General features: G+C 44.8%; 19 protein-coding genes and 2 long non-coding RNA genes across 38 annotated transcripts in view; 12 read left to right on the top strand and 9 right to left on the bottom strand.

The window, feature by feature from the left end:
* The window catches only part of LOC134018871 (protein bicaudal D homolog 2-like), a 42,359-nt gene extending 2,703 nt beyond the window's left edge, over positions 1 to 39,656 (top strand). Inside the window, exons 2-10 of the mRNA XM_062459189.1 lie at positions 14,534 to 14,746; positions 23,088 to 23,240; positions 24,094 to 24,308; positions 24,427 to 24,673; positions 26,696 to 26,953; positions 27,078 to 27,281; positions 27,489 to 28,028; positions 28,604 to 28,755; positions 34,021 to 39,656. Of these exons, the coding sequence (XP_062315173.1) occupies positions 14,534 to 14,746; positions 23,088 to 23,240; positions 24,094 to 24,308; positions 24,427 to 24,673; positions 26,696 to 26,953; positions 27,078 to 27,281; positions 27,489 to 28,028; positions 28,604 to 28,755; positions 34,021 to 34,378 (2,340 nt within the window). The 3' untranslated portion in view covers positions 34,379 to 39,656. The remainder of the gene's footprint in view (positions 1 to 14,533; positions 14,747 to 23,087; positions 23,241 to 24,093; positions 24,309 to 24,426; positions 24,674 to 26,695; positions 26,954 to 27,077; positions 27,282 to 27,488; positions 28,029 to 28,603; positions 28,756 to 34,020) is intronic.
* A 3,952-nt stretch (positions 39,657 to 43,608) lies between these two features.
* Positions 43,609 to 84,424, top strand: fgd (faciogenital dysplasia). 2 transcript variants are annotated; one of them, XM_062459188.1, is made up of 19 exons: positions 43,609 to 43,907; positions 68,993 to 69,169; positions 70,002 to 70,197; positions 70,634 to 71,273; positions 72,984 to 73,073; positions 73,850 to 73,986; positions 74,499 to 74,655; positions 74,765 to 74,903; positions 75,571 to 75,629; positions 76,747 to 76,893; positions 76,974 to 77,066; positions 77,173 to 77,252; positions 77,360 to 77,390; positions 78,298 to 78,402; positions 79,045 to 79,098; positions 79,873 to 79,971; positions 80,197 to 80,331; positions 81,750 to 81,890; positions 82,885 to 84,424. In XM_062459188.1, the coding sequence occupies exons 1-19, from the start codon at positions 43,886 to 43,888 to the stop codon at positions 83,128 to 83,130; spliced, it is 2,748 nt and encodes a 915-aa protein (XP_062315172.1). In that variant the 5' UTR covers positions 43,609 to 43,885; the 3' UTR covers positions 83,131 to 84,424. The 2 variants fall into 2 exon arrangements, with proteins under 2 accessions (XP_062315172.1, XP_062315171.1); XM_062459187.1 differs by having other exon boundaries at positions 43,610 to 43,907; positions 79,870 to 79,971.
* A 5,393-nt stretch (positions 84,425 to 89,817) lies between these two features.
* On the bottom strand, positions 89,818 to 90,872 carry LOC134018323 (uncharacterized). Its single transcript, XR_009929919.1, has 3 exons — positions 90,718 to 90,872; positions 90,277 to 90,329; positions 89,818 to 90,122 (listed from the first exon to the last, which is right to left on the bottom strand). It is a non-coding gene; the product is annotated as an uncharacterized LOC134018323 (long non-coding RNA).
* Positions 90,873 to 94,912: 4,040 nt separating this feature from the next.
* Positions 94,913 to 99,892, top strand: LOC134018867 (uncharacterized). The gene is made up of 5 exons (XM_062459179.1): positions 94,913 to 95,220; positions 96,965 to 97,147; positions 97,983 to 98,130; positions 98,460 to 98,609; positions 98,700 to 99,892. The coding sequence occupies exons 1-5, from the start codon at positions 95,148 to 95,150 to the stop codon at positions 99,058 to 99,060; spliced, it is 915 nt and encodes a 304-aa protein (XP_062315163.1). The 5' UTR covers positions 94,913 to 95,147; the 3' UTR covers positions 99,061 to 99,892.
* A 102-nt stretch (positions 99,893 to 99,994) lies between these two features.
* On the top strand, positions 99,995 to 103,213 carry LOC134018868 (caspase recruitment domain-containing protein 19-like). 5 transcript variants are annotated; one of them, XM_062459180.1, is made up of 6 exons: positions 99,995 to 100,148; positions 100,817 to 100,956; positions 101,086 to 101,242; positions 101,567 to 101,635; positions 102,241 to 102,306; positions 102,414 to 103,213. In XM_062459180.1, exons 1-6 carry the CDS (start codon positions 100,136 to 100,138, stop codon positions 102,530 to 102,532), a joined length of 564 nt encoding a protein of 187 aa, XP_062315164.1. In that variant the 5' UTR covers positions 99,995 to 100,135; the 3' UTR covers positions 102,533 to 103,213. The 5 variants fall into 5 exon arrangements, with proteins under 5 accessions (XP_062315164.1, XP_062315165.1, XP_062315166.1 ...); XM_062459181.1 differs by having other exon boundaries at positions 99,996 to 100,148; positions 102,417 to 103,213; XM_062459183.1 differs by lacking the exon at positions 99,995 to 100,148 and adding an exon at positions 100,188 to 100,711.
* Positions 103,214 to 106,053: 2,840 nt separating this feature from the next.
* Positions 106,054 to 108,179, bottom strand: LOC134018869 (ninjurin-1-like). The gene is made up of 2 exons (XM_062459185.1): positions 107,959 to 108,179; positions 106,054 to 106,209 (listed from the first exon to the last, which is right to left on the bottom strand). The coding sequence occupies exons 1-2, from the start codon at positions 108,149 to 108,151 to the stop codon at positions 106,067 to 106,069; spliced, it is 336 nt and encodes a 111-aa protein (XP_062315169.1). The 5' UTR covers positions 108,152 to 108,179; the 3' UTR covers positions 106,054 to 106,066.
* Positions 108,180 to 111,072: 2,893 nt separating this feature from the next.
* On the bottom strand, positions 111,073 to 112,141 carry LOC134018866 (uncharacterized). The gene is made up of 2 exons (XR_009929963.1): positions 111,786 to 112,141; positions 111,073 to 111,242 (listed from the first exon to the last, which is right to left on the bottom strand). It is a non-coding gene; the product is annotated as an uncharacterized LOC134018866 (long non-coding RNA).
* A 101-nt stretch (positions 112,142 to 112,242) lies between these two features.
* LOC134018863 (serine/threonine-protein kinase WNK2) lies at positions 112,243 to 147,032 on the top strand. Of its 4 annotated transcripts, XM_062459173.1 has the most exons (32): positions 112,243 to 112,808; positions 113,347 to 113,424; positions 113,589 to 114,164; positions 123,809 to 123,981; positions 124,215 to 124,435; positions 124,534 to 124,691; positions 125,905 to 125,993; positions 126,534 to 126,753; positions 128,903 to 129,182; positions 129,296 to 129,414; positions 129,785 to 130,705; positions 131,486 to 132,919; positions 133,034 to 133,072; positions 133,640 to 133,828; positions 134,054 to 134,524; positions 134,687 to 134,998; positions 135,133 to 135,182; positions 135,809 to 135,971; positions 136,073 to 136,189; positions 136,773 to 136,943; positions 137,352 to 137,403; positions 137,714 to 137,812; positions 138,137 to 138,876; positions 139,228 to 139,282; positions 139,415 to 139,476; positions 139,642 to 140,288; positions 140,525 to 140,754; positions 141,010 to 141,228; positions 141,764 to 141,862; positions 143,334 to 143,378; positions 144,027 to 144,331; positions 144,440 to 147,032. In XM_062459173.1, exons 2-32 carry the CDS (start codon positions 113,389 to 113,391, stop codon positions 144,770 to 144,772), a joined length of 8,625 nt encoding a protein of 2,874 aa, XP_062315157.1. In that variant the 5' UTR covers positions 112,243 to 112,808; positions 113,347 to 113,388; the 3' UTR covers positions 144,773 to 147,032. The 4 variants fall into 4 exon arrangements, with proteins under 4 accessions (XP_062315157.1, XP_062315158.1, XP_062315160.1 ...); XM_062459176.1 differs by lacking the exon at positions 129,785 to 130,705 and having other exon boundaries at positions 112,245 to 112,808; positions 113,347 to 114,164; positions 129,299 to 129,414; XM_062459175.1 differs by lacking the exon at positions 129,785 to 130,705 and having other exon boundaries at positions 112,245 to 112,808; positions 113,347 to 114,164.
* A 133-nt stretch (positions 147,033 to 147,165) lies between these two features.
* Positions 147,166 to 149,710, top strand: kctd6b (potassium channel tetramerization domain containing 6b). Its single transcript, XM_062459177.1, has 3 exons — positions 147,166 to 147,326; positions 147,999 to 148,109; positions 148,225 to 149,710. The coding sequence occupies exons 2-3, from the start codon at positions 148,083 to 148,085 to the stop codon at positions 148,909 to 148,911; spliced, it is 714 nt and encodes a 237-aa protein (XP_062315161.1). The 5' UTR covers positions 147,166 to 147,326; positions 147,999 to 148,082; the 3' UTR covers positions 148,912 to 149,710.
* Positions 149,711 to 150,483: 773 nt separating this feature from the next.
* LOC134018862 (coiled-coil domain-containing protein 71-like) lies at positions 150,484 to 153,239 on the top strand. Its single transcript, XM_062459172.1, has 2 exons — positions 150,484 to 150,646; positions 151,770 to 153,239. Exon 2 carries the CDS (start codon positions 151,809 to 151,811, stop codon positions 152,808 to 152,810), a length of 1,002 nt encoding a protein of 333 aa, XP_062315156.1. The 5' UTR covers positions 150,484 to 150,646; positions 151,770 to 151,808; the 3' UTR covers positions 152,811 to 153,239.
* Positions 153,240 to 154,561: 1,322 nt separating this feature from the next.
* On the top strand, positions 154,562 to 155,897 carry LOC134018861 (ubiquinol-cytochrome c reductase complex assembly factor 5). Its single transcript, XM_062459171.1, has 2 exons — positions 154,562 to 154,855; positions 155,172 to 155,897. Exons 1-2 carry the CDS (start codon positions 154,702 to 154,704, stop codon positions 155,231 to 155,233), a joined length of 216 nt encoding a protein of 71 aa, XP_062315155.1. The 5' UTR covers positions 154,562 to 154,701; the 3' UTR covers positions 155,234 to 155,897.
* Positions 155,538 to 157,593, bottom strand: ognb (osteoglycin, paralog b). The gene is made up of 6 exons (XM_062459170.1): positions 157,425 to 157,593; positions 157,174 to 157,258; positions 156,898 to 157,062; positions 156,555 to 156,757; positions 156,302 to 156,394; positions 155,538 to 156,150 (listed from the first exon to the last, which is right to left on the bottom strand). The coding sequence occupies exons 1-6, from the start codon at positions 157,521 to 157,523 to the stop codon at positions 155,980 to 155,982; spliced, it is 816 nt and encodes a 271-aa protein (XP_062315154.1). The 5' UTR covers positions 157,524 to 157,593; the 3' UTR covers positions 155,538 to 155,979.
* A 4,503-nt stretch (positions 157,594 to 162,096) lies between these two features.
* On the top strand, positions 162,097 to 165,841 carry LOC134018859 (14-3-3 protein beta/alpha-2). The gene is made up of 6 exons (XM_062459169.1): positions 162,097 to 162,249; positions 163,359 to 163,660; positions 163,805 to 163,928; positions 164,033 to 164,196; positions 164,450 to 164,545; positions 164,772 to 165,841. Exons 2-6 carry the CDS (start codon positions 163,367 to 163,369, stop codon positions 164,826 to 164,828), a joined length of 735 nt encoding a protein of 244 aa, XP_062315153.1. The 5' UTR covers positions 162,097 to 162,249; positions 163,359 to 163,366; the 3' UTR covers positions 164,829 to 165,841.
* A 785-nt stretch (positions 165,842 to 166,626) lies between these two features.
* On the top strand, positions 166,627 to 176,877 carry LOC134018855 (embryonic polyadenylate-binding protein-like). 4 transcript variants are annotated; one of them, XM_062459161.1, is made up of 17 exons: positions 166,627 to 166,801; positions 167,533 to 167,729; positions 167,901 to 168,094; positions 168,205 to 168,320; positions 168,591 to 168,677; positions 168,989 to 169,128; positions 169,274 to 169,368; positions 169,587 to 169,724; positions 169,851 to 169,946; positions 170,030 to 170,293; positions 170,501 to 170,588; positions 175,174 to 175,293; positions 175,494 to 175,633; positions 175,752 to 175,833; positions 175,940 to 176,070; positions 176,210 to 176,285; positions 176,605 to 176,877. In XM_062459161.1, exons 2-16 carry the CDS (start codon positions 167,534 to 167,536, stop codon positions 176,270 to 176,272), a joined length of 1,950 nt encoding a protein of 649 aa, XP_062315145.1. In that variant the 5' UTR covers positions 166,627 to 166,801; position 167,533; the 3' UTR covers positions 176,273 to 176,285; positions 176,605 to 176,877. The 4 variants fall into 4 exon arrangements, with proteins under 4 accessions (XP_062315145.1, XP_062315147.1, XP_062315144.1 ...); XM_062459160.1 differs by having other exon boundaries at positions 166,631 to 166,801; positions 175,725 to 175,833; XM_062459163.1 differs by lacking the exon at positions 169,587 to 169,724 and having other exon boundaries at positions 175,725 to 175,833.
* Positions 176,878 to 177,718: 841 nt separating this feature from the next.
* rbm39b (RNA binding motif protein 39b) lies at positions 177,719 to 198,249 on the bottom strand. 3 transcript variants are annotated; one of them, XM_062459166.1, is made up of 16 exons: positions 198,246 to 198,249; positions 183,475 to 183,531; positions 181,878 to 181,927; positions 181,571 to 181,765; positions 181,093 to 181,158; positions 180,941 to 180,994; positions 180,725 to 180,842; positions 180,458 to 180,610; positions 180,167 to 180,304; positions 179,931 to 179,996; positions 179,616 to 179,820; positions 179,399 to 179,488; positions 179,131 to 179,266; positions 178,910 to 179,015; positions 178,654 to 178,732; positions 177,719 to 178,542 (listed from the first exon to the last, which is right to left on the bottom strand). In XM_062459166.1, the coding sequence occupies exons 2-16, from the start codon at positions 183,523 to 183,525 to the stop codon at positions 178,442 to 178,444; spliced, it is 1,608 nt and encodes a 535-aa protein (XP_062315150.1). In that variant the 5' UTR covers positions 183,526 to 183,531; positions 198,246 to 198,249; the 3' UTR covers positions 177,719 to 178,441. The 3 variants fall into 3 exon arrangements, with proteins under 3 accessions (XP_062315150.1, XP_062315148.1, XP_062315151.1); XM_062459164.1 differs by lacking the exon at positions 198,246 to 198,249 and adding an exon at positions 183,905 to 184,301 and having other exon boundaries at positions 183,475 to 183,529; XM_062459167.1 differs by lacking the exon at positions 198,246 to 198,249 and adding an exon at positions 183,905 to 184,301 and having other exon boundaries at positions 179,131 to 179,218; positions 183,475 to 183,529.
* Positions 186,854 to 189,361, bottom strand: rh50 (Rh50-like protein). The gene has a single exon (XM_062459168.1). The coding sequence runs from the start codon at positions 189,343 to 189,345 to the stop codon at positions 187,921 to 187,923; it is 1,425 nt and encodes a 474-aa protein (XP_062315152.1). The 5' UTR covers positions 189,346 to 189,361; the 3' UTR covers positions 186,854 to 187,920.
* On the bottom strand, positions 190,742 to 237,834 carry slc12a5b (solute carrier family 12 member 5b). 2 transcript variants are annotated; one of them, XM_062459158.1, is made up of 26 exons: positions 237,569 to 237,834; positions 214,716 to 214,819; positions 211,908 to 212,048; positions 208,622 to 208,768; positions 205,608 to 205,662; positions 205,173 to 205,303; positions 204,249 to 204,496; positions 203,879 to 204,090; positions 203,518 to 203,685; positions 203,033 to 203,131; positions 202,797 to 202,854; positions 202,371 to 202,545; positions 201,766 to 201,884; positions 201,556 to 201,654; positions 201,134 to 201,253; positions 200,620 to 200,724; positions 200,011 to 200,179; positions 199,505 to 199,700; positions 199,214 to 199,383; positions 198,861 to 198,992; positions 198,653 to 198,760; positions 198,098 to 198,223; positions 197,524 to 197,738; positions 197,222 to 197,236; positions 196,871 to 197,004; positions 190,742 to 196,714 (listed from the first exon to the last, which is right to left on the bottom strand). In XM_062459158.1, the coding sequence occupies exons 1-26, from the start codon at positions 237,621 to 237,623 to the stop codon at positions 196,623 to 196,625; spliced, it is 3,393 nt and encodes a 1,130-aa protein (XP_062315142.1). In that variant the 5' UTR covers positions 237,624 to 237,834; the 3' UTR covers positions 190,742 to 196,622. The 2 variants fall into 2 exon arrangements, with proteins under 2 accessions (XP_062315142.1, XP_062315143.1); XM_062459159.1 differs by having other exon boundaries at positions 197,524 to 197,711.
* Positions 237,835 to 256,645: 18,811 nt separating this feature from the next.
* Positions 256,646 to 262,004, bottom strand: eif2d (eukaryotic translation initiation factor 2D). The gene is made up of 15 exons (XM_062459157.1): positions 261,792 to 262,004; positions 261,355 to 261,545; positions 261,181 to 261,264; positions 260,973 to 261,063; positions 259,077 to 259,184; positions 258,690 to 258,961; positions 258,456 to 258,573; positions 258,322 to 258,367; positions 258,119 to 258,225; positions 257,865 to 258,020; positions 257,683 to 257,772; positions 257,456 to 257,551; positions 257,230 to 257,350; positions 256,952 to 257,126; positions 256,646 to 256,855 (listed from the first exon to the last, which is right to left on the bottom strand). Exons 1-15 carry the CDS (start codon positions 261,845 to 261,847, stop codon positions 256,785 to 256,787), a joined length of 1,782 nt encoding a protein of 593 aa, XP_062315141.1. The 5' UTR covers positions 261,848 to 262,004; the 3' UTR covers positions 256,646 to 256,784.
* Positions 262,005 to 263,580: 1,576 nt separating this feature from the next.
* Positions 263,581 to 271,247, top strand: LOC134018852 (MAP kinase-activated protein kinase 2-like). Its single transcript, XM_062459156.1, has 10 exons — positions 263,581 to 264,438; positions 266,796 to 266,935; positions 267,489 to 267,553; positions 267,671 to 267,750; positions 267,865 to 267,991; positions 268,294 to 268,369; positions 268,472 to 268,596; positions 268,717 to 268,802; positions 268,944 to 269,024; positions 269,464 to 271,247. The coding sequence occupies exons 1-10, from the start codon at positions 264,202 to 264,204 to the stop codon at positions 269,605 to 269,607; spliced, it is 1,161 nt and encodes a 386-aa protein (XP_062315140.1). The 5' UTR covers positions 263,581 to 264,201; the 3' UTR covers positions 269,608 to 271,247.
* Positions 271,248 to 273,277: 2,030 nt separating this feature from the next.
* Positions 273,278 to 274,798, top strand: fmodb (fibromodulin b). Its single transcript, XM_062458140.1, has 2 exons — positions 273,278 to 274,175; positions 274,394 to 274,798. The coding sequence occupies exons 1-2, from the start codon at positions 273,278 to 273,280 to the stop codon at positions 274,543 to 274,545; spliced, it is 1,050 nt and encodes a 349-aa protein (XP_062314124.1). The 3' UTR covers positions 274,546 to 274,798.
* A 1,044-nt stretch (positions 274,799 to 275,842) lies between these two features.
* csf1b (colony stimulating factor 1b (macrophage)) lies at positions 275,843 to 281,733 on the bottom strand. 4 transcript variants are annotated; one of them, XM_062459151.1, is made up of 8 exons: positions 281,507 to 281,721; positions 280,746 to 280,859; positions 280,536 to 280,598; positions 278,656 to 278,826; positions 277,297 to 277,513; positions 277,047 to 277,180; positions 276,814 to 276,860; positions 275,843 to 276,552 (listed from the first exon to the last, which is right to left on the bottom strand). In XM_062459151.1, the coding sequence occupies exons 1-8, from the start codon at positions 281,546 to 281,548 to the stop codon at positions 276,450 to 276,452; spliced, it is 891 nt and encodes a 296-aa protein (XP_062315135.1). In that variant the 5' UTR covers positions 281,549 to 281,721; the 3' UTR covers positions 275,843 to 276,449. The 4 variants fall into 4 exon arrangements, with proteins under 4 accessions (XP_062315135.1, XP_062315139.1, XP_062315137.1 ...); XM_062459153.1 differs by lacking the exon at positions 275,843 to 276,552 and adding an exon at positions 276,577 to 276,718 and having other exon boundaries at positions 281,507 to 281,733; XM_062459155.1 differs by lacking the exon at positions 277,047 to 277,180 and having other exon boundaries at positions 276,451 to 276,552; positions 281,507 to 281,729.
* Between the last annotated feature and the right edge of the window lie 1,141 nt (positions 281,734 to 282,874).

Below are 282,874 nucleotides of genomic sequence, written 5' to 3'. Positions count from 1 at the left end.
TGGTGACCGTGATAGGTTGTCCTTTGTCTTTGGCTGTCCTCTTGGAGGACTTAAACAGACTGGAACAATAGAGCAGGCGGATTTACTGAGCAGTCTCAACACTGGATCCTATCCAGACTCCTATACACAATACACAAACACAGCAATGAGGGAAGTACCCAAGTAGTTAGTGTGCATATTGGCTGAGTTTTAAAACGCCAGATGTTACTCTTTTGTCTCAATCCAGCAAGTAAAATCAGGTCAGAAATCCTCGCTGGCAGTGAGCAAACTCCTGCTGCTGTTTTAATGTGTTGAGGTCTGACCTGAGGGGAAGGAGAGGCCACAGAGACACACACACTAGCCCTCGCAAGACTTGGGAATCAGGAAGATGGAGGAATTCAGCTCTCTTGTGTTGCCTAGTAACGGCACAGCTCTTTGCGTTAATTTAAAAGCTGGTGTGCTGCCTGCTCAGCAGGTGCTGCTGTATGAGTGTGAGTGTGACTGCAAAGGCTGCTAGCCCATTAAGGCTAAGCAGTAGGCCTAGCTGGGCTGAAATGCACTGCATCATGGTTTATGGTTATGAAGAAGTAATTAGATCCCACTAGTCTGTAGTAGGTATATTGACATGTAGGTATATTGACATGTAGGTATATTGACATGTAGGTATATTGACATGTAGGTATATTGACATGTAGGTATATTGTAGTTGTTACATTGTCCTCATGTCTGTCCACAGCCCAGATTTTCTTCTGTTTAGCTTCCTTCTCTCTTTCCAGTGATGTGTTGCGTGTTATGTTGGCACCATGTATCAAATGCTGCTCTGCTAAGTGCTAGTCAACCTTTAGATTCTCATTCTGACATACTAATCAGGCTTTACATGCCTACCACTAGTATATTGTCATTCCCTGGGTCTGTCACAGTATCTCAGCAATCCATAGCTCTCCATAGAGGACAAGGTCTTGACCTACATGTTTGCCTGGGCATTGACTCCTATCATTTATAGCTGTGGCATGTTGCACCCTCTAGCCACCCTCAGACCCCTTCTCACCCCACTCACTGTCCACACATGACAGGGGAAGTATTCACCTCTCCTTGGTACCCCTTAGAGTGAGGATATGATAGTCTGGACTTGCCGTTACGCTGGATTAGACTGTCCATCTGTTGGCCTGTTGTGTTACAGGCCACATCCAAGGCCGCTTGTACAGCAGAGTGTGCCTTACTTGCCAGCTACAAGACATGCTATGAGCATTGAGTACTGGTCAGCTGTTTTTTCATTTTCTTCTTGTTGTATCATAGGATACCTGTAATGATGTTAGCTTTCATATAACGAAAGAGCCATTACGAAAAGAGCATGCTACTTCTCTCCCTGGTATGGTTCCGTAGTGGACTTTGCTCTGTCACTATATCCATCAACTGTCAGCGTAATCGGAAGTTACTGGGAAGCAGGCTACACAGGCTTCTGTGGTTGATATACTTAAGTTAAGCCACTCACCGGTGACATCATGCCCCACACCTCCAACTGTTCATGCAGCCAGACTGGATGGCTCTGCTGGATACAGCATATGTCACCAGTGGGCCACATAAGATAGGAGACACCACTGTAGGTAAGAAAAACGTTTTTTTTTATTTTGAGTTTCAGGCCAATTTCCAGAATAGTGGGCATGTCACAACGAGTTGTCCCATCTCTCCCGACAAAGATAACGGGCCAATTGAGTATGTCTTAACCCTCTCACTGTCCACTTCTCACTAGCTCCCTGTGCAATGCTGAATCTTCCTTTAGGTAACATATACACAAACACACACTGTTGCTATGACAAAGACCTGGTGTTCTTTGGGTCCTTGTGGTATTGTGGGTTGTGTCAGAAAACACAGTAAAGGCATTCAGTCATGCCCCGTCCCTCTTTGTCTCTCTGTCTCTCACTCCCCCTCTCTTGTGGTTGTTGCAGCAGCAGCTGTGTATGGCACTGTGGAATTCTCCCGGACAATCGGGACCATAACCAGTGTTAAGCTCAGTAAAACCTAAGCGCTCTGTGCTCGGCTAGCTGGCCTTTGTGCTACCGAGAGCAGTGGGGTTAACAGGTCTTGGGTGTCACAGAGGAAGGGAGGGTTAAACGCTCACAGAACACATAATATGACAAAAGAAGAGATTGAGAGAGGCGTCCCATTGTGGATACATGTGAAAGGATTGGTCACTTTTGTCCCCTTTTTAAATAGCAGATCACTCTAGAACAAATGACAATGTTCTTCAACAAAGATATCTGGTGTGACTTTAAGCCCTCCACTTTGTGCATGGTGTCAAATACCTATGATCCTCATGGGATGCCGGTTCAAAATAGGAGGAGAATGTCTCACCCTGTTCCCTTGTACTGGGAGATATTTTAGATTGTTTGGAGTCACTGAGTGCAATCAGTAGACGTCAGCCTACAGTTTTTAAAAGGTGCTTCTGTAAATTGTACTTCCCCAGGCTCTCTTGTTTGGGGGTTTCTGAACAAGCCCTGTCATTAGTGGCAGTTCTTGCTTAACGCCCGCTCTGCAATTAAGGGGTAATCTTTTCTAAATGGCACTAAATAAAGTCCCAAATCCCCTCCCTTATGGGCCTAAGAGGATGAATCCTAGCCGCTGTGCATAGGGCTTACGGAGGTCTGGGAGCCGGGCCAGCCCCAGAGTCCAGCCACTCACAGCCTATCCTGGGACAGGCAGCCCTGTCTGGCTGTGTGCTGCTGCCCTGGCCTCTACTCTGGCCTGCCTGTCTATTGCACAGGGTGTTTACAAGGCCTCTTCATTGCCACTTCCACAGCTAACAGTAGGTATCGGGATAGACTGTCTATTTTAGATGTATGAAATAACACTCCCCTTCAGTGGGAAGATTTAAATCTGCCCCTGTGAGGAAAATTTGCGAGACATTATAATCCTCAGTCAGTCACCCTGCATGCATGTCAAGAGTAGACCCAATTATGCAGCTGTGACCATGATGGAGAGAATATGGGAAAAGAAAATGTTCATATTGACTTAGAGATAGATAGATAGATAAATAGATATAGAGATTACATTTAGTCATTTTTTTTACATTTAGTCATTTACATTTTTACATAGACATTACATTACATAGATTAAAGATGAATGAAAATCAGTCAATATTTGAGGTGAAGTAAAGGGCATGATAAGTGGAGTGTTTGTGTAGTAGACCTCAGAACTTGGGTTGTGTAGGAGTAGCAGACGCTTGGCTTGTTTCTGTTTTGAGAGAGCGGACCTGCCCAGGTTCCCTCTCTAGCGGTCAGTCAGCTGGGCCTGGGCACCTGCAAGGGTCAAGCATAGGTAAGGATGAATGCAGCCCTTAATCATTCCAAGAAATGTCTCCTAATCCTATTGGTTCTGTATCCTGATGATGCAGACAAGGCCCCTCCCCCAGGGGAGGAGGAAGAGATACAAGTCGATATCACATCAGTGGCGAGGAAGGCATCAGCTTTGAAGTATCTCCAACTCTACTCAGAGTGTGTGTTGCTTTAAATACCTTCAGTTGAAAGTGAAGTGACAGTGGGGCTTAAACTAGGTAAGCTACAAACCCATCCAGATTACTTTGCGCCATGGTGACGTGGTGGTCAGGGTTTGAGTTGTTTGTTTCCTGCTTGAGTCAAGAGATTTGGCCACAAATCTGTGCTCAGCTTTTTAACTGCCCAGGTGTTGCCCAATTTCTGGACCCCTCTGCTTGGAACATACACGCATATCTGGGTTGAATCAACTGAAGAGCTGACCAACACAGCCAATGGACACTATCGTCTTGAACTTACATGATTATTTATGCAGCTTTGGGGTCCATTTGGTGCACTGACTGTAAACCAATTTACCTCAGCTGACTTGTAAACCCCCAAAATATCTTAATAACTTATCTTTGACGTTTGGCCAACCAACCTGGTTCTTGGCCTATACTCAATCAACTTTGTTAATTAATCAAGTAGCCTAAGTACATTGAGCGTCGTGGTAATGCTAGTCCAGAGTAATCATTATTCCACCTATGTAATCTACTTAGTGGGAGACTGTGGACAGACCTGGCTATCCTCCCGTCTAAAAGCCGAGCATGAGGTCATGAGTGAAAGATCCTCTACTGTACGTCATGGTTCAGACAGCAGAGCATGGCCTCTCAGCGTCAGGCAGACATTCTCCCTCCTGCACCCTTCACCTCCTCAAATCCCCGAACAAAAACACTTTTTTTGAGACATTTGTCAATAGCAAAAAGGGACATTTTTCTTTATAACAAGAAGAATCATCCTTTTACCATACGTACGAAAAACATTCTCCTGTTTTCTCTCCTCGGGCTTCTATCTCGTACTCATTGTTGAAATGATGAAGGATGAGTGGGTGATGCACAGCGTAGCCCTGCCTACATGGGCGTACACTACTGTATGATCATAAAGACATCTTGAATACTATCACAACAATGCCCACATGTCTTTGGGGGGGTGTTTAGGTAACCCAAGTCAGCAGGTCAAGTAATAGGCAGGATGATTTAGCAATACTACTATCTGGTCTATAGTATATAAGTGGATCTGATGAATACAACTACAATGTACGTAGTTGCGTGTGTGTGTGTGTGTTTATGGTTGTGTAGCTTAGTCTTTGTTAGTTTTACCTTTATTGTTCCACGAACCGAGCAGTAGATTTCCTCTTAACAGATTCCCCTCTAACCTCTCCCTTAGTTTATGATCTCTGGTTCCAGGCTACCTACTGTAAGCTTTAAGTGAATGTGGTCTATGTAATCCTTAACAAACCAGATAATATCCCTTTACTCCTCCCACTCTCCACCACTGAGGATTCTTTACTTGTAGCAACTACTACCAGGATACCATTTAAGTCTACACCAGAGAAACTCTATGCTCTGCATGTGTGAACCAAACTAGGACAAACAGCCCATGGGCTCCCTCTCACATGGCCTCTATGCCACTGTCTCCCTCTGCTCCATCTCCTTCCCTCTATTGAATTGGAGCCTTGACTCCTGATCTTGTTTCCTGTTTACCTCAGCAGAGCTGGGGGTATTAATAGCAGCCGGAAACAGCTGAAATCTGTCTGTATGGACCAGACCAGATGTCATTAGGGGGCTAGGAAGAAGGGACAAGACGTCACATCGTTGATCAGGATCACTGTCTTCCCCTTTGTGCCACGAACACTCCAGAAAGATGTTTTGATGGGTGGAGTGTATTGGTTTCCTCCAGTGGGTCGTGTACACAGACGCTTGATATACTGCACTTCCTGATGGCCACAGTCTGAAACAGACATAGGAAGAGGCATTACATGTCGTACATGCGAGGTGGGCAGGCTAGCCCCTGCTATCAGCATGCTTTATCATCTAATCTAACTAACACACACTTCCTTAGGGCTCCTCCCTGTGAAGCAGGCCTCAAGGCACAGAAGGGTGGAATTGCCCCTGAGGGGGTAAGCGGGACTCCCCCATGGCCCAAAAACAGAAGAGGGGCTGGAGGTGGGGGAGGGGGCAGTCGGTCGTCCACGCTCATTAACATAATACTGAGTAGAATAAACTTGTTTGTGGGGACAGATGGTACCCCCCCCCCCCACCCCCGACCTCAACCCAGTCCACAAACGTGTGACTAGCCCCACCCCTATCTTGGGCAGAGGGGCTCAGACAGGGGAAGCAGATCATATTGGGATGAGGTGTCAGACTTGATGATTAAAGACTCTTATTCACTCCTCCATGCATCCCCTCCCTCCCTGTGTGTCTGTAGTCCTCCCTCCCTCCCTCTATCCGTCAATCCATCTCTCACCCAACCATTCATCTGCCATATACCCAGAAGCTATTGCTTCACACAGTCAAATACAAACACTTTGCACTTTAATTGCTTGAGACCAGAAAGTAACACATGGGACTCACATTAATTTGGAAACGTATTCAACCATTATGTCAATCGTATTGGCAAGTTAAAGTCCAAGGGAACATATTGTAGAAGGTAGCCCTAGGCCTAGCCAATTTGTTTCACAGATAGCTTCATTGGTGTGGTGGGAGAGCTTGTATGTAAATGTAGGGTGGAGGGGAAGATGGGTGTCATCAGTCCATACTCAGATTCTGACACTTCCCTGTAGTCATTTCAGCCACTTCCTCTCATGGTGATTATGACCTGCTTGAGGTGGCTTCTTCACTCCTCAAGTGTGCTTCATGTGGGCGTTCCCCTCTCTGGTGTGCTCCCACAGAGCTGCTTCAGCAACACTCCCTGGATCCCTCGAGCCGCAGGCCTCCTTTCACACTATCCCCGCCTCCTCCCCCTGCTCCATCAGCACCTTCTATTCTGCCTTTCCCGGAGGCCTTCAGTGAATGTAGGCTAGTGGGTCTGGGTGTCTCCCCTCGGTCTCCCCAGGCCTCCTCCCCGGCCAGGCAGGCGTAGGCTGGGCTGAGCAGGGCCTGGTTTTGGAGCAGAGCAAAGGGGACCACCAGGCTGCAGCCCTCTGGCACTGTAGGAGAGGCTAGGAGAGGATGGAGTGAAAAGGTGAGGGGCTGTAGAGAGAGAGAGAGAGAGAGAGAGAAAGAGAGGGGTAGAGCCACTGAAGGTGGAGTATGGCTTTACAGAGATGTCAACAAGGGAATAGGGGTCTGAGGGGGGAGGAGGAACAGGGTTGGAGTGGGAAGGGGGTTTAATTGGATATATGCCAGTCTCTCAGGGGTCCTTGAGAACTGGAACTGGAAGTGTGTGTGGGGGGGGGATGCCAGGGTTTCCTGTGGGAACCAGCCTGCTCTCTTTTAGGTGAGAGGAGAATAGAGGGGAGAAAAGCCCCTGGACGGTCCCACAATTGTTTAAATAGTTTAGAGTTGAAAGAGTCCCGGCACCCTAACAGGAAGTGGTTCATCTGGTAGGAAATCCTGGGGGTCCAGGGCCAACCGAGGCTGAGACAAAGACTGTAGCGCTGAGGGAAAACCTTCTGCAACCAAAGATGTGTTTCTCTAGCGATAGGACTCGGTTCGAACACAGCCATCTGCATCAGTACCGCCCCTTCATCACCCCCCACCTTGCCCTTCCACCCCTCCCGCTTGGCCCTGCCTCCTCTGCCACCCGGTGCTCTGTCACTGTAATTGGTATGGTAACCTTAACAACAGGCGTTCCCCTTGGGTGGGGGGTTTGGGACGAGCGATAATATGCCCAGACAGACACACAGACAGACAAATCTCCCTGCGTTTGGAGGAGGTGGAAAGAGATAAGCACATCTTTGCATTGCAAATCACAGAGGTCCTGATATGAGCCATGATAACAACCCGAGCCAGGCTCTGATATTGACGCCTTAGTGCTTGGTTTACATTAGAGATATGGAATAGATGTTCTCCCTTCAGAGAGGGGCTTTCCACTACTCTGGAGACTATTTATCAGACAAACAATTGACTGCATTAAATAAACATTAATTATAGCTGGTATCTTACTGTACCTAGTCAGTAAGCTTATTTTAGGTTTGGCAACTAAGTCTTTTTCAAATATTTCCTTTTTAGACTGACAAATTAGAAATTTGGTCCACCTTTGGTCTTGCAAAATAGTGGTAAAACTGACTTTTCTCAAGGGAGAAAAATACAACAGGGGTTTCTTTCCCTGTTTTGCATTATTATGGTTCACAGTGCCTTTCCCAACAAAAAATAAATAAAAGCATGCTATTTCAGGTAAACGAGTAACATGGTTTGTATACAAAGTGATATTGTTTTGTCTCTGGTATAAAAATGGCCTTCTGATTACACCAAACATTCCATTCTATCCATTGTAGCTGTCTTAAAACTACCGATCCAAGTCCACCCTTGGAGACCCCTGTGTGAGGACAGTGAATAGAAACTGACAGCCGGCCTTGTTAGTTTAGGGCCCTGGCAGGGCAGCTAATGACTGCTTTTAACCAACCTGTAATAACACACACAGAGCTTGGGGTGCCCATGATACACTCAGGCAGGGTCTGTCAGCTGTAATAGTAATGCTGAGTTCAGGGCTCCACGCTGCAGGTGTTTCACCATTCACACACAGCATAATAGAATCCCAAACACGCCCCAGAATATAGCACTGCAGTATGTAGCCTACTCAATAAAAGATGAGAGTGAGGCTGGTTCATCCTCACCAAGTTTGTTTGATGAAAGCAGTGATTAATCCAAACAGAATCTTTACTGGCGCGAGGGCCTGAGAATCAGCGTGAGAGCAGATGCAGCATTGATCTTCAGGAGGCCAATTGCACTGATGTCTTCTGTGGTCGAGGGCAGACTTGCCAGTCAGGCATATAAAAGGGCCTTGTGAGTCTGATTAGGATGGTGAGTTCCAGTGTGGTTCTCCTCTCCTCCAGGCTGGTGAGAGGTGTGCTCCAACCTGGGCAGCTGACTTGTAGTTTGGAGGGAGTGGTGAGGCATCCTAGGCTGGGTTCCTCTTGGTCCTCTGGCTGTTCGGTCTCATGCTCAGAAAAGAAAACAGACAGGCAGCACAACACTCCACGTTATTTTCCAATTGTGTGTTTCCCAGAGTGTGTGTGTGTTGCGAGCAGCTTTCTGTTCCCCAGAGCACAGCTGAAAGCTCTGAGCAGCCTCTCTCCGGGAGCAGGGCAAGCCCTAACATGGAGCACCAGGTGCTGCCGTATACGGCTGGCTGCCGGGCATGCAGGGAGAATGGGACTGAAGACAATGAAATTGGTGTGTGTGTGTTGCCCCTGCATGTCTGTGTGGATGTTAGCCCACTGGCTATACTCTGGATGAGAAGCAGTGTGGCTCTGTGCCAGGCAGAGATGTCTGTCCTCACCTTTCTCCTTGTGAGCTGGATTCTCTTTCTCTCACCCTCAGTTGTGTACTCTATTGTTGGACTTTAGATGATAACTCTCTCATATAGTACACCATCTTTATCAGTCTCTTATTGTCAATGATTATAGGCATGGCTTCTGTTGTTAACCATATAAACATTGTACATTGTATCTCATGCTTGGTGACTCATGTCCAGCTTTAAACAGAGTTGGAGGAAAGCTCTAACTTCCTTATTACTTGTGTGATTTGCCAGTGGAACAGTCCTTGTTGTCAGGGTAACAGATGTGATGTGTTGAGCAGATGACATGGTGAGTTGTTCCATGGAGGGAGAGAGGAGGCGGATTTGAACCAGTGAACAGAGAACAAACACCTGACATGGTGTTGGGAAGCTACTTCCTTTCATCTTCCCACCCTCCTGTTGTGTTTGTCGCTCTTTTTCTTGGTCTGGCCTCTCTAAAACATTACTTTCTTTCTTTGATTTTCTCTCTTTCTCTTTCTCGCTCTTTTCCAAGAGAGAAGTGCCAGAGAAGTGATAATTAGCTCTCTGTCAGAGTACCATTGGTTTTGACATTACTCCAACTCGTCAATGGTTAGAGCAAATCCTCTCACTGTAAATGGAGATCTACACACACAAACATGAAGTGTTTCACATTTCTCGCTGGAACTGTGCAGGAGAAGCATCCAGAACATGGTGGTATATACACGGTTAACTCTATTGTTAGGAAATCAAATGGACCTCACAATTCGAGTGAAAGCCTGAAGTGATAGGTCAGTGTGTGAGTGTGTTTATGGCACCCACTTGATCTCCTACTGTGCTTAACCCCGGGCCCTGAATCTTTCAGGACTAATTGTGAAGAGGTCACTGGGAAAAATCCATATTGTAAGGCCTTGTTTTGAGGAGAAAGAGAGAGGATGCCTTCTGTTTACTGTGAAAGCCCATCGAGCCATGTGAGGAGCGCTGCACGAGGCCGGAAGAGCCATTCAGTGCTGCTCCCCCTCCCCTCAGCCCAGGCGCTCTGACCTCCCCCCTCCTCTGCTCCACAGACAGTGAGCAGACCTCTCTGCAGGCCTGGCTGAGGCACGGCTCAGGCATGCAGGGTCAACTCTCCGATTATTAACTCACCTCTGACACCCGCTGAGTAATCATCTCTAGCCCAGTTACCCCTAACTCAACGCTGCCGCTAATGCATAACCACTTTGTTAGGACCACTTCTTGAACGTGGATCTACGCCAGTAGGGTCTTGTTTTACGACCATGTTATTATTTGTTATTGCCATACTGATAGCGTTCAGTGTTCTCCTTACAGCAGGTCTGGAGGTCTTACTTCCTACACCGTTTCTGAGACTCTCACGTTCTTGGGCTGTAATGTGGGATGAAGGGGTGGGTGCTGTGCCTGTGAGCGTGCCCTGGCTAGCCCTGTAAAATCACATACAGAGCTTCTGTTAGCTGCTCCATCATGGTCAGCGTCAGAGATATCCCACTGAACAATCTGAGGTTTGTTTTCCTCACAATAAGGCATTTTGATGAAGAGATCTGCTGACAGCCTGCTCTCTCCATATTCAACCCACATCCAGCCCTAATGACGACTGCAATGCAGTGGCCAGAGCTCGGCTTCACTCTGAACTCATTTATTTTCTCCCACAAACTGAAAGATTCAAGCAATGAGCTTTTGTGTCTAGAAATCTCGTTTAATTTAAAGACTACATTTATAATGAGCTATTCAAGTAGCACATCAGAACCTCTCCTGCCTCCTTTATACACGGTGACAGGGACAGTGCCACCACGGCACCTCTCTAAACCCGAGCAGTCCTGCAAACACGCTCCAGAAAAGTCCCTTTCCATCTACAACACCTTGAAGGGTGATGGAGTGCCAGCCTCTATGGTTGAAAGTGGCTCAGTGGGCATGTGTGATTCATCAACAGCACCAACACTGTGGAAGAGTCCACCTGTTCTCAGTGTAGGCTGCCTCTTCTTCAAACCTTTCCTCATCTGGGAAACAAATGTGTTCCGGTACCAACAAAGTCTTTGCAGCAGCACTGAACTCCTGCACTCACTGGCACACAGAGCCTGATGACTACAGTCTGTCTGACACAGGTTAGCCTGTAGCCCAGGACTGTGGTCATTTAGTGAGGGGACTGCATGTCTGTTGTCCCCATTGAAGGTAACTCCTGTCTGGGTTTATACAAAGAGCCTGTCTGGCCTTTTTCTGTCTTCCCAGTCTGTGTCTTTCTCTCCTGCTGCTTTTTCTCCAGATCCTTTTTGTTCTGCTTGTGTGAAGGTGGAACAAGGGGCTCAGCCACAGGGGGGTCAAAGGGCTTTGGGGTCAGATCAACGCAAGGTCAAAGAATAGGGCGAAGCAGATTCAAATCGCATAGATCGCAGTGGAGTCTGAAGGGATCTGGGTCTTGAGGCAAATGTGTGGTTAAAAACAACTCTGATATCGATCCAAATGCTGCAGACCTATTTCATCTTAACTGCTGCACTACGCAAACGCACAAACGTGCGCACACACACGAAACACACACAGACGTGGAAGAAGAGGCTTAACTTTTAAGCTTGTGTCAGTTTGATGTTGCACTTCAGAAGGTCCTGCTGTATCTGTGGGGACTAGCAAGTCTCCCTCCCTGTTCTCCCTCTCCATGAAAAGATGCTCTTCCCCTGAAGAGCATACAGCCTAACATAGAATTTCAAATGGTGTTCTGACCATTTCAGATATTGATTTGGAGGAAGCCTGTCAGAGAACACATCCTGCTGTTTTGGTTTACAGGAGACGAGGGTGGGGGATGTTTTGGCCTAAGGAAAGCAAGGAAACCTCTGTGAATTGGTTCTGTTGTCAGAGCTGTAGACCATTGTCCTTCATAATTTAGTAGTTAGTATTTCCCCTTGTCCTAAACAGGGATGGTGTATGGGATCCTATGACTATGAAAATTAGCCTCTCTGGCTAACTCTGGCTCATTTACAGTTTTTCTGTTGATTGGTGTGCATTGTCCCTGCCAAAAAATAAATAAATATGCCTGACAAGCGCTGGCCTGTCTGGTCCTGATACCCTCTAATTAATGCCCTCTGACTCCCAGCCCCTCCTGGAGGTCTGGATTGTCAGATTACAGGAAAAGACAATTATCACAGCATGTCAGAACAAGCTCCTAACACATGACAAACATGCTTGTGTTCAGTAACTTGGACCTTCTGTCGTGGCAACGTGTGGTTTAGACAATAGAGGGTTCGACTTGCTCATATTAGTTGACCACATGGAAGCCTCCAAGCACCTGGGTATTCATCGTAGCTCCAGGCCCGCCTCTGCTAGGTTTAACATCCCACCTCTGACCCTGTTTTCAAGGGGAATGAGGTCCTAATATTTCAAGTTCAGTCACGTGGAACTTTCTGTTCATCACATGACTGCTCCAGAGTCTGAAACCCAGTGATCAACAGAGAAATAAAGAAGTAACTGACTAACAGTGAGGGGGCGGGTGGAGGGAGGGAGGGAGGGAAAGACCAAAAAAACAAGTATCAGAGAAGACACCCCATCAAACAGCAGACCACATGGTCTCATGACCACATGATGCTAACTGTGATTATGAGCTTTTCTGTCTCCATGGGGGCCAAGAAGGATCAAAACCCAGCATGGGGCCGGGGTGGTAACACCAGCCCGTAAATTATGCTCTCATCTGGAATCAGACCCTGTACTACTGCAGGCCTAATCCCCTATTGCTCGTCTTCTCATATTGATATTCAACAGGCTATAGATGGTAGTTCTATTCTGGTAGGAAAAACACATGTCATCCTGGTTCCTCTTCTCACCATTACAGTCTCTCTGCAGACAGTTGGCCTTTGTTTCTGTTATGAAGTGTTTGATTAGCTTCATTACAAACTGATAATCCACAATCATTCTCTGTGTAAACAGATGAATTATAGAGGGTGGTTGCCAGGGGTCTCGCACTGAGATTATGCCTCCCCCACCCTGAAAACCAACCCCACACCATGAGTTAGATTAAGGAGCTTTGGTGGGTCAGTGGGTTTTGGCTGGGTAGCCCCTGTTTGAGGCACAGGGCTGGCTAGATCAGAATGATTAGGCCAGTGTCCCCCCAATACCCGCCATGCTTACAGATTATAATGATAGGATTCCCCTGCTTCTGATTGAGTTAATCCCCCCCCTCCCCCCCAGGAAGCTGTAATCAACGAGAGGTCTGGCTGATTGATTGGTGGAGGGAGGGCGTTTGACAGTGTTTTGACTCCTAGCATGGTCAAGATATTTAGGACTGTTATTCCTAGCAATGTGTGTGCAGATTCGCTCCTCTGTGCTAGAAGCCTCACCATGCAGGACTTGTGAAAAGTTCCACATGGATGAGGTCAAGAACTATATCACCATTCTAGAGCTATTCCAGGCCTGCTGCAGGGGAAGTATGCTGTTGTCAGTGTTTGTCTGTTCAACAAAGCTATCAGCTGTCCTGCGCCTACAATCTTCCCTGAATGTCAACACGTGACACATGAGACATGATGTCATTTATGGCTCTAGCCCACTGAACTACTTTGGCACGTTTTAGTTCAAGTCAAAGTAGGTCAATTTCTGAAATGTAATTTTATAGCACAGATTTCCCTTTCTCTCAAGGATTTAGGATGTTGGGATTAGTATGAAGCACTGTGAAAGAGGTATAATCCAAACGCAAACTCAAGCATGTGTCTCAGCACACATGCTTGTAAGCTGGGATCGAAACAAGGTCAGATTTCTCATTGCTTCAGGTGAATCCAGACATAGAATTGTGCTCATGCTGAGAGACTTGATTCTGCCTCACTCCAGGATTGTCTCTCTCTCTCTCTCTCTCTCTCTCTCTCTCTCTCTCTCTCTCTCTCTCTCTTTCTCTCTCTGTGGTGGTGGTTGTCATTTCCTTGCAGCTACTCATAGTGCCTTGTGGACCATTAACAAATTAAGGTCATAGATGAGAGAACAGAACCATTAACAGTAAAATAGGCCACCACACACATTCACCACAGAGACAATCGCAAGAGGCCAGGCCTGTAGAAAGCATCTCACTGTACTAGTAAGACAATATAAACCTTTTGCTCTCAAGGTATTTGTTAACATATCCCAGTCTCACTTTATTAAACCTTATACCAAATGTTGAAATGCAGTTTTTAATTCCTTCTACAGTAAGAGCATTGGAGTCAGCGACAGTGATGTTGGTCCTGCATTGTTACCAGTGATAGCCTAAATATGCTGCTGCTTTACCGGGATTTGTTCTACATTTCCTGTTTTCGTCCTCCATCTGTGGAGTTTCTGGTGAGCACGTGCAGTACAGACCAGAGTCCTGCGGGCAGCAGGGAGGGGAAGAGAGAGGAGGGGAGGGAGGGGAAGAGAGAGGAATGATGCAGCCCAGATGGAAGCAGACTGATTATCTCTCCAGGGTTCTTTATTTTGGGGGATTGGTGCTGCCCTCCTCCTCTGTCCTCAGCTAAACTTATTTAAAAAATGGCTGCCATAGAAATGTAGGCTTCACGAGTCAGGAACAAGTCGGTAGTCCGTGTAGTCTAATACCTCTCAAATAGTCATAATCCTTCCATTAACTGTAAATGTGTCCATTTAGTATGATTATGCTTCCTTCTCAATCATTCTCAATGCAGCCTAATTTCACCACCTCTGTGAATTTAAATGATTAAAAACAGTTTTTGAATTAATAATCATTTCTACATAGTATTATATGTAGTTTATAAACCTAGTATACACCTTGTATACAAGTTCCTACTCCATTACCCTGTCAGTTCCTGTCAGTTTCTGTAACCATCCCCTCCCCCCTCCCCTGTCCTCTCCAGGCATTCGGCCAGGCATACTCCAACCACAGGAAGGTGGCGGCGGACGGGGAGAGCAGGGAGGAGTCTCTGATCCAGGAGTCGGCCTGTAAGGAGGCCTACTACGAGCAGAGGGTCCTGGAGCTGCAGACGGAGGTCCGCCAGTCACGCAACGTCCTCACCAACACCCAGTCTGAGAACGAGCGCCTGGCCTCCATCACCCAGGAGATGAGAGAGGTGAGGCACAGAGGCTGGCTGGCTGGCTGGCTCGCTGCCTGTCTGTCACACAATGTACTTATCACTTGTTGCACACAGTCTTCTACATCCACCCATACAGAATCCATCAAATCATCAGAACTTGTCCCGACTTGTTGAGACATAGTTTGCGTTATCTTTACAGTGTTGGCGTATACACACTCTCCCTGTAATATTAAAGTGTTTATCCAGATGTGCGTGACAGAAGACCTAACTACAGAACTCTGCTTGGCATGCCCAGGCAGGACTAATCACACCCTGATGGTTCTCTAAAGAGTCAGCAGAGATCAGGCTGATTGAACAAGCGCCATCGCTGTGGTTCTGATGTGGTCCTCCCCAGCCCTGGGCAACAGGGAGGGGCTGAAATGACAGGGTAGGAGAGCCGGCAGCTCCTGGGAACCTTTAGCATGTCTCTACAGTGTAGAGACACGGAGCAGGATGAAACATGGCTCCTTGTCCAGCACCGGGCCTGATCCTACATGATTGAACTCTCCACTGATTGCAGTGTACTGTGCACGGCAGACAAGTAAAGGTTTTGGAGTGACTAAAGGTTGCTCCCACCTTTAGCCTTTTGTCTCGATGCAGTACACCTCTGCAATGGTGCCCCTGAGAGCTACCCGCGGCACGTGCCTCATTGCCCTCCCCGGTCATTAGTAGCGTGCCTCTTCTCCTTTCATATCAGATCTGGCAACCACCAGCGGCCTGAGTGTCACCCGTACACCCTGAGCCAGATAACAGCTAGCGAGACTCAGCTCGCCCCCAGACCCTCCTGAGGCACACACACACACACACACACTACCACTGACACATTCCTGTGCACAGACTATTCTGTCACACCGCCCCAATCTTCTCATCATAGAGACAGGTTTTTGTCTGTGCTCTACTTTCCACAGTGACTGCAGTCTGACCTTTTCACTCTAATGACATTTACAGTCAGACCTAATTCACCTCCTTAGTAATAAATGTATAAGCTCTACAGTGTCAGTGTGTCTGTAAGTCAGTGTGCCAGTCTTTCTTTTGGTGTGTGTGTGTGTGTGTGTGTGTGTGTGTGTGTATGTGCACGTGCACTATATCTCTTCTAGACATGCAGTGAGGATATTGAATTAACAAGAGGGCTGGCTAGCCCCTTCAGGGAGATGGGGCTTTGACAAAAACCTAGAGAGGCAGATGTAGAAGGGGAGAAGAGTAGGGAGAAGGGGCCTCTCCCCTCAATGGGTCTGTTTGATGTGAAAGACAGTGTTCCTCCGGCTGGGTGGATGAAGGCTAGAATAATAAAGAGCAGTTGAAAAGCACCGACCTTTAGTCGGGAGGCGGGAGGGTGGATAGATCCATTACAAGGAGACAACAGCAGCAGAGGGATTCTGTTACTCGTCATCAGTTACACTGCGGCAGTACCACCCTGCTTCAGCTGCTGCACCTGCAAGTTATTTAATATCTGTTTGGACTGTATCACTGCCTTCCTATGAAAATACATGAAAGTGTGCATCAAATCTCTCGCTCTCTCTCTCTCTCTCTCTCTCTCTCTCTCTCTCTCTCTCTCTCTCTCTCTCTCTCTCTCTCTCTCTCTCTCTCTCTCTGATTGAGCCCCTCACTCCAAATCCTCCACTGTTTGTACTTAGCAGATTTAGCTAAGCTCGTCGTTCTGCTGCTCAAGTTGGTGATTACTGTGTTTTGGGAGGGACAAGGCAGGTTGGAGGACCCCCCTGTCTGAGGGAGGGTGACACCCAGTCTGTTTGACAACATGTCTGCAGCACACGTCTTGGGATTGAGATTAGGAGAAAGAAAATAAAGTCCTTGAAACAGAATTTCCTTGTCAAGGACCTACGACTTTTCGACAGGGACAGATTCCTCTATTAAGTAGGCCAGTGTCTCCTCGCTGTGGAACTGAGTCAGAGATGGGACTGGCTACATGAAGGCCAGATGTGCTCTCAACATGGCTCACGTGTTTAATTTAGTTCCTATCTGTAGTCCCAAATATCAGAGCCCTGTGTAAGATAAAAGCCCTCTGTCTGCAGTGCAGGAATCTCCCCTCGACTTCTGAACACATGATTCCTTTTAGCCTCGATTCCTCTAACCCAGTCCACTTCTCACAGTCCACACAAAGAATGTGTTGCCAAGCCATATCTCAGTCTGTGCCTTCAGTGCAGGTCTCTAACTGGCGCCTTGACTGGTGGCCTGTGTGTGCCTCGCTGCTGCAGGTGCCAAGTCCATTGTAAATGCACACACCCACCCACACAGGGAGACTGGTGCAGTGCCATGGCCAAAAGCCAAGCCTAATTTGCTGGATGGAGGGGGTTGGAGTGTACATCTCGCAGTGTAGGGGATATAATGACACCCCTCCAATGGTCACAGAGTGGGAGGGGGAGGGGGAGTGGTGGCTGGTGGGCAGACGGGTGGGTGGTGGGAGCAGGGGCACTGAGGCTGGCATTGTGGTAGGGCTGAGGACTCTGAAAAGGGCCTTTGTCAAGCAGGCATCAAATTAGCCAGGATGAGGAGGGACCGAGCAAGTGAGAGGTAGTAGAGAGGATGGGGGGGAACGATAAAGAGAAAATCCGTTAGAGAAGCTGAATGGTCTAATGACGGTAAACAAGCTGCAGTTTTTGTCTGTGTGGCTTTCTAGGACAGATTGGTAAACCTGATTAGTCAGGGGGAGATTTTGGTTCAAACTCTCCTCACTTACTCAGTCATGGGATTCTGTGGACAATTGGGCTGTAAGTGTAGTAAGAGGTGGAGGACTGTCACTCCTTTCGGTCTTAAACTAAGGGGCTCAGATGTGGTCAGTGTATCGGTGTCACATAAAGACAGGGTCATAGACTTGTCATTCTGTTTCTGATTTCAGATCCACAAACGAAAATATCTTAAAGGCTACTACTGCCTTTACCTTCTCTGTAGCTCCCCCACATTGGCTGCATGCTGTAGGTCTAGTACCCTAACAGTCATTCAGCCTATAAAACCGTCTACAGTCTCTTGAGGTTCTAGACACCCAGCAAATTGGCACTGGTAGTGGGCAGAATGATCGCCTTAGGCAGCCATAAGCATGTTTCAGTAGAAATGTGTGCACAACAGGATTAATGCCTCACAATGGGCCTGTAACATAGTGAAGCGGCATGCCATAATGGGCGTGACTCCATTAAACTCCTCTCTTGTCATAAACCCAATCTGAGGTGGCTCTTTTTCCACGGCAGAATGAGAATTCTCATGGGCAGATTATCAGACTGTGAATGCACCCTCTGTTTGACAATGATCTGCTTTAGCAATGTGCAATCTTTACGCATGTTGTTTAGCCTGCAAACATCCCTTCATTTGGTTTGTAGTGGTAGTATTTGTAGTCTTTTGCACGGGAGGCCGAGGGACTGAAAGATGAAAAGACAGACCATGCTCTGTTCATCTTTAATATTGCCTGACAGGAGCCAAAGATAATAAACGTCTGACAAACCCATGGAGTCGGGGTGTCAGCTATGCTATTGTCTCCTCTATCTGGAATGATCACTTCCTGTATTGTAGGAAAGAGGGAAGGGCGGAGAGGGAGACCGAGAAGAGAGGGATAGGGATGGAAGGTATTATTATTAATATTATTATTAAGGGTATTCTAATTCAAATAAAATGAGTGTCAAGGGATAGATGTAGAGAGGTGAGAACATAAAGGAGGAGAGAAACGTTGATATTAAAGTAGGGTAGAGGTGAAGAAAAACACTGGGTCTGTAATGAGAATGAAAGAGAGACAGGAAAAAGAAAAACCAAGTAAAGGGGGATGTTAGGACAACAGGAAATAGGACAAGAGTATTATAGGACAACAGCTCTAGCTTCAATCTGTTACCTCTGACCTTGTGGTCTAGGATGTGTTGACAGCAGCCTTTCTGTCAACCCAGAATTACGGGTGTGAAATCAGGGGCCTTAAACCATCCAGATGTTCTCTGGGTAATCTGGCCACCCCGTCCTACCTCACCACTCCCCTCCCCCACAGCCAGAACCATGGATATTTTTTTTAGCACTTAAGAGCATGCATCTCTTGATTATCTTTAACCTATCAGGCCTAATGAGGTTTGTCTTTTTGTATGTGATTTAGAGGACAGACTCAGACTCAATTGTGCCACAAGCATTTAAGCCCTGGTCCACTAACACCAAAGTGGTGTTTCCGCCTGGATCGATGAGTTGATTGTGAGTCTACAGCAGTCAGGCATGCGCCCACACAGACACACACAGACATACACACACACAGATACATTTTACCCTGACAGAAATACACTAACGCAGAAGTATGCTCTTGTGTACAGTTTCCAGAAAGCTCTCATGCAAATATGACCTCTGGACACACTGAATAACTCATTAATATTTATGTGCATGCATGCACAGCTTTTCCCCCAAGGCTTATCCACAAACACGGACACACAGCCTGATCTAACTTCACACATGAAGTGAAGTTAGATTCAAATAAGTAGCCCACATGATAGAAGAGGAATTTCATTCTCTTTCTTTGTGTTGTATTTAAGTGTTGTATTTAGCCCTGTACATGACCTTGAGGATCATCAACCCCATAATGGTGTGTGGAAGGTTTTGCTATAGAGTGGAAATTGCTTGCAGTAAGAATAATAATGGACTATTTATTTTCCCTCATTCAGGCAGTAGATGGTGGATTGTCAGTGCTTCCCCATGTCTATTTCCACTGCTTCTCTGCTTGCTCTGCTCTGTGAATGGATAGTGGGGGGTTGTATGTTTGATTCTCTCTCTGAGGTAATCCTGGTCTGTGCTGGGCTGAATCTGATTTAACAGAGGCTGACATGACCTTGGCTCAGCCAGGCTCATCCTTAGGGCATCATCCATGTGCCTCCTCGGCTCTCGAGGTGTCTGAGGAGCACAGCTCAGCACTGTGTCACACCCGGACATTCCTTGTGATAGGTCTAATATGGCTAATGTTTCAACCTGGAGGAATAATTCTGCCATGACCGTTCAATACTTACCGTGTTCCACACACATCTTCTAAAGGCTTGCGACACACAGAGATGAGGGAGGGGGGGTTGCGAGCGAGTCAATGCAAGAGTGAAGGCGCAGTAGAGGGAGCAAAATGAAGGTCAGCGGAGCAGGAGGAAAAAAAGAGAAAAGGAGAGAGTGAAGTGGAGAGAGTTAAATTGAGCTGGCGGTTCTATCATATCATAATCCTGTCTTTTGCCATCTCGGAATTGCTACTGTACTTTCCGGGGAAGGCAATGGAAAGGTAGTAAAATGATTTTGACAGAAATACACACCTGATCATCTTTAGTATTTAGACCAATCCCAGCCTACAGAACCTTATTAAAGCAACTTAACCTACAGTTGTGATAATCCCTAACCTCAGACATGGTAACTTACTGAGTTACAGTTATTTTCAAATGCAGCAAAGTGAGAAGCTCAAACATTGAGAAATGTCAAACTTTGCCGAGAGGTAAGCTGGAAAAGACCCGGAATGCTGTCAAAGGCAGTTTGAGCAGTGAAAGAGGAGCTTTAGAGGCAGGGAGAGATGTGTTCTTCACACAGTAGGACTGAATCAGCTCTGTCATTGAGAGTACAGGACTGTCTCTCTGACCCCTGAAATCCACTGAGCCAGTATTTCCATGTCCTGTTGAAGAGCACAGAATCCCCCACAGTGAGTGAATTATAGCACTGTAAAGGGCTTTTCAAAAATACTCACACACGAGCCTCCTACAGTACACACACACACACTACAAGGCCTATATATTCACTCATTCAAACACACAGCACACTTAATAGATATCCTTAGAACTGTGTGACTGTCCTCAAACATCATGTTCTAACACCCACGGGCATACATTCTCCTGGGTCAGGTGTAGAGTGTGTGTGTGTGTGTGTGTGTGTGTGTGTGTGTGTGTGTGTGTGTGTGTGTGTGTGTGTGTGTGTGTGTGTGTGTGTGTGTGTGTGTGTGTGTGTGTGTGTGTGTGTGTGTGTGTGTGTGTGTGTGTGTGTGAGTTGGACAGACAGCTGAGGGAAGACACAGCTGGGGTGTGCCTTGGTGTGGCCCTGTAGTGACAGCAGGACCACAGGGCTCTGAATGCTAATGAAGGACCTCACTTTAATGGCGGCTCATCTAACATCCCTCAAGACTCGCCACACACTATGACAAACACCCCCTGGGGAGGCCTCGTGGCTGAGTAAATGTTATTAACATTTTACCCAGGCACGACACCCTCTCTGAGTAAATACAGGTTACCTTTTCTGTCAGGCAGCAAGCCAGACACCCCTCCCCCGCTACAACAGCCTCCGTATGGCCCGTAGGGGTAGAGGAGAACAGGGTGGAAGGTCAAAACCCTAGTTTGCATTCTAATCAGGTTGCAGGAGTCTGTATTCAGTTAGGCCAAACAGCACTGACCCCCCAGCTGAGACACATGACCCAGGGCAGGAGAAGAAAGGTCTGACAGACTGTCTCGCTGTCCACTCTTTATATGAGGTATCACCAGAGGAAACACTGTAAATCAGTTTATAGACCATTAGATGTCTTGATGTATCTATTACTTGAACCTGCCTCCCTCCTGCTCTCTCCAGCTGGTGTGATCCCAGTGTCTGTATAATAGGCCCATTGGAAAGATCAGTACGGTAAACCCATTCATTATTCATCAATGCACCAACATTTGGATTCACACACTGGCTGAGGCAGCAGTGACAGCAACCGGCCCCACCCCCACTAGGCATGCGCACTTCCTCATGCATAGTTAGCCTTCAAATGCCAGCCTCAATCCGGTGCTGTGCTCCATAATTAATTATTACACAGAGCTAATGAGCTACATGTACTGTCCATCACTAGGGATTCAGCCACGTTCCAAAGCCTCAGCTATCAGAGAGACACATCCCCTCACTGTTTAAATGAACGGCAAACGAAGCTAACGTCTGCATAGAGACCAATAATGTACAGAGGAACAAAGACAAATTGGTTCATTAAATCTCATGTGTCATTGTATATGTTGTTTCGGAGTTTAGTTTAGACCTGTAGACTAAGGTGAAGGGTCCTGTCTTCAAAACGTAGGTAAAGGATATCATGTGGTCCTGCCGAAGCAAGGATTACATCATGGTCAAAGAAGAAAGGGGAGGAGCGATGGTCGGGGGTTGGGATACTAACTAGCCCTCTGTCATCATGTTAGCCTTGCCAGTTCTGGAGAGGCACAGGCACACAAGCCTAATACTCACTGTCATGTTACTGCATGCACACACAGTGACTGTGACACGCACGCACACACACACTCAACACCTGTTCACTGAGAGATAATGACTGGAGTGACGTACACTGTGTGTTAAATGACGCTCCTTCGTCACCACTGCGCTGTCACCTGAAAGGATTAAAGACCATATGTCACGCGAGATGGTCCCAGAGACTTAAACATACACACACGTTACATAAATAGCCGACAGCAGATCTGAAAAGACAGACAGAGATCCGATCGCATACATTACCCATGTCATCTATACACACACACACACACAGACACACACTTCTTTAGTGTATCGCATTACTGCTGAGCTTTCATCTGGCCTACCCTTCAGAGCCGCTGGCTAAGATGTCCATCGACTACTCTCCTGTGGGACTCTTGGGTTTCCTGTCTGAAGAAGGGGAACAGAGGAAGGTTGAGGTGGGGGGGGGGGGGGGGGGGGCAGGGAGCTAGAGAACGGGGAGGTGGAGGAGGCTGTGAGGATACAGGCTGGCTGCTCTGCAGGCTTTATCTGATCTCTGGCTATGTGCCGGTCTGCCTGTGTGTGGAGGAGGGGTGGGTGCCAATCTCCTCTGTTAGCTCACTTCTCTTCTATATTTGATGAATGGAGCCACTCCTTGGATGGAAGTAGCTTCACTCAGCTCTGTGTGTATTACCTCTTCCTCAGTACAGCACCACAGCATCTGTAGTGCTGTAGCGCTTGCTAGCGTCTGCCTATCCAGCGCAGCGTACCACAAGGTTATTGGGTTGGTCGTGTCAATACTCCTGCTACATTCAATAATGAGTTGGCGCTTCCTGTGTGTGAAGTAGGTTGTGTTGAATTAGCCTCTCAGTCTCTGAGCTTTTCGTCACTCACCATCTGGGAGATAAGCGTGCTCCTCTCCCCATGGTGCTCATCAGAGCTGGCAGCCAGCACACCGTGGCCCACGGCCCATAGTCACCTGGCGCCTGGTCACATCCGGCCACACACACACAGAGCCAGATGGGGACACACGCCTATGCCAAAAGGAAGCTTTACCCTACTGTACTAATGCACTCCCTGACTCAAGCACGTCCGATCAGTCAACCTCTCTCGTGAAGTTGATTTCAGATCCACTAACAGCCGTGCTCCCCCTTGTCGTGCCCTACAGAACAGCCAGGTGGTTGAGCTGCAGAGGAGTCGGCTGCGTGATGACATCAAGGAGTATAAGTTCCGGGAGGCTCGCCTGCTGCAGGACTACAGCGAGCTGGAGGAAGAGAACATCTCCCTGCAGAAACAGGTCTCCGTGCTCAAGCAGACTCAGGTGAGAGACAGACCCAACCCCAGCGCAATCACAAGCGTTCAGGATCACCTCGTGACAGGATTTCCTTCTATCCTAGAGAATGTGTGAATGTAAAACTAAATGATGGGGGGATGGGAAGATGGATGGGAGGAACGCAGCCCCCCCCCCCCTTCAATTAGCTCCATTTAGCTGAATCAGTTCATTAGAGCTATTTAACCCTATACTGGTCCTCCAAGCCCTCAAGGCTTTGTCTGTCATCTGGACACACCACAGTTATTAGTTATTAGTGTGTCCCACCCTAACCCCCATCCAAGAAACATGGAATATGCTGATTGAATTAGATAAGAAAAACCACGCTCAGATTGAATAAAGAGATTATGTCTGGCACCCTGGGAAATATACTGTCTGATTTTAAACCAGTTTAATGGTTGAGTTTCAGTTAATCCTGACCCCTAGCTACCAAAACACAGCCTATACAAAGCAGATAGCTGGATTTAATTCACACCAAACAGAAATACAACAAGCTTCTCTACTCCCCAAATTATAAAAGTCGCTGAGTCTCCGAAATTCCTTTAGATTTGTCTAAATCTAAGTGTAAAGCCCCCCAAATCCCTCCACATCTGGGGATAAAGGGGACTTTTATTTTATAAATTAGAAACAAAGAAATCGGATTATTTAACTTTGTTAGGCGGATATATAGAGCAAGAAATTGTAAATCGAATTAGATGAAATGCAAATAATTGCTTATAAATGATTTAAAGGATTCAGATTTAGATTAAAGTATGGCCTGGTATGAAAGTATGAAAGAATGTACATTTTTTGCATATACCCCAGTCCCATAAAATCATTTTAACTGACATATTTCTCATCCCAGGTGGAATTTGAGGGTCTGAAGCACGAGATTCGACGTCTGGAGGAAGACACCCAGTTCTTGAACAGTCAGCTGGAGGACGCCATCCGCCTGAAGGAGATAGCAGAGCGCCAGCTAGGCGAGGCGCTGGAGACCATCAAGACTGAGCGTGAACATAAGGCAGCCCTGAGGAAAGAGCTGTCCCACTACATGAGCATAGGAGACTCCATGTACCACAGGTACAGTCAGTCTGCAACAGAAACACTCCATGGGTGTTTTCAGTTGAGGTTTTTCATGTTTTCGGTTTGTATTGGTCTGATGTATTCTCCTCTACCTTCTTCTAATGTCGTTCTGCAGCCCCCTCAGCATCTCCCTCGACGGTCTCAAGTTCAGCGATGACGCGGGTACAGAACCCAACAACGACGAGGCTCTCCAAGGTTACGAGAATGGCTTCAGCAAGCTGGCTAACGCCATCATGGAGGACAACCGCTCATCCACACCCAAGAAGGGCGACGTGTTCCGCCCTGCCCCCAGCCTTGTGGACGACCTGCTTAGTGAACTCAACATCTCGGAGATTCAGAAGCTTAAACAACAGCTGTTGCAGGTAGGCACTTTAGCTGTGTGGCACCTGCAGTCCAGTAAACTACTGGACCTGTGTGTACATCCCTCATCGTGTCACATAGGTGACAGAGATGAATATAACCTCTTGGATCTATTGATCCCGGATCCCAGACTGATTATCAAAGAAGACAGGAATGGGCTCAAAGTCCTGACAAAGAGCTTCAACACTATTGTATGTAAGTGAGGTGCAGCATGAGAGCCCCAGTATTATTACACATCAGTCAATGTGAAGGAGAACCTCAGGACAGGGTTTTTTTCTTCATTTGGAAGCCTAATCAATCTCATAGTAATGCACTGGTCCTGACAGGCCACAAGAAAATCAATATCCTCGCCAGTACCTAAACCAAAAGCAATAAAACACCATGACAATAGGGTATATTTACAATAGGGTTGAGCCTACATTACTTGCATCAACAATGAAACAGAACTAGGACCTTTATCAGGAGATTACCATTCCACCATTGGAATGTGCAGCCAGTCAGCATGTGTCAGAGCAAGGTGGTCCACAGGGGAGTTCTTTTAAGACACCTGAACCAGGCTGCGGGTCTTAATCCTGTCAGAGAGGGGTTGATCCTGAGAGACACACCCTGCAGACAGCAGCAGGATGTCAAGGCGCTGGGGCAGTGACTCCTCCAAAGGACCTGCCACCTGTCTGAAAAGGAACCCATGCCGGAAACGTCGTCATGGTCGCCAGTCTGGACTGGATACCTGTGGGGCAGGAATGTGTTTAGGGTTTAGGACCTCCTACTGCTACTCCAATCACATTGCTGTTTTCCTATTGTTCCTGTGTGACTCCGGGGTTACCATAGGGCTGCCCTGGTATGAGCATTATCACGAGTGTTGAGATATCACTGACATGGGGATGATGGGTCTTGAAAGTAGCAGCAGGAGAGGAGAGACCTCAGTCTCAGTGTTGAGCACTGGCCAGACCAGAGTCACCAGCCCTCTGAGTCCTCCTGCCAGGAAGGTCATTCCACAGATGCCTGGCATGACCCCCCGATATCTTTCTCCCTCTCCCTGTTCTATCGATCTTTCAGACAGTATTGAATTCCAGGCCTCGCAAGACATCCCCACTCCTCCACTGCAGTACCAGCTCTGTGCAATCAGATCCAACACGGCCATCAAAGAAGTACAGCCATGTACAGTGATGCGTGTTGGTTGACCTTTAACGCAGTAGGCTCTGTGGCTCATGGGCCTTGTGCACATTTAGGTCACGTCAGTCTGCATTAGAGACTGTCAGATGAAGCCCAGCTGGAAGGGTGGAGGCATCTTCAGCATGGCCAACATCCTCAGTTAAATCATTCCATTACAAGCCTCTGCTCAAGATGGGCTTCACCAAGACTTCTGTCAAGGCTTTAAATGCACTCTCCCATGATATTTAAATGTGTATCTACATTTCAAATATTCATACATGGTTGATGGTATGCTAAAATATGTCAAAAAATGAGAGAATCCTGGTCTCTGTATGTCGAGGTTTATATGAATCAGACCATTTCCTCTTTTTGAGTCCTGTCATCCAGGCATATTCGTCAGTGTAAATAATGAATGAGGGGGAACAGGACTGTGATACTCATCTATTATTCACACTCCTGAAATAGTTCTGTGCTGAGGCCTGCACAACACTGTGGTAACCCCACACTGTGTGTGTGTGTGTGTATGTGTCCATGTCCGTGCATGTGCATGCGTTAGCTGAACCCACTCCAGACTTTTCAAGGTCACCTCGACCCTATTTTGGCAGTTCCTTCTACTGGTGCTGGGACTGGTTTAGTAGGCAGGATCATATCCCAGCTCTCTTACTGGGTTACTACATGACAGATGATCCCCTCCATTCTCAGAAGATGTAATCTATGATATTGAAAAACGAATCTGCTACATCCCTCTTAATCCGCCTATGATTATTATAAGAAACACCAAATGATCACTCCACCACCACTCTATACAGCAATCATTAATCACTGTCTCTCTTTTTCTCTTTCTCTCCCTCTCTCTCCCTCTGTCTCTGCAGATGGAGCGAGAGAAGGTGTCCCTGCTCTCCACCCTGCAGGACTCCCAGAAGCAGCTGGAACAGGCTCATGGCGCTCTGTCAGAGCACCAGGAGAAGGTCAACCGGCTCACCGAGAACCTCAGCGCCATGCGCAAGCTCCAGGCCAGCAAGGAGCGCCAGTCAGCCCTAGACAACGAGAAGGAACGCGACAGCCACGAGGATGGAGACTACTACGAGGTGGACATCAACGGGCCCGAGATCCTGGAGTGCAAGTACAAGGTAAAGGAACCACAACACCAGAGAGAATCCGCTCAGAAACTGTACTTTACTCACTGGTGCTAATTCCGTTAATGCCTGGATAGACCTGCCGTCAGTACCTAACCGAGAAGCGTGTTGGTGGTAGGTGGCGGTGTCTGAGGCGGGCGAGCTGAAGGAGGAGCTGAAAACCCTGAAGGCCGAGTACCACTCCTGCCAGTCCCGCTTCGAAGAGGAGCGCGTGCGCCTGGAGGGTGACGTCACCACGCTGGGCGACAAGCTGGCCTCCCTGGAGAAGACGAGCCACGTGGACAGAGAGGAGAAGGCCAGGCTGGAGAAGGAGCTGCGCAAGGTCAGGAACTCTGCTGTTTGAACGTCCATTAGCAAAGATGATTACTCTCCTGGTATTGATAAGGATGTCGATCGATGGTGTGTGTAACTGCAGTGTAACTTACTACAACCAGGCAAGGGGACAGTAATGTCATTGGATGAATATTGGAGGGTATGTCTCTTGAACCCAAATCTCCTTTCCTCACCGTCTTCCTTCATGGGGCTGCAGGTGAGCGACGTGGCGGGCGAGTCCCAGGGCAGCCTGAGCGTGGCGCAGGACGAGCTGGTGACCTTCAGCGAGGAGCTGGCCACCCTCTACAACCACGTGTGCATGTGCAACAACGAGACGCCCAACCGCGTCATGCTCGACTTCTACAAGGAGGGAAAGGGCGGGCGCACCAGCCCGGAGGGCCGCGGGCGCCGCTCCCCCATCCTGCTCACCAAGGGCCTGTTCCCCGAGCCCGGGAGGACCGACCCGGGTGACGCCGTGCCCTCCCCGGTGTCCTCGCCCGTGTCCGACCCGCGCCGCGAGCCCATGAACGTCTACAACCTGGTGGCCATCATCCGGGACCAAATCAAGCATCTGCAGCTGGCGGTGGACCGCACCACGGAGCTGTCCCGCCAGCGCGTGGCCTCTCTGGAGCTGGGCACGGTGGCAGACAAAGACAAGGAGGCCTGCATGGAGGAGATCCTCAAGCTCAAGTCCCTGCTCAGCACCAAGAGGGAGCAGATCGCCACCCTGAGGACCGTGCTGAAGGCCAACAAGCAGGTCAGAGGGCGTCATATCTGTCTCTTCTGTGTCTCTTATGTCTGTTTGGCTCGTTAACCGGTTTGAACTTGACCTGTGAATACAGTCTCCTGTCTCGATAGGATTCGTAAACTTGGTGAAGCTTGTTCGGCTGTCTCAGAAAATGCACGGCAGCTAAGATTGATGAGACACACTCGTGTAGGAGCAGCTGCCTTGAGTGTTAGCGGCTCAGTTTGTGTGATAGTGTTGACAGAGTTAGTTGAAACACACACTCATAACCCCAGACTTGTGCCTATGCATGTGTGTGTTTCCAGCTGCTAGTGTCAGTTCTTTGAAGAGGGTGTGTGGTTTCACAGCACCTGGTCAACAGAACGGAGTCTGTGTCTAATAAATGACCACACCTGTACCTGTAAAAGCCAGCTCTCTGATGCTAGGGTCCAGCCAGGGTTTTCCACAGGTCATTAACTAGATAGTTTAATGACATACACATGGGAAACCAAGACTCAAACTGATGTCCAGACTCTGGAAAATGCACACCCCTACCCCATGAGATTGGTCTGACCCATGGTTTGTGGTCCCCCCCCCCCCCCCTGCAGACAGCCGAGGTGGCTCTGGCCAACCTGAAGAGCAAGTATGAGAACGAGAAGGCCATGGTGACTGAGACCATGATGAAGCTGAGGAACGAGCTCAAGGCCCTGAAGGAGGACGCCGCCACCTTCTCCTCTCTCCGGGCCATGTTCGCCACACGGTAAGAACGCGTCAGTACTGTCTGAAGACACGTCAACATCTAACACACGAGCACCAATTGGAATGGGGCACCGGCACTATGTTTAACCTGCAGCAGTTGTCATAACACGCTGTACACAACTGCTGCTGGCCCACCCACTCAAAGCCACCATGCCATCATGAGGGACAACAATAGCACTAGAGACTTAGTGCCCATCTGCCCAATTGTTAAGATCGTAATAAGACCACACACATAACAACAAGGTGTAGACCACAGTAAATCTATTTTAACCACCACAATGTAATCCATATTTACCATATGGTGTAGTTGATTTGACCCTAATGTGAGGCAGGTTCATGTTTTTCTCTTCTAGTGTGGGCCAGTAGAGCATGGCTCCTGTTGTTTCTGACCATATGACTCACATATAATCACTATAATCTCTGTGTCATAAACCTGTGGTTTAAACAGTGTTTTGAGCAGTGACTTCACGATATCAGATGGGGGTCTGTGTGTTACCCCCTCACCGCCCACTAAGCCTCCTGATTCCTATAAGAAGCAGGCCAAAGGTTTTCTCTCTAATCTCCTCCTAGTCCTAGTCCAGATTACGCCCTTCACCGCACACTGCACAGCAGCCTCAGCACTGTCGCAGGTTATGCTTTCTGTGTAGAGAAATAGAAACAGATGTAGAGACTGTCACTTTGTGTTTTAAAGTGATGTTTATGTGTATGTACAGGAGGGTCTATAAAGCAGCTTGGCCCATGAACCTCCTTGGTGCAGATGGCCGGTGCTCTGATAGGTCTTTGTTTTTAAGACTCCTCCACTTACCGTAAAGCTCCAGCTGTGCTGAGGACAGGGAGGGAAGAGAGAGAGAGAGAGAAAGAGAGAGAGAGAGAGAGAAAGAGAGAGAGAGAGAGAGAGGGCTGCAGAGACAGTAGTGTATACCCTCCATCTTAACCATGGAGAAATGGAATCCTGTACCTATGCTCCCAGTCCATTTGCTGCTGCGTAGGTCCATATACCTGCTGTAGCCAATCAATTAGCCACGGCAGAGGAGACTGGGCGGGGGAGGAAATATGAGAGGGAGGTTATGATGTCAAAAGGATTTGGTGCAGTGCAGAGCCAAATGAACGGATGCTGTGGGTGGCAAGCAGTCCCTCAGAGGACACGGGGAACAAATCAGCTCTCACTTCAAGGAAGCCATTTTATGAACTACTGATATTGTTCTCATAATAGCATCACGTGGCTTTCCTGCCAACAGCTGTTGATGAGGTTATTATCTGTAATTGTGTTGGATTAGATAGTGTCAGGAACTGCCGTGTCAGGGACATGTATCTCCCTTGACTCTCCTGAGACTCCAAAGATGCTGAAAACAGCTCTTCTTCGCCTTGTTTAGAGCGATTCAACTTCCTCTTGCTAACTCCAAATACAGTAGGGTGTTACTGTGGCTATGTGGCCACAGTAGTGGTCCATACAATAAGGTGTCATGAATGGACGTTATATAATTCTGCAATTTCGGTACAACTCCTCCAGTGTGCCCTGAAGATTCTCCGACTCACACCAGCCTGCCGCAGCTTAGGGTAGTGGGCTGTTTATGGAACTATGTATAGCCGGTTTATTGGTATGCAAATTGGAGCCTCCATGGAGTGGTGTTTTGGGCAGGGGAATAAGGAGGAGAGCCTCTTTGAGAGGCTCTGAGAGGCAGGAGGACCTGACTGACCAACGTTTCCCACACTCCCCCCAACCCCCCCCCCTCCTCTCCCCACTTCCTCCTCACAGCCAAACACCAGGCCCTCCGGCCCAGGGAGAGAAAGAGGGATGAGGGGGGGAGCCTTTCATTTCAGCCCCTCTACAGGAGCTTAATTTGAGAATCTTTCTCATGGTAATTCTAACTTTGACAAAGTCTGTCAAACTGAGGTAGATCTCTGAGACACGGCAGACCGCCTTCGTTACAAATGTGTGGCCCGCGAGTGAATGATGAGGAGAGAAAAAATGAAGTGAACTTGGTGGGAGGGTGGGAGTCTTTGTGTTAACCCTTTGTGTGTTCACACATTGACAACATGCGTAATGCCCAGATCTGTTTATCTTTTATGTTTTTAGCACTTAAGAGAATATCTTTCTCTCTCTGCCTGAGCACGTAAAGTGAATTCTGTAGTTTTATGTTAAGTGTGTGTGTCTGTGTGTTTCTGAGTGTGTGTATGTGAGAGAGTATGTGTGCGTGTCTGTGTTTCCAGCTGCAGTCTCTGGTGTCATGTTAACAGTGAGCCTCTTGCCCTTGCATTCCTAAGACATGCCTCGGCATGTCTGCTCTCCCGCAATACATGATCAACCCACAGATCAAGTCCAGTCAGACGTTTCCCACCTTCCGGGCTCTGGTGTGCGTCTGTGTGTGCGTCTGTGTGTGCGTCTGTGTGTGTGCGTGTGTCTGTGTGTTCGTGTCCTCCTGACCTGTGGGTACTGTAGATCATCTGAGACTCCGAGCCCCTGTTTCTCACTCGCCTAAATGGGGCGACTGTTCACCACAAAAGGCCAGCCGGCCCCCGTCCATCCTCCAGCATTGTGGCCCTGCACCCCTTTTTATCACTTTGGAGACAAGAAGGCCTCCATTGTGTTCTCCAAGTCCCCAGAATACATTCCCTCTTTTTTCCCGGGAAAAAACCCACGCCCTCTCACCCCCCCGGTTTGACAGAGCCGTCTTATAGGGCGCTATGCCCCCTGCGAAGCCCCCCCATCTCACACTGGGTCTAATGAAGCAGTGCTGATCCCCATTGTCTGGGTGTGTGTCTCACGGGTAATCAGACTGCACACACAGGCAGGGGCCGTGGTTGATGTGTGTGGTTGTTGATGGTGGTGTTGGGGTGGGAGACGGGGCAGAATTCATATGGAAGAACCACGGTGTGCACCTTTAATGAAGCCCCAAGCAGCCCCAGAAACACGCCAATTCCTCTGTGACCAATGAGATGACGTCGAGCGTAACTTCTAGGCATTATTGTTTTCACCGCCTGAATCGCAACAGACAAAAATGATGTAGTGCCTCGGTTTTGTCTGCCACAATTAATAGGTGGAACTCAACAACATACACAGGGCGTTAGCAGATTGGGTGTAAATATATCCAGGGTGTGTTCGAACCCTGCAGGCAGGAATGTGGAGTGTTGTGAGGTTCCAGGCTGTGGGTCTTACACGAGCGAACAGCAGGAGAACGTAGGACTGTCTGATGCACCACTCCTTCTGTTGAGGTGTGACAGTCAGTCATCACTGAGGTATGTCACTGCTGTGCCAGCACCAAGGGAGGAATGAAGAGGGGAGGGTAGAGGGAGGCAGGCAGGCAGGCAGGGAGTGACAGCCCTTAGCAGAGATAGCGTTGTGGAAGAACGGAGACATGCGTGCCAGGGAGATGGGAGGATGGAAAGATAGAGCGAAGGAGATGGCAGGAGGTAGAGAATAGAGGTGGAGGGGTGGAGGAGAAAGGCACAGGGCGGCAGATGGAGGAAAGAGATATAGTCTCCTGCCTCTACATTCCGACTGCATGACCTACTTTTTACACCTGCATGGCCTGAACACACACTCGCAGGAGGGAGGCCACACACACGCTGGTGAGGGTCAGTACTGCAGCCCACGCACACAGTACTGCAGCCCACGCACACAGTACTGCAGCCCACGCACACAGTACTGCAGCCCACGCACACAGTACTGCAGCCCACGCACACAGTACTGCAGCCCACGCACACAGTACTGCAGCCCACGCACACAGTACTGCAGCCCACGCACACAGTACTGCAGCCCACGCACACAGTACTGCAGCCCACGCACACAGTACTGCAGCCCACGCACACAGTACTGCAGCACATTCACACAGTACTGCAGCCCACGCACACAGTACTGCAGCACATTCACACAGTACTGCAGCCCACGCACACAGTACTGCAGCCCACGCACACAGTACTGCAGCCCACGCACACAGTACTGCAGCCCACGCACACAGTACTGCAGCCCACGCACACAGTACTGCAGCACATTCACACAGTACTGCAGCACACTCACACAGTACTGCAGCACACTCACACAGTACTGCAGCCCACGCACGCACAGAGTACTGCAGCACACTCACACAGTACTGCAGCCCACGCACGCACAGAGTACTGCAGCACACTCACACAGTACTGCAGTGCACGCACAGAGTACTGCAGCACACTCACACACACAGGTTTCATCACGACAGGAGGGCTACTACTTTGATATCCAGAAAAGAGAGATTAGCAGTGATTGAAAATCAAGCCATATTTAGACTTAGCCAGTGCTGCTATCCTAAAATAGCCAGTCAGGCCCCCTCCATTCCACAGATTTTTTTTCTCTCTATTTTTTCCATCCCCTCCTCCGCATGCACCTCCCCATCTTCAGCTCCTCAGCCCAGTCCTCGAGTGACACAGGTGGGATGTCCTCGGGGACCGAGGTGTGTGTGATCTATTATTAACCCTGTGCTCGCTACCAAACACTCCTCATATTATCATGCAGGGCCCAACAGAGGACCTGAGAGCAGCGTTCAGATGCCTTGCCCGTTCATGAATGTTAATCAAACCCAAAGGGTATAGGCATCAACCCAACCCTGAGACACGATCAGACTGCCTGCATGATCAGAGCTGTTACTCTCTGAATATATCTGCATACTGTGTTTGGAAATTAACAGTACAAAGTAAGTGAGTCATCAGTAGCTGGTCTGGAAAAGAAGAGTGGACCACTTATGAAGGAAGGGAGGGTAAATGATGAATCGCAGGGTCTCTGAAAGATATACTGACACTCTGTGAGGCTGAAATGAGCTACTATTGTGTCTCAAGATGAGAACATGGAGGGTCCAGGCCAGGGGAATCAGCAGGGCTCTGCTATGAGAGCGCCATCTGATGGAGAGAAGCAGCACTGAGGAAGTAGGGGAAAGGTCGCAATAATGTGACGGTTTCATAGGGTGAGTCTCTGGGTTGGAATACCATTGACAAGGCCTTAGAAAGAGATGTGAGGCAATATGTGGGATCTGCATGGAAATCCAGGCCACAGTATGGAGAAAACCTCCCTCAACACACCCTGTGCAATCACTATTTTCTGTTTGCTGTGAAGGCAGCCTCTGCCACCTACAGGTTATCCAGTGAAAAGGCAGCTGTTGCTTCCTCTGACCTTCAAGTGTAACTTGAAGGACTCGCTAGATGTGATGAGCATGTGACACTAACGTCGCTCCCTCTCTCCATCCCTCTCTCTCTCTCTCCCTGCCTCCCTCCCTCCCTCCATCCCTCTCTCCTGCAGCTGTGACGAGTACGTCACCCAGCTGGATGAGATGCAGAGGCAGCTGGCAGCAGCCGAGGACGAGAAGAAGACCCTGAACTCCCTGCTGCGCATGGCCATCCAGCAGAAGCTGGCCCTGACCCAGCGCCTGGAGGACCTGGAGTTCGACCACGAGCAGACCCGCCGTGGGGGGACAGCCGGACGGGCCAAAGCCTCGGCCCGTGGCAAGACCGCCAATGGCACCGCCAACAATCCCCACGTAAGTCAGGGTCTCACCTGCTCCAGCTCCGGCCGGCCCGAGTCCAACGCCATGCCCAACGGCATCCTGGGAGGCCCCGTGGTCTTCTGCAGCGAGAAGTACAAGATCTACTGCGACTGAGGCGGCCACCATGTCCGCATTGGACTGCTGTGTACAGAGGGGAGGGGCCAGTGGCCACACCTCCCCTGCCTTAGTGTAAAAGAGCCCCACTTGCTCGCTTAGCTCCCAGGCTAGCCTGCTTGCCTGCTGTGTGTCTAACCTACATTCTGTATGCCCACGGCCTCGCTCACGCCTGCTAGTGTCCATGCTTGGGGAAATGCAGATGTATGTACAGTGTGCACTAGACGTTTGGGACTGTAGTAGACATATATGGCATGTTGATATAAGGGCCTCATTGGCATTGGGTTTTTGTGGATATTATGGGGGTGTCTATTCTTTCCGCTGTCATGGTGCTGTACGTAAAAGGTGGCAACTTTTGTGCTGTGTGTTTTGAACCCTAGGTGTGCTGCCTGGTAACCATGATAGGTTCAGGGCTGGGGACTTGTAAAGAGGGCGTCATTCTGCTAGTCATGTGACTGAAGTAGACGTCCTCTGCTCTTTATGCTCATAGTTGGCGTTGGTGCTCCTTTGATAGAGCCCCTTTTGTCTCTCACTCTTAGTCCTGGCACCCCAGGACTGAGGCCACTCCAGCAACCCGCCCTCTAATCAGGTCACTGATAAATGTTTACATAAACAAGCAAAATAAACAATATGCAAACTCCCCTCTGCTGTTGCTAGGGGAGTCCAGTGTGATTTGCTGGATTTCTAAATGATACTCAACAATCTCAGGCGGGTTGGCTGACGATTTGATGTGTTAAGTGGGACCAAAAGGAGCACCTTTGACCACTGGTGTCTATTTCCTGGATCTTTTGAAGAGGTGATGCTGGTACAGCAACGCCGTAGTCAGTCACATCGCATGGCTTTGCAGCTGAAATGGCCCTCAGCTTTTGAACAGTTCTGTTCGCAGGTGTGTGTACTACAGGGCTCTACATTTTAATGACCATGAGTACATAGATGTTTGCTGAGAAGCTGAAGAGTTATTTCGTGTGAGCCAGCATGTAAGGGTTGATTATGTCAGAGCCATATTACAAGAGAAGGACAAGATAAATCGATCTCTGCACCCAAATTAAGTGCACTTCAGCAAAGGTGCCTCAGGTTCTAACTTCTGTTTGAAAAAGCATAAGACACAAATACAATATGTCGTTTTGATCACTGATGGTTTTCTGAAAACAGAAAAATCCTCCAAGAGCACAAATCAAGGCACCTGATCTGGATCAGAAATCAGAAAACTAAACCGATTGACCAACATCACTCGGCAAAGTGCCTGTCGACCCAAACACTTGATATCTATCGATGTAAAGCCCTGTCTTTGTGTCTGAACTTGATCTAACGCTGACCTCTCCGTCTCTCCCCGTGTTCTGACTCCTCTCCTACTGGGAAGCCTCTTATGAGCTCCTAAGCAAACTGCGGGGATAGGCCAGACGGCTCAAAACCTTGCCCTCGTGTCTCTAACCCGTGTCCTCGTCACGCGGTCGTCATGACGATCTTCTCTCCTTCAGATTGTCAGCAGTGTGTTTCCCCCGCACCACCCCTATCCCTTTAACTAGAGTGAGGGATTGTGGAGAGGAAAAAATCCTTGAAATATTGTCAGGTAACGGTCCTGGAGCGTGTGTGTCATAGAAACCTGCCTGTGTGTGTGTGTGTATCTTAGCCTCGGCACTGAAGTGAGCGACTCTCGTGTATACGTTGATGTTTTTATAAGAAATTGCAAATTGAGGGTCGTTCATTTCTGAGCTGCCGCTTGTCGCGTGCAAGAGGACAAACCAATGTACTGTTTTAGTATCCCAAAAAAGCTTTAACCCTTGCAAGCTAGCATAGGCAAACAAAAAAATGTGTGGGGCTTCTGTTAGATAAATCCATTTAACACTTGTGGATCATGAACCCATTGTTAGCTTTATGATGCTAAAAGCAGGGTTGATGTGAGGAAATCCTGCAAGATTACTCGAATTACGCTTTTTTTACTACCAGTAATCTCTATATAAAACTATATATTCTTGATATGATGCCATTCAGGTTTTAATCTTGCAGGATGCCCCCTCTCAGATACATAGAGAGGGAGCTGATGTCCTTCAGAAGAAGGACGACCTCTGCTCTCAACCCTGCTTGAGCTTGGCTGCGCTCGCCCTCCGAGGCCTTCACACACCACACAGTATGGCCACAAGGCTATCGCTCACATTAGAGACACCTTACCCAGAGGCGAATCACTCTTCTGTTCTCGTTCAGCGATATAATCTGTTTATATCTGTTATGTGCTGAGTATAGATACTGGGAGTATTGAGAGAGAGGCATGAGATGTGACGCCAGAGAGCCGAGGAAGCTGAGTCATGCTCCATGCTGACATCAATACTGGGGAGAAATGAGCTCTAGGGCTTTCTGAGGGATAAACCCTTGGGTGGTTAAGACAACCCCTTTTTGGATTGACTGGTATCTTACCAAGGGACATTGATTCAAATGAGCTGGCCCTCTGCCCAGCTCTCTTGTAAAGCCATGTTCAGTGAGCAGTAGGTCGACTTAACCCCCCAGGATGTGGTTGTGATGAGAGATCCCTCCAGGCAAAACTCCCCTACGCCTCTCTTCTCGAATTTGAAATCAGTGTCTGTTTATCTGGTGTCATCTTAGCATGCCACCTGAATAAACTCTTCCTACCTCCACCCACGTCACCTTTGAGTTAACTCACTCCAATTTCTTATTGGTTAAAGCTGACGCCTGCATGTTAAAACATATCCATTAACCTGCTTGTTATCCTAACTGGGAGATGGTATATACTTTGGGGGTGAAAAGTCATGGTACTTTTGAGTTATTGGCTTCCTGCGCTCTCCAGTCCTCCTAATGCAGTAAACTCTTTCACCCATTCTGGATGACAGAGCAGCATCTGACAAAACGTTGACTGTCTCACAATAACTAACAAAGTTGGAACTTTTGTAGTTGCTATGTGCTATGACTAACCATGACTGAATCTCAAAAGTCTGGTATTTCGTCACTCGATTGACCTGCCACTGACCAAGTAAAACAAATCTAAATTGACCAAAATGCTAATGTTGCTCATCTCTTTGTTTTCTCCATTTTGCAGTAATGTTGTTCTGCCAGGATGAGGAGGTACCATAACAAGGTTCATCGTCTCTGACGACGTAGGGCTATAGGCAAATCGGACTTAAGACACCCATTTGAAGACTTAAAAGACCCAATCACATAACCAATTTGATACATCCCTTCAACTGAGTAGACTCTTTGTTGTCTGCGACGTTAATGACTTGGATCACTGTTAACGTCACTTGTGTGGGAATGGTCATCCACATGCTGCTGCTGGAAGCCAATGCTCACAAGCACGGTAAACTCTCCCTCTGTGTGAAATTTGGATCAGAGTTTGCGAGCCGTTCAGTATACCCTCCAATAAGGGGCTAGGGAAGATGGGGTCATTCTTCAATGTAAATCAACAAGCTGTTTTGTCTCTTGTCTTTTTGATTTTAGTTTATTGTTTTATTAACCCTTGCACTTTTATATAGTAAAATAACTTTATTATTAACCTAGGAAAGGTTGGTAGTGCTATGGTTTGTGAGTTACTTAGTCAAGTATTGACCCAGATTAATAGGAATACACTTCCTTCTTATTGGCCTCTGCCCTCAGACAGAGACTAGCTACTCACCTAAAGCCACCACAAACCACAGTCCTACTATTGTGCTTCTGAGAATTTATACACTTGAGTAATCATTCTTCTTTTGTTCTGTTTTTCATATATTTTATTGCATTTATTTTCATATTATGTTACTGGTTACATTTGTTTTGTATGTTCTACTGCCATGTTCTAAACAAAATCCAGGGTGAGCGAATTCTGGGGTTTTAATGAATTTATTATTCCTAGGAATAGTTCAAAATAACACAAAGAAACTTGACAACGCTTTGATTAAATGGTAAGTTGGGCTTGGGGAAACATTTAGTGAATAATGATGTGCTTTTCCTTGCTTCTTACCCGGGCGTTCCACTGAAGAGGGATCACTGGCTCTCAGAATTCTTTACAAGTGCACCAATTAAATTCCAAATTGGAATTGCTTCATTCTCTCTTTGTTTATCGTGCCATATCCTGGTACATCGTTTAGGTTGAAAAGAATCAAGAATCTGAAAGACAAGCCGTCAGTTTGTTTGGAGTAGTTTGGGCCATGGCTCTCTGTCCTAGCGCCTGTTTTGGGTTTGGTTTGGTTTCTGTCTTTTTTCTGACCAGTAGTGCCTTTCATTGTTTCAAGGGAGAATTTTAGACTAGTATTTTGTGTTTCTTTTATAGGTAAGGAGTTTGGGTTCAAAATGACTGTGAGCAGCAATAAATGCAAAGAGAATACATTTTGCATGCGTGAAATGATGTTTTGAAATTAGCTCCAAAAATCTGTTATTGTATTGAATTCTACAGGTCAGTGATCCCCACAGTAAATTCAGGGGTATTGAGAAACCTTTCTTATTTTATTCAATTTTGGGAACCAAATGAAATCCCTTTGGCCTCCTATTGAACAAAATGCTCCAAACATGAGCAATATGTTGGGGTGGATCAGTGTACATGACGACGTATCTCTAGCTTTGTATGGTGAAGGTAATGTGTTATCAATAGTATTGAAAATGTGCAGAGTGCATTTATCTTTTTATTTTGTTGTTTTTTTATCCTTGAATCTTTTTTACATCAACTTTAAGGCATTGTGATTTCAGGAAACAGAAAACAGATTTGGCATCAACAAGCTTGAATCGTGCCATTACAGCCAATGCTTGCTTGTTGAGGCATAAAAAATACTATTATGGTTGGGAAGCTCAAAAAGTTTATAAAGTGCAATTTAAATGCTGTTTTGTATGGAAAAGAAAAAGTTTTCTGTTTTCTGGAAGCGATAGCATTGTGATAATAAACTAGCCGTGCAAACTTTATATTGTCATACTGTGTTTCAGTATTGGTCCATATGGAACGTTTGATACCTTTATATGAAATAACGACTTCATCTGTACGTTGGTATTTATTTGAATTGTCATGCAGTACTGTATTCTTATCAATAATGTGCATTATGATTAGTGACATATTGATTACAGCTAAATGTCATATGCATGTTTTTCAGTCATGGGACCTTTACACAGAGTAGAAAACAAACATGTAACTTTGAGATGCTAATGTTGGAAAAAGTCAGGAAATTGAGAGGAAAAAAAAGTGTAGTCTAATGTATTACTGCTGAATTTATCCCACAACAAAAGTGTTGTTTGTTTTCCCTAGAGAGATGGTCTGTCTGTGTAAAGGTAGTCATACTGGCTAAACTTAATAAATGTGACTAAAGTCCTAAGGTGTCGTGTGTGTGTTTTTCTAGAGCAGTCATGTAAAGGGTTAAGTGGGTAGTGAGATGCTGCAGGACGTTCCCAGCTGCAGAGCTGCAGAGCAGGAGCTGCAGAGCTGCAGAGCTGCAGAGCTGCAGAGCAGGAGCTACAGAGCTGCAGAGCAGGAGCTGAGGGGCACTGCCCAGCTGGCTGGGAGACTCCATGATCTCACACTAACACAGGAACACGGCTTACACTCCATTTACTTCTGATTCCCTGCCCTTCATTTTCTCTGCTCTAGACTTCTCACCATATCACTCCTCTTACTTTCTCTCTATCCTCCCCCTCTCTCATCACATCGTGTTCACCAGTGTATTAAAGACACACCCACAAAGAGATGAAGCCAATGACTTTTGATCTTTTAATCACTCAGCCACTTCCTGTCCAATATTTGGAGGAATAATGCCAATATGCTCCTTCCAGTATCACAGGATCTGCTGAGAGAACAGGACCACAGAACACACAGCTAGCTAGCGACAGAGTTTTCATTTGATAAAGAATGAAGACAAAACTGTACATGATTGGTGTACATGTTTTAGGCTCAAACGTTGTACTTACCCAGCTGAAGTGGATTGTAAAACACAAGCCCCATTCATGCCAGTGTTGTGGGGCATCCCTTGTGGTGTAGTGTGCGTGTGTGCATGAGCGATCATGCACAAAATCAATAAATATGCAATTCATTCACTGAATGCTAAGAACAGACCACAGTCTACTATTCATTGTTACTTTGGCAACACACCATGTGCCAATGAGAACGGCTCGCCAGACTAAAAGGTTGCGATGAGCAGAATCAGGGCACTGTACGAGACCGGAGAGGTCACTTCATTGGCAGTCTATGACATCATTAACCCTACAGAGATCCCGTTGTTGATGTCAATCTCCTCTATCCTGTTTGTGTCATAGCAGATGAAATGTGGGTCAGTGGCAAAGAACTATGTTACTGTTCCACCAGGGACTTTTTAGAGTTTGAAGAGACTAGGGACTTAGCCCAGACCCCAAACACCCCAAGCGCAAAATGTTACATTTGGCCAAGGTTTGCCCGCACCCGGGAGCAAACACACCACCTTTGACATCTCAAGCGCTACCACTACCAGTTAAGCCAAAGCTAGCTGGCTTGGTTAGTGTGTCAGTCATTTTCAGGCATGTAAGGGAGGTCACATATTCTGACGACAGCTATAAAAATAGGTGACCTCATGGGCAAAGACCCAGACCCACCGCATCCCAAGCGCGAAATACAAGATGTTGCGTAATAGCGTGAGTAATGGTTGAAATGCAAGTCTCACGGCGAATGTGTGACACTTGAGAGCCCTGTTATAGCTAGGTGGTTGTGGTTAGGACTGAAATGAGAGGCAATCTCTGTGGCCAATGGCATTCATGTTGTAGTATTACTTTTAGCCACTTGGTGTCACTATAACATAATCGTGGAGAACCGTACTCACGAGTTGATTGGCAGTAAATTTGTCATGTTAACTTTAACTTAATTAGGTATTTCCCATAAACACTTTGTGTGTACATAAAGAATGTGGCACGTGTGTTTGTTGACTGAGCGTTAATACTCTGTAACTTTACACAAAAGCGCCCTTCTCCTCTTTCAGCCCACAGCACTCCTGCCATGTGACAGTCTGAACTCATGAGACGCCTGAGAGAGCAGTGAAGACATCAGGTGGTGCAGCAGTTCTTCAAAGAGCTCCACACAGCTCACCAGACAGCCATGTTACTGTCTTGTGTCTTTACTTTGTGAAAACACACAAGCAGTACACAGCTATCTGTGAGCTTGACAGACTGTATAGTAGAGCCCTCTTGTGTCTCCAGTAAAGAGCTATAAAGACAAAGGCTCCCTGGTGTTCACGCTGCTGTTGGGCCAGAGCTAGTGATCTCTGAGCAGACTCCACAGTGAATGTCTGGTGTTTGACCTCCCACTCCAGAAACACCTCCCAGTCTTCATCGTCTGGAGCCTGGACAGGGGGGGTGTTCTCCCCTAGCCTCCCAGTCTTCATCATCTGGAGCCTGGACAGGGGGGGTGTTCTCCCCTAGCCTCCCAGTCTTCATCATCTGGAGCCTGGACAGGAGGGGTGTTCTCCCCTAGCCTCCCAGTCTTCATCGTCTGGAGCCTGGACAGGGGGGGTGTTCTCCCCTAGCCTCCCAGTCTTCATCATCTGGAGCCTGGACAGGGGGGGTGTTCTCCCCTAGCCTCCCAGTCTTCATCATCTGGAGCCTGGACAGGGGGGGTGTTCTCCCCTAGCCTCCCAGTCTTCATCATCTGGAGCCTGGACAGGGGGGTGTTCTCCCCTAGCCTCCCAGGCCACGTGATCCATGGAGTATCACCCAAGAATCTCTTGCAGCGATCTCAAAGTGGTCACATTTGGATTCAGACAATAGATACAAAAGCAACAACATTTGTCATTTGCATGAGGTGAAGACTGGTGGGGTAGAAAACGATGTAGACACAAGCCCTTTCGGTGATTGGTCACACTGTACCGTTCATTAACACTGAATTTAGTGTGAAAGTAATGTTCCAATACCACTCCTCCACTGTCCATTGCCACTCTCCCTCCTCTCTCTCTTTTTCGATCTCTGTCTTTATCTCTCTCTCTTTCCCTTCTCCAGTTTCCTCTAGTCCATGGTGTTATTTAGCTGTGGTGTGGCTCTGAGAGCAGGAGCCCCAGGGAACCGGAGGGTTCAGAAGGGGCTGTGCTTCTCCTTTCTCTGGGCCAGCATGGGCTAGACTGGCTGACAGCTTCCTCTCTTTCTTTCTTTCTTTCTTCTCTCTCTCTCTCTCTCTCTCTCTCTCTCTCTCTCTCTCTCTCTCTCTCTCTCTCTCTCTCTCTCTCTCTCTCTCTCTCTCTCTCTCTCTCTCTCTCTCTCTCTCTCTCTCTCTCTCTCTCTCTCTCTCTCTCTCTCTCTCTCTCTCTCTCTCTCTCTCTCTCTCTCTACAGAGACAGAGGCACTAACAAGGGTTCTGGGCTCCTACTAAAGTCATGCGTGACCCTGGAGTTCAGTCATCCACTACTAAAAAGTTTCTCCAGTACTGTGGCTACTTAGAACAATCCTCCAAACATTGTAGGAAGAAGTTGTAAATGCTTTGTTGCTTTGTGTGTGTGTGTCTTTGTGTGTGTGTGTGTCTTTCTCTCTCTCTCTCTCTCTTTCTCTCTTTAGAGAGTGATAACTCCTCTAAACTACTATCATATATTGTGCTAGAACCAAATGTATGGTACTGTACATGTTTGCACATTGCACAGTTGCACCATTTAAGTTCATGATGAAAACATGATTAGACCTTTTACAGCTCTTTGTGTGTCCACCCCACACAATCCCCCCTGGGTCTCAGTGAATGAACAGTGAATGGCAAGCTGCCAGACAGCCAGCATGCCGACCCACTGTCTCTGTTGATTTGAGGCAGATGAGGAGCGTGCAGCGACACCACCAGACGCAAAGTGGTTAATGATGCGTGGCTGAGTTGACAAGGGTTACTTAGAAAGAGAGAGAGGTGGGGGGTGGGAGAAAGAAAGAAAGAGAGACTCGGTTTGAGAATCGGTTGATTATTGTTGTGGTTCATAAAGCTGTTAATGTTGATGACGTAGTTTATAAAGTCAACAATCAGACCGAAGGGACACCGGACTGAGGCTTTTTTCACTATATTATAATGTAGTTTAATCCAAGTCAGAAACAAAGAAATTGCAGAGTTATTGCTCACATATGACCACTAACATTCTTTCAAGCTGGAGAGAAAACTAATAATAACTGACGAACAGAATTTCGGCATATCTTGAGTCCTTTCCTCATTGCAAGATGTGGTAGGCTTCCATTCTACTGTACTACACTATTCAATGGTTCAATGAATGAGACTTGTGAACGCGCTTTTTTTAAAGTGAGCGCGCATTATCTTTCTCCAGCTGCCGACTGGCCGAGTTCCACGGCGTTGAAGAGGGGAGAGGGAAAGAATAGGGGCTAATGGTACAGCGCTCTATTGTAGCAAATTACGATCAGTAAAAAAACTTAATGAGTCTCCAACAGACAAGTGGCGTGCGTGACTGTCCCGCCGCTCAGCTTCAAGGAAAAAGAGGAATAAAGTCGGGAACACCGTTTGAGGTCATAGTCGAGTGAAACAGCTTCCCTACTGTTTGCAATCCAGCGTTAGCGCCAGGAAGAGGGAGGTTTCTGCAAAGCAGGAGCAGGATAAGAACTTTCGTCAAAATGCAGGGGGCTTCGACAACTGGTAGGTCAATAATATAACTTATTTTGGTTCGTGCCATTATAGTTTATAATCATTCATGTTGCGCACGAAAGTTACGTGTTTCTCAATAAAGACATCTGTCAATATTTGATCTCTGTAAATCATTGTTCGACCAATAAATCTCAAATCAGAAATGTGCGGCACCAAGTGTGACCAAATGTATTTAGTTGGTTCATTATTAGTGTATAAGCATACACTTACATTTGTACTTGATGTTCTTGAGAAAGAGAACCAGATACTTATGCCAATGTCACTATCCACGCCTCACAAGAAGCGGGTGGCCAACAGCTTGGGCAGCTGACGGGGCAAGAAGTTGGGTTCGATACAAAACCCCAAGGGGCAGCAGCCCTGACGTCATCATTACCCCAGTGCAGTGCAATTTGAGACATAGCTGTCCTCAGCCTTTCTGTCTACCTCTTTCTCTACACAAACGCACACAGTGATATCTTTGACAGCGTCAATGACGGCAAATAAGCTATTTGTTATATTGTAGGTTGACTGGAAATGAAACCTTGTGATCATGACGCTCAGTGGTAATGGTGATGAGGATGATTGTGTATGGTCTGAAGGTATACTTATATGCTGAAGTTGGCTATGATGAGGACTGCTATTTTGCTCATGAGATTGATATGCAGGCTCTTATCAGGAGGCCAGTATGCAGACAGCAGTCAGTGACAGACTGTGTGTGTGTGTGTGTGTGTGTGTGTGTGTGTGTGTGTGTGTGTGTGTGTGTGTGTGTGTGTGTGTGTGTGTGTGTGAGTGTATGTATAAAGCCTCAGTGTTCTTCTCCATGTGAATCCCCCATGCCTGATGCCTCACACTGAGGAATGTGATTAGAGTGTGGAGGACAGCAACCAACTGGAGCAGGAAAGGAGAATCTCTTGAATGGTGTGGAATAACATTATAAGTGTGTGAATAACTGTGTGTGTGTGTTTGTGTGTGTGTGTGACAGAGAGAGAGAGAGTTTCCGCATTGGGTGAGGAGGATCACTTACTGTGCAATGAGATTAGAGGTGAAGAGTGACCTAAGTGTGAGCATTGGTGTGTGCACCCCAGGAAGATAGAGCTTTGCTATTAAGGTATACGAGTGTCAGGGCTCTGCTATCTCTTCAGAGATGTATAGTCCTGAAGAGGTTGTTTCTATATGACATTGGTGCAAACTAGTCGGATTGCTCTCCCCTGACTGGCACTTCTGAAACTACAGGCAAAGGCCATGTGTTCTATAGGGCTTATAACCAAGAGGGACTTTTCTTCACCGGGCCAAACTGTACTATAGACTTACTGTGAGAACCTAAACTGCATTAGACAAACTAAATCTTAGCACAGACATGTAGATGAACCGATAATGCTCAGACAAAGAGGCACACAGACTAACCAGTCGGGACAGAGAGAGGGAGAGAAGGATGGAGTGGTGATGGGGTCGTATGAGAGGTTGGGGTGGAGAAGATGTGTTTGTTGTGGGACTCTGGGGAAGGATTGATCTGGTATCCTCCCGGCTGCTTTCCAGCAGACCAGCAGTCTGTCTTCTCTCTCTCCCACACACACACTCTGTCTCTCTCAGGCTAGCAGACCTCTCCCCTCCCTCCCTCCCACACCGTCTCTCCCTCTCCCGAGATCTTTCTGCCCCTTCCTCCCTTCTATTTCTCTCTCTCTCTCTCTCTCTCTCTCTCTCTCTCTCTCTCTCTCTCTCTCTCTCTCTCTCTCTCTCTCTCTCTCTCTCTCTCTCTCTCTCTCTCTCTCTCTCCTTCTATCTCACTATCTCTCTCCCCTTCCTCAGCTGAAGGGTCAGATGAAACATGAACATAGTTGTTCTGATGCCCGACGCTTCCCCCCCCCCCCCCCTCCCAACGCTTTCCTCCATGTGGGAAAAACAACCCCTCTGAGCCATCTCAGCCGGGTGTGTTTGGGTGAATCGTTATGTCAGTGTACAAGGAGGGGGCATGGGCATCCTAAAATCTCTTCTTCAGTCAGTGTGAAACATACTTTGTTTTTGTTTACTGAGGCACAGCTCTGGATTCCACATTCATGTGCCCGGCAGTGCATCCGCAGTGCATCCGCATCTTCCACCTGTCTGCCTGTTTCTCTTGTCTGTCTTTCTGCCTCTGTCTGTCCGCTTCTCTGCCTGCCTGCCTGCCTGCCTGTGTGCCTGCCTGCCTGCCTGCATGACCGGCTGTTTGACAGTGTGAGGAGCAGCTTGTATTGGTGCAGAGGGTGAATGTGGGTTGTGTTAGTGGGTTAGATGCAGGACAATGGCCTAAGCACGGCAGCCATCCCAGCATGCCTTGTGCTGGCTGACTGTTTATGTTATTTATTATTAACAAAAGCGATTGGGTCCGTCTGTGTTTAACCAAGCCTATGTAAACATCTCTCCTCTGTGTTAAATAAACAGTGAACAGAGTGTGGAGGAGAGGAGCAGGGGAGCAGGAGGAAGGTGGGGTATCTCCCTGTTCTCTCATTCTCACTCCCTTTACTGTTTCCTACTAAATCTCTCATGCTTAATTACTTCAGTGTTCTTCCTCTTTCAACAACCGGATTGGGCATCAGAGTTCCATGCACAGTCTTTTTCTTTCCTTCTTCCCTTAATTTTTCTCTCCTTTTCTCTCCTTTTCTCTCTCTCTCTCTCTCTCTCTCTCTCTCTCTCTCTCTCTCTCTCTCTCTCTCTCTCTCTCTCTCTCTCTCTCTCTCTCTCTCTCTCTCTCTCTCTCTCTCTCTCTCTCTCTCTCTCTCTCTCTCTCTCTCTCTCTCTCTCTCTCTCCCCTCTCTAATGGACAGCATGACATCCAGAAGCTCCAGGCTCCTACCCTGTGTCACTATGATTTTTCAAATGGCATTCATTGTGTGGGTCTATGCATGTGTGATCGAGAGAGAGGGAGCCAGAGGAAGCCCTGGAGTGGGCTGCTTTTTTGTGACCGGCCATAAAAAAAGAAGTCATTTTTCTACTTGTTGTCCGGAAGGAACAGAAGCCCTTGTCTGGGCTTGCTAGTGGAATGGACTGTGTGTATGCGGTTTGTCTGTGTTAGAGATTTGCACGCAAAGCTCTAATTCTGCTTCACTGGTTACATGACAGGATGTCAAATTGTGACATTCAGAGTGACAAGAGTCTCTTTTTTGTCCTTTGTATTCTATTCTGATATGCAGTGCAGTCAGAGTTATGTACGGTCTGTTCATTGTGTGAGACCTTTTTTTTTACGTGTTGAAACGACGCATGGTGGGAATGAATGAGAGGATGAACATGAACCTGATGTGGGGGAATGAGGTGCGTTGTTAAGGTGAAGAGTGATCCGCTCACAGCTCAGAGGAATGCTAGACGAGTTACTCAGACAGAGTTACACCCTGCCTGACAGGCTCTTCTGGGATTGACAGCTGATTCGCTGTGTGTGTCTGTGTATCTCTGGTTGTGCCAGTCTTTTCGAGGATTATCATAGTTTTCACAACAGGGGACACATTTGAACCAGTGATTAAAGCTATTGTTACCTTGATTCCCATTTCTCAATAGACGGTTCTTGACTCAGATCTGTCTTAACTGGAATTTGTGCTGACAATACACGTGTCTGTCCTCCATATGCACTTGTTTAGGAGGCTAGGTACATGATGTGTGGTTTATATTGTGATGGAGAGTTATGAGAAGGTGTTTAGGCTTCTGTCAGAGCAGTGTTTGATATTAGGATGTTTCTGTCCAGAGCTACAGTCTTCTCAGAAGGTCACTGTGTTTATACTTGAGGTCCCTTCCAGTAGGGTACGGCTGGGACAAACACATCCTGCCCCACACACACTGTACACACTGTACACACTTTCTAACTTTCACACACACACATTCACACATTCACACACACATTCACACATTCACACCCACACACACACACAGGGAGCGGAAGTGACCTAGTTTCCATAAATGTTACCAACTGTTGGAGTCTTCCAGAGATGGACTTAATTGTATCTTATTTCCGTGCCACCCAATAAATAAGACCCCCTACTCACCAAGCCGTTGTCCCTCCATACACACACAGAATGATGAGAGCCAGTTGAAGTCGGTTAAGCAGAGTGGGTGTCTCCACACTCCTTTCTGCGTGTCTCTGCTCCCCAGGCCTGGTGCTGTCTGTCTGGGTTGGACCTAACCCCATGATAAAGGGAGGGGGATTTTCCTCGGAAAGTCATATGGAAAGAAAAAAAAAACTTAATAGTAAAAGCATGTTCCATTTTTATTCTTTCCCTTTGTGTGTGTGTGTGTGTGTGTGTGCGTCTCTCCCTCTCTCTCTCCTCCCCCTCGCCGTGTGTGTGGTTTATGAGTTGTGCTCCGTCTTGCACACTGAAAGCATTGTGTTCTTCTTCTCTGATCATCGAGGACCTTGCTCCCCACTCTCTGGAGCAGACCTTCCTGTACACACAGGGGTGAGGCAGGGGAGGGAGTGGGGGAGGGAGGAGAAGAGAGAGGGAGGGAGGGAGCAGTCTGGGATGTAAAAGAGGTGGAGGAGGAAACACCTGTGTTAATGTGCCGTGGAGCTGACTTCAGGCCTCCAATCATCAACAACAACATTATATGGTGGTCTCTCTCTTTTCTCTGTCTCTCTCACACACACACACAAACATACTCACCGTCTTACCCTTAATCAGTCATTCACAGACATACAGCCTCTCACCTGACATGGGCTTTAAACCATGTTGTAAATGTGGCCTTACTGTTCTTGCTGATAGCAGCTAACAAAGGAGTCTATGTTAAGTCCTCTCATTTCCTCTCCTCTAGTCTGTTTATACCCCTCTGCTCTGAGCTTTATTATCACTCCTCTTCTCTCTCTCCCCCCTCTATCTCTCTCTCCCTCTTTTCCCCAACTGTGTATTATTCTTTCTGTAACCCAACAAGACCAGCTTACCATTTTTCAAATTTCTCAGCTGCACACTTCACACGCATCTCAGTGTGCTGAGCATGGCCTCAGGTCCTGTCAGTCTGATGGAAACTGAACTCCTTTCGTGGTCTACTGCTCTGCTCTCTCCCACCAGTCCCAGCCTGCCTCCTCTGCCCCACAGGCTCCAAGCCTGTCAGGTGTATGTGAGTCTGAAGCACCATGGGCTAAGAAGAGGGACCCTTTAATGGATTGACAGTGGAGCACAGTGTAGAATATGTCAACTCACTAGTAATGTCACTCGAGTTGAGTGTGAGCTCTCGTGGAGGTTAACAAAAGAAAATGTCCTTGAAATTTGAATTGCTGTGATGTATTTAGTCTCACACTGAGGGTGACATGTGACTGGTGAGGAAATATTCTATATGAGTTTTAGTTGTAATTTCATTGTTGGCCTGTGAAACTTCTATTTGGCCACTAGGTGACACCATAAGGCAGCTATAAATGTGTACAATGACATCCTCTGTCTTTCTGGAGTCTTTCTGGATAGTTTATTATGACATTGATCAATTCATAATGTCTCCTTTGTATAGTTTTACAGTGCAAATACATAGAGTTATGTTCTTCAATAGATTATCAACCATGAAGACCATTCTTCTATGAGAAACTTGAGATTAACTTTTTGAATTTAGAACACAGAGACACAGAGTTTTGTGAGAAGCCTGTCCTTGCTGAGACGGAGATAATGCTCAGTGAGCTGACTGGCGTGAACTGGGATTCCTCAGGTTCCAGGTCTCAGCACTCTTCCTCTCTGGGTGTTTTACTCCGAAGGTCACCGTGACAACAGCAGACAGATTCTCAGATAGCTCTGCTTCCTCTCTGTCCTATTATAGTCAGCCCTCTTGGTCAGCCATCTATCGTGTCATACTATACTTTTGTCTCTCTCTCTCTCTCTCTCTCTCTCTCATACAGTACACTCTCTTGCTCCTCTCTCGTGTCTCTCTTACACTCTATAGATCTCACTTCTTTACTCTAATGATTTTGGGATACTAGATAGGGCCTGTTAGGGGATAAAGTCTTTCAACTACCTTTTATAATATGATAGGGGCGCCAGACAAAAGCCTGTAAGATGACTTGCATTTTCTCTCGCAATATGACAGTTAGTGCCAAGCCTGCAGCTGGCCGTGCTGTGCAGCCTATCTGAAGGCCCCATCTAGATCTTCCTTCCTCTCCTGGGGGTCTCACAGGGACTGACACGGGCTACTCTCTGCCCCAGTGTCCGTTTCCCCGCTCCCAGCCCCCTGCCCACCTCCTGCCTGCTCATCCCAGCCCCAGCACTCATCACTGGGCAGTAGCAACACCCAGGCCCTGATGAGGAGATGAGGGCTACATCCCCACAGATGGATCCTCTTCCTTTGGCCTCCACACATCCATTTCCTCCACAGATATTTCAAGCTCATATACCCTCATTGAAGCACCAATTCACTAACAAGCAGTTCATTCGATTAACAACAACCCAGCCAGGCTAAAATGTATTAGGACAACAAACTGCCTGAGGCAGCTTTGCAGCTGCTTGTGTGTGTGTGTGTGTGTGTGTGTGTGTGTGTGTGTGTGTGTGTGTGTGTGTGTGTGTGTGTGAGAGATACTGTCTACGCCTGAAGGGCTTTCTCTGTCGTACCTCCTCCACATGCATCTAGCTCTTTGGTGGTAATTAATTACCTCTGTGTAAAAAAGAAAGAAAAGTGAAATATAAAACACATGTATCCAGTCTAGCTTCTATCTACCACAGCTTGTCAACATTGATTAAGTGGGATCATTAAGGTAAGGAACCCACACACTCTTGTAGACACACACAAACACACTCAGCTCCTCTACATGTGTTTGTGGTTGGCTGTGTTGCTTCCCAGTAAGACGTGTTTTACACTCGTAGCATGCGAGTGACACCCAGTGACACACTCAGTGGGGCATTCCTAATGACAACACACGACAACACAGTCTTTTACAGTAAGGCAGCAAAAGAGGGCCACAGGTTTGCGTCACTGTCATCTCTGTCCTTATGCAAGGACAGAGATGTGTCTGAGATGCTACTCTCGCTTTCATGCCTGCGGCTCCTGGAGCAGTGAGAGGGAGTTCACACACATCAGAAGCTTTACACTCTCTGTCAGCTCTCTCAGCTTGCATAAGTCAACACACACTGTTGACAGACAGTGTAGCCTGTTCCATAGCGTTTCCAATCACGCCGAGTGGGATTCAAAGTCTGCACAATCATACTGCAGGAATCTAGAGTAAACTATTTATAGTAGAAGTCTGAAGAAAACGATTGAATCAATCTTAGCCGGCAGGCTTTTACTTCAAATATTACCGTAGCTTATGATTTCTTTCGAGTAAATGTTTCACATGCTCTGCAGATTGAGCCTCCTACCCTGGCCCCTCAGTGTAAACTGTAGAAGTTAAATGGTATTTTTGGGGTGAGGTCTGGCCTATTGGGAGTGATCCATCATGTCACCTGACTGGCTGGCTGGTGACAAATGTGCCTCTGTGTGTTTCTGGCTAGAGACAGTCCCTTCAGAGACTTCCAGAGTCGGGGACACATCCATCACCTGCTGCTCCCTGCCTGGCTGCATATGCACCAAACCTAGCCTAGTACGACACCTCACACACATGCACACATGCAGATACAGAGCTATCACTGGCACATCTGTGCCAGAGATGGTGGAGGGGATGTTGGAGAAAGGGTGGTTGCATTTTGATCATGTAGAAAAAATCTGTCCTGTGTGATTGGATTTGAGTAAGTCTATGTTGAGTTGGGTGTGCATGTGTGTGTGTGTGTGTGTGTGGTTGTGTGTATTACCTTCTGTTGATGCTGGGCTGGTTAGAGCTTTTACCTGCTCTATGCCAGATGTCCTACCCCGCAGCATCATCTCTCTCTCTCTCTCTCTCTCTCTCTCTCTCTCTCTCTCTCTCTCTCTCTCTCTCTCTCTCTTTTTTTCTCTCTGTCTCTCTCTCTCTCTCTCTCTTTTTGTTCTCTCTGTCTCTCTCTCTCTCTCTCTATTCGTCTCTATCTACTCTCTGTGTGTGTCTCTCTGTGTATCTCTCTCTGTTAATCTCTACTGAGCTGTGTGTAATCACAGGCCATCTGGGCACTGTAGGGAGATGAGCTTGCAGCTCATCAGAAGCCCAAACCCCACTGAGGATCTCACGACACACACATGCACCCACACACACATGTACACCCACACACACATGCACCCACACACACATGCACCCACACACACATGTACACCCACACACACATGCACCCACACACACATGTACACCCACACACCCACGTGCTCACACCTTTAATAGGACCACAACACACAGAAATGGAACATCACAGGAATCATATCTTTTAGCGACGCAAAACCCAACACCTCCACACTTTAGCACATATTAAAAACAGGAAATCACACTATATCTTTCTCTCAAAATCGGCAGATAAACAGCAGCAATCTTAGTTACAGTGTGTGAGAGCCAACACAAAGCCTTCATGGTATTTATTTCATGCTTTGTATTCCCTGAAATGCCTCCAGGCTCCCAGCTCTAACCAGTCCCATACTGATCACCAGTAATGATCAGACACACTCCTCCCCTACTACACAGCTAGGCCCAGGGACAGTGTGTCCCATCCCCTGGGGTACCAGCGGCACATGGAGGGTGTAGGGATGGGTATAGAGTGCTTGAAGGGGGGAGTTGAGAGGCACATGGAGGGTGGGGGGGTGTCTCTGGGGGTTGAGGGGCACAGAAGGGGATTTGCACGTCCCCCAACGTTAAACCGTCACAGCCTGGGGCACTCCGGCTTTTCTCTCTCTTAGTTTTCTCTCTTTTTTTTCACAGCTTTCCATTTTTTTTGTTCCCTTGCTCTTGTGCACCTCACGCTCTCTTATCTACATGCTCCTATCTTTCTCTTTCACTCTTTCCCCCCCCCATCCCCTTCTAGCCCTGGGGCCAGGTGAAGCAGCGTAGATCTACATCAACTACAACACATCCTGCATAGCCTGGCCTCTGGTGCCAGTGAAGCCGCAGGTCTGATAGTTCTCTGTCAGCCAGCACAAGGCTGGATGGATTACCCAGCGCTCCAACCTCTTTGTTATTCAGATATGGCCCCTCCACTCCAGCAAATCAGTTTTAATATGAATAATAAATTAAAGGCCCCACCAGTGGATACAATATTAATGATCTCTTACTCTTTTAAGAGACACTTTGACTTAACTGCGGGGAGGATGGAGGTGGGGAGTTCAGAACGATCTTACCTTGGTTTTTTTGAGAGAATAGGTTAAAGTCATTCTCAACGTCAATTTGAGCAGGAAATGATTTTGAATGGCTGGCTGACTGGCTCCAAGGCAGACTCACAACACTCATGTCTGGGTTTAGTGCATTATCTGGAGTGGAGTTGAATGAACACATGCAATTGGCTGCCTGTTCACTTAACCACAATGCCATGTCAGTCTCCCAATCTTTAGCTAACCCTCTTGCTTTCTGTTACATGTAGAATTTCGGATCCAATTGCTCAGTAAGTATAAAGTGTGTGTCAGTGATATGTGTATTAGTGAGTGAGTGAGTGAGTGTGTGTGCGTGCGTGTGTGCCTCCTGTTGCTTTGTCCTTCCTCGCCCTCTCCCCCCCACTGAAGCCAGCTTGGATATTGTGTGTGTGTGTGGACATGCATAGGGGTGTGCAGTCTGCAGTAGCTCATGAGCGTTAGTGTGTGGGGGGTTGTGGTTGTGGTTGGTCTCTCTGTGTGTGTGTCTCCATGTGTGCCCTCTGTGCTTTCTGGAAAAATCCAAGAGTCCTGCCTACATGCTTTGGAATGTGAGATGGGTCTCCATGACGACGGTCCAGTGTCCTCCTTCCGGCTTCCATCCACATGGTGCACTGAGCCCAGAGATGGCCGGACTGAGTGTGCCATGGCGTCGGCTCATTGATTGATTTATGCTATTTAGAAATCCATTTACTTCTTCATCTGCCCAGTTCTCAGAGCTCAGTATCAGGTCAGACTGGAACTAGGTTGTGTCCTCAGTGAGCATGGGAGGCAGGAATCCAGAGTTAAAACTCTGTGTGAAATAGGGCTAGGCTACACAGTCTTTGAAGTTTAGGCATTTCTCAAATACAGTGTTGTTTTCCTTTTGTGATGGAGGATGAGGTGTGTGTGTGCGTGTGTGTGTGTGTGTGTGTGTGTGTGTGTGTGTGTGTAATTGGGACATGTGCCTAGCTCTCCTTCGCATTCTCTCTCAGCCAAAACCACACACACATTTTATGCACACACCTCTCTCTTACACACATATTGCCTGTTAGATATTGCCAAAAGGGAAGAATATTCCTTTAAATTAAAGAAACAATGTTTTTCCATCTGTCTTCGTGATCGCGTGACCTTTTAATGTGTCCGTCATGTCTAGTAATGTGTTGGTCTGTATGTACATGCATAGTGTGTGTGTGTGTGTGTGCGTGCGTGTGTGCCTGCTGACCTCCTTCAGGCAGTTGAGAGACAGATGCTATACTCTGGTCAGTGGAGCGGATGCGTGTGAAGCCTGAGGTTTAGACTGTAACAGTGCTGTATACTATAGTAACTCTCCACTCTGCAGTGTGTGTGTGTGTACAGTTTGTTCAGAGTAAGCCCCCACACACACTGCAGTGTAATAATGATTCTTGCGTAGTTGTTTCTAGAACATGTGAGTTTACATGGTCCAGCACTGATGTTGATGAGTGTACAGTAGAGGCTGTGGTAATGGGACAACAGGGTACATTCCTTAGCCCTGTTCCCACCATCATACCCGAGTTCCATGTCGAGTCCTCAGCCTGCACCATGCAGGTTCTGGGGCTGTGCTCCTATGAGACCTGCTACATGGATGCCTGAGGTTCTCCGGTTGTGAGCTGCCAGGTCTGGTATCTCCAGTCTTGCAGAAGTGAAGGGGAGGTGGCTGGCTCGCAGGATGGCGAGAGATTTGAACATTCCTCTGTGCTTCACAGTCTTTACATTCCTCTCCCCAGTGTCAGGAGGCGGCACAGGGCTCAACTGGAGGACCAGTTATCCACCAGGATTCATCCGTTTTGTTTCCCAAAAAAGGCTAGATGTTTGATTCAGGCTATTTATGAACTGTTTCTCCCCCTCTTGACTCCTGAGTGTGTGAGCAGATGTTTCGCCCTGATAATAGCTCCTCACTGCAATGAGGAACAGCACCTGCCGTGAATGATGCAGGACATGATTTACATGCATGAAATAAACTCCTTTACATAGTATTATTAGAAACCTACAGGTAGGTCCAGACACTGTGAAATGAATTAGATTATCTTTCTGCCACCATCAGCACAGAATCAGCCTACTGAGGATTTGAATGCTCCATTTCCCTCAATTTTTTTATAGGACTCCCCCTCCCCCCTCTCGTCCCTCCCTCTCACTCTGTTCTTCTCTTGATCAACACCCAGCTTTTAGATCGCTGTTATGAAGTAGGAAAGGGGATTGCTCTGACATAGTTTCCATGGTAATCTGTTGGATTCATTGCGGACCGTCTACGCGGACATCGGGTGATGTCACCCGTTCTTTCAGACCAGCCCCTCACCCGGCTCACCCGTAATCGTATGTGCATACGAAGAAAGCAGGAAGCAGCTTGTGCGCGTCACCCTGCTAGCTTCTGTGAGCGGTCTGTCTGAGGTCCCACAGGGTAGTGCTAGACACCAGAGATCCCACAGGGTCCAGAGCTGAGGGCGAGCCACCCAGTCCATGATTCATTACACACCTATTACTGGGATAAAAAGACACCAGTGTGCTCTCACGTCATCACGTTGCTTCCCATTATCAACACCTAAAGCCATCACACCCAAACCTTCCCCCACTCGTTCTCCCAGTCACACGAGTACATGCACCAACACACTTCCCCCATTTTTCATTCACCACTCCTTTCCTCTCATTCTCTCTCCCTTTCTCTCTCTTCCCCCTTCCCTCTCTCTCTCTCTCCCTCTCTCTCTCTCTCTCTCTCTCTCTCTCTCTCTCTCTCTCTCTCTCTCTCTCTCTCTCTCTCTCTCTCTCTCTCTTGTGATTGCCTTCCCTCTCCACTCCTTTCACTCTCTCCCCCCGCCCGCCCGGTCGTCATTAGTTTCCATGGTGACGGTAGGGAGGCATTATTGCCGGCTGAGAACTGCTTCTCCCCTCCTTTCAGAGTGGCGGCGGCGACGGCAGTGGAGGCATTGTTCCCTCAGCCGCTGTGAATGGCCCCGGGATCAGGACAGGCACAGCACAGGACAGGAGCACATATTTGGGCCAGGACAGTGCGTTTGTGGAGAGGGGGAGGAGACGAGGAGGGGAGGAGAGGAGGAGTGTAGAGTGTAGAGACAGCGTGGTGGAGACTTGGGCAGAGTGAGTCAGAGAGAGCCTGGAGTAGTGGACTCGTGCTGTCTGACTGGAGAACTCACAGCTCAACCATCCAGGCTGCCTCCGCGTGGCTCTGAGGACACAGCGCTAGGCTAGACTGGACACAGCCCTGGGACTGGACCGTGGTGTGTGTTGGGAGGGTGTTTCAGGCTGAGAGAGAAAACACTGAGGGCAGATGGCAGAGTGGGCTTAACTGGTGAGTTCTACTGATGCTTCAGAGCTGCTTGTGTCTCTGTGTTTGTGTGTTGGAAAGAGAAAGATTTAGAAAGTGGTATGTTTGAGCATGTGGTTGTAAGTGGAAATGAGTGCTGTGGATTCTGATATGGCTCCAAATATTTACGATGTAGTTGTGAGTATATATACACATGCCCTCAGTGTTTATACACTCTTTGAAGTAAGCCAGTAATCAGTATTGTTGTTCTGTAATCTTTGTGTGTGTGTGTGTGGTTATGTTTTCTCAGAACCTATCGTATCAAATGACGTGTGTGTGTGTGTTCGGCCCCTATACTTGAGCCTCTGTCTGGGTTGTGGGTGGTGTAGAACCTGTCTGCTGAATGTGGGCTAATTCTCACTGCCGTATGAAATATAGATACTGGCCTGCATCTTTAATTGAGCAACTTGCACTGGGAGACATTTTCTGAACCCTTGATTCTTGTCATGTTATTCTAGTGAATTTTTGAGTGTATGTGTGTTTGTGTGTGCAAAATGTGTATGTGCATTTGGCTCTGTCCTCATTTGTCTTCGTTCCATTGAATGGTTCCTGCTTGTGGATGACGACCAGAGCTTTGGTGTTCCTGCAGTGTTGGGGATGAGCGTTGGTGTTCCTGCAGAGTGTTGGGGATGAGTGTTGGTGTTCCTGCAGAGTGTTGGGGATGAGTGTTGGGGTTCCTGCAGAGTGTTGGGGCTGAGTGTTGGGGTTCCTGCAGAGTGTTGGGGCTGAGTGTTGGTGTTCCTGCAGAGTGTTGGGGATGAGTGTTGGTGTTCCTGCAGAGTGTTGGGGATGAGTGTTGGTGTTCCTGCAGGGTGTTGAGGATGAGTGTTGGGGTTCCTGCAGAGTGTTGGGGCTGAGTGTTGGGGTTCCTGCAGAGTGTTGGGGATGAGTGTTGGGGTTCCTGCAGAGTGTTGGGGCTGAGTGTTGGTGTTCCTGCAGAGTGTTGGGGATGAGTGTTGGTGTTCCTGCAGAGTGTTGGGGCTGAGTGTTGGTGTTCCTGCAGAGTGTTGGGGATGAGTGTTGGTGTTCCTGCAGAGTGTTGGGGATGAGTGTTGGTTTTCCTGCAGAGTGCTGGGGCTGAGTGTTGGGGTTCCTGCAGAGTGTTGGGGATGAGTGTTGGTGTTCCTGCAGAGTGTTGGGGATGAGTGTTGGTGCTCCTGCAGAGTGTTGGGGGTGAGTGTGGGAATGCTTGTGTAATGGAGAAGCAGAGTTGTGGAGAGAGCAGTGAACTTGTGTTATCTTTGTGTTTATGGCCTGTATGAAGTCTTCTCTCTACTAGCTGTTTCGTACCACATAAAACATGTTCCTGGGACTGTTGGACAACAGTAATGGCTGTGAGCCCAGTTAAAGGGCAGGACAGGGAGGAAGGAGGTCATGTTGTACCAAGGTGACACATCACTGACCCTGCTTATGATGTCATCGGCTGAACATGTGACAATGAAGGCACAGATCACTTACATTACAGCCCAGGTCAGCCTATTAACAATTTATCCGCCAGTGATTGCCAGCTTTGTGCCGGCATTTTTGCTCTCCCTCCGAGTCTCCTGGCCCACAATAATTCAGCTGACTAGGGGGTTGTCTTCAGGAGTCGAGGAGTGTGTGTGTTTCCATGACGACCGGCAGCAGCTGTGTGAGGCTTAGTAAGAGCCAGACACTGTGTCAGGGCTCTGGTGTGGCTCTGGCCAGTGACAAGTTGACCTAGGATTAATCCCATGATGCATCCCCAGGGTGTGGAGAACACATGCAGAGCCCACCACTGTAGCTTGACTTGTCACACTGCTGTCGTCCTATGGTGCACCATCCTGCCATCACTCCTGGTGAAGCTGCTCCTGCTTCTCCATTATCCTTTTCAGGGGGAGGGGGTTACATCCAAATTGTGGAGGCTCTCTGAGAAACATGTTTCTCCACTCCCCTCTCGTATTGGAGGGGGAGGAGCCCTCCCAAAATGGTGAGAACGACCTTGGAGACGAGACTGCGGTTGTGCTGGCAGATTGGACCACACCTTACCACACTGCACCACACTATACACCCACATTCCTGTTCCAACAGTCACAGTGATTAGTCTGGCCATCCACAGCAGTAATTACCTATAGCTTGGTTTATAGTGCACTTAGGGCACCATGGGTCCTCCATCAGGACCCAACTCACTTCCTCTTGTCTTGGCTCCATGGTTTGAGAAATTAGATGTCAAGATAATGACGAGGTTTTGTGTCTGAATTCTTAGGTTGCCATTTAAGACTCAACGTGAACTATTGCATTTTTTTAAGACAGTGTGTATGTGTGTTAGTGTGTCTGTGTGACTGTCTATGCATGTTTTGAGGATTGGGAGGGGGCTCGCAACCGTTGGGCTGGTGGTGTCTCAGGGCTGAGGATCCAGCTGGAAAGTGTTGTCATAGTAGCGGCCATCCTGTGTCCTTCATTGAACTTTCACTCAGATTATCCAGTCTTCTGTCTGTAGGAAAGCACAAGGACCCTGTGTGCGTGTGTCTGTGTGTGTCTGTATGTGCGTTGCTATGGTCTTTTATCTATGTGTGCGTGTGTGTGTGCTTATGTAGGCTTGGGCAGCCAGTCAGAAAGCGTTAGGGGCTCTCGTCAGTGAAGCATGCATGTTGTGTCTATAAGAAACAGAACTTCAGCATCAGACTAGAAGCATTACACATTTTCTCACCGTCTCGGCTCTAAAAGTAGCATAGCGGTGTATTGTGTGTGTGTCTGTGGTGTGAAAGAGAGACGCAAAGGTTGTCGTCTGCTTTGTGTTTCAGCCAGCAGGATGTTTAACAGCTCTTACCCTGCTCCTCCTTTAGGAGGCAGGCCCGTTTTCACCCTCGCTTCTGTCTCCTGCTGTAAAAGCCTTCCTCACTTCAAACGCTTCCAGGAGCCGCAAGGTATTACTGCTCCTGCTGGAGCGCTGTGTCTGTAGTCCCCCCTCTCTCTCTCTCTCTCTCTCTCTCTCTCTCTCTCTCTCTCTCTCTCTCTCTCTCTCTCTCTCTCTCTCTCTCTCTCTCTCTCTCTCTCTCTCTCTCTCTCTCTCTCTCTCTCTCTCTCTCTCTCTCTCTCTCTCTCTCCCATCTCCTCTGTAGTCCTCTCTCTCTCTCTCTCTCTCTCTCCCATCTCCTCTGTAGTCCTCTCTCTCTCTCTCCCATCTCCTCTGTAGTCCCTCTCTCTCTCTCCCATCTCCTATCTAGTCACCTCTGTCTCTCTCCCATCTCCTCTGTAGTCCTCTCTCTCTCCCATCTCCTCTGTAGTCCCCTCTCTCTCCCCATCTCCTCTGTAGTCCCCTCTGTCTCTCCCCCATCTCCTCTCAGCTCTGGGAAGGATGAGGGATGGATTCCAGCGGCGAGTAACGGGATATTTAACGAACCTAAGGAGCCTCTCTCCCGCAGGCCGGTGTGTGTGTCTGTGGTGTGTTTCACACACATAGTTGGGGAGAAATGGGAGATGAATAGGCACTGCAGAATGCTGCCCATCCCCACCAGCGGTGGGGGGCATTTTAATATCTACTGTAAAGCTGGCAACTCTGCACAACAGTAGGACTCACACACATAGGTCTGAATGGGCTAGGAAGGAGAGTACAATGTGCTTTAGTTAGGCTTTTTTTAAACATACTCATTGGTTATATTCTGTTTATAAGCAAGGGATTATATTTATCTTTCATTTACTGTAAAGAGGTGATTCCTGGGTCATGTTGATGTTTCTATGTAAGAGGCTTGTTAATGGTTCCCATTGTCTGTTTTTGCAACAATGGAAGAAGGAAACAGTACAGAGGTTATTATTCAAATAAGTTTCTACCATATTGACCACAGGATGACTGCTAAATGTTGTGAGATGTGACTGTGCTCTAGTTATACAACGCCATTTCAGCTTTACTCCTCTCTGAGTCTATCTTACAAACCTTTGCTTAGGGTTCCAAACGAAGCCCCCCTGTCTCCACCCCCCCTCCCCATACACACACACACACACACACACACACACCAACACACACACACACAACCACAAGCCCAGCCTGGCTCCCAGGTGAGAGGCTGTTGCAGGTGACAGGTGTGACAGGGAGGCAGAGCTGCCACAGGTGTGCAGAACATGATACCTGGACTGTCTAGGCAGAATGACATCATTTCTTTCCCAGTATTTCCATAAAAATTCTACATGGGACTATAATGTGGTGAGCGATCATGTGTAACAGTATATGACAGCTCCTATTTAGAAAGTGGTTATTAGAATTACCCCAGCTGGGCCACTGCTTTAACTGTAATATACATTCACTGTCGGGGGGCCCAAATAATATGATAATATCCACCCCCCTGTTCTCTTCAAGCCTGTTAGAATCAGTCAAAGCCTGCATGGTCGGTGGCTTATTTTAGCACATATTATCCTTGTGATAGATGGGAGTAAGTGTGTGCAAAAGAGTGTCTTAAGAATAAAATTAAACATTTGCACATGGAAACTGTCTGCATTGTGTATGCTCATTCATTACAGTCTCACAGTTGCCCCAGCCTAAGCCCTATCCCTGCCCCAGCCCCATCCACATCCCCTGCCCCTGCCTAGCCCTATCCCTGCCCCTGCCTAGCCCTATCCCTGCCCCAGCCTAGCCCTATCCCTGCCCCTGCCTAGCCCTATCCCTGCCCCTGCCTAGCCCTATCCCTGCCCCTGCCTATCCCTATCCCTGCCCCTGCCTAGCCCTATCCCTGCCCCTGCCTAGCCCTATCCCTGCCCCTGCCTAGCCCTATCCCTGCCCCTGCCTAGCCCTATCCCTGCCCCTGCCTAGCCCTATCCCTGCCCCAGCCCCATCCACATCTCCTGCCCCAGCCGCTGTTCTAGTTTCAGTCCCAGCCCTAGTCCCAACACTGTAACTCTACAGGGGGAGACATTGATGCCATTAGGGAGGAAATGGTATTCTTTATGACTCTGTCTACTCTACACCTGGCTTCTATAACAGACCTTGCCTTCTGTGTGTGAATGTGTGTGTGTGTGTATATGTTGCTTGAGCTGAAATTAACTTATTATATCTCCTTCAAACATCAGGAGAGACATTTCATAATGTGACAGATTAACCCTGGATATATTTTCAGCCTTCTCTCAAAATTAGTTGATCCCGAAAGAGGAGCAGTTTAGCTGAGATCCGCCATTTTGGAGACTTCGCTAACTTTGACATTTAAAGACCCGAGGACATTTGAAACAACTCTGACGTCAAACTAACAGAAAAAGGCTATGGTAATGTTGAGTGTGCACTGACCTTTCTGACAGTGTGTGTATGTTGGGAAGAATCCAGTGTGTAGCAGAACACCACAGCAGCATTAGAAAACCATCAGAGAGCCCCTCCCCCTTCTTTCCAATCCACCAATCCTGTCTCAACACCCACACCTCTCCTATTACTTCCATCTAACCTGGCCCAAACTGGAGTGGACTGGACAGGGCGTCAGTCTGAACATGCATCTACGTAACATGGTCCCCCACAGGGCCAGTTAGACTGTCAACAGACTGAGGGACGCTCCCCTCCACATGCTGACACCCGTCCGGCCTGCCCTGGAACAGGGAGGACCTCCTATCCAAACCAAACAGCCCCCCATCCCTCCCTCACCACCCATCACCGAGCTATGCCACATAGGTGTCTCTCTAAGTATTCTCATCGTAGAATCACCATATCAGCAGCCTTGGTACAATACATCAGAAAACAGTAGACCATTTATTACTGTGTGAGACATCTCCCTTGCTTCTCCTTCTCTGTACCACACACACACACACACACACAGAGACAAACACACACACTCACCACATACACAGTCACATGCTATGAAGGGGCCAGGGTTGATACAGTGGTTCTTTAAATGCCACTTCCTCCTGCAGATGTGTTGATGGTGTGCATGTGTATGTATTTGTACTGGTACTTACCCACAGTGCAACCTGTCTGTGAGACACACATGGATTTTTAAATGCAATTTTGTGGCTGGGAGAATTGCTCTTAGGTTGACTATGAAGAATTGTAAGTGTAGGGTTCATGTTTTATTTGGGCTCTTGGGTACACAGAGTTGGTTTAGTCGGGCTGTGTATTTGGTGTCAGTAGAATGTCATTGTGGTAGCAGAGGGAGTTCTTGAAAGGGCTGTCAAATGGTGAAGTAGGAGAGGAGCGTTGACAGTGTTAACATAGTGTTAAGGAGTTTGTGGTCTCAGCTACAGTTGAATGTCTGAAGGCATGAAGGAGCAGGCACCCAGAAGAGGGTCTGTGCTTTTGTGTGTGGTTGTGCTTGTGTATGAAGGTTTTTAGGTGACTGTGCTTAATTTCACTTTCAGGCTATCCTTTGTAATTGAAATCATCAATCAATCAATCAATCACGATGTCACCTGGGTGGACTCGTTAAATGCTTCTGTTAGTCACAGCGATTAATTGATCAGGCCAATCAATATATGATAACGTAATCAATACCTTTCCTCTTCAAGGATGCTTAGTCAGTAACAGGGGCATCCATCTTAAATCCAACAGATCAATCCTCATTATATTCCACTGAAAGATCACAGACAGCAAATTATAGGCCACGTTCTGTTTTTAGAGAGCGACTTGTTTGTTGGGCAGTGATGACTCATGTGTCGGTCACTGGGGGAGACTGGGACAGTGGAAAGGGTGCGGTGGAATATTTTCCAACAGCTAAGCTGTAATTCCCCAGGACCTCACAGGTGCTTGTGTGTTGTCTGTGTGTGCATGCATTTGTGTGTGTGTGTGTGTGTGATGTTTCTCTCGCTCCCTCCCTCCCTCCCTCCTTCCATACTATCTCTCTGTGGGACCAGCTCCAACTCCAGGGTTCTGGTCCTGTGTCTGAAATGGTTTGTGGAGTTGTAACATTTAGCAGTGAAAGGCTTCATTGAGAGCTGCTTGGCAAACTCCTGTAGTCTCTGGGACAGTTGGCTAGCTTTTCCACAGGCAAGTGTGTCCTCCTCCTGTCTTCCTGTTTGGGCTGGGGCCTAATTGCTATTCTGAGGAGCTTGTCAAGCCCAAGGCTGGGGCACTGTGTTGTACTGTACGGTACCGCTAGCTCTTCATGGTGCCTTATAAAAGTCCTCTTGTGACTGCCGTAGGTTATGGTGTGTCTATACTGTATGTGGGGGGGGGGGGGGGGGGGGGTAGGCAGTGACATGGCGGATGGCTGTTATCAAGCAATCATCTGACTTCTGTTTGTTACATCTGAGGGTTGTTTCCATACGCGCTCCCTGTGACCCCCAGCCCTCTGTTATGATATGACTGTGTAGTTGGTCCGGTGTAACGACCTTCAGTTTGAGGCCTATTCCTTCTCTGACCTTGTCCTCTCATGTTCACCCCATGGTAAGCACACTCAATCAGCCGGGTATTTTTAGACTGGGTCCCTGAGACAGAGTCCTCTGCATGGCCTTTTGTGTGAGAGTGTGATTAGACAGTAGAGTTTCGGGGTGTGAAAGTGAAAATAGTCGGTGTGGCAGTGTCCGTGACCTACCTGCAAGATCACCATTGCATGGTACATTTGTGTGTTGCCACAGTGATGCCCTATTTCTTGGTCTCCCCAGAGTAAAGCTATCTAGACCTTGCTCTAGCATCGCTTCTTTTAGCCTGCCCTCCACAGGGAGTATGTGACTCTGATATCTACTTGTCAGGCCTTGTTTATGCCCATAGTCCTCCTCATCAGTGACAGGGTATCATTTGGAGAAGGAAAGCAGACAGACCTATTTAAAAGTTACTTAAAATTCTGAACTTCAGTACCACTGATAGTCTTCATTTCCTGTTGAAAGTGCAACTTCTCTCTTTTTCTAATATTTTACTCATTTCCCTCTGTTTTCCCATATTCTCTTTCTTTGATCTCTTTTTATCACCTCTTTTCCTTGCCTCTCATCTGCGGTTGACTCGCTCACATTCTCTCATTCACTCACTGACTTTCTTTCTTTCTCCCTCTCTCTCTAATTTTGCTCCCTCTCATCCCACAAATCCAGGGTTCCTAATCTCAGGGAGCTGGTGAAATACTCCTACTTAGTCTGTGAACCATGTTGGTTACCCTGCTGTGCCCACTGACCTGATTTAGGGCCAGAGGAAGGGAGGGGTGAGGAAAGGAGGGGAGAGGAGGGGACGGGCCTGACAGAATGACTCACCACTCCCTCCCCCTTCTGGAGCCTGCTTTGGAAGCCATGATACCATGAAAGCTTTAGGCAGTCCTTTCCTAGAGAACCACATGGCTGCCATCAGGGTTCAACACAGAGAGGCTCTACCAGTCGGAATAGGAGGCGGTACACAAAGCTGTAAGGGGAGAAATGCATGCACGTGGTCTACACTTGTAATCTTGGACCAGCAGCTGCTACAGTACATGTGATCGGATGTGCTGATGATTTGCGTGTACGCATAAGCCCTGGGGTAAACTGGCAGCATCGCCCCAATCCCTGAAGTCAGCTTCAGCACATTGAGATATCAGCTGATAGTCATTCAGGAGAGTGGGCTCATTATGCAGGATCTTTAACAGCTGTTCTCTGTCCTATTCTGGAATGTTATCATTTGTGATAACCCCTCACCACCATAGATACAGTTATATTGATGCATGTTACTGAATATTTCCTGACTATCCAGCTGAGTTGTATCACAGAGATGTTGTAGATGTCATCGAGGATCACCAGCCTGCTTGTGGCAGTAGTGAGCATCCTGACTGGGTTTGATCTCCATCTCTGGTTTTCATATTTCTCTCTCTGAGGCCCAGTAGTTTCCCAATATTCCTCTGAGTGTGTGTGTGTGTGCGTTTGTGTGTGTGTTTACAGCTGTATTCTCCTCTTTGCGTCTCTGAGTGTAATTCCATGGGTTTTCACGAGGGCCATGAATGAGAGGCAGATAAAGGTGAGGGTGCTCGTTACTGTCGCCCTCTCTCAGGAAGGAGAGACAGAGGAGGGGAGGAGGAGAATAACAAGTGATGGGGACAAAGGGGCTGCTCTCAAACCGTGGGAGGTCTGACGTGTGAGAGAGACTCCTGGGGAGATAAGAGGATACAGGATGGTACCGCAATACATTTACATTACATTTAGTCATTTAGCAGACGCTCTTATCCAGAGCGACTTACAGTAAGTACAGGGACATTCCCCCTGAGGCAAGTGGGGTGAAGTGCCTTGCCTAAGGACACAGCGTCAATTGACACGGCCGGGAATCGAACTGGCAACCTTCAGATTACTAGCCCGACTCCCTAACCGCTCAGCCACCTGACTCCCCCGCAATAGTAGGTCTCTCCCTCTCCTTTTTTCCTCCCTCTCTGTCTTTATCCATTTATCTTTCTCTTTGCCCCCCACTTGTATTTCTCACTTTGTCTTTATCGGTAATGCTAGGTAAAACATGGCACTAAGTGGATGGCCTTCTGTATGTATCAGTGGGGTGTAGCTGTATACAGTGAAGATAAGATTGGATCTCAGGGCGCTGTGACCTGCCAGTGGATCTGGAGCAGCCTGGGGCTGCAGATCGATGGCCATTATAAATCAAACGGCCATTAGATGAAAGACCTGCTCTGATTCTGTCTCACTGTGTCAGGATAACTGACAGTCGAGGCCAGATCAATACTGCAAGGGGTCAGACACGAAGATGGGGGGAGTAGAGAGAGAGACGGATAGAGAGAGTGTGGAAAGGTAAAGACAGAGTTAATATCATATTGATAGAGAGGGGAAAAGCAACATAAAGACCCTGGTCCTGCAAGGTAGGGAGTGATGGGGTGAGGGGATTCTGGGGTCCAGGGAGTACTGGCTGACTGATGAGTCTGTGGCGTGTCTGAGTGATCCATCTCCCAGAAAGCACTGGGACAGGAAGACTTTACTCAGGGGGTGATGGGTAATAAACGATTTTAAAGGGTCGCCCCAGGACTGACACTGATTGACAGCTGTGTGCATACGTGCGTGCATGTCTGTGAAGGAGGACGGATGAATAGAAAGATACAGAGAATGCACAGTGGGCTATATGTGTGCAGCCATGACTCCATGGTCGTGTACAAGATTGGTGGCAGGGTTGTCACAAAAATAGTCTGAGATTAGTGAGCAGTTCCCTCGTAAATTGTTGAAGGGAATCAAATACAGACACATACAGTACATTCAGTACACACACACAGACACACACACATTTAAGTAGTTATGCAGTCATTCAGATTCCAGGTTTTGGTGTTGCTGCTTCTTTCCTGGACAGCTGACTCAACAGGTCACCAAGGTTACAAGATCTAGGGTGCGATGGGGTGCTAACATTCCACCCCATAATAAAAATAGTCTTCAAAATAAGATATTCCCTGTTTGATAACATACATTTTTAATCTAATTGTTTTGGCCACAGTTGGGGGTGATAAGATTAACACTGCAAAATGATGACGCATTTTAGTCGAGCCTGCTATCAAGAAAGAATGACGAATGAGATTAGGGAAATTCATGTTTTGTCATTGCTTCCTGCAGAGGTGTAGTCTCTCTCTCTTTCATACGTGCTCACTAACACACCTACACACACAGCTACACAGACACCTACACACACATCAGCTGGGCCTAGAGTTAGTCACGTAGAGCAGGTTTGGCAAGTGCGCAGACAGGTGCAGTTGGTGTTTACCTGACAATAGGTACATAAGCAGGACAGAGCTTTAAAGAGTTCAGGTGTGTGTGTGTAGGGAGTGGGCAATAGGAGTTAGGACTCTCTCTCTCTCTCTCTCTCTCTCTCTCTTCCTTTCTCAATCCTCCGGAGACGGTTGGGAGGATTATTTCTTTGTTGGGAAAGGCGTGTTGGATTTTCCTGTTTATATGTGGACAGGACTTTCATCAATTTACAAAATACGGAGCAGGTAACTTTGTTTTATTCTTGTTGACTAATATCTTTACATTCTATTAAAATATATCTTCTGAACAGATCTAGAAAGTTTTAGGTGTGTTTTAAATTGTGTGTGTGGTTTCTTAGTTCCTTTATGGGTGTGGGAATGAGGTTGTTAGCGGCTGCGTTCGTCAGGTTGTGTAGAGTTGCGACTCTCTCTGGTTCCTCTCTACTCTGGGCGAGTTCCTGTTAACTGTTAGCTTGTTTGATCTGTCTGGTAGCCATGCTGACAGTTTCCATAGGTTACAGACCTCTATACCTTTCTCACTATGGTCTTTCTTTGATTGCTCTCTCAGACTGTTTGTCTTTCCCAGGAGTGACCCGAGTCAGGTCAGAAAGTTCCTTGTTGGGCTGTTCTGTCAGTTGTTAGGGGCTTAACCTTCCTGTCTGTTTTACGACTGCCCCATAACAGCCATAACGGATATATGGATGTATGGCTGGAGCCATCTTGAGTCATGTCCTGCAGGACGGACAGAGAATCATATAGTCAATATGTTGTCTGCTGGGCAGAACATTGATTTATCTGTCTGAATGCAGGAACTGTTACTGTATGTCTTATGGAAATCTGAATGTGAAATAAAGCCCCTGTAAACATTTTATCATTTACTCTTATCAGCATTTTACTGGTGCAACTCTGATCCTACTAAATGTGCAGTTGGCAAATCTCTCTCTCCCTCTCTTTATGGAGGAGCTGGTGAGAGAGCCCGTGGTGGTGCCTTATGGATCAGCCAGTATAACGGGCCTCATTACTGGTAGTGGGGAGCCTGCTGTGTCTCACTAGCCTGGAGCACATCTCAACCACACCAAATTAGAGTCCGTCACACTCCTCTGGGTCTCCATGCAATTTCCACTGTAATCCTTCAGAGATGTGCCCCTCCTGTCCACAAGCCTGCAGGAGATAGCTGTGTGTGTGTCTGTGTGTGTGTGTGTGTCTGTGTGTGTCTAGTTTACAGGGACATTATCAAAGTTGACTGCAGGGTTATCTCTTTTCTCTAATGGGGCACCACATCAGATAAGCACCATCCTAACACAGAGTGAGAGAGCACTGAGAACAAAGACAGAGAGACTACACTCACACTCACACGCACAAGCTTCATCTCCATCCTTTACCCTGTGCTTACATTGTTGTGATTACACACATTGCACTCTACTTCCCTTGACTGGTTCTCTAAGATCTACTGTATACGGACTGACAGATCTCCGACAGATCCCTACTGGAATGTAATAGCTAAAGGCCTCATTTTCCCATAATGCATCCGTTTGGGTCTTTTTCTAATTGGTGCATGTGGTCGACGAGTCTAGCCTCCTGAGGGAATGCACGACAGACGAAACACTAAACAATACATTTTGTCTCACAGTGGGAGGAACAACAATAAAGAGATTATATACAGACATACTGGAGAATGTCTCAGACACATACACATACATTCAAACAGAGCACGCATACAAACACTCAGTGTAAGAGCAGGCAGACAGACTCAGTGCAGCAGAAGCCTGTCCTCTGGCCCCTGGCCTGCAGCAGAAGCCTGTCCTCTGGCCCCTGGCCTGCAGCAGAAGCCTGTCCTCTGGCCCCATGTCAGTCTCAGGATCGATCCAGGCCGCAGCTCTCCGCTTCCTACGCATGCCTGTCTGATACGAACACTGAGGCTGAGGGCTGAAGGTCGTTCCTCGCCTACTGTTACACACACACTCCACTTAGGTGGGCTGGGACTGCGCTAGGGTGATGCGGCACGAAAATGTCAGAACTGTGTGTGTGCTAGTATGAGTATGCGTATTCATATTGTGTTTCCCTCTGTCTCTCCTTAGACCACCCTGCCTCCTCTCTGCAGTATCAGTGTGGGTCTGTTGACTTCCTGTGTTCACCGCGACTGGGGAAGAAGGCCACTCCCTCTAGACCATGTCACGGCCGCCCTGTAGCCAAGCCCCGCCCCCAGCCCCAGACCACAACCATTTCCAAGGCACCAGCCGCACAGAAACCCCAAGGTACAGTATAGCCCTGCCCTGAAGGTACAGACACAGTGTCTAAGACACCCTGCTGTCCCACTCAGTTGGCAATCATATAGGTATAACCATCTGTCTTTTACCCATTCTTACTTCAATCCCCTTTACTGAGCATATTATTCTTTAGACACTATAGTCATGTTAGCACCATGTCTCAACTAAGTTCCAGTAACATGCTACCTGGATTATGATGATTAAGCACTACTGTAAGCATATAAAAATCACACACTAAAGCCCACGCACATGCACATGAACATACAAATGCACATGCACAGAGAGGAAGGAAGCAGTTGTGACAAACATACCTGCTTCCTGATTTCCACCAGTACTAGAGCATACTACAACCTGATAAGCCTGTCACATGCAGTCGTTTTCCATTGAGGGTGTGAGTGGACAGTTAGTGCAAAGTGTGTGTTAGGATAGTTCTGCCATTTGCTTGTCAGGGTGTTTCTTTTTATCTTACTCTGAAACCACAGTGACTTACACATGCTCCGCTCAGCATCCTGTTCTGCAAGCAGGAAGTGATTCGGTCCCTTTCAGCTCAGTCCGGACTCAGATCAGTCGTGCTCGGCTGCACTCTTCAGGGATCTGCTTTTGGTCTGTAGCCCTCCGTGGTTGTTTTTGTTACGGGAGTTTGGTAGAGGAGGCAGAGGCAGCACACTCAGGCTCAGGAATGGAGCCTTTCTCCATTGGATCTCTCCGGATTACTTGACAAAGAACTGGTTCCTCGGTTACACCGGTGACTTGATCTCGTATCTCTCTCTCCTTCTCTTCTTTCATCCATTCCTCCCTCTTTCTGCTCCTGCACCTTCAGTTCCCCCTAAGCCCCCCCACCTGCTAGCCCTCGGACAAGACAAGAAGCCCAAAAGGATTCCCCCGGCCCCCTCCAGACCACTGCCGGCACCCCCACCTCCGCCCAAACCCAAGCCGAGCCAGACCCACCCGGTCCTGGGCATCCAGAAAGAGGCCCAGAAAGTGGGGCTGCTCATCGAAAGGTTTGAGAACTCCAGGTAATGTATGGCAGAGGATTCCTCTTGTGCTCTCGCTCAGTTAGTTAATCAGCTTCATGTTTTGTTCCGCAAGTTGTGTGTGTATGTAGGGGTATGTGTATGTGTGGCGGGATACTGTTTGAGAAGTGAAGTTATGACAGGTGCTTATGCTTCGCTAAGTCATTATGTTTTAGTTTCTAGAAGTTTGTCAGAAGTACCCGATGCTGTCTGAGTGTGTGTTGCTCTAAACAATCTCATCTCTTACACTTCCTAGTTCCCTTTGTGTGAATGTGTGGCTGGATAGTGTGGCTCTTGTTAGCATACTATATTCATGTATTGCATCTTATCCATTGTACTATACCAGTAGCTCTACATTATATTAATAGCAGACCACAAAGCATGTCAGTGATCCAGGGCATCAGACGATGTTTCAGACAGTGTGTCTGTGTTTTCTTAGGGTTCCCATCATAGGTGTCCCTGGGAGGAACCAGCTTCACCTGTGTCTGAGCATGGACGCCACTTCTGAGGCCACACCCCCCTCCGGCCCTGACCCCTCCACTCACGCCCCCTCAGAGCCAGCAGGAGCAAAGGACCCTGGGGAACGGTCACCTGCTGACAAACTGCCACTTAGCTCCTCAAAGCAGACTGATGAGGTCACAGAGGTGACGGAACTCTCGCGCTTGGCCTTGTTACGCATTGACGGCCCTGACGACGGTGCCCTTGACCACTGTACTGAGGGTAACATCCACAACCACGCTGTCGGTAGCCATGGCAATGCGGAGCAGGAGGATGGCTCCTCCTATGAGCTCCAGGACAATCAGGACTTGCATTCCACTGAGCAGAATGGGAAGATTCCTAACCGGGACAGCGGCATCGACAGCCCGTCATGCACCGTCGAGGGGGAGGTGTTTCCCAACGAGGACGCCATTGATGAGGAGGATCGCTACGACAGCGTCACGGAAACCGAGAGCGTGTCCTGCGTCACACTGGGCAACAAGCGGGACTCGACGCAGGACGAGGACAGCGACCTGGATGAAGGGAGCAGTGGAGAGGCAGACGGAGGGGACAAGGCAGACACACTCACAGAGGCCAGCAAGGTGAGCAGCCCACCGTCACACCTCTCTTCCCCCCCTCTCATCTCATCAACTGCTCTTCACCCCAAACTATTCTCTAAAACTGATTTTAACAAGCTGCAGCTTAAGACAGATTTGATCAGGTTTAGACAGGAACTAACCAACCGATGTATCTATTTTGATCAAAGGCTGATGTTCAGAAAGTAAATACATGCTCTAAATGCACACCATTTGACAGTTTCAGTCTGAGTTGGTTACTAAGTGTGTGAACTCAGTAGGCTGGAATAGGACCCTGACAGCTGCTTAAACACAAACCACACAATCTCTGCAACAGACAGAAACCTCTCTCATCCAAGCTACTGTTTCTCATGACTTTTGTCCTTGACACTGACCATCGATCTCCAGCCACACCACAATCCCAGAAGTGAGATTGAGCTGCTTGAGGTGTACATGATCTGACAACCTGGCACCGGAAGAAAATACATTGTTGGAAACTCTCAAGTGTTAGTCAGAGATTGACAAAGAGAATTGGGATCTGAAAAGAAATATTGAAAATGTGTTTGAGAACATGAGCAGGATACACTCTGTACCTTCATTAGGCACCACATTAGGCACCACACCGTACCCTCCCTGTCTCACACACGTGCACACACACATCCACACCCTCTACTGACATCCCACACCCATTACCTCCTGGGCATGTGATCTCCGGTTCCCAATGTTTCCTGATCTCAGCATAGCTACCCAAAGGAAAGGTGTGCTTGTGTGTGTGTGCAGAGAGAGAGAGAGAGAGAGAGAGAGAGAGAGAGAGAGAGAGAGAGAGAGAGAGAGAGAGAGAGAGAGAGAGAGAGAGAGAGAGAGAGAGAGAGAGAGAGAGAGAGAGAGAGAGAGAGAGAGAGAGAGAGAGAGAGAGAGAGAGAGAGAGAGAGAGAGAGAGAGAGAGAGAGAGAGAGAGAGAGAGAGAGAGAGCTGGGAAAGAGAGAGAGAGAGTGTGAGATGGTGCTCAGACACTACAGCTGACATGTTGATGGCTTTTTTATGCCAGAACTGTGACAGAGGATACGGTTTTTGGCGATGCATATTGCAACAGGAAAAGGCAGAGAATAATTTATGTCTGTCATAAGTAGTATCCTCTACAAAGATGTATTGGTATAGTGTGCATATAGAAAGCTGGCATTTGGCTGTTTTGTTGATGTATCTGTACTAGATGTGTTTCACAAGCCTTTCCATTTCCTCAGTGTGCGCGTGTGTGTGTGTGTGTGTGTGACACCAGACAGCTGTTGCAAAACAGTCACGATTGTGTTTCTTCACTCCCCTGCTCTGTTGTCTGTCAGTGTCGGATATGGAATGCAACATCATTACTGTAATCTAGATATAACCAGCTTCCCCAATCATATATTGTAATCCACCCCACATCGTACTACAGTGGACTAGTTAGAACAACTCAACTCACTGAACTTTAACCCGAGCCACCACTAGTGATGGTGGAGTGGCTGTGGCTGATGTTGCAACAAACGGTGACACACAAGTTTGACCCAGTTTGAATGGGTACAAAAGAACATTACCCTGGCAAACCATGCATGCAGGTGAAGGAAAAATACAGATGTAGTTGGTCTGCCTGTTTAGACTTACAATGTACCTGGTTGTTAATGAACCCTGTTGTTAGCTTGCCTGTCTTTGGTGTTGAGGAGTTGTGCTAGTGGGTGTGACTGTACTGTGTGCTGTACCCCTTAGTGCTCAGAATCCCAGAAGCTGCTGAACATCGCCAGAGAGCTTCTCCACACTGAGGAGGCCTACGTCAAGAGGCTCAACCTCCTGGACCAGGTAACCTCCTCCGCCTGTCACACACCATCTCACACACACCATCACCCACACATTTCTTGTCAGACTAGAGTGTGAGAGTGTGTTTAGGTTCTCCTGGCCCAGAACTCCTCTCTCTCTCTGTGAGAGGAGTTAGTGATTGTGTTCAGGGCTAAACTGGATTAACACTGGCCCACTGATCCACTGAATGCTAACACTTGGATTGGGACCAGATTGGGAGGTGATGTGTTTACCGTTGTGTGTCTTGTAAATGTGTAAGTTTGTGCCAATGTTTGTGTGTGTGTGTGTGCGGGTCTAGTAACCCTGGATAATAATGTGAGGTAATGTAACATTTTACAAATAATTATGTCAAGCCAAGACGATTGATAGGACATTATCAGGACAGACCTTCTCCTCCAACCCTCTTTCTCAAGTCTCTTTCTCAAGCCACAACACACAGACAGACCTGTCATCATAAAACTGTGGAGAACTGCTAGGTTTGTTGCTGAGGGCAACCTCAGAGCTGCTTCCTGTTGTCGTCAAACTCTCCATCACAGGGGGACTGTTGCCATAGGAACTGTAGTGCAGATAGGCCTGTAGTTATGTGACTGACAGGGAAGTGAAAGGTAACAGAGGTGTTGGAGGTCCATAGAGTGACCATGATAATGAGACTGTAACATCACACACTGAATATTACTGGAGCAAAGGGTTGGAATTGTTCTTCTAGAAATCCATGAATGTTCATACTTCTATGTCCTGCGTGTGTGTGCGTGCGTGCGTGTGTGTGTATGTCTATACAGGTATTTTGCACTAAGCTCACTGAAGCTGGAATCCCTCAGGACGTCATAACTGGGATCTTCTCCAACATCTCCTCCATCTACTGTTTCCATGACAAGTTCTTGCTTCCCGATCTCAAAACACGCATCATTGGAGAATGGTAAGGACTGAATGAATTTGATTGACAGTCACCTGGACCTATAGTTCTCAGGGATAGTGTTGGTCCGTGATTATGTTAGTCAGTGTGGTCAGTGTGTGTGTGTTGGCTACTCAGACAGCTGGGTAGCAGTAGGAGGGTGTTGCCAGGCTGTTGGTGGGTGTTGTTGGGGCAGTAAGTGGAGGTTCAGAATGTGTGTGTGTGTGCGTGTGTGTGTGCGTGTGTGTGTGCCAGACTTCCAGGGCTGGTAGAATGGGGGCATTTTCTGCCTCTCTTCATCTGCTCAGAGGAAATGTACCACCAATGTGCATGTGCCAAAAGTCTGGCTTTGTGGAGTATTGTGTCTTTAGGGCTCTCTGTAGAGAGATTCAGTTTATTCACTTGTCGCGTAATGCTATGTACACATGCTATCTTTGAAGTCACGACTATTATCAGAGTCAAAAGCTAAAACATTCGATCGGAATGTTAGACACCTCCATTGTTTCGTTTTTTGATGTTCGTTCTCTTTGTGTTAGGGACTCCAAGCCTCGCATTGGCGACATCCTTCAGAAGCTGGCTCCGTTCATGAAGATGTATGGAGAGTATGTGAAGAACTTTGACCGTGCGATGGACCTGGTAAACACCTGGACCCAGCGGTCGTCACAGTTCAAGAGTGTGGTCCAGAACATACAGGTCAGTCTGACCATCTGCGTGTGTGTGTTTGTCCAGTTATCTGTTTTATTATTCTACTTTTAAAGAGACAGTATGAGATGGATGGTTGACGTGTGTGTTGTCTCTGCAGAAGCAGGACGTGTGTGGGAACCTCACCCTGCAGCACCACATGTTGGAACCAGTCCAAAGGATCCCACGCTACGAGCTTCTGCTCAAAGACTACCTGAAGAAGCTACCAGAAGACGCCCTCGACAGGAAGGATGCCGAGAGTGAGTCCACTGGGCACATTCTATCAAACCGTCCCATAACAGTGAGATAGGACATGCTGGTGCTTTTTAGACTTAGCGTGTCTGTTCCGAGAGGAGAGCCCGATGTCCCTTGTCCTCTGGATGAACTCTGGCCTTGCAGCATCTTCCTCGTAGATGTGTCTATGTACAGCTTCGGCACGCCAGGCCTGGGAGCCCCTAGTTAGTCAGTGTGACATTCAGGCTCTCCTGGCCTGGCCTGTCTGTCTGCTCTGTTTATGTAAACCAGGATGGAGAGGGCTGTGTCAGGTGATCTCACCCATTAGTACTCTGCTCTACTGGCCCACAGTCAGTTGGATGAGTTACACCTGTGTGTGTGTGTGTGTGATTATGCGTGTGTGATTAATGGGACAGATTGTGTATGTTTGATGTTGGGTAATGTACAGTATACTGCTCTTAACAAGACTCATGCAAGGAGTCTACACTTTGTCATCTTGTCAAACACACACACAGGTTCAGATAGACTCCAGCATGTAGTCTGATGTATTGTAATGCACACAAAGTGCTGTCTGCTTATCTTCAGGCTACCTACTATGTCCTGTCCTCCTATTAGTCACTGTTGATTTAATAGAAACTCATTGTCACTATCTATTAATCTAACATGTGTGTTGGTGTGTGCTTGATGGTGCAGAGGCGGTGGAGCTCATCTCTACTGCAGCCAACCACTCCAACGCCGCCATCAAGAAAATGGTGAGATTCTGTTGCTGTATTGTTAACATCATTCACTGGGATCACTGTAACATGGCCCAGCCCTCTGCAGGTTCACCGCTGTGATGGCTTGTTGTCTCTGTCTGGCAGGGAGGGGGCAGGGAGGGAGGGAGGGCCGTGGTTGCATTAGAACAGACAGGAAGCTGCTGTTTCCTGCTGCTAGTTTGAGAGTTTGCAGAAGACTGACGGCTGTCAAACACACACACACACATACATACAAACACTTACACACACACATACGCACTTACATACACACACATACGCACTTACAGACACATACGCACTTACATACACAGACACACACACACATACGCACTTATATACACAGACACACACACAAACATACACACTTACAGACACACACACATACATACAAACACCTACATACACAGACACACACACATACACATTTACATACACACACACAGACACACTCACACTTCTTTCCTCCTGTTATGTTATGTTGGTATGTAGCTTTGTGACTCAACACAAAGTTCTTTTATTTCAAGGATGATCCTAGGATCCTAGGATAATGATAAAATGGATGTTTACAATACAGGCACACTGTAGCTCCCTCTGGTGGTGCTTGCTTCATCTCTGAACTACAAACTATGTTATCTGCAAAGCTGCTTGTGTTTTCTTGCAGACATGTTAGTATTTGGCCTCCTCTGCATTCATCCATGTATGTGCACCTCTGCTGTTCATCACAGTCCTCTGTCTCCCTTCTCTCTCTCTTTCTCTCTCACACACACTCGCTCTCTCGCTTTCTCTCTCTTCCTTTCTCTCTCTTTCATACATTCACTTCAATACCTGTGCCGGCAACTTCACCTCGGTTGTATGTGCGGATCTGTTTGAACTTTCTCAGTGTTCTCCATGGTCTGAGAAAAGCAAAGGACCCTTTGATTGAACATGATTGTATTACTGCTGAAGGCGTTTATAAGATGAAGTACCTTGTACATTGTGACTGTGTTGTGAAGCATTAACTCCTCTCTCTCTCTCTCTCTCTCTCTCTCTCTCTCTCTCTCTCTCTCTCTCTCTCTCTCTCTCTCTCTCTCTCTCTCTCTCTCTCTCTCTCTCTCTCTCTCTCTGGGGTTTTCAGGAGAAGATGCACAAACTTTTGGAGGTCTACGAGAGGCTTGGGGGAGAGGAGGACATTGTGAACCCGGCCAACGAACTCATTAAGGAGGGACATATCAAGAAGATGTCGGCCAAAAATGGGACAGCCCAGGACCGATACCTTTACTTGGTGAGAGAGTGTTGAATCATAATGTGCATTTTGTTGTGTGTGAAACAGTCTTACTGATACTCTGTCTGTTCCTGCTGCAGTTCAACAACATGCTTCTCTACTGTGTGCCCAAGCTGAGGCTCATGGGACAGAAGTTCAGTGTGAGAGAGAGGATAGACATCGCTGGCATGGAGGTAAGGAGACACTCTCCTCATTTTCTCCTCATCACTATCCATCTCTTTCTTCGACCTTCTTTCTCACTTGTAGAGGGTTGATCACGTTGCGGGTGTATGTCTGCAGGTGCAGGGGATCGCAAAGCAGAACCTCCCTCACACCTTCGCCATCATTGGGAAACAGCGCTCTCTGGAGCTTCAGGCCAGGTAAGACCCAGAAGACTCAGAAGGCCAGTCACAGTCACAGCATCGTAGTGACCGATCCAAAAGCAGCTGTGGAAATGTCCTGCTCATGTCCTGTCTGTTCTCTATAGGGCAGCGGAGGAGAAAGAAGACTGGATCCAGGTACATTTCCGTGTTTGTTTTCGTCAAATCCATATTCACACACATCTTACGCCAGACTTTAAAACCCATTTTTCGGAATTGTGCACTCTCTATCCTGGGGGTTAGGGTTAGGGAGGCTTTCCACCACACCTCAGTTGTGTGAATCAGGGAATTGTATTCACTAATAAAGCCCCTCATTACTGCTCGTTTAGCCTATTAAAGCTGGCTAAAGCTGATTAAGACTGGTCAGAGGCTGCAGGAGAGCTGTGATACAAAAGACAGAGAGAGAGCGAGAGAATGAGTTGAGTGTGTGCGTGTTTGGAGTGTGTATGTACTGTAGCTGACTGGATTGAAAGGGTATTTAGTAGGCCACAGAGCTGAAAAGAATAGAGAGACTATTCAATAAACTGAAGGGCAGAGTGGAATGCGGTTTCAAGGGATTTGGGATTTAAAAAAGAGGGAGGAAAGAGAGAAGAGCGTGTGCCCAGTTGTGGTTGGGTAGTTAGCATAGCCAGGGAGCCTTCTCTCTGAAAACTGTGTAGCTGGAGCAGAGGGCTCATGATGCACTTGTTGGTCTGATGTCATCCTTTTACAGTGGGGTCAGACCAGACCACAGCATGGCACAGTCCCTCTCTTTGTTCCCTATTTTCAGACAGGGAAAGGCCCTCTGCCCCGAATTGTTGTCTCTCTCTCTCCCTCATTTGTTTGCCCTCGGGACTGTAGAAAGGATTAGGCATCCCCCTTGTGATGTAAGGTTTCACTCAGCCGATGACTTTCCTAAAGTATCTTCCTCACAGGTCCTGTGCTTTGTACACTTGAACGCTTCAGCATGATTAATACGAAGAGGACAGGAAAGCCTGATAGGTTTCTCCTCATCCTCCCCCTTTCTTTCTGTCACTCATCTCTCCCCTCGCTCCCCCTTCCTCAGGTGATCCTGGCCACCATCGAGAGGCACAAGCAAAACAGCGAGACGTTCAATAAAGCTTTTAATAGCTCCTTCTCCCGTGAGGAAGACCATCCGCCTGACTCACCGGTCAGTCAGACACACAGTCATTCAATCCAATGAATCAACGTCATTCAAAATCAAATGGTTCCACCACCCTATGAATTTGAATGCAAGGCGCTAGGGTTTGGTCAGAGCATGTGTCCTAGTCTGTTCTTTGTCTTTGGTGATAACTACCCTGATATGGCTGGACTGTCACTCCATGCGCTCACGCACGCACACACGTTATAAAGAGGCCTTTTCTCAGTTTCCTGAGAGTCACACCCCCACACTTGCGTGCTTATCTTGAGGTCCCTGCACTGTCTCATGACCTTGTAGGGGAAGCCCCATGCATGCTGTGTATACACACATCTTTCTTATACATGTCCACAGCTGACCCACTTTGGGCTGCCTGAGCTGGAGGTGCACCAGAGACCCAGGCTCAGTAAGCCCAAAGTGCCACCTTGTGGAAGAAAACTCTAACTGCAGACAGGCATTTGCAATAGATGAGCTTGACAGCAGGAGGGGTGTTAATGATCCGCATGTGTTCACGTTTACCCATGCGGCCAGTTATATTATAACTTATTATAACTCTGCTATCGTACATTGACAGCTATGTCAGGATGATGGTGAGGATGTTGGTGATAGTGCTTCAGCAGATGGGTGACAGTTGTTGTGGTGTTTTCTCCTCAGGGCCCCTGGATTAACGCCTCCATAGACTCAGACAGTGAGAGGCTGCATGAGCGGGTAGGTACTGCAGCTCTGCACAGCTGCATGGAAAACTTGATCATTTCAAAAACATGTTATGCATCTTCACACACAATCAGAAGATGCACAGCAGATGTGAGTAAGTTTGATTGGAACAGTATCATCTCTCCCTTGGCCACTGGAATGAATGTGGTAAAGATCCAGGATAAACTATTTCCCAAAAGAACAAGGCTAATGAGATTCCCACTTATGATGAGCCAGGCCATTGAATAAACAGTGTAATACGAACACACAGCGGGTCTTCATGATGAGAAGCACATCGATCTCTGCTCTGTCTGAGAGGCTGTGTCTGAGACTATGAGGCTGGTCTAACAAAGCCTCTGTAAATCCATACCCTCTGTCCTGCAGCGAAGCAGGGAGATGACACAGTCCTCATTAGGCAGGCTTCTCCATGGAGATATCATCATCTACAGTATATCATGCTTCTTAACTGCAAAAACCTACTCTGTGGAGAGAGAACACAATCAGGACATGAATTTCACACGTCCTCCCACAATGCATCTGTGGTAACGATTAGGCGGCTAGCTTTGCTATCAACGCCCCTGCCAGCTTTTTATAGCAGCGGGGTTGAGATCGAGAGAAAGTGATGAAGACAATGGAGGGAGATGTAGAGAGGAATGGGAGAGATACGGTGTGAGGAATGAACACTGGGCAGTGTGTGAACACCCCCTTACACGTGCATTCTCTCTGTCTCTCTGTCTCTCTCTCTCTCTGTCTCTCTCTCTCTTTCTCTTTCTCTCTGTCCTCCAGAAGAGTTCCAAAAAGAAGGAGAAGGAGAAGACCACATGTAAGGGCTGCAACGAGAGCTTCAACTTCACCAAGCGCAAACACCACTGCAAATCCTGTGGAGCGGTGAGCACACTAACACTTCCACCCCATTTTAAGATGGCGGTTGGTAATAAGAGATATGCACGGCTCTGACAGAAATTATATGATGTGTCTAAACAGCTGCTCTCTTCTTCCTCTCTCTCTCTCTCTCTCTCTCTCTCTCTCTCTCTCTCTCTCTCTCTCTATCTCTCTCTCTTTCTCTCTCTCTCTCTCTCTCTTTCCTTTCCCACCGCTTCCCTCTCGTCACAGGCCATCTGTGCGAAGTGTTCAAAGACCTTAGAGAACAAGACATGTCGATTGTGTCCAGAGTGCTTCGAGGCCAGCCAGGGTCTGGAGGGGCTAGCAGCGCCCCCTGCTGAGCACAAGAGGAAAGCTGCTGCTGAGGTGGGACACCAGAAACAGTCACAAACGCCACTGTCAACCTAGGAGTAATACAGTAGCAGGACGTCCCAGCAGAGAGTGTATGAGGGGAGAGAGAGGACTTTGGCATGGGCCTGACACAACGCCAGACCCTGGGGGGAGCGTTAGTCCTCCCTGCAGGAAACTGGGGGCACTGCCCAGAGAGAGAGCACTTGGGGCTTACTTGCTGAAACACACGTATAGACATATTTAAATGCATTGATGCAAACGGGCAGACACCCTCTCTCTTATTACCCATGACAGACTACTTTTTCTTTCTTCTTACATAGTTATAAAGCAACCATTTCAGAGTAACAGTATGATGTAGGAACCTACACACGAATAGCAACCTGCATGACTCAATAGGCCCCATCTCTACCAGTGAACCAGTATTGAATAGCTGGCAGTGTGAGTGAGCTGAGTGTATACCAGTACATATAATAGCTCATTGTGTCATGATCAAGTCATGTACAGAAACAACACTATTCATCTTTCGTCTCATACAGTCCATTGTTGTACAATAGCACATATGCACATGTTCCTACTTACACATACAGGCACAAGACACAGAGTCATATTAGGTAACCTCTACTGGATGACCAATACCATGACATGGACCTAGATAAGGGGCTTAGTGGACTCTGCTGACAGGAAAGTCTGGAGGCTTCAGGTGTGTGTGTGTGTGTGTGTGTGTGTGTGTGTGTGTGTGTTTATGTATGTGTGTGTTTGTGTGTCATGATGCAACAAGCAGCTGCTTTAATCTTGTTATATAGAGAAGCTGAGTCTTGTGTCTGTCTGTCTCTCTCAGTCTGTCTATCTGTCTGTCTCTCTCAGTCTGTCTGTCTGTCTGTCTCTCTCAGTCTGTCTGTCTGTCTGTCTGTCTTAGTTATGGTCAACGGCCCTCACACTTAGATACATGCATATTTACAACCTATACAAGCTGCATGTCACCTTTTCTTCTTTCATTGTAAGTGGCAGAGCATTATGGACCACAATGTCTGAAATGTTGGAAAAGTAAGTTGCGATGGCATTAAGTACCACTTGGGGGAGTTCTACACCACATTAGTCATGCAGGGTCAACAAAGGACAACCTGCTAGTGTAGAAATCTCTCCATGTCCCGCATTCTCAACATTATGAATGTTATGTAAGAGTATATGAAAGCATTTAAAAAAATACAGACTCCCTAACATGACATCTGTATTTTCAGTTCCAGGAATACAGTTGGTGTTTAGAAGGCCTACAACTAGTTAAATACAGTGCGGGATTTTATCCCAGAATTAGGTATTAAGTATCCAGAAGTTGGAAGCCAAATAGAATGACATGTTTGGCATTGTAGGCTTTTTTTGTCATTTGGGGAGGTATTAATCAGGTATTAATCATATCTTGTCTTGTCTCTCTCCAGAGGCAGGTCTCTCTGACGGGGGACAACTTTCTGCTGTGTAGCTACCTGCAGGTGCAGGAGAAGGGGAAGAGCTGGACCAAGACCTGGGTGGCGGTCTCCAAGACTGAGCCCCTGGTGCTCTACCTGCAGAGCAACGGGCAGGTAAGGGTCAACCCTAATCCCCCTTGGGGCTGTCTACTGGTGTGTCACATGTGGGTGCATAGAGGTCTCTTTATGCAATAGGTTGTCTATGAGGGCATGCTTCAGTCTGCCTGACGGATCATCTCTTGCCCAACCTGCATGTCACCTTTCTAGCTGCATGGATAGGTCACCTGTGCAGCCTTGTGTGTGTAGTGTTAGCGTCGCCCCTAACAGTCCTGTACGTGTGTGTGTGTGTGTCCAGTCAGGGCTCTGTCTGCTCTCTAAAATGCTGATTCGGACCAAGAGGGATTTAGTTGTCCAGAGTCTGACCTCAGGGACTCCACCTGGGCGGCAGTGTTCAGTCTGACCAGAGGGGGCCCACTAGGTGCTTCCACTCTGCTCTCATTCAGGCAGGGTTAGAACAGGCATTGCATGGCTGTTTGGCAAATGGCCCACAGGGTGATTGAGGAGGCTTCCACTTGAAGCAGCAAACCACAACCCTGAAGTTGCTCTCATCCTTCTCTGCGCAGTCGATGTTCAGTGACTCTTCTGCTAGCATGAACAAATGATCAGCACACAGAACGACAGTCTGTGCTGCCATCAGTAGAGCTGTGTGGCCTCACCAAAATTCCAATCCCACGCAAACAATCCCATGTCAGAACTCTGTTCCATAGATTAGGATTACTGATTATTTTCTAAATTGGACAGAAGCAGTAGACCAGAGAGGGGGATGGGAGAGAGGAGAGAGGGAAAGAGCTTACTGCGCACGCCTTCATTGAAGAACCCGGCAGAAGATAGGAGATGATGAAGGATAAGATGACATGAGATGGCATTTGTTGAAATCTGTCACAATAATCACTTCAGCGATCAAAACAATGGTCAGCTGGACAGTAGTTTAGATTATCTGTACGAAGGTAATCTTAATGTCCAGTTATATTGGACCAGGAAGTTTCAAGATGATTGGACTCATGTTTCCTGCTACGCCCTGATTGGTCTGTTTGCTGTGTCTCTGCAGGATTCTCGTGGGGCACGTGCAGTTCCCCTGCCAGGGTTTGAGGTGAGCACTGCCCCACTGCCAGCAACAGAAAAATCTGAATTGAAACACACCTTCCGGCTGAGCCACACCCAGCAGGCTTTGCTGTTTGGAGCCCAGGATGCAGAGCTCCAGGCCAAGTGGGTGGAGGTTCTCTCCAGGGCTGCCCGTGGGGAAATGCCCACAGACGCATCTGTCAGCCTGACTGAGAACCGAAAGAGCCAATAGGATCATCCCCAGGGCCCTCCTTCTTCTTGCCCCTCCCATTTTCCTGTGTACAGAGCACAAGTTACTTGAATTCACTTTACCATGGCACTTTTTGTTTTTATTTTTCTCTCAAAAGGGGCCACTCATTCCCTACCATGCCACTTCACTCATGCACTCCCACCCAAATACACGTCTTTCTTTCTTTCTGCTTCTCTTTCTTTCTTTCTCTCTCTCTCTCTCTCTCTCTCTCTCTCTCTCTCTCTCTCTCTGTCTCTCTCTTTCTCTCTCACACACACACTCTATCTCACTTTCTCACTCTCTCCATCTCTCTCTTTCATACACTCACTTAAATACCTGTGCCGGCAACTTCACCTCTGTTGTATGTGTGGTTCTGTCTGAACTTTCTCAGTGTTCTCCATGGTCTGAGAAAAGCAAAGGACTCTTTGATTGAACATGATTGTATTATTGCTGAAGGCGTTTATAAGATGGCCCCTGTATGATTTTATAAGATGAAGTACCTTGTACATTGTGACTGTGTTGTGAAGCATTAACTCCTGTCTGTCTGTCCTTCTGGACTGTGTGTGTTGCTCCTGTGTTTTATTCAGTATTGAATGTTAGAGTAAGAGCCCCGGGCCAGCTCTCCAACCTCCCTCCCTGGGGACATAAACAGTGGGGATTGTACAGTATGTAAACTATAGTGTGTCGTTAGCTAAGCAGAGCAAAAAAGCCTTTTTAACTTAAGAGATGTGAACGCTTGTGGCTGGCCACCTGATGCTCCTATTATCAACTCATTTCAAACTCACCCCCACCTCCAACACCCCCACCCCTATCCCCCCCCCCCCACACACACACACACATCAAGTACCTCCTACCAGAGCCCAGTCCTGTCATCTTAAAGCGCTCATCTGACTGGACCAGAGGCCGATGGTGGGATCTCCACCATGATTTGATGTTCACCATCAGAGGATACTGTTTCCTGAAAGACTCCTCACCTGCTCTGTCATGTGATAGAAACCATAGCGAAGATACAAGTACTGTAAGACGCTCCTGCTCCCCTACTCTGTACCCTGCTGTCCTTTTGCACCAGCTTCAACAAACCAAGGTGGATGGATCTCTATGTGCATGTAAACCCACTTATATTTATGTACCGTGCTCTGAAGCCCTGCCAGCCCCACCTCCTCCCAGAGAGGCATCGTTGTCGTACTGTAAGTGAACAGGCTCAGTATTGCGTGTGTTAACCCAGATTGTGCACAGCAGTCAAAGCATATCATCAATAAAAAAAGACTATGGCTCATTCAGTGCCATTCTGTCTAACAATAAATGCTGTGGTTCTGTGAGTTTGTGTACACACATGTAAAGGCACAAACGAACACAACAATAGATTTTGCTGATACGTTTTTTTTGTGTCTTTCACTATAGTACATTTACAAAAATGCAGCTGGTTGGTTCGCCTTGAGTGGCATGCATCAGTTCACACTGACTGTCTTGGTGTTAGGGTGAGGTGGCAACTGAAGTGAGATCTCTCAGTCTGCCTGCATCATCAGTGATAGCGCACATTACACAGACTCTCCATATGAAATACCCCCAGCAGATATTCCTTTTTTGTGTCTGGATCGGATGCAGGAGTATTAAGAGCCATTTCATGTTGTGTGTGCATGAGAGAGAGAGAGAGAGAGAGAGAGAGAGAGAGAGAGAGAGAGAGAGAGAGAGAGAGAGAGAGAGAGAGAGAGAGAATTAGAAAAAGAGAAAAATTAGAAAAAGGGAGCAAGACTGAAGGGATCAAATCAAATCAAATTTATTTGTATAGCCCTTTTTACACGCAAGCATGTCACAGAGGGCTTCACATATGCCCATAGAACTGCCCCTCAACCAACCTAAACCCTCAAGGAAGACAAGGAAAAACTCCCAAAAAAACTCTCAACAGGAGAAAAAAAAAATGGAAGAAACCTTGGGAGGAGCAATTCAGAGAGGGATCCCCTCCTCCAGAGACGGTTGGTGGGAGAGAGGAGCAGAACACAGGCTAAACATAGTCATACAGTGTCGATGGGTTTTTAAAACACCAAAATCCATTATTCAACTTTATAGATGTAGGACAGGACCGGGAGACTGGTCCAGCGTTGGCTGACCGACGACCAGGCAGGTGCTGACAACTCAAACCCCCCACACCACAAGGGATGTGTGTGGGGGGGGACAGAGAGAGGAGAGCAGGGATTAGAGAATGCCAGGAGCAGCTAACAGTTACAGTCATAATAGAATGAGATCCCCACCGGTCAAGTGTGGACTGGTGCAGCAATTTAACAGAGCAAAAAAGTAGAATTTGATGCAACCCCACACACCAAGACAGCGAAAGCCCCCCTCATTTGGAACATGAAATCTGTTCCAGGGGAAGAGAACTCTAAAATAAGTTATACTTAAAGAATAAGGATGGAAACAACCCGTCCCCCGTTGCCTCCAACTAGTAACATACTTACCTTTAACAGTCGTAGAATTGACTAAACAATAACGTTTTTAACCTAATTTTAAACGTCGAAACAGTATCAGACTCCCTAATGGAGACGGGTAGTTTATTCCAGAGAAGAGGCGCTCTATATGAGAACGCCCTACCTCCAGCTGTTTTTTTCTTAATTTTGGGAACCACCAGATAGCCGGCATCTTGAGATCTAAGTGTCCTTGCGGGGCAATAGGGTGCAAGGAGACCGGAGTGGTACAGTGGTGCCAATCCATGCAGAGATTTGTAGGTTAGTAGTAGAACTTTGAAGTCAGCTCTGGCTTGGATAGGGAGCCAGTGTAGAGAGACAAGAGTATATGTTATGTGATCAAACTTTCTTGTTCTGGTCAATAGTCTAGCAGCAGCATTTTGCACCCGCTGTAAATTTTTTAGGTGGGTAATTGGGAGGCCAGAGAACAACACATTGCAATAGTCCAATCGGGACGTAACAAATGCATGTATTAGTTTTTCGGCATCATCCTTTGAGAGAAATTTTCGTATTTTGGCAATATTACGTAGATGGAAAAATGCAGTTCTAGTAATTTGCTTAATATGGTACTCAAACGAAAGGTCTGGGTCCATTGTGACTCCTAAATTTTTTACTAGCTGGTTTTGAGAGACTTTGACGTCGTCTAGGTCTAAGGTCAGATTGGAAAAAATATTTCTATATTTTTTAGGACCGAAAATTTGAACCTCGGTTTTATCCGAATTTAGAAGAAGGAAATTTGCAGTCATCCAAGCTCTCAACCTAGAAACACATTTTTCCATAGCATGTGGAAATTCTCCAGACTTTATAGACATATATAGCTGAGTATCATCTGCATAACAGTGAAAATTTACCCCAGAGCTTCTAATTATGTTTCCTAAAGGCAGCATATAGAGAGAAAATAACAGAGGGCCTAGAACTGAACCCTGTGGTACTCCGTATTTTACAGTGGAGCTCCTGGATGAGCAGCCATCATAGTGGACATATTGTGATCTATCGGATAGATATGATCTAAACCACTGAAGTGATGTACCAGAAATCCCAACATAGTTCTCCATACGTTCCAAGAGAATCTCATGATCCACCGTGTCAAAAGCTGCACTTAGGTCTAGAAGAACCAGGACAGAGAAAGAACCCGCGTCAGAGGCTAACAGTAGATCATTGACTACCTTGGCTAATGCAGTTTCAGTGCTGTGGTGGAGACGAAATCCAGACTGGAGAGGTTCATAAAGCTGATTTGAGGAGAGGTGCTCAGTGAGCTGTTGTGCCACAGCCTTCTCTAAAATTTTGGAGATAAATGGCAAATTTGAAATTGGCCTGTAGTTGCTAAGACAGCCTGGATCCAGGTTTGTTTTTTTAAGAAGGGGCTTAATAATAGCTTGTTTGAAATCGTTGGGGACTTGGCCAATTACAATAGATTCATTAATAATACTAAGCATGGGTGGTCCAATAATAGGGAGAAGTTCCCTACAGAGTTTGGCAGGGAGAGGATCGAGAAGGCAGCTAGTGGGTTTCGAGGAGTCTATCAGCTCGATGAACGCTTCCATAGAAATAGGGTTAAAGTGAGTGAGAGCCTCAACATGCAGCATGCTTGGTATAGGGGAAAGTTCAGTGTTGAAACCTCCAATTTAGTGGTACGCCACTTATGTTCTAGTTTTCTAGTGAGCCTCTTAAGAGTGCGTGTTTCCTCTGAATACCATGGAGCCAGTTTCTTGTCCTTTCTTTTCCTTGGTTTGAGAGGGGCAACAGAGTCTAGGGATAGCTGAAGAACCAAATTCAGATCCCTCGTTTTAGTATTTAATGATTTATTTGGGACGTCAAGGACTTCTAGTGCAGCGGGTAGAATATTAGCCAGTTCCAGAGCTGTGTTTGGGGTTATGCAGCGGCTAGTAGAAATATTCTTAGTGCCTCCAAGGCTCTGGCAGAGGTCCATTTTGAAGGTGACCAGACAATGGTCTGATAATATAGGATTGTGGGGGTGGACAATGACGTCACTAATCTTGATTCCCCGCGTGAGAACTAAATCTAATGTATGCGAGTGAAGATGGGTAGGTTTGGAAACCACCTGAGTGAGACCTGTGGAATACATTAGAGCAGTAAAGGCCTTACTTAAAGGATCTTTTGGGTCATCCACATGAATGTTAAAATCACCCATAATCAAGACGTTATCAGTATATGTCACAAGATCAGCACTAAAGGGATCCCCAAGGGATATAGATGAATGTGGAACAAATCTGTCTCTGCCCATAACCCTTATGCCCTCTTATCCAGAGTGACTTACAGTAAGTACAGGGACATTCCCCCCGAAGCAAGTAGGGTGAAGTGCCTTGCCCAAGGACACAACGTCATTTGGCACGGCCAGGGAATCGAACCGGCAACCTTCAGATTAATAGCCCGACTCCCTCACCGCTCAGCCACCTGACTCCCCAAATGTACCCACTGGGGATTAATAAGTGTTATCTTAAGATATAATAGTAACTTCTCTTTGTGGTAGCACCAAAGTTGGATGCAAGTCTTTGAACAAAGAAATAGGTATACTTAAATCTCCAATAACAAAATCTGCTCCCAGGACCGATCATATGAGATTCACTCATTAGTGCCACAGTTTATGGCAGACCGAATTATACAGCTATGTCCCCATTTTTGTTATGTTTCTGTAAACTACAGGAGTGAGTAAGTCTCTGTGTCAGTCGCTATGTTCCTATGCGTCAGACTTCAAGACAAATGTATTTGTCTTCAACAGCTACGGTACGTACAGGTTATGCAGAATAGGGATGTGGTTTGTGGTTAAAGCAACAGGGAACGTTAGAGCAAGTCAAGTTACGTCAAAAGAGTGGGAGTGCATTAAATCACACCTGAGTTTCAACTGTAGAGGCATGCTTTGGGGTCTATCAGGGGACGCTGAAGATGAAACATCGGACTCTAAGCATTTTCTTTCTCCATACACAGAGGAACTGTGTGACATTTATCTTTGTACCTACATAGGCAAGATAGTTTAATGAGAATGTGTCTGTGATATGTCAGACACACAACAGCTATTGATAAATTGAGTTGATGGCAAATTCTTACTGCCAAAATGATGTATTGTTAGCTGTCTCTGTCCAGTATGTGAACTGCGTTCTGGTGCAGATAGAGTGTAAACTGCTGACGGCTGGTTCCTGTCAAATCGCGCAGACAGCGAGAACAGAACCGAAAAAGATGGCAGCATTGTGTCTGCTACTGCGGAGAGCCCATGCTGAGATAAGCTCCTATCACCCCCTTCCTTCAAAGGAAAACGTACTTTCAATGTTGTTTTTCATCTAAGCTCTAAGTAGTTTTGGTAAAGCCAGCTTTTTTTTTTGCAGTTGTCCCCCCAGTCTACAGAGGGAGTTTGAAGAATCTGAAGGATGGGGGCTTTTGAGGCAGCCTAGGGAATCTGTCTTTGACTTGTTGTTCCTAATCGCATATTTTGTTTTCACGTTTTAGTGTTGCCACTCTGTTTCAGACTCATCCCTTCCCACCCTCTCCCAAACTGTCTCTCTACATGCTGTGACACGCACGGTCAGAGGGAGACCCAGTTTGCTTGTGTTCAGTAGCCTCCAGCAAGGTTGTTGTGGGACTCTAAGGTGTGTCATATTGGCCTCTAACAGAAGCCTCAAGGCCTGTCTTAATGGCTCCATTCATCAAGAGCATTGTCCTGCTCACACAATACTAAAGACAAATGAGTTATCACTGTAGACAAATGACTAAATGTAAATGTAACTCAAAGGATCATTCAAGGAAAAGTAAGGGAAGGGTCATTTTGAAATGTTGACGATTTCAACAGTGAAATGTTGAAATGTTCTTGCAGCATGTGTGTTTGTGCCAACAGCATTATATACTGATGAGGTGGCTGGCTTGTGGTCTTAGAGGATTTCTCTCCTCCTCCATCTGATGAGAATGGTTTTAATATGGATGCTGCTGGAACATAGTGTAAGCCTCTTACCAGCTGTGTGTGTGCGTGTGTGTATGTGTGTCTGAAAACATTTGCATTTTGCTCTTCCTAACCCTCCAATACAAACACCAACTGACCTACCTTTCTGGAAAAAATGAAAATAGCACATTTACAACCAGCTATGTTTATAAACACTTTTATTCTAATGTCATTCCATTACTTCTCTCCCCTGTAATGCCCCTTGTAATTTCTAAATTACAACGATAATTGTGATACAGGATGTTGGGGATGTTTTTTTTATTGATTTACTAACCCATGTTCATTCTCTTTTTTATTCCAGCAGGAAGAGATTTAGTCATGAACAAGTCACACGCCTGCACAAACACATACCCAAAGAAGCAACTCCTGTACACTAGTGCTTCTCTTTTTTTATTACAGAGGAAGAGGGTTGCAACCGTTTCCTGTTGTTTTCATGGTTTACTCATGTTGTCTACGGTGCAGTCAAATACGCCTTGTCTTCAGATGCAAGACTTGTCTGGGTTCCCGTCACAGGGCTCTATGGCACAGGAAACTTCATGTCTGTGTGTCACAACACTGCGCAACAACACAAACCAGGAAAACGCCTCCTAAACCTCAACAATACAAAAGAAAGCTTCAGATATCTGAGAGTTAATGATCTGGATCATCATGTCCTACTGTAGATTTTGAACAAACACACATTTTGTAGTGTGTGTGCGCGTGTGTGTGTGTGTTGGGAGTGTTTGCATTACAGTCTCTTACCTTAACTAGTTTGATTCCAGTGAGATATAGATAAACAACTGCAATATTTTTGCCTGGTAAATGGATGAATAAAGAGGGGATAGGAAATATATCATTGAGTTATTGAACCATCCCGTTCACTCAAATAACCACTATTATTTCAACAATCCGTCACTAGGCTATAATCAGATGCAGTCTCAGCATTACCATGGCAACCTCTCTCCATTCAGGGAGTGGTACTCACAACTGGGCAGTCACCAAAACAGAAACACACTCAACCAATAACATGGACATCAAATACAGCACCAAGCCAATTTGATGATTAGGTTTGAACCTCTTTTCTGAAAGAGAACAATCCTGCTGGTATGAGTCTCCACTCCATCCGGGAAACTGGTACTGCTCTCTTCTAGTAAGAACTTCTACATATTATATCTCTCCAAGCCCCCAGTGTCAGTGTCTTACCTGACAGTGTCAGACCTTCAGATGAGTCAGTCAGTGACCTCCACCTCTCCCCTCCCCCAGTGTTCCCTGTAGGGGCTGTGTGTTCATAGCCCAGCAGGAAACAGGGGTCCATCTCTACAGTACGACAGTGACAGCAGGGTGCCTCTAAGCCCTCTCTGGACTGGAAACACAGAAATCCAAATCCATGTTAGTATTTGAAGATTTATTTTCACAATAGCCTGATGGTCAGATTATTCTGTAGTTCCACTCCATTCTAAGAAGAGTGACTTCTTAAGGTCTCTCTACCTGCCAGTGTGGTTCCTTGATTAAAACCCTGCAGCCATACTACATATTAATCACCTTCAGTAATACATGACACTCATTGGTTATTTCATATCCTCATATATGTTCAGATATTGTACTGTCGGGAACATTTGTAGAGGCAAAAATGCTTCATCTGCTGTTCTCCCACTTCCTGCCTGGTTCCTGTATCCATCACTATAACACCACTGCTGTTCTGTGTCGTCTGTGTCGCCCTTCCACCAGTCTACCTGCCCTGCACTGGATGAAAGATTGAGCTGAGGTTCATAACACAGAAATGCTAAATAGTCTTCTGTCCTGTGAAAGGCTGCTCCTCCTCTCGCTTGCCGTGGCGACCCTCCCTGGCAGGGGGATCTGATGCCCAAGATGTAGATTTATGGTGCAACCCGAATGGCAGTGGCCAAGATCCAAACCAGAGTAATGTTGTTGTCTCCTAAAACTGCAGAAGCAGGAAACTGTCATGACAGCTTTAATGATTACCGGTACACAATGAGGATACTCAGTGTGTGTGTGTGTGTGTGTGTGTGTGTGTGTGTGTGTGTGTGTGTGTGTGTGTATGCGTGTTTGTGTGTGTACTCATTTTAAAAACAATAACATTCAGTATTCAAGATTAGACAATGACAAAAAGGACGAGATATGAGAGTAATGATTATATATACAGTTTAGTACACTTAGATGCTCTGGTCGTGTTTGCAATTAGGTAAACCAACATAGAGGAAACAGCTCAGGACTCTTTGAAGAGGGCACCTTCACTCCCTCTCCACCCCACCACCCCAGCCCCCTCAGCAGTATGTGGCCCAGTTAGTGTGTTTGCACGTGAGCATGTGTGGTAGTTTGTGTGTGTGTGTGTGTTTGTGTGCATACGAGTGTGTAGATGTTTGGTTGGCAGCATGCACAGTACCCCCTACTGTGGTAGTTAATTACCTCTGTGATGGAGTGTGTGTCCCCCAGCAGAGTCTGTGTCAGGGGCCAGGGTGGAAACTCAGAGAAGGCTGCTCACCTGCTCTCTCTCACCCTCCTGTCCTCTCATTTGTCCTATCGCTATATTCCTACTCTTCCCTTTTTCTTGTTGCATGCATGCACTCTCTATTTGCATTTATCTCTCTCTTTGCCTCTCCTCAAAGATCTGAGGACCAGTCAGATTACGCTAATAGTATAATGTCTACGATGTGAATCTTTCAGCCTCCAGCTGAATGTCTTTTCATGTCTCTCTCTTTGCCTTTCATCTCTCCTTGTCTATCTCTCCTCTGCTGTCTTTATTTTACCCACTGTCTCTCTTTGTCCCTGTTCTACCTGCCTCTTTTTTCTCTCCTTCAAGCTAGGGCCACAACAGACTGCTCTCCCTAAACCCCACAGTTCAGTTCTTGCCCTTAGTTTTCATGGCACAGGTTTGCTGACGATGGTCATTTTCTTTCTTTAGTAGTCTGCAGCTCTGGAGGCACATGTCCCTGCAGGCAGGATTTGGTGTGGTTCAGTGCACTGTACATGTTTCTGTGTGTTTATTTGTGCCTTTAGGAATCCAAGCGATCACAGTAAGTTAATATTACCCTTTTGTGTTCAGTGATACAGTAAAATGAGGAAATGTGTTATGCCCGAGGCTACTGTATTGCAAGTAGATAACAGAGGGATGGAGAGCCCAATCCATAATAACAAAGACGCTTGTCAGAACAAATCAACTGTTGCCATAGCAACCGTCTAGGAAGAGCTATAACGTACTCATTAAGCATCTCTCTTAAAATCCAGTGTTTTGGAGATTGAGAAAGAGAGAGATGGAGAGAGGAGAAGATTGTGTGTACGTGTGAGAGAGCGAGAGAGATAGAGAGAGAAGAGAGAGGGTCAGAGAGAGTTCCAATGTTATAAACCATGACTGTGTGAAAATGTGCATCCATCATAGCTTTGTCTGACCCCATCTCCCTTTTCCTTTGGAAAAGTTACAGACTTCAAGGTTCAGACAGGGGATTTTTTTGTTTTGTTTGTTTGTGAGTAAGCTGTTGAAGGCATCTCACATCATCTACACCAAATACCCTGACTGCAGTTAATCCGCTTTCCTTAAACTCAACCCCCCGTCCCCCCCTCCCCCACCTTTGAGATATTTGAGACTTCCCTGTGTTGATGTACATGAAAGTAGCTAGGCTAACTTTTCCTGCTTTCTTTCTCAACAATGGGATCTGCAGGTAAGGATGCTCTTAACCCCAGCCCAGCTTCAAAGAGAAGCCAGTGCGCAAGGTGAATTTCAAGAGTATTTTAGCAGTCCGGCTACATCGTGCAAGTTCTGGGCTGAGGTTACCTCACGCCTACAGCTAGGTGCAGTGTTGCAGGGAAGCTGGGTTCCCCATGGTCATTCAATACTACTTTTACATTGTGGAATCCTATTATGAGGGAACAAGGACAGAGGTGCAGTAACAGCATCATGCTATAGACAGTAACACAGAACATGAGGACAATATTCACAGCTCATTCTCATGCATGGTAGGCCTTCTTGGCAGTTGAAAACAGTTGGTAGCAGTTGGAGTTAGAAATGGACACCTTCAATGCCAAATCCATTTTAGATATTTAGTTTGATATTACAGTGTTACTGGAACTACCAACACCGGTGAAGCCTGCTCTAATCAGCGTGCCAAACCAACCTAGACCACCACCATACATGCCCTGCATTAGCAATGACCAGGGGTCGATACAGAGCCGGAACGAGGTGTGGCTTATTACTGTGAATATATGCTGAATACATACAGTACACTGCTCTAAATCACATATGCAGATGTGTGCGCATGTGTGAAATGTGGACATTTCATGTTATGGATTATACACATCTCCTTTTGACTGTGGTGTTTAACTTTGAAAGAAGGTCCTCCTTGCTCTGGGTGAACTTTTTCTGTTGCAAAGGCGTAACTCATGGCTTACTGAATGCTTGTTCCATTAATATAACTGTCAGATGAGCATTATGATAGAAAGAGATGATTCCTAGGATCCAAGCCCTCAATGAACTGCTTTATCACCTAGTTAATTGAACTTTTACAGATGAATGCAATCCCAGAGACACACAAAGAAAAAAGGCAAACATGTAGCCCTTTCATTTAGAAGCAGAAGGGTAGTGTCCCTCACATTTTCTTCAGGAAAATGGATGATTATGCTAATTTAAATGGGAACATTCATACAGACCCAATATTTCTCGATACTAAAATCCCTTTTTGGGCTGATTGTTTTTAACTCTTATCTGGTTAGTGGTGAGGCTTTGATAATCAGCACACCTCTATTTAAAGAGTTCTGCATGTCCTGCTTCCTGTGTCAGACTCCCTTACTTACCAATTGAAATACCTTTCTCTTTTCCCCATGTATTTTGCTGTTGAAATGAGAACACAAATTTCTTTAATTTGTAATGCATAAATGTTTAGTGTACACTGGTACAGACTTGATGTATAGTGTGATGAGCTAAAAGTGGATAATGGAAGGCTATTGGTGAAATCTCTGACATTCACATGTGTTGCTTGGTAAATGGAAATGTGCCGTGTAATAATCTGTGTTCATTAATTTTACATCTGTTGAATACTCAATCCCTCCGTGGAAGATCAATTGCACACCATGAATGTTTTGCCCGCCAGTTCTCTGGTATAAGTTACAATTAAGTTACACATACACAAAACATTTACCATGACTACCTTTCCTTGTCATAGTGGTATGAAGTCAAATCAAGTTGAATGAAGATGTGGCAGACAACACAGAACTGATAGTGGACACAATACTACTGTTACTACAGTAATAATATAGTGTTAAAACACTAGTGTCCGTGTTTACAGTGCTAAAAGATGGTTGACTGTCTATAACCCAGACAAGGGCTTAGGCAACAGCTAGTCCTCTAGCAAGTGCTTAATGTGCTCAGCACAGCAACGTAGGTGCTGTACTGATGCCCGTTGAGGGAAAGGCTGCGGGAGGGCTGTGCGCGCTCTTGACTACATCATTGTCGGAGGGGAAGCAACTGCTACAACACAGCACTCACTCACTTTTGAGACTCGCAAAGAACTAGACTCTGGGATTGGAATCTTGGACGGAAGTCTAGCCAAACACCCTCGTGTATGTAGTTGTTTTAAGCGCGTCCAGGGGGAAGGTCAATTGGAAAGAGCTCTGTGCAAGACATGTCATCAGCAACAGCTTCAGCGGTTGATGTGCCCAGGACCGACAACGCGATACATGGACAAAATCATTCCGGTAAATCAGTTATTCCAACTCATTTCAACTGGTCGTTTCTAGAGAAAAATTATAGGGATTAATTTCTCCTTGTGTTTACGATGTAAAATGCTCTTTGATAACACCATGTCTCGATGTTAATATGTTGCATTTGTCGTAGCCATTTATGGCATCGATAACATTAATTAATTGAATGCACTTCAATGAATTGCAATGAACCACAGCCTTCACCAGTTGTCCAGGTGCGGTGTAACTGTTTGGAGGCTGGTGAGAAATTACGCACACTCCTTGTGTTTTAAAGGAGGTGTCATTCTAGTTTTGAAAATGTTGTAGGCTAGTATAATTCACAATTCACTTTGGCAGTCTCCAACTATTCATTCCATTATTATACATATACGTGGTTATTTAGGGAAGACAGGCAAATAGTAAAAATGCATACTTCCATCAATCTATTTTTTACTTTGTAGTTATTGTAATGCAGATTACCCTTACTGTTTTGATATTCTGTTCAGATAAAGATTTGGGGAACCTTTTCCAAAGATATTTGACAGAAATTAATTCGTATTGTTTCAGTGGGTGTGTAACTTTACTTTAATACCTATTTACTTCTATATTGTGTACAAGTATGGCATTTATTTTAGGTTACAGAGCAGTAGTCAACCATGAGGAATTGAGAGAGTTCAGTTGAACCACAAGAACTAGAAGCAACACAGGTGGTGTGCAGCATGGCACTGCTACTCTTGGTTTCATAAGCCAACTGACAAAATATCACCAAGTAATAGTGTGTCTGGCATCAATTGTTGCATCAGCTTAAATGACAGATGTTTTCTGTGTATTTTTCAGAGTTGAGGGTAGCCTTGAAACCACCGTCTGCTCCATCTTGGTTGGTCTTTTTCTCTCCTTGACAGTGGCAGTCTGGTCTATATTATCAACGATCTATGAGTCATAGTTCTGAAAGCCACCGCTATGCTCACTCATCCCTGTCTGCCAGTCCTGGAGATTATGCATTTTTCTATCCAAATACACACTCAGCCCGCATCTATATTTTATAGGAAAACCCAGGTGTGGTCTGCATAGAAGTAATCTTGCATCAAGGACCTCTTGTGGCGGCAAATACACATTACAGCAATTTCAGTTTGTAGAAGTATAGTGAAGTATTTCACCATATAGTTAATAACTTGATTCCCTTCCTATTTTTTAGGTAGGTTTTAGACATTTGTGTTATTTGGAAAGTAATGCAGGTTGTTTCGAAACAAGCTTATATCCTCTTCAGCTGATATCAGCGTCTTTCTCTGCAGCTTATCTGATTTCTCTTCCTCATCCTACAAAACAATAGTCACCCTTTACCCATTGTTTGTGACTACAGTGTGGGGAGAGGTTGAGGATGGTGTGAGGGCTATAGTTCACATTGGTAGCATCATTCCCCTTCTAATGTGATTCGTATAATAACCAGCTGTTTAACATTGTTCCAGATGGGCTGTGCGTTTCCACCTGGCCTGTGGGCATTTTGTTTAATGATTTATCACGTTTCCTGCTTTGATGCTGTCAGCATTAGATGAGCAATGCGTAGGGCTGCAGAAAGCAGTGTATTGTTGTCACGCAATGCTAGGCAGCACTCCACAGAGAACGATGTGTAACCACTGTTCTAGTACTGAAGAGCTAGCAGTCCATTACTAAATACTTGTAGCCAAGTGTAAATGTTCCTCTATTCATGGTTCTGTTTGCCATTAGCTCATCTGTCTTCATCCCTCATTTTCCCCTCAAGGCCAGTGCACCCCCATGCCCTTGCCAGCACTGGGTAGCCAGAGAATTGTCCAGGGTAATGGCACCAGTGTGGGCACAGTGATCTCACTTCTCTGCCCACCCAGACATCGACTGGTAGGAGGAGTGGTGTGTGTCTGGGGCTCCAACAGCACCCGCTGGTTTGGAGACACACCCTGGTGTGAACGTGAGTATGCAGCCCACACCAACAACACAGCAGAGTACACAATATTTGTAAAATGTCAACATTCATTATATTTATATTTGATTTGAACAGCTCAATTTACAGTAACTGTGAGGTTTGTGTGGTTTGTTCCTCTCTCCCCACCGTACTTCTGTGATATCATTAGAGAGTCTTCTCTGCCATCAATTATAAACTGGATCTGAAAACACCCGTCGCTTCAGCAAAGATATATGGAATTGCTAAAGCTCAGTTCTGTTGTGAAAAATGAAAGTTCTTCTCTTAAACGACTGTACTAAAGGGTTTGGAAGGTGCAAATTACATTTACATTTACATTTAGTCATTTAGCAGACGCTCTTATCCAGAGCGACTTACAGTAAGTACAGGGACATACCCCCCGAGGCAAGTAGGGTAAAGTGCCTTGCCCAAGGACACAACGTAATTTTGCATGGCCGGGAATCGAACTGGCAACCTTCTGATTACTAGCCCGCTTCCCTAACCGCTCAGCCACCTGACTCCCTAAATTAAATGTTAGTGTTCACAGTGAAAAACTGCGGTGACTGCAAAACTCCCCTTCAACTTCCTTGTCTCAGTCCTCATTATTTTGAGGAGTGTGAAAATATCATTCCTGAAATATATTGATGTGTCGAGTGTCAATAGGCAATATCACATCCAGATGTTGATTCTCACAACATGTGTATCTATAAAACCTGAAAACATGACACCAGAGTTTGTGTGATAATGATTATAGTTGACGGAGGATGGGAGTTGAGATTCAGATGTTTCCGTTGTCTCTTTTCTCTTATTTTGTCTCTCTCTGTCCCTCCCCTCAATGCTGCAGCCCCACCCCAGAATGAGAACTTTGGCTTCCATGTAGCGGTGGTGGCATCCATAGTGAGTGCAGCCATCATCCTTCTTATGTCAATGGCTTTCCTCACCTGCTGTTTGCATGACTGTGTCAAGAAAGAAGAGAGGAAAAAAGAGGAGAGGTGAGAGAAAATGAATGAATACTTTGCTGATATGATGCTATGATGGTCTTGTAATGTAACTGTCCCAGAGTAATATGTGGTGGCTGAGCGGCTGTCAGGTGGCTGAGCGGTTAGGGAATCGGACTAGTAATCTGAAGGTTGCCAGTTCGATTCCCAGCCGTGCCAAATGACGTGGTGTCCTTGGGCAAGGCACTTCACCTTACTTGCCTCGGGGGAATGTCCCTGTACTTACTGTAAGTCGCTCTGGATAAGAGCGTCTGCTAAATGACTAAATGTAAATGTAATACCACTGAGCATTGATCCAGTCCAACTGCATCCTGTGTTGCCAGGGAGATGGGTCTATGGCCCCAGATGGAGGGAAACAGGTCCTCCTACTACAACCACAAGGGCAGGAACAATAATAACAACACCCAAGAAAAGGCCCTGACACTCTGGGATAACTACGACCCTAACTTGTGTGATCATAGAAGACACTGCAGGTAAGATTGGTAGATACATACATACATAAAAAACACAAACACACACACTCACTAAAAGCTCTGTTTATTCCGCTGTACTTCCTCATACAGGTGTTATGAACAGTATCCCTACGCTGTGACTGGGTCAGCCTCGACCTTCGGACCGCCCTTGTCGTCAGCTGCTTTCCCCTGCAGAGTGTACAAGCAGCCACTCTTGCCCCAAAACTCTGGCCTCTACCAGCACCCAGCATCTTCTCAGACCGCTGCCCCACCCCAGTACCCAGGTCCACCTCGGACCAGCGGCCTGGGCCAGAGCTCAGCTTTATCGTCCATCTCAGGTCCTGTGTGGCATCATGGTGGACAGGAGATGGGTGCGTCTGTGATGACTCGTCCACCTCTGGAGGACTCCAGACGGATGAGTGGACAGCTGCTCTCTGCCCAGGATTGCTCCATACGGGTCATATCTGTGTGACGACACAGCCAGTTGATCAAGCACAGAGACAGTAACCATGGGAACTATTCTATAGATTTTGGACCAACTTAACACAATACGTCCAAGTGTCACAAAAGGAGTGAATGACCTTGTGACTGACTACATTTGACTATTTGTGGTAAAGCATTCAGATTAGGGCAGTGTATTTTGATACATAGTTGTATCAGACCAGTGCCTTACTGTAAATGCAGATCTCATTCCTCGGGACATTGCCCTACTTTAGAAAGGAAAAGCTTGCACTTGAATGGGAAATCTTTCTCCATACAAATCATTTACTGCATTGCTGTTTGAACTCAATCTAGTGATTATGAATCTTAGACAGAGGTGTAATAGTTCAGGTTCAGGTATTAAATTAATGTTTTAGTTTAACCCATGCACTAACCAGATGTATCCAATCACCTAGATTTGCCAGTTACTGTAGCATAGTTCTTAGAGCAGATTGGTGCCATCAGCTGGTTATTTGGTGGAACAAACCTGACAGGATTTCTACTTTCTGAACCAGAACTTTTACATCTTCAATTCTAAATATATAGGACCAGTGGTATGTGATAAAAAAAAAATTACACATGATAATGGCTCATGACTATACAAATGTAAAATTGTAGGTTTGTTAAAACCGGTGATTGGCTGTATATTTTTTTACTTTGTACAGTATGTACACTGAACATCAACTGTATTGAAATGTACATTTTTATATATTTTTTTACTACTAATGACAACAAAAACTGTATTGTAAACCTTGGATGACAGTTAAACATGCTTGAAAAATATGTTGTTAAAATAAAAATGTTGTGTTTTCTGTCACTGCCAACTGCCCCATGTTGATGTAGTAAAAAATAGGTCTGTAGCGTAAATTAATTTAGTCTGAAATAAACTCTAGACAGTCTGTCTCGTGTCCGGCTATGGCCGGGGTAAGTCACTGGGCGGGGTAATCACTGGGTGGCGATGGTGGCACTGAGTGCTGGAGCTGTCACCTAGTCACTGGGGAGAGCCGGAAGTTACCGAAGATCCGTCGGCCGAGAAAGTATACAAGTCGTTGACTTCGTTTCTCTACATGGAACTGGCAGGTTAGTTCATGAACTGTAACGGGAAATTAAATGAGGAAGCAGATCAAAGCTAACTACTTAGTCCTCAGTCGCTGCACTGTTGGCTTCCGCGACCTGTTGAATGCATTTCTCAATAACTTCTGGTGTCAACTTATTAAGTATGATGATTTAGTGTCGTCAATTTAACTGAAAGCAACCGTTAAAGCAAACATTTTCGCATGATAAGGTTAAATCTGCACAAAATGAATAATACATTGTTCGATAACAATCTGCTTTGCGCACAGTAATTCCGACACAGTGTCCTAATTTGAACATTTAAACACTCGCACTAAAAATAATATTCCGTAATTTAACGTCTGGCATCAAAGTGTTGTCCAGCCCTCGCGTGACAAACTTTATTCAACTTTCTAAAAGGAGACGATAAACCTCTTAGGCATGTATTCTCAGGGAAGCACCGATGCAAACAACACAAGAATGGTAGACTATCTGTAGATCAGCAACTTCTACTAGCGTTAAGTAGTGTTACAATTACATCGGTCTCTCTAATGCCCTTGCCTGATCCTATGAGCTTGCACGCACTGAAGGTACGGCATGGTATTTTAATCTCTTCTCGAGACCTTGAAATTAGACTATCAGTTTCTTGTGTTAGCTGCCTGCTCAGGTTTTCCCTTGTCCCTTATGCACCTCAGACGGTTACCATGAGCAGCTCCAGAGAGACAGCCAGTCCCTGTGTTCAGACCAGCGAATGGACACAGAACTGGTGGACAAACTGGTCCTCCAGCTCAACAGAATCTACCCCCAGATATTGAGTGACAAAGAGGCCCAGAGAGTGAGTATATAGGGGACTGTTTACCCTGCTCTATCAACTAGTAATACAAGTTTAAATGTGACAGCTGTGTCCATATTTGATCATGCAAATGTGTGTGTCCTGTTGTTTAACGTGTGTGTCTTGCTATAGTTCCGTAACTTGAGGGTCCCCACCACAGTCCGGTTGGCTGAGCTGCTGGTGCACCTGCAGGGGAAGGGCGAGGAGGCGTGTCATGAGTTCTACAGAGGGCTTCACATCCACGCTGAGGACATCTACTTCAGCCTACCCACCAGAGTCAGGCGCAGAGGTACAACACTGACCACAGACAATTATACTGTCCAAACACTGTTTGTCTGCCTGCTTATCTTCCTGTCTTCTAAATCACATTGCCCTCTCTCCCATCTCATATCTGTGTACCACAAGCTGTTTTCCAATTAACCCTGCCGCCCCTCGTGTCACTGTATGTGGCTATCCCATTAGGACAGAGACAGGCCAATGGACTTGACTAATGCTCAAAGTAGATTAGTTCCGTATTTTTCTACTGTGTATTGCCTATGTAGGCTTGGCAAGTTGGCGTGTGTAAGAGTTTGTAATGGTGTAGTGAGACTGACTGTGTTCTGCTCTGTTTTAGAGACGGCAGACCCAATCTGGACTAACACAGGGGCCGGGCGCAGAGAGAGATATGTACTTAATGACAGGGGTAAATCTAATACTAATAATTATAGGGTTAGACTATTGATGGACAGATACATCATAACTGTCACAACATTAACTGATAACTGTTACAATATTTTATTTGTGGTATAAGATAATGACAGCTTAGTAAGGCAGAGTGAAACCGTTTTATCTTGTAAGTAAAATGAGCCTCTTTACCTTCAAGTTTAGTTATACTGCAGAACCTGCTTGTCTGATTATCCTTGTAAACCCCAGCATCACCATGTGGTCTCTGGGTGCAGGCCCACTGCACTGTCATTCATGGTTCAATTAGAGCCAGGCCTTAAATGGGTCAGACAACTAAATGTGTGGGGGGCAACCCCCCCCTCCCCCTTTCTTCCTCCAAACAACCTCCTCTCCTGCATAGCTGCACATTTCTCCTGGACCACTGGGTCAGAGGTAACTGGAGACAGGGAAGTGGGTCAACCGTGGTACTCAGCTAATGAAGCTTCAACACCCAATCATGAGATTGAGAGAGATGTTGTTCTGTCATGTTTTACTCATACAGTCTCCTTCATTTTCTGCAAAATGTAAGATTTGGTGAGATATCCAGACTGTTAAACTTTCTCCAACCTCACTCTATTCCTCCAGGACCGTTGTTCTTCTTAAGTTGTTTCAGTCTGGCAGTGGGCCTGGCCATGCTCTACTATTGTGGGGGTGAGTCATTCAGCCTAGGAGAAACTTGATGGATCTCTAACTGACAATGCTTCTTACTCTTTCTCCTCTTGTCCCACAATTGTACCTCTCTCTCCTTTCCTGCCCAGCAGAGGTGAAGGCAATGAAGGGTCCAGGTTCATTGCTGCAGTACTCAGCTCTCAGACTGAGCAGGGGAGCCAGTGATGTTCTGATATCGTACGCCGATGATGGAGCCAGAAAAATATAAGCCAATTTAAGAAACAAGCTTAAAAGAAAACTATGGAGAACATGTCCCTTTGCAAAACATATCACTTTGCTATGCCAAACTCTTACTAGTAGAGGAAGTTCTAAGGTGCTACTTTATGAAGGTTGTACATACTTGTAAATATAATTTTACTTATTTGGTCAATGGTAAAGATTCAAATTGAACCTTGATTTATTGGACATAATTGTTTTAACAGTGTCTCTATGCTCTTTATAAAAGTTTAACGTGGGCCTAATTTGAACACTACTGATAAAAGAGCATTAGGGACCACATTTCAGGTCAGTATCACTATTTAATCTAATTCATTGAATCTTAGGTAACTTGAAAAGGCTAAACATTTACTTGTATGCCTGGTAATTGAACTTTTTCACCACATCAAAACAAGCAGCTGTGTAACTTTGGATGCCTCAAATGAATGTTTCAACACCCTCAAGTATGAACGACAGCACTACTGCCTGTTTCTGTACGTTGAACACAGTTATAGAATGTTGTACACACAGAGTAATTGTCCTTACCTTCTCGCTTACTTACAACGTTCAGTGCCTTCTGATGGTGTGGGGATAGCTTTGTGATGAGAGTCCTGATGACAGCTCTGATCTCAAATCCACTGTTCTCAGAAAACCATGGATGATCAATAAATGATTTGAATTGGTCTCCAATTTATCATCCAGACTAGTTCTCTCCTTTGAAAGAAAGTATGAGGTTTATTAACCTGCTTTAACCTGCTGGACTATTGCAATGTGTTGTTCTCTGGCCTCCCAATTACCCACCTAAAAAATTTACAGCGGGTGCAAAATGCTGCTGCTAGACTATTGACCAGAACAAGAACGTTTTATCACATAACATCTACTCTTGTCTCTCTACACTGGCTCCCTATCCAAGCCAGAGCTGACTTCAAAGTTCTACTACTAACCTACAAATCTCTGCATGGATTGGCACCACTGTACCTCTCCGGTCTCCTTGCACCCTATTGCCCCACAAGGACACTTAGATCTCAAGATGCCAGCTATCTGGTGGTTCCCAAAATTAAGAAAAAAACAGCTGGAGGTAGGGCGTTCTCATATAGAGCGCCTCTTCTCTGGAATAAACTACGCGTCTCAATTAGGGAGTCTGATACTGTTTCGACGTTTAAAATTAGGTTAAAAACGTTATTGTTTAGTCAATTCTACGACTGTTAAAGGTAAGTATGTTACTAGTTGGAGGCAACGGGGGACGGGTTGTTTCCATCCTTATTTTTTAAGTATAACTTATTTTAGAGTTCTCTTCCCCTGGAACAGATTTCATGTTCCAAATGAGGGGGGCTGTCGCTGTCTTGGTGTGTGGGGTTGCATCAAATTCCCCTTTTTTGCTCTGTTAAATTGCTGCACCAGTCCACACTTGACCGGTGGGGATCTCATTCTATTATGACTGTAACTGTTAGCTGCTCCTGGCATTCTCTAATCCCTGCTCTCCTCTCTCTGTCCCCCCCCACACACATCCCTTGTGGTGTGGGGGGTTTGAGTTGTCAGCACCTGCCTGGTCGTTGGTCAGCCAACGCTGGACCTGGTCGCGAGTCTCCCGGTCCTGTCCTACATCTATAAAGTTGAATAATGGATTTTGGTGTTTTAAAAGCCTGTGTTCTGCTCCTCTCTCCCACCAACCGTCTCTGGAGGAGGGGATCCCTCTCTGAATTGCTCCTCCCAAGGTTTCTTCCATTTTTTTTTTCTCCTGTTGAGAGTTTTTTTGGGAGTTTTTCCTTGTCTTCTTTGAGGGTTTAGGTTGGTTGAGGGGCAGTTCTATGGGCATATGTGAAGCCCTCTGTGACATGCTTGCGTGTAAAAAGGGCTATACAAATAAATTTGATTTGATTTAAGCGGGACATTTGTAGTAAACCATTTGAAACACATTAAGGAAACAAAAAAATTGAAACATTCCTTTCATAAGAATAAACACTTTTTATTAAACATACCTTGAAACACGAGGGAACATTAAATTCCAAAAGAGGACACTAGAGGGTGCTCCTCTCTTTGCTTCGGGGCTTGTATTGGAAGAACTGACTATGTAAAAAGGTGCTAAATATGACAAGATAGGCCAAAGTAACTAAACACTCTAGTCTGCTGACAATCCGAATAAATGTAAATGTAGTTACGGCTCTGTGGGTGGTGTATGGTCTTCTGAGGTAGATTCCTGCTATTCTCTATTCTTGAGGACAATGCTACAGTCAGCCACACATTTCTAGCTCTGTCTCTTCCTTTCCATATGGAGAATATCTGCTCTGTACAGGGTAGTAGAGAGGTGTTTTTTATAGGAGCAATCAGAATACATCATAGAATCATATAGTTCATACATCAGTTCATACATCTTCTGTGAGAGAAGCTGTGTCACAGTCTCAGAAATGGGACTTCTGAGCATTTCCACGGTTACCAGAGTCAGCTGTTGAAGGAATAGACTGTCACTTTGACATAAAAATAGTGCATTATCAACATAAATAACTCCACCACAGAAATGTTTCACTGTCAGTTGTAATAATTCTAGGACATGGTTTTGAAGTACATTTGAAGTATGCAAATGTATCCTAGATGGTTCAGTTCTAATGGAGGGTTTGGTGGCAGGGTTGAGACGATGTTTAATCAAGGCTTCAGTCTTAATGAGGGGTTCTATATCTGTATGTGTGTGATGTTGATGCTGATTTACTGAGTCTAACAGAGTGTCTTATTTCTCACAAGCACTCTCAACACTAAAATGTTCTAGTATGTATAATTATAATGTGTTTAGTTTACAGAGGTCCAGCTTCTCAAAACACATTCTCTTTATGTACAGTATGTCTCCCTGTCTGGAAAAGCCCTGTGACATTTGGCTTTCACCTTATAAATGTGATTAAAAATGTAAACTTCAGTTCGGTGAGTGTGTCTGTATGGGCAGGCATAGGTGTGTAGGTGTATGCTGCTTGCTGGGGGTTACAAGGGGACAGGGAAGTTGGCAGACAGCAAGGTCACGTGTCTCTTGCTGTTGTCTCTGTTTTCCTGTTTGTCCCCCACAAACCAACACAATGTTTTTACAAGTTGACCTTGTCATCTCTCTCTCTAGCTGTCTCTCTCCCACACATGTTCAGTATCTCTCTCACACCCTCAGTCTCTCTCTTACACACACCCTTAGTCCCTCTCTTACACACCCCCTCAGTCTCTTTCTCTCATTCTTGCTGCCCCAGCATGCTGTGACTGGGGACAAAGGAGTTCTGGTAAATAAACAGTAGCTGGATTTTGTATGAGGTGTTTTTCTAGTGGAAGTTTCTGTGGTGCACTGGAACTGTTTGTGTGTTTGTGGGTCAGGTTGGGGAGCAGGGATGAGCTGTGGGGAAGTTCAAGAGAGCAGGGAGTTTAAAAGGTGCTGAGTCATTGGGACCTATTGGGAGGAAAAGGGGAGGTACGACACATCATGTGAACAAACAATACCTGTTTGTAATGTTTGTGTGTGTTTAAGAGAGAGACAGAAACAGAGAGCAGTAAACCTGATGCTACCTGTCAAGCTCTAAGTGGGTCAACCGCTCTGGTTTGGTCTCTGAACTCCGAAGGCTGTGATGAAGACATTGACCACCACTATGATGAAGACCATGCATGTGGACAGGTTCTCCATCAGGTTTAATCTGAAGTGTTTGCTTTCATCATTTAGGTTCCACCGTACTGTGGACGAGATAAGATTCATAGTCAAACTTAAGACAGTGTAGTAATGAATGGAAGATGTTGGCTCTGCTGGGACTCGAGCCAGAAGCACATAGTCACATCCTGATTTACACCTGCATAGTGCATTCCATGCACTGTGTAAATGCTTAGTGCCCATTCTTGCGTGTCCCTGACTGAACTCGCATACCTTAGGAAGTGTGTGATCAGGACAAAGAAACTCTAAAAGGGTAGTTAGACTGTATCAGTGTGGTGTCTGTAGGGACACATGGGGAATGGTGTCTGTAATAAAATGTCCTGTAGTGTATCGTGTGACATGTGACATGTGACATGTGTGTGTGTGTGTGTCTGTCTTTGGCTGTGTGGAAGTCCTTTTTTGTCAGGCAGATTAGCACAGGTTAAACGGTGTGAGGATCTTTAGTGTGTGCAAGGCTGTGTGTGTCTGGCCCTGCCTGGGGGGGGGGGGAAGGGGGGATGGAATGTAGGGCACTCACAGCACGCTCTACTGACTCCATCAGACAGGGGGGAGGTGTGTATGTGGGGGGGGGGGGGCTCGAGGGAAAGGAGGGGTGGAAAGGGGGCAGCAGGTCACAGATTTTGTCACTGGTAAAAGGGGACAATAGAGTTGGAGGATGAAAGATGTGAGTGTGAAAGAAGAGGCATAAGTTAGAGGAGGGGGATTTATGGGATGGATCCAACGGTGGTGGTGTGTGAGGGTCAGAGGGCCTTGAGGGAGTGTGTGAGGCCTCTCACATGCCGGCTCTATACCTTACTGACACGTGATGCTTGAAGAGAGGTCAGATAGATGCACTCAATAAACCTACAGTAAAGACATCCTCTGACTTGGTCAATGGGTTCCAATTAAAAGCAACAAAGAGTGATTAATGATTAAAACAAGATTTGTTTCAGTTACTTCCAGGAAGCCTACTTAAAATACAAACTACCATCACAATTTCACTTCTGGATGTTGCTGGATGTTCTTCCGTATGTTGGATAAAAACATTAGTTCAAAAATATTTGCATTATAATTGAATCACCAGTCTCTTGTACAGTATACAACATACTTCTATCTCGTCCTGTGTAGCGGACCATGGCGGCCATGGTTCAACCATTAATTTCCATTTAAAAAGAGCTGTTTTGTGATGTTATCTAACTCTTACACTATGATTTCTGATATTTCCCTCAAGGCATCTTCACACACCACACTGAATGTCAGTCAACATATAATATAAGCATCTGTCCAGTGCTAATGATCAAGGCAGGAATTGGCCTGTATTGTCATGACTTGAACACTTTTCTAACAACAGCTCCTCACTCAAACACATACAACCATAGATATATATATCTATGCATACAACCCCCTTCAACAAACACACATACACACATGCAAATCTGTTATTATGCTGACAGGTGCACTAAAACCAAATAAACTCTGACCTGGTCCCAGGCATGGCTGGGTTGCTATGGCTACAGTTGGAGTCCGGTGGGTAATGGGTAGTTTGTCAGGAGACATTGGACTTGACAGAGCATGCTCCTTAGAGAAGGTCAGCCCAGAGAGGCGAGAGGCGAACATTAGGCAGGAGGAGCAGGTTGTAAATACGCTCCCACCAATGAAGAAAAGCCCCAGAGAATACACTGGACTGGTGAAGATTGCAGAACACAACTCCATTACACAGTAAACCATCAAGAAGCGGTGCTTCTATCTAATAGAGCCTGCATTTTATGCTCAATTACAACTATTGATTTACTCACCGATGAAGATGAGCAGAACCCCCACAGTGACCTGCAGGCAGAGGGAGATGCTGGTGAGGGCGATGAGGGGGGTGTAGAGGGAGACGGCTGGCCCTTGCTCCAGAACAGCCTTCAGCTGGGAGGCGTTCGCCATGAGCAGAGCCACATCCAGCAAGCTTTCTGCTGCACTCTTCTTGTTGGCATAGTGGTTCATGTTGAGGTGAGCAGCCCTGTCCCGCCTATCATCTGTAGGGGGGGACTGGGGGCAGAAACACACATGATCAACAATAACAACAACAACCGTAGGACAGATACCATTTATTAAGGACAATGGAGAATATTGTGTGGGATTTAACATCTTGCCCACTGATCCTACCTTCCTTAATGGAATATTCTGGTATTATCACACACTACAAAGATCGACAGCGTAGGGAGAAAGAGACACTGCATGTGGTGGTAATGTACAGAAGGTTTAAACTAATTATTGTGGACAACACAGACCAAGTAAAGACTGTGTGGTAATACAACACTTTAGATGTAGGTCATGCTAATAAGGAAATACTGATGATGATATGATTACAAGCATCTACACATGACAGCACAGCCATTAGGAAAGCATGAACTATGTGGACAGATCACATTAGTACAGGAAGGAGACACTGAGACAATTCCTGTCCCATTAACACGTAGTGGAACACAATGCATGGGCCTCCTACTGTACATGTAACAAACGACTGCATTAACGTTGCATTAAGCCAACAGTGGGTGAAAATGAACACATGTAACGCTGTATCTCAGCACCCAGCAACACTCCTCCCTTTCCCTGAGAGCAGATTGCTAACTATGACCTAATCGGTCCATTTAAGGCACTGCCACACTGTCCTTCACCCACTGGCGATGAACCATGCCTGTCTTTACACAGTGTAGACTAACGCTCCCTACACGTGTTTACAAACAGACACTGATAAGAGGAACTCTGAGCACTCTAACCTTTTGTGCACCTACAAAACGGTAAGTGTGACGTAGAATGCAATGATTAGATGTAGGATATTGGAATTCTGAATGAATTGACCGAAATTCCATGATTGAGAGCTGCCCATGTTGGAATCCCCTCCCCTCTGGATTAATGAATATAGCCAACTTTTCGACAACATTTCTCCTTTGTGTTCCTCACCCGTCCTGCAGATGTGCATGGTTGGCCTGTGAGATGATCCACAGAGCTGTGTGTACACAATCTTTCTTTGCGCTCCAGGAATAGAGACACAGAGGTTGAGTGGGGTGGACACATAGCAGAGAACTCTGTTTTAGGACGGCAGAGAAAAGGAACCCCTTTAATCTGCCACAGAGCTCATATGAATCACCAAGCCCTCAGGAGACAGACTGACTCTGTGGTGTGTGGCATGATTTCTGAATTCAACAGAAACACTGCAACCCATTTCCAATGTGGGTGTATGTAAAACACACCTCACATTTCATTAAAAGTACAGAATTCAATAGACACACTCCTGTCTTCAAATACTAGGACTTCTCTTGATAAAAGAGCATGGAATATATTTGCATGTAATTGACTTTTTGCTTTTCCACTAGAGAAGCAACACTGTGATCAATCACACAGCCACTGTCCATTGCAATTTTGTCCTATAACCAATGGTCTCAACAAAGTTGATTGGTCTTTATTGATCATAACATAGGGGTTTGATGCTCATTTTGGAATTAATTATTCAAGTCAAACCCTTTGTGGTGTGTGTGATTGGGAGATATCAACAAAACCGGAGGAATAAAACTTGAACGTAGCGATATACCCTAGAGGATTTGACAGTAGGTTCCTCTGCTGCAGTAGTCATTTCCATCAAAGAGCTAAAATAAAGATAGAATTCTACCCATGTTAGCCAGGTAAATACAGACTAGGAAATCATGTGGGATCACTAGGAGCAGAAGCCTCCTTCTCAACATCTGTCCACCCTATCCTGACTAAAGTGGGGATAGGACTGTGTCACTGCCGCATTAGCAGCTTCCTCTTATCACGGAATGTCTCCTTATCTAACCTGTTGTCAGCTACTTTGTCTTATTTACAAAATGTACATAAGTGTACAGCTAAGGCAAGGGCAAAATGCTGCAGAACCTAACTGCTAAGGTGTGTCCTTGCAACTCGGATCATGCAGATGTGGTACACCCCTTGTCTACACAACGACTAAATGTTATCAATATATTAACTGACTTGGTGCCAAAAGTCAAACTGCTACTTTAGGAAGTGTCATTAGCAGCCAGTTAAACTGAGTTTGCCTGCATTTTGGGATAATCTCTTTTGTTGAAAATGTGAGAGAATCTTCAAAGACGGGGAATATCACTGCTAAGCTAAAGAAACATGCTCTTGTTAAGTCACATAATGTTTGTTTTGACTATTATTATTGTGCTGCATTCTTTCTTGTTGCATCAGCACTTTTCTGGCCTCCATCCATCATGTTCCATCAGTCTCCCTCTCTCTGTTCACCTCAAACTCTGGCCCTCCTCCAGAGGAAGGATCGACCCAACAATACTAAATCTAATCGCTATGATTCTCTGAAGGGCTTTTAGTTTTAATGCCCTCTGAACACATAAGGCTAGCCTACAAGACATACCAACTGAAACCTACTGTATACTCTCAAGGCTGGACAGCCAAGCCCAATAGCCAGAGTGCAAATTACAACAGAAAAGATATGCAGGTGCAATAACACCACTGAGTCCTCAGTGATTCCCACAGACATTGTAAATGATACATATTGCTTATTTTATTGAGCGTGAAGATATTCCATTTGGTCTTCGATAGTTCTCTGACAGTTACACACAAGAGCCTGGCATTCTCTGTCTAATTAAATAGAGCTATTAGGGCCAGGATGTTCTGATGACCCAACTGCTCATTTCCTCCCTCTGTAAAGTGTGTGGTTATTGCTTTGTGAGCAGCTTGATTACCTAGTAGAGCTAGTTAAATGACTGCTGCAACCATTGCATTACAAAAAATTCAAGCTAAAAGTAATTCTATATGAAGTGTGAGATTTGGATAAAGTAACAGATCTAGGACAAATGATCAGAGACAGACACTCAAAAAACGAAATGCAAACAACATTACTTAAGACAGAGGGACAACAGAGCAGAAGACACTATTATTGTCCATTTATGCAAGTGATTGGACACAAAGAAACCATTCATTTTCCACAAAGCCTTTCAGGTGCCATCAGTGCTGTGGTCATCAGACTCAGGCAGCTTGTCATCAGACTCCAGACTTGACCAAGGGTGGGCTTTGTTCTGCAACCAATCTTGCTGGTCATCTGCAAAACCATCGAAATGTTTTTCGAGTGCTGTACAAAGGATATTGACACTTTTTTATAGGAGGTTTCAAATCGTATTTATAAGCTAGTTTATTTCTAATTAGTTTAAACCATTGAGGCTACCTACTTGTCCTTTAGTGTCTTTTTTACTCAGGCTCATTGCATTATATGGGGGGTGTCAGTGGACCATCAATTATCTAATCATCTACACTGAAACATGATGTATCCACAGTGAATATCCGGTATTAGGCTATAATATGATGAAATGTAAGATTAGGAATGCTCTTTTTTTTCGTCCTCCAGAAGTGTTGAGAACGCAAGTCTGTGAATGAATTCCTAAACACCCGCCTCTTTATCCTAACCATGGCAACCAGCTTGTTCGAGCAAACCGAAATACATCTGCATGAATAAACCCCACAAAGTTGGCGGCCACACTGGTAATGTGATATGAACGTTTAAATCAACTAGTGGCGACAGGCTAACGCATCTATTTTAACTTGGGTTGCTATCCTAGCACTAAGAGATTATTCTAACAGGGCTCACCTCTCTTCCAACCACTACGGCATCTCCATTCCCGTTAATTTCCATGTTGCTGGCTAGTGCTATCCAGTCTAGCTAGTTTTTCGACATAGTGAAGTTGAGAAAAGTATAGCAAGTAGCTAAGTATAATTGCCTATAACAATTGCTGACGGGCATTTGTGACAGTGAATGCTATGTGCGCGATGTAGGTGTTGCTATGTGGGTTTCAGGAAGGAATATGGCCAAGTTACTGTAGGCTACTGGTCTCAGATCAGCTAGACTACAGTAATGTTTAGTACACGAGCTCGTGTATCCATTTAAAAGTAACGTAACACATACTCATCTGTGTGACCATATTGTCTTAACAAAGTATCTTAACATTTGAATGACATTGATATTATGCCATGTTTGCTCTACTTTGTGGCTTATTGCGCCTATTAGTGGACTTGCGCTAAAAGGTACACTTTCATTGGGTGGTCCGTGGTCGTGCAGCATTGCTACCAGGGCAGGGGCGTGTAACTGTGAGTGAGTGTCACAGACGCACACCGTGCCGGCTGATTTGTTTGAGGATGGATAGCAAGCTAGCAGCTTTTAACTTGACTGCGCCGATTGAATGCTGAGGATACACATCCATATGATGGTTAATCAATTACAATTTTCGCTGGCTAACTAGTTTGGGGATTTTTTCTTCTACCTAACCATACATAGCTACATTTACACGCAAACTACGCGTTTCCATCGCATAACATTATCGTTAGCTAGCTAGTAATACATCGGCAAGATAGTGTAGAGAGCTAATAGTGGGTCATTTAAAAAATAGCACTTGTTTCTGTTTAATCCATAATGTATAATGTCATATACGGAAATAAACAGTTGTCAATAATTCCGCAAAAGCTGTTTTAGCCAAGTTGTTGTGGTCCGGTTTACACTGGCAGGCTAGCTAGTCTGGCAATCTCACAGTAGGTTTCAGACTGTGAGTGAGTCAGTAGCCAGCAGGATTTAGCTAGCTATCTCGCTCACTATTGGGACGCTCTCCGACTTGCATGGGTAAGTAACGCGTGACTAGCTACTTACAGTGGCAGGGTTTCCCAGATTCGTTAAGAAGCTCTTAACGCTATGAGCTTCTTAGGAACGCTCTTAGAACGCTCCTAAGAAGCTCATAGCGTTAAGAGCTTCTTAACGAATCTGGGAAACCTGGCCAGTGTGTTGCAAACATTAGTATTCCCTAAACGTAAAGTTTAAGTATTATTAATGTTACAAGTGATTGTTGAATTGTCTGTCCGTTCTTAGTAATTGTTAATTTAATCTATTTTGCAGCATGGTGTAGATGAGCGCATCTCGTCGAATTGTGTTAGATTGCTAGACTGGCTAGTACCGTATAGTACCGCATATCAAAGTCTCGAATTCATGTCATGTTAGAATGCAGGCAATGAAAGCTAGCTAAACGTGTTTTTCCAAATATAGTTCTTCCCCAGCAGTGGTGGTATCTTGGATCATGATCATTGCAAAACTAGCCAGGTCTGATTTGAAAGTATTTATTCGCACTAAACCTCTAACATTTATTGTTTTGCTTGCCACTGTTCAGACTGGATGAAGCCACATAGTGACAGCGCATCTTGATACCTCCATGCTGGCGAACTGCGTCACCGAGCGGGCGCTGCAGGTATTCAGTCCCAACTCTGTCTCCGTGTTGGGAACTCTCTAGCCATGGCAAACATTATCTGGAAACATCAGTGATTCAACGTTACAATCGCAATGGAACCGGGGGACGAGTCCAATTCGGAGGCTCCCCTGGGATTTAAATATCCTTCTGTTCCTAACTCGCAGTGTGAACTCAACATTAATATGTATGAGACTATCAGCGATGGAAACGTCAATAATATGGAAACTACGACAGTCGTGAGGGGTGGAAGCGACCCGAGCCCTCCTTCAAATTATCAGCGGAGTGTGCGTCAGAGATTCATCAGGAGAAGTTTATGGTTCTCAGACTCAGATGAGCAGGCCTTTGAGGCTCCCGAATGTGACAACAGGAATAAAATCCTCAACATAAACCTGCGCACAATAGTAGACAGGACACGAGGGACACGGTCTGGACTACAGGAGGGCTCAAGCACCGAGAGCCAAGGTGGTCAAAAAGATAGCGCGACAGAGAGTGCAAGCGCCAACGATGAGAAAGAAAAAGCTGGAGACAAATTGGGTGTTGTCTCCATTGACGGCGGAAAAAACGCTATCAAAGCAGCAAGCGATGAGAACGAGGAGGAAGCTGAGATGAAGGCTGTCTCCACGTCTCCTGGGGGAAGGTTTCTCAAGTTCGATATCGAACTCGGGAGAGGGTCCTTCAAGACTGTGTACAAGGGCCTGGATACTGACACCTGGGTGGAGGTTGCCTGGTGTGAGCTTCAGGTATACCAACTACATCATTTTTGTTCTTGATTGATATATTGTCAATTTTAATTTAATCTCTAATGCAAAGTAAGCATTTGTAGTTACACAGCCCAATATAAAGGTAAAGCAAATGCGTATTTTGTTTGAACGTTTGGTTACAACATGCACATTCGTAACCAAACCTGCTTAACCAATGTACGCTATATGACCTTTAAAAAAGATCTTATCTCAGTGTGGATGTTTTGAAACGTGTGATGGATGACAGGGGAGAGGTTCCCTCAATAATTTCCATTAGCCGGTGATGCAGGGCTTTCACGGGATGTCCCTTCTGCTGTCAGGCAGGCTCGACACGGGCAGGAGACTGTTAATTACTTCAACCACAGTTGAGGTTATGCCAATATGTTGTAAATGGGGTTTCTACAAATATTAAAGGCTTCATAGATGTGGATTGACAAGCTTTACTACCTAATGTCCCAAATTACATTGTGCTTGGAGTCTCTTGAACAATGAGAAACTAACTTCTAAGCTTGGACCATGCAAGGGTATTCCCTCATTATATTTGTCTTATAAAGACTGCTGGTCAGGATTACCATGACCGCTTTCTCCCAGGAGGCTTAAAGAAACTTTAATAAGCATGACTGAAGTCCTCTGACACAGTATCGCTCATTTTTACCTTGGCTCTTGTCTGGCATTGGTGCTATTCAAAAGGAGGTATAAAACGTAGCCCACAATGTATGATCTAGGTCAATCTCTGATCAGCACTTCTAATGTGATCCTGTAATACAGTAGCAGCACAGCAGGTGCATTCCCTAGCCTGGTCCCAGCAGTAGGTGGTGAAAGGTAAAGGCCTTGGCTCCCCTCCCTCTGTGAGACAGGATGCCCACAGACAGGAAACAGCTGAACGTACTGTTGCATGCTGGGAGCAGTGTGGTGGCCTGAAATTGTGTGTAAGAAACTGAAGCTTGTTGATGTAGTTTGTTTTGTATGTGGGAATGTGAGCTACCTGGTGGTAAATAGCTGCCCAATTATGTCATGTGATTTCACCGCCTAGCATCGTTACAGATGAATGATGTCATGACTCACGGGTTGGGGACAAAGATGGATGATCCAACAAGCATGGATATCATGTACACAGCAAATACTGTCATGGAGAGGAATTGAATGACTGTGTCACAGAAAAACATTTCTTTCAATAAATCCTCTGACAAGAGGATGTGGGCCAGAAAAACATTTCTTCTGTACTTCCCCATCGACTAATGGGAAAACACTGCCTCTAGTGGGCACCTATGGAACTCAATTAGCAATCCAGGCATTTTTCCAAACTGTCTGTTAAAACCACTTTCTTGCACTGTATGTTTTTGTCAATTCTGCCCCAAATTACTGCCCCAATCACTGTTACTTTTTGTAGTTGATTAGACGCATTGATAGGGACTCAAGCAGCCCTGTCATTTTGATTTTACATGAGGCCCCATTTAATTAATTAGAAATAGTTGTGCTTCACAATTATTGATCCTTCTGAATGGTCTATCTCACTAAGAAATCAAACAGGACTCATTTCATATTGACTACTGCTCCAGTAATGCCTTTGGAGATAACAATAGGTTAGCTGTAATGGAAGTTATACTATACCCAAATTCAACCCACTTTAGGTTTTCTGCTTTTCTCACACATACAGTATTGTGATTCTGTTATCTTTGCTTCTGCATTTACTCATTTGACTGTATCAAACGTTTGATACTGTTTTTGAGTTGAATAATTCTGGATTTCCTAACAAGGGTTTGACGATAGGCTTAGTGAGCATTGTGAACATGTTTAATGTATGTGTAGTGCAGCTGTCAGGGTCCCCTGGTGGCCTGTAAAGAGCACAGTCTGGATGGTTCTGCCAAGACGTGGGAAGCATTGTCCCCTCACAACCCCAGGTTCCTCGTTCAACTCTACACAGCCGTGCCCACAGCAGTCAGTTGTAGAAATGAGCAGTGCCATACATGGTTTCCCCTTTGTACTAGTGCATGTGGGTGATGCTGGGCATGCGTTGCCCAGTGGACGGCCGTGGTATGTGGCAGCGTTGTTGTAGGTAGGTGAAAGAGGGATGTTTCTCTGTGATTTTCCACTCAGCCCTCCTCCTGCTGGTCACATGGTTTCTCTGCCTGAAAGTTTTAATCTGGCCCCGTGCACTCCCGGTTTCTCCTGGTCTCTCTCACACTCTCACTCTCTCTCATTCTCTTTCTCTCTGTATCTCTCTCTGTATCGCTCATTTTCTTTCTGCACGTTCTCCCCAGGCTTGCGTCACACAGATGGTCTTAGAGCATGGAAGGATGTTCATCTCAGTAAAAGGTTGAAAGAGAGATCCCCCCCCCCCCCCCAGTGACTTCTGTCTTGTCATCTACAACTCTTCTGCTAGCTGGTCCCGCATCACACGACCCCACACTCACACAGCTCACCTCATGAGTGTGGTGCACTCAAGTGCTTATGTTCTGCACAATCCAGATACAATCTGCTGTTGTGCTTCTGATCGCAGAGACGACAATGACACAATGGAAGGAGAATGTTTTTGTCCGAGCGTTAGGGGAGACCACAGTCACCACACACACTTTGTGGTACAAACATTTGGTCTTGACTTGTGTATTGTGTTGGCGGTGTGTAGACCCTGTTTTGTGTTTGTGTGTGTGATCCCCATGTGATCAAGGAGATGGAGAAAGGAAAACACAGAGTTGCCCAAGTGGGTCATGGGGAACTGTGAGTGGGCGGGAGCAGGGTCTGAAGTTTTACCCAGGCCTCATCAGTAGCCCAGCCCCTGACCTGCTACAGCCAACCAGGCTTAGTTGGGCCAGAAACAAGTGGGCAAAGTCTGACAGTTGAGGCAGCTAGCTAGTTTATTTGTGCAAGTGGTGCCAGAGGCTCACCTTGATAACTGGTTTGTTCAAAAAGACTGTCAGCTAGCAATAGTTACAAGTTCAGTGAAGCAAAGAGTTATGCTTTAACCCTTGTGTTATCTTCGGGTCATTCTGACCCATCAGTCATTGTGACCCACCGTCGTATTGCGACAGATTTACCGCATACAAAGACAAAGTGAAGCATTTTCTTTTAACCGTTGGGCTGTCTCAGACCCCCCACATTGCAAAGGTTAAAAGAAAATTATTTTAATTTGTTTTTGTATTGGGTAAAATTGGGTAAACACAACGATGGTTCGTTATGAACCTTTGGGTCATGTGACCCGAAGGCAGCACGAGGGTTAAGTAAAACTTGATGATTTATTTGCATACAAGTAATGATTAGCAATGACATTAGTAATGACATTTAGCACCAAGGAATGTACCAAGGAATGTGTGTGTCTCCTCCGGCTGGTCCTCCGGCTCCCCCTCGGCCCACTCACCTCCCCTGGCTGAGGTATGTTGTGTGGGGGAATACTATCTGAACAGTGTAGTGCAAAGCCTGTCCCGCCTGTCAAAACATGGGTCACGGTAGAGTTCAACCACGCACGCTGACTCTGACAAAATGGCAGCAGTCGCTGACCTAGTTGTACAGGACGAAATGATGCGAAGGTACACATTAGCGAGTTAGCTTGGAAGTTCAGTATATTCCTATAGAGTCTGTGCCGAGTTGCCACGCCCGGCATAACCAGCCAGAGCACAATATGAGCGGGATCTAATCCTTTCTTCTTGGCTGTACATGATGTATTCCATGAGGATGACATCATTGCGGAAGAGTGGTGGGAGGCAAGTAGATGGTGGTTGATTGAGGTGACAGAGGGGGGGGGGGTTCGACACATGCAAGGCTGAATGCAGAGCAGGTTCTGCAGATCAATGCTCTGTTGTGTGTGCTGCTTCTGTTGCATGATGGAAGACCACTTACAGTGGCCCTTCCCCATTCTAACCTTCATCATCCTCCTCCCTACCCTCTCCTCCCCTCCCTGCAGATCCTCAGTGCAGTGAGCAGCCTCCTGGGAAACGCCCTCCTCACCAGCCCATAGAACAGTCACAGCGTTAGACCTGTAGAGGCAGATGAGAATACAGATGCTGTTGCATCAGTAGTGTTTCAGTAGGAGTTTTTGAGCCCCTCAGTCATTTCAAGCTGTGGCATAATGGAAACCCTTTCCATGTGTACCTTTCCTGAACTTCTCTATAGCACCCTGGTCTGAGCCCCCGTGGTATGGGGACATGGTCCTATATGGTTGGTGTCAGTGGCATTGAGCCCTTTACATAATAGCATAAGGTGAATGGATTCAGTTTAAGTGTGTCAGGCCGAAGTCAAATCCACAATCCTGTATTTAGATTGACATAGTCCTCCTGCTGATGCATGTCGGTGTTGGGTGATTTCAGTGCTGTCGTCCAGGAAGGTCAGGGAGTCTGTGTCACGTTGCTCTGCTCTGTGGGGAGTTGTGGTGCACTCCGTCTCTGTATTGATGCATCGACTGGCCTGAACAGCAAACGATCCCGTGTCATTGATGCAAAGAATAAACACAAATTCTACACTAGTAAGACACTAGTGTTCACATTAAGCAGCAGCAAATGACTAAATGTAAATGTAGCAATCTACCGGTTGTCTGAACAGTAGCAGCCGAGAACAAAAGAACGTTTCCCACTCTCCCGTTGCATCAGGGCAGGTTTTGAGGTATCGAAAACCCTCGGTTTGTTGGCTAAAAGAATTGATGTATGAAAGACCTATGGCATCCCGGACGTTTTCATGCAGAACCTGTAACTCCAGCCCCTAAGCAGTAGCAGTGTGTGGGGGAGTGTGTAGTCTGTGCAGGGGGGCTTGTGCTGAGTCAAGGCTGCCTCTGGCTCTGTGCCGCGTCACTGCAGCACCTAAAAAAAGCGAGGCGTCGGCGGTGGGTCAGATCAGGACAGCTCAATCTGCCATCCCAGCCCCTCTGGCAGGACGAGTCCCACACCAGACTAGAACACACCTCAGGGAGCTCTGTCAATTATCTGATGATAGCCCGCCTGGACTGCCCTGGTCTACGCTGGTCTGTACAGGTTTAGGGTACATTATATTCTGAAGGATTCTTTGAGTCGGCTGATTGTGGTTCCGGAGCAGATGTCTCAGTCAGACTTAAAAGCAGTCATCAGCACTTGGGTGAACACACTAGCTTTGGCGTCATGGCACCACAGTTATTAGGCTAGCCACTGTTGCTGGACAGTTCTATTTACAACCTCTCTGGGTTTTACTGTGGACTGTGGATCGTTGTGTGTGTGTGTGTGTTTGTGTGAGTTGGAGGATGTCACCACCATCTGTCATGGTCCATGTGGGGGTGGGCTGGTGGGTCGTTGGTTTGATCCCATTCACAGATGCTGCCTGCTGAGGAGTGTTGGAAGAGGCTGTGGAGAGAGTGCAGCCTTAGCGCCGCCCTCTTGTGCTCGCTATCACAGAGAAGGAAGAGGAAAGCCTCCGTTCCCTCCACTCCATATCTGTCTGCCAGGAGATAGTCCTGCCTCAGCTGTTGAGAGGCACTCCTGCTAACTCGCACTGCTCACCAGGAGGACTTTGGGTCTAAAATGCCCCCCACACCTTTCTTATCCTCTCTTGTTCCCGATGTCTACCACAAGTAGCCTTCTAGCTGTCTATCTCTCTCTGACACAGATGTAATCAGACTGTTCAGACGGTGACCCTTTGGTTGTTGAACTCATTACGCAAGTAGCATTAGCCTGTGGAGGAAAGGGAAAGCTTATTATCACCCATACTTGTTGGGTTGTCTTTCTGTCAATGGCAGCGCTTGTTCGTCAGCTTCCACATTTTGCCTGTGACAGGAAATAGGCTTACAGGAGGCCTGCGTCTCCTAATCCTGGCTACACGCAACATCACATCTCTCGCAAACGTGAGCGCACACACACACGCGCACACTCACTTGCACAACACCTTTGCAATGTAGCCCTTGTATACAACACACACCCATACACGCTTCAGTTCCTGTTTTAAAAAGCCTTCCATTTCCTCAATGTGACGATGCTGTTATCTTTCCATGTCTTCTTCTGCCTGAAGTGGAATGGGCCCTGCTGGTTAGTCAGCATTTCGGTGCTCTCCTTGGCCAAGTAGTTGGCCACGTGCACAAGTCTAAAATATCCCTTCCTCCTCCTCTCCTGTTGGCTTTTCGCTGCTGCAGTCTCACCATCTCATCCCCAGCCTTCAATAATTCACCATGCCACCCTGGGTGCCAACGCGCCAATTAAAGAGAAGCCCTGCTTCAGTGCCAGGGCTCCGCTGCTCTGCCGTAGCACTGAGACAGAGATAAGTAGCAGACAGGCTGCCACTGCCTCGGGCCTCCCCCCTCCTGGACTGGATGACAGATGGGACAGGATGTTGCAGAGGTGGAGCCGGTCCAGGATCAGCCCATACTGTTACTGCGGTGCTGCTCCCTTGTTACTGTACTGAGATCAGTCATTTGACGTAGCGCTGGACAGAACCCTCCCCTTTGCTCTGAGGTGTCGTGAGGAAAGTCCTCTGGATGGTTCAACCTGAATAATGGAGCCATATGCATAGTTAGGCCTACTTGTGTTTAGAGGCATTACTATAAGCCCAGATTTCCATGTTAAAAATGTTGTGACATATTAGTTTCTTAGTAGATATGTTTGAATGTGTCTAATCCCTCTCATACCATTGTTCTTATTTAAATTCAACTAATCACAGATGCAGCTAACCAGAGGGTCCTTAGCGAGGGATCAGACCAGGAGAAGGCCAGACTAATTGGGGGATAAGAGGAGAAGAACAGCGATTGGCCACACAATCCTGAGATGATGAGGGCAGACGGAAGGCCAAGTCGGCCATTGATTTTTGTGTGTGTTTGTGGTGGCGTAATTAAACAACCGTGGTGTTGATCAATGCCGGGGCCGTGTCCCAACCATGGCTGTCTGCCTTGTGCTGGTATACCCTCTCAATACTTACCGGAGAGGTGAAATGTTGGGCAATCTCTGCTGTAGCCTGAAAAATAATAATCTGGTCAAAGGCATTACAAACTGAAGGCTGGGATTGTTGAATAAGAACCAAACCATAGTTTGTCCACAATGTACTAAGTTAGGCTCAAATCTTGATTGTATCTAATCGTTTTATTTATGTGCTGTGTGAACCCATCTTGTGAACCAGACTTCCACATCCTTAATTTCCAGTGTGAGATGAGGTTGATTCATCTTGGTAAATTACACTGTGGTGCCTTTTATTGCCTTCACACAGCAATATGGGAATGTCCTGTTCTGCATGGGGAGCACTGTAGGGGAGGCAGAGAGCTTTAATACACAAGCCCCTCAGCAGTATTCATAAAGGTTTCTGGCAGAGAACCACATCAATCATGTGTGTGGGTGCACATGTGTCAGCTGAACAGTGTGTGGAATATGTCCCCATGATAGATGCTCCAGGAAACCAGCCTGTCCTGACAGGCCAGCCCCACACACGGTGCCTCTCTCTGGGTCAGTTAACCACACTATCACACAGGGATTCCTTCTCTCTGGTCTCCATTTGTCTCCACATGTAGCACAAGGAACATTTGTATACATATTGAAAATGTTTCCATGTGGATGGCCACCACACGCAACGCTCAATTTACCCCTACTGTCAGTTTTCCACAGATAATTGATGTGGTCTGGTCTCTGCTCTCCTGTGTGGCCCACATCCTCTCTGGTCTTTGTGTCCGAGTGTGCTGGTGTGGGATCTGTCTCTGACTAATAGAGTTAAACACGCAGCTGTAGTCAGGAGCAGTGGTCTGCAGCACGGTTTTATAGATGACTTCATGTTGATGTCACCATTCATTTGTCAGAGCCTGTGGCCCAAGTGGAGGGTGGCTGTGCTGGGGACCGTGAAACAGTGCATCCAGCGGTGCGTGTCCTGCAGCCACGCGTGTGTCTGTAGGCTAGCTCGTTCGGTACGAACCTGCTATTTGAACTGGACAGACTTGAGTTAGACCCGGAGAAGAGTTTGTACACAATAGGTGAAAAGTCTTATTGATGGTTTGGTGTGATGTTCATTAGCGTGTCTGTATATTTTAGCATGCTGTGCGCAACACTTTGAGTCGGCGCGTGACGCCTGAATTATGCAGAAGCTTCGGTGTCTGCTGAAAGGGAAAGCAGAGAAGAGAAGCAGAGGAAACTGAGGAGGATGGGGTGATGTGGGTGCAGGGGGGGGGGGGGTGGAGGGGAGACTGGGAGGGGGGGGGGGGAGACTGGGAGGGGGGGGGGGAGACTGGGAGGGGTTTTATAGGTTGATGATGCCTAGATGGTGAGAAAGGTTTGACAGCAGGAGCCTAGAAGGAGAATGTGGAGAGAGGGGGGGTGCAGGATTCTTTTAGGGGGCTGCAGCCTCAAGGGGGGATCCTCCATCACAGTGAAGTGCATTTAGGGACAGCCCCAGCCCTGCCCAGCCCCGCCCAGCCTAACCCAGCTCAGCTCCTCCAGGCTGAGCTGGGTTAGGTTGTCTGCAGAGCTGAATTATTTATAGTTCTTGAGAGGAGTGCAGGAAGAACATCACCCCCCCACACACACACACACTCAAACACACACTATAGAGCACTCCATCTCGCGTTATCACATCCCCTCACCACATTCCTTATTACATTGCATCACTGCACATCTATATTTGTTGTTTTCTGAGGCCCGTTCGATTTTTATCCTCTCACATATGCACACAATTACATTTAGTTGGACTACTTGTCTTTCACTCTCTTTAATTTCCTCCTCCATTTCCCACCTCACAAGCTGATTGAATAATTAAATATGTCAGTGGAGAGCGAGGGCCTTCTCAGTTTGATGTTTATTAGATTCTCTCTTTAATGGCGTCCTTCTCTGTGATGGTCCGTGCTGGAGTTGCAGTGCGACCCCGTGCCGCGGGCGGACACACTATGCGTGTGTGAATGCCCGTATGTTCAGATGTATGTGTTACATAAGCGTGGGCTGGCGCTGAGAGCAGCATCACAGTAAGGACGCGTCGAGACCCAGGCTTCCTACAGGACGTCATCGCGCGTCCCGCTGGGCGGCCGCACGCCAGGCTGCCGAGGCGTTCCGACGTATTTATGGAGAGGGAGATGAACGATGGAGAGAAGAGTGTTGGGATGGAGAGAGGGCTGGGGGGGGGGGGGGGGGGGTATGCTGAAGGGAGTGGCTCACACGAGGGGAGCAGAGAGAGAAAGAGATTGCGGAGGTGGGGGAGGTGCGCAGGCAAGCAAGAGAGCAGGAGGGATCGACAAACTGCCACCTTTGCTCCCCCCCCCCTCCCATGTGATGAGGGTGTGTCTGCAGATGCTTGTGTCCTCCCTAGGGATGGCCATGACTGTCGTCCTCCAGTCTTCCTCACTCGAGTAGCCTCTACACTGGCACATACTATTCATTCATACTCGCGGGAAGCAGAAAGAGCCCTTTTTTTTCTCTTCCTTTTCTGGTTTCTGTCGAAGCGCAGGTCCTGCCTGCCAGATCCAGCCTCTGTCCTGGATACCTCAGCTGGGACTGAGATCGTCTGGGGCTTTTATATGATCCCATTAGTGAGCTGTAAATGTCTGTCAGACAGACTTGGAGCTGGAGGGATCAAGGGAAGAGGGGAAGCACGTGCACACAACCACTCACAATCCCATCTGGATGTTCTTGAAAAGCAAATGCAACAAGTCCCTCCCACCTTGGTTTCAATAGGCTCTGGTGTTGATTTCCTCTTTTCCCCCTTCTTCCCTCACCTTAACCTTCCCCTTCCAGGACCGGAAACTGACCAAAGTTGAGCGTCAGCGCTTTAAGGAGGAGGCGGAGATGTTGAAAGGTCTCCAGCACCCAAACATTGTCCGCTTCTACGATTTCTGGGAGTCCCCCCTCAAAGGGAAGAAGTGCATCGTCCTGGTGACGGAACTTATGACCTCAGGCACGCTGAAGACGTGAGTGTCCTTGAAGAATTCCCAACAGACACGCAAACACACATCTGTTTCGGTTTTATACAACAAATACAAACTATGCTAAGGGACTGGTCCCCTTTGCAAAGGGACAGGTCCAAATACAAAAATACACATCTTAAACACACTGTTAATTCCCCCCCCCAACATAAAAATAATAATATCTGTAATTTGAGGCTGGCCCCTAACCTGCCTGCTGTGTGTGCATGGCCCTGCAGCTACCTGAAGAGGTTCAAGGTGATGAAGCCCAAGGTGCTGAGGAGCTGGTGCCGGCAGATCCTCAAGGGCCTCCACTTCCTGCACACGAGGACCCCGCCCATCATCCACCGAGACCTCAAGTGTGACAACATCTTCATCACCGGCCCAACCGGCTCCGTCAAGATCGGAGACCTGGGGTTGGCAACCCTCAAAAGGGCTTCCTTTGCCAAGAGTGTTATTGGTAAGACCAAATCAAAGACCTATGACAAACTCATGTGAGGAGAGAGTACACATAACATGTGTCTGTTTTACCCCCGCCCTTCCCTCCGTGACCCTCAGGCACCCCAGAGTTCATGGCTCCAGAGATGTACGAGGAGCACTATGACGAGGCAGTGGACGTGTATGCCTTTGGGATGTGCATGCTGGAGATGGCCACCTCGGAGTACCCCTACTCCGAGTGCCAGAACGCCGCCCAGATCTACCGCAAAGTCACCAGCGTGAGTCCAGCTACCACACCTGCAAGTCTTCCTACAAACACACTGTTAGTAGCGCTGTTTCTAGAGGTTAAATCGTCAAAGAATTTAACAGCAGTCATCAAAAAAGGGAAGGTATAAGGTCAGTAAGCTGCTGTCATGTGAGAACGTACAGGATAGCATGTGACTGTGTGCGTGCCTCTGTTTTTCAATAATTCAAAGAATCTAGTGAGTCTGGATGGCTGGGCGGAGGTCAGATATACTTCATGTTGTTCTTGTAGGTTTGACATTCGTTACCAAGGGTTTACCTTCGAATGACCCGGTCTTTATTCATCTCCATCAGATGGTAGCGTTTTTGAAAATCAACATGTGATCAGGATTTAAGGCAGAGAATTAAGCCACTTTTCCTATCCATCAAGAAGACTTGTTTGCTGTCATGGAGAATAAGTGTTTTCTCCGAGCACTTCTTCCTCTTGTTCCTGTTCTTACTGGCCAGCGCTGGTTATGTCCCCACTCAGGGACTCCAAACCGTCCCCTCTCCTAGAGAAGGCCTTGAGGCTTTGCTCTGTTTCATTTCACCTGAGAAAAGAAAAACATTTCCCCAGATCAGCAAGTTTCTTCATGCGGGGGTGGTCCACAGTATAGCCTGGATCTTGATTGGATGCAGACTTGGCAGACACGTTGGTGTGACTCACCAGCAGTCCCAGATAACACCTCTGCGTCTTCCTCTTCCTGTCAATACCAACTAGATCTACCAGGCTAGCTCAGCACCAGTTGTCTTTCTGTTTACTGTTCTGTATATCTGAGTACCTTGGAGAGACCACACCACACTATTAATAGCCTCCGTATCAAAGGGCCATGATAAAGCCTTAATAGCTCTCTAATGCTACTCCCAGAGTAGACTCCTTCCAACACCTATTATCCCTAAAGTGCCTGTCTTGTGACAGTGACATCTTTTTTACTCCAAAGGTGTGGAAAGTGTCAAGTTTGAAGCTTTCAAAATCTGACAGGCGATGTTGACACATGTGAATGTGGCGCTATTAGCTGTGATTTAGAACATGTTAATTAATAGAACTTCCTAAAACATTGTGCCCTAGTTTGAGTTCTGCAAACTTAAACCATGTTACGACATGACTGGTCTCCTCAGAAGCCTCTTTGGTCTGGCCTGTCGTGCGTTCCTGCGACGGTCTTATGCCGTGTCCTCAAATGTTGTGATTTCATTTCCTCTTCCCTCCAGGGGGTGAAGCCTGCCAGCTACAACAAGGTTATGGACCCTGAAATCAAGGAGATTATTGGGGAGTGCATCTGCCAGAAAAAAGAGGAGCGGTGAGTGACTGCAATGCAACAGTGTCCGGTACCAGGCCACCAAGGTGACCTCTGGTCCCCGGACACCTCCCCGTGCTCCCACGCCACCACGGTGACAGCCGGCCGTTCAGCAACGGCTCTATCTGCTCCCATCTGTAGGACGTCCTCCACTCTCTTACATAAAGAGTTTCTAATATCGAGAGGAAAGCAAGGCCTTTGGGCAAGTTCTCATCCTGGGAGATGATTAGGTGCCAGTTATGCCCTTGCTGGAGGTTATAAAAGTGTTGGGATTCTTAGAATAAGGGCTTATGTCGTTCCTGTCTGGTAACATTGGTGCAGAGTCCATTTCACATGTATGACATAACGTTTTGTTTGGTAGAATTGTAAGGTTGACATGTCTCATATTTCCAGGCTTGTTATTGCATGGATGTCACGACTCGATTAGGCTAATTGAATCTCCTGAGACAAATGATGACCATGCCGACCCCTGCTCTGCAGAGCATGTCGATGATGTGGCTGCATGGTGCTGGAGATGGTCTGTCGTGGTCTGCTCTCTCTCAGGTACTCCATCAAGGACCTGCTGAACCACGCCTTCTTCGCTGAGGACACGGGCGTGAGGGTGGAGCTGGCCGAGGAAGACGACGGGAAGAAGGCGTCCATCGCTCTGAAGCTGTGGGTGGAGGACCCCAAGAAGCTGAAGGGGAAGTACAAGGAGAGCGGCGCCATCGAGTTCTCCTTCGACCTGGAGACGGAGGTCCCGGAGGGAGTGGCCCAGGAGATGGTGAGATGTTCCCACAGACACCATGGAGCCTCAGTTTAGGCCTACTGGTTTCAGCATTCGGGGAAATGGGCACAGCTATCAAACCTCTGATGTCGCCATGTTTTTCCAGTTGCTATTTGTTGGAGGGGAGCAGAGCTCAGTGTAGATTCTGGCAGCGTGTGTGCCAACACTGCCCCTATCTCACTATCAGGGAATGCGCCCACATGCAGATTGGCCGATATGTCAGTCTGAACTTTCAGGACTCCTCTAATCACCCTTTTTACGTTTTTGTTTGGTTGTTGTTCTCCGACAGCCTCTATCAGATAAGGCACGTTGCTAAGGGCCTGGTCCAGAGAGGCAGCATACATAGACTGTACACTGACGCTTCATGTAGCCTGTAGACTCATGTGTTCTTCTCCTTCCCCGGGTTGTTGTCTGGCACTGCCTGAGAAGACTGCCTCTCATAACGGAGACTGCCTCTCATAACGGAGACTGCCTCTCATAAAGGAGGCTGCCTCTCATAAAGGAGGCTGCCTCTCATAACGGAGGCTGCCTCTCATAACGGAGACTGCCTCTCATAAAGGAGGCTGCCTCTCATAAAGGAGGCTGCCTCTCATAAAGGAGACTGCCTCTCATAACGGAGACTGCCTCTCATAAAGGAGGCTGCCTCTCATAAAGGAGGCTGCCTCTCATAAAGGAGACTGCCTCTCATAACGGAGACTGCCTCTCATAACGGAGGCTGCCTCTCATAAAGGAGGCTGCCTCTCATAAAGGAGGCTGCCTCTCATAAAGGAGGCTGCCTCTCATAAAGGAGACTGCCTCTCATAAAGGAGACTGCCTCTCATAAAGGAGGCTGCCTCTCATAAAGGAGGCTGCCTCTCATAAAGGAGGCTGCCTCTCATAACGGAGACTGCCTCTCATAACGGAGGCTGCCTCTCATAAAGGAGGCTGCCTCTCATAAAGGAGGCTGCCTCTCATAACGGAGACTGCCTCTCATAAAGGAGACTGCCTCTCATAAAGGAGACTGCCTCTCATAAAGGAGACTGCCTCTCATAAAGGAGACTGCCTCTCATAAAGGAGACTGCGTCTCATAGAGGAGACTGCCTCATAACGAAGGAGACTGGGCCTCAGTTGCAGATGAAGTCAAGGAGTTTCAGCAGTGACCTTTTTGTGGCCAGAGTGTACCCATAGTCCTTCATTTAGAAACAACAAGAAGATGTTTAATATCTTTCCTTCCAGCCTCCTTTATCCAAATCCAATATCATATTAGATTTCCCCAGTAGGGATGGTAGAGTAGTTTTCCACGTCTGAGGAACGTGTTCTGTTTTAGGGAGATTTTGTCAATGGGCTGAAGGTACTTTGTGAGTTTGCTTCCATAATTCATTCAACCCTACCGCAGATCCAGCTGTTATTTTTCGCAAGGGTTATTGAGGTCGGTTGACCTGCCTTCCTCCTTCTTCCTATCTGCCTGCACTGGGCTGGTCAGAGCAGCAGGACATTTCAGGTCTGGCAGTAACGATCGCCCCCGGCCAGAGAGAGCATCGAGCCCGACACAATGGGCTGCACGGTCAGCATTCCCAGTCTCAGATCACTCCTGGCCGTGCTCTGATGACTCGACACAGGCAGCCTGGCACCATGGGAGCTGCACTTTATCTTCATATGTGTGCTCTCTTGTCTCCGGTCATGCTCTTTCCCTACTCAGTCAACAGAAATAATTTTCATTATGCTGGGGTTTTCTCTTTGAGGACTTGTTTATGGAGTGCATCATATATTTAGCTTGTCCATTCCTGTTTAAGTTCAATTGGCGAATTAGGTCCGTTCAGTCAGACTCTGGCTAATGTAAGGAAAGCTTTAACATACAAAGTTGTTCAGTCGTGTGTTAGGTTTTCTCCAGGCTCCTTTGGTTGTCTCCATGTTGTTGTCAGCAGAAGGTCTGACTGCCCGTGTTCTGTCTGTTGTGAACCCCCTGAACCCAGCTGCTGAGGACTCCTCCACTCACCCCTTTAAAATAGACGCCCTGTTCCTTTTCTTCTGTCGTTCTCTTTTGCTCTCTCTCCCTGCGCTCTCTCGCTCCCTCCTCCTCCTCTCCATCCCCTTGCACTCTGTCTCTCGCACATTCACGTCTAAAAATACTCGAGCTCAAGCCCCACTTCCTCCCCCTCCCTGTCAGGTGGAGTCTGGCTTCTTCCACGAGAGTGACGCCAAGATTGTCGGGAAGTCCATCAGGGACCGTGTGGCCTTGATAAAGTGGAGGAGGGAGAGGACCGTATCAGCTGGACCGCCGGTGGAGCAGGCGGAGGGGGGGCCTGGGGCCCACGGCGCCCCGCCCCAGGGCACCTCCAGTGGGGTAACACAAGGAAAACAGCCCCCCCTGCAGGAGCCAGAGGAGCCCGAGGCAGACCAGCACGCCCGGCTGTGTAACCTACCAACCAGCACCACCTCTGTCACATGTAAGACCCCCCCTCCTTTCCTGTGACGCGGGCGTGGTTCACCTGATGTGTGGGCGATGGGCTTTGTGTGTGTGTGTAATGAGTTGCCCCTCCTCCTCTCCCCTGTGTCTCAGCAGCAGACAGCACCTTTGACAGCGGTCTGGGCTCCACTGTGTACTCTGACTCCCACAGCAGCCAGCACAGTGTCCTCTACCAGTCCCTGCTGGAGCCCATCTCCATGGCAACACAGCAGGTCTGTGTCTGCCAGCAACATACACATAGACTCGCGCACTCAACGCGCGCACAGGTCATTAACATACACATGAACATATAGGATCCTTAATATGCATGTGTGCAACACGCATCAATTTGGACATGAGCACATCAATCCTGATTTAGATGCATTTCATGCATATTTGTACATGCACATATGGTTAAACCGGATGTCCCAATATAGACACACAAACCCATATTGCACAGCAAGCCTCAAATCCGGTATATCTTTAAAGCTCCACATGTTTGTTGGGTCCTTCAGTTCATCCGTATCCATTCCCCTCCAGTTGTCTGTGTTTTGCTTGTACACGTGTGACATGTTTTACCTGTGGGGGATTGTGCCACATCAGCGCCAGCGCAGCGGCCCGTGCCTGCCCTCTCAGTGGCCCAGGTCATGTGAGAGGGGCGGGCCGGGGCCCCCCGGTCAGGAGCTCAGGCCGGGGGCGGGGCTGAGCGTGGGGGTGCGTAGAGGCAGCACCTCGGTCATTGACACGCTGAGGGGCCACCACATGGCCCACCTCCACACCCTCTTCCAGTCCCAGCACTCTGAGCCCGTCAGCCCCGCCTCGTCGCCAACCGACGACCAATCAGACACCAGCGCCTCCGAGGGCTACTCCGAGGCAGAAGACGGCTTCCCCTCCCACAGCGCGACGTTTCCCCTTTTGCACCTCTCGCCTCCCACAGTATCTCGTCGTCATAGTGACTCCTCCATGGAGCAGGCGTCGGAGGCCGCGCGTGAGAGCCCAGCTTTGCCCGTTCCCAGGGGGAGGAGACACTCTGACCTGAGCCTGCTCCATAGCCTCAGCTCCCCCCACCGCCACCAAGCCCCGGCCGTGTCCCACATGTGCCGGGGCTGCCTCTCCCTGCTCCTGCTGAGGTCACGGGAGGGGGGGTTCCACCCCTCCCCGGTTGCCATGCCGCCTCAGCTGTGTGCGTGCGCCCACAGGCCCCACCTCCCTGGGGCGACCCCGTCATGCTCGGGAAGGGTCAAGGCGGGAAGTGACTGCTCAGACTTCTCCCTGTTCCAGAAGTCCCTCCTCAACATCATCAACCGCAAGACCGCACCCCTTTTCGCCTCCTCCAACCAGGGCCCCTCCCTGCTCCAGCTGCCCACCACCTACAGGCCTGCTCATAGCTATGGAGACGGCAGTCTGAAGGGTCTCCTGCAAGGCATCAGTCTGGGTGGGGAGACGGCCCCCCCAGCCCGCCCCCAGGACCGCAGGGCCAGTTACTGTGCTGGGGAGCAGCGAGCCACTGGGGCCATGGCAGTGGTAGGTCACACCGAGCCACGGGCTTCGGGAGTCCCTGTAGTCTACACTGCTCTCTATTGGGCTCCAACTAGAGAGGTTATTCCTCCCCGCCTGTAGGAGGCCCAACTCTGTGCTGCATGGAGCTGATCTGCTCTCTCTGGCCCCCCCTGCCTCTTCAGGGCTGTCTCTCTTAGTGCTGCCACGGGAGGGCACCCTGCTGCCCTCTGACCTTTCACCACTGTTGAAAGCTCCCTCCGCCTGCTCCTGCTGGGTCTGATGGTGATCTGTTGGGCCGGGCCTCTGGATGAACACTACACTAACCGCCTCTCCCAGCTCCAGCTGGCCTGATGATTGTCTTCTCTCTGCTTCACTGACCCAATGGCAAAAATGTGCACAGCTGTCTTCTTCCCCGGATCCGCTTGCTTCTTCTGCCCCTCCCTTGACTTGCATACCCAGGATGTGCAGTTGGCTGCAGCAGTCAGGGGGGTGGGATGGGGGCTGTCCTCTCTCTAACCTCCCCTTCCTTCCTCCCTCTACCTCCCTCCTGTTATTGTTGTCCACCTGTCTCGTCCTGCTTTCATTTCTCCCATGGATGTTTCTCAAACGCATTTATCCATTGTTCATTATAACTGGCATCCTGCGTTTTTCATAGCCGTATTTACGTCTGGTATTATTTCAGAAGTCAATACAATAGACCGAGGAAGACATTCATTCATACTTAATAGAGGATTTCAACTGAGCAAAGGTAATTGCTTTGGCATTTGGAGGGTCTGTGTACTAACACGTTGTCTGTCCTTCCAGTCCAGCTCTGCGGTGCTCCAGAACCATCCATCGTTCCAGAGCCTGCTGTGCTCCAGCCCGGCCCTGCAGCACCTCCAGCCCGGACACAGCTACCCCTCGGCCCCCCGGCCTGCCCAGCACACCTCCGCCTCAGCCGGCTTCTCAGCAGCAGCAGCCCTCCAGCACGCTGCCCCCACAGCCAGCTACACAGACCCAGCTGCAGCCTGTCACTCTACACCATACATTCCTCCTCCACAGACTCAGGCAGCGCAGAGCTACCCGGCTCAGAGCCAGCAGCAGGCGGCTGGGTACTCTGCGGCAGCCTTCCAGCAGCTGCAGGCAGGGGCTAGCTACACAGCGCCGCCAGTCCTGCAGACGGCGTCCGAACAGAGCTTTGTGGCTCCCCCTCTTCGGCAGACTCAGCCTGCAGCGAGCTACCCTCCAAGTTTACAACAGACCACTGCCACGCCCCTCCAACAGTCTGTACCTGCAGCGTGTGTAGCAGCAGCAGCACAGCCTCCGCATCCAACTGCACAGAGCTTCACCACTCCAGTGGGTTCTGTACAGCAGACACAGAGCTATGCATCTGTAGCCTCGACGATGCGCCCCACCCCACAGCCGTTCCCTGCCCAGGCCTCCGTTGCAGCTACACAGTCTGTAGCCGTAGCCCCAGCCCTAGCCCCAGCCGTAGCCCCAGCCGTAGCCCTAGCCCCAGCCCTAGCCCCAGCCCTAGCCCCAGCCCCAGCCCTAGCCCCAGCCGTAGCCCCAGCCGTAGCCCCAGCCCCAGTCATACCTCCTTGTCAGCAGCCTGGACCGAGCTCTAGTAATATAGCTAACTTTACACCAGTGCAGTACAGCCAACAGACTGGGCAGGTGCCTATTCAACAGCAGCACAGCCAGAAGATAGCCCAGGCCACAGTGCAGCACAGCCATCCGGCTGCACAGACCCAGATCCAGCAGCAACTCAGCCAGCCCACTGGACAGACCTGTAGTCAACAACCACAACAACAAATGGGACAGCCTTCTTTTCAACACACCCAAAACAGTCTACAAGCCCAACAGACAGGGCAGGTCTCAGTTCCTCAAGTCATCCAGCAGGTAGGCCAGCCTCCTGTGCCTCAGAGCTACTCCTCCTCGGCCCCAGTCGCCCTGCCACCACCAACCCTGCAGAGTTACCCCGCGGCCCCCCTAGCAGGGCCACAGAACCCTGGCTCCCAGGGCTATGCCCCCTCAGCTTCACATGTTCCCCAGCAGACTGTGCCAGCGGCAGGCTACATGTGTACACCGCCTGCTGCAGGGGCCCAGAGCTATCAGCCCCCCCCTGGTCCTCCTCAACAGATGGCTGCCCCACAGTCCTACCCAGTGAACAAACCTGCTGGTCATCACCAGAGCTTGCCACCTGCAGCTACTACTGGACAGCACAACCAACCGGCTTCCCTCCCACCTGCCCAACAGGTGAGATGAGCCCGCAACGACTATGACTGTCTAACCCCCCCCCCCCACACACACACCTTTTCATTCTGAGTTGGGTATTCACCTCTCTGTCCCTGTGTTTGTATTTCTCAATAGTTCCAACCCTATCTCTACCCTGCAGCTTTCCTGAACCAGGTAGAACCAATTGACACCACACCGTCACAACACGCACCGTCACAACACGCACCGTCACACAGCGCTACATCGTACCTTTTCCACAGAGAGAGAGAGGAGAGAGGAGTGCTCGGCGTTTCAGACACTTTGTGTTCCGCTCATACTAGCGTGGTTAGTCTGTTAGTGTCGGCCCCAGCTGTGTCAGCCCCAGCTGTGAGGGGTCAGCCGTCTCTACAGAGGGAGTAGAGCCGTCTAAACGGTGTCTTTGAACCCTGGCCAAACTGGAAGGAAATGGAGGAGTAATGAAAACAACAATAACGGTTGGATCCGCTGCAGGCCTGTTCTGTGGCTGTGTGTGCGCTGCAGATGCTATCTGACTCCAGCCGCACGGACAGGATGGGAAATCTGAAACCATTCTGAGCCGGGTGAATAGCAGGAAAAACACATGTCCAAATGAGAGATATAACCGGGATCTCAGCCATCATCCAACTTCCCCTCGCTGTAATTCTCTTCTTTCTCCGTCTCTCTCTTTGTTTCTTTCTCTCTTCTCTCTCTTTTTTGGTCTCTGTCTCTCGTCTGTCTGTGCAGAGTCTCCCTCCTGGTCAGAGTGTGCCACAGCATGGTGCAGGTGGGACAACCCTTGTTCAGAATGTCTACCAATCGTCTTCCAGCCTGCCTGCACAAGCCCCTCCCCAGCATTCATTGGCTCCGACTGTCCATCCACAATTACAACCACTGCAGATCTCCGCCTCTCTGCCCGCTCCATGTGGAGCCCAGGTACACCTCCGCTCCGCCCTCAACACTGCCCCAGACGTCTCTCCGGTCTCTTCTGCTCAGAACTGATGTTTACTTCAGTTGTATTTGGCTGTGGGTGGGGCGGGTGCTATTGGAGTTGCTGTAATAGCTAGTTCTAGTCAAGTATCTGTATACAGACATGCTTTACCCAGAGCATCCTCCTTTCTTCTTTTGCCTATTTTTCTCCCTCTGTTCTCCTTCCCCCAGTTTCCCGCTTCATATCCCACCATCCAGGTGGTGGCTGGGTGTGACTCCTCCTATCCTCCCCCGTGCCCCCCTTCCCAGCCCTACCCCTCCTCCGCCGCCTCCTCCCTCGCTCCAGCTCTGGCTCCTATCTACCTTTCTCCTGGCCAGACTCTCCCCCCCTCGGCCTCCCCCCTGTCCCCCCTGCACATGGACAGTGCTCTTGCTCCCCCGGCCCCTGTGCCCCTCATCCTCTCCCCCACACCCCAGCTGGCCACGGTGGTGCCCCCCATGCCACAGCAGCAGCAGGTCTACCCCTCTGCTCTGCTACAGAGCTTTCAAACCGAAGTTCCTCATCCGCAGCCCGCGCTCATCCCCGCCCCATCCACTGCTTTGCATATTACACCCCTCACACACCCCAGTCCCGCCCCGCCGCGGTGCACCGTCCCCCAGCCAGCCCCCTTACCTGACCCCAGCTCTCAGCCTCTAAGACAGGTAAATATATGAGCTGCTGGTCCGGTGTGTTATCAAGAGGCCTGAATTGGCACTGTTGTTTCTACTGCTCAGATTGTAAAATGCATTTTCTTGTGTGCTGTTGTGTCCTGCGGGCACATGATTAGTGTGTCTTAATCTAAATAGTTGTTTGTGCACATGCAGCAGGTTCATCAGCAGGCCCATCCCAGCCACCCAGATCCTGGCCCCTCAGCCCTCCCCACCCAGCCTGCAGTGTTCCCCTCTCCCATGCCTGTCGGACAAGACACGACCACTGCAGCAAGCCAGCTGGACCACAACCAGAACCCACACCTGGCCCAGCATCCGGTCCATGCCCAGAGCCAGCCTGCAGCGCCGCAGCCCTCTGGCTGCCAGACATCATCATCATCATCTGCTGCAGCTGCCAGCAGCAGCCTGACTCCGCAGAACCAGGCCAGTGCTCCCACAGGACAGGCCCCCGCAGAGCCCAACCCGGAGGTATGGAGACGACTCCATCCCCCTCTCAGCCCTGTCTCTCCTTGGTCTTCCCTCCTTCTACTCCACACAGGCCTCATTTCACCCCCCTTGTTTCCCCCCCCCTCCTTGACGTAAACTGTGTGTCTCCTTTGTAGGATGCCGCATCGGAGAAACCAGCATCAGGACAGAGCTACACCCATGACAGGTATGAGTCTGTCTGCCGGGGCCTCTCACGGTGAGGGATCCATGTGGCTTTAGAAAGGGGTGGTGCTCTCTGAGGCTCGGGTGGAGGGCATGTCCCAGCCCACTGGGAGACAGAGGTTTGGTGTTATGATGATGGAGAGATTGCTGGATAGCAGCGGTTCTCTCTCAGATGGTGAGTGGGTGGTAGCAGAGCTGCCCAGACTTGTCCAATGGATATGACGGCACTTTCAGTCCAGAGAATGGAGTGTCTGAGGGAACGTGGCTGTATGAAGAGGGAGGAAGCCAAAGTTATCTATTTGATCTGTGCAACAAACTCTGGGGTTTCAATGGAATTAGGCTCTTTTATTTAAAATCCCATTAGATCACATTTTAATAAACAATATCCTCTAGAGCAGAAACTGTATCGGGGTGTTTTCTGTGCCCCATGTATCTTTCATCTTCAGCTTTATTTTCGAAAGCAACTGTTAGAGGTCGTTACCGAGGCGTTCATGGGGAGTGAATTCTTCCTTGAGCCTAAACCCTTCACAGATGACTCGATAACACGCCCTCCGAGGTTGTCATCCTCTGGAACGTGTCCAGCGTTCCAGCCTCTGTGGTGACGTGACCTGGTTCCTCTGTGTGGCCCAGTGTGAACTCAGACGCCACCTCGGGGAAGGAGATGAGCGACGGCTACGAGGGGACGCACGGCGGGAAGGGCGAAGGAAGGATCCGGAAGCACCACCGCAGGTCCACGCGCACACGCTCCTCGCGCCAGGAGAAGACCAGCAGGCCCAAACTCAGCATGCTCAACGTGAGTACCCGGACACAAACACCTACAGGCTTTTTTGCTAAAGATTCCCTAGCTGGTGATAAACAGGGCGATCCTTGGCCTTGGCCTTGCCTTTGGTGCAGGTGTGTAACACGGGAGATAAGATGGTGGAATGCCAGCTGGAGACTCACAACCACAAGATGGTCACCTTCAAGTTTGACCTGGATGGAGATGCCCCGGAGGAGATCGCCACCTACATGGTACAGCCTCAGGAAGAGGGAGTCCAATCATATAAGACTCACCCACGAGGTTTTGTAGTTAAACAGCGAGGCCCATGCCAGACAGCTATGTGTGAGGGAGAGGTGCTCTGAGAGAGGTGCTCTGAGAGAGGTGCTCTGAGAGAGAGGTGCTCTGAGAGAGAGGTGCTCTGAGAGAGAGGTGCTCTGAGAGAGAGGTGCTCTGAGAGAGAGGTGCTCTGAGAGAGGTGCTCTGTCATCATGACTATTGAAACTATTGTTCTTCTCTGCATTGCAGCAAAAAATACCCCCTCCTCCCTCCCCCTCCCCCCCCCTCACTCTCTCTAAACTCCCTCATGTATTTTGGGTGGGAACCCCTGCCTGTAGTCAGATGAATATTTAATAACCCTAAATCTTGAGATTTGACTTCTGGCATCAGAAATTCTGTACAAAATACTAGCGTACGGGTCCGTACTGGCCAACTACTGCGGTCCAGCCGAAAGGCCTCTGATGTCTTGCAGCAGTGCAGTCTAGGATTCAAATAGGAAAACCACAACCTAAAGTCCCGGAAACGGTGGTCCTAGTTCGGTTTTCTCCCTACCCTCAGGTGGAGAATGACTTCATCCTGCCCCTGGAAAAGGAGATGTTCATTGACCAGCTGAAGGACATTGTGGACAAGGCCGAGGACATGCTGAGCGAGGACGCCGAGGGGGAGCGGGGCTCCGACCAGGGGAGCAGCCCTCAGCAGAGCCAGGGAGCTGGCCCCCTCGGGGGAGAGGTGAGAACATGAGGGAGGAGGGGCACACGGGTGGAGCTGGTTTAGGGGACGGAGTTGCAGAGCGTCTGGAGGATTGGCATTGGGGTGAAGATTGGAGGGAGGCAGCATAGAACAGGAGCTAGAATGTACAGCAAAGACAGAGCTGTTATTTCTTGCAGACGGTCTCTGCTGCGTCCTCCGCCTCCACTTAGGATTACACTGTGAGCAGAGCTGCCAAAGGCTCCTGCCAAAAAATAAACAAATAAATATAGTTGCTGATATGACTCATTCCACTAACTCAATTTGCCGTAAGAGCCAACTCTGTGACTTTGTCTAAGAAGACCCTTTTAAGCTTTATTGTCTATCGATAGCCCGCTGATGCACCAGTCTCCCATGCACTTTATAAAATGTGTGTTTTTGCCCTCACAGTGTGTAAAGTCTGCAACACCCAACTCCCCACAGCTGGTCTACCAGCAGAACGGTGAGTGTTGTGCTCTCCCCGCGCCCCTCAGTGTGTGTCTGGTCAGCCTCAGCCTGGCTGCCCTCCAGCAGCAGCAGATGCAGCCTGGGGGGAGGGGGGGGGGGTGCGGATGGAGGCGGAGGAGATGATAGGATAAAGAAGACGTCATGACTTTGGCAGTTTATCTGCCACCATCATTCACGCCATGTCTCTCTCTCTCTGTCACCCCATCATCGCTCTGGCCTCCTCCTTCCTATTGCCCTGCTTGGGGTCCGTTTCCTGCTTAGCTGGTATGTATTTCTGAGCCCGTGTGTCTCTGTGTCCTTGGCAGTCCTCCACACTGGCAAGCGCTGGTTCATCATCTGCCCCGTGGCTGAGACGCCCACTCCAGACAGAGAACCCAGCCCCGCCCACGCCTCTACAGCCAAGGGTATGACACGGACAAATACACACACCCGACCAACAGAAAGTGCTGAATCCTAGTGTCGGTATAGAATTATTTTGCATAATAGTTGGTGTACTTCAGCTTTTTGTGATGTATGTGTGTTTAGAAACTGAGATGCGTGTGTCAGGCGTACGTGTGTGTGTGTTGTGGAATCTGGGGTCGGTTGTATAATTCCTCACTGCTACATTGCAGGCATGTCTTCTCTGACAGAGTTTGGGGGGCTGGGAAGACAAGTGATGATGTAATAGTTGTTGACTGACGTGCACAGAACGTCCAACTCCCTCTTATCTATCCGTCTCTGCATCCCAGAATCAGGAGGTCCTGCCTCATCTTCAGTCAAGTCCAGCTCCAGCACCCCTCCAGTCCCTGCTCAAGTGTCCTCCACCCCCTCTGCACCTGCAGACTCAGCCCAGCCTCAGGAGCCCCAGGTGGGCAAGGCCAGGGTTCAGCACATCCAGCCCTCTATAGCCAAAGCCTCCACTGTTGTCACTGTTGACCGCCACAACTCCCTCTCTGTTGACGAGCCCTGCATCCCCACAGTCTCCATGGTAACTGACCTCCCCTGCTGCCCCATCGTCCCGCCTGTGTCTCTAGATGTGACCCTGGGCCACAAGGGAGCAGGTGGAGCCTCCTCCGTAACCAATCAGGAGGCTAGCCCCAGTGGAGAACCACCCCCTCCTCTGGTCTCCCACCAATCAGTAGTCCTCCAGCAGCCCTATGCCACCCCCATCCCGTCTGGCACTGTGACCTCCCAACCCCAGAGTCCAGCCCACCAGGCTGTCCCGGGGTCCTCCCAGCAGCCGGGGGGACCAGGGGGCTCTGGGGGTGGAGGTCCAGGGGAGTCTGACGGAGAGGGCCCCCCCAGAGTTGAGTTTGTGGACCGCACCATCAAGACCCTGGATGAGAAGCTGAGGAACCTGCTGTACCAGGAGTACGTCCCCTCTCAGCCCTCAAGCACAGCATCAGACCCCCAGGGCTCCAGCACAGATGGGGTGTCTGACTGCCAGGCCACCGGGGAGGGAGGACCGGCCCGCAAGGGAGAGCTGCTGGTACGTGTGTGTGTGTGCGTGCGTGCGTGCGAGGAGATCTGATAGTTCTCTGTTAAAATTCCTGGTGTAATATTGATTCCTTATCGATTGTTCTAATGTACCACAGTGAGCTTAATATAGCATTTACAACTGAGGAGATTGAGTAGTGCTGAACACAAGCCAGCTACTCCATTAGGCTCTGCACCCGTCGCAAGTTCAACTGCATGTCCTGACGGGGGCCAATTTAGCTGTGTGTGAGGCCAAACTTGTCCAGACAGACCAGGGTCCGAGCAGGATCATGACTAGTGAGTTCACACTGTCTCATTCCCACCTAGAACAGACTGACTAGATCCTTGTCCCATTCTGTCTCAGCCTCAGATTCCCGAGCGTGCAGACAGCCTGGGCCTGAGTGACTCTGCAGTACCTGGTAATGAACACAGACTGACTACATTAAACAAGTGTTTGGACAGCTCCAGCATTCCTGTATTGTATGTTGAGCAGTTTTTGTATGAATTAATATATATATATTTTTGATGAACCTTCTCTTCTCCTCCTCCAGCCTCTGGCAAGGTTTTGGATAACGACAACTCCAGCTCACACGACTCAAATAGCCGTTTTCAGGTAAGACACTTGGTAACACCTCTCCTTAGCCTTTACACAGCATTCTGAACGTACAAACGATATTAACGTGATGCAGCATCTCAGTGCACTGCATCGTGTGATCATGATCTGACAAGTCCTTTCCTTTCTTGTTGTTTTCCTCTTTTGTCCTCCCATCCTCCCCAGATCGTCCCCCCCACCCCCCCGGATGTAGTCCGTCGTCTGGAGAAGACCAGGAGGGGCCGGAGCTCCAGCAGCTCACTAGCACCCTCCAGTGGCTCGGGGGGGTCCCACGCTCCCAACGAGCCGGGGGCCAGGAGGGGCCAGGGCTGTGTGGCCGTCGGCAGGTTCTCAGTGGTGACAGCGGAGGAAGGGCCCGAGGCTGGCCCCAAACCCCACAGTAGCAACCGCTACTCTGCCCCCCCCAACTTCTACCGGGACACCTCCAGTCCTGACTTCACTCCCACCCACATACCTCGGGCACAAACCATCGACACCCCCACGCATTACTCCTTCCGCCTGTACTCTGACTCGGGGGAGGAGGACAGTAGCAGCTTGGCTCCTCCCTCTGCCCATGACCCACCCCCGGCACACGCCCTCTCCGAGCACAGCGGAAGTGACCTCATGAAGAGGGCGGTGGCCTTCCTGCGTCGGACTGGCCGCAGCAACAGCACTCCGAGCTCAGACTCACCGAGCCGGCAGCCTGCGGCACTGAACGGCCACGCCCCCTCGCCACCCGGAGGCCACGCTCAGTCGTCGTATGTCAGTAGTGACAACGACTCTGAGTTTGAGGATGCAGACATGAGAAAGGAGCTGCAAAGACTCAGAGAAAAGTATGTAGAAACGCACACACAGCAGTTACACACATAAACAGTGCGTCAAAATAAGGCCATTGAAATACAGCCTCCACACTCACATAGACAACTACAGATTTGTTGCCTGTAAAACCTTGCATTGGTTTAGCTGTGTTGGTAACCTTTTGAAATGATGTCAAGCCAATAGAGATGTCCGAGAGGTGAATGACACACCCTCTGCTTTGTCGTTGTCTCTCCCTGGTCTTCCTCGACAGACACACGAAGGAGATCTCTGAGCTGCAAGCCTTCCAGAGGAACGAGATTGAGCACCTGTATAAGGAGCTGGGTAAAACTCTGCCCCCTGGTGTTGGCCTGCTGCATGCGGCGCCCCCCAGTGGCCGTAGACGCAGGTCCAGCAAACACAAGCTAAAGACGGGCAAGCTGCTCAACCCCATGGTGCAGCAGCTCAAAAAAAAACTCAACACCACCGCGGGTGAGAGGAAAGGTGTGTCAGGGAGGGGGTCCGAGTTCTTAAACATGAAAAAGAGATGGTGAGAAAGTGAAATCTGTCTGCTGTGTGAATAATGAAGGTTTGAGGACTCGGGGTAGTGAGTTGCTGTGCGAATGAGACGTGGTTGCCAGTCTGAGATCGTGGAACAAGTCAGGGAGTTGGAAGGATACTTAGGAGTGGGTGATTCGCCCGTACACAAGCTTATATGGGCTGGCTGACTCATCCTGCTCTACTTTCTGTCCACCACAGGTGAGAGTGCAGCCAGCTCGTCTGGTTCTCCAGCCAAAAGCTCTGTTCAGTCTGACGACTCAACCCGCTCCAGTGGCTCCAGCACGTCAGCTACCATCCCAGCCCCAGAGCCGGTCCAGACCCAGCAGCCATGCTCCCTCAAGGGCTCGCTCTCTTCAGACAACATCTACACAGCACTCCACGGCGACAGCATGACTACCAATACAGGTCCCGGCCAAGGTACACACACACTCGCACAACCTCTCCAACGCGCAGTCCAAGAAACTTGTGTTATACGCATACTGTACATACATTTATGGATACCAGGATTGCAAAACAACTCTTGAAAGACATTTAAATTAAATATATATTGGCTCTATAGTTCAATAATTTACACACGGCACACATTTTATACAATTATTCTCTCAAGTACTGACACATTTCCTCTCATAATGCCTGTCTTAACACAAGCATTGGCCTAATGTCATCCCAACACAATGGATGGCAGAAAAGGTTTCTGTTCCATCTGTTGGAAACACCTCCATAGTTGATGTGAGAAGAGGGTAAAGCTGGTCTCTCCTCAGTGCTTGATGATAACCTGTCCTGTAGTGAACATCAGGAGTCTTCCCCCGGAGTCTGTGTGTCTCTGACCTTTTGTCCGTCCTGTGCTGGTGCTGTTGGTGGTGGGGGGTTTGAATCCCAGTCTCTGTGCACTTTTACACAAGTGTCTCTCTCTTGTTTCTTCTCTTCTTCCCTCTTATATTGATTTTGACAGGATGGACGGTTTACCACCAATCGTCAGAGAGAGTCACCTATAAATCTAGTAGCAAACCACGCACTAGATTCCTCAGTGGACCCGTGTCTCTGTCCATCTGTTTGTATTTGTTCTCTTCTACTTTTCCTCCACTCATCTCATACCTCTTCCCTCTTTGTTCCACCTCTTCTACGTTCCTCTAAACCAGACCTGTTTTCTGTATATTTTCATGAAGTGGACCGTCTTCCTCACCCCCCTCACTCTGCCCCCCCCCTCCTTCCCCTGGACACAAGCCCACGTTGTCTGTCTTTTCCCCCCCTCGCTCCTAGCCTTTAAAGCATCTGTATTTGTGGTTGAATTCGCACTTCATACAAACGCTTTGTGCACTGCAGCTTCTGGCTTTAACAAGCAGACTCCAAAAACATAATGTATGCTAAAGGCTAAAGCTTGTCCACTCCAAACATGGACAGGCCAGGGGTATATCTGGACCCAGAGTGCGTGCGTGTGTGCTCGTGCCAAAGCTTTTGTATCATACTGTTTGTGTTGTGTTGTGTGTGTGTGTGTGTGTGTGTGTGTGTGTGTGTTTTAGTTTACTCAACTCTATAACATCTGGCTCAGCCAGGTATACACCATATAGCAACCAGCCCCCTTGCTCCCCAGTCCCAACTAAACCTTGTCCCAGAAAAGCCTGCTGGGCCAGAGTACATAAGGAGCTCTCTCTCTCTCTCTGTGTCCATCCTGTTTGGACGGAGTGGATGTGCATGGTGCAAGCGCAAGGCAGGGCAGTGATGGAGACTTTCTCCTGGACAAAAAAGGGCTGTATCATCAATATTTCTACTTCCACTTCCTCTCCTGTTCTACCTGCATGTGTTGATGAGTGCTGACTCTGTCGTGCTCCGCATTCTATCTCTGTGCTCTTTTAGCTTTGATTTTTTGTTTTGTCCTTTTATGTTTTACATACTGACAGTTTTACAGAATTTGAGAGTTCCAGCAGTCTGGAAATTTGAGTGTCACTTCATGGCCAGGCTGGAGAATCAGGTCTATGTTGGCTGTGTCTTCTGAGCCTCAAATAGAGTACAGCTTTTGTTTGAGTTGGTCCAATTTAAGCCCTACCAAAGCTCAAGTGCTAGCTTTGTTCGTTTAGGTTTTCTGTCCAACTCATTCCAGTATGCAATACAATATTTCAAGGCAATATATTTCAAGCCAGACAACTGGAGAAATCAAAAGAGGAAAAGGATAGTGTCATCTGAAAGGACAGGATGTGAGGGTGTCTGTCCAACGCTGAAGCAGCCTCCTCCAACCCCATGTAACCAGATCCAAGAGCTTATCACTGTCGTAGGCCCCTCAATTTCCTTTTCTTTTCCTCATGTTTTGGAATGATTGCACAAGTTTGTGTGCCTAATCGGCCCCACCCTGCCCTGTCTCATTTATGTTCACTGATTTAAACACCCCTTCTCCTCCTCTTTCCTCCTCTCTCCTTAACTGATTTGATAGCTGTGTGTGGCTTTGAAGCAGCTTGTCCACAGCCATGTGGTGTGCCGTGTGTCCCAGCCTAACTGTTTCTGTCTTGTGCTGTTCTGCCTCTTTATAGGGTCCACTCTGAAACGACTATGTCTAGGCAAAGAGCACAGTAGTAGTAACTATCTAATTAACTTTCTACTTTATCTGTCTTCAACCTTTTTTTCTTCTGTTGGCATGGGCATTTTATTTATTTATATTTTTTTCATGTATTTTTTACTCACAATTTTGGAACTGAAACAATCATGGCGTGTGTTGTTGAAATGTCAGGCCCTTCTTTCACAACGAGAGTATCAAGTCACCTCATTTATTTGGTTTTATAGTGCATGGCAATGTTTGGCCAATGTGTCTTTGAATGCTGAACAATGTCTTGTGGTTGTATTTTTAAGTAACAATGGTTTCTGTTGATTGGCGATTGGCTTCAACAATAATGTGTTGGGGTTAAACAATACTGGAATCCTTTGGCTGTTATGTTTAGAACCGGCACATTTGCTCTTGGCAAAGTCTGCATTTTGGATGGGATTCAACTTGGAGGCTTTTCCTTTACTTTGAACAAGTTTTCTCATGCCAACCAGAGGCCTTGAGGTCTTCTCAAAGATTGATAGTCCTGTACTCCATAGTAAAGGACTTGTACTTGTAAGTCATTTTGGGCTTGAGTTTGCAGGCTGATAATGGTTCTGAGCTAACTGTAGACCTTACAGCAGCCAATGGATTCACTGGGAAGGGTTTGAAGTGGGTAGAGATTAAGAAGCTCTTTGTCTTCCAGGGTCCTCTCACAGTGCCAGTGCAGCTCAAACAGCTTCCAATCCACTTCAGCCATTATCAGCTGCTGGGGCTGGCCCACCACAGTCCCCCCAACCAATCTCTGGACTCGTTCAGGTTCAGACTAACAACAGCAACAACAAGAAAGGCATGTTCACAGATGACCTGCACAAGCTTGTAGATGACTGGACAAAGGAGACACTTGCAGCAGCCAATCAACCTCGGCCCTCTCTGAACCAGATCAAGCAACAGCGACATAAGCAAGACCTAGAGGGCAGAGCCATGCCCCTAGGAAGAGCCTTTCAGGAGGTACCTGGCATGAAGAGGCCCACACATTAATTCACATTGTACTGAATCACAACTGTGTGAAAACATTCACTGTTTCCTATGATAAACTTCTGATCTTTGTCACACCAGGTGAGAAGCCACATTGCACCCAACAAGTTCCAGTTGCCCCTTTCCTGCCCGTTGACAGCTGCTTTAAGCCCCGTCATGCCTGCTGCCACCCTGGGTGCCCACCAGTCTGCCATGCTCCAGCCTGGGTACTTGGTGCCAGCTGGTTCCTATGGAGGTGTAGTGACTGGGGCCCTGTACCCACAGCAGTGGTCTGGTATGCCCAGTCATGTGGGCTTGCTTGGAACTGCAGGAGTGCTACCACCCTATCCTACCATGGACAATGCAGGGGTGCAGGCCTACCCCATGACCTTGCATAGCCCTGACAGCACCTTCCCCAACACCAGAACTACCTAAATCGTAAATCATTACAAGCAGGATAGTCCAGCTCTGAGTCTATGGTCGGGGTACCAGAGGAACACTTGTACATAGCCTGTGAGCTTGTAAATATCTTGTGAGAATGTTGATATCCTTTACATACAGCCCCTGTAGTTTCTTGTATGTACTGTAGGTCTATTTTGTGTGTGGATGTAGTATACATGTTCAGTGAGTGTCTGAGTACCTTATACTTTTGGCTCTGGTTTTGACACAGTCATACTTGATATAATATCACCATGATGTCACCATATCCATCATTATCAGAAAGCTGTCATTGTGTTACAATTTGATTCACTGTAGATTTGTTAACCTTTAACTCCAAAATACATCAGATTCCAAACACACTGATTTGAGACAACAGGGCAGTATGTCAGGTGAAGTGCTCTGAAGGAATGTAGTGCCTTGAACATTGCTTTTTCTGTGAAACTAAGCATGTCCACATCAGAGTTGTTTAATTCAGTGGTTTGAGTTCTGCTTTGTTTTTAATGCATTGCTGACACATTCTCCCCCCCCCCCCCCCCATTGGTTTACATATGAATGCCCTTGTAGCACTGCACTATTAACACAGTATATGCTCTTATTTAAGTAATAAATCATGCTATTTTAATCCATGTTTACTCTCCACCCCTGTGACAGAACGCCATAGAGGAGAGAAGTACAGTTGCCTTGTGGGAACCGTGTGTACAGTTGAAAAGACACAACAACAGAAAACAGCAGAACTCATGAAGTTGTATCCAAGTTCATTTGTTTAGTTGGACAGTCTCATTTGGACATGATTTGATAAGACAAGAAGAGTGAGCAATGTTAGGGGTTGGCTTTCAGTCGGAAAGCAGTAGTGCCCAGAGTAATATACAGTGTGCTAAAACATACATGACTGGTAGTTCAGGTCAGAATGGTGGTCAAAGTAAGAATGTAGCAATGTAGAGGTAGATAGATTTGCTGAGTGAGACTGAAAGTGCAATTTCACTCCCCAAAAAGCTTTCGTAATGGCCTTGCCACAAGCCTTACCCAAGAAACCTGTGATAGGAGCTATAATAGCTTTTGTTTGCATTTATTTTAACTGCATTTTCAGATTAACACTTTATAACTGCAAAACATGATCCTTTTTGCTCATCGCTGCTCTTATTAATCACATTGGTGGTTTTGCTTTGTGTGCAATATGTTGTGTTTCTGAAGTATTTTAGTTTTCTCATGAAGCTTGGTTTTGATGCTGCTAGTGGGCCTGAAGTGGTTGCCCTTAAGGCATCCTACTTTGGCTAAATGGATTAAACTACAAACATGGTACCTAAACACAACAATTCCCCCCCCCCCCCCCCAGTAGGCTGCTCATGTCAGTGATATTGCCTTGTTGAATTTATTGAATTATGTATAATTGACCAGGTTGCTACTGATTAAGGCCTTGCTGTTTGAACTATTTTTGCTGTTTGAGTGTTTGATTTAATTGTTCAGTATGAAACACAAATTCAGATAGTTACTTGATTGAGGAGATTTGCACAACAACACATGTTCTCCGCCAATTTTAACCTGTGAAAATGTGTTTACCAACACTTTGTACATAGTCAGCTTGCCACCCTGACCATTGATGATGAGCATGGCAAACTGTTCAGATTCGGACATGCGCAGAGATCATGATAACAGCCAGTCTGAAATTTCCCATTCCACCCAAACACTATCAGAAGGTTGCAGCACCCCAATTTTGCCAAGCTGTGAATTGTACAGTTTTTCTGTAATATTTGTAAATTGTGTTTGTTTTGACTGTAGAGGGATTTTGCTTCAATGTTTATTAATCCATCAATTCGGTTTGAATTGGACTTTTATAGGGCATTATGCAGAGTCCTCTGCTTTGGTGAAATACTTCTAGTAGTAAGAGATTTATGTTCTCTGTTACTCGTCGTATCTGGCATTCACTGCTCCAACTCCCTGTCTGCTCACACTTAGTGAGCAGATGAGGGGAGAACTCTAAACCAGTATATTCATATTGATGCTATGTTCATGGATGTAGACATGCAATGCATAGTGCAGACAACAAAGAGAACCGTTTATGGCCATTACATTTCTATCCAGACATTGCCTCTTTTGAATATGCTCTGATTGTTAGTCAAACATTAAAAGTGTGTGGGACTAGCTTCTGCCTGCTGTATATGTCCCAGTTCATTACCAGACCCAACCCAGTCAGCTGCATTCTAATTGGAAAGACTGTACATGTTTAAAGAAATAAATAAACATTATTTTGTGCTTACCTTTCTCAATTTATTACTATAGCTAGTATTTTTGTCTGTTGATTTCATAATGCTCTGCAGTTTCATCCAGAGATAATTCCTGTACACTTTATTGGTGCCAATTGAGGACCACATCTATATAGATTTAAGATGAGCGCCCCCTAAATTGACTGTTATTGCAATGTTTAGAATGGGTTGGTGCGATGCTAGGCTAGCTGTATCGTTTCTTCCAGCTGCCATTCGAAGTAGCGTAATGTCTGGTCCCGGTTAACTATCCTCGGTTTGTTACGTCTTCGGAGTTTCTTGAGTTTAAGGTAAGACTGTTTTTTTAATTTACTAGTTGGCAATATTATGATATTAAATTAACCGTGTTAGCTCAGAATACTAGCTACACTACACAGCTGCAAAAACACCAGGGATGGAACGCTCTGCTGCAACTCGTGAGCTAGCTTTCCACGTAAGCCAACAGGCAACAACATGCACCTAATCATTCGGCAAATTTGTTAGTGGTGCATGCTTTAATTCAAGCTATGTTTTCCATTGACAAGTAGGGGCTGCTATAAATCAACCCAAGATTGCCGTTCAATCATAATTGCGAGCTAGAACTGCTCCATACCATGAAAAGACAGATGTATACCACGTACACTAGTTTAGCCAGCTAAGCTAGCAAAACAATAGGCAGATTGAACAGAAGAACAGTGTCGGACTGTATAGCACCTGACGTTTTTCTCATTATAATTAGTGTATTTGTAAGTCCGGAAGTTAAAAGTTAATTAAATGTAGTCTCTTTCAATATGTTTAACAAGCTATGTCCGAATGCTGTTCTATACGGTGGTAGGTCGCAGGTGAAGGTTGGCTATACATTCTTGAGAAATAACAACAAATGACGGTCCGCTGCTATCCGGAGTGATAGTACTGGTGTAGGTCCCTAGCTAAGTCACTTCTCACGGCCTTGAATGAATAAGCTTGTGTCTCTTCTCACGCAGGTAGTATTTAAGACAAGTGTTGACTGAACTAAAATCACCAACCTTATCTTTGGGTCCAACCTGGAGGTGGGCTGCTTTGTACAAATGGATAATGGAGATTGGGGCCATAGGGTATGTCATGTAAGTGTTTTAAGATAATTCAACCACAAAATGAATGCACATTAATACAATTTGACTTAATTTATTTTTTGCTTTTCTTCCTCTTTTTCTTTTTTCGAACTTGTAGATGACTAAACCTGTAACACTGAATGTGGGAGGCCACTTGTACACCACCTCCCTATCTACCCTTCAGCGCTACCCAGACTCGATGCTGGGAGCCATGTTCCGTGGCGATTTCCCTACAACACGTGATACCCAAGGAAACTACTTTATTGACCGTGATGGTACTCTCTTTCGGTATGTGCTGAACTTCCTGCGGACGTCAGAGCTTACTCTCCCAGAAGATTTTACAGAGACAGACCTCCTGAAAAAAGAGGCTGACTTTTACCAGATTGAGCCTCTAATCCACTGTCTTAATGACCCCAAGCCACTCTATCCCTTGGACATCTTTGAGCAGGTGGTGGAATTGTCCAGCACTAGGAAGTTGTCCAAGTACTCAAATCCAGTGGCTGTCATTATTACACAGCTTACTATTACCACCAAGGTCCATGCCCTCCTTGAAGGCATCTCTAACAACTTCACAAAATGGAACAAACATATGATGGACACCAGAGACTGCCAGGTATCCTTTACTTTTGGACCATGTGACTATCACCAAGAGGTATCCCTAAGAGTTCACCTCATGGACTACATAATGAAGCAAGGCTTCACCATTAGGAACACTCGTGTGCATCACATGAGTGAGCGGGCCAATGAAAACACAGTGGAGCATCATTGGACATTTTGCAGGCCAGCTCTCAAGACAGAAGACTAACTACAAATTAGTAAATTATATAAAGTTCCTGTTTAAAGTTTTACAAATAGGTCAAGCCATGCAGTAGTAGAGTAGAAAAGTGACCATACAGTCATGATCATTCAATTAAGAAATACATTGAAAATACATAAAAAAGAAATATCAAAATTGATTAATAAAAGAAAGAATACCATCTCTGCATTGAATTATGTCAGCCATGTAGACTATGAAGAACCATTGATTAAAAAAAGTACAAATTGTAAGCTGGTGTATGTACATTATATCTGCATGGTGTACATTCAAAACACCAACTGTTTTGCATGTATATGAGTAATCTATATATTTCCTGCTGTATTATGTTTCAGAATTAATTTTGATTGTCACTAGCATCAGGGTTGATGTTTTGTTGTGTCTCGTAAACATATCTTGACAACCTGTTGTGGCATGCATCTCTTTGATTATACTGAATAATTGCTTTTTTACTGTAGGTCATAGACCATGTCACCCCAAGCCTGTTTGTGTTCCATGGAGCTGAATCATGCATACACTCAATCTCAGAGCTTCTGTGATTCCTCTTTAAGATTTTTGGCATTTAAGTCCGGGATTTTCTTGTTGTGTTTGTGCTATAGTTTCTCTGATCTCTATACTTTGATATACGGCATTCTCCTCTTCTCTGGAACAAACGTCCTGCTTCAATTAAGGAGGCTGACACCATTACAACTTTCAAAGCATTCTGTTTAATGAGTTTTACTGCTGCTAAGTGTATGTCTGTATTTGTACTATAAAATGTGAAATTACAAATAAAGCAAACCTGACCTTGTTTGTTTGTTGTGTTTCTACTTGAAGAGGACAGGGGACAGGGCGTTGTTATTTAGAGTTTCTCTTCTCTGGAAAATACTTCACATTCCCCCCCCCCCCCAAAATGTAGTCAGTTAAACTGCTGCACTAGTTCACACTTGACCAGTGGGGACCTTACTGTTATTGTAACTTTTATTTGGTATTTTGCATTCTTTAATCATTTCTTTTCTTTGTCCGCCCCCCCACACCTCCCCAGTGGTGTGGGGGGTTGAGCTGTCAACATCTGCCTGGCCGCCGGTCTGCCAACATTGGACCTTGTTGCCAAGTGGACATCAGTCTCCTATGATGGATAACAGAGTTCCTGGTCCCTTCCTGTCCATCTACCTGGCTGTCCTGTGATGCTGTGCCAATCCCACGCTCCCTGCCCTGTGGCTACCACTGGCTAAACTGACATGTGCCAAGTCAGAACTCTGGATGTCTGTATTTCAACCTCCATTTGCACATTTTTATTCTCTACTCTTGACGTCTACTCACTATGTTTAGCGTATGTCTGCACATCTCTGTCACCAACCGTCTCTGGAAGAGGGGATCCCTCACCGCATTGCTACTCCCAAGGTTTCTTCAATTTTTTTCTGAGTTTACTGTGTGTTTTTCCTTGTCTTCCTTGAGGGTTTAGGTTGGTGAGAGGCAGTTAATTGGGCGTGAAGCCCTCTGTGAAATGTAATAAGGATTTGACTCCAGGTACGATGTGACTGGCTTCACACTCCAGCAGTAGGTGGCGGTGTATCAAACAAAACCATAGAAGAAAGAGACAAAGGCTGTTTCGTTATGTAGCTATAACATTTGAGCGAGCTAGTTTTTTTCTGTTGGTATTCCGTAAATATTTAGCTAATCGAAGCCATGGCATGATGTTAACTATTAATCTGGACAATTTACCTAAACATCATTTACCAATACAGTAAGTGTGGCGCGAATGTTAGTCAAAGTACAGTGAGCGCTAGCTGTCTAACCAACTCTGATAAGCAAGTGTAGCGAGTGCTAGTAACGTTAGTCGCCGTTGAAGCGGTTGTATGAATAACAAAAGTAGTGATTCCAATACTTGGATATTCGACTGCTAGAAAAGAAGCTCAAAATGAAAAAACATTTTAAATGTATTTGACTCTTCGTGAGGTATTTAAGTCAAGGGGCGCTATTTAGCTTAAAAACCTTGCTAGCTAATTTAAGAAAGCTAGTTAGCTAGCTAAGTAGAGACACCTCAGCTGGACTGTCCCCGCTTCTATAGCTAGCACTAGCTATGCTAGTCTGGTTGGATATTTGTTAAGGTAGTAGGACATTTAAGAGTATTGTAGCTAGGTAGTTTATTAGTATTATCAAAAGTACAAGAAAAAAACATGTCTTTGCCTTCATCGGCGACATAGTGGTATCTGGCCTGGTCATATAAGTCACTTACATTTCGTACAGTCACGCTTTGTTGTGCTGTAGTGCACGCTATGAATGAGCTTGTTAATAGAAATTGAAAGTATATTTGAGATATTTTATGAAAGTGGTCACATGCGTATTCAAACAGAGTTGCGCTAAAGTAGATACGCGTTAAAACTTTTTAAAATGTTTTTTTTTAGGCTCCCAGTTGTCTCACCGCGTACAATTACTGTAAGGCCGTAACGCAGGGGGCCTGGTTCTCTTCCGGGCCTGGTTCTCTCCCTCCCTTCTTATTCAGTCTCCCCAACTGTCTCTCTCTAAAAAAAAATGCAACTATATAAATTATATATGGTTTATAAAATATAAAGACCCCCATCCCCCAACATAAAAATAATTACATAAATATTTTATTTTATAACTAGCATCTTAAAATAAACCGTGACCTCAAACTTAAGACTATTATTATTAGACGTTTGAAAACTTCACATATGTGACTTTACTAGTTCCCTGTACTACTATTCTGGAATAATACATTCATATTTCACGCGCATTGGAACTCTATTTTTGGTAATTGGAACAGAGTACAATTGGAACTGCTCTTACCAGATAATGTCTACTGACATCTTAGCTATCTTTTTACTTATCTTTTTATTTCCTTACAGGTGAACAACAAGAATGTGTGACCCGTGAGTGGTAATGCCATGAATTGTGATTCAGAAAAAGTTGTCCAGTCCCGGTCACAAATCACCTCATCTGGACAGTCTACTCTTCTACAGGCTCTGAGGGTGTTCAGTCCCATGTCTGTGGATCTCCCCCAAAATGAGAAGGAACTGGTCACTTTCATTGAGCAACTCAGAGGTGAGGGTAACAAGCCTACCATTCTTAAAAGCAAGGATGTATATGGATACAAATCTTGCACTTCAAAAATTAGGCCTATGGTCAAGCTGCATAAAACAGTTGACACTGTAGGCCCAAAAGTCCAGGAGCCTTGCAAAAAGAGGGGTAAACCAACAGTGGACAAGTCTGAAATAAATTATGCCTCATTAAGTCCTGCAGCTAAAGTTGTCCTGAAAAATCAACCCAAGATTCTCCTGACAAATATGTCACAGGAGACCCTAAAACAGACTGTTTCAAAACCACATGCATTTGTAGCTGGACCAAGCAATATGTCCACTTGCTTGAAACTTACCAACATAAGCGGGCCTTCTACAGGCCACACAGCAAGACTGCAGTTTCACACAGGTGTATGGACGGGAGGAGTTACTATGTCGAACTCCCATCTTCCTCTATCAGCACAGCCATCCGATGGTGCCATAAATTCAAAGAAAGCAGCATCTCTACGAAGAGGATATTCTGTAGTGTGCTCTCGCAATTTGGACACAGCTTCTAGAGTCCCTCTACCTCATGTGCATCAGAATGGATGGGTTTTGAGGGAAAGCAATGGAATGCCTTGTTGGAGGGACCAGAAAAGAAAGTGGGTTGAGGAGGCTGAAGAGAAACTGTCTGTGAAGAAGTCCAGTCCAGTCTGGCTGGTTAAAACACAGGAAGACCTTAAAGTGAAACAAAATAATTTAAGATTTAAAGTCATAAAGATTGATGACTCAATAACTGATGATGAGGTTAGGAGAAAAGCGCAGAAGATACTGCAAGTCAACCTGTCTCCTGTCATAGAAATTCAACCACTTATTGCCTATCCTGTGTGAAAAGCTGTTTTTACAGTCAAGTATACGTAACTTAGTTAAATTCATGTTTAACTATGCAGTGTCCCCTTAGAACCTGTATAATTACTTTAATATGTGTCATTTGTAACATGCTGTGCTTGATCTGGGGTTTGTGTCTCAAACAAATAGCCATAAGTGCAAATTATTTTTATGTATACTGTGAAATACAATGTTTAGGAGGATACTTCAAAATATAAATAAAAAATGGTCTTTCATGTACTGTTTGTAAAAGCTTCCAAGATAGACTTGGATTGTTGGATTGTTTGTTTTTCTTGGAACATTTTAAATTGTAGGTGACAAGATATTTATCTTTAGCAAATGCAATTCAAAAAAAATGTATAACGAGTTATGAAGACTTTGGGTATGGAATCTCTTCTCCTCACACTTGTGTAATAAAGCTTTTTTACCACATCTTTATTGTCAAGCATGTTTTGGTACCATAACTCCATACTTAACCCTTGTGCTGCCTTCGGGTCACATGACCCAAAGGTTCATAACGAACCATCGTTGTGTTTACCCAATTTTACCCAATACAATAACAAATAAAAATAATTTTCTTTTAACCATCGCAATGTGGGGGGTCTGAGACAGCCCAACGGTTAAAAGAAAATGATTCACTTTGTTTTGGTATGCGGTAAAGTTGTCGCAATACGACGGTGGGTCACAATGACTGATGGGTCAGAATGACCCGAAGATAACACAAGGGTTAAAACGTGCTACTCTTTAATTTGCACTTCATAGTTTTAGTCTTCCTAACTGAATGGAAGTCCTAACTTGTGAGGTCAACATTAATCCCAGGTTGAAATGTAAAGGGCTGTGCATGTGCCCTATGTAGACGACATACAATTTATATTTCAAAAATAGGATCTATCATTCGATTCGAATTGTCCGGAGTTCAGCGCCTGCTAATGACGTCAATCACAATGCACTTTTGGAGCCAGGCACACTTTTTTTCGTGTAACTTATTAGGAAAATTCGTGAATTTTAACGTTTGAGTCACTTTTCACAAGTTTAAAAAGTAGCAACAATTTTTGCAAGTTACTGTTTGAAAGAAACATTGCCAGACTACTCTGAAGGGTTGTTAAATCTAGAACCGAACACGCTACATTATGTCTATTCGACTTCACGCAGCGGCGGCGGCGCCGACAGCCGTCTGCAGCCGGCTGACTTGAAGCAGCCAATGGCATTTACTGCTTCAAGTCGGCTGCGTGAAGTCAAACACACCTATTAGGTGCGTTCGACTTCATGCAGCGCCGGCGTCGCCTGCAGCCGCCTGCAGCCCGGCTGACTTGAAGCAGCCAATGGCATTCTCAACTTCAAGGCAGCCAGCTGCAGCCGGCTGTCGGCGCCGCCGGTGCTGCATGAAGTCGAACACACCTATTGTCATCACTGGGCGGTGTCACGAACCATCAAACATTGGACTCAAACGGTCCGAGCCAATAAAACCATTCCAGGATATTACGTTGATGTTTTCAATGACATACATAGTTTTATACGCCGTGGTCTCTCCGTGATGTTGCCGGCCTGCCGGCATTCCACAGAGGCCAGTGAGTGTATAATAATCTTAACATTCATACGAATTATATTGAAATGTTATGAACCTAAAGTATGTCATATTTAGAAAGCAACATAATTCTATACTTCTTGGTTTTCAATTTGTTAATTGTGCTTTAGTCGATGTGAACGATTGCTCCACCCGTACATTGACGTCTAAAACGAGAGAACCTTCTTATGTCACTTACTGCAAACGGATGCTACTGTAGCAGTTAGATTGTAAACCAAAGGACAAGCAAAATACACATGGCATTTGAGACCATTAATTATCAACTTTATTATTTGTGACTATTGAGTGTGTTAATCAGTCGAGTTAGACATGTTTCAGAAAAGCCAAAATTTAAAATATTTCCTGAGTCTTGTCCCAGGCAAACGTCGCTTTGGGATGTACAGATTCTTGCCGTTGTTTTTTTGTGTTGGAGGTGGGATGGAATGGATCATGATTAACGTCAGGATTGGGAAGGAAACCTTCTGTAAGTAACATACCGCTGCACAATACCTTATGCAACCTGTGGTGTAAACTAATCAGACACCGAGTGAAATGACAGCACCCTTGAATATGTCAAAGCAACCAGGAAAAGTATTGGACACCTGAAATGTGGCTTTAAACTTTAAAACTGTTCGCATTACCACACTGGCAACTAACGTTTGCTATACCTATGTCCATGTATTGTAGTTTGTGTACTTGTCCATCCTCAAATGGAGCTGACCACTGCTCTCCTTATTGTGTCCATCCACTTTATATGACCTTGGATTTTATAACATACTTTTCTTCATTTGATTTTTCAGATGACGTTTACAGAAGAAAACAATCAGAGAGACAATATGAGGCGAAGATTAAGCACGATTGATACTTCTTGCCGAATCAGCAGCCAAGTGATCTATCGGTGGAAAACGAGACCCTGCAGTCCTTTAAGCGTCTCAATGCAAGTAACTGGATTGCTTAGACTGACTTTGAGAAATCATTGTGAGACTGAGAGAAGTGTGGTATGGAATCCAAACCCCAAAGGTTATTGTCTTGTTGATCAATTACTCAACTGTGTGGATCCTAAATTGTGACCCCACACCCAGTGTGAAGGTGCCTAAAACACTGCTTCACAGTTTGTCATTTGTCTACATGCTGTATTGTATCTGAGAATGCATTTTAGTGAGCCATTGTGACAAAAGTGTATTTGTATTTAAGAAAAATCAAAAGTAGTAATGGACTTATGGAGCTGTGGTTTGAAGGCTACTGTAAACCTATAAAGAAATGTTGCATTTTGTAATGTTTCACACTTTATGTACATATTACTTGCCAATTAATAATACATTATAGGACCTAGTGCAATACTCACATGCCTTGACAAATGAAACAAAAACTAAAATGGCGTTTAACATGAAAATATATTGCCAAGTTCAACATAACAATAGAACAGCAATATATATAGATTATTATTCAACTGATCAACCTTCACTCATTAAAGAACAAGGTGTTTTCTGAAGTATGCTTAATAAAAAGAGATTGTTTAAATCATTCGAATGAATCATGACCTTCCTCTACAGTGCATCTCCTCCTCTGAAACCTTAAATTGGAGCAGGTTTCTCCTATATGGTCATGTCAGTGGTAATTTCCGATTGGCAGAGCCCTGAGACAAACGAAGCTCTTTGGATGCTCAGCCAGCAACAGTGGATTGCCGTCGAGTCGCACCTCTTCCATGTTGGCTCTGATGTAATGAGTGTCATTTGTTTTGCAGAAAGTCTGATCTGATATGGTAGCAATGTTGTTTCTCTGTAGAAAAGACCAAGAAGAAAAATAAAATTCTTTAAAATATATATAAATAAGATATTATCCTCTGCAGAACAGTTGATGTAATCAGAACAAATGTGTCATGCTACCAAAATATGTTATTGTAATGGAATCAGAAGGATTGTCAACACACATATAGGTGCACGATGCGAAGACTCTCTGGTAGTGGTGGGATTGCCTCCAGTTCATTGTTCCCAAGGTAAAGATACGACAGTTTGTCAAGTTTCTGTAACAGTTTCACAGATTTAAAGATCCTCAGGTTATTTAAGGTACACAATGTTGGCATCGAAACATCACTAAAATTGCAAGGCAGCCATCACCCAGCCTGTTAAAAGTTACTGCATTCAGAGTTTAATTCCAGAAGTTGGGACTTATTTCTGGCTTACCTTAAAAGCAGTTGATTTTACACCCTTGGTTTTAAGACGGTTGAAATTGGCATTGAATGAAATGAGTTTGGCAGGTAACATGGGTAGCTTGGCCAGTCTATTCTCTGCAAGAGTGAGCTCCTCCAGAAGGGTCAGTTTAGCAAATGCCCCATCTTCTATCTCAGAGATGAGGTTTCCAGTAAGATCAATTCTTCTCAGAGTAGCTGTAAAATGTTCAAATGACAATAAGTGAAATTATCCTAAATTCAGTTGAGTAATGCATATGTTTTAAAGTCATATTGTCCTGGAAATGAAAAAGAACAGACAGACTATTCTATTCTGTATAACACGGAATTTCATTTACCAACGTCGGCAAAGTCTTTATTGGTTATTTTGGTTATTTTGTTGTAGCGTGCATAGAGATAGGCAGTTTCCTTGGGCAGTGCTGGAACTGCAGTCATCTCAGGGGAGACCTCCTCACAGTACACAGATCCAGTCAGACAAACACACAGGAGGCATGTGGGAAGCTCTGGAAACAACATTTTCTTCTATGAATGCATCCCAAAACCATATATCACAATACTTTTCTCCTATACTGTGTGTGATGATGCAGATGATGATACATGTATTTATTAATTACCACTGTCATCTGTTGAAGCTCCTGCTACTGGACTTGTGTCGGAATCTCCCAGAGTATCATAGTCTGATATCGTCACAATCTCATTCTGTTGATTTGTAGAAAAGGAAACATTCTAAATCACCAAATGGGACATAATTTTTACATAAAAAAGCAATCCCTACAAACCCACAATATAAGCGATGTTGTATTTAAAGAGAGTGTTTTGTTTCAATAAAGAGAGATTCTTAACTTAAATCACAAGCATATTTTACCTTAGGTTTCTTAACTTCAAGAAATCTGTTCTTTGCAGCTGAAGAGAGCATCCATGGAAGCAAAATGATGGAGATAAACAAAGTCCTGTGGTCCATCATGTTTCTGACTGGGACGGGAGAAGTACAGCACTGTCTGGTGGGCTGGGATTTTAAAAGCTTGTGAGTAGGAGAATCATTTTCCATACAGTTTTTATTAGAGACTGTCAGTGGCCTATTGAATAAGACTTGGAAACTAAAGTTAACCCAATGCTTGCTCTCACTGTAGTCAGAAGATTTGGAAGTTTAGCAGTGTTGTAAATTATACTCTGAGTACAGAATCTCAATGCCTCTCAGTACTTTTCTATTTTGAACATACAAAAACAGAATTAGATAGAAAATATAAAACTTTGATTTTAGAATCTATCACTAGTCTTAGAACATAATCTCCATGTGAAAGCAAATAATTGTAAATAAAAGTTCAAATTAAGTGAACAGAGGACATTTTACCCTTTTGTAAGAACACACATTGTGTGTGTTTCAGGAATAGATGGAAAATGTTCCATGGAAAATGTGGCTTTTGGAACTGTTTATCTGACAAGTAGGACAGTGAAGTGAATGTGAACCTTAAGGCATGGAGCAGTGGGATATGATTACTGGAATTTTGGACCAAATTATTTTTTGTGAAGTGAACTATTGCCAAAAACAGCATTTAACAAGGGAAAGCTTTCTTCTAACCAAGTCCTCCCTTTTAGGAATCAAAACACCTCCTAACTCCTCATCTACCTACTTCTAATGGATGTTATTGAAAATTAAAGGTTTTTTGTTGAAACAGAATCTCTCTTTTACTATATAATCTATAGTATTTTATGAAGTTGGTTGTCTTGGTTTAACTACTGACCTACAGTACTGTGAAATGCCCTAGGCATTAACACAAAATGAATCAAAAGCAAAGCAAAAATGTTTTAATAATGAAACTACTAGGAATAAACTACAAATAATGTTGTCAACTGTATACTTTTATACTGCTGCAGAAATATATACACAATATTCATGTCAAGACTCTTGGGTGCCTTTTGCAGACTTTTGTACAGTACTGTTTTTTTAGACTCACATAATAAAAGTGCATTACAAGTTTACCATGTGGTCAAAGCATACAATAGCACATCCCACCACAGAGTAGAGAGTGCATGTACTACTTGAGATACTAGATAAGATGGTAAAAGGAAAACACATGGAATTTGCCTTCAAACGTTATGTAAGTAACAAATTACATTTCCATAATGTATTTCCCAGAAAGGTTCTGCTCTGAACCTTGCCATGTATTTCAGTTTAGGGATATTTGGTTCCTTGGAGAGGACGTCTGGTTTTGATGGACTTTAGAGGTCTATTTGTATCTGACTCCTATTATTTTTACAGTTACACAATTCCTGTTGGAAAAAACTATCAATGGAAAAACTAATAGATGTGAGATATTTGTACCTTTTGAGTCCATATCCTGATCACACAATAAATGTGAATGTGAATCAAAACAATAAATTATCCCTCCAAAAAGTAGTTTTGTCATAGATTGACATTGCAATCACTAACCATTTTTGAGTTGTTATGTGGTCAATTATTTTGTACAATGACAATTTTCCTTTTTGGAATATTCTGACATTTCTAGCAGCTTGATGTTGTCACTGTTTTTCTCAGGGTTTTATCTGAAGCTTTGAAATTGTTGCATTTTTTATCCTGAGATTGTATTCGTTATAATTAACTAACTTATTGTGTGCACTTATTGATATGAACTAGGTTAAGACCACACTTGATATTTTGCCTTGCCAATCTTCAGATTTACAGTTGAACTACTGAGAAGTTTTAATGCAATCCACAAATTCGTACTCAGTGTGTTTGTCAGTATCTGTTCTTGATTGTTAGTGACCATAGTATTATGATGTTTGACAAACAATTCTTTATTCATAGTAATTCACAATAAAACACCATAATAACCTGTTAAATGCTTGTGTCATCCATTCTGTGACCTCAAGCACACCTTGAGCTTTATATACAGTTCTTTAATTACACATGTTACTATTTTCAATAAAATTCACTTTATCAGTCCCAAAGAAAATTCAAGCACAGTAGCACAATAAGTTGTTTAAAGTAGTGACCACAGTCCCAATAGCTTTGTATCACTGAGTTTCTTTTAGTTCCACTCAGCGAATGGCTGATAATGTATTTAAATGCACTGATTAATTTTTAAATCAAATTGACAGCTTGTTTACTATCTGTGTAGTGGAAAACCCCAACGCTTTATTGTCGAAACAGAGTGTTCTGTGTATGCCTTGTTGACCAGTTCCTCACCTAGCATACATTTGGAGGTTGACTCCCACTAAAGACCTTGTATATGGACACAACCCAAATGAATTAGGCCAGACATATAGCAGGCATGGCATTAAAAAGAGAACCAAGAGAAAGGCTCAGAGAAATCAAGTCTTTACAGTTACTAATGGGATCTACAATCCTGATAGCTTTGGTCTTATACAATAAGAGACAAAGGTGGAAAGTCTTAAAGAGCTGCAAGTTTACACCATCAAAATCAACTTAGTTGGCACATTCACCTTTTCTTCTGGAAGCAATGCTACGTTCAGTGAGTTCAGTGCAATAGTGCACCTTTGACCTCTAGTGGTGGTTTGGGTGAAAAACACTCCAACATACGGTACAAAGCAATGTGTCAAGACACTGAAAGCTCAGGAAAAATGGCACATATTCTGTAGAGCAATATTATGTTATTTAACAGTGTATGTGTGTCTGTGTGTGTACCATGTATGTGTGTTTGCACATGTGTGGTGGTGTGTGTGACAGGAACCCATCCCATGAAGGCCTGCTGCCTCTGCTGATCATCTTCCACTTCTTCAGTGTCATCCCCAACATTAAGGTACATGCACTGCACCACAAACTAATACACCTTACATGTCTGGCTCAATAGTCTACGGGTATGCTTCATCTTAAAAGTTACTTGTTTGGCCCCTGATTCTACTGTCCTAACCACCAGCTGATGGCTCTGGTGGCCAGCACCCTAATGGACCTGGTGAAGGACTTCCAAGCCTTTGCTAGGATTCTGGTTTTGAGTGCTGGTGTACCGTCATGATGTCCCAGAGAGAGGGGAAAGTGGTCACTAGGGCACCTTGTGCACTCTGATAGTGAATTCCCTGAAGTTTGACTTGAAATTTGAAATGTTTACAATAGATAAGAAGGTGTACAAATATTCTTAGTCAAAACAAAAGTGTGGTTGCAGTACTCTGTCCACTTCACACTCTCTTCCTGCTCTTTTTCCATTTCCACCAGCTGCCTCTCGTGCTTGGCCACCTGTGTTAAAATGTTAAAAACAGGATCTTCAACCACCTGGCCATCTTTCTCTTTCTCCCCAACCTTCTCCGCCACTTCCTCCTCCTCTACTCTCTCCCTCCTTTTCTGCCTCCTTCACCACCACTACAGGCTCCACCGGCGCCCTAGCCTCCCGGGGCTTGTTGGCAAAGGACTGAGGACAGTCTCTGAACAGGTGGGAGAACTCGCCACACAGGTTGCAAGCCCTCCCATTAGGGCACTCTGCGAATATGTGCCCAATCTCCAACAGACAACCTCCTGGCATGCAACCGCAAGGTGCCTGTGCTTCATGCACTTCTTGCACAATACAGGATGTCCCTGATAATGCACAAAGCAACTGATTTTTTTTTTTCTCTTCAGACGAAATGTTCAAGTATGTTTACTTGTGTCCTTAATGTCCAAGCCAATGTTTACAAATCATAATGCAGACAACTGAGTTATGAGATATTATGCATTATCAATGCATGATATCAACGTATGCCCAACTATCAGTGTGGCGCATACAATAGACTTGTGTTGTATTTATATTTCTTACACATGTAATAAAAAGCAGGAAATCCTTGTTTTATTGTCTTTCGACAGGTGCTGTTACGCATACCCAAGTAAACCATGGGCAGTGCCAACACCAGTTTTTTTACATTACGTAAAGACATTTAAAGTACATTCCAAAAAACATTGTCACTGACTGTAGTGTCTACACGTAAAGCCATATGAAAAACATTCAACTGCACCGCTGATACAAATTCAATGGTTTCAGTTTATTTCAGGAATCATACTATCAACATTTTATGCATTAATGCCATGTTTGTAGGTCAGAGTGTGCTGTCCGTCAGAAAATCCCGACTTTACGCAGCGTTAAGACGTCAAGTTGTCTCGATGTGCACTCCACAATAGCCTCTCATCTGACTGGAAAACAATGTTCACTATTTTCTCATAATTCTGATATTTTCTCGCAATTCCGTAATAGGCCTACGTAGGCTAATTCTGTGATATTTATGGGTAATTCCGTGATATACAGTTAGAATTGTTTATTTTATTTTTTTATGAATGCGATATGCTTCCGTACCAATCAGTGAGATGGTTGGGTGCATACACATTATTTAAGTAATATTTAGCGTAAAATCCTTAACAAATGATTGATAGATTGCAACATTTTGGAAATGTGATCGATGTGCTCTGTAAGTTCCCATATCTTACTTACGGAGTCCCCTTTTAATATATAGATAATTCAGATTTTATTGGTCTTTTATTACACATTATACCGTCATTATATAACAATATAACAACAAGTGTATATTTTGACATGCACAAAATCAAATATTCACAGGCTTGGGAGACATGTTTTGGCCAGCTACTGTTAGAGGAAACAGAAGTGCCAATGTAGCGGAAGTGGTACTGCCCTGAACGATACGAGGAGCGAGACGGAGGACGGAGGTTGCATCGTCCATAGAAAAAAAGCTGGAATTAAAGTCCTAATACTGTAAGTTTTAACATATAATACTCTGGGCAGAGTATTGTAACAATGTAAATGTTAAGTGCCCATTTTAAATTTACGTAATGTACCCATATTAGACGTAATTATATTCGCGAGCCATCATGCGAGCTAGGTCGCTAATCAGACAGCGCTTTTCGTGAAGGCTGAACAAGGACTTGCTAGGCTGCTAAGCTCATGACACTTTGTTCTAGCGTGCTAGCTAACGTAGGCCATGTAAGCAATCGAAAGGAAATGATTTCATTGTTGAAAAATGTATATGAACAGGGTTACAACGCCATCTAAGAAATGCAGTTGATTATATTTGTCACCGGACAAGATGTTATTAGCCTCTGTATAACTAACCGACGGACATAATATTTTCTGCGAGTGTTAGGTAGTGCTAGGTAGAGCATTTTGACAGCTCCATTGGCACTAGCTAGCTATCCAGCTCGCTAGCTATCCAGCTCGCTAGGTAGCAGGCTCTGAGAGCACAGGCCGCTGCGGATTGCCGATGTCTTATTTTGACCCGCCTCGTCTCACGTTAGCAATTTAGTTAGACTAGATAACTAGATAGGTCTCGTTATTTCATTTTGTCGTGACCGTAACATTAGTTGTTAATGCCGTTAGCACAGGATAGTATTTAATCTTAATAAAAAAATGCTTGCTGCTAGATCAAAATAGTGCGTGTGATTTTATGGTGATTACAATTGGGGTTGGGCCGCTAGCAAGCAAACTAAAGCCAATCCATTGGCTTTAGTTCCGTCAAAATGTATATATCTATAGGGAACCATTAAAACACAAGGAAATATAGGCTAGCTAACAAGCTTATGTTATTACAATATTTCTTATAGAAAACACCAATGAAAATACCAACAATATCATTATGAAATGTTGTACTATATAGAAACCACAAGATCGAAAACATGTTCAGAGGGGAGTGTATACCTCAATGAGTGAGGTATATGTCCAATCTGAGTCTTACTGGTCTCAATGAGTGTAATTAATAATCTGAAAATCATTGGAAGGCATTAGGCAGTTGGATGTATTTAGGTTGAAGAGGTCAGACAAGACAAATCGAGAACTAGGACATGCTCCTAACCATCTCTTCTTTTTAGACGAAAGAATGGACAAGAACGACCTGGTACAGAAGGCCAAGCTTGCTGAGCAGGCTGAGCGCTATGACGACATGGCTGCTGCCATGAAGTTGGTGACGGAGCAGGGTGGGGAGCTCTCCAATGAGGAGCGCAACCTGCTGTCTGTGGCCTACAAGAACGTGGTGGGAGCTCGCCGCTCCTCCTGGCGTGTCATCTCCAGCATTGAGCAGAAGACTGAGGGAAATGAGAAGAAGCAGCAAATGGCCAGAGAGTATCGCGAGAAGATTGAGACTGAGCTGCAGGACATCTGCAATGATGTGCTGGTAAGAGTTTCAGATTTGTTAAGATGCAGTTCATCAGTGATCTTGACAGAAGTGTCGGTCTAGCTTCGTGAATTTCGGTACTAAATATTGATCTATGAATGGGTAATTTTTCTTATAAATATAATTTTAATGTTTGTTTTTCAGGTACTTCTTGATAAGTTCCTCATTGTCAATGCAGTTGCAGCTGAAAGCAGGGTGTTCTACCTGAAAATGAAAGGCGATTATTACAGATACCTCTCTGAGGTAGCATCTGGGGATGCCAAGAAGAGTAAGTGAAGATGCTATTTTAGAACATGTTGTACTTGCCCTCATACTCAATGTGCAGAATGAATGACATCACTGCATTGTCTGATTGCGTGTCTCTTTCTACAGCCACGATGGACAACTCTCAGCAGGCATATCAGGATGCTTTTGACATCAGCAAGAAGGACATGCAGCCAACACACCCCATTAGGCTCGGCCTGGCCCTCAACTTCTCCGTATTCTACTATGAAATCCTGAACAATCCTGAGAAGGCCTGCACTCTGGCCAAGACGGTGAGTGCTGATTTAGCTTCTTAAAATGCCAAGTCATGCCTCTTCATCTTTCCCCCTGAGAATCAATATCACATACAGTTTCGTTTAAAGAATGCAGAGCCAATGTGACTTGCTTTATCTTTTGGAAATCTACTAGAGTGCACATTTTGAATGTATTTGTTGGTAAATAACAATTTATAAAATGCTGCCAGTGCATTTGCAGACTGCTTATCACGAGTTGATTCATAGATTGTATTCTTACCTCTCTTCTCAGGCATTTGATGAAGCCATTGCTGAGCTCGATACCTTAAATGAGGACTCCTACAAAGACAGCACATTGATCATGCAACTACTAAGGGACAACCTGACTGTAAGTTATGTTTGTGCCCTTTTGTTTGAAGGCATGTGAAACTCCACCCAAACAGGGAATTTCAAACATTTATTGAGGTAGCAGGAAGTTCTGGTGATATAGGTAAAGGGTGCTGGTGACAGCTCATGGGAACCAATTTACTAAAACGCAGTCTACATACTACTCAACCAAACTACTTAGGGTAGTCATCTCATCAGTAACAAGTGATATGTTACTCTCTTTACAGCTGTGGACATCGGAAAACCAGGGAGATGAGGGAGAGACCGGAGAAGGGGAAAACTAATGGAATTGCACTGTTAATCCACCTACACTCTTATCTTAAACACAAACAGCTTATATTCATCCCCCTTCCACTCCATCAGCCCCTCCCCCTTCTGTATGACAAGCAGCCTGAATTGCTCCTGACCAACTAGTTTACCCCTCTCAGGTCACTGAGGCGACATGGTAATGTTCAGTTGTTAGCAGGTTCAGTCATTTTGTTTGTGAAATAATGTTGTATTGAGTAGCAAGTCCATGTTGCTGTTGTTTTTGTTGGCTTTGTGTGAATGTGAGAGGGAGATGTGTGAATGATTGTGTATGTATGTGTGGGGGGTGGTGGTTGTGAATTCTAATTGTCCTTCCTTAATTCCTTTGTCCCACCTAGCTGGTTGTGCATTTTTCATCCTTTTTTTTTTTAACAATCATTTTTGTGTGTGATTCGTCATGGTATTTGCAGGTTTTATCGTATGGTAATTAAACTGGCAGTTAATTTTCACCAAACACTGTGATGCTAAGTGTTGCATTTTCTTCCCCACTCCACAATTGCTTTTGAAATTCAGACACCGTACAATCCTGTATTAAACTAACAGTGCAATTCTGCTGTGGGCTCATACAGAAAGGAGGCAGGCTCTATTGTGACACCGACATCTGGGCATTTTGCTCTTAAATCATGTTCACAAATTCACTATTTCAAAGTTGATTAAGGGACCCCTTAGTTTGCCATGTTAGATTCCCTGTATCATAAGACATTCCACCAGAATTGTATTAGGCTTTCTGAAAGGCAGTACTCTTTGAACTAAAGTGTGGATTATTGTCCTAGTGGTGTAATTCACTGTTCAAGATCAAGTGCTTGAATTCAGTACAATGAAAATTGTATGTGCTTAAATGTTGTTCCATGTATTTTGCAAGATTGACTATCATCTTTCTGTAAAACCTAAAGTAACTGAACCTTTTTTCGATGTTAATTGAGAATGTCTTATCACACTGTATCAACCCTGCTTGCAAAATATTCCTCTTAAAGCGGTTGTTTTCTCCAAAGTTTCTGTGCCTGGCTTTCTGTTATGGCTTCATTTTGTTAGTGTAAATTTAAAATAGCAGTGTTTGATTCTCCAAGTTAATACAAAATGCCCTTAGAAAAAAAATAAAAATAAGTAGCTGTCAACAAATCATTGTGAAGGTTGCTGATTGGAGATCCCATCCCATCAAGAAGCAAGAAGCTCAGTGTCAGTCCTACACACCACCATACATTCCACATAGCTGGAGACAACATTTCACTTATAGAGCACAGTCTGACCATTTTTTTTATGGACTGAGCAAAAATGTCCCCCTAAAGCTGAAAAAAAACTTAATCATCGTTGTCGATCTTTTATGCTTGATTAAAAAATGCAGTTAGTGAGTGTTGAACAGAGCCTGTCTGTATATCAGGTATCTCAACTTGCTTTGTTTTTACTGATCAGTCTAATGGCTAAAATTTGCTTCTGTGACAGTCTATTGCCCAGTGCACAATTGTTGTGAGAAATTAGAATAGCTCTAAAAAGTACAGATAAAATGGAAACTGGTTATTGGTGTAATTATAGATTTGTGTAGCTGTCGTTTAAAACCATCATAGTTTCACTTTACATGTAATGATAAGGAAAGTGTCAAAGACCATTAAGTGAAATAAAGTTTCGTTTAAGATAAGTCAGAATATGTCTCCATCTTCATTTGTTATTTAATGTTACGTAAGATTGAAAGTTCTGGTGATACTCCATTCGAAAGCACTCAGGATAACGCATAGCCTACTTATTTATATAATTCAAACAGCGCAATTTGGAACTATTTTCCCTTGCGGAGTAATGGTCTGGTACGCATCACAAAAGCTCAAATTGAAAGGTGATGGTTGCGGAGTGAAAAGTCAGGTGCTTCACGCCAATAATTGAATTAAACAAAAACAATTTCAAAGTTTGAGTACTTTGTAGAGCTTATTAAAAAATCGAGTAGTGTTTCGACCGCCGTAAGGTAAGTAGCAAGATCCTACAGTCTTCTGGCTAACCGACGGGTGAAGTCTGCTAGTTTCAACTATTAATTTTTATAACGTGTTTTTGCTAGCTAGATTTGGCGTGACAAACTAGCTAGCGTTAGCTGGCTACGAACAAGGTCAGAACAGAAGTGTTTTAGAGTTAGCCTAGACTACTACTACTACTACTACTAAGCTACAATGTTTTCTGCAAGACTGGCATTGCTGACATTGTCCCCCTACCCCAATTTCTACAGGCCTTAATACTTGCAATATTTTATTAAATATTTGCCAACCAAATATTGCGGCGAGATCGTGTTCTACTTTATTCAAGTTTAATTTACTTTCTTGAATCTCCCCCCTCACGCTCTGAACCAAATTCTAGCTACACCACTTGCTAGCTGATGCGTTAAATGTTAAGGTCTGTGACAACGAACATGTGTCGATAACTTTGTTGGCAACTGTTACCAATTAATTTTTTTTTATAGAAAATGTAAATAAAACGTATTTTTGAGTGAGCGTGAGCTAAGTAGACCGTTCAGCTATTAGGGCAAAGGTCAAAGACTAAACAAGCGCGAATTCGCAGTAACTACCAGCAAATGCAATTTGCGTCGACCGACCGACAAAGCTACAGAGCTGCTGTAAAAAAAAAAGGAACTTCAATTCATTCTGTGTGGTGGCATTGTGTTGTCACACAGCTTCACCTTGTACTCCCTGTATTTATCATAAGCAGGATGAACAGCAGTGGGCAACAAGCATACCCCCTGGCCTCCCTGTACGTAGGGGACCTGCACCCTGATGTGACAGAGGCCATGCTCTATCAGAAGTTCTCTCCTGCTGGACCAATTATGTCTATTCGTGTGTGTCGTGACATCATCACCCGAAGATCTCTTGGATATGCATATATCAACTTCCAGCAGCCAGCTGATGGTACAGTATTTCTGACTGTGTACCATATACAAACACGTAAAAAATGGTGTATATAAAGTTGAAACATTTGAACACTGAATCCTATGAATATTTCACATAAGCCCTGTTAACTTGAGACCTAACCTAAAATAGGTTGACACTGATTGTTATTCTTTTGCATTTATTTTATAGCGGAGTGTGCTTTGGATACAATGAACTATGAGGTCCTCAAGGGTCGACCTATCAGGATAATGTGGTCTCAGCGTGACCCAGGACTAAGGAAGTCTGGCGTGGGAAACATTTTCATCAAGAACATGGACGAGTCCATTGACAACAAAGCCCTTTATGATACCTTTTCAGCCTTTGGGAATATACTGTCTTGTAAGGTAAGGTTGAAAGTAGATCTGACCACTCTGTGTGTTCTTGTCAGGTATCATTGGGAAGTTTTTGATGCATGACTGTTTAAGCTCCTTCTTAGACAAGCTTGTAATTATAGGTTGTGTGTGACGAGAATGGCTCCAAGGGCTACGGCTTTGTTCACTTTGAGACACAAGAGGCGGCAAATCGTGCCATCGATACTATGAATGGAATGCTGCTCAATGACAGAAAAGTGTGAGTGAAGATGCTGCTTTTAACTTCTATTGTTTTAATATGTCATCATTGAAGCACCGTCTTAATGAGTATTGAATTGGGAACAGCCAGAGCTAGTGAAAGCTGAATGACTGATATGCTTTTCAGTTGTCAATGTATCTAACAAGTGGTCTACTTTTTGTCATTGACTTTCTGTATAGTATAAAGAAGCGAGTAGGAAGTATAGTATTCTTCAGTATTTTATCATTTAAACTGTGATAAAATAATTGTTTAATTCTTTTTTTTATTCAGCCTAGAGACAGGTAGTGAGTTGGAATCTGGGATTGGTGACCCAAAGGCCTGTGTCCTGGGGAAAAATTGTCAGTTGTCCCCATTTAGGTCAGTGGAAATGTTAATGTCAAAACCTTCCGACAAATCAGAAAGCTCTTAGTTTGTGTTTCTTTGGAAGGTATTGGGAAAAGCCAGGTAATAATCAGGGGGAAGTAAGTTCACTACCAGTATAGAATGTTGTAAGCCCTCGGTACAAACTGTCAGGGATTGTACAGTAATGGCATGGAGGTCATCGCATCTATGTGATTTTGAGTGGTTTGTCGAGTATGCACTTTCTGATCAGTTAAAATTACTCTTCTTACATAAATGTTATGATCTGTCTAATGGGTAGTTTTTTGCTTCTCTCGTCCTTGCTTCAGTTTTGTTGGCCACTTTAAGTCCAGAAAAGAGCGTGAGGTGGAGTTTGGGGCCAAAGCCATGAGGTTCACCAACGTTTACATCAAGAACTTCAGCGAGGACTACACAGATGACAGACTGAAGGGGGTCTTCTCACAATTTGGTGAGATCATTGATGGGGAAAAAAAGTTATGTCATTTGCTTTTTTGACAAAAATGCATTGGTTTCAATATAATTTCAAGAACATGGATTCAATCCACTGTGAAGAAGTCTGTGGCTAGTATAAAGAGTGTTGGGATCTCTCCTAGGCAGGACCATGAGTGTACGGGTGATGGTGGATGAAAGGGGACGCTCTCGGGGATTTGGCTTTGTAAATTACGAAAACCATGAGGATGCTCAAATGGTAATGTTCAAACTGATGATACAGAAGATGAGTGGATAGTACTCAGAAACAATCACATGTATAGAGTATTGTATTCTTATTTATAAAAAAAAAGAAACAAAAATGTAATTCTTAGCCTCGATTGAAGCTAATAAGTGCTACCTTCTTGTCTTGCTGTGTAAAATGGGTAGCATTGGATTGACTAGCTATTTACCAGTGTCTTGTTTTGCCTTTTCCAGGCAGTTGAGGAAATGAATGGGAAAGAGCTGAATGGTAAAGTGCTGTATGTTGGGCGTGCTCAGAAAAGGCTTGAACGCCAGGGGGAGCTCAAGCGCAAGTTTGAACAAATTAAACAGGAGCGCATCCAACGCTATCAGGTCCCTTGGGAAGGGGCACAAATGATCTTGTCAACCTATACATTAATTCACACACACAAGCACACCTGGTATAGTTAAAATGCAAACATGCGTAGTTGATGCTGTGTCCTCTGTCTCTGATTTCAGGGGGTTAATCTGTATGTCAAAAACCTGGATGATGGAATAAACGATGAGAAACTCCGGAAGGAGTTTGCCCCTTATGGTACCATTACTAGCGCAAAGGTAACACTTACCAATTGCATTTGGAGGTCTGTGAAGAATCCACAAGGCAATGTGTTATGCTGAGCCTCCCTTGCCTACTTCAGGTGATGACGGATGCGGGACACAGCAAGGGGTTCGGTTTTGTGTGCTTCTCGTCCCCTGAGGAGGCCACAAAAGCTGTGACTGAAATGAATGGGCGCATCGTTGCCACCAAGCCACTTTATGTTGCTCTAGCCCAGCGCAAAGAGGAACGCAAAGCCATCCTCACCAACAAGTACATGCAGAGACTTGCCACAGTCAGGACCATGCCTGGCCCTGTAATCGACTCCTACCAGCAGCCAGGGTATTACATGTCTGCTGTGCCTCAGGTACGCAGGACGGGTCATGATCGTGCTCCAGGTTAGAAAGAGCCTGAGGTGGGGACACTTTGAGGAGCCTCAATGCTTTTTCCTTACGTACACTTGTTGTCATGACAACATTTCGGGACATTTTCAAGATGTTTATCGATATGAGAGAATAGCTGTATGAGGGCAGTGTTTTATCCTGGTCTCTGAAGTGTTGTGTGTGTCCTTCAGCCTCCCAGTCGTTCTTTCTACAATCCCAATCAGATGGGCACCATAAGAACGTCGCCTCGCTGGACTACACAGCCACCTAGACCACAGGGTGAGTGGCAGCTTTTTTACTGTGTGTGTGTGTGTGTTGGTTTTGTATGAGAGGCCGTATAGGCCATAATTCATACTTGGTCTCACATACATGCCATGACCTCACATATATACCATTATACTCTCACATATATACCATTATACTCTCACGTATATACCATTATACTCTCACATATACACCATTATACTCTCACATACACGCCATGACCTCACATATATACCATTATACTTTCACATATATACCATTATTCTCTCACATATACACCATTATACTCTCACATATATACCATTATACTCTCACATACATACCATTATACTCTCACATATACACTATTATACACTCACATATACACCATTATACTCTCACATATACACCAATATACTCTCACATATACACCATTATACTCTTGCACATAAACTGGCATACTCTCTTACACACACAAAAATACCGTCTTATATGCACCATCATACTAAAGTATGACAATATATGTAAGAGACAAATAGTATGTGTGAAACAGAATGTTACTATATGCAAGAGAATAACAGGATGTGTAAGAGAGAATACTTATCTATGTGAGAGAGAATACTTGTCTATGTGAGAGAGAATACTTGTCTATGTGAGAGAGAATACTTGTCTATGTGAGAGAGAATACTTGTCTATGTGAGAGAGAATACTTGTCTATGTGAGAGAGAATACTTGTCTATGTGAGAGAGAATACTTGTCTATGTGAGAGAGAATACTTGTGTATGTGAGAGAGAATACTTGTCTATGTGAGAGAGAATACTTGTCTATGTGAGAGAGAATACTTGTCTATGTGAGAGAGAATACTTGTCTATATGAGAGAGAATACTTGTCTATGTGAGAGAGTTTGATTGAAACGGAAGGCAGTTTGATTGAAAAGGAAGTAGTACTGAATTCTCAGTTCCTGATTGGCTTACACATGAAGAAGGATTTGGGGTAGATGTAGCTAACGCCCACCTTCCCTATCAAGACGAGACTGAGTGACATGATAAGATGGCAGTGAGTGGGCGGCTTAATGAAGCCATTGGACTCATTTATAACATTTTATTAACATTTTATACTCCAAATGCTGCGGCGTTATTGTAGGGAGGACAGACCCGTTCCTGAATTACGTTTTTACAGTTATTCCTGGGGAAATTATGGAATTAAATTACATATTAACTATACTAAAATACTTGTGCACAATAATATTTGCTAAATGTAGACGTTTTTAAAGGTTTTTAATTTGACCTCGAAGCCTTTTGTGAAAATGAGGCTAGTTTCACGACAGCGACTTTGGATGTATACTGTTAGCTGATTAGCCAGTACGAGTGAGATATGTATACAGTCACATTAACCTTTTCATGTTCCTGTTAAATTTGCCTGAAAACGCCTAAACAGCATACCCAAAGTAAATTGGAAGCTGTTCTTGAACCATTTGGAGTACATGCATGTAAATGATCTCTTTTGAAAGCTGACACTCTGAAGTTATATCCCCTGTTGTCAGGACCCCTGTCAGTCCTTCTAGTGTTGAGTAATAGAAGCTTGAACACAAGGAAAGTGAAAATTTCTATTTCCGCCTAGATTTTGTTTTGAAAACAGAGGCCTGAATAGGCCTAGAGGTGGTAGGTATTATCTGGAAGACTAAATTGGACCACAGGTTGAAGCCTTACCCAATTCAAATCAAAAGTCAAACATAATACCACAATATATTCATATTTGACACATGTTTTTATAAGAGTACATCCAGGAATTTTCTAAAAGGGTCTTTTGGAGACTCCAAAATGACCCTTTGTAACCAAGGTCAAGGTCAAATAAAAAGGTATTATTTTTCATAATTGTTATCTCTGGCCCATCTCTGGTACTTAGAAATATCATATATAATAGCTAAATCCCTAATTAGTAATACTGAAACACAAAAACTGAAGCATGAACACATTGGAGTGCTTTATCTGATTCCAAGGATTGGCGCACAAAGAACACTGATTCTGTCAACCATATTGCGCAATCGACTGTTATTTTGAAGGCTCCACAGACGCATACAAATGAGGTATTGGCATTTTCAGCTAGCTGTCAGCTACAAGGCTAACGAGCTAATTTCAGAGCCAGTCGAAGCCAGTTCGAGAAATTTGTTTAGAACGAGTGTGGGGGGGGGGGGGGGGCGGGGGGGGGCAGGACGCACAGACCTAGTTGGCTTTAGAGGGCTGTCAACGGGGCATGGAAGCTCCTATTGGGTCGAACAAGGTGTCAATCAAAAGGGGAGGGTTCAACGGACATTTTGAGACCTTCATTTTGTAAATACTCCGTTGATAAATCGGAGAAAATAACACTTTTATGTGAACAAGTTGTTTCTTCCGTCGGCTAACTTGCATAATGAAACAAAGGATAATGGCTATTCATGAACGTAAAACATTGTATTTGGACGAATTACTTTACATGGTTAGATACTTTGAACCCTTGGGACTTACGCAGATCAAGTTTTGATGGCATGATTTGCACACCTGGACCTATTTGAACAACTTAGGGTGAGTACAACTTTTTTCTTTGGCATTGTTGAAGGAATGTTCACCGGAAAAAGACGTTGACTTTGCTTGCTATTGCGACTTGATCTTGAATTGGTTTATTTCAATGGAAGCACAAGAATCGTAGCTTTCCAACGATGTATAACATGTGTAGCATCTAAAAAATATATTTTTTAGAATTTAGTGCGTCGTAACTGAGGAAGGGGGAGGCAGCATTTTTGTCTCGCGGGCGAAACAGGAGCGTAAACAAACCTCTTCTTTGTAAACTTAAATACGATGGGAACACATCACATTAACAATTCCAAAACGCACCACACGCCAAACAATTTTTTTTGTCAAGCGTCTCTAAACTCAGATTCCGAGTCGGATCCATGAAGCTTTCGTTTCAGTGAATGGGTGCGGGCACTCATCGGGCATAGGGGCCTACACTCAAATAGGATCTTAAAAGTCCCAACTGGAAAATGTTGTGAACAGATTGACATCAAGTTCAGTTTGTGGCATTGAAGTTTAGGTTAATAGCCAAAGGTGTAAAGACCACTCGGCTAATTAAAGACGTCAACGGTTAAAACCCCAGTGCCACGGGACGGTATTCACACAGGCATTGGCTTTAATTTAAATGATAGTTTGTTTCATCAATTGAAAAACTGATCTAGGACTTTTGACTCAAGTAGTGGGGGTCGGTATAGCTTCCTAAACAACTATGGAATTCTACATTTGAGTTTTTTAGTGGATTTGCTTGAATAGTTGTCAGAAATGTTGGAATCAAAGACGACAGCCATCCACAGTGGCTATTTCTAACGCTAACGATGAAATGCGCCGGCTCTTCAGACCTGGATCAGGTGCATCACGGAGCGGCAGCAGCACACTGTCAGGGGTCTTAACCGAAATACTGCGGAGTTTGATATTGGGATTGCGCCATCACTTGGCTGGCATTAAGACGAGCTCCTGACAGAGTGCTGCTGCCGCTCCTTGATGCACCTGATCCAGGTCTGAAGAGCCGGCGCATTTCATTGTCAACGTTAGCGTTAGAAACAGCCCCCGCGTATGGCTGTCGTCCTTGATACAACATTTCTGACAATGACGCCTTAGGATTTGGAGTATGCAAAATGTTACTGATGAATCCATCTTGTCATGTCACTCAGTCTCGTCTTGATAGGGAAGGTGGGCGTTAGCTACATCTACCCCAAATCCTTCTTCACGTGTAAGCCAATCAGGAACTGAGAATTCAGTACTACTTCCTTTTCAATCAAACTGCCTCCCGTTTCAATCAAACTCTCTCACATAGACAAGTATTCTCTCTCATATAGACAAGTATTCTCTCTCACATAGACAAGTATTCTCTCTTACATACACAAGTATTCTCTCTCACATAGACAAGTATTCTCTCTCACATAGACAAGTATTCTCTCTCACATAGACAAGTATTCTCTCTCACATAGACAAGTATTCTCTCTCACATAGACAAGTATTCTCTCTCACATAGATAAGTATTCTCTCTTACACATCCTGTTATTCTCTTGCATATAGTAACATTCTGTTTCACACATACTATTTGTCTCTTACATATATTGTCATACTTTAGTATGATGGTGCATATAAGACGGTATTTTTGTGTGTGTAAGAGAGTATGCCAGTTTATGTGCAAGAGTATAATGGTGTATATGTGAGAGTATAATGATGTATATGTGAGAGTATAATGGTGTATATGTGAGAGTATAATGGTGTATATGTGAGAGTATAATGGTGTATATGTGAGAGTATAATGGTATATATGTGAGAGTATAATGGTATATATGTGAGAGTATAATGGTGTATATGTGAGTATAATGGTATATACGTGAGAGTATAATGGTATATATGTGAGAGTATAATGGTATATATGTGAGGTCATGGCGTGTATGTGAGAGTATAATGGTGTATATGTGAGAGTATAATGGTATATACGTGAGAGTATGATGGTATATATGTGAGGTCATGGCGTGTATGTGAGATCAAGTATGAATTAAGGCCTATACGGCCTCATAGTTTTGGCTCATGGATGTGTCGTTAATTGGTGTCAACAGGTCCCTACTCTGCCCAGTTTGTGAGGACTGCTGTTCCCCGGCGTGCCTCCACCCCCATCAGTGGTGTCCGCCAGGCCTCCACCCAGGCACCACGCATCATGAACTACACACAAAGAATGGGTAACATCTATACTCTAAGCCACTTGTTTTACCAACAAATATAGTAACATACTCTCCCATGATTCCCATTGTCACTTCCTGCTCTGTGTTCTCCCTTGCTGTCTTAGATTAGAGTCAACTTTATTGTCATTGCACAGAGTACAAGTACTACTTGCTCTCTTGCATGTTTTTAAGGTGTCTCTTTTTTTTCTAATTTTAAGCAAATATTGGCACCCAGACAGCGGGTGGTCGTGCAGGCCTGTCAGGAGGTATGGTCAGAGGCACCCAGTACAAGTACTCCTCTGGGGTCAGGAACCTCCAGCAGGTCATCACTGTGCCAACACCAATAACAATGCAACAGGTAACCTCACCTAAGGAGGCAATGTATAATAGCTTCCATGTGTACACCAGCAGGGTCTGTTACATGTTAATGTTTGGTACTTTGTGTTAAGGTTATGCCCTATCCTGTGATGGAGCAGGCAGTGCATGTCCGGGGCCAGGAGCCTCTCACAGCCTCCATGCTGGCTTCAGCCCCTCTCATGGAGCAGAAACAGCTGCTGGGTATGTTCCTGTTGTAACACTGCTGAGCCATTAGTACCTTAAATACCTTGTGATGTTGCAGAACCTGTAAATGGGTGGATAAGCTGTTGTTTTTGTTTTAAAACAGGTGAGCGACTGTACCCTCTAATTCATGCCCTTCATCCAAAATTGGCTGGAAAAATAACTGGCATGTTACTGGAGATTGACAACTCAGAGTTGTTGCACATGCTGGAGTCCCCTGAGTCCCTGAATTCTAAGGTATCCCCCCTGTCCTCTGGGTGAACCAGGCTAAGTGTGGCTGGAGGAGAATCATGAACTGTCTTTTCCAAGTTCAAACCTCTTACATCACGGTCCCCTCTCCTACCCAACTCTCTCTCCCCCCTCTGTGCGTGTGAAGGTGGAGGAAGCTGTGGCTGTGCTGCAGGCCCACCAGGCCAAGGAACACTCTCCTAAGAAGTAAAGGACCCCTTCAGGTGTGCTGCCACTACCTCCTCAGAGAACCAGAGCACCACACCATATCAGAGTTACTGATCACATACACATGGAAACATTTCATGTAATCACAAAGTAAGGTTTTTTTTTGTGTGTGTGTGTGTGTGGGGGGGGGGTGCTGGAGAGAGAGAGAGAGTGTATAGCTAATACATCATTTTGTTTATGTATCCTCTTGGAAATTTGATTCGATTAGATCTGACTACACCATGGTATCCTGTCCTTCTGGTGCTATACATTGCATACCGTTTTACAACTGGGAGATATATACAGTTGTATTAAGGCTATTTGTTTAAATTCTAGGACTGCAAAACAGCAAGGATTTTCTGAAGGAGAAGAAAAAGGAAAAAAAATAGGAAAATGTCAAAAAAGAACTATTGGTGTATGTTTAATGTCACTTGATTATTTGACAATTTAATTATTCAATGTTTGTTTAACAGAAACCACCCTGCTGTTTGCAATGGGTTGTTAGATTTTTCTTTTGTTAAAAAAAAAAAGAATAAAGTGTGTGCAGTAAACCACTGTTCTAAATGATTACTTTTTCCTGTAGTATCAGGTCATCATAATATACATTGGATACTGCTTTACGGTAGTTCTATACACATCAACAGAAACATTTAAGATTTAATAACAGATGTATTTTTATTTCACAAGAATTAAAAAATAGCAAAAAGAAAGTAAACAGGTGTAGTAACATTGCTATTTAGATACATTTCTGTACAGCCGTTGTAGAATTCTGAAGTAAAGCATTCCTTGAATCATAGAATAAACTGCAAATATTTACTCCTCGACAGGTCTGCAAACGCCTTTGTAAAACCGAGATTTGTTAAAACGTTTGTTAACTGAGACCGTAGGTCTGACCTGTCGATGAGTAAACATTTGGTTCCTTATATACTCCAACATCACAAACAAGCTATTAGTTTTCATTAAAGGCTGTTAAAGGTCAGGACTTGTTAGTAACTAATGGAACTCTGGGGCCAATCAAGGATCACTGACTGATGATAGTAAACAAGTTGTCTTAAAGGTGCAATGGGTAACATTATAAAATACATTCAAATATGAGAAACAGCACCCTCAAATTCTTGTCTGAACTTCCCCTCATTTATCCAACTGGAGTTTTACAGTGATTTCCCCAAATAAGTCAAAGAGGAAGGCACATCTATCCCAAAGAGATTGGCTGAAAAATAATTGGCAGGAAAGTAGCAAGCCGCTCCAAAATTAGTAATTGACATTCCACTGGCACTGTCGCTTAACAACTCTCAGAGGGCCTCATTAGCTTCGACATGTTTATCGGGGACCAAACTTTTGTTTTACTGAAAATACATGTTATCATCTTTAAACAAACTTTCCTTTTCAGAAATATAGCATCTGATCATGGTGCTGGTCCATGTTATTTCAGTAAAAACAAGATGACCAGTAGTTGTAAACCAAGCTTTTATTACAAATACATCTGACATTGCTCTCTGTTCCAGTTGAAGTTATTGAAAGTAGTAAAAGAAACAGAACATATCACATTGACTACCCAGATTACATATTTTGAAGAGTTTAATCAGAGGTTCTGTACAAAGTCTAATCTTTATTACAAAAAGTTATAAATGCAAAGTGGTCTCAAACAAAATGAACACCTTCAGCTGATGACAAGAAAATCATATTTTGTGATTTATAGGTTCTTTTCATGAACACACCTGCTCGTTGAATAATATAAAGCACAACAATCTGAACTTCTAAATGCAAAGGATCACTAAAGGGCTGACATTTAAAAAAAAGTGTAGTCCTCAACAGCAGTATGTCAGAATTGCACATTGTGGAACTACATCTTCCAAACTGGTTACTTTTTTGTGGCAGTTTTCAAATGGGAAACTTTCCATTCCCTCTGATTACAACATCAGTACAATTGATACTCCTTAATCAAATTCCTGACTGTTGGATTTTTACAACACATTTTCACTTGCACTAAAGTAGCTAATGAACTAATGTACAAGTGCCGTCACAGAAATGTAAAGTCTTTGTTGAATGACAGGAAATATCCTTCAAACAAATAATGAAAAATGCTGTAACTGCCTATTCAGAGCCAACTGAGTTTAATTTTCAAACGTATGTACATTCTAGAATTGATAGGCAACAGTCTCCGTACTGATGTTCACCGGCGCGCTGGCATCAGCAGCTGGGTTACTGTTACTGAGTCAGGGAACAGGTTGTGGTAAGTTGGTAGGGGAACATATGCAGCAGTGATCATTTTTCCTGTTAAAGAGGAAAACAAAATGATCATTATTAATGATTAACATAACATCCTCCAACTTCATGTGACCATTTCAAAAGGATTCACTAAACTGGAGTGAAGCTCAAACACACCTGCAAACCACCGTCCATGAAGAGCATTTACTGCAGCCATTGCTGTTGGTATAGTTGGGCACTTCACATACACGTTGCCCTGTAGGAAAGGGGAAAATTGATCATTAACAGTGGGTAAACCTACATGTTATTTAACATCTGAACTAATATAAAATATTTTCATTTCATTGTACTTAAGGAATTGTAATTAAGGAAAGTTTGGGGCAGAGGAGAGCAGTTTCTGTTTACCTGCTTACATGATGTGGTCAGGACTCACCTGGGGGGAGTTTTTGTCAACATAGATGTGAACAATCCCTCCGTGTTTGTTACACTCCTCGATGACATCATCCTGGATCTCAATGTCCCAGCCAGGCTCATTCTCCCTAGAAAACAGGAACAGTAATAGAGAATGGCAAACTAAGTTGCATTGTTTTATTACCATTTGATGAAACTTATCTAATCAAATCATCAGTTTAAAAGAATAGAAAAAGCGCTTACGACTGTGGGTTGAACATGTTAGAGAGCTGCAGGCAGTGTGTAGCCAGCGGTTGTGTTGGGAGGTTCATGGCCTGGTTCATGCTGGAGCCTAGGTTCATAGAAGGGGTGGCGGCAGCAGCAGCGGCGGCAGCAGCAGCTTCAAGAGACGGTGGACAACGTTATTCAAAGATTTGATTTTTTGATTACTAATTGCGTTCTTTTTCATAGGCTTTAACTTAGTCAATTTCACACAAGCTGCATGCTATGATCATACAGCCATCACACCTACCTGTAGCAGCAGCTGCCATGTTTCCAAAGGGGATGGATCCACTCATCTGCAGAGCCTGCTGTGCAGCAGGGGGGATCTGAAGACCAGTACCTGGCAGAACCCACAAACAACAGGTTGGTCCCGAACTGGACGCAGGATTGGTCTCTTCCACAACAACCTCACTTCAAGATCAAATAAACATCCCACATCTTCTGGTATTGCACCATTTGGGCCTTACCCTCTGCCAGCCTAGCCATAAGCTGCAGACGCCCTGTGGTTCCCAGGTCGATGCCAGTCCTCTCCAGCTCGTCATTGTCCAGGAAGGAGCTGGCCGTGGACGCGTCAGTGCGCTCGGTCACGTGACCCACCTTCATGGGCCGCCCTGCCAGCTCAAAACCATTCAGCTGCTCCAGGGCTTTCTTTGCACATTCCGCATCTGCAAACTGAAATGTGCCAATACAACAGGCTCGCTCACGGTGCAAAATAAAGCAGAACAGAACACACTGTAACAATCCAGATCTTGTATTAATCACAAACTAGTTTGAATTCTTACCGAAATGAAGCCATATCCTTTGGATCTTCCAGTTTCACTGTCCATCATCAGCTGGATACTCTCAATCTGTGGAAGACAAAACAACCATTTTGGATACAGATTATGTGCTGTGTATTGTTAGACTTTGTGAGGCTGAAAGCCCATATGGACAGTGGTGCATGATATCACAGGAATCTAGAAAAACGTAGGAATCAGTATGGCACTTGGAAATAGAAGATTGACTATTTCCCACCCACCCTTCCAAAAGGCTCAAAGATTCCTCTCAGCATGTCCTCTGTTATGTTGAAGTGCAGTGAGCCCACATACAGCCTCATTGGCCCAGCATTGCCCTTCTGCAGGTTGTTGGCCATTGCTGCGGCCCTGTTTTTCTCAGCCTGCAGAAAGTTACAAATAGTGATGAGCATTAGGTGTTCAATCAGAATTGTAAGACCAAACTGATGATACAATATGGTGGCTTTTTGTATTTTCAAGCTCATGAGCTAATGATGCCAATATTAGAAGCAATTTATAGAAAAACATTGATTCACCTGAGAGGCCTGGACGATTATCGGCACTCCTAGAAGCCTCTGCCCAGTCAGACCAATTGCCAGAGGAACTGAATTAGCTTCCAGAAACTCAATGTAGGCAATGCCTTTTGATCTTCGGGAGTTTCTGTCAGAGATCATGCGCACATCCCGAACCTTGAGAGATCGAACATCAGATGAGCATATTGAGAGCATGCTACTTCTCAGACTCAAGTCCATTACACACCAAACAATGATCAAATATGATCAAATTAAGATTTGAGAACATACCTTTCCAACTGCTGAGAAGAAGTCCTCCAGGTCTCGAGGTCTGATCCTGGCTGCAAGCTGCATGCAGAACACAGTACGGGCATCCCTCTCCTCTGGCGTTAGGTTGTCAATTGGTTGCCTTCAAAATAAATCAATCTTCAGTATATGGCAGGGTACACCAAACAGTAGAGAATGTGACAACCAGGGGACGGTCATCTGCACAGGACTGTCTCTTACCTTACTGGACTCTTGTCTTTCCTGAAGGGACTTCGGCTTCTGGAACGTCTCCGGCTGAAATAATATCTCTAAAGATTAGTTTATCCAATCATGAAACGCGAACTCCATTGACCAACACGACAAATTCAGTTATTAAATTAAATCATAAAAACCTTAGTTTGTTGGCATGTGGTAGGCCAATTTTTCCTCCTGGACCACCATTAAACTTTGGACCCAAACTAGAGAAAAAAACAAGGCTCAGCTCAGGTGGTATTTTCTGGGTTTTCAGTGTGTGCCTGCATAGCTCAGGTGCAGGAACCCCTAAGATGAATATGGGGGTGTAAGCAGCACCTGTTTTTCTGCTCTGCTGAAGCAGAACATAATTACCACTTGACTCATTATACATTCCTGTCAAGAGCAGGATGGCGAGTGACCATATTGTGTTCTCTACATAGGCATTTTAGGGGAGGGTCCCATCTCTTGTACACAACAAACCTCAGCTCTAGTTTCGGGAATACACAAACTCTATTGAAATAACTAAGTTAGTGTAATATAGCCAAATTCTTTGACAGTTTGTTTTGTACATTTAACAGAATTGGTATGGATGTCTTAAGAGCTGCCGTTTGAGCTGTTTTCTAAACAGTTACGTACAAGGGGCTGCGACGTCCTCTGTAGCGGCCAGTGCGCTCTTTGCTGCGAGAACGACTGCGACGGCGCTCTTTGCTGCGGCTGCGTTTTTTCTCCCGGCTCTTGCTAGCCTTCCGGTCGCGGTTCTTCTTCCTGTCCTTGCTCTTGCTTCTCTTCTCAGAGCTCGGGCTCTGGCTCCGACTTCGGCTCCTCTTTTTCCTTGAACACAATATGAGATCACCATGACGACCTTTGTGATCATGAATTTTTGCGAGGCGCATGCAAGTAACAATCAACAGCTAAATGGTTACATGGACAGAAAGACACTTACTTCTTACTGCGCTCCTCATGTCCATTTGCATTAGAGGACTTGATCTCATCCTAAGCAGGGTCGATAGAAGAACATCATGAGGACGTAGAGGAAACAATTCAAGTCGTCAGGGTAAGAGGGGGAGGGGGTAGGGGCAAGAGAAAATACAGAATATATTCATTTAGTAAAAATACTTTTAACAATACTTTCATGTCTGGACAAATAGGTGTCTTTTAATGACCCCTTTAGACTTTCATCCCACTCCCCCATATAACTACTTTGTACAGTTCTCAGTCCAACCAAACATCAAGTTAACATCTACGGGGAATGTATCTTACATTTAGGCATACTAGTCAGCCTTGGGGAATACTTTGGTCATCTCAACCCAACTCATTCTGATTAGTCGTACCAATACCACTATCTGTGCCTAAGCCCAATGAGGCCATCATGCATGGCCCACAGCCACTAAAAGAGATCCTGTGTGGTTGGTGTCAGTCCAGTGATCTTCACCCATTTTCGTTCTTGGACTGTAAGAGCTCGATGCCACCTCTGTCACACATCTCGCCCTGAAGCAAACAGGGATTCACACTGCTTAGTAATATCGACTGCGAAGAAAAACTGAAAAGAAAAAATCCACTAGTTCAGCCTAATGTTAACTGGCCATGGCTTTTCTGAGCCAGATGAATGGAGGTAAACCATTTAGGATTTAATTTCATGACGGGAAAAACTACTCCTACTGGTGAAATTATTAACTTTGAAATGTATAATGAAAAACAAGTTTCTATTTTACAAATTAAATGAAATCATATAGCACTGGTGTTGAGGCATGCAGTCAAGATGCTGATTTTCCTATCTGAAAACAATTACAAGAGAATTTGGTAAAGAGGCAGTATTCATATTTCATTATAAATTGCTTCAATTGTAAAAACAAAACAAAAAAAACAAATAAATAAAATACCACTTAAAACATTTTGTCATCTTAATGATTGTGTACAACTTTAAAAAAATAGACCACAATACTATTGAAACAGTACTGAACAAATAAGATCAACTTGTATGTAAGAATTTTTTGTTTGAGCCATTCCAGTGTACATTAAAGCTAGAAGGTATAGCCTACTATGGTTTTAGTTCAGGGCAGAGTTGCTGGCTCAATTTGCAAAACAACACTCAATGAAATAGTAAGGTCTAACATGGTAGCACTATTGTACACCTTTACCATGCCAACAGAAAATCTGAATACTGCCTCCATGTCTGGTAAAATGCGCTTATCATCCATTTTGCATTCACCTTGTTGCAATCGAACAGGTGATTGGATGTTCTAAGATGAGGCTCTTTAAAGTCCTAGGGGGATCACAGTACATCAATACATTGCGCAATTGCTACCTTACTTTTTTCACAGTTCACACTGGGATCAAAGGTGAATTCATGGGAGTAGAGGTGAGATATCATTAGGCAAGTCTACAAAGAGAGATAGATGGGCATTTATTCAAAATCTGGATCATGTTTGAAAGCATCACACCACTCCACATTCATACAGCAGCAACACGAAGTAATTTAACCGTAGACTACAGGTTTCACAGTATAAACTGTATGAAAATGAAACTTCTAAACCACCCACCTTTCTGTACGGAGCCTCCAGCATGGCTTCAATATCAAAATCGTCTGCCATGGTCCTATAGGAAAGCACACGTCAAACATCTGAACGCGTTAGAGATTATGGAGGTATCTGTTCGTTTATTCATTCATTTAATATACTTTAGCTGGCTCGCTACCAAACTTGTATGCATTTCGTCTGCTTGATTATTCAAGTTATGCCACCTTCAATCGATATTAACCGTAGCTAAACGTTGGTTCAAGACAGGTTCAGAAACTGGGTTGTTTTTCAGTGTCTAGAGCTAGAGACAGTAGTACTACAAACACAACAGATTAGCTCGATAGCTACAGTACGGAAGTAAATTGTAGTTATCTACTACTTAGCCAGAAGATGACTTTGAATGTTACTTTCGCACTAACAGTATACTCATCTATGTAACTTTAGCTTTAAATACCTTTGGAAAATGTGTCGTGACGAACACTACAGATTCCACAGTAATGTCCTCGCCGTCGTCAGGCTCTTCGTTACCACCCAAGCAGCGGGTATGCAGCAGGGCCTCACCTCACGTTCCCTTGGCCTGCTAGCTAGCTTATACAAGATCGCCACCAAGTTAGCAAACTAGCATCAGCAAGGCCCAATTTGACCTCGGCACGGGATCTTAACTTTACGATTGATTCCTCCGTTTTGTTTGCGTTAAATTTGTTTTCTTATACAAAGTTATATATTGATCTGTCTTTGCTACCTTTGACATTAGTCATTAGAGTTTGAAGTTTTGTCTCACAGTAAACAATGTCCAGTCTCTGCAAAGCTCCTCGTCCAACACGAAATGGCGCAGCAATCGGCCTTTCTCATCTCGCGAGAAGTAAATTTACCAGGCAAGTCAACTGACAGCTTCCAAAAATCCGCTACTGTATCAATGCGTAATTACCCCTGGACAATTATATAATGTTTTGAAAAGAACATTATTAAAATCTACGGACAATATTATACATATATATACAAAATATACTTTTTTATTTTCTTCTTTTTTACAATGTTTTACATCTATCAAAATAAGTAGGACTCTAAAACGTCAAATAGAGAATGCAACTCTCTAACAATCTCAGGTTGTGAATGGAAATGTGTTCTGGTATTGTACAAATAAGAAAACTGACCCAATCAATATACTCAGTATGTATACCTTTATCCAATTCCAGAATTATTAAGTTGTCGATATGGATTTGAACTCTGAAACTATAGGGTAGCCTAACTGGTAACGCAGTTTTTAGGTGAATGCCAGCTTTGCTTCTGGTGAAGATGAGAATCCTATTGTGATTGCAGAGAGATACAAATATTTCACCTCCCTTGTTAGAAACATGGCTCTTTAATGCCACCTACTGCTGGGATGCTAGAAGCACCTAATGTTTTTATCAACCCCGTTTAGCATCGTAGGTAGGCAGGCATAGGCTACCTCTATGAAAGCCCATTTCCGCCAGTAAAAAAAATAAAATAAAAAGACAAATTAAGTCATAATTATGAGATACTAACAGTGTCCACTACAGCTGAGCGGAGCGTCGGCTTCCAATTCATTTAACAATGAAGCCGGGCGTTCCTGTTCAGAACAAAGTTACGTAATGTGACGAACCTGAATTTAAAGATTACATTAAAATTATAATGAATGGTGCAGGGCAGGGGCGATTCTAGGATCAGACCTTTAGGGGTGCTCAGCCCCCAATTACAATGTGACATGAATACAGTGCCTTGCAAAAGTGCAAAGCCCCTTTGCTAATAACAGGCATGCAAACAGGTCAAGGGTGAAAAGATGAGGATATACGGCGAAACCCCGACCCTTTAGGGGGGTCCGGGGGCATGCTCCTCGGAAGAAAATGTATAACATTTTAAAGTTAAACGCATGAATCTGGTGCACTTTGAGAGCAAAATTAAGAGGCTAGATCTATGTAGAATCTGTGCTCTTGTAAACAATGTCATGTTCTTTTAACCATAAAGACATTGTTTGTATGGCATTGGTTCCAGAGCCAGTTGTAAAGTTGGGAAGCACGGGTAAAATTATGTGTTGGCCACGAATCACGTAGGTTACCCATTTTGGCTTCAAAAAGGTGAGGAGTTTGCATGCCTGTAAATAAATCCCTAATTTCACTGGATAACAATTCATACTTTTATGTATTATGCAAAAGATTGAATGAATGAAAAAACTAAGGATGTCCCTTTCTTCATGAACTTTGAAATTATTATTTTTAGGGGTGCTGAGATTAAATTTAGGGGTGCTTGAGCACCCCTAAAAAGGGTCTAAAATCGCCACTGGTGCAGGGTTCCCGATGTTGCCAGTGTCCCTGGTGTGTTTTTAAACTTGCCTCCTCACAGTACGTGAATCTTCTCTGCTAGCTCGCTAGCCCCGCCGACACACGACTGGTTGAGTGACCGGTGGCATAACATGTTGTCTACTGTAATCTTGCACTAGTAAAATATTGTGTAGCCTATTTTTACACAGATGTTGTGTAAAAGTGGTATTTTGATCTATATTGTGAGTAGGCTACATGTACCCAAGTCTGCACGCTTGGCCATGACTACTAACAGTGACCTTAGAACTACCCGTTAAAAAACGCTGTAGTTAGTAGCCTATATCATAATTATGACTTAAGATATCTCATAATTTCGATTTAGTATCTCATAATTATTACTTAGTATCTCATATAATTATGACTTGGTATCTCATAATTTCGATTTAGTATCTCATAATTATGACTTACATATCTCATAATTTCGATTTAGTATCTCATAATTATGACTTAATTTGTCATCTTTTTTTTTACTGGCGGAAATGGGTATTCCATACATACCTGTAAGACACGGTGGAAAAATCTTATTGAATGAGAATATCTGTTCTTTGGCTTCCATCCAATATATTGGAGATTCCAAATAGTGACTAGATGTGTAATGGCATTTAATTGATATCTAGGTATCAATACCCTCGTCCATCCATCCCAATGCATGCCAGTTTAGGAATACTCTATGGCACTTTGCTATACTTTGCTACATTACCTATTACTTATTATGCTTCTCAGATTCTGACCATTACGGACCATTACCTTTCACCTAAATTACCTTTCACCTTTCTAAATACTGGATTCAGTGTAACAAGATAAGGAACACAATATATCAGCTGGTTGAAATAGTTATTTATTCATGATTATAGTAGCAAATTATAATGGTGTACATTTTTGTATGAGTGTTGTGGAATTTTTAAGATAATCAATCGTTAAACTGAGTTATGAGGGAATTATAGGGGTGTAACAATATATCGTGGTACAATATATCGTGGTACAATATATTGTACAAAATATGTATCCTATAGTCATGGAGATTTATTTTATTTTATATGACATCCGTTTTATCCTATTGCTACCAACACGCAACCTCTTGCACCTGCGTCACACATGCACACAGAATTGCGCATTCACAGCTTGAACTGGGCAGTAGTCTAGCAGGACAAAACGAGTTCGGCTGAAACTGAAATAGAAGATTCCCCGTCCACTTAAGTCCGACGTCTGGCAGCATTTCGGTTTTCCAGTCACTCGACAAGAGGACGGTCAAAACAAACAGACAAAACACGACCTGCGTGGAAATACTGTTAAAAAACACTACGTCGTAGTAACTCATTGTCTAATTTAAAACGGTACCACAACGACAAAGTATGGCAATGGGTGCAACTACAACCTGCTTTAAGAAGTTATGCCTTCTAATTTCATGTCAAACATCAGTTTTTTTGTTCACTGACACACACACTAACACACAAACATTGTTACTTAACATGTTACTGATGCCCTGATCAGATGGCATCAGAAGTAGCGCACGCCCAAACAGCGTCTCACAAGTTCTGATTAACATATCTTCAGCTTCGATATTTAAAGGAGTGCCCTGGAATTGTCAAGCATCTGGTCTCTCTAAACAACAATCAATCAATATAAACATTGAACACACTCTTCTCCATAATGGATGTCTTAACAGGAAAAGGTAATGCATCTTCTCTTCAACACATTCCCCAAAACTCATAACTCTTAAATCACCCAAACTTTGTGTCTGGATTTCCCTCCCTGGTCAAACTAGCCCCCTAACCAACATTTCTCTAAATCCTTCACCCCTAAGTCATTTTTTGCAAAAATGTAAGCTAGTCACAGGATGTTCCTTAACAATGAACAAAGGAGCTTACAATTCAACCACAATTAAAACACATTCATTTTACATACAACCCAAAATTCTATTACAATGAGGTTACATAATTTTGTTGTTCGTTGTTCACATAGTTATCTGTGGTTATCACATAGTTTGAGTGTCATGGATGTTTTCACCTGTGTAATAAATCTTGATGGTCCATAATTAATACCTACATTGAACTGTAAAAACTTGTTAAAAAATAAGATCAAAAATTATTTTGGAAGTAAAGAACCAGCCTAAGAGAACTGCTTAGCTGTTTTAAGCTACAGTATCCTCAGTTTTTGTATTATTAAGGCCCATTGGAGAGTCATAGTCAGATGGAACTTCAAAAAACAACTCATCATCAAAGCAGAGGTCATCTGATGGTGATGCAAGATATGGCAGACTCAACACAAATCCTGTGAAAATGCCTCCCAGTGTTGACATTCCAATTGTGGAGAAGACAGCTGCTACTTGGTAGAGGGCCTGCTCCTTTGCACTACGACCCAGGCCAGGCTGCAAACCAGGGATCAATGCCTGTAGCTCAAGAAGCTTCGGGTCCCCCTCCATGGGTGCCCTATGACTAAATATCTCATACATGCTAGGCCCATACACTTCCTCAGAGGCGGTCAGTATGGCTGCTATCCCTGCAGTGCAGGATATGAGTCCGGTCAGGCCATGTAGGTTATGTATGCCACACTGATCCTGGACCCTGAGGCGTTGAGCCAAAAAGGGGCTGAGGTATTTGTACCCCAGCATACAGGCAGTGCAGCCCATCATACCCAACGCATAAGCAGCTGCTGGGGATATCATCATATCCACACATGCCCCAACTGTCACCCCTCCAGCCAAGGTCACATTCTGGACGTCAGCCATCGTGATCTTTCCATTCTTGTTAAGCATTGCAGATAGGGCGAAGGCTGTGAGTGTGGAGGCGCTCAGGCCAATAAAGGTGTGGAGAATGGCCCTGTGCTGGTCGTCTCCCTTCAGGGTCAGTGCAGAGTTGAAGGAGGGCCAGAACACCCACAGGATCAGGGTCCCCATCACAGACAGGATGTCCGAATGGTAGCTGGTGCTCTCTTTTGCATGGCCCTGATTTAAACACGGCCTGTATAGCATGAATGTGACACCTAGGCCAAAGTAACATGCAAACAAGTGGATTAATATAGAGCCACCTGCATCGGTGATTCGTATGTACTCCAGCACAACCCATTCATTAATGGCGAAGATGGGAACCTCCAATAGGGCCATGACAAGCAGCTGCACAGGGCTGGTTTTCCCTAACACGGCTCCACAAGAAATGAGCACCACAGCACAGGCAAACTCAGCATTGATCAGGTTGGCAACTCCCAGGTGGATCTTACAGTCATCGAATCTGAACTGAAAAAAACCCTGCACTAGAATAGCCCACTGGATAGAAAAGGTAGCAGTGAGGAAGTTGAAAACCATCCCTCCAAAGCCATAGAGTCTGAAAAATGCTAGGAGACACCCAAAACCCAAGAATATCATGACCTGTATGTCAACGAAGAAGGGGTAGTCTTGATACAGTGTGTTATCCATGGGGTTGGTGTCATTGCTCTGTAGTCTGGCATTAGCTTGGTCATCGTAGGTAACAAAGGCAGCATAGAGACTTAGGAGGAGCCCCTCCAGGACAAGTACTAGAACAGGGAGCCTGATCCGGAGACTGGTGGAACGTTTCTTCATGCTTGGAAATTTGACAGCCAAATGAGCAGCATTACTTTACTGGCTCTATATGACTGTATCACTACACAGATAAGGAAGGCAAGACATTGGTTGATCTTTCCCTCTGACTGATGATCATACGACAAATCAGTCTTGCAGCAAACGGATATTTGTACTTTGGCCCTCATAAGCCAGTTCTGAGAATTCAGCATGTCTTTAACCGTGACTACAGAGTAAAAGCCCCAAAACAACAATATCACAAGAACAAAAACTGCATATCTGACATCCAAATGATCTTCGTAAGCTAGCTACCCGAGGTTACAGTGCCTTTGTGTATGTGTTTGTGCACATGTTTGTGTTCCCTTTCACAAAGCATAATATAATACTTCTTTGATGAACGCATGGGGAGGAATTATCCACTAAGAGCATTATCACACTATTGTTACCAAGAGGAAAAAGTTTGTTGGACTTTGAACAGTATGCCCTTTCTTTCTGCAACTTGCGTCAAACATTTACAACTGCATGCAACAAAAACAATGAATTGTTTTTGTTTTTATTTTAAACTAGGGTAGCACAATTATTTACAGTTAACATAAGCCAACTTGGGGATAGTGTTAAGACTGTAAAGCATTTTAGTTTGTCACCAGTCATACTTTAGAAACTATAGTCTGCCCCTTGATATCTTCTGCTTTATGGCCCATGTCTGAAGCATTTCTTCAAGAAGAAGAATTGCCCAGCAATGTCTAACCATAATTTATGATGTAACACATTCCCAACAGTCAGCATGGAAACCTGTTCAAACTTGTAATGCACAAGTTATTGATGTCAATGTCAACTAATATTACCTACAGTTTAAGGTTTTTCTTGAAATGACAGTATACATGTAATTTCATAAATCAAGATCAAGAGAAAATCTGTATAGCAAGACTGGAGCAAGAATTGGAGCAACAAAGTCCAGCCAAAATAAAAAATATGGGTCTTGGTTTCTATGATAAGTATTTTGTAAGTTTTTAAGGCTTTTATTGGCAAAAACATTAAATGTATGCAAAGAGTCCCCCTTTTTACAGCAGTCGGTCTGCTCTTATTAACCAATCAGAACGAGAGAGTGATTTCACCTGACTAGTTCTCGTACATATTTTCCCATGTGCTAATGATATGATTAGTGAAATTATGTTAGCTGGACATTTTGTGCAAAGGCCCAAAAACTGTAAAATGTGTGCTTTTGTGTTTTTTGGGGGCCAATGAAGATTTTATTTAAAATGCATCTGACCACTGCACAATTATCTAGAAACAATGTGAATCAACACCACAACAACTGAAGCAGCAAACTTTGCGAAACACAAAACTTATGTCACTGCCAATAGTTTTGGCCATGACTTTACAAGGGATTCAACAAATAACACTTCTTCGAGGAGGCTGTAGTAAAATGACTTTAATTTATTGCATTTGTGCAGACAAATCTATAAAATGGTTTTGGGAAACCATTAGCCATAGACGTATAAGCATTTGACATGGTAAAACAACATGGTAAAACAACTGTTTATATATCATTATTTAACACAATAGATAATACATATTTCTATATCTGTAAAATATTAAACTTGCAATGACACACAAAGTAAACATCTAGGCTCTAATTTGGTCTTAACCATTAATGTATTTACAGATGTCCCATCTTTGACCCTTCCCATACAGATACACTGCACTCTCCCTTACATATTAATGTATATGTGTGTATGCGTGCACAAACACAAACACAGACACACAAACAAAACACACAAACACATACATGCATGCATACACACATTCATGCACACACACAGAAATGCACTCATGCATGCATGAACACACGCAAATACTGAAACACACATTCACATGCACACGCACGCACACAAACACACACAAACACAGAAGCATGGTTGTGCACATGCACACACACATCATATATCTTCCATTCCTGGGGAAGGGAACCAATAATTGTGAACACAAAACCTCTAATAACTAGTCAAGATATCTATTTTAGATCTATATTAATGTATTTTAAAAATGCATCACAATGCTCTTATGGATCAAGTAAAAATACAGTATCATATGTGAAGATTTAGAAACACTAGCTCTTGTTTTTTGTTCTTGCTCGCATTACGTGCACGCACTTCTTGGGAGGATGTGGGAATAATTTACGGTTGCACACACTTCAACATAAAAAAATGGAGACTTAATTAACTTTAGTACAATGAGGTGAGATTTACTTGACTGCAATGAAAACAATACACCTACATGCATATACTCGGTTCTAACATCTGAGGGAACCAGAATTGCAAGGGAATGAAAGTGAATTCTCAGTAAAAGCTAACTACAGAATTATTCTCTTACTATGAAATGTTTCAGACAATCCATATTTCTTTATCAAGTATCAATATGGAGCACAGTTATTTGAGAAGAATTTGTCATGGTGAACACAGAAGGTTTAGTACAGTATAGTATGGAGCTACTAGAAGGAAGGGTCTAACTCTTGCTTCACAAGATATTAATATCTTTAGAAAATAAAAATAGTGATGGTTGTACAGTAAGTCCCCTATTCTGATGATAACACCATACTTAAATATTATGCACTGTGGCATACAGTTTACTTGGGAACAAAATAGTAATTTTTTATTGATAATGAGTGGCCAGTCTCTTAATACAAATTAAAGAGCCAAAACACAAAAAGTAAGAAGAAACATCTGCAATAACAGAACATAATTAGCATGCATTAAGGATGAAAATAATAACGATTCACTTTGCATTGCATACTACATACTGTATGTGCTAGAACAATCACAGTGAACAAGCCAGAACCTGCTTTCGACTCAACCATAAAGCCTTCACCAATATTACAAAATTGATTTAGCACTAATTAATGGAATTGGCCAAGTATATTTATGTCATTCAATAGGGTTAAAAACAGATTTTCTATCAAACTTAACTTTAAAGTATGGAGCTCACAGCAAAACCCAATGACACAGGGTAAGGATACATGCATCGAAGAGCCCTTTTCAAACCCTGTTTAAGAATACAAATGATCTGACATCTTTTATATTTAATTAATATGTATATTTTTTGCAATAGGGTTCAACTCTTGTCTGTTTGACACGATTGTTGGGAAACACCTGAATGATGGCAGCTTTCTGCAGCAATTCTGCCTCTGGTAACACTCTCAGCTCTGAGGTCATCAAACATGTTGATCACCACTGCATAAAGGCCTTATTTATCTTTGTCAATGCTGGAAGCCCTGGTTTATAGTTACTGATCATCACTGATAAGATAAACTACCACAGTCACACTGCTGGTGGATCAGTTAGTCATTAAGTTTTAGGGGGACGTTATGCCTCTTGGAAATACCACATAACTAGGAGAAACATTGTGAAACATCGTAGCTCAACATATATCTGTACAACATGTAAGCAAAATCACTTGTAATAACATTCATTTAAACATAGTAATAATATACTTCCAATCAAAAGATTTGAGCCACATTAGACTCATCGTTTAACTCGAGATCTGGGTATAGTATATCTCCGTCAAAATCTTGTGCAGCATTACTCACATTTAGAACAATTAGTATTAAACTAATTTCATTTTTTCAAATTGCATAAAGCCCCGGATTACAGTCTTCAACTCTTGAACACAAATTTGATCTGTAAAGACATTTATTCTAGAGTAACTCTTTTCCTGAAAAATTGTGATGTACCAGTTACTGTAAGCAACATTAACAATAAGCTTAGTCACTGTCGACTGAAATAATGTGGCCCATAAATTACCCTAACCCAAGTCGCCATTGGTCTCTTATGGAAAGAAAATCAACTGGGAAAAAGCAAGAGAATAGCAGTGCAATTAATGGTCGCATTGCAGTAGCATGTGAATCATGAAGATAATGTAAAATTGAATATCTAATTTAATCTGTACTAATGCATTGTATGTTCTAGTCTATCACTCGACAAGTGTAGCGGTCAACAACACGGTGGTGCAACGTCATTTACCAGGTGGAGAAAAGGAGACAACACTGTGTGCCTCCATGATATAGCTTGACATCCAACTGTTTTAGTAGACACTGTATGAGTCTACAGTAACAAATGCCATGCAAACAACAATATGATTACATTGTTTCTAACGTCAAACTTTCTGACATATCCTATCATAATCATATGCGCAGTAATTCTATTTACATTATTTGATTCTACTTAAATATACTCGTACAGTCTGTATAGCTAAAGGTATATATGAATATTATTTTGATTGTAGGTAGTATTTGCATGACACAATTATTTTTGTAAGTAATTTGCTGGCTGAAGATGTGTTTATCATAATAATATGATAGAGGGATCAGATTCCCTTTTTCCCTAATTTCCAGGGGTTATAATTAAAATGATCAGAAATTAAGTTTAGTTCAAACACAGTCAGTCGTAGGTTTCAGCTTACAATTTACAGTAATTAGCACATAAGTACATAAGTTCTTGAACCATACAACCGACCCTAACCGACAGCAACCCTATTTTGATCTGCAATTGTAACTAAATATTTTCTTAATTTTACAAGGTCCAAGGTCCACATTTGAGGACTGTTACAATGGGGCATCAATCTAATTTTGACATTGAGCAGTGGCTACAACTACAATTGTTGATTAGCTGTAACAACAGATCATGAATTTTTTTTTTGTTGCAAACTTCAAGGACAGCGAGGAAAAAAAACACTTGTGCCAAATGACCCTGCTTGCTATTTAAGTAATTTTAACCCTGTCTACCTGCTCTTCAGACCCATTTCCTATGGATTCCCTTACTGTTGCGTTTTGGCTCAATATATACACATCAATTTGTATAGCAGCATTTGAAATTTCATACATCATGTTTTGAAAGTATACTCTTCACTGAAATGCAGCAAACACCAAGCACTAAATATATTTTAATCTATTAAAGAATACATCAATTCAATAATTGTATTTTTTTCTCAAAACAAATAGCATACAAAAAATAATTGATATATTTATCAACATATATTTTTATATTGTATACTCTATTTCTACCACATGGTAATAAATTACAGTGCCCTCCTTGCATAAATCTAATATGTGAAACACTTGTAAATATGAGATCTACCTATATGTACATCTTGATACTTTATATTTGTTTACAAAAATAATATGATTAAATTATTAGTACAAGGATTATGCTTTAGGCATTTCCTTCACAAATACAATATATATATATATATCAAATAAATATTTTTTTTAATAAATATTGTTGAATGACTTACCACCAGAAAAACTGTGCCACACTAAAATCAGTCTGAACATTATTCCCATTACAGACAAGGTTGTATGAAAGTTTAGATAGATGCTGGATTCAAAATCTGCTATAATTTCATTGTTAAATTCCACTTACACATACTCCACATTTCATTTGACATTTGACTTGTACTAAAAAAGAGGTTGATATAAAACTTTTCTTCACTGTATATGGCACGATTTGCTGTTGGTATTTGGCAAAAATTGTAGAGTTCACAATTCTAGATTGGAATTTTTTTTTACCAAATAAGAAGAAAAGAATGTATTTACTATTTGAACAATTAGTGTCAATAAGTATCTTTCAATTAGTTGACGCTTTAAATCTATTGTTATAATGTATTTTGCCGAATTCCATAAGGAATTTTTTAATCATTTATTATCTTCTCATGAATAAGCTATACTGTACTATTTACATAACTAATATTGAGACATTTGAGACATTCACAGTACTCCACTGTATTATAGCAATAGAGACGAACATGTAGCTACCAGTGAACATGTCTACAGGCCCTGATGAAGTGGAGCAGTTGGTGCAGGACGCTGGTAGGAATATCAAATGGCTGCACACTATTTACAGTGATCAGCACTGGGGTTAAAAGTTGAGGTCACGGTGTATCTCGCAGCATATCATTCATTTGACTTTTTCTTCTCAAACACAGATGAAAGCCACAGAGGTTCATAGCATCACAGTATAACAGCCAGGGCTGGGGTTCAACAACCAAATATATCTGAAACAACCCTCTCTTTTAGTCGCATAACTTGCCTGACTTGTGGTATATGACAATACACTTGATCAACCATGCAACTATTTCAATTTAGCCCAATGAATTTACCCAAGTGTATATTCTTTAACAGAGTTCATTAAAGATGACCCCAACCCTGGTAAAAGTACACTCCCTAAGCCTCAATTGAAACCTGGCATTTCTCTCTTTGGCATTTTAAAGCCAGGGAGCCTCAATCCTCCCAATTCCTCGGGCCACACACTGAACACGAGACAACTGCATATCACACATGGTAAGTGCATCTCAAACTGCTTCTTTTGGACTGTTGAGAATGACACACTCACTATTCTTCATCTTAAATACTAGATAAAAAAGCTTCTGGAAAAACTAAAGCAACTGAAAAGAATGTTAATATTTGGAGAAAGCCAGAAGGTTTTATCTCTCTCATGTTGCTCTGTGCTGTGTCACCGTAGTTGCTCACTGTGGACGGATATGAGATACCATACTCAGTCCTCAACTGAACTTGTCCCCAAGGCGACAATTCATAGGAAGACATGTTCATTATGATTGATTAATTCTCGACCCCTCCCTTATCCTTAGCACAACCAATTTAACACAATGTACATTAGTGCTACATATAAAACAAACGCACAGACAACACAGACAAAATGGTTGAGTTGTACTGTCAAATTAAAGGAATAAATAAATTGTAAAAAATAAACACTTATAATCTTTTAAACTAGCCATTCCTCTCACTGAGCGGCCCACATCTCAAAAAAGAAAAACACATGACAGGTGAAACATTCAACAAGGAAAAAAGAGTTGAAAACAAAAGCCTGATGAGCAGAAATTACCATTAGGTTGGGATTAGTTGGTCTTTGGGAGTCCATTCCTGAAAGGAAATGTCCTACTTTCTCTCAGATGCTTTTTGTAAAATAAAACTTATATGCTAATGATCTTCTATCTATCACCTGACAATTGAAGTATATAGGTGAGATGATTGCACAACTCTATAGGCTAGACAATGGTCGGAGCAAATATACGCCTCCATATGATGCTGGTCGTGGTTGTCTGTAAATCTGTTGTCTGGACATAGCTCCTGCCTAAGGGGTGTGTGTACAGGGGATGACCATGATACATAGTGCAAAGTGGACTGATATGTGATGATTGATGTGGAGGTGGTGTGTGTGGGGGAGGGGGGGCACAACCCATGTAGACACAGGGGGAGGCGGGATTATGTCAGTCAGATTGTCCCTTCAGGAGTAAATGGTGATGACCTCACGTCCGCCCCCACGAACCAATAGGACCCGGTTCAGCCCCTCTGTAAGAACCTCAAGGAACTCCATGTCTGGGAGAGACAACAGAGTGAAGGAATATGTAGATGTGGATTTGACTGACTTACCTTCCACACCTACATGTGTGCTCTGTGTCTTTCATACAGAAATATACTATTATCAATATCAATATTTGAGCAGTTTATCAAACACGTCAAGCAGCAGGATACAGTTTTCGTCGCCCATGCGGTTTTTAGGGGGTCCGGGCATGTTGAGCAGAACCAGCTTGGCCTCTTTAGACTTCTTCATGATGACGTCATTGAGCCGCAGCGCTGTATGCATGCGCCTCACATTGGACTGGTTCCTGTTGACAGTTGAAGGTTAGTCAGGAAGCAGGGTAAAGACACACATGGAGTCATGGACATACAGTAAACACAGGCTAGCTAGGATACATCAGACCCTAATTAAAAAGTAAATTCCTTTATCAGTATGTTCTCTCTACTTGACCATTGATCAGTATTCCAACTTGTTAGTGGTGTCTTTGTAAAACAATACAAAAGGCGTGATGTGGTGATACTTACAGGCTCTCCCACTCCCTGCAGCAGTGTCATAAAAAATTACACAGTCACTCATTGCATTGAACATACAGTATTATGTACTGTTTACATGAGCGTAATCTGATATACGATTATATGCTGGCATGCAAAAAAGCTTGAATATAAACTTAGCATGTTTCATTTTATGGCTGTTTGTTTAAATTAAACAAAATATCCACTTCAATCTTGTTATTGGCTTGAGCATGGTATTTCTGTTCTTCCTGTCAGGTAAATGTGTGGTCAGTACAGGTCTGGGGACTGATGTGATGAGTGAACAGCACACTCACGGCTTCATGTTGAAGATGTCTTTGATGCTGTCTGGGTTGGCTGCTGCCTGGCTCTTCCCTTTCTCCGCCTCTTCTGTCCAGGTCATCTGCACCTCCTGCCCTGGTGTGCCAGCGCCCCCTGGGGGCCCGGTGGGGGAGGTGGGGCCGGTGGAGGTTGGGGTGGCATTCTTATTGTGGATCAACTGCACCTGTTTTGGGCGGGAGACAGCGACAGGCTAAGAGAGGGACACCGCACAACACCATGAGAGGGTGAAGGAGAGAAAAAGACACCTGTCAGTACGGGTGAAACTCAAACGCATGAGGTGTGGAGGAACATGTCCCCAAAGAATACCCCAGCTAGAGGACACTGTCACAGCCAGAGCATGAATGTTTGACAGATAACAGAGGATTCAGTCAGGCAGCACAGCCGATACAGTCCAGTGTAGAGCAAGAAAGACCCCAGAGAATACAAGTCAGCCAATGGAAATGCGAGAGAGACTTTGTGAGCAGTTTAACGATAGCCAGATGAGGTGTGATAATGAGTACAGGTTTTACAGAGAGATGCTTCATCCACAGAATAGGGGGTTTTCAATACCTCTTCCTCTGGTTTCTCCGCCAGGCTGGCTCCAGCAGGCTCCTCGCTGGTGCTCTGCTGGGGGCGCAGGTTAGACGGGTTCTTACGGCGGATGGAGCCACGGGACGAATCAGTGATGCTCTGGATCTGGTCACCAAAGAAACAGTGTTTGGAAATGTATAAGGTTGAAATATAAACTGTTATTAGCGTTTGAGGCCACGTTTCGGGAAAACTTTTGAAATGCACGGTAAAGCAAGGACTTTAAAGTGCTTCATCATTTCAGATGTTCCTGTGGAGCTTTATATACAGTATTTTTAGTCACTTTATTTCAACTAATGAGAGCAATCACATCGGGCAAGTGCAGGCACAGAGATTTAATTTCCAACTCTGACTTGCTAATTATAAATCATTCCCTTGCTGCCTCCCTTGGTTGGTGGCTTTGATAATTAGATGTGATGGTGGGAGGTTGAAAACAAACAACACTAAGCAGAAGCCTGCTACAATATACCATTAAAATGTCACCTCCAGTTATATCTTCATTCAGTTATGTAAAAAAAACTTCAGGTGATGTCTCACCTCTCTCTCCCTCTCATTCTTGGTCAAGTGCATCTGTTTGAGGATCTGCGAGCGTTGTTCCATCACCAGAGTCTTCTCATAAGTGTAGGCTGAGATGTCACTGTCATGCTGGGGGCAGGGAGATGGATAGATATTCGTCACTGTCAATCCATGTTGGGACAGCTTTTTTTCCAAATGTGTCATTTGGAGGGAATGTGAGAAGTCTCACCATCTCCACCACCTCCACCTCCGCATCAATACGCAGGTGGTACAGGAAGGTGATCAGGTCCTTCTTCATCTGGATGCTGTTGTCGTCCAACTGAGCCACGGTGAAGATGCGCATCTTGCACTTCCTCCACACCTGTCAATGCAACAACATTTCTGGTGGGTGGTTCTTTTGCTAAAACTAGAATAACTCATTGGTTACTTATCATCCTCTTAACATCCGGTATATCTCTCCGTTCATCCTTTATCCAAACCCTTGATGATGATATTCCCATAATGTGCAAACTTGTCATGATCATTCTCATCCTAATCATTCTGACAAAATGTGGGATTAATTCCTGCTGAGCCATTGGTCACCTTGTGCTGGCGAAGAAGGAAGGGCAGCAGCATCAGCATGCCTCCGTCATGGACGATCCACCACACGTCGATGTGGCCTTCAGTGAAGCGCTCACCATTGGACGGGTAGGCAGCGATGTTCTTAGGGACGATCAGGGCCAGGCTGGCAGCCGTTGTCTCTCTAACCACCTCTGCATCCGGGAAGAACACATAGACCATACTGAGAACATCTCTTGCTTTCACTGTCTGATCGTTATTCTCAAAAGCCTGGTAGACAGGAGGTCTAAACCAACAGATCCACAACAAGCTCACCGACAAAGTTCCTCAAGCGCAGGTTTTCTTCAGGCTGTTTCCAGGTGCGTGGCCAGCTGACCAGCACAGTGTTGTGCTTCAGGCCTCCCAGACCCCCAACCTGGATCAGGTGGGATGTGCCATCCCTCAGGTTGGAGGAGATGACCACCTGTGAGAAGCCCTTCACTTTTTCTGTCTCCATCAGCTTCCTCAGAGCCTAGGGGGGAGGGGGGAGATATGGCGGTCAGTGTACAGGGCTGTGGGGAGCGGGGAGATATGGCAGTCAGTGTACAGGGCTGTGGGGAGGGATAGGGATGTGTGTGCTTCAGGAATACGTGTGCTTCAGTATGCAAATGTCAGGTGTAATTACTGTATGTGTCTTGTAGGTCTATCTGAATGCCTATCCAGCACGTTCTTCTGTTTGCGTGCTACATTTTGTGTGTTTGTGTGTGTGTCTGTGCATATGTGTATGTGTGCATCTGTGTAAGATTTGCAGGGTATGTGTGTGTGCCCTTATGAACACTAACCTGGTCTGCCCTCTGGGCCTCTGCACTGTTGTTGAGGAAGGTGCCCTCCACAGAGGTGCCAACAATAGTCAGACCCTTTCCTGCTTTCAGCTGATTGGTCAGGGACAGCATGCGGGGCTGCTCAACGTTCTGCTCTGCGTCCACACTCACCAGGACCAGGATCTGGGGCCTAACCAGAGGGAATACAAACACTGCTACTGCAACTGGGACATGGGTTTGTGCAGCAAAAGGACAGGAAATTATCTGCCCAGCATGGCACAGGACAGGACTGACCTGAATATGCTAATGTAAGTGAAAATTCCACGACACAATGTTCTCCAACAGGGTTAGACTGAACTACGAAAGTGAGTTTTATTTAGCATGTTTATAGTAAAATGGGAAAATGTAAAAGTATGTCAAATATTGAAAACAAAACCTCAAATATTATGGAACTGTTATATTATTGAAATAATTGAATTCAGAATTAATGAAACTGATATTGAAATGACTCCAACACTCTTCTCCACTATTGAGTAAGATCTGTTTATCTGTTTAAAAAATGATTGGTTACTTTGGAAAGTAATCAAAATGTATTATTCAAATGTCTAATGCATGTGTGTGTGGGGGGACCTCCAGTTCTTGGTATGCGGCGGCCCTTCCTCCAGCCTCATGAGGGCGAAGCGTGCAGCGCTGAGAGAGATGCCACGGATCCCATCTCCCCACTCCTTCTCCGCCCTGTCACACACACCACAGGCAGACAGGTTAAGGTGCCCCTCAGCTTGCACATCCTCATGCTGCTGTGGCTTACAGCAGCTTAACAGTCCACAGCTGTTGCTTAACCTCTAAAGAATTTAAGTCGAAACCTTTTGTCTTTAGCTAATAATACGTGCTCATTTGTGTTTGTGCTGAACAGAAAAGCCAGTCTGTGTTTTCCTTAAAGGAACCAAGTTCATCAGTGCCACTAAGTTAATAAAACGTGATAACCCACTGGCAACAGAATGAAGATACATGGCAAGACAAACTGAGAATGACAGTGTCTCTATCTCGCTGCAGCCAAGCTTGTCTAGTTTGATGCAGTAATATATTTGTTTTTCTGCTGATAGTCCAAGGTTATTCTCAAAGGGCTGAGAGCTAGCTCACTCACCCACAGAACTCAATGTATTTGTAGATGCAGCTAGCGATCACCATGGCAACGATGGCATAGTACCAGGAACAGATGAACATGAGCGACAGACACAAGCTCATGCCCAGGAAGGAGAGAGCCCTGCAGGGGACAGGAAGTCACAATCTCAGTCTGTTGCTAACTGCTGCTACATTCACACCAGAGGGAGATAGTGACAATAGTGAACATAGATTGGGGACAGGATATACAGTATATGTCATATTTAGTCTGTTGCTATTATGTTGCTGGCAGTAAAGATAAACAAAATCATAGAGTCTCCAAATTCCCATTGTGACAAACATGTAGCCTCATCTGCCCCATTGTTTGCCCTCTTTAGCTATCAGTCTATTTCACAACTATTACAAAACTGTAATTTCTGACAGCATGTTTAAATACTAACTGACCAGTGGTAGAACTTGAATCGAGGTCTCCAGTTCGGGGTTCTCAACAGAGTCTGCAGGGCACATGCCAAGTTGACAAACATGTAGCACATCAAGAAGAACCTAAAGAGGAGAAACACTTTGAGCATCAGTAGTCATACAGATTTAGGGCAGTAATTAGAAGAACAACCATTAAGGGACTTTAATAAGAAGATTAGCCAAGGGAAGCCTTACATGGACAGGATGGGAGCCACAGCATCTAAGGAGGCAATGATGATGCCAATCTCACAGATACTGGCTGTGAGAAGCAAGGCCCAGGTGGGCTCCCCATTGGCCTTACCATGGCCAAACACCTAGGAGACACAAAACACAGACACTAGACACCCACACATGGGCACAAAGCTAACACTCACACAGTATGACCCACGGGCATTTCATGCGCAAACATTTACACCCTCCACCTTTTAGCTACTTTCAAAGCTCTGAAATACAGTTGAGGTGTTCCAGCCCCTCTGTAGCCCTCATTCAGGTCACATTGGTCCCCCATGCAGGGTCATTAATCATTGCTGTCTCAAACGGTGCAGACAGGTATGTTGCTCTGCCTGGACTGCTGCTCCTTTTTTAATCAGTGGGCGCTAGACAGCTCCCTTCACAGCACGTCAACTTGAGGTCGGACTGTAGTCTGGCCATGCATAGGTAATCACTGCTTTCTACTGAAACTATTAGCTTATCTAAGTTGAGTAAACCATAGTCTAGTATGTGTGCGTATGTGTGTGTGTGTGTGTACTGAACAATCTGTGTGTGTGTATGGTATGGTTGTACGTGATGTGTGTACTCACTCTCAGGAAAGGGATGATGCCATCGCGAGAGATAGCCTGGAGGAGACGTGGTGCTCCAGTCAAACTCTGAAGCCCCGCCCCACAAGTAGAGAAGAAAGAGCCAATCACGATGACCCAAGGGGAAGGCCATGCCAGTGTACCTATCACAAGGTTACCGTTGACCCCTTCACCAAACCTAAGGGAGAACATGAGGATTGATGATCAAATGACTCTTTACATGTTTCTGTACTAATTGGTAATGCCTACTGCACATTTGAACATAAAGCTTCTTAATTTGAAGTACATTTACATTTATGCATTTAGCAGACGCTTTTATCCAAAGCGACTTCCAAGAGAGAGATTTACAAAAGAGCATAGGTCAAGTAGATCATAACAAATGTAATTTGGGATATACTTTTGGAAGTTTGGAATAGAAAAATGACTCACTTGTCCCTCAGGACAGCTCCTTCAATACAAGCTCCAAACAGCACCACAGCAGACATGTCTGGAAGGAGCGATTAAGGACGAAATGACCTCCACCCTTCGGTCAAAACTACAACCAAATCTACATGTTTTACTTTTACAAAAAACAAAAAGTGAAATAGTTAAGAAGAACAGTGATGGTTACAGAGAACAGTAAGTTCATCCCCACGGCCCCTCATGAGCCTGATGATAAAAGATACACACTATGGACGTGGTTGTGATGGCAGCGATGGTGCCGATGGGGATGGACTTCTGGGCATCACGCAGGTCTCCAGAGCGGTTGGAGCCAGCCATGATACCTGGTAGATAGACAGGCAGGACGATAACAGGATGTGTGTAACCCGAACATCTGACAGAGACACCTTTTCCTTCCATCTTTACTATACACACAGTATAAATCGGAAAGTTTTTCATCTAAATTCATCAGATAGTTTGTGATCAGATGAGGTACCACAACAACAAAAAACTTGTCAAAGTCTATGCTTGATTTATTTTGCTTAATTTAGACTAACCCTGCTGTAATGTCACAGACCAACAACAAAATAGATATTGTTCTATGCGTGGCTGTTGGTAGTGGGACTGTGACTCATGTATTCCCCAGAATTTCTGCTAATGAACAGATATGGAACAGGCATAATGGGCTCAGAGCAGTGGTCATTGTATAAGGCTGCCTACTGTGGCTGACCTGTGACGGAGGGGAAGTAGATCCCCACCAGCAGGGTGAAGAAGCTGGTGATGTCAGCCAGGACGTAGCGGTTGCTGTTGGTCATCGGAGCATCAGGGTCCGCTACGGACGGCACCCCACGTTTCTCCAAGACATCCCCCTTATCCAGGTAGTAACCAAACAGGTTCTCTGGAACACAACGAGAGGAAATGTTTTGAGGGTGAACAGTATAGTTCACTATAAGTGAACTTATAGTGAAAAAGTATCCTTTAAGTATTTTAAAAGCCCTTAACAAGCCCTTTAATGACTACTGCTTGATGTCTAATTACGATCTAATGTGATTGGATTTGGTCCTGCTTGATCAGACTGGATGGGATCCCACCTGCCAGGATGCCGCTGGCGACCCCCGGAATACCCTGGATCTCCGTCACGTTGTTGTTGACAAAGAATTCATCACAGGTGGCGTTCAGGAAGGGCGAGTCACAGAATATGCGCCACAGCTTTGTGGTGACGGTACCGTTGTCTTTCTCGATGACCTTGGCACACACGTCGAAGCCCTTGGAGATCAGCGTTCGATTTCCCAACACACAGATGCTGTAGAGCAGAGCAGACACAGCATTACTGCCCCTAGGTTCCAGTAAATGATGGTTATGCAAGAGCCACGAATAGGGGTAGATGTTACCTATAGAAAGAGAGATTTACAAGAAGCTTTTCCTCCTTTGTAAGTTTGGTCAGGAGGAAAATGTACTCACGGGAAGTCTGGAGGATCGATGGCAGTCTTGATGACCCCAGCGTACACAGCCACAATGGACAGGATGACACAGGCCAAGAAAACCAGGGCCAACTTGTTTACATATTTGACCCCCACAAACACCACCAGGGCCATGAGACTGAGCACGATGGTGCCGTACACACGCATGTTGTTGAGCAGGGCCGCCTCGGCCTCGGGCCCCTCAAGTCCCTCCAGCTTAAAGATGGCTGCCTGGGGTAAGATGTAGATCTGGGAGAGGAAGAGAGAGAGGGAGAGGGACGAGGCGGGAAGAAGAATATTATCTATTTGTATTTTATATTGATGTTCTTACCTTGCTTTTATAATCATAACTGTAGCACTTTGAGATTTGCTTCAAATGTTAAGTGCATTACAAATAAAATCTATTATTATTATTAGAAGAGATGGGAACGATAAGCAGGGAGTGAGGAGTGTTTGGGATAAAATGAGCAAGAGAGAAAGACAGGGAGGGAGGGAGGGATGAAGACATTATCTCTGGAAATGGTGAGAACTTGATAAATAATGAAAAGCTTTTATGTTGCAATGATGACTGTGACAGCTCCAACAACTGACTCGCTATATCAAAGAGATATTGAATAATAATGCACTATTTTCTGACAAACATCAGAAATAAATAATACGGCTGTAGAGTGCTTGTTGAAGAAAATAACTTTATTTAGAATAGATTAAATGTGCTTTGTAAATAGTGTGGCTATGTGTCTGCCTTATCTTCTCCCCCAAAACCTTGCTGTGTACCTACAAATTGACAAAAATGTAAGTGTGCATCACTACTCCACGTTCATAAATATTTCATGTTAACATCCCCAGAATAAAGTTCTGTACAAGAAACTGGGGAATAAAAACAGATAGCATGCAAAGCAGACCAGATTAAATCCGGGTTCCTCACCAGCAGAAGCTCTATGGAGCCCAGGATGTACATAGCACCCGCAAACGTGGTTCCCAGGTAGAAACAGATTCCAACAGCTCCACCAAACTCAGGCCCAAGAGAACGAGAGATCATGTAGTAGGAGCCTCCAGCTGGAACACACACACATAGGCACACATGTATACACACACAAGCTGTTGGTAATCTGTATTGCTACTACTATAATATAACTCAATTGGAAAACGTATTTGTTGTGATTTAAGATAAGTATAAAGTGGTATGGCAGTGATTAGGCCATTGCAGTAGCCTGGCCAGTACTTCTATACATCTGAGCAACGGGCACCTCATCACAGGGCATTAAAACCTAATGGGCTTGAAAGAACACGAGGATTTCACTGTAGCACCCACACCTCTCCTGGGATACACGTACACACACAAACACACACACCAATTTACCTGGCACAACTCCATTTGTTGCAATGGCACTCATGGAAATGGCGGTCAGCATGGTCTAAAAGGAGGGAGAAAAAAAAAACCTTTTAAATGGAGCAGGAGAAAAGCTCTGTTAGCCTCTAGCATATCACTCCAACCTCACAACTAACGTTGCACTGCACTATATGGATGACTAATTATTACAAATTGGTGACCTTCAAATGAATTGCACCTCAGTAATGTATTCATGATTGTATCAGTAAGAAACCCAAGTGGATTGAGGTGACGTGACACATCATCACATAACAAGCTCGACTAATCATTATATTTGTGTGGGAGCAACCTGCATAGCTTGTTATGTGTGTTCTATCCTTTCAGCTGTGTCCGCCAGCCACACAGGAGACAAGGACATAGGCTAAATAAAGGATTAATAATGAATATGTTGGGCAGGCAGACTGTCTGCTAATGCTCATTGATGCAGAGAGGGCATTTCACTTGACACAAGGCAGTGACAAAGGGAGACGGAGAAAAGAGAGAGATAAAGAAGGAAGAGAGAGACAGAGTGAGGTAAAAGTATAGGTGGGTGTGATAAATGGCAGGACGAATGAGTGGGAGAAGAATATCAAAGGAATGAGAATCTGAGGAAAATACCAGTGAAAGACTGGAGGGAGAGAGAGAAAGAATGGGACAAAAAGTGGGAGAGGAAGTAGATCAAAGTGACAAGAGGAGAAAGGAAAATAGATGGAAAAGACAAAGGGAAGGAGAGGACATGATATAGTGTTAGTCAATCATCTGAAGACAATAGTTAGCCAAGAAGGAAAGAAATAGCCAGGGGAGTGGAAAAGATTGCTGGACTGACATAAATACCGAATAGGTCAGAATGAGAGGCTGTGCGAGAAAAGGGTGGTTTTAAAGGTAGTGAAGAAAAGAGATCCTAGAAAAGGAGAGAGTTGCCGTCAGCCACAGAAACATGTATTAGGAGTGACAGAGGGAGGTGAAAGAAAAAGTCAGCGATGAGAGGGAAAAACAGAGGGAGATAGTGGACGAGAGAACAAAACGAGAGAGATGATGGAAGCTGATCAATAACCACAATGTGCATGTGTCTCCAGGGCCCTGCAGCTGGGGGGGGGGGGGGGGGGGGTGTCCATAGATCAATGTTAAATTCAGATCCAGCCTACCTTTTCTGGCAAGGCTGGAGACTGTGCTAAGTGACTCTGTAATCAGGTCCTAATGAAGTGACCCTGGTCTCTGTGGATCACTGATAAGAACCTAATTGTTTTAGTGCTATCTACGTGAAACTGCTGCAAAGATAAGTGGGTGGCTGCTGGCGACTGGGCAGGATGTGTAGTGGACAAGCAGAGAGAACGTGTGGCAGGTTTGCAGTCATCTTGGATCTAGGGGATTGGACTGTGTGAAACACTATGATCATGGACATTGTGTTAGAGGCTACTTATATTTACACTTGTCACTGTGACCCTGATGATACATCTATGAAAATCAATGTTTTTTGAAGCAGCACTTCTCCGAACACAGCCACCCATGCTCTTCTCCCATGCATGAAAACCCTGCTGTCAAATCTCCTCAGGTCATCTGAGGGCTTCTCCCCATGCATGTCCACTAAATGCTGGACAAAGAGGGAGGCGTGGTGGCATGGTGCTGTGGGCCACTCCATTAGTACTGTCACACACTGGCACAGCACCTCCCTGTGGTGGCACTAAAGAGGGCTCCCTCGAGAGGCCAGGTCACCACCTCCGTGTACGGCTGCAGGTGAGGCTGTCTCCGAGAGGGAGGGGGGATGGGAGAGGGGGAGGGAGCAGGGGCTGGACGCCAGATCAGAGGAGCTGGGCTGTGTGCTGGTGTTTGATCAGTGCGTGCTTCAGGGTGGCTTCTCTGCCATCATGCAGATTTGAGTCTTTTATATGACCATTACTGTGAGTAAAGGCATTTGGATTTGGAAATTGCCCAAATGCCCAAATTGCATAAGGATGTCAAATAAATGTATCTGATGGAATAGCAAAGCTGCCCCAATGGGTGAAATATGTGTACTTTTTGTAAATGAGAGGATGAGTTGTAAATGTATTTGAAAGCTTTTACAGCCACCTCAGGTCAAAATAGGATTAAAATGGGATTTACACAACAGTGAGAGCTTTTAACATCAAACAGAATGAACATGGGAATGGCATGTAGGATCTTTTGATCTGGGCTGCAACCTGCCCTTACTCTATCTATCTCACACTGGCACACAGCCCATCCTAACACCCATAAACAAGAAAGAGAGAGAGAGAAAGAGAGGGGGGGATAGTGAAAGAGGGAGTTAAGAGAGAAGGACATAGAGAGGGAGAAGCCAATACACAAGATACCAAAGGTACCTCCTGTGAGATAGAAAGAGAATGATGGACCAACTTTAGATGCAAGACAGACATAGAGATATATGGGGAAACACAGACACAGACATAGTACCGGAGAGGTAACGGTGTGCACAGTTGTAATAGTGAAAGGATGATCCAAAATACAAGATTAAATGTAGTGCAGAATGGGAATAGTAGTCATGTACCCATATTACTGCTGAAACATATGGCTGGAGTCTAGACCATGTATTATTATCACATGTACAGTACCAGTCAAAGGTTTGGACACATTTCCCCATGTTGGAAGCGACAAGTAATATGCCTCCAACATACAAGTAGGAAATAGTTGAGTTTGGGCTTTCATGCTGCTCCCCTCCTACCAAAGTACTGGGTCTCATGTCGAGAGAGAAGGCACCAACGTGAAGCTGTGTGCGTGTGATCTCACCACAGATGCTGATGATTCAGATGGCATTTGAAGCAGACCATACGTCAGATCTGACTTTTTTCCCAAGCATATGGCTTTGAATGACGCAGTAAATGTTCAAATGCGTTGCTTTGGTTTGATGTTTTTTCGACGTTTTCCAACGTTTTGTGTCAGCAGTGTTTACACTTGGTCAGTGTTGGAGATGACCTTTCAGGCATCTTCCCTTCATCCCTGAGTGGGCCATGCTGGACAGAAGATGCACTTACTGTTGAGCAACACATGAAGACGATGAAGAAGGAGCCCAAGACCCCTCCGATCCCCACCATCCAGGTCATCCGCAGGAACAGGATCACTCCAAAGATGTTCTGGATGCAGGGCAGGTACACGCCCATCAGAGTGCCCAGCTGAGGAGCCTGGGAAACAAACACAACCCAACCGAGATTCAGTTAATCTCCAGTCTCACAGTCACACACAGTAGGACTGATCAAAGACGCCCTTCCTCTGCCATGAAGTGAACAAATAGAATCATTCCCCAATTAGCTGTGGATTATGATATTGGGTCAGGCTCAGAGAATCCCCCTCCCCCCAAACATCCTCTCAACCCTTTTCGTCCTCCTCAATTCAGGCACTAAGACTCATCACCATTCGAGGAGAGGATGACAACCTCTTTGTTCAGTCAGAATGGGAACATCTCTCTCATTAACCTGTTTGAATGGCAGTGTGAGATAGGGCCGTCTTCTCCTTTTCCTCATTATTTTGGTCTGGTGATAAGTTTTTGGCTCTGAAATGGCGGAAGGTCTTTTGCATCTGAGGCAATTAAGCCCAAAATCGGGCTTACGCTTCACTGTGTCTTTTTGAAAGCAAGGAACATATAGTAGATGTGTTTATACCTTATCTGTGCAAACACATCTCTCCCGTCATGTTTATGGCTGTCTACGCATCGTGCACTCACCCATTTTCGAATGACTAAGATAGAGGGAGAAAAGCCCTCATTAACTTCTGCTGGTGTGCCCTGTCTGTCTATATGTGGGAGATAAATGTAATTATCTCTATAATGTCTGCCCATGGCACAGTTCCTAAACTACGCACTTGATGAGAAATGGCTGTGTCAACTGAGTTCATATCTCTCATAGGACCTCGGCAGAATGTGCTGTCATATAGAGCCCCTCCTCACAGTCAGATGGTGCGAGCCGCTGTCCACTCATGTGGGACATATCTCATTACTGAGCAGGATGAAATATTTGTTCCATTACATTGGTTGCCACTAAAACCAATATTTCCCAGGATTAGATTGAAAGGATGGCAGTTTTAATCCCAGTTGTTCATAAAACATTCTCGTTTTTGTCATGACAGGATGTGACATCACTGGCACTGTTAAACACAGCACAAGTGAAAGAACTAATTTGTCCTCTTAGTCCTTGCCTGTCTCTCTGACATTCTGATTAAGCGTCTGAAACTCCTCATTTAAATTCGGTGGAGCCCAGGGAAGGGCCGTGAGATGAAGAGAAAATTGAAATATGCATGGAGAGAAGGATGTCATTGCCCTGGAGGTCTGCTGTATCCATGGGGGAGAGACAGCTAGAGGTAGTCCACTGTAGAGACACTCTGACAGGCTGTCTGGCTCAGCTTTTGCCCTTGGACCATCAGAGTTCCAGGTGACTCTATCATTTTAGGGCCTTGCACATAAAGCACCCAATCCTCAGCATTCTAGAATGGTTTATCTGATCGCTGGAATTGGAAACACTATTTTCCATGATACATACATATGCATCAGCTTTTCTCAACATAAACTAGTTCTCTAAACACGTCTCTGAAGATGGAAACACATTATTACCAAAATAAACTGTGGGATGTATTAGTATGCAGTGGAGTCATGTGGCCCACATTCAGCACATCACACGTCAAGCTGTTGAGCAAAGCTGGCGTGACGCTTCAAAACCCTCCTCGCGTGGACCATGCTTACCATGCTACAGTAGGAAATACATCCCATCCACTCAGCCTGACATCTACCCATTCTAGTCTCTTATCATGTTGTTCCCCTTCAGGCCTTCTGGCTGTGGATTCAGGCTGGAATGATGAAAGAAGCGGACCGAAGCAGGAAGTTGAGCGGCAGGCAGAGAGAGCAGCTTGTTGTAGCTGTCTTCTGCTCCGCTGCTCCCATGGGTGATAATGGGCATAACGTTGCCCTGCTGAGGCCAGATAAATTACCAAACTGCTGTGTAACGGCTGGAAAGAAAAGGCCAGCGCACACGGCCATCAATAACTTTCAGTCCAGCTCTAAACATTGCGGACAAGATCATTAATAACGGGGCCCGTATTTGACCTATTGCCATAGACCTCGCCTGGAAGAGGATGGAGGGACACACTCTGCTAGCCGTGATCAGCTCAAAGCTTAATTTACATTTACATTTAGTCATTTAGCAGACGCTCTTATCCAGAGCGACTTACAGTAAGTACAGGGACATTCCCCCGAGGCAAGTAGGGTGAAGTGCCTTGCCCAAGGACACAACGTCAGTTGGCATGACCGGGAATCGAACTGGCAACCTTCGGATTACTAGCCCGATTCCCTCACCGCTCAGCCACCTGACTCCCTACATCCCTTAATGATGTTTGGAAGTTGTGCCTTCCGCCGAGATTGAAGGCTCTGAGGAGTGATGAGTCAGCGCAGTGAGTGGCTTCGCAGATTTAATCTCCCCAATCACAAACCTCGCCTTTTGGCGGTAGATTACTTTTTAGAACAGTTCTCCGGAACAACATCTGTGACTTTGTGTTTTTTTCGGTGTCAAGATCAGAGAAATGAGAACTAAGTCTGCATACGAGCAGAGGGGAGGTACCTTGATGGGGGACAGAGAGGACAGACGGAGCAGAGGGGGAGGTACCTTGATGGGGGACAGAGAGGACAGACGGAGCAGAGGGGGAGGTACCTTGATGGGGGACAGAGAGGACAGACGGAGCAGAGGGGGAGGTACCTTGATGGGGGACAGAGAGGACAGACGGAGCAGAGGGGGAGGTACCTTGATGGGGGACAGAGAGGACAGACGGAGCAGAGGGGGAGGTACCTTGATGGGGGACAGAGAGGACAGACGGAGCAGAGGGGGAGGTACCTTGATGGGGGACAGAGGACAGACGGAGCAGAGGGGGAGGTACCTTGATGGGGGACAGAGAGGACAGACGGAGCAGAGGGGGAGGTACCTTGATGGGGGACAGAGAGGACCGACGGAGCAGAGGGGGAGGTACCTTGATGGGGGACAGAGAGGGCAGACGGAGCAGAGGGGGAGGTACCTTGATGGGGGACAGAGAGGACAGACGGAGCAGAGGGGGAGGTACCTTGATGGGGGACAGAGAGGACCGACGGAGCAGAGGGGGAGGTACCTTGATGGGGGACAGAGAGGACAGACGGAGCAGAGGGGGAGGTACCTTGATGGGGGACAGAGAGGACAGACGGAGCAGAGGGGGAGGTACCTTGATGGGGGACAGAGAGGACAGACGGAGCAGAGGGGGAGGTACCTTGATGGGGGACAGAGAGGACAGACGGAGCAGAGGGGGAGGTACCTTGATGGGCTTCTTGGACGGACGGGCCCCCTCCTCATTGTTTTCTGCCTCCTCATGCTCCTTGCTGCCCTGAGGCAGGTTGGAGTAGTTGGCCAGACTGCTGAGGAGAGACGACACCATTGGGCTGGTGTCCATCTCCTCCTGCATCACAGACACACCACAAACACACACACACACACACAAACAGACATGCATCAATACAGCAGAATTGGGTAACACTTTATAATAAGTCAACGCTTTTTGGCATTTACAAGGTGTTAACTAATAGGTAGTTAATCCTTTATAAAACATTTTGAAACATTAACAATACATTATTAAATAGTTAATAATCTTATTATTAAACACTATGTTGATCATTAATAAACACTGTTAAAAATTATGCATTTTATTCATAATACAATTCATAAGGTGTTTGATAACTGCATTATCATACTTTATACACAGCTTGTTAATATAGTTGCAAACCAGTAGTTTAAAAGGTGTTAATGGTACATGAGCTGGTATAGAAAGCATTAGCAAATGGTGAACAAACCATTTACATTACCTTTATAAAGCATGAGTAAATAACTAACAACATATTTACTTATGTCTTTAATTAATGTATGCCAAGTCGAATACAGGATGTACACTATGCTTTGCAGATATCTTAACAACTATTTTATAAAGACTTACTAATGATGCAACTTCTGATTAGTAATGCAAGTTATAAAGCATTTACTAACTGTTAGTTAAGGCTTTTGCGTGACCTAATCTAAAGTGTGAACTATTTATGCCTTATTAAGCATTTATAGAAAGACTATAGGCCTATAGATGTTGTGTTTTTGTTTTTTAGAAGAAATAGCTGTTAATTTATTTACCTGGGTAATAAAATAGTATTTTATTTCCATTAAGAAGCAATACAGTAGAATTGGTATAAAAGTTGGTTACCCGAAGCTGTATTTTATTTTCCAAAAATGGCTGTAATAAACTGCAAATGTTTAGCTATTCCTCGACAGGTCTGCAAACGCCTTTGAAAGCAGAGATTTGTTAAAACGTTTGTTAACCGAGATCGTAGGTCGAGGTTTACAAACAAATCGTTTTAACAAATTGAGGCGACAAAGCGTTTGCTGACCTGTCGAAGAGTAAACATTTGGTTTCTTATATACTAGCTACAACAATATGTGGGAAGATCCCAAATCAAACACGGCGAATCTGGAGCAGACGCCATCTTGTCAAAGCAATCAGCTGCACTTGTACTGGTGACGTCACTACATCTCCAAGGCAACATATCAACAACTCTTTTGTGAACGTCTTCTGAACCAATAAGAACAGCATATTGGTTCAATTGCAACAACAGTACGAGCGTTCTGATTGGCTAATGGGTAGTCATGCCAGCCGCGTATTAAGTCTTTATATATATCTATGCGCGTATTGACCTCATCTGCGGTCTGATACGTATTCTTATTGCCCTCCGCTGATGTCATCTTCAAAATGAGCGAGATCGAGGAGTTTTACTATCCAGATGACAATGAAGACATCAACAGCGACGAGGACATTCTTAACTTTCTAAAAGAGCAGAAAAGTGTGAACACAAAGAGATAAACGACAAGCGCTAGGCAGATTGCTAGGTTTGGTTGCTCAGATTTCAGTTGGTTGCTAGGTGCTAACACCTGAAACACACCGTGAGAAGACGAGTAGAGCTGAACAAAACTACATGTTTTAAATGAAAAGAGCTAAAAATGCCATATAATAAACAACTTACTAACCTCGACCGTTCAGTCATGCCGGGAAATATCAAAATGAGGTTTTAACGTATCGACCGCTGTCACTCTCGGCTAGTAGAGCTAAGTAGTTAGTAAGACACATGCCTGTCATTACTTCAATAAAATAGTCATTTTGTGTATCACATTGTGTTGTGTCTGTTTCCTTTTGAGAAACGTATGTTCAGCCTTTGTGAATGTGAGGTTCGAGAATGGACAAGAATACCTTAATAAATAACTTATAAATGTTTAATAAGGCAGAGATAGTTCACACTTTAGATTAGGTCACGCAAAAGCCTTAACTAACAGTTAGTAAATGCTTTATAACTTGCATTACTAATCACAAGTTGCATCATTAGTAAGTGTTTATAAAATAGTTGTTACATACCTTTGTGAATGTGAAGTTTGAGAATGGACAAGAATACCTTAATAAATAACACAAAAGCCTTAACTAACAGTTAGTAAATGCTTTATAACTTGCATTACTAATCACAAGTTGCATCATTAGTAAGTGTTTATAAAATAGTTGTTAAGACATCTGCTAAGTATTAGTGTACATCATGTATTCGACTTGGCGTACATTAATTAAAGACATAAGTTAATATGTTGTTAGTTATTTACTCATGCTTTGTAAAGGTAATGTAAATGGTTTGTTCACCATTTGCTAATGCTTTCTATACCAGCTCATGTACCATTAACAGATTATAAACTACTGGTTTGCAACTATATTAACAAGCTGTCTATAAAGTATGGTAATGCAGTTATCAAACACCTTATGAATTGTATTATGAATCAAATCCATAATGTTTAACAGTGTTTATTAATTATTAACATAGCATTTAATAATAAGCTTATTAACTATTTAATAATGTATTGTTAATGTTTCAAAATGTTTTATAAAGGGTTAACTACCTATTAGTTAACACTTTGTAAATGCCAAAAAGCGTTGACTTATTATAAAGTGTTACCCAGAATTGAATATGCTGTCTGACGCACTACATGTAGCACGTGTACCATAAATGCAGTCCCTTCATGAAGTGTGTTCCAGTATGGATAATGTATATCTGACCTCAAAAAGAGCCATGTTCTTGCCATCATACTGCTGGCTCTTCTCCACATCACTGGTGCTGCTGCTGTTGATGAAGGGACTGCTCTCCTTGGGATTTCCATCACCTGCAGCACACACACACACAACACGGGTTTAATATGCTTGTAGTCTTCTCTCTGAAAGAGAAATCCCATTGTTTCAACAGGGAAGTAAAATGATTAGGTCTCCATGAATATGAATGGGTTGTTTGTTAATAAATGATGTTAGCTTCGTGAAATTATTCATCATTCAGGATTTAATTATGAAGCACACATGGGGTATTCACACGAGCCCTGAAACAGTCTATTTAGATAGAACTGGACACAGACTGTTGGTGAGTGCTCGTGCTGTGACTGCAAAAGTTGACCAGAGACAGAGAATGATGTGTATTCATCATCTTCATGTTTATTTACAAAGCTCACACTGGAAACTTCCTACAGAAAGTCAAATATTAGAGAGTTCAGGATTCCAAAGTACATAGTAGTGAACTTTAAAGAAGGGAAGACAGTCGTTTGCACGCACCCAAACATGCTTGTGCAAACACACACACAAACCCCTCTCTTGCTCCTCTACTGCTCCAATCAATCCTTTCTGGATGGTCTGGGCTGTATCCCCTCCAGTCTGGCCTGGGGGTGTGATGGTGTCCCCTGCCTTGCTCCCGTCTTCCTACCTGACACACACTATGTGCGCACAGACTATTTTTAGCCTGGCGTGGTGGCAGATAGGGGCACTGGCTGCCTCCCTTCCCCTGCACGTCCCTGGAGAAACCCTCCTCAGACAGCAGTAGAGGAATACTAAAGACTCACTGCAGTGCATCACAGCCAAGCTGCTACCAGCAGCCACAAGCCTCCACACAGGCCAGGCCAGCATACAGAACTCACCCTGTAGAGAACCAGCCCATACTCAAACCTTACCAGCTGATGGCTTAAAGTCTAAAACATCTTTCTAAAACTGAATCAATAACCCCTCCATCCCACCTCCAAGAAAAGAACCGACCAGAGTGTGGGATGAAGAGACAACTTAGGGCAGAGTGTGTTCATGGAGACAGTGAACAATTCTTAAAAGATTATGGTTCATCTTATTAATATTTGTATGGATTTTTCCACACTGAAATAATAAACTTGCTATCTATATGCGCAAATGGTAAACCAAGATGTTTTGGTGTCAGTGAAGTATTCCTCCTATAATCTTTGGTTTGCTTTTTGTGATGTTTATTTTATTGCTATTTTGGACTCAGATGAAACAGGTATCTGCATGGCCGTGCTGTGTAGCCTGGTTAGACATTCCTTTATTCAGCTGTATGTAACTTCCCACTGTGTCTGTGAAATTCAACACAGCATCATATGGTTTTCAATGATCAAAGTCTCACATACTGTTGACGAGCATTCCCACAGCAGTAAACCATCCATGACTACAATCTTAACTGAACCATATCGTAGCATCATATGTTGCATTATACAAAGTACTACCATCTGTACCTCCTACTTGGCATCCATACTGCATCTCTATGAAGTGACTATTGATTCCTTTCTTCCCCTCAAATGGATGTCACAGCATGAGACAAGGGACCAATAAAAAGCATTCCAGAAGGAGTGCTCTATGTCATTAAACATTATTAGTGAACATGGCCATACATAGTACCCATCAGTATGCTGTTCACTGTGAGCTCATATTGACCTGTTCCAGAGCAGGTTCTCCTTCATCAGGTGTTCTCCACCCACATGCATATTGGAAATGTAATGTGTTTTTTCATTGTACTCTAGGCTCTAATTTGCATTCATATTGAACAACACATTAAACTCAACATTGTTTGTTGTAAATCACAGAACTTCTAAATGAAATACATTGTGTTATAGCTGACGAAATTACACGTTGTGCAGTTCCCCTACATGTGCTTTTTCTGTGTGTGTGTGTGTGTGTATGTGTTTGTGCAAACTATATTGACTTGACCTCTCTTGAATTTACATACACCCTCTTTGTCCTCTACCTGCTGTATTGATCAGTCAGGAGAAGGACATTCAGACACTTTGGTTGTGAACCTACTGACTCCCTCCCTCCCTCCCTCCCTCCCTCCCTCCCTCCCTCCCTCCCTCCCTCCCTCCCTCCCTCCCTCCCTCCCTCCCTCCCTCCCTCCCTCCCTCCCTCTCTCTCTCTCTGGCTCAGTTGTCCCTCTCTACTGCTGTCAGCCCTGTGTCTCACCATGCACCTCCACCAATAGCAGGAGAGCAGAGGGGTAGATAGCTACTGTAGGACATGGGGAGGGTATAGATCCCATTTACGGCAAGGATAAGGTAATTAGGTGAGGAAGGGAGGGAGGAAGAGAGAAGGTGTGTGTATGTGTATGTCCTTTTTAGTGACCTTCACATTACAAATGCCCGCTTAGTGATGAGGCTCCTTAGACCATGTTGGCCTGCCTTCCTGTGGTCCAACAAGCCAGCGACTCTCTAATAGTCCACTGTACACAACAGTCTGTGTGCCACACAGATCAATGGAGTTTATCTTGCACGTCAATTACATCAATACTTATAGGAATGACAAGAAATAAAAATGAAATCCATTAGTATAACCATCTACCATAAGTATAGGTCTGACATGACAATCACAGTTAAGAAATCAAGCTGTCAGTCAAATACAGTGAGATTAGTCATCCTGATAGTTCCTGTGTAATTGGTGAACAAAACAACATCTTGGTCCCCGAGGTGTTTTTAAACAGTGATATACTAGCTGCAGTACCTGACTGAAAGAGCCAAAACACTTGTTGGGAGAGTGCCAGGCAGTGAAGAGCCAAAGCCCTGGAATAGATCGGCTGGAGAGAAAAGGAGCTGGTGGATAGGACAAGGATACCTCAGGGTCCTCTCTCTCTCTCTCTCTCTCTCTCTCTCTCTCTCTCTCTCTCTCTCTCTCTCTCTCTCTCTCTCTCTCTCTCTCTCTCTCTCTCTCTCTCTCTCTCTCTCTCTCATAACACTACAGCTGTCTCTGTTTGGTCTGTGTGAAGAGATACTGCAACTTCTCCTGACCATATCCACTATTCATTACAATCAAATGACCAGAGGCAACTCCTAGGAGAGAAAACACTAGCCTAAGATAGAGGAACTGTCTCTAGCCAGCTTTAATACAGCCTTGGATTGGCAAACACTAACAATGTTGTTTATCTGGGAGGAAGAAGCAGCCTAGCTATCAATGTTTTGTCTGACGGCATCCTTCAGCAAGACCTTCCTCACTGTTTAACATTCAAAACAGTGTACAGAGCAAAACGGACATGATCCATCGGCAAAATCACCCCTCTTCATTATGTTTCCTCAGCATTCTCACAGCTAAATTAAGCCTGGAAATGATGGATCCAGAGACGCAAAGCAAATGTCATACATATACATGAGCTACTGTTGGGGCTGGCAGACGGTCCAGGCATTTCATACATTAGCCTACAGATGGAGCATGTGCAGACGGTGGAGCGGGCACTTGAAACACCCCGAGAAAGATCAAAAGAGGGGAACTCCTCTGCATGTCCAGAACATCGGAAAGCGAGTGTTTCCATAGCTATTCTCAGTGCAATGACAGGAAGAAGCCAGAGTGTTGCGTCACTGACTGGGGGCTGTGTCTCGCAGACTCAGTCCACTGCACCAAACACAGCAACGTCTGCTGTGATTAACTCTAAAAAGAACATGCCGTGCCTAACCTCTCCTGCACCATATTCGAGCTAGGGATAACCTATTCAGGAAATAACTGAATATATAAGTTGGTGTCTCTGGTGTCTTCCTCACCCTCCCTCTAACTTCCTCGAGATGCTAAACATCACCCTGACATATGTGTGTGTGTGTGTGTGTGTGTGTGTGTGTGGGCGGTGGGACCACAGGATAGGTCCAGTTGAGGAAACATTTGACATACTTGAATACCACAAGAAATGAATGTGTGTGACTTTTCAAAATGGTGTAAATTCTCTATTAGCACCTCAGTGGGTATTCCTTCTTATTCAGTTAATTGGGTTATTATGAACACTTAAAACTGCTGAGGAGCTGATGGTGCACAAACAAATGACCAAGAGAACATTGCAATCCAGCTCTCATGTCGTCAGTGTTACCTCCCAGGTCTCAGACCACAACGTTGAGCCTGACAGCTCAAAAAGAGCTGTCAGGCTGTAAAGGGGTAGGTCACTGGTAGACTTGGCCACTGGTTGAACCCAGCAGCTCACAGTCATGTTTCTCTTTCTGAAACAGCAATGGTATTATACTCTAATCTTAAAAGCAAGGAGAAACAGTCAAAGCCAGCCAGCCAAATAGCTTTAACGCAGCACGTAATCCTTTGAAACTTGGAACATTTCCCTAAAGACGCATTACCTGTCAAATTGGATTAGAAAACATTTCAATTTGATGTAGTTTGGGGTTGCAGTGGGGATTAGAGCATTTATTTGCATTATTGGGCATACACTCTATCCATACTTGAATCCAATGCTCCTTTAGCCAATACTACTCAGCAGCTACATCGAGACACTATCTGAAAAAACCTGTATGGCAAATTCGTTAGTTCACAGTCATGACGCAGTTCATTATAGCTAATTAGTGTGTGTTTACTACATTTACATTTAGTCATTTAGCAGACGCTCTTATCCAGAGCGACTTACAGTAAGTACAGGGACATTCCCCCGAGGCAAGTAGGGTGAAGTGCCTTGCCCAAGGACACAACGTCAGTTGGCATGACCGGGAATCGAACTGGCAACCATCGGATTACTAGCCCGATTCCCTCACCACTCAGCCACCTGACTCCCCTTCTAATGACTGACACCTCTAAATTCAACCTTCTTGTCCTGCTTTCTACCTTCCCGCTGTGCCCCCTTCCCCTCCAGCAGACACACACTCCTGACATCAGCCACAACTCGATGGATCCTTATCTCCCTCAGGCCCAAATCATGGTGTGCTCAAACTGAGACCAGACAGACACTTGATTGATTACTCTCATTACCTAGTGATTGCCAAACACCTGAGGATTTGCAGGACATTGCACTTCAAATCCATTTTTAAAACTTGGCTTGCATCTGTACAACATGTTTGTGTGTGCATTTGTGTGTGTGTGTATGGTTATACGTGTGCATGGGACAGAAAAAGCAAAAGAGTGAGAGAGTGAGAGAGAGAGAGAGAGACAGAAAAGGGGGGAGGGGGATATATCTCCCTCAGTGCCATCTCATGAGCACTTTGAGCCAAAGTCTCAAAACATGAGCGTCATACACCAGAACATTTTCTAATCTTTGATTGGATGGCCAGGGGATGGGGGATAAGCTGCCCTTGAGGTCAGGCAGACAAGCATCCCAGTCCTCGGCTTTGGTTAACCCTTGTGTTATCTTCGGGTCATTCTGACCCATCAGTCATTGTGACCCACCGTCGTATTGCGACAAATTTACCGCATACAAAGACAAAGTGAAGCATTTTCTTTTAACAGCTAGGCTGTCTCAGACCCCCCACATTGCAAAGGTTAAAAGAAAATTATTTTAATTTGTTTTTGTATTGGGTAAAATTGGGTAAACACAACGATGGTTCGTTATGAACCTTTGGGTCATGTGACCCGAAGGCAGCACGAGGGTTAACCTCCCACGAGGCTCTCCCAGAGCTGCACAGTTCCTCATCCAGCCCACGCGATCCCAGTACTCTAAAACATGTCGACGCTCTCACTTCTCACGTAATGAAGCCAGCTGTCAATGTTGATAAATTAACAGTGACGTATTGTCGCTGCAGCCCTGAGATATTACCCCTGGAACTCAATTAAACTCAACTAAATCTCCTGTATTACACAGTACCCTGGTAAAACAGCAACACAGGCTATATTTATTTTCTGACCCAAGAGGTTATGGGAGCAGACTCACCAGAGGTGTGCAAAAACACCAGAGAGTAAAGCCTTCAGAGAGATCGGCCCATCGACCTTGCTTTTCTGTTCAATAAAGGTTAGAGATAGCCTAGAGGTCATATTGTACAGTGCATGAATTTCAAGAAAATAATCCATAGGATGTTATCTGCAATGCATCCCTCAACTCCTGTCATTCTCTCCTCTCTCTGAAGAATTTGGGAACATGAACCTTTCTTTTTGACCTTACAGCCATACAAGGGGGCATGTAGGTCAATGAGTGATACTTCTGGACAGGTTTATTACCATTATGGAAACAATGTTCTGCCTTCAACCTAAAGTCATAGATGATCAGAATGTTTGAGGTGCTGGCTCATGTCCATCTGGATTGGACATGACATACTGTATCTAGCTAGCAGCGAGGTTCACTGAACAACAGGAAGAAAGAGAAAGAAGACTTTATTAGGAGCGACAAGGTCAGATTTTGAGTCTGTCTCAGGAATACGCATCTTTCTCTATGCAAGTACCCCCCAATTAGACAGTTTTCTCTCCTGTCAGTGGGCCACCTGCTCAGAGGGCCCAGGTCAGGCCTTGCTGCTGCTTATCTGTGGAGATCAGGTGTGTGGAGCCTCACAGAGAACCCTGCCTGTCTCCTTCTAATGACTGACACCTCTAAATTCAACCTTCTTGTCCTGCTTTCTACCTTCCCGCTGTGCCCCCTTCCCCTCCAGCAGACACACACTCCTGACATCAGCCACAACTCGATGGATCCTTATCTCCCTCAGGCCCAAATCATGGTGTGTTCAAACTGAGACCAGACAGACACTGAGCCTGTTATTGATTATCTCATTGGCACAAACTGTAAATCAGAGGCATCTAAAATTCCAGAGTTAACCTCACAGCATTAGTTATGAAGACAACAGTGCCAATACAAATGGTGACTAATTGATTGCTTTGGCTGGAGGGCTCAAACACTGAATAATTCATTTACAGACAAATTCTGTGCACTGAGTGGTAGATGTTTTTGAGCAAGACAACACAGTACAAGTAAGCAAGAAACCACAACCTCAGAAAGGTATTGCGTGCTGAATGCCAACTGCATGCACAGTTTTATATTTGTTTAATCGCATGCAGACCCCCCTGTTATCATCCAGTATTTCCCTTGCTGTGTGAGGGGGACCTGGGGGATGTCTCTGAAAGAATGGGCAAGTTTTCACATGGGCATATGGTGACCACTGGCTCAATGAGCAGACGCTCTGGGCGGATGATGTGGGGTGAGGACGGGGAGCTTGCTGACTGGATGAGGGGAAAAAATGAGGGGGAACAGACCAACGTCTGTGACAACTTCAACATCATCCTAAAGATTGTCTGAGGGAGAAATGAGAACCTGATCAGTCATCGAGAGATTAGCTTAGTTGGACATGGGCCAAGCAGCTGGTCAAACAATTAGGAGGGGGTTTGCTTTCATGGGAAGGGAAGCCTCGCTTACAGAAATGAATGCAACATACTACAGAACAAAACAGTGTCGATGCATCAAAGGTGCTGATAATCAGCACTGAGTCGATGCAAAACTCCCAGGCTTCCACCTGAGGGATTACCATCCATTGGCTGAATGAGCATTGTCTGTTTGTGGAGGTAATCTGGACGTGTGTAGACAGAACACAGAGCTACTGTAATCCCTGCCATCCTGCGGACTCATTTTATAGGTCAGACATCACAGGGAACTGAGAGGAAGAGAAGCCTCTGCTGACCCATATCAAGCCTGCCCATGGCATTCGCCTCAAAGATGTGTGATAGTCCATGTGCCTGTATGAATATATTAATGCATGAAAACACGGGCACACACATATGCACACACAAATGGACACCTCCACACACATATGCAAACAAATATTGGCACAGATCAAGACACAGATGAACAAATAAAACACACACTCTTCTGGATATCTCCAACACACAGGACAGGCAGCAACACACACGGAGGACTAAACCCCCCCTGGCCAGTCCACACACTGGCGCTAGCATCACCCCGAGAGAGGCTGAGGAAAAGGCCCACTGTACTCCTGCAGCTCAATGACTAGACTTATGAATTAGCATACACAGGGCTGGAGGTTAAGGGCTTAAAACTGCCGACAAAGGGTGTTAAACTCAGAATCTAAAATTGTACATGGTGCTGTCAGAGCCCACTGTTAACCCACTGGCAGAAAGTGTGAGCAAGGCCCCAGAGTTCATTAGCTGGCTGGATAAAACCCCTGTGCCTCTGTGGCCCAGCTGAGCTATGGCATTTAGGAGAGCGGGATGCTGCATGGCAGATAAGCTGCCATTTTCCTTACCACCTAATTGCCACTGCAGCCCTAAAATAATTGACTTGTCATCCTTGTGGCACATTTAAAGGCAACAGCATTATCATGTCTTGGTGATGTGTCCCTGTCAAGTTAATGATCTGGCAACAAAAAAAAGCCACTCTGCAAAAAATTAATCATGCCCACTTTTTTGTAGCAAAGCCACATCGCCATAAAATTAATCATGCAATCTGTTTTTAGAAGCCTCTCTCACTGTTTTTTCTCCCTTCTCTCTCAGACAGGGTAGCAGCGACCTGAGAACAAGACAGGTTACCCTCTGAGTGGACGCAAGGCCAAAGCTGGAGCTTGTACCCTTGATGTGACATGGTTATTACAAAATGGACAGTTTATACCGGCTTTTAAAAGCTTAATAAAATGCAGGCTCAAGGGGATTATCTAGCAGCTGCTGGAGGCCATAGTGGATGGCAGAAATTAACCTCTGCATGTGAAGTGACTCTTTACCTCAACAACCTCACTGTTACCTCTACCTGCAAAACGTCACATGACCATACTCTCCACACCAACTGTGGCTGGGAAATTCTACGTAATTCCTCCAAGTATGTCACTTAATCTGTTCTCTCAGAGCAGAGAATGATCCAGGGCTCTACCTCTAGTGTAGGGTCAGCAGAGCCTGTTGCCCTGCATGCCCCCTGCCTGCCCACCTGTCTGGCTCTCAGAGCTGCTGTTGCAGTGCTCCTCTGCTCATCATCCTCACCCTAGCCATCAGAGATGCCTCTGAAATGTAGCACACTCAGCCAGCACCGCATCCACTTGAAATGTCAAATGTGCCTTTCATTGCCAATTGTCATCAAAAAAGATTCACTGCTGTGTAAAAGAGTAAGCAGCCCGCAAGGCAGAGTGGAGGGAATACCAAGTGGAGGAATGACACTGCACTTTCTGTGTGAGAGGTAGAGGGGGACAGGAAGTCACTGCAGGAGAGCTGTCCTTGAAGTCACTGGAAGGTGAACTGTGATCAAGTCCAATTAGCAACATTGGGTTACCTACCCCTGCATGGCTGTAAGACACCAGACCTTGGTATGCACACCTCAGTGTGAGCTTTATGCTGGAGAGTTACCTACGGATGGTTCCCTTTATAAAGGCAAGTGGAGCATTTTTCACACAGTTAAATACCTATATCAAAACCATATGGCAGAAGAGAATATTGCCAACCATTACCAATTAAAACACCACGCATTGTTGGTTTTGTAATAAACCGTACTGTTAATCTTATAAATCATCTGCACATTGTTGCCTTTCATGATTGACTGAAATAGATCTGGTACACTGTAAAGCTGTCAGCTGAAATAGGTACTGCGTGCACACGGCCCTGAGGGGAACCCAGATTGTCCCAGAAATGAGATTATTAAACTGCCTCCACACCACCATTTGAGAATACCGAAGTCAATGGTACAGGTCAATCTTTCTGTGATCTCCTCCATCCCTTCCTATTCTGGAAGGTAACTGAGTGCTGGGGAGATAAGATGGTGCAGGGAAGATAAGATAAGGAGGGGGATGTGGTGGGAGGGTGACCCTATCTGATCCAAATGAAATTACAGCCCCTTGTTGTCTAAATTACAGCTATTGACAGGTTTTCAGGTATTAATGGAATCAGAGTTTGGTATGCAGGCTGGCACTGTTTTACTGGACTGAGAGGGCCAGTGTCTGGGTCCCTCCTGGTCCAGGACACTTTTATAATGGACAGTAATGTTTAACCTGGCACAGGGATAGAACTCTCAGCCTCTCTCTCTTCTCTCTCTCACCCACTTTCTGTACAGCAAGGAAACCTTCTTAATAAGTCTTCAAAAGGCTCTCAGTGTTGGAGTACCTATGTTTAAAAATTTCTGGGTGGAAAATGTTATGGTGGAGGAGAAGGGCTTCACAAATGGCATTCATAATATTGCAGAGCATGGTGCTATACTGCTGCCTGCCTCCTCCTCTTTGTGGAGTGTGAGAGCCCAGCTAAGCTGACTCCTCTAGTTCTTATATAACTGTCTTTCTCAGGATTCTCCCTCCGCCCAGGTATCCATCTGACAGCGGAGAGGATATAAATAAATCTGCCGACCGTCTTCAAAGTACGCCACAAGGAGGAGAAGAAAAGAGAGGAGAAGAGGTTGGAGGAGAAGGGAGGAGAAGAAAGAACAGGAGAAGAGGGGAAAGAAAAGAGGAGGGCACTGGAGAAAAGAAGCATCGCCAGAGTGAGAGTAGAAGAGAAGCGAGAGAGCATGTTCCATGTTGGAGTACAGAGGAAAAGAGGTGAAGTGACCCACATAGGGCAGTCTGGGCTCCTCTCCAGGGGGATGTCATCCGGACCAACTCATTCCTGGACCCAGCACCGACAGTTCACCTATCTCTGAATCCTCATGCTGCCTTTCAATAGATCAGGCATTTGGATCGAAAAGGGATTCTATTCTAGATGATCTGCCTTTGAATGCAGTTCTCACCAAGCAGAGACTGCAGAATCTTTGAAATAATGTTGCACCCTTGAACAAGTCTCTACACCTCCACAGCCTCCCTCTGGTGCAGAGCACAAACATGGCCTCCCTGGAGAATAGCACCAAGCTTCTGGTGACAATACTCAGGGGAGACGCCTCCTCACTGGAGCCTTGGCGATAATGAGAGCACTCTGTTCCTGTGTTTGTTACCGTGTTAGCAGACGGTGACAGGGTGAGGGGGGGGGGGGGGGTGAGGGGGACTGGCAGTCACAGACCTGTGGATGCAGCTAAGCAGGTCAGGCAATGTAGAAATATGATGTTTCCATAAATATTTTCAAGGTATATTGTTTTGCTGTGTCCATTCTATTGATTTGAATGCTAAGCTCTTTCTCTGCAGCTTGACCTATATAGTCGGGAGGAGAGGAGCCTGGCCGATGGTGCAGGCAGCTGCTCGGGCTACAGAATGAGCTCACACTGCAGAGGAAGGACACCAGACTGAGAATCCATACGCTCACAGCTTTATTCCTCTTTAAATCTGTGATCAGCCTGTGTGTTTGTGCCCCTCTGAACAGTTCAGCACAACAGTCACAGCATGTTGTATACACAGCATATGATAGTCGATCCCAGACAATAGTGATATCCTTCCAGAGTCCAGAATGTAGGTGATGCGTGAGAGGGAGGTAGATGAGGGGTAAATGGCACACGCACACACAGACACACACATACACACACACAGCTTTGTTGCTAAAGTGCAGCCCAGGGCTGAAGCTGAGTGGAGTCCTGTAGACAGGCTGCTTCCACTGAGCTTCAGACCGTCACACTCGCAACCTCTCTGTGAGGAAGACTAGAGGAGGGGGCTGATCTGTGGATGGCATATGTCTATGAGGCTGCTGTTCAGCTCCATGCTGAAGGTTACTCCTGGTTCACACAGGCAGAACATAAGCACACGGACGCTCCTCTAACTTCATCACACGGAAGTCATCCATCATGCAGTCCTGACACCACTTACATCGCAACACATGACATTACAGGAGCAATGCTTGGCTGTCAGTGAAACTACACTAGAAAAATCCCATCGTCAACCTAAATCTCAGACAGAACATCTGTGGTTGTGCGACAGCTTGTTCATGGATTCTTACAATTGAAGCATGGAATACAGTTTCACAAATGTAATGAAAAAAAAAAGATTCTGATGAAAACTGAGTCTGGACACCTTTTTGCAGGCTGGATGATAATCCTCTGTTTGTTAGTCCTAATCCTGCCCCTCTGGTCCCCAATGCATTGTAAAAAAAAAAGATTACAATTTTTCCTGTTTGGGCTTAGTCAATCCTAAACCTCAGCAGGCAGTGCTTCAAAGTCATGTCAAAGGGCAGGATGCAGGTTTCTACCCAAAGACCGAACAACTAAAACCATTATGACGTTTCTGAATTAGTTGATAAAAATACATCAATACAATATCTTATGAGAGTAAGGATTCTGTGTTTTGGCATGAATGTGGCTGATATATTCACCAACACGCCTGGATTGCTGGTTGCATCCCTGCAGCTCAGAAGGCCAGGGGCAGCAAACATGCAAGGGGCGATAGACCAGATTTGGTATGCTAAGCATAAATAGATTTTCATGTATGCATTTATGTTGATAACAGTTTGTCATTTCCACAGTGGTTGTGCATTTTAATGAATGTCATGGTTCTCTTTCTGTTCACTGTAAAAATGGCATTCAATTGTTTTCATAAATCTAATAACCACAGAGTGCTACTAATGCCCTATCTTTAGACTAGAGGCGTGTTTGAGCACCAACCACAATGACTGCACTACGGTTTTTCCCTTTACTCTATAAACTGGATCTTTGCTCCCTGAGGGAAGTTCATTTCAAGGTGTTGTTGTAAGAGGCTTATGACTAAGAAGAACACTAAAATGCTTTGAATTTAGGTTGGCCGGTGGAGCCCGACCACAGAGCTGAGAGAGAAGAGCTAGCCAGCAGACACGTGCCTGAGAGGAGACGTGCCTGCAATGCCAACCAGCCCAGAGACCCCCCGCACATTACAGCAGACCTCAGAGCCAAGATCAATGATGCATATGCTTAATCTCATCTGGTGACAATAACTGTGCCTTTATTTGTTTGTGGAAAAAAAGTGGGAAAGGCAGCAAGCACCAGCAGTGTCTGCTGGATGACTCAGATGGGCTTTTTGGAGGAAAACAATTGGGACCCCGAGGCCAGACGCGCCTGCCGGTATTATGCAAGCCTCTTTCCCTCCTCTTTCCCCCCTTCAGCTCCTTCCATCCCTCTCTTCAGGTGCACCTACTGCTATTGGTGCTTGGAGATGTGTGGCGTCCCCGTGAAGGTGTCTGTCATACAGTACCATACATGGGCATAAAGAGCGAGCGTCAGCCTTGAGCAGCTTCCTTGGGGCTGTTTCCCTATGATGTGTGGTTCAATGATCTGGCATCAATTATCCTCCAACACATGGTGCTGTTAGAGGAGTAGTGGACCCGACTGTGAGTGTGTGGAAGGGGAGGGTGTGTGTTTGTGTCTTTTCTCCTCTCCTGTCAGTATTTGGCCATTAGGATTATGTACTGTAGATACAAATATAGGCCTATAAACAGGCCCTGTCATGTCATAAACAAGGTTGTGAAAGTGAGAGTGACATGGAGAAGGGGAGGGGCAGGGTGTTAAATAAGAGCCAGAACAGAGAGAAACAGGAAGAGACAGAGAGCTGGAGTTGATGTGCTGATCAGTACATCACACCAGGGCTGGACAGAACTCGACCTTTCTCGCCCCCGGCACCCCAAAGGGATTTTCGCAAACATCCCCATTTAATCGACCACTATTTTCAATGTCGTCCTCTAATCTTCCTTAAGCAAGTATTCGATATTGAAGCACAGCTACCTGGCACCAATATTTTCAACCCTATTTTGTAAGATGCTCTACACTATATGTTCAACATTCCTAAAGCTGTCTCCTAGCTTTCCATTAGCACCCATGGGTTGTGTGGCATCTTCTCCCCTGCTACCTGTACTACAAACAGTCCCTCCTGTGGGCACAGCTGCCTTGTGTCACCCTCTCTCTCTCTCCCCTCTGATGATCAAAACCCCCAGCCAGCTCCTGAACCTCATTACCCAGTAAAAACATTTACCCAATGCTTTGATCACGCCACGCTGGCACATCATCAACCCGCGCCGTTGACATCCACAGCTAATCAGGCAAGAAGTCACAGCTGATAGGTGCCGCAGTAGCAGCTACGACGTAGCAGAACTGGAGCATTGTTCCCGTGCTTTGATGTTGTATTTTCTCCCCGGATGCCCCTCTGGCTGTGAAAATGACAGGATTTCACGGAGACTGAGTGCAAACATTGATGGCTCTCAGGTAAATATTTTACTAGTTTGGTAGGTTGGTGTGAGTTTGTACTACATTACTGGTACGCTGCGGGGAGGGCTGTCTGTCAATGGATATGAAACAGGTAACAAAGCTCTGTAACAATGCTGTAATCTACACAAGATACAGCTTCACACTCGATCCTCAACACCGACTCCATTACTGGATTACAACTATACATCCGCCTGTCTGTCCACCATAACTAGATCAAATACTGAATACCACTACTGTCTCGAAGAGTATATTTGAACATACATTTCTGTGAAGAAAAGGGGGCTCATGGCAAGCTGTAGTCTAGGAGGCAGCCATGTCGTGGAGGAGGCTGTGGACCTGATGTTCCCTGCTATGCCTCTGAAGATAGCTTCTGTGGTGTGACACACTGGAGCACTGGGATCTGGCAGGGAGAGGGAGAGTGACTAGGAGAGGGGGATTAGACAGAGCTATATTTCATAATCTTCAATCTTCGAGGGCTGGGTGGGAGAGAAAGCATCAGATGTATTGGCTTAGCAGAAAGATTAGTGCAATGTGCGGTTCTCCTTCTATCTTTTCATCCCTCGCTTTCTGTCTATCTCTCATCAGCATTGTATTAGTGGCCTCTAGACCTCTTCTGATTGTGGTCCCACATAAAATAGAATGCAGTTCTCGAGGGGTCTCAGTTAAGACAAGAGAAGTTCATGATGAGCTGAGTGCTGCACTCCTGCCGTTCTGATCCTGGGATCTCATTCAAAGAGCAGGGAGTTAACACAGCAACCACCAGGTCCAGGACAAGACAACACAGCTTTTGATTGCATCGACAGATAAGAGTGATCATCAATCAATACGGTACACAGCATCAAGATCCGCAATTTGTTAAGATGTTACACACTCCACGGCAGCCAATTTGAGGGTTTTATGTACTGGTACAACAGTGCTTCATGGTGATTGTTTTACAGTACGTAAAATAACTGGCTGACTAATGAATACTGATGAATGTCAACAAAATAAGGGGTGTTTTATGTTCTGGCCTAAATCTTCTTATCCTATCTATCTGTTTTAGTGCATACAACATCATCTATAATGTGACTTAGACATCCTGACATCTTTAATAGATGAAGGACACAGTCTAACATAATGACAATGGTTTAGAACCCAAGCAAGCCCAACTTCAACATAACTCCCTGCCTTGAAATTGGCCACCTAGGGATGCACAAATATCGGTCATCCCCGCCCCACCTTCCAAAGGGGCGGTCTGAGAACTTTAACCTGCATCAACATCACCACCATCATCGCTGTTACCAGCGATGGCCAGTGTCCTTTCCTTCACTCCAGCCACCAACAGCTGGCAATCGCAATTTAGCAAAGCCGTAAATCAACTGAGAATACATCAGTGGAATTACCAGGAAGCAGCGATATTAAATTCCTGTATATGGTATTAAGAGGAGGAGGACATTATATAATGCAATGCTCTTCTGCAATGACATAATACCCAACACGCGCCACAATTACATAATGACTGCTCGTCTCCATCACTACATCCTGCCATTGGATATACGAACCAGAAAAGGACTGAATGAAGGAGTAGTTGAGCAAAATATTTTTTTTTAAAACATGCACATTTCACAGAGGTATAAAACCATTCTCAAAAGGTTTCTGGGATTACAAAATTGTAAAAATGCTCTATCTACCTGAACAGTATATCACGTATTCTATATGTACAGTAGTTAAGCACATGTAGCTAGTCTCACTTTGGGAACAATCTGCACCATTTACCAACAGAGTTTAACAGAGCAGGGGCTTGTGGAGGTGTGAGAGCAGATGTCCGGTAGAATGGCCCAGGCACCCACCTGAGCCGGTCCTCCTCCTCTCGCTCTGTCTCCCTGCAGTCAAACTGCAATAGGGTCGTTCTGCATTAGCATATGGGCAATCACGCAAATTGATTCAGATCCAAACAGTGTTGGATGAGCTGACGACATCTGGCCAGCAGATTAGGCAATTTTAGAGGGAGAGCGAAAGGAAGAAAGAGAGAGACAGAGTGAGAGAGTGAGAGAGATGGAGAGAAAGAAAGAGCGAGACAGAAAGAGAGAGAGGGAGAGAGAGAGAGGCATCTGGTCAGGCCCACTAACCTTGAAGGGGAAATGTTTCATTTACTTCCATTAACCACTACGGTCCTAATACCTAACGCCAGCAGTCATCCATCATTTACCTTGAAGTGGCCAGAGGTGACATGTTGGGGAGCAATTTGGTTAAAGCAATTCTCCTGAAAGTAATCAATTTCAATACAGTGATGAATGATAAGGGGGTTATGTGCTCTGGGATTAAAGTAAGGGGTACTAGAGAGATATCAAATCACATCTGACATAAAAAATAATGCCAACATTTGCTGTAATACCACTGCCTGGGTTGTTGGACATGTTCACAATGCACTAAGTAGCACCATGAGGTCTGAGTGAGAGGGTCCATGGGAGGCGTTAAGTGGGTGACTACCCCACAGTGGGTTCTGTGGTCTGCGTTTACATATGGCAAGAATCCTATCTAGTCAACGCAGGCCCAACACAACACAGGATGGTCTGAACCATATGGCCCTGGAGCTCACTTTGCTCCAGTTAGACAAGGACAGGCAGGCAGACAGACAGACAGACAGACAGACAGGCAGGCAGGCAGGCAGGCAGGCAGGCAAACAGGCAGGCAGGCAGGCAGGCAGGCAGGCAGGCAGGCAGACAGGCAGGCAGGCAGGCAGGCAAACAGGCAGGCAGGCAGGCAAACAGGCAGGCAGGCAGGCAGGCCACCAGTACAGCTCCTGCAACACTGTCACTCACTGTTCTGTCATGCACTGGTGGTGCAATTTTGAATGTCTCACCAGCTCTACAACTTTCATGCACATAATATACATCAAGTACATCTGTTTGCATTGTAGGATCATAAGTACAGTATATCAAGTAGATCAAGATTAGTTGAAAGTACATTTATTGTTGAAGAGTAGGTACGATATGTCACCTGGATGACACATATGAATTAAACATATTTGAAAATGTATTGTTACTCTGGAAGTTTCAAATGTATCCTTTGCATTCCTGTCTCCTACACCCTCATCAGATAGAAAACCTTCATTTGAAAATTCACATTGTCAAGACATTGACTCAAGAGACAACGTCTTTGGATAGTCTGTCTGTACTATAGTCTGCTGCAAGAGGAACGGACATTTGGTTTGTTTGTGTTATGTTAACAGCCTTCTCTCTCTTTCCACCCATCATCACAGTCATAGCATAATACCCTGACAACTGACTGCATTTCCACTCAGACATGACAACGTTCCGCTGGCCCCAGAGGCTGTTACATAAGTGCCTCCCAGACTATCTACAGTATGTTGCCCTGGCTGGAGGGGAAAGTATTTGAGATATTCTCGTGGTCCATCTACAGTACCAGAAGAGAACACTTCCGTCAGTACAGCCTACCTTAAACCTTTCTCCTCGTTTGAGTCTGCTATCTTACCTTTTGGGGTCCATCATTATCCAGACCAGAACCAGTATTTCAAACCATTACTGTATTTGTTTCTGGGTATTAATGCTATTTCCTGTGAATAAATCCCAGATGTCTGGACCAAAATGCTCCTCAAAATGCCCTTATTCAACAATGCTATAGGCAGAACTGACAATGTGATTTGTGGCCATGATTGGAAAGGATTGATTGGGGTACAAGACCAGACTGTAATCTGGCAAAACCACTATTTCTGCATCCCTTTCAGACTCAGATTCTACTAATGGCATAAAGGAATTTATCGAGCTTTGATTATGATCTCAACAGGAGTCTTTAAAGGAGCTGTCAGCTGCAAGGCGAAAAACAGACATATCATTGATTACACATAAAAGGGTAAACAAACACAGAGTGTTGTGGAAGGGGGCAGCCATGGGGTATACACACACACTTTGTACATACAGCAGCAGCATAAACAATAATACATTATCAAATGACCAAATGAACAATGTGCATATAATGCGGAGTTATGTATGTTAGGTGTGTGTGTGAGAAAGAGAGAGAAAGACAAACAGGGAGACAGAGCATAAAAATAATCTGTATGTCCTTGTTCCAAGTACACTTTAAATATGACACTAATTGGTGTCTAAAAGTCTATAAGATCAATAGATATTCTAGAGGATTACTGTTTAGATTTTAGAGAAATGAGAAAGAGAAACACATGATATGGACTCCACTTGACAGTGGATGTGTAAATACTGGATAAAGATGGCTAACAGTTATTTGGAGAAAAAAGTCATGCTCCTACTGCTCCTGACTATATACTGTACCTCTCATGCTGAGAATAATTGATTTCTGCGGTGCTGTTTGCATGTTCTGCTATGTGGTTTGCTACACCTGAGTGATGAATCCATCCATTAGTAATGCATCCTTGAGCATGTTCAAAGGAGCAAGCATGTAAATGCATGCATTACATGACATAGAAAACAATTGTGCTTAAGCAACCTATGATTGTTGTTGCTAGGCAGAATTAGGGACATTATTGGGTTTAAAGCGGGGAGATAATTCACCAGGCAAGTACTTATTTGTAACAGAAAGGGAGTGCATTAAAGTGTTTCTGATGATCAAGCCTATTTCAGGGACCAAGCCCCTCTTCCCTCTCCTCACCTCAGCACCACTCCCATTGATAGCCTATTGATTAGGGCCAAACACGTCCATTTTCTTTGCTCCTTGGCAGAGTGGGGACTCGACAACCTCAGTTTTTCTTTGAAGCGTTGAGAAGAAGTTCAATTATTTTTGTTGTTAAGGTATCATAATAGAGAGGCATTGTAGAGGAGCCTAGCTTGTTTACTTACTATCCTTGTTCTGGGCTTGTTTTCATAAGTGTGTTCTCGTTCTGTCTGCCTCTGTGTACCCAATGATCACTCTCTGGCCTCCCCACGAGAGGACCTCAGACCCCGCCTCATTATTTTGCTCTGTGGCATAATGATGTATCTCAAATGACGGTTTGATAAACAAAAGGTCAGCTTCCACCTGTGAGCTCCTGTACGTCTGCTGTTAATGATAATTGTGATTCGGGACATGTCTCTGGGTTCCACTGAGCTCCAGAACCCTCACCGAGGGATCTCTCTCCAGTGTGTGTGCAGCTGAGGGCTATTCTGACTTCATTTTAAGATTCTGCATCTGCTTGCCCCCTTTCTGTCTCTCTCTGTCGATCTCGAAAGGCAGTTTCTGCTGATGTCTCGGTCAGTGTACAGAATGATAATCAAGATGTAATTATGTGGAATCCCACACAGATGAGAATGGAGCGTTATGCACTCAGACATAACCCAAGCATAGTTTAGGAAACAAACAAGGGTAGGAGTGGTTGAAGGAGTCTGTTTCTGTCTCTTGTTTTCCCTCTCTTTCTTTAAGCTACACGGTGTCTCTCTCTGTCTCACCCATGCTCTCCCCTCTCCATCTTACACCCGATACTTGCTGAACAATTGGAAGCATGTTTTTCACTGGCACCAGTGTATTTGCACGTTACCATTACACGCCCACTTGGCACCACAACACTGAGCGGTGACACAAACACTCAGGATAGGAAATTCTATTTTTCAACTCCACAGAAAACTGAATCATGGGGAGGCACGGCTGAGCAGTCCTCTTCCCCTACTGAGATAACAATCTGTCTGTCCATTTGACAGCAGGCCACGGCTTATTTATCAAGCGTATCAATTTCCATTTGTCTTGCCATTACACTCCTCTGCGCTGTCCACTTACTCCCTAGCAATTTCACAAACGTGTAAAATTAAACCCGTGTCATCTGATTTGGCCATACTCTCACTCACCCGCCTCTCCCTCCTGGGGCACATATTTGAGGCTCAATAGGGAGAAAAAAGACAAAGACAAGAATCTGAAGCCTACTGGTCACAGTCTCTCACCCTAACATCTCAGCTCTGAGATACAAAAGACAGAGTTTAGTCACAGAGAGGAAGAGAAAACAAAAACAATTTTCATCATTGCCAACACTACAATCCACCAGACTGAAGAACCGAAATACCCAGTGCTACAACTACTGTTGTAATGTTGAGTTATACATTAAAGCAACTGAGCAATTACCATTAAGTAGATGGCAGGCTCTGCTGCAGAATTGGAGCCTATATCATTTTTCATTCATTAAGCCATCAATCAAAAATGTATGAATGAATGAATAGATCTAGAGTTTATTACCAATTAGACATGGGCCACATTTATTAACCTTTGTATAAGAGAAAATGTATATATTCTATGTCTGTCTGTCTGTCTGTCTGTCTGTCTGTCTGTTCTTTCTCTGTCTGTCTATCTTCTATCTGTCTATCTATTTGGTTTCAATGATAATCTGGATGTCCAACTATTTCCTGACGGTGTGTCACACTGACACATACCGTCCTGCCATCTTCTCCTGAAACACTGACCCTTTGGCTGTGTGAGAGTCTCCACCATCACTTCTTACTCAGTGAGGAGAAAGACGAGTGTCTGAGTGTGTGTTTTAGTGATCTCAGCAGCACCAAGACACCGCAGCAAGAGGGCCAGTGTTCATTGCATCTCCAGTCAATAGACATACAGTAAGTCTTTCATGTTAATCCAATTTCTACCGTAATCCTGTAAAATGGCAAGCCTTGTGACAAATGCCAAGGCAGGCAGTCGATTCCAAATCTTCCTGCCAGAATCCTTCTCTCTTTATTCTCACACAGAGCAGGGTGTCTACTGTGACCTACACTGCACCCCACAGTTTACAACCTACAATAGCTGTGGAGGTGACTGTGGTATCTTAGTTGAAGCTGTGGTGGTATGCCAATTTAATCTCCATATTCCTCCTCTGTACAGCATACAGTACAGGCTCTGTGCCCATTCTATGCAGTAGAGGGTAATAACTCAACTTAAGACAATGACCAATGATAAGCCCAAAATGAGCCAAGACCACTGCACCACCAGGAGTGGAACGAGAGCCCAAGAAGACTACAGAATGAGCTCCACACATGCACACACACGCATGGGCACCCAAGCACACACACGCACATACGCTCACATTCTGTAAAGGTGCCCCCCCCCCACACACACCCCACACCCCTCATCCACAAACACACACACTCACAACAGAGAAAATTCTACAATTTTTTGAATCGGAGATTTGGAGTAAGCATTGTTAATAGAGTGGGGCACCAGCAGTGAGAGAACGCAATTCACACAGCGCTGTTTAGGCACCATGGACAGAGTCTAATCCCAGGACGTGTGCACCACTGCATGAAGAAGCACCCTGGGCCGAATCAGCAGTGCATACTCACACATAATGAGTCCACAAGACCAACTTCAGCACCATGGACAGAGGAAGAGACCGTGCCAGCACCAAGAGCAAATATGTGCGTCACTGTCTTCACACTGCAGTACTTACTGAACTAGAGGATTGCCTCATATTTGCACTGTGAAGTGAAAATGCAGAATATACTGGAATGTAGAAATAACAGCAGATTATTGCATTTAGGGAAATCCCTGTGATTCATAATTAATTTGTCTTATCAGCACATAATTAATCCTGCCTTACAGCTGTGCTGAATTTCAGAAAGAACTCACAAGCTTTCTCTCACACACACAAATACATACACACACCACAAATACACATTCAGTAAGTGTTTCATAAGAATGCAGTTTGGTTGCAACTTAATACTGCATGAATAAAAACATTTCATTTCCTTTAGTTCAATGTTAATCTGAACAAAGTGTGACAAATGTGACTACAAATACAAGTGTTCACACACACACACACACACACACACACACACAAACACACACACACACACACACACACACACACTAGCCAATATACAGTACCCTTGTGAATGGCTCATATTGCCCATGGGATGATGTTCTTGATGGGAAAAGACATCAGCATGAATGAGTTGTGTCGATCCCTGGAGTTTAATCTAAGCAGCTAAAGACAGGATTCCCTAGACGCTCTGCGGGGGCTGCACTCTGTTCACTCTAAGCCTTATTACATATCGTGGAGGATGGATGTATCACCCACAGGCTGAACCTCTGCATACCCATCGGAAGGAGTCAGAGGGATGGCTGAGTGGTGAGGGAGTCGGGCTAGTAATCTGAAGGTTGCCAGTTCGATTCCCAGCCGTGCAAAATGACGTTGTGTTCTTGGGCAAGCACTTCACCCTACTTGCTTCCCTGTACTTACTGTAAGTCGCTCTGGATAAGAGCGTCTGCTAAATGACTAAATGGAAATGGAAATGTAAGGAACTATTTCTGGGCTAGACTGCTCCGCCACTCACACTCAGGGGTCCAGGGGATGTCTGTCCTCTGACCATATTGACTCAACTTCAGAAAAAGCGGAGAGATTAGTAAACAGAGGAAATGGCCTGAACACTCAGCAAACAGATGGGGGTTGACAAATGCATCCCAAGGAGGTACCCTTGCCCAAACATCAGCCTGTCGGTGAAGCCAAGTGACAGAATCCCAAAGCAGACAGGTCCTCTACTGCATCAGGAGCAGGTCTATCTCTCTTCTCCCACTCAGGTCTATCTCTCTTCTCCTCTCTTCTCCCACTCACTCACTCCAACACCATTATCATTCCTGTCACAGCAACCTTGCAGTAAAAGCGTGAGCACAGCACACCAGGGGGAGAAGCAGTGAAATAGTGCGGGGTAACATTCCAGATCAAATCAGTGTCTTTCTCTCTCGCTGATATAAAACAAATTAATGAGGACGAACACACAGGTGGACAGACACCCCAACATAACTCACTGAACCCCCTACCTCCCGCCCTTTACAAAAACGTACCCGCACACACACACACACACACACACACACACACACACACGCTCCGTCCCACGCACCCACACCCCCTCACATCTCCATGACAGATTTCGTCACTCACCCTGGCTGTTGGGTCCCCCCTCTCCCTCCTCCGTGTCCGTCATGTTGTTTAGCATCCTCTCTTCCGCAGGGGGCTCCAGAGCTCCTCGCTGACGAGTGCTCTGTGGGCTGGAGCCACGGCAGGAATAATAGCACCAACGTCGAGAAGCGCTGTTTTATTTCTGCTGCTTCTTTCCTGTCCCTCTCAGGCTCAGCAAAAGAGCAGTGCAGAGAGGAGAGAGTCTTTGCCTCGGCAGATTTTTTCTCTCTCCCCCTCTCTCTCTCTCTCTCTCTTCCACTTCTTGTGGTCTTCTCCCTGGCGTGTTGCGTGATTATCTCTCTCTCTCTCTCTCTCTCTCTCTCTCTCTCTCTGTTCAGGAGGAGGTGGGGAGAGTGAGAGAGGCTGCAGGGTATAGTAGATGATGGAGCGCCTGTGAGCACGGTCTCGCACACACTCGCTCACACGCTCTCTCCCCCCTCTCTCCCCCCTCTCTCCCCCCTCTCTCTCTCTCTCTCTCTCTCTCTCTCTCTCTCTCTCTCTCTCTCTCTCTCTCTGTCTCTCTCTCTCACGCACAACACTGCTACGATCGGCCCCCAGTCAGTCTAAGCCTGATGACTAAATTCATCATGCATTCAGAAGGCATTACGTATCTCTCTCTCTATCTCTCTCTTTACCTCTTTCTAACTCACTCTCTCACACACATCACCATTCACCATCTCATCATGAGATGGGTAAAATAGAGAGGGAGGGAGAGATAGAAGGATAGAGAGAGAGAAAAAGGAGGAGATGGAGAGATGGAGAAAGAGGATGTGCATCTAATAACAGAGTGCTGCCTTCTGAGATTAAGGATCTTGTTTGATGTTCTTTTCAGATGCACGATAAGATTCCATTTCATTACTGCTTATTCATCCCTCCTTTGTTCAGTTTTTCCTGTTTCTCTCTTGTATTCATTTCTCTCTGGTAAAAGACAGTTATCTACAGTACGGCTGCAGGCTGCATTTCTGTAACACTCTGAGTTTAATTATTTGAAGCTGAATGCTTTTACTGTCCATGTGCAGTGATTGCAACAGGCCTTAAACAGTATCAAGGTCAAGCTGAGACATTTTCTTGGGTCACAAGAATTTACAATTATAATACAATCATAGAATATATCATTTTGATTTTTTTTTTACGGCTACAGGATATACAGTTATCTTTGAACTTAAACGTATTTAGAGGACATAAGCTCTGTCAGTTATCAGCTATACGCTCTGAAAAATTATGTATTCAATATGACCTCTGCAGAGCTGAAAGGGGGTTCTTGGTGTTCTGAATGGGAGAGCAGGAACACGAGCCAGATCGGAAGTTTAGAATTATATGGGGTCTACTTCATATTTCATACAAATAGTTTCTGGGTTTGGTGGTTGAAAAAAAATCTCCACATTAAGAAGTCATGTCAATGAATTCTCACTAGAGCTTTTACTAGAACAACATGTCAATCCCAGGGTGTCGTTTTTAGAAGTTAGTGCTTTACTATGACGCAATCCACATTTGAGTGCTGAAGATTTCTATTAATAAACAGGAGATGGGGTATGTGAAAAGGGTGCTCCTGGAGAGGGTGTGCAGGAGAAGGACCTGAGAGCCAGTGAAAATGTAGGCTAACCCATAGGGAAGACGCCAGCACTTAGAAAATAGAGAGGGAGAGAAAGATATAGAGGGAAAGATGAAAGAGAGGGGGAAATAGTAAGAAATGTGTAGAATAGAGAAGAGTGGGGATTGGCAGGGAAAGTAGAAAAAAGTTGGACGTGAGTGGAGTAAAGGATGGAATAAGAAAAGGGGAGCAGGAAGAGATACTAAAGAGTGTATGGGGGGAAAAAAATGGATACTATGAGATGGGGGGAAGAGAAAGGAGGAAGGATGAGTAGAGGGGCAATCAAAGGAGGAGGTAGGCTGGGATAGAATGTTCATGGATTATAGATTTTTCTCCCATGGTACTACAGTATCTTGGGTGTGCTCCACTAGAGTTGAAGGAGAGAGGGAGAAGGCACTAATCCATAAAGCACTCAATGTGCCACCGGCTGCCTACCAACGTGGCCAAAAACAAGATACAGATACAGAAGAAGTAACTGACTTCACCACTACTACTTAAGAAAATAAAAACTTTACAAAGCATACTTGTTAATGTCATTGTGAACTGTGGTCAACCTCTAGTAAAAGCCGTTTTTTTGGCAGACAGTCAGCAGAAATACATCCTGGCAGATTAAAAACAACTCTTTATGTGTATGTACTCCCAATCACATGTCCTTGTGATTATTCAAACTGTAAAAGTATACAGTGAAGGGGTCAATGCAATTTAATTGCAAATGGGAACATGACACCAAACATGAATGATATATGTACGAAACCTAATGCATATTACATATTCAATGCAAAGTTTAGCTTGTGAATACATCACATTTAATTCCTTTAAACTGACTTTGTAAACAGTCATTGAAAATCATTTTAGTTTTAGGATTTTTTTTGGGGGGGTCTAACCATTTAGAATGACTCTTACTCTAGGTGAAATATTGAACAATCACACAGCAGTGAGGGAACGCAATTCCAGCTCTCAGCATGACAGCAGCAGTGATCTCTGACTTGTGAGCTGTCAGTGAGAGGCCGGAGGAGAGGGGCTTGTCACTGATGAGCAGGGCTGGAGCACCACTGGGTGGAGAAGAGGAGAAGAGGAGGGTGTACATTAGTGTTTGGAAGGGTCCAGAGTGCACACCCACTCTAGGGGTGTGAAACTAATTGAGTGCAAGGTGCACAGGGGAGGGAGGTGGGTTGCTAAGATGCTGGCTATCATAGAGGCAAGCAGGTAATACTTAGTGGCAAGTTTATTTTAAAACATTAATTATTAGATGAATATATTATCCCCAAAAAACATTTAAGGGTTATAAAGGATAGTGATTGAAGTGGTACTGGTTACAGTAGATAAGAGAGAACACTGTTTCAACCCCTTCTTCTTCACTGCAAGCACACTTCAAGACAATTATTTCACTGGGAACTCACCCGTTCTAAGTTATTCTTATTTGACATCTTTGATCCACCTACCATAAACCTCTCAAAACTGGTTTCTTAGCATCTGAGGATTTCAACAATACAAGACACATGCCTCTCTATCCAAGCCAGTATTCAAATCTGGGTCATACTGAGTGCTGTATGGCTGTGCTGATGAGCAGAGAGGACTTGCTGCCTAATTAAGATTACCACTAATGAGAAACATCTTCAATCAAGCAGAGGAACTGCCTGACCATTAAGCTTCACAACAGATCTGGTGATTATTCCAGATGCCGCTCTGTTCTTTGATCAGATATGGAGCACTGACCTGCTGTTGTGGCCCTGCTGAATAAGTTGTGTATATGATGGTGCCTGATGGTTGTTGTCAGGGAAACTGATCCAATATCAAAACCATTTTAATAGAGGTGGATTTCATTTGGCTTGTCACAGATGGATGGATGGAAGATGAGACTGTGTTTGACTCTTAAGAGTGGCTCGTGCCAATGGCAATAGAAGCTTCCACCCAGCAACAGAAAATAATGTTTTTCTTAAAAGCATTTCACAGTGTAATGTTGACTATTTTAGGAGCATGCAGCGATTGAGAGCAGCCATTGGTCTGTGGTCTCCCATAGAAAAGAAAAGGAGAGAGCTGCTTCTGTCAGGGTAAGCATCTCTCTCATTGTAGCCAGGGATGCTTGCTTCCAGGGAACATGGTACACCAGGTTATACTCTGCATGACTGAACCTTGATGTGGTGGCATTGCTCTTGTAAAATTGCTAATTACGACAGATACACTTCAAAGGGGATTAATGTCTTCACAATAAATCTGGGCCATTCTATATTTTTTTCTCGCGTGTCTGCCATGAGGCGGTTTTGATGTCAAGACACAAGAGATGCTTTACCTCAAAGAAAGGACTGGTTTATCGAACACAGATTTATGGCATTGCCTTCCTCTGATCTGACGAAAGCATGGATATATACTAAAAGCACTCTCAAATATTGAAATCAAAACCCGATTTCCATAATTTTTGAGTAGCCTGATTGGACAGCTGTAAAAGCTCCTTCATGACTAAACGTACCTGCAGCTGTCAGTCAGCTGAGTGACAAGTGTGAATGGGAACCCAGAGCGCCACTCCACGACAGCGATGGCAACGCTCAGTGATTTTAATGAGTTGATGTGTATCTTGATATGAAGTGGAGTGATTTGTTACGAGTGCTATTTTCCAGTGCTGTGTTCCGATATGAGGTCTTGATAAAAATTCAAATTGGCCCCATGACCTGATCAGATATGAGAAGTGGTTCAAATTCAGAGCGTAGATATACAGCATTAGGACATCTGAACACTGTCACTGTGGTAAACTGCCACACACCTACCTGCTCCCAGAAAGTTGGTCCACTGTTGCTGGGATGAGTAAACATTATTGGTGGTTGTATTCTACAGTAGCACAACATGTCCAACTCTAACAGGTTCCTGCGTCTCCATGTTGGACACAGAGCCAACACACAAGCTCTCCAGAGGGGAGGGTAAACAGAGGATAGAGGGGTCTATCAGGCGTGATATGGGGGGTGTGGCCTTCTGAATCGTCTCTCGGTGAGAGTGGGTTGTTGGCAGTCGCAGTGTGATTGGCCGACAGCCTGAGAGCTATCTTCATCTGGGCCAAGCGGCTTTAGTTCTTAACCCATGGGCACCTCCCTTCCTGCGTGCCGGCCCGACGCACATGAAACGCCAACCTATCCCTCTGAATCACATACACATGCACACACAAATGAATACTGTGTATACACGCACACACAGACATGCTGTTTACATGCACGCATGTGCACACACACGATGGCATAAGCATACATACATTCACACACACACAGTAACACACATGTTGAGCATAAACACACACACACACAACTGACTGAAATGTATGATGTACTAATCCCTCAGATTAAGGCCATGGAGCCCAGGCCAGGCTGAAATCCACTTCTCTTTCTACTGCTCTTGCAGGCTCAGACTGGGTTCCATTGCTCTGCTGTTCTGTATCTCCACCCTTCCCTGGGTCAATACTGGTCTGGCACCTAAACTCACACAACACCTTGGCTATTCTACTGGAAAACTAGCTGCAGTCCCCACCATCTGTTTCTTACCTATCTGGTCCTTTTATATTAGTGGCCAAGACTGAGAGGAACAGGAAATTCAGCACCTGAAAATAGTTGATCTTAAGGTCTGGACAGTATTTTTAAATTCTGTTTTTACATTTGATTATTCGTCACAACTACCAGAACAAACACATTTAGTACGACTGTAACACACACACTTCACTGCTACACAGCATCAATGTGCCTAACTAGTTTCCACTCTTTTCAAGTCACATCAAAACAGACATGAATAATTTGACCCTGACAAGTCATGCTGTTCACATGCTATAGTATCCACTGCAGGCTACAGTAGGCAGGGTAGTTCTGCAGTCTGAGCCTTCTTCAGGGGAGTGCCGTGCTTGGGGAAGATCCTCCCTGCCTGGCTGCCTGCAGGCCTGCCTCCAGGACAACTCAGATTGAGGCCTACACTTGTAGGGGCCTCTTACAATGTAAGTGCTCTGCACAGATGCTATCTCTCCTGCTCCACAAACAAACTGCTGCTCCACGGTGCATGCCAAGTTGTATGTTGTTAGTCATATTGCTCAACCTTGTCCAATCTTCTTCTCTGTGTGTTTAATAATGTATATGCAGTAGTATGTACAGTATACTGTACAGCAATTTCATGCCTTTTCTCCTTATTTGATACACTAACTGTGGAGATAAGCAGAGGAGTGCATGTCAGCTCAGTTTCACTTGTCTTGACATACCTTTCCTCCTTCCTTCTCTATAGGCAAAATCACACAATGCACAAAGTGTGATGCATACAGTCTTTTTTTAAAGATATGCTTTTTGACATTTGCATACTGCTTTATTGGACAGTTTTTAAGAGAAGTGTGACAGAAAAGGCAGGGAGAGAGAGAGAGCGAGCGAGGGGACAATATGCAGCAAAGGTCGGATTTGAACCCATGCAGCATACAGTCCTGAAGTTGATTTGCAGTGCATTTTGGCTACATTCATTAAAAGACTATGGAGGGGACTGCGTCATTATTGGCACTGTGCTCTATTTGGTTTTGAGATTTACGAGTGATAGGGGACTCTGAGTGTGGGTGGAAGGAGGCATGAGAGATGGAGCTATCCTGAAGCAGGTCCCCTGATGCTCTGCAAGGGCATCCAAAGACAGAAGTGATGGGCTCTGTGCTCAGGGGCTCTGCAGCCCTGACCTCCAAACCATCTGTCTGTCATCTCCTGTGGTCCTATAACACTACAGGGAGACACAGATGCTAGTTCACACACACACACACACACGCACACACCCACACACACACACACACACACACACACACATACACACACACACACACACACACTCAAGAGTACACAAAACATTCAAGAACACACATCCACATAAGTGTACACACATGCACCTGCATGTGCACACACACACAATAGCTTTTTTATTTAGAAACGCATGTAAGCGGGGAGATTCAGAAACAGTCTTAATGAGGTATACTGGATATTTATTTTAAAGCCAGCGGTGCTTCATGAGAGCATGAGTCATTCTTAACCTTCTTTGTTCAGCTGGGCCTTTTTCCAAATGACCTTTGGTCAATCAGACCTGTCCTCAAATGACTTCAATTACTCCAGCTCTGATGCTTCCCTCAGTTAACCAACCTACAGTGCTTTGGCACAAAACGGTTATTCATTCTGGTTTATTTTTTGAGGTAAAACCCAACTCATAGCTGGATCTACATGATACAATACAGTTCAAACATGAGGCTGTGTCAAAGCTTGGTTCTCAACAAAGGGACCTTTGTTAAATATTAGAGGAGAAGGCCCACCTGTGGATGCAGCATTCTCTCACACACTGGATCCCTTTGTCTTACCCTGAATGAGTGTGAAGGAGAGAAATAAATAGGCCCATCAACTGGCATACAATTTTTTCCAATCAGTTACATAGAGTGAGGCAGTTTAGCAGCACCAAGCAGAGGATACATCATGGGATTTGATCCTGGTTGACCCGAGCATCCAGTGTGTCTATGGCTGTCTCATCATGTTTTGCATAAACACACATTCAATATTTAGATTCTAATTGAGGCACTGAACCTTTTAAAGCTTCCATCTAATCTTTTTAAAGCTTAAATCTACTATGTACCCAGGATGTATCCAGGATGTATCGAGGATCCACTCAGGATCCGTGCCTGAGTGGATTGGACTTTTCATATTTAGAAAATGAAGAACCAGAAGGGAATATTCACACCATCCTTCTTGAGGCTACAATGGACACATTGCAACACCCATTGTCATCTACACACATTGTCATGCATGCAGGATAACCAATCAATCATACTCTTCCTTCATTTACACTGTCATAAATCTCATGGATTTCCAATGGGGAATCTGCTGTGCAGATTCATACAGGAAAATCATTCATTCCCCAATTACTCCGGAATCCAAGATGAATGGCCACTGTCACAGTGCTTGAATTATGCAAATACATTGATGAGGGCCATTCTTAGGCTGCTGTTTACATACAAGTGTGCGGGTCCCTCGGATGGGTGAAAGAACCGGAAGGCTGTTTTTGTGATTGAGTGCAAATTTGGTTATAGGTCACTCAAATTATATTCATGAGATTGTGATTTGGTATGATTCATTCAACTGCAATTTCCAGGGAGGACACTTTGAGAAAACTGAAATGCTGGCTGCTGCATCACTGCTTCGGGGGAAAAAGCTGATGACAGAAATGACCCAGCAATCAAAGGGACATGGACAGATCCAGGCAGCTATACCCTTGGCATATTTATGATGAGTATGTCAGCACCCCATTACAAATGAACAATCAGTGGTGAAGCAAGAAACTAGGGCCACCAAGCCTCAAACACGCGGGGCCAACAAGGAAGGCGTCAGGCTGGGCTGTAGAGTTAGAAGGCTTGGCTCCTCCTATAACAAGAAGTGTGCTGCAGGAAGCACGAAGCGTAGCGTTCACCAGGTTCTTTCGCTTCTCTTCACTCCGCCCGTTCCAAGGTCAGGGTGCTGTCTGGCTTCCTGTTTGTCAGAGGGGTCTTGGTGAGAAGAGGATGGTTAACTTGCTGCCACAGATGAGAAAAACAGCACCAAGCCTCTGCAGTGACTCATCCACAAGGCCTTGGAGGTAAAGGAACAGCCTCTATTGGTTTTTAAATATTTTTCTCATTAGTAAACTTTTTTTATGTTGGATTATTTTACCCTATTTTACACGGTACCTCTGACATTAAATTGCCAGTCTGCCTTTTTACAATCCCATGTATGGAGAATAGACATGCAGTGTTAAAATACATTCTCCAATTCACCGTCTGTTCAAGGCAAATTAGATAGATGTAGAGAGAGGGGGAGGACAGATGGAAAAATCTGGGGAATCAGAATGTTGCCAGGCATTTGTACAAGCGCAATATTAGCAGCCTGATGACATTAAAGGGCGTAAGATTAAACTGCACACTGTGAAAGATATTTTTCCTTGAGTCATAATGAGCTGAGCTGTGTCTAATGAAAGAGAAGCAGAGGTAGAAATGACAGCTAGGAGCTTTGATTCTCCAGGTCTCAGAGAGAGAGAGAGCGCACTGGTCAAAGGGGTCATGTCGGCAAGGGCATTGCAATCAAACAGCAAGACTGAACATATGGAGAGATTTCTTGGAGATTTACCACACAGTTGAATCAAGATTACTGTTAAAATAATAATTAGAAAACATTTCAGTTATTCAACATAATGCAAAAGATAATGCAAAAAGTTCATACACAGCATTAGTCTCTCATTGTAGAATAGCTCTCATAAATGTTAATGTATTAATAATGGTATAAGGATTCTCATAATCCTGAATATGAATAATAAATACTGACATTTCCAGACTTTCCAGACATACTAAGTGGCTACTGAGTGAATGTAATCTCTGTGCATACTGCATGGGAGATCCAGACACTTCTGCAGACATCTCTGACAGATATCTGACAGGTACCCCATGATCCCTCTCTCCAGGAACGCACACTTCCTCCGTCCTCCCCTACGGAAGACCCCCAGAACATGGGCATCAGATGAGAGGAGAGAGAGGTTTAAAAAGGGGAAAGAGAACAATGATGTTGTGTCTCAACAGTGTGGAGAGAACTCTGTAAATGAATTAAGAGCGAGAAGGTTATAAATAGCGCAGAGATGGGGGGAAGGAGTCTTGGCTGATGAATAATGCAACAAGCTGTGAAAGATATTTGGGATGGCAATTATGTCCACATCCCACTTATGCGAAGCATTAGCCCACTGGCGTGTGAGGAAGACGCACCAACGGGGAAAATCTGAGAGGGCGTTGCTGATGACCGTGCTAGCTACAGTGCCTAGCTAACCCAGCCAAGGTGGACACTCAGCTCTAAATAACTTGATAATCCCTTTGTTCATATACACAATTTCAGGTCACCGGGATTTTTAAATCATATGGATTTCCCACCAACATACAAAGAAAGCACACACAGTACAACACAGCTGTGGAACACCTTTCCAACTTGTCATGGGACTCAATTGGGCTAGTCCTGGAGTACACTGGCTGGAGAGCTGGGCAGTCTAAAGTGATGGGGGAGAGGTACATGGAGAATAACAGCACGGAGGGAGAAGATTAGTGAGTGGGTGATTTAAGAAATACAGTGTTATGGAGGTAGAGAATGTGCACAGATAGATAAGGAAGAGTGAAGAAAAATGTACTGTGGTCTGTGGTAGCAAAAAGCACAGAACTGTCCACCAGAGTGCCTTTGTAGAGACTTTCATGTTTTTCCCCCAAGAATGTCCTCTTTTTTCTGCCATTAAAAATGTAAACTTCCCTTCAGTGAAAAAACACCAGAGTTGAGTGAGTTCCGAGTGCTTTTCAAAGAGCCTTTTTACAGAGCGCATGTGTGTACTGTACATGCATGTGTGTTTGCGTGCATTTTGTGTATGTTGAAGTGTTAATACTGTATGTGGGTGTCATTATCACAAATGAAGGGAAATCACTGATGTTAAATCATTCTTTGGCATTTGAAATTGAAATGAATGATGGCAGGAGCATATCAGATATCAGGAACCCCCATGGATAGATTAGCACCTTTCCTCTGAACTGTGATGTTGCAAGGTTGAAAGGCATTCAGAAGAGTAGCGTGCTCCTAATGCATCTTCCATGCCTCATCATCTAAATGGCAAGTCAGAGAAGGACATACAAAGGAGGAATTCCCAGAGTGTGAATACATTCTCACCTAACTCCAGTAGCAAAAATGAACAGCAACTTTTCCAAATTTAGACATTATATTTTTCATTATATTGAGAATCACAGCACGTCACCACTAACTGAATATTTGTGAATATGTGGAATTTCCCATGAAGTCATAATCATTATCATTACGTAAACAAACTCGGGTGTAATTATCTGTAATTATTTGATGTATCCTGGCATGCTTTCCTGCAGGCCAGGACTAAAATGTCACGACACAGCCTTCCTCCGAATTCGTGTTTAGCACTCCTCTCTCCAGCGACAACAGATTGCAGCAAGCATACATAATTCACAATTGTCACCATAATCGTGATTCCAAACAACGCTATGCAGTGAATCACATCAAGGATCATCATGCAAACTTCCAACAGCTAACCCTGACATGAAACATCTCAAATAGCAGCTGAAGAATCATGCACTGTACACACACGCACACATTCCAAAACATATTCATACTGAACACCCTCCCACAGACAGACACACACACACACTGCTCTAAAAGCATAATGATCTCTCTGCCTCTGCCTTCCAGTAAACAGTGGAGAGCAACCAGGAGAGGAGTCTGCTCTCACAGCTGGTGCTTGGCGTCTTTATAAAGGTGAAGCCCATTCATCATCTACAACTGTTGCAGGAGGGCAGAGGGGGAGGGGGGAAGCAATTACTTTACAACAGCAGCGCTGCTAATACTCTGACACAAGACGAATGCGCCGAAAATGCAATGTGTTGCATAACTGTTGATAGTGGCACATTCTGACCTGTTAAATATTTTCAGGATTTCCACAGGGAATTGGCTGTGGAATGTGCTATGGATAAGCACAATAGAGCAGTCGTGGGCTGGAGGAGAGGGCAGAGGGACAGGGTTCAGTACACCTGGAGCAGCTCTCTGGAGTAGATGTCCACCTATATGCAGTGACATGCAAGGCTTGGCTCATGGAACAATGTTGTCCAGGATTCTCTCGGGCTGCTGGCCCCCTTTTTTCCACATTCGCCGTTCCCTTTACCCCCCCCCCCCTTCACCCTGTTCTCACGTCACCAGGATGGGGCTCTTACTGGTTTGGAGTGTACCCAATTAATCTGGGTTTTAAAATCCATCAGAGCAATAAAGCCTCCATTTGGCCAAATGTTTTTCTAACAGCGATTTCCCTCAGGCAGACAAGATGATTTAAACGGGGATCTGATGCTGGATTGACTTCCATAAAATAAGCATCTGTGGTTTTTGCTGAACACAAAACCTATTGATCTTTCTGTGAAGGTAGTGTTCACTAAATCCTAGAATGCACATCCTTAACCCTCGTGCTGCCTTCGGGTCACATGACCCAAAGGTTCATAACGAACCATCGTTGTGTTTACCCAATTTTACCCAATACAAAAACAAATAAAAATAATTTTCTTTTAACCATTCCAATGTGGGGGGTCTGACACAGCCCGACAGTTAAAAGAAAATGCTTCACTTTGTTTTTGTATGAGGTAAATTTGTCGCAATACGACGGTGGGTCACAATGACTGATGGGTCAGAATGACCCGAAGATAACACAAGGGTTAAGAGGGGTTCCCTGGTATCTACAGTAGGGAGGACTTCTCTCTTCTCTATCTCTCAGATCAGCGGCCATACAGTTATGGCAACTAGCAAATAAAGACTTTGTGGGAGTTGTGATGATTGTTTGGATCATTTACATGTCCATGCTGTCCTCAAATACCCAGCAACCATCCATGACTCAACCACAGTAATCCCAGCAGAACAAGAGCTGGACCAGAGGAATCTGATCTCTCTTGGTCATGAATGTCTTTTTTCTCATCAAGCAGCTAAGCAGTTTTGGGCGAAAAAAATGTCAAGCAGTGTAATCCATTTTATCAGTCCAATCCTCTCAGCATGATGACATAATATGTTCAATGGATCAGTGACGAGGAGCGTCTCCAGAGTTCACTCTATATCTCATGAAACAAAGAGGACCCTGGCAGAGAGATAGAGACAGGGAGAGATAGAGATAGATACAGAGAGAGAAAGAGAGACAGAGGGTAAACAGTAAGGCATTTGGGGACGAACACTCTTTCCAGATTAGAGTGTGGCATAGAATGGCATTACAGAGAGTCTAGTTCTGAACACAGAGGAATGTTCAGCAGTGCAGTGATGCAGCCTAGTCAGGACCACTGTTAGCTCCACTTTCCCCAGCTCCATACCAGAGGAGGGCCCTCAGGGGACTCATTAGCAGGCCACCCTGGGACCTAAACATAGTTGTGGGCACAATGTGCAGGCAGTGTCTGCTAGTGCCACAGTTTTGCAGTAGAAATGTCCTGAGAGAGGAGAGTAGAGGAAGAGCTGGCCAAGCTGGAAAATATGTCATTAGCTCAGTGATCAAACATCTTAGTTACCACCTTAAAGTGGTTGGTACACAGATTCTATGGGATTGTATTGAGTACAACCTGATAGTGGAACAGCTACTAACCTGAAAGACAAGAGTCACTTGCAGTCACAGCAGCTAGACTGTGGTCAGCTTGAAGTTAGGAAGTCATGTTCCAAGCAAGCATACTGTGTGAGGAGCACGGTGCTTTAGCCAAGGACAGTGGAACTTGTCACAGCAGCAGTTTACATGTGTGCCCACCCACGGCCCAGCGAGACCTTTTCATCTGTGTGTGGAGGGAATGGAAGTTGACGTGGACAATCAATACTATAATGGATACAACCAAGCTAGGCCAGCCTCCCAGAGCATCCCCAGATCAGACCATAAAGGCCTGTCTATGATGGGCACTCAACCTGCCACTGGCCCCTACAGTTTGTGGAAGAAGCCCCATGCTAAGACTAAACTAAATAGATTGATGCGTGATAGTTTGAGTTTGTCGACTCAGTATCTACACCTAGATTATAAGACTGTTGATGTCATGAAAGAGACCCAGACTGGAATTGTTATACAGTTATTAAACTGAACAGCAAATAGACTTCTGAACAATACCCACAATACGATACAGTACTGTAGTTTATGGTGTCTGAATGGTAAATCATTGATTGACTGTCAGAACACTGGGTGTAATATCCGTGAAACTACGCAAGAACCATTTCCTTTTCCTTCCCATCCCTCCAGGCTGTGGTTACACACAAGCAGCCATGCGTTATAATCATCCTCATCCTGACACACAGTCACACACGACCAAGACACAGCCTCCTGTTTGCCTGTCTGTCTCTTTATATGGACAGCTACGCTAATGGTGCAGCATGCACCCTAGAGTTTCAAAGATATTTGTTACTCAATGATTTCAAAACAGCCCTTCAGAACAAATATAAAGGAAAAGTATACAGTAAGGTGATGGTTTCTTGGTTTTCTGAAAGCTTCATAGAATGACATGGTTTCATCCATTATTCAGTCCTGGTGTGGTGAAACAGATCAGTGGAGATAATCTGAACATCACTGCAACAGTGACAGACACCCCTTTTACCACCATCGTATACTGGAAGGTGGATGCCAAATACAGATTTTAGAACTGTTTAAAAACATCTTTGCAAATGACCAGCTTACAGCTTACAGGCTTATATAACATCCTGAGGCGCTGAGTGCGCACAGTCATGTTGCTGTTTAGTGTTTGGGGGCTGCATCTAAGGTTGATCCCTGGGTTGTGTCCAGGTACCATCCCTATACCTCCGGGTAATGGCCAAAGCAATAAATAGTCTGGGTGGAGAGAGGCTTGGGCATGTGTGAAGTATTAGATGACCCCAGATGTGAGCGGAGGCATCAAATCTTCTGCAGCGAGTCCTCATACTGTTCAGAATACTGATCACGGAACCCTAGTTTCCCTGGCAACAGGGCTCCTCTTCTAATATAGCAACCAGTGCACGTGTCAGAAGAGTTTTTTTCTTTCTTCTTCTATTCCTACCGCTACTCTGCTGCCTTTTCAATCAGAGGCATGTCTGTGTGGTGGTGTGCACTCCTCCGAGGCTCTCCCATGCTTTCAACAGGGTGGATAAGAGAGACCCTGTTCCAATCAGCCAGTTATCGTGAAGGGCTCCATTGTAAAATGTCAAGCAACTCAGGCACCCATGGATGTACACTAATTGAGGTTAAGTTGAAAATCACATAGCTGGAGACTATTACCTACTAAATTAGGGCCTCAAGTCATGATTATTGTCATTACTGTCTCCATGCCCCCGCTTGCCAAAAATACCAACAATTTACTGTCCTGGGTCATTCAGCCATGAAAAAAAGAAACGCTATCTCCAGTATAGATGACTTCAGGCCTGCTAATTGCCATGTAAAAGCGTGAGATGCAGTACAAACCAGATTTCTAGGTTGCAGCTTCATAAATGTGAGCTCTAAAAAACACAGCAAACCACAGGAAATGCCTTGGCTAACCATGCCTACGTAGCACCATCTGTTGGTTAGTTTTGTTAGTGTACTAAACCTCTACCTTCATGTCAAATATGTTTGGTTGCATAGGCTACATCTGTTGAGATTAAAGTATTTCTGTATCAATTTACAGTCAGCATATAAATAGGATTAGGACGATTACAGCTTTTATCTGCCTTCCCGTCAAGGAAACGTATACTTGCTGATGATGTAGACACACGAAAAACCCAGTCACACACCGAGACCTCTGACACAGGGTCATGAGCTGATCTCACAGCAGTTCTGCCTCTCAGCAGAAACACCATAACTCTCTCTGCACAAGAAGGTCATCAGCAGTGTCAGCACAGAGCTTTCCTTAGACTGTCTGAGTCATTATTCGTTTAGTCGTTTAGCCTCTGGGTATAGTGGTGGCAGAACCAGACAAATGGGCTCACCTGGGCGAGGATCACCCTGGGACTCCTGCCATGGCTGCCAGAGATGCAGACTACACTGCACCACTGGTCCCATACTGAACACACTGTACATAGATGGATGCCCTCTCCCTTCACACCCACTCACCCATGAGGGGAGACAGGAAAGGTTGAGTCTGCAGAATATATACTCAGACGAAGCTTACACTGGCATTCCTCCTAAACATTCACTTTTGGCATATGGATTCAAAATAACAATATGTCTTGATTTCATTATTACAATAGATACTGTATGTGAGTGTGGCTGAGGGATGCAATAGTATAAAATTCTAGTTTCTTTATTCCAACTCCATCCATCCACCCACCCACACACAAGCGTATAGGTCTCCACATGGTGTGACTTATATTAGCCACAGAAACATAAAATCCATAGACAGGGTTCTCATCTTCAAAGATAACAAAAATATGACAATGGTTCCCTGGCCTGTCTCACTGAGCGGTCTCGCTAGTCTTAAATTCATATCACAGAAGAGAGATGGGGCTCAGATAGCACTACTCCAAAGTTCTAATTCTCTGGGGGACAGGAAAATACACCGGGCCATTACTGTCAAGTATATTCCCTGGAATGGCGCCGGATAGAAGGGAAGTGTGTCAGAAGGAGACATCTTTGATGTGCACAGATCCTTTCTACCAACCCCTGCTATGGTTCCCATCCATAAACTAAGAGAGAGCCCTAGTAGCCTACAAAGCAGCAAACACATATAAACGTGTCTGTGCTTCTGAAGTCATCACACTGTAATGATTAACATGAGGTAAACATAGACGCTTTCCAATTTGTGTGTGTGTGTGACCATCACTCTTTATAAGGAGGCACGGCACTGAGTCTCCCCGGTGAGATGTTGTGGGGATGGTGGGAGTGAAGGAGGACCAGCTGTTGGTTCTGATTGTAAAACCCGTACCAGGTGAAGACATGAGGCCCCAGGAGGAGCACTGGATGGACACCCTGCAGGGGGTGTTCTACCCTGCCCTGGCTGTGGTCGGCATCCCCTGTAAGTATCACCGCACCTCCCTGCAGGGTGTCTACTGCGCACAACATTACAGGTTGAAGTGTTAAGCCCGATTCATCAGCATGTTATCTTTAGGCTCTGTGATCAATGTGTCTCGTTTTAATGCAATTTCTCTTAGTCATATTTATTACACTGTTACACTAAGATGACTGTTTCAAAAGAAGCCCTCAATTATGGGATTCTGTCCTCCAGCTAACATCATTACCTTCTTGATCTTCTGGAGGAGGAACTGCATGCTCTCAAGGTCCAGCACCTTCTATCTGATGGCCATCTCTGTGGCTGACATCTTGGTCCTGGTTTTCATAGTGGTTTTGGAGCTTACTGTCAAATACCACCAGCAGGAGCCCTTTTGGAGCCATCAACCTTGGTGCAGTCTGAGGGAGATCTTCAGCTATGGGGCCAGTAATGCCTCCACCTGGCTTGTGGTGGCCTTTACAGCAGAGCGTTTTGTTGCCATCCATACATGTAACATCAAGATCAGACTCGGCAACTCGAGGAGTGCCCTCTGGATCATTACCACCATCTTCCTCCTAAGTCACCTACTGGCCATCCCCTATTACTGGTCCAATGCATCAGTCGCAATCTCCGAAGACAACCAGACAAGATGGGTCTGTATCTACAAACACGAGGCCCCCTCTCACTTTGTCCACGCCCTGGTGTGGGCCCAGACTCTGCTGACCTACGTCTTGCCGTTCCTCATCATCCTCAGTCTGAACGGGCTGACGGTGCGGCAGATCTCCCTCAGTAACAGGGTCCACATCACCACAGGCCTGGCCTCTGGGGTCTACAGGGTGACCCCCCTGCTGCGCAGCAGGAAGAGGAGGTCCGTGGTGCTACTGATGACGGTGTCCATGAGCTTTGTGCTACTGTCTATCACACGCTCCATTACCCAGATCATCCTGCGCACCACACACTACTATGGCCAGGACCGGAACAACTACACCCTCCAGATCAACATAGCCGCTGACATAGGCAGCATGCTGAGCCTCAGTAACGCAGCGGTCAACATGTACCTGTACGCCTGCACGCAGGCCAGGTTTCGACAGGAGTACATCGCCTATGTTCAACAGGTTTTCTCTCATTGCAAGACTAGCAAGACTACTAAAACCTTGCCTAATAACAGGCTTGCTATTTGTTATTAGTAGCATTGAGGTTCTGTATTTAACCCTTGTGTTATCTTCGGGTCATTCTGACCCATCAGTCATTGTGACCCACCGTCGTATTGCGACAACTTTACCGCATACAAAAACAAAGTGAAGCATTTTCTTTTAACCGTTGGGCTGTCTCAGACCCCCCACATTGCGAAGGTTAAAATAAAAATATTTGTTTTTGTATTGGGTAATATTGGGTAAACACAACGATGGTTCGTTATGAACCTTTGGGTCATGTGACCCAAAGGCAGCACAAGGGTTAAGGAAGTCGGTGAATATGGACTTTCCCCCGTTTCTCAGAAGAGTGGTTAAGATCTACAAGCAAACATTCATGATGGTTTATGGGTCAATTCCTCCTCACACATATTTGAAATTGAACAGGAACTCCATAAAACCTGAGTTAATTTGCTTCCCAGCAAGCATGTTTGTGTGTTTTACTCATTTGGTTCATCTGTAAAAGTAGTACAACAGAACCCCTATCAGTGTTAACATTTCTGACACACACATGCACTGTTTACCCCCACAGTTTGGATTCAGAAATTAATTTCCTAGAACAGGTATCCAGGCACAATGTAAACAAAAAGGGACAATACATGATCGGAATGGTCTTCAACCCTGGCAGTAAGAGTTTTAATTTCCTAAAATAAGTGTTTTAATGGTTCAACAATCACATAACATGTTGTATGCTTAAATCCACTAGAGTTTTCTTTCTTTCATATATATCTAATGAGAGCCATGCAGACTGGGAGCTTTGGATTCTGCACTTCATACAATGCTGTTTATTCACAATCTACTGTTTATTTAATGTGTGCCACAGCAAAAGACTACAAGAAAAAGTACTTTCGCTTTATTCATTCAACTGGATTAGATGGTAAAGATATTTCAAAGGTATTAATATTTATTAGAAGTGCAATGTACATTTTTGACCTCAGATAAGCCTTCGATGGAATTTCAATGTCTTTACAATACTTAAATAATATTTAGCGCCAAGCTACTCGTTATGTGTCATAATAATAGTTCCTACAGTTGCATTTTGGATTACCCTCTAACCCACTTTTATGTATAAATTACTGCAAACTGCCAGTCACTATGGCCATAAATAGACTTGAGAGGGTGAGTGAATAAAGAATCTGTGGTACACTGTACTGGATCCTACATGTATCAGGTCACATACACTAGTTTCCTTGTGGAAATAAAGAGACAAAAAGATCTGTCAAAATTCTATAGTTTATAAAAAACAATATTGACTATTGAAAACTGTGATTAATTTCAGAGATTTTGTAAATCTCCTACTTAGGCTGTGGGAAATGTGTTAAATTATAATTGTCAATTATATTTTGTAACTGTTCTTAAATATGTTGTAGTGTTTTTGAATGGATTATCATGATTACATACACATGGAGAGAAGTTGTTCTATTGAACAAATCATCATTATAAAGCAGCCTTGACCACACCATTACCTTGGGCACCAGACAAAAAAAATCTTGGCCAGACACATCATTAACAAGGGATATTTTGTGGGAGTCTTATGTTTTTTTCAGATTGTGATACAATTCCAAGGGAGAGAATATCTTCCCACAACTGAGACCACAGCCAAAACAGCTAACTGACGCCATGGCAAGGACACCTTACCCCACTGATAATGAGTCAGAAGATGTCTGGCCTGGTGCTTCCCTGACTAGCTCGGCCCAGTTAGGAGGGGTTGAGGAATAGGGTGACTACTTCAAACTGGCATCCAAGAAGAAGAATCGATCTCATGACACAAATCTATTAATCAACAAAAATAATTTGAACAATTACGATTATTTATTATTATTTTTGACTTTATTCCACAAATGCAGTTGGTCATTTTTATATACAATATACAGTATATGTATAGATGGTGGAGAACATTGTGCTATCTGACTTCCTCTTACAGTGGATAATAGTCAGGTTGTGTTATTTCTTCTTGCCAGGTTTTGTAGCTTTGTCAAGTCCCTGGATGTACTTGTGAGGAATTTGATAGTAATCTGCACATAAAAGAAAAAGCCATTTGCACTTATTAGAAAAATATAACAAACCATAAAATTCAATTTTACTTGAATGTTGTTAAGAAGTTTGCCAACCTAGCAGCAGTTTTCCTACATGCTGGACCTGGTTGCCCTGGATCTGGACTACAACTTTTTCCTTGGAACCAGGGATAGGGTTCAGAACTGAGCTGGCCTGGACCCTGCGCTGCAAGGCTGCGGACACAGCTGTGGGGTCCAGACCATACAGCTCCAGGTTCTTTATTAAAGTCACCTACAGCAAGGGAGCATATGGAAGGGAGAGAAAGGAGGGACAGATTACAGTATCACACTACAGTTAAAATACACACAACTAAGAATAGCGGAACAGAACATACCTTCTTGTTGGACCCCCTGGAGGCCACAGAAATGTCAATGGGCTCTATGTGGCCCTTCTTGATTACAGGTGCACAGCCAGGGAACACCATCTGATGGCATTGTTGCATTTTGTCTAGTGTCCTGTGAACACAAGATGGTGCTATTTCATTTCTTGGTAGTAACATAATCCTGTCCGATTTACACCACAGTATTAGAGTATGTCTACCTGGTATGAAAGTTATTTACCGGCTAAACAGATCATCCCACTTGAGGGCCTCTACTTCATGGTACTCTGACTTCTCCAGCAGGCAGTCACAGAGGGTCGGGTTGATTATGACGTAACTGAGAAGTAACATTCACAATTTACTAAACTAAAGGACAGAAAAACGAATAAATCCATTTCAATCATTCAAATAATTAATTTTTTTCAATCCAATTTTAATTGATCAAATGTATGATATTGTCTGTCTTACTTCTTATTATTCTCATCTACCAACTCATTCCTCTTGACAAAGTCTGTGATAATATTTCTTACTTCCGCCGGCTGAAGCACTGCCCCTTTTCTGTAATACGAAGCACACATTGGATAAAAATGTATCTTAAACAGAATTGGTTGCAAATTTGCTTAGACACTAGCACACATACAGAACCCCACCTCTTATTGGCATCAAGGAAGAGGGGCTGAAGGCGAGCAGACACAGAGAAGAGCATGCTGATCTCAGGGGGATGGTACGGCTTCTCTCCTTCCCCTCCCACATCTACTGAAGCCTCCTCTACCCTAGAATCCTCAGGGGCTTGGAAGCGGCGCAGTCTGCCAGGAGTCCCAAACATTAACAGTTGAATAATGTCAGTGACTTCTACTGGGCCATAGGACAGCGTACAGAGCTTGAGGCTACAGTCTTGACTCACTCTTGGTTCTTCCAGTCCACCTCCACGATGCTCTCCACTCCCTTGCTCAGCTCCTTCACTCGCACCAGGCCGCGCTGCTGCTGCATGCTCTGCAGGAACTTGGATAACTATGGACACATCAGGCTATGTGTCACAGTACATCCCTGGGTTAAGTGATTAAACAAGTCAACACAGCGTTAAATATGAATATATTCTGTGATTACCTTCTTAAAGCTGGATTTCTTAATATCAAGTTGCTTTCCACTTGGACTGCAAAACAACAATTCTGGAGTATGAGTGATATAACTTCTCTTTACTAGCTGAACTCATAGCAGACACATGGGTAACCCATTCTTACCAGCAGGAGACCATATGGATGCGCAAGAAAGTGCTGGTCAGCAGGGGAAGCTCTGATTTCTTCACCTTGCTCTTAAGTGCATGGAGAAAACATTGCAGCAGCAGGGCATCCATCTGTTCTGTTTGGTCCAGACAGACAAGACAGGCAGGAACATGTTTGCAACTACTTTATGGACTGATACACAGGAATATTACTGAAAAGGAAGACAGAAGACAAGCGTGATCCAGTAGTTACCTTGTGGTGTTCGCTGATCCTCTGGGTCTTCCTGTGTCTCCTCTTCCCCCTGCTCCCCCCCCTCCTGCTCTCTCTCACAAAGGCTCAGTTCCTGGACATTGGGACAGGATGCATCTGTAGCCTGATCACAATTAGAATTGGGACATGGTTCATCTTCCTCTTTCTTTGACTCCTCGTCCCTCTCTTCTCCACCATTCTCTCCCTCCAGCTCCTGCAAACCTTCAATGTCCAAATGAGGAATGGAGGGGGGGGCAGACTTGTCTCCGAACGCCCTGTTAAGTTCAAACAAAAACACAGCAGAGAAAATTTGAATTTTGTAGGATAAGCGTTGATATGAACATGAGCATATGAACAGACATTTTAATCAGGTTGCAAGCAGCCACTCACCACAATGTGTCCATGTAGGTGTGGAGGACTGACACCCCTCTTCCCTTCATACCCACACTCCGCATATCTGCACTTGACGTGGTGGCAGTGCCCACTGCCACTGGAGCCCTAAAAACAGACAAAGACAAACACATACAGATTCAAAGATGATTCATCATTAGCAAAGATCACTTCTATCCAACTATTTCTAAAGTGGTCTTTTAATAAGAACAATTATAAAATAAACTAGAGAGGGTACAATTTCTGGGGAAATTGTAGGGTGTGCTTGCTTGCGTCGGTTGCACAGGGGTCCGTTTTTGGATGACATTTTTACAACTGATATTTCTGTATATTTTATATAAAAATGCATACTTATTATTTATAAAGATTACATAGATTTAAAAGATTTTTTTTGCTGCTCATTTACAACTGAAAATACGAGTGAAGTGTAGAATGAAATAGATGTCTTCTCATTTCCCCTGCAAGAGGCAGCCTCATCGTTGAATCAAAACGAATAAATTTGGCAGACCTGTGTAAAAATTGACCTAATCTCTATGACTTAAACGTCCTTTTAAGTTTTTCCCTTCTCGTGATATTTTAAGGCATTTAGCCTACTCATTGCATTCATTCATGAATAAAGAACCCCCTTTGAAGATTATTCTACGACGTTACCGGCAGTAGAAGATGGAATCGCGATTCAAACAGTACCATCTGCCAACTGAAAATATGCCCCCAAAAACGTAAATAAGCTTGACATTTATTTAGTGGAAAATCGCTTTCATAAAAAGCTCACTGGTAGCGATCATTGTCAGTAACAACGCCAAGTGCGATATAGCCCTGTGTGGAGAAGCTGCCCCGGTAAATTGTACAGTACAGTAGACTACTGCTGTGTTCGTCTTGGTAGCGATTACGTTGGTTGAATTTGATTTAACGTTCCGTTGTACGGTTTAGCCTGAAATTAATTATTTTCATGAACAGATTGACAAAGTTTAGGCTGTGGCAATGAAGTTAAGGTTAGTAGTTAGACTTTTGATTTAAGTAAGGGGAGTGCCGAACATGTTCTGTCGCCGTTTGACTTCCTACAGTTGTGTAACCTAGATGTTTTTGTAGTGTCTCGCGTAGGCTACACCCTTGCAGTGAGCAACACTGGTTTGAAACCACAGGTAATGATAATTTCACCCACAAATCGTTTACTTGTAATGTAATGTCATAATAAATCCTACAACGAAAATGTATTTATGAGGAATGTTTATTTTAACGATTGAAAACAGATGCATCATAGACCACTGTAGTATGTGTTGCCCGGGCAACAGAGGCTAATGTCATGATGCTAATACTTCAGTGACATAGTAGACTACTGTTTCCGAAAGTAGATGTACTTCCTTAATAAAATCAGCTTATATTGTACATTACACGTCACAATTGTGTGTCATATCACAAAGTAAAATTAGTAAATAGTTATCACCCTGGCCTCTTTGCTTGTGGCGTTTCTGCAGCTGCCTTGCAGTAAAGCAGTTAGCTTAGCTATCTCCCAGAAGTTAACGAGCTGCTAAACTAATGTTCTGCTAGAGGTAGTCACGCGAGTTTTCGTGACGTTGGTGACGTAAGTAGCGTCATTGACTGTGGCTAGCAAGTTAGCCACCGTTAGCTTCACTTTTCGCCACAAAAACTTAATTTCCACTTAAACCATGCAACGGAACGTAAATCCCAATAGAAGCAACTCAATCGCTACCAAGACGAACCTTTTGACACCGCCGTTGTGTATGTAGTCCAAATATTGACTGATCCTTAGGGGGGCGAAAATAAATAAATATATATGTGAGAGAACAAAGGTTGTGCCCTTGCCGAAGGCAAAGCACACCCAACTAAGAACCAAGTCAACTAAACCAAACTATTATATAGTGTGTAGTAGTCTACCTGCTGCTGACCACTGTAACTGCACAACAGTCATGCTGTTTCACCTCTGGGAGACCACATGAGGGCACTACCACTCCAGGCAGCATAAGATCTATACAGGGAAAACAACAAGGTTTTTGGTATAGGTTACCAGTATCCCTATTACATTTACAATTTGATCTCAGATATGGTGTCTAATTCCTTAATCATATAAAACCAAAAAGCTAACCTGCCCCTCCAATTAACTTCTGGAGCACTGCAGGCCATGTCATGAATGTTGGCAAGGCACTGGGATAACGCCAAAGGGTATACACTGAAAATCAGCATAACATGCATAGCAGTTACAATAAACTTCTACTTGCATAATTCCTTACAGAATCGATTATTACCAGATAAATATTACCTGTGGGAAAGAGATGCTTGTCAACTTCAAAGAACATTGGGTTCTTATGAAGCACATAGAGTGTAACTGCATCTCCCTTGTGTGCATAAACCTTCACTACGTTCAGTTCCTCCTTGTTTGGGACCAACTCGGACACCTCCTCAGCAGACAATGAGGGAAAGGCAGCAGCTATATCTGTCTTGAGTTTCCTCCTGTAGACGACGGTAGATCTTGGTAAATTTTTGGGTTTACCAGCTACAAAACATCCTTATTTGTCTTAATAACCAGTGACAGGAATATTCAAACCAAAACTGGAAACTACCACTACTTCACATTGACAGGATTTTAGATAGCTACACTTTAACTGCATTTTGAAAAGTGACTGAATTCAGCTAGCTAGCTAAGAACAATTCCTGGCTTGGCTAGTTGATCAGCTAGATGGCTGTGAGCTCTCTCACCTGTCAGATCCTTTAATTACGGTATTAGACTTGACACGAAACGCTTTAGCAAACATCTTCGTCAATCCGTTCAGATTAGCATGTGATTTGTATTACGTATTATGCTTAAACACCTTTCTTTCTAACATGAACAATATTTTCCAGTCAAAAGTCAGCACCTGGACAGCAGCGCTGCACAGCGACTATATTTGTTGTAACACTAAATGGGTCCGGGTTAAATCGCAAAAAAATATTTGTTCCGCATTAAATCAAATCAAATCAAATGTATTTGTATAGCCCTTTTTACACGCAGGCATGTCACAGAGGGCTTCCCATACGCCCATAGAACTGCCCCCCAACCAACCTAAACCCTCAAGGAAGACAAGGAAAAACTCCCAGAAAAACTCTCAACAGGAGAAAAAATTGAAGAAACCTTGGGAGGAGCAATTCAGAGAGGGATCCCCTCCTCCAGAGACGGTTGGTGAGAGAGAGGAGCAGAACACAGGCTAAACATAGTCATACAGTGTCGATGGGTTTTGAAACACCAAAATCCATTGTTCAACTTTATAGATGTAGGACAGGACCGGGAGACTCGCGACCAGGTCCAGCGTTGGCCGACCGACGACCAGGCAGGTGCTGACAACTCAAACCCCCCACACCACAAGGGTGTGTGTGGGGGGGGGGGGGGGGGGGCAGAGAGAGGAGAGCAGGGATTAGAGAATGCCAGGAGCAGCTAACAGTTACAGTCATAATAGAATGAGATCCCCACCGGTCAAGTGTGGACTGGTGCAGCAATTTAACAGAGCAAAAAAGGGGAATTTGATGCAGCCCCACACACCAAGACAGCGACAGCCCCCCTCGGTTGGAACATGAAATCTGTTCCAGGGGAAGAGAACTCTAAAATAGCCTAAATTATACTTATAGAATAAGTATGGAAACAACCCGTCCCCCGTTGCCTCCAACTAACATACTTACCTTTAACAGTCGTAGAATTGACTAAACAATAACGTTTTTAACCTAATTTTAAATGTCGAAATTGTATCAGACTCCTTAATTGAGACAGGTAATTTGTTCCAGAGAAGAGGTGCTCTATATGAGAACTACACTTGATACATGTATCAAGTGTAGTATCGTTATTTTAGTTGTGATTAACGTTCGGGTTGTTTAGTTGATAAGACGCAAGTCTTTAAGAAAAAAAACAGCTGGAGGTAGGGCGTTCTCATGTACAGCTACAAAGAAAATGGTATATCTGTTTGACCAGTGTCAAATGTTTTTCATGGACCAGGCATTCTAATTCCACCCCTACTTCTTATCCACATTGAATCAATACAAATAATTACACCGGTTATTATGTAATGAGTCTGGCATACTTCTAAGTGTATTAAAGTAACTATTTAATATAATTTATAGATATAATATAAATAAATGAATACATGTCAATGATCGGCAGACGTAATCTGTGATCAATGAACCTCTCTCTACCAAATGGAAGCAATACTAGTCTCTGGGACTGGACTGGTCTCCTACAGAAGAAGAAAACAGATTAAGACAGTAAATACAGTCTGACCTTAGTTTGATCACTCTGTCCGGGTCACGCTATCACGTCATTGTTGTCAAGAGACAAAACATATTTTTGTAAAATATTTCACAATGTCCTATCCATCTACATAATAAATGTTGAATTTTGTTATCAGAAGTCTCTTTCAGCTCCCATTTATAAACCAACAGCGACTACGTCTGATGCCTGCAACTGCAGTTTTAAATGACTTTAGGCTAGAACTGATCCACCTTATTGAAGTGAGGTCATCATGGCCAACAATACAAGCAAGAATGAGGAAATTAGCTAGATTAGCTAGCTAGGGACCTAACCATTGTAGCTAAAATAACGCTCGTCGTGTTATCTAATATTCAACTTTATCCAATAGTGGGAGACAAGCGAGCGTAGTAATTGATTTGTTAATGACATCTGTAAGAGGATATGTTTGACTAGCGGTGGAAAAAAGAACTCCCCCTTGCTTCCTTTCACTATTTGGTGGCAGGCTCTTCAATGCAGTTGGCAGTGAAACGAAGCGGCTCAAGTTTGTTTGCATGTTGGCTACCAAGATAGCTGAACGCCGGTAATTAAGCTATGACCATAGAGTCGATTGAGAGTTGGCTTCGCAATATGACTTTATTGTTGGGGTAAAATTACAACAATTGGAATTTCCATTGCCCTGTAGCTATAGGCTAGATTTGGGAAACGAGACTTGTCACACGCAAACAAGCTATTGTGCTATAGCAGCATGCTACTTCTGGACAACCAGGTTTTGACAGGTAGGACTAGCTAGCTAGTTAGTAAAGCAAGGGAACCACAATTTAATGTAATTTACTGATAATACATAGGGTATTCTGACTTTTTAAAAGTAGCCCGCGCTCAAACCAAAGAAGAACAATGTTATCGAATGCAGGGAACCAGAACCAACAAGCGTTTCCAAACCAGCAACAAGCGCCAAATCTAAACTCAGCATCCCTTCCTCAATTTTTCGTTAAACCACACAACCCTCTTCAAACAAAAAAGCATGCCATAACTGACGATTACACGGTTACACGTCAAGTACTTGGAATGGGAATAAATGGAAAAGTATTGGAAATATTCCGGAAAGGAAGTGGGGAGAAATACGCACTAAAGGTAAACATTTTATTTTCCTCTTAGTTTGTTGTACATTCTTGCTATCTGCCAGTCAAACATTTCTGACTATTCTACTGGGAAATTATGGAGTAGCCTAACTGAAGGGTGAATCCAGGTGGATGCAAATGGAAGTAACATAATGAATTAATTAAACATTTTCTATCAAGTTTAATTGATAAGAAAGTTGCAAATATCACCGTTTTCGAAGTGAAGGCACTGAGAAGTTGCGGATGTGTTGTTTACATAACAGAACATTTTATATTGGTTTATCTAGCTTATGGAAATGATCTATTAAATATAGCAAAATATATTATGTCAAATGTAGTCCATGAGTTCTTGTCCCTCTGAAGCAAGCGCTAAAGATTTGTTTGGTTGCAATGTCGTATTTGTCAGGTTTTCTGACTTATGCTCTAGAGCCAGTGTGAGTCTGGATAGGTTGTTGATACGAAAACGAACATTGGTTCCAACCAGGTCTTTCCTTCACAGGACTGGGTAGTGGGTGAAGTAATGCTGCAGCTGTCATTCTGATCCACAAATAGCTTTGGCCTCTAGTCTTCCCTGTAGGCTATCGGAAACGGAAACTAACAAAGGACCTTCTGCTGTTATTAGGCCTATTTGTCTAAGCTGTGATACAGTGTATACATATATATATATATTTTTTACAGATAGTACTTGTTTCATAATCCGTTCAAGGCTTTCAAGGTTTTTGTTACAACATCCTCCCTTCAGCTTAGGCTTTCACTAGCCATAATGAAATGTTGCTTTCCAGGTCTTTAAGACCTACCGTTCTAGCCCCACTCATACTCCCTCCTTTAATGTCACACAGTCACACTAACAGCTCTCATTCTCCCCTCCTTCCCTCCAAGGCATTGTTTTTGCATGCTGAGTCCTAGTGTTGATGTGCAGGCCAGGATAATTGAGAGACATGGATCACTTCCTGTGATATTACCCTTGGGATCTGTTAATCAGCACTGAGGCACGTGTGTTGCCGGGCCCCCTCCTCCAGAACACCTGCTCCCGTTGGACGGTGCGGGTGACGGCATTAGAATGCAGAGTGTTGCCTGTCATTGCAACGGAGAGGGTGAGGAAGAGGCAACACTGTTAAGGTGTCACATGGTTATGGGTTATTGACTGGCCTGTGTCTTGTGATGGAGTATCTCAGAGTGTCTTTGGCTCTACAACAAGACCTCTCCATTCTCCAATGACTTGAAGTTTGAGGCTTTAGGGTTGGTTGATCTGGTGATGCTTATTATACACCTCCAGTAATGGAATTATCTAATAGGGACGTTGTTCCAGCAGAAGGAGAGTACTTGTGATGTTTTGATTGCATTTTGCAAGTTTTGTGTCTAAAATTAGTCTTGTGGGAGAGCTGATACATGACAGAAGGGATTATTGGGTCTGGATTGCAGCAGTACTGTCCTTTAGGTTACATTCTCAGCTTTTATTAACCAAGAAAGTGCCTGGGGACCAGTACACATCCCTCAGAAGGGCCTCCCTGGTACTATGTGCTGCATCCATCCTTCCAAGAAGATCTTCTGTCAGAATTCCCTGGCCTGTGTCGGTTTGTGAAACATTGGTCTCTCTTCTTAGCCCTTCCTCTGCTGTTTTGTGAGGGACGATTCCTCTTCATCCTGTCAATTGACTTGATTTGAATTGTCTACTGCCTGGGAGAATAGTCTGCTTCCTGCGTGTGTGTGTGTTTGTGTAGTGCTGTGAGAGGTCTGAAACAAAGCTGTGGTGGTGTGTGTTTCTGTGGAGATGGCAGTGCCAGCTGGTATGGAGCCCCCCTCCCGAGGGCAGTGCATGACGACACACTGTGTGACTCATGGTTAGTTGTTGATGTTGAAGTGGTCTAAAGGAGGATGAGGGATGGGGATGAGAGGCCAGCCTCTCCACAGACTAAATTGAACTAGATTCTAAGGAAACTGCAATTAGGCCTTTTTTAACATCTCCCTCCGTAGTGTTGTTTATATATTCACAGGTCTCGGTTCTCGATAACACCTGGTTATTCCTCCCCCTTTTCATTTGTCCATCCTCTCTCCCGAAGATAGCTGAGTGAAGCCATTAGGCTGCATCGTTTCTGGTTCAGGACCAGATGCATCTCGGAAGGAGGGAAATTGTGTTATGGAGATGTCTGCTGTCTGGGACAGACTTGATACGATTAGAATCAAGGATGAAGTCCAGGGCATCTGCAAGACCTATGCTGTGGTTCAGAATCTCATACCTCCACAGCGGGTTGAAATGTGCTGCTAATCAGAGATTTGAGTAATCTGAGAGGATAAAGGCACAAAACTGGGCAGACTATTTACTGCTCATGGCTCAGAATTGGTAAGGTCTTCTCCTCGCTCTTGTCTCAGATGCTGCAAGATTGCCCCAAAGGTCGACGGGAGGTGGAGCTACACTGGAGGGCGTCACCCTGCTCACACATCGTACGCATCGTGGATGTTTACGAGAACCTTTACCAGGGCAGGAAGTGCTTTCTCATCGTCATGGAGTGGTGGGTGTACAGTCACAAACGCGTCTCTCTCTTTGACCTGATTCCTGTGCTCATAAACCCTAGCCATTCACATTGTTTACAATATTTACATGTATAGTAGTTTACATTTAGTCACTTTTAGCAGAAGTTCTTATCCAGAGTGAATAAGTACAGGGACATTCCCAGAGGCAAGTAGGGTTAAGTGCCTTCCCAAGGACACAACGTCATTTGACATGGCCAGTAATCGAACCAGCAACCTTCCGATTAATAGCCCGATTCCCTAACTGCTCAGCCATCTGACTACTGTTATTATTTCCTCACTAAAATAATATGTTAATGCAGTTTCTGAAAAATAGAATTTATAAAAATACAAACTTAAGATATGAAACTTAAAGTCCTTTGAACAAAAACACACAACAAAAAATAATAATATTCATTTATCGGCCATTATAAATGCCGATACCGATAGTTTGGAAAATGCCCAATATCTGCCGATAATATCGGCCCGCCGATATATTGGTCGGGGTTCATGACCTTTCTATGTCCTGTGTTCTGTTTCTCTTTTTCTCTTCAGCATGGATGGCGGTGAGCTGTTCAGTCATATTCAGGACAGAGGGAACCAAGCCTTCACAGAAAGAGGTCAAGAGACATTCTTCATCCAAATTCCAGTTACCTCATTCCCCACCTATTGCTGGGCTTTAAATGCATCTTAATCTCCTTGTCTGTCCCTCTTTATTTCTCTTTTTCTCTCTGTAGAGGCTTCTGATATAATGAAGAGTATAGGTGAGGCCATACAGTATCTGCATGCCATTGACATCGCCCACAGAGATATAAAGGTAAGCCTGGCTGGTTACTAGATATTCCAGCCTTAATGTCTAATGATTAAACTTCAGAAATTCTTTATGTCCAGTTGGGAAGGATCAACTTTGTCTGTGTTTATTTGTTTTCAGCCAGAGAACCTCCTGTATACCTCAGAAAGGCCTGATGCCCTGCTCAAACTGACAGACTTTGGCTTTGCCAAGGAAATCACCACACTGAATTCCCTGGCTACACCGTGCTATACCCCCTACTATGTTGGTAAGGACATGTGGTCTGAACTGAATGCAACATGTGGTTCCCCTTGATGACTCACAGGGTTAGAAATCTCTGACAGCACATTCTGCTGACCAACATTTCCTGTTGATTCCACCAACATACTGTAAACGTTATGAGCATAGGGGAAATCCTTTAGTCAAGGGTCGGTCATAGTCAGATGTCTTTATGAATTATGAATTATGACATTACATGAAGAATTATGAATTTCAGAATGCCAATTACATTAGTCACGAAACACAAGATGTGAATGTATTATGATTCTTATTTGTTGGGCTGTCTCCTAGCTCCAGAGGTTCTTGGTCCAGAGAAGTACGACAAGTCCTGCGATATGTGGTCTCTGGGCGTCATCATGTATATCCTGTGAGTACAGCACATGAATACTATTGGGCCGTGTAGGAATACTTGCGCTCCAATATTAGTGCATGTTGCTTATCCTCCACTCAACTCCTTATCTATCTCCAGACTTTGTGGATACCCCCCCTTCTACTCTAACCACGGCCTGGCCATATCTCCAGGGATGAAGAAGCGCATCCGCAACGGGCAGTACGAGTTCCCCAACCCTGAGTGGTCTGACGTGTCTGAAGAAGGTACTTGAGACAGCAGGGCTGTATGTACACAGTGTTACAGACACTGGTGGTGATGTAGGTGAGGTGTATACACAGACATGGGAGCACCTTGGTTTCCACGTCCTGTGTTGTGTGTTCCAGCCCAGCAGCTGATCCGCCACCTGCTGAAGACTGAGCCCAGCCAGAGGATGAGCATCACAGAGTTCATGAACCACCCTTGGATCAACGTAAGGACTTTGCCTCCTACAGTATGCTGGAGGTTCCCTGGAGGCCTTAGGCCTTGCGTCAAGTACATGAAAAGATATTGAAATGAGCTTCTTGTGATGTGCTTTGTGGGTACTGATTCCATGGTTGATGTGATTCTGCAGCAGTCTATGGTGGTGCCTCAGACCCCTCTTCACACAAGTCGTGTTCTGAAAGAAGAGCAGGATGTCTGGGAGGAGGTGAAGGTGAGGGGAGCACTGTTCTGATCATTTTCGTTCTAGCTGGTTTTCCACTGCCAGAGGAATATGTAGTCTGTCTGCTTAGTAAACACGAGTTCCTCAGGGCTCTCTGAGACGATATTTTAACATTAAAGCAGTACTACAGCTCTGTTGTGTTCCAACCTTGCCCTCCGGTTCTCAACGATTCAGCAGGATTGTTATGACCTGAGTTTAGCACCCATCACTACAGGCAAGCTTGATGAGGGTGAAGTGTCATTTTCTGATTGTGGATTAAAACAAATATTTTCATAGTCAGAGTTTTGGCCTTTTACCAGTGTAATTCTGGGACAGCATTGTGCCTGGAATTATATTGGCAAAATGGCTTAAGCTGTTTCATGATACTTACTCTAGGGACTTGCCGGCAAGCCATTTACCCAGGTTGCATTGTTGATATTTGTGTCATTAGGAGGAAATGACAAGTGCCCTGGCAACCATGAGAGTGGATTATGAGCAGATTAAAATCAAAACCATCCAGGAGTCGACAAATCCTCTGCTGATGAAAAGAAGGAAGAAGGCCAACAATGCTACAACTCAGGCTCCAGGACTGTGAGACAAAGACACTTTAAGAAACTCTCTCTCACACATTCATGCAAGCACACACACACACTCACAGACACACACACACACACACTTACCCACTCTCTCGAAAAAGAGAAGCCTGTTTGGTAATCAGTTTTTTTATTTTATATTGTCAGTGTTAATTTTAGCTTGATTTTAGATATATATATTTTTTCTTCTTCTTCTTAGTTGAACCCTTTTTACCTCTTGCCATTGAAGTAAATACATCTGGTTAATTTACTTGTCACCATAGTAATCAGATGTTGATCAAAACAGGATCGCCTTGATGTAACTATGGAAGTGTTGTTTAACCTTGCATAGCCAGAAGCACTGTAACTAATGTAGAATCAAGCCTCGCTCTGTTCACTGTTGTTTTATTTTTTACTTGTGCCCACATGTTTCTAGGTCTGTGTATAGTAGGGCCCTGGGTACAAGGCCCATACAACCATATAAATGAAACTACTCTAATATGACTGTGATGGTCCTGCTTTAAAACTAATGTCAAAGAAATAATTATATGAATTGGGGATATACTGTATATGTGCACTGAAGGACTATATATTTGTTAATCTTCACAAGGGAGAATGTTTTTTGTTTTACAGCCTACAAAGTGCCAGTAACTTACGAGGTGAAGCATAATAGAAAGATGATTTCCTGATCAAATAATTGGTGACATTGATCCCTTAGAGAGTATGAAATACTTTACTGTAGAGAGTATTTGATACTGTACTGTAGGACTGTTGTTACTAATTATCACCAGTTTGCACACCAATTAATTTACGATGTAATATACACTCTGAAAGTATTGTAGAAAAGTTTTAATTGTTTAATTGAATGTCTTTCCCTCAGCGTCAGTGTATATACTTATTCACAGCTCACAAGTACAGGTTTTCTATTTGTGGTTGGAGTTTTGTTGACATGAAATCTGCTTCACTTTAGACTCTTCAAACGTATGATGGCCGTTGATTGTGTTTTATTGTGGGTCGGGTCTTTTTTTGCCAACATGCCTCTAACTATGTGTGCCTAGAGTTATGTATGTGTACATTGCAGATCTTATTTTTTAACTTACTGTTTAGAAGGAATTAGTGCCTTGAGAGTACTGGGGAGAGTTATAATGTTGGGTCTGTGTGCTTAACCTTTCACACAAACCTCCCATTGAGTCTATGCATGATTTGGAGTTGTGTGTGTGCTGATCTCATGTTAAAGATGTCCAAGGTAAGGACGGTGAGTAAACAATCTCACCACAAGGTGGTAGTATCCAATTGATGTCATTATCTCCACACCCCTCAGCGGGCCATAGGGGACATTTTTACCATGCCAGTCCTGGTCCAACACACAAATAGATGCTGATTGCACATGGTTCTCCACTGCTCAAGAACAGGACTGTTAGGATGAGTGTCAGCATCCACACAGCAGTAATAGAGATTATTGCTCCTTGCTCTATGAATCCTTGCTCTATGAATGAACTTCCTCCAGTTTGACAGTCATAAGAAGACGTAAGTTGCAGAGCATCATTGGAGCTTATTAATAGGTGTACTGAGTAGATGTACAGTATAAAATGTAGCACATTTCAAACTGCTGTACTCATGTCCAGAGTGTCCTTTACTGTGGAATAAACCCCCTCAAATATTTTGTCATGTTTGTCTTATGTGGTTTAATTGATCGGTACATATCTCAGCACCCAAGTCTTTTTAAATGGTGTGAGAGCACTTTTTGTAATTGACTTTTGACAAACATTGCCCTCTTCTGGAAGAAAACCCAAAGAGAATGACGCTGTCGCTACTGAAAAATAACTTTAAAAAATAACTTTCTCTAAGTATTTCTCAGGAATAGATTTTTCATACTGACACCCTTGTAATAGGTCATACGTACTAAATATTTGGGATCCCTTTTGGTACCACATCCATCAACCTCAGATTATCTCTAGTATCCTATTCCCAAAATGACTATGTGGAAGTAATGACCAGTCAAAACCTTGATGGCTTATGCTATAGCAATTTACAAATATCTTGTCTAATGTGGAATGTGGTTTTGCAGGGACAACATGTTTTCATCTGGTCTATGGCACTAATACAGCTCCCTCTCCTCCAAACAGATAAGGCTGTACATCAGGAAACACTCTGCATTCTTCCTGCTTGGTGTCATGTGGATCAGAGTAGCTTTCCTATTTGGAACACCGCAGGCACAGTCATTGGTGCCAGTACCAAATCATTGACATGTCAGCTAAGACATTTGGCAAACAAAGGACTTAAAAAAGGAGGTATTCTTCCCAAAATACAAATCATGATTATAGACCTAAGGCTGTTAATGGTGCGTGTGCTAGAGAAACTTATGATATCCAGTAATGGATACTAATAAAGCAGTGTTCATTCAGCTGCTGGTAAAACTGGCCACCATTACACCCTGGGCTCTAACTACATATCAAGTTATTTAAAGTTATTTTTTCATTATAAATTAGTATGTGGGTAAAATCTATACATGTTGTCAGACTACCTTGTCTGTGGCCCCTCCCTAACTTAAAATTCGATTTTGAGGTGAGAAATTCACTTTGTCAGTATGTCACTTTCAACTGTACAGCTGCCTAAGGCTCCCTTTGTTCTTGGTCTAATACAGACAGAGCTCAAGGACAGAGTTGTGAAGAAAGTCTAGGCAGGTCATAGTGATCATCTGTCATCATCAACAGGGTGCCAGTTGGCTGACTTTCTTCACAGAATCAAGCCTATAATTTCCTTGAGGTGCCCCACGGGCCAGACACAGCACTTTGGAATGAGGAACTTACCAACACTGGTTGACATGCAAAAAGTACTGCTCAAGGAGGTGATGTACTTAAAGGAAAGTCTAATATGTTGATGTACTGTGTCATGTATCCATGTTTACTTTGGCATTTGCTTCTCAGTTTCATAAGGGAGTAACAGTTTTATGCAAAAGTATGGACACCCCAGGTAAACATTTTTGTTACTGTGAGTAACTAATCGAGCAGAAGTGACACTAATCTTGCTTAAAATGTTGAAAATAATGTTTTAACTTTATGCATTTTGGAGATCAGTTTATCTTATCACTTAACTATTCACAGTAACATAAATGTTGACCAGGGGTGCCAAAACGTTTGCATAAACCTGTACATAATAACAACTTGAGCTCACTGTTGTGGGAGTACAGCATGCAGTCATTGCATTTTTCCCTATATCTGAACCCTCAGAACCATCTGTCTTTCCACTGTAACCTAAAGACATACAGCAAGAAATAACAAGACATGCCCCATGTAGCTGTGCTAATGATAAGGCACAACACAGTGAGTGAATAACAAGGCTGTTAAATAACAGATGTCCATGTTAGAGTCCAGATGGGATTGATACTGACATGACTGGAGGCGATATGTTGCTGTTAAAACACTACATGTGAGTGGAAAATATACATGTTATGTTGTGACTTTGGCTGCACATTTGGAAGAAAACAGACAGGAAGGGGTATACCAGTCTTCCCCTTTAGTCTGAGAGAGACATTGCTACAGTGACTACCTCTATACAACAGGCTGGTAGGTTACTGTACATGTACTATTTATTTGCCAAAGGGTATACTTAAATAACATATTTGTTTATAGACATGTTGCATGATTTGTTTTATTCACAGGATATTGATAACTATTAATATCTGCAGTGATCATGCGAGTAGTGTTGCTGCTGATTGTAGCTGGGCTGGTGGACCTCAGCTTTCCCCAGAACTCCGGCTCCTTCCATTGGCTGTCGTACCTGCGTGGCCGCAGGCGCCACCCTGACACCCTGTGGATGGACCGCGTGGGTGAGGACTGCCCACTGGAGTGTGACTGCCCCTCCGCTTACCCAACAGCCATGTATTGTCACAGCCGTAACCTGCAGCATGTTCCTTATGTCCCCTCCCGCATGAAGTATGTCTACCTGCAACGCAACCAGATCACAGGCATCCAGGAGGGGGTGTTTGACAACGCCACTAACCTGGTCTGGGTCATGCTCCACCAGAACCAGCTCAGCTCTGACAAACTGGGTCCGAATGTTTTCAGCAAGCTTAAAAATCTGGACCGACTCTACCTGAATCACAACCAGCTGACTCGCTTTCCCCTGAACCTGCCCAAGTCTATCAAAGATCTCAGGATAAACCACAATAAGATATCAAAGATTCTGGCTAGCTCTTTTGAGGGGATGACTAACTTAACCAAACTCCATCTGCATGCCAATGCACTTGAGGAGGTTGGGGGAGCTTTCAAGGGGCTTAAGTCTTTGAACATACTGGACATCAGGAAAAACCAACTAAAGAAAATTCCAGGGAATCTCCCAGAAATGCTGCATCAACTCTACCTGGAGTATAATAATATTGAGAGTGTGCCGGAAAACTTCCTCACTAGTTATCCTATGCTGCAGTTTCTAAGGTTAGCTCATAACAAGTTGACAGATGGAGGGATTCCCCGCAACACCTTCAATGTCAGTACTCTGGTGGAACTGGACCTGTCCCACAACAAGCTGGAGAGGATCCCTATTGTCAGTAGAAGTCTTGAAAACCTCTATCTACAGGCTAATCAAATCAAAGGTACAGTATGTGACTTCATATTTAGCCTTCTCCTCTGTGATGCCCTTTCGTATCATGGGGAAGTGTCAGCATAACCTCAATTAATTACAATGCTAGTGGTGTAATACATATACTAAGCTGTACCATAATTTATGTCACAACAATACACAATAAATTACTTTTATTTAGAATAAAATGTACAGTACTACTTACTGTCTGTGTCTGTCTTTCCCTCTCAGAGTTCTCTCTGGTTAGTTTCTGTGCTAAGGTGGACATGGCAAACTACTCCAAGTTGAAGGTGCTGCGTTTGGATGCCAATCAGATTAATCCCAAAGATGTGCCATCTGAAGCTGCCTACTGTCTACGCCTGGTTGCCTACATCGATGTTTAGCTCCTTTATTTTTGTACATTTTATTCTGTTTTTGAATAACCTATCCTGAATCTCGTTAACTTGTAAGCCTCTGTTACTAGTTATTACAAGAATCCCATCTGTTTCTCTTCAAATAGAGCCTAACGTGTTTTGTAAGTCATCATGGCTTAGCTCCATGTCTTAAATTGATGATGAATGTTTAGTAAAATCACCATATTTTCTAAGTGTATTTTATTCCTTCTGAGGGTACACAACTAATGGGTTACACTTCTAATGTACTTACTTGTAACTACTCTCATCATGTTCAATTCTTTGTGCATTCAGGAATTATGATTAAAGAGTTGTGTTGTATATGGTGCTGTGTTAAAAACATATTATTTATTCTATAAGTTCCTATAATCTTAAATGTTTTACCCCTTAGATGTGAAAGATTTTAATAGTTTAGAGTAGTTGGCTGTTTTGTCTGCCACCTAGTGGTATAATAATACACTTAACAGTTACTTACATCCGTAATAATAATAAACCACCAAAACAATCATTTGTATGGACAATAATTAAGACCAATGATTTTAGTGAAAGCCTGACAGTGTGAGAATTATGATGATGTTGAAAGTATCTTGAAATTAACCCGTGTGTGTTTGTCTGAAAGAGAGAGAAACAGAGAAACAGAGAGAGAGGGAGAGCTCTCTCTCTTACCTTTAAATAGTGCCCTGTACATGGCTCTGATTCTGATAAATTGGAATGAGCTTTTCCCACAAACTAATGCTTTAGCTTGTTTTAAAATCAAAACCATTGTTCTTTTGCTTTCCCCTACTTTTATACAAGAAAGAACACATGCTGGGAGGATGGGCTCCCTCCAAATAACACTAAACTGGTCTTGGGCCAGCCTCCACATATTGAAGCTCAAGAGTCTTGAGACTCCATCAAAGGCTCATATTTCCATCGACAGCTGCCTTTAATCCCAAACAGATTATGGACGTTCCATAATACTGTCCATAATACCCTTGTAAAGAGAGTCGGATTGGAAAATCAGTGAAGCCTAGATCACGTCTATTCACATACCAAGTTGAATAGCCGACATGTCTCTTAACACATGACGGGAACATGCTGTTTGCTTTACTGTGAGATAGATGCACTGAACTTTGTCATGGGTGATCAACTTTTGTGTGAATGCAGAACAAACAAGCTGTGAAAAAATGAAACCAGATTTTTTACTTTCTATAAACTTCAGGTCATGGCCCTTTTTATGAATCACAGAACTTTACTTTCAATGAAAGGATCCAACATTCTGAAAACCAACACCTTCATATTCAGCTGTACGGACTAGATTTGTGATAAATCCAATTACTGGACTAATGCGCACACCATGTAGACTGAGGCTTCTCCGCGGCAGCCTGGGTTTGAGTCTGGCCCAAGCCCTTTACCATGTCATCTCTCTCTCTCTCTACATTTCTTGTCCTCTCCAAACATACTATCCCTGTCAGAAATACATAATAAAGCCACCAAAAATATATATCTTTAAAAAAAACATGGATTAAATCCATATGTTCCAGACAGTGGATTTATAGGATGATGACATGCCTCTGATGACATGTTAAAGATCACAGATCTGTTTCAAATATGCCTGGTGAACGTATGCATTATGTGGTGCAAAATACTTCTTCTGTCAAGGCCTCCGCAACAACAGATTAGGGAGTAAACTAAACAGATAACTATAGAGTTTTCACAATAGACATAATAAAAATACAAATAAATTCTGATGAGACCAGTGCTGTGTTTAAACAATAAACAACAGTAGATTGTCAAAATAAAAGATAATGTTCCTTGTCAGCGTTTTAATTATATTTATTTCATATGGATAACCAACCAACAGACATTCACATAACATTTTACCAAAAAAGATTGCATATGAAGATATTCATTGTTCACATATCTCTTCCGGTCTGAGCAGTCATCTCAATTACGTTGCTTCCGAAAAGGCAGGCAGGCAGGCAGGCAAGAAAGTGGGCAGGCAAGCAGGCAGGCAGGCTGCAAAACAACACTTCAGTCAGTTGTACTGCCAGCCAGACAGGGTGCAGTTTGACAGACACACTGACACACAGAAAACACATAAGGAGGCAGTTTGGACACCTGGTATACAGACAGGCAGGAAGGCAGAGATGGAAACTAATTTCTTCGCATGTCTGAATGTGACCTGTAAAATCAAATTTGTTATTTAGAGGTCTCATAGGTCTGAGTTATTTTGTTTCAGACTTCTTTGCATATTACTAATAATGTACATTTCCTCACCTTGAAGTGAATATTGAGTGCGATGTGTTAATCCTACTAAAGTATTTCTGTTTTGAAACAATAAAAAAAAAAAATTGTCAAATCAGCAGCACAGTTAAATAATATATATTTTTTTAATCTCCAAATTTAAGGAACAAACACAGGTGCTGTGTTTAGCTTAATCATATTCTGGTCTGCCAGAAATCTTGCCTTTGGCAGAGCAGATGCTTCTCAGTGTTATTATTTGGCATTACCCGCTGTGTGATTATGCAGAGAATAAGCACAAGCAGCCCTCCTCCGCTGAGAGACACCACTATGAAGCCAAACTTGTACATGTTGCTCTCTGAACCAGTCTGGGAGGCTGTCTTTGAATTCTTATCAGATCTGACTGGGGGACGGACAGTTCATAACTTTTAATTACAACTGTGCAATATTGTCCAGGACAGGTGCTACCAGAAAATAGAAGGGAGATTTTATTAGCCTTGGTTCCTTAGAAGGACTCACCAGTTGTTGAGGAGAGTTGTGTGCTGAGCTCAGTTGGTGATGTGTATAGGTGCGTAGCAAGTCCTGAGCTCTCTGCGTACTCCCTCTGGCAGTTCCAGTCCACTGGTGTGTGACTGGTGGTTACCAGCTCCCAGTACACAGACAGGATCTCCTGGACTCTGGCCAGTGCTTCTGATGGGGACTCTCTGAAAGTCACCTCAAAGCTGACTGGGTCGTCCTGAACAGTGCACAAAGAGACTAAATTAGAATGTGTAATAAAATATCTGCTTTAAAAAAAAAGTTTCACTGCTTTACTCATCTGTTTTGGCAAATTCTTCACAAAACATGTTTAATAGGCTTGTTACAGTTTTTTCCGATTGCTTAAGCACAATTTTGAAAACAGGGCTCACTTTGTACACGTACTGTACAAAGTGCATGAATATGTTGACCAAACACAACACACAAGGCCAGTACTGCACACTGATGAAAATATGTACTGTACTCTCCACATTGTCTACGTAAAGGTTGCATTTTGTGCAGAATATCAGAACATATTTCAATTCAAATACTGTAGTAGACTACACACTGTAAACACAGCAATTACATTTGTGGAGACAACAGAAAGCATACAGCAAATGAAATACAGAACATTGTTTCAATCATGGACTGCAGTGAATGGGTAAAAAAAAAAATACTGATGTAGTGCATATAGTATAGGCTACATTTTACTGTACTGAAGACAGTAGAGAAAAGTAGTTACTGTTGCAACAGTATATCTGCTGAGGTTGGGCTGAACTCTCTGTCGAATTTCATTAGATACTGTAAATTTGGCCCTATTCTTCAACCGCCTCCAGGTCTAACTCTCCCTCTCCTTACCACTCTTCCTCCATGGGCTCCCCCTCTCATCCTCCCTCTTCCTGCAACATTGCCTTCCATTTTTGATGAGGACGGGTACACTGACCTGTTGCCTTTTTATAGTGCTTACACCTGATTGGTATGTTTACAGTTAAGCACTTTGGTGCTTGTACAGCTGACACCCGTGTTTGATCCATTTGTTCACGTGTGGCATTTTACAAGGCAGTGTCTTGAAAAGGCAGTTAAGTGACATAATCTTATATTTCTGTGTCTAATGTAGAAAAGTGTGTTTAGTTATTTGCAAAACACTGTGTGTAGTATTTTTTCAAATAGTGTGAGGCTGAGAATGTGCTTATAGTGTGCATAGTGTGCTAAATCTGGGCTGCTGTTTTGCTCCGTGAGTGTCAGGTTTCACGAACTGTGTGTTATTTGACATTTTTGTGTCCAAGCAATCGGAAAAAACTGTACCAGATTCCTTGGAACCTTGTTAACACTCAAGTCTACCGTTCAGGGGCAATATCGCACCTCCAGCTCCTCATTGATCTGTGGAACACATTTCTGAGAATAGATGTTGTGGATGAGAGATTTTAGCAACTGGACATATCTGTCGTTGTCGGAGCCTCTGTTGTACTGGAAGTGGGCAGTCAGGAGGTCCAGGATCCATGGTAACGCAGCCTTAACATAGCAGCATTTACTCTGCAGTGGCAGAGCAGAAGAGAATCAGCCAGGGAAAGGAAAGCAGAAAAAGACAATTAAAACTAGAGAGGGTACAATTTCTGGGGAAATTGTAGGGTGTGCTTGCTTGCGTCGGTTGCACAGGGGTCCGTTTTTGAATGACATTTTTACAACTGATATTTCTGTATATTTTATATAAAAATGCATACTTATTATTTATAAAGATTACATAGATTTAAAAGCATTTTTTTGTGCTGCTCGTTTACAACTGAAAATACGAGTGAAGTGTAGAATGAAATATGATGTCTTCTCATTTCCCCTGCAAGAGGCAGCCTCATAGCTGAATCAAAACGAATAAATTTGGCAGACCGGTGTAAAAATACACCTAATCTCTATGACTTAAACGTCCTTTTTAAGTTTTCCCTTCTCGTGATATTTTCAGGCATTTAGCCTACTCATATTGCATTCATTCATTAATAAAGAACCCCCTTTGAAGATTATTCTACGACGTTACCGGCAGTAGAAGATGGAATCGTGATTCAAACAGTACCATCTGCTAACTGAAAATATGCCCCCAAAAACGTAAATAAGCTTGACATTTATTTAGTGGAAAATCGCTCATTCATAAAAAGCTCACTGGTAGCGATCAGTCAGTAACAACGCAAAATGCGATATAGCCCTGTGTGGAGAAGCTGCCCCGGTAAATTCTACTACTACGGTACAGTACTAGACTACTGCTGTGTTCGTCTTGGTAGTGATTGCGTTGGTTGAATTCGATTTAACGTTCCGTTGTACGGTTTAGGCTGAAATTTATTATTTTCATGAACAGATTGACAAAGTTTAGGCTGTGGCAATGAAGTTAAGGTTAGTAGTTAGATAGATTTTTGATTTAAGTAAGGAGAGTGCCGAACATGTTCTGTCGCCGTTTGACTTCCTAAACAGCTGTGTCTCGCGTAGGCTACTGCATTTCAGTGAGCAACACTGGTTTGAAACCACAGGTAATGATAATTTCACCCACAAATCGTTTACTTGTAATGTAATGTCATAATAAATCCTACAACGAAAATGTATTTGTGAGGAATGTTTATTTTAACGATTGAAAACAGATGCATCATAGACCACTGTAGTATGTGTTGCCCGGGCAACAGAGGCTAATGTCATGATGCTAATACTTCAGTGACATAGTAGACTACTGTTTCCGAAAGTAGATGTACTTCCTTAATAAAATCAGCTTATATTGTACATTACACGTCACAATTGTGTGTCATATCACAAAGTAAAATGAGTAAATAGTTATCACCCTGGCCTCTTTGCTTGTGGCGTTTCTGCAGCTGCCTTGCAGTAAAGCAGTTAGCTTAGCCATTTCCCAGAAGTTAACGAGCTGCTAAACTAATGTTCTGCTAGAGGTAGTCACGCGAGTTTTCGTGACGTTAGTGACGTAAGTAGCGTCATTGACTCTGGCTAGCAAGTTAGCCACCGTTAGCTTCACTTTTCGCCACAAAAACTTAATTTCCACTTAAACCATGCAACGGAACGTAAATCCCAATAGAAGCAACTCAATCGCTACCAAGACGAAACTTTTGACACCTAGGTTGTCTATATAGGCCAAATATTGACTGAGTTTTAGGGGGGAAAAAAGAATAATAAAAATAATAAAAATAATATATATGTGAGAGAACAATGGTTGTGCCCTTGCCGAAGGCAAAGCACACCCAAAAATGTGGCCTTACCAAAGTTCTTTGATCAGTGAAAGTGTAGGTTATCCAACATCCACTTCTCAGCTGGTTATCTATCTGTGTACAGAGAAAACAAAGGCCGTGACTTAAAACACTCAATGTATAACAGTGAATGAATGAGGCATGTGTGTTTGTGTTTGTGTTCAAGAGTTAGGTGCTCTTGTGTGAGCGTGTGTGCATGCTGGTATGTTTGTGTCTGCTCACCAAGTGATTGAGGGTCAGCATGTGCTCCTTAGTGATTGAGTGTCTGCATGGGCCAGGGATCTCACCCATGGCCAGTGAGAAACTCAGAAATATTATGACACTCAGACACTTCACCTGAAACATGAAAAACAGCTGAATGTTTTATCTAATCATCAGTTGTGAAGGTAATTTTAACTATGTATATAGACTTTTGTTGACATCATCTGAAAATGGACATATGTTGGCATAACAGGATGTTACCAACAAAAAACGTAATATTTAGCATCCCTAAATTCAGCCCACAAAGCTTGTTTATTGAATTAGTCATGACTAATTTGTTATATTAAGGAATCACAAGTCAATATGATATTTTAAAAACATGCTTTAAAAGCATGTTATGTTATAAATGCTATTACGGCTAATGCTAGAACTGTAACTTGTCATGTTTGTCCCTTGTGTGGAATAATGTATGAAACCCAGCTATATTTAATTAAATACAATCAATTATACTGTACAAAACTGTCACATAATGTCAGGGATCTATTCTATGCCATCCATACTACATTGATATCTTTCATGTATTACCTGTACATGTAGGTCATTTCAAATTAATTTAATTTGTAACAACCACGTACATATTAACCGTTGTCATGATATTGCACTGCTAAGATTACACATTCAACTTGAAACAGTGCATAGACGATCGATGCCTTTTTGTGATCCAATTTTACTGTTAGTAGTCGGTCTTGGAGGTACAACATGGGAGTAAAGGTTTCACTCACCTTGGTCGGACACTGAATGAGGGAAGGTACCAAGAGGGTCATCTGGCTTGGAAAGGACAGAAGAGAATCCCCCACTCCTGAGTCAGAAACATTGAAGCTCTTTTTCCCTCACTGGAGACAAGATGCAGACGTCTGGCACCATGGGATGCGGTTATGCTTCCTTCTGCGCTGTGTAGAGTTTAGAGAGAGCTTGCTCCAGTTGAAAAGCTGTGTTAAGACCTCCCTCCTGCTTTTGGATGTTCATCAGGAGAAATAGTGCTTCCTAGATCCTCATCCCACGGTCTTGTCATGTAATGCATGTTTTTGTTAAACTATTGTCTGTTTGTTTGTTACATTATTATATAAGTACTGTACATCACCAAGAATAGTTGAAACATTTTGTAAAATTAATTTACTTGCACGCACATACACACACACTCGCACACACACACGCACACAAACACAGACACACACACACGACAGACTCAGCCCGCTGTATGAATGGATGAATATCTTTATGCTAAGAGAACATGTGACGTTTTCCAGTGCTTACTAAGAAAACCCAAATTTCTTGCACAAATCAAAACCGGGTAGGTAGTTTTGTTTTTGTCAGTCCAATCCAGAGAGTTATAATTCAATTTACAAAACTAAAACATGTGAACATGTACTTTGGCCAAATAAAACCAGACTTTCTGGAGTAAGGATGATAAAACTGATAAAACAGACACTCGACTAGTTTATATATTATATATTTATACAAAGATCCAGTTCAAATCCATGCGGTCTGCACCATTGTTTACATCTCTTTGTTGTTCTTATTAAATTATCTTTGGTGGCTTTTATGATTGGCTGGCTGTGTATGAGACAGAGGGAAAACATTTAGCCTGACCCAGGGGCGTTGTTAGGCCCTTTTTACTGGGGCACGTGCAACAGTATAAATCTGCTGTGCCCCAGTAAAATCTAAAGTTTTGAACAATTTACTTCATTAGTCAGTGCATTAATTTAGATTGATAATCCCGGAAATAATAAACACAGTATCCCAATTAACTCTTGTAAAAGTGTAAAACACAAACCGATGCACACAGAATTCTATGTCAGCGTGCTCTTCTGAGCTTGCCAAATGCAAGCTTGAAAGAAAAAAATGGGATATAAATAGGGGCCTGTGCCCCAGTAGAGTTTTAAGTCTAACAACGCCTCTGGCCTGACCAGATGCACCAGCAAAGACTAAACGGATCCATCTTCCCATGTGTACACTCTCAAACATTAGGAAAGTACCGGTCTGCCCTGTTATTGTCCAGAATCTGATCTCTGAACAGATTTGTATTTCTCTTGAGACCTATTAAAGCTTCCTTCATACTGTCAAATCCACTTTTGATTAATTTAGACATC

This window comes from Osmerus eperlanus, chromosome 4, assembly GCF_963692335.1.
Source record: "Osmerus eperlanus chromosome 4, fOsmEpe2.1, whole genome shotgun sequence".
Taxonomy (NCBI): Eukaryota; Metazoa; Chordata; class Actinopteri; order Osmeriformes; family Osmeridae; genus Osmerus; species Osmerus eperlanus.
Note: the sequence above shows the minus strand (reverse complement) of the source record. Positions and strands in the feature narration are given on the sequence as shown.

Coding starts and splice junctions, on each gene's coding strand:
- slc12a5b (XM_062459158.1), bottom strand. CDS start 237,623: ATGCTAAACAACATGACGGACACGGAGGAGGGAGAGGGGGGACCCAAC. Junction 203,686..203,878: donor CGCCAGCGGCATCCTGGCAG/GTGGGATCCCAT, acceptor GTTGTGTTCCAG/AGAACCTGTTTGGTTACTAC. Junction 201,254..201,555: donor CGATTCAAGTTCTACCACTG/GTCAGTTAGTAT, acceptor TGTCCCCTGCAG/GGCTCTCTCCTTCCTGGGCA.
- rbm39b (XM_062459166.1), bottom strand. CDS start 183,525: ATGGCAGACGATTTTGATATTGAAGCCATGCTGGAGGCTCCGTACAGA. Junction 181,928..183,474: donor TGGAGGCTCCGTACAGAAAG/GTGGGTGGTTTA, acceptor GACCCTGCTTAG/GATGAGATCAAGTCCTCTAA. Junction 179,016..179,130: donor AACATGTTCAACCCACAGTC/GTAAGCGCTTTT, acceptor CCTGTTTTCTAG/GGAGAATGAGCCTGGCTGGG.
- fgd (XM_062459187.1), top strand. CDS start 43,886: ATGCAGGGGGCTTCGACAACTG. Junction 43,908..68,992: donor GCAGGGGGCTTCGACAACTG/GTAGGTCAATAA, acceptor GTCTCTCCTTAG/ACCACCCTGCCTCCTCTCTG. Junction 79,972..80,196: donor ACTGCAAATCCTGTGGAGCG/GTGAGCACACTA, acceptor CTCTCGTCACAG/GCCATCTGTGCGAAGTGTTC.
- LOC134018868 (XM_062459180.1), top strand. Junction 100,957..101,085: donor GTGACAAAGAGGCCCAGAGA/GTGAGTATATAG, acceptor GTCTTGCTATAG/TTCCGTAACTTGAGGGTCCC. Junction 101,636..102,240: donor ATATGTACTTAATGACAGGG/GTAAATCTAATA, acceptor CTATTCCTCCAG/GACCGTTGTTCTTCTTAAGT.
- LOC134018861 (XM_062459171.1), top strand. CDS start 154,702: ATGTTTCAGAAAAGCCAAAATTTAAAATATTTCCTGAGTCTTGTCCCA. Junction 154,856..155,171: donor GATTGGGAAGGAAACCTTCT/GTAAGTAACATA, acceptor TTGATTTTTCAG/ATGACGTTTACAGAAGAAAA.
- kctd6b (XM_062459177.1), top strand. CDS start 148,083: ATGGATAATGGAGATTGGGGCCATAGG. Junction 148,110..148,224: donor ATGGAGATTGGGGCCATAGG/GTATGTCATGTA, acceptor TCGAACTTGTAG/ATGACTAAACCTGTAACACT.
- csf1b (XM_062459151.1), bottom strand. CDS start 281,548: ATGACCCTCTTGGTACCTTCCCTCATTCAGTGTCCGACCAAG. Junction 277,514..278,655: donor AGATCAATGAGGAGCTGGAG/GTGCGATATTGC, acceptor TGCACTGTTCAG/GACGACCCAGTCAGCTTTGA. Junction 276,861..277,046: donor TCTGCATAATCACACAGCGG/GTAATGCCAAAT, acceptor GTTTCAAAACAG/AAATACTTTAGTAGGATTAA.
- LOC134018855 (XM_062459160.1), top strand. CDS start 167,534: ATGAACAGCAGTGGGCAACAAGCATACCCCCTGGCCTCCCTGTACGTA. Junction 169,369..169,586: donor ACCATGAGGATGCTCAAATG/GTAATGTTCAAA, acceptor TGCCTTTTCCAG/GCAGTTGAGGAAATGAATGG. Junction 169,725..169,850: donor AGCGCATCCAACGCTATCAG/GTCCCTTGGGAA, acceptor CTCTGATTTCAG/GGGGTTAATCTGTATGTCAA.
- LOC134018862 (XM_062459172.1), top strand. CDS start 151,809: ATGAATTGTGATTCAGAAAAAGTTGTCCAGTCCCGGTCACAAATCACC.
- LOC134018863 (XM_062459173.1), top strand. CDS start 113,389: ATGCTGGCGAACTGCGTCACCGAGCGGGCGCTGCAG. Junction 113,425..113,588: donor TCACCGAGCGGGCGCTGCAG/GTATTCAGTCCC, acceptor CCTAACTCGCAG/TGTGAACTCAACATTAATAT. Junction 144,332..144,439: donor TAGGAAGAGCCTTTCAGGAG/GTACCTGGCATG, acceptor TTGTCACACCAG/GTGAGAAGCCACATTGCACC.
- LOC134018852 (XM_062459156.1), top strand. CDS start 264,202: ATGTTATCGAATGCAGGGAACCAGAACCAACAAGCGTTTCCAAACCAG. Junction 267,751..267,864: donor TCGCCCACAGAGATATAAAG/GTAAGCCTGGCT, acceptor ATTTGTTTTCAG/CCAGAGAACCTCCTGTATAC. Junction 268,370..268,471: donor GGCGTCATCATGTATATCCT/GTGAGTACAGCA, acceptor ATCTATCTCCAG/ACTTTGTGGATACCCCCCCT.
- LOC134018869 (XM_062459185.1), bottom strand. CDS start 108,151: ATGAACCACTATGCCAACAAGAAGAGTGCAGCAGAAAGCTTGCTGGAT. Junction 106,210..107,958: donor GGTTCTGCTCATCTTCATCG/GTGAGTAAATCA, acceptor TCTCGTCCACAG/TACGGTGGAACCTAAATGAT.
- LOC134018867 (XM_062459179.1), top strand. CDS start 95,148: ATGTCATCAGCAACAGCTTCAGCGGTTGATGTGCCCAGGACCGACAAC. Junction 97,148..97,982: donor AGACACACCCTGGTGTGAAC/GTGAGTATGCAG, acceptor TCAATGCTGCAG/CCCCACCCCAGAATGAGAAC. Junction 98,131..98,459: donor GAGAGGAAAAAAGAGGAGAG/GTGAGAGAAAAT, acceptor CTGTGTTGCCAG/GGAGATGGGTCTATGGCCCC.
- ognb (XM_062459170.1), bottom strand. CDS start 157,523: ATGATGGACCACAGGACTTTGTTTATCTCCATCATTTTGCTTCCATGG. Junction 157,259..157,424: donor TTGAAGTTAAGAAACCTAAG/GTAAAATATGCT, acceptor ACAAATCAACAG/AATGAGATTGTGACGATATC. Junction 157,063..157,173: donor AGCTTCAACAGATGACAGTG/GTAATTAATAAA, acceptor TGTTGTTTCCAG/AGCTTCCCACATGCCTCCTG.
- rh50 (XM_062459168.1), bottom strand. CDS start 189,345: ATGAAGAAACGTTCCACCAGTCTCCGGATCAGGCTCCCTGTTCTAGTA.
- fmodb (XM_062458140.1), top strand. CDS start 273,278: ATGCGAGTAGTGTTGCTGCTGATTGTAGCTGGGCTGGTGGACCTCAGC. Junction 274,176..274,393: donor ACAGGCTAATCAAATCAAAG/GTACAGTATGTG, acceptor TTTCCCTCTCAG/AGTTCTCTCTGGTTAGTTTC.
- eif2d (XM_062459157.1), bottom strand. CDS start 261,847: ATGTTTGCTAAAGCGTTTCGTGTCAAGTCTAATACCGTAATTAAAGGA. Junction 259,185..260,972: donor GTTACAGTGGTCAGCAGCAG/GTAGACTACTAC, acceptor GTCTGTTTTTAG/GGCTCCAGTGGCAGTGGGCA. Junction 256,856..256,951: donor TGTAGGAAAACTGCTGCTAG/GTTGGCAAACTT, acceptor TTTTATGTGCAG/ATTACTATCAAATTCCTCAC.
- LOC134018859 (XM_062459169.1), top strand. CDS start 163,367: ATGGACAAGAACGACCTGGTACAGAAGGCCAAGCTTGCTGAGCAGGCT. Junction 164,197..164,449: donor CCTGCACTCTGGCCAAGACG/GTGAGTGCTGAT, acceptor CTCTCTTCTCAG/GCATTTGATGAAGCCATTGC. Junction 164,546..164,771: donor TACTAAGGGACAACCTGACT/GTAAGTTATGTT, acceptor CTCTCTTTACAG/CTGTGGACATCGGAAAACCA.